The following is a 249086-nucleotide window of genomic DNA, read 5'->3' as shown; positions in this document are numbered from 1 at the left end:
TCAAAGTTTCTTTCTTCCATTTAGCTAGGTTCATCTTCCAAATTTTATTTCCATCTACAAATAGAAAGCTATGAAGCCACAAATTTGACAAAAACTTAAGCTTGTCATAGATAAGCTACTGCATAAATTTGAGGTCCATTGGAGGTGCATAAAAAGAACTAGAATAACTTTATTACCCTAAGGTAGCATACATTTAAACATTTTTAAAATAGAAACCATAATGAAACTGGTCATGAAATTTTAACAGTGAGTTATAGGGGTGATACAGAGCCTTTGATGAATTTTTCATAACTTTTAGTGATGGGCATCTTTTTCCATACATTTACCCTATTTATTCTTCCCTAAAAAGGAAAGTGGTTTTTCTTTCTGTTTCTGATCAGGTACCATATTTTTCCTACAAACTAAACTATACCACTGACTTATTCCAATTGGTTTCACATTTTTATCATCTCTGGTTTAATTATTGTAAAAAAGACAAAAGCAACTTTAGATTTACATGATAAAACTAAAACAGAGATTTAAACATCTAATCTAGGTTCAACATTATTTTTATAAGCTTCCATTCTCTGCAACAAACACTTGAGAGTTGGATTTACTAATTTAGCATATTTCTGTGATTTATGGTGATTTAAATGGCTTAAATAAGGAATAAAACATATAACATTAATCCTAGCAAAGATATGTGCCAAAAGTATTTTTATTAGAACCTACACTTTATATTGAGTCTAGAAAAATTGGTTTGACATTTTTTAAAACTTTCTATGAGTTTTGGTGAATTTCCAAAGTTAAATACATTTTGTGCCGATTATAAAACAAAAACCGAGGTAAACTTGCGATTTAGCCCCTATAGGTTAAACACGCAGAGGTCCCTCACTTTTAGCGCTACGGCCTCTCGAAGAAGGGAAAAGACACAAGTGTGTCCCTGGCGGCGTACCCAGCGGCGGTCCAGCCAAATTCCGATGATGCGCCGGCCAATCCAGGGCAAGGAGTTGCGGGGGAGGTGCGGGGGCTCACCAGAAGTTAATTGGCGACGGTTGGCAGCGAGGAGAGGATCTGGTGGGGGCGGAACGGCGATGGGCGACAAGCGGTAGGGATGGCGTTGGGCGGCGAGGGTTCCAGCGGTGGCGGCACTCTTCACGGGCAACGGACGGGCTCTAGAGCTGCGCGAGGGGGAGGCAGAGCTGGTGGTGGTGTCGACGAGGTGCGGGGTAGTGCGGAAGGGGGAGCTCCACGGAGAGGGTGTGCAGTGGAGCTGAGAGTGAGAGCAGTGGAGCGCGGCAAGGTTCGAGGGCGAGCGGGGGAAGGGGGCACAGGCGGCGCGAGGCCTCCCTTTATAGGGTCGGGGCGGACCGGCGAGCGAGGCGGAGGCAGCGGTGCTAGTGGACGGGACCAGAGGGCGTCGGGGTGCTGCGGCGGCCATTAATGGCGGTGGCGCCATTGGTGGACAGAGGAGGGAGAGGTGAGAACACTGCAGCCGAGGCGGCAGGTGCGGGCGAAGCGATGCGAGCGTGCGCGGCAAAAATGGCTTTGCCAGGACGCGTCACTGGCTCTGCGGGATGAGTTGTCGCGGCCGGGGTGGCGGTTGGCGGAGGCGGAGGTGTTGAGCAGGGCGTCCGCGAGGGGCGCGCTCGGGGCAGGGCAGCGGCGGGGCGTGCCCTCGGGCGAGGCAGAGCTGTCGGGAGTGGGGTGGGGGACCGTGACGCTTCATTGGCAGTGGGGCGCGCGAGGCGTCGACCTACCGTGGTCGGAGACCAGGCGGAGGTGCTGCGCCGGTGAGCGAGGGCCACGCGGCGAGCGGCGAGCGGAGCGTGACGCACACGCTCTGGCGCGCTCTGGGCGCGAGGGGTTTGCGGGATTGCTTTGTTGGGCTGATCTTCGAGCGCCAATAACTCCAGATTACTGAACTGCGCGGCATTTAGTCCCTTTGCAAAAGTTGTAGTCCTTAGATCCAAAATCAACTTTCATATTTGAACCGAGTTCAAATTCGTAGCAGATTTGAAGATACAAAGCTTCAAAGTTTGGAGGAACGCCGGATTTCAGACTTAGGCAAAAACGGCGGTTTGGCCGATTCTTGGGTTTTTGGCTGACTTGAGCCCAACTTTTGAAAAGCTTCTGATGAAAATTAGATTAGAATCCAATTGAAAAAGTTGTTGCATAAACTTAGTTCTAAAACTCTTATAAAGGGTCTTTCTGATATTCTGTTAAATTTTTGAGAGATAAACTCACGCCAAGATGCCTGGTTGAGCTGCTTCCAGACTTAGCCTAGATTGCTGATTGAGGCTGGGTTGACCGAACTAGCTGACTTTGACCTGGTTTTTGAAAGCTTTCTGTGCAGATTTCGACCTTGCTCCCTTAGTCAAAGTTGTTAAGGTCTCGAAGCTCTAAAACTTTGGTATAGAGTTCACCTTGAGTATATATTAGAAATTTCTAAATAAAGAACCTCAAATTTGAGACTTTGTCTTGTTTGGTATACTTCAGCACACGTCGTATTTCGAGTTTTTGAAGGTCCTCTGCTCATAATCAAGAAAAACACCAAATATAAAAGTTGTTGGAAAGGTTGAGTTCTACAACTCTTAGTTGGAAATATTTTTAAGTTATTAAGCAAAAATTTAAGTTACATTTTAAACAACGGTTTAGCTTGTGAGGGGCACAAGTGTCCTTTTACTTGGTTTCACAGCTGCCACTTGTTCTCTTAGGCTCTAATAACTTTACTTAAGATTAATCATGATTTAATTAGGCTAGGTTGTTACAAAGTTGGTTTTGTATGCCCGCACTACAAGGAGTCCATTCAGGTACCCTTGGAACGACTTCAATGCTGATATTCTTGATACTCTTCTATTTATTTTGCACTGCCATTGCAGGTCGTATTTATTAGTATTCTGGCCACTGTGCCACTGCCAACCCTTCCATTAGCTACTTTGACATCTCATCACGCTTTACATCTTGATGCATATAGGTACTTGATTTTCCGAGCAACAGCTCGAAGAACGTTCTTCAAGCCTTCGAAGTAAAGTGATAGAAAAACCAAAGGTGATACATTCCTTCAAGCTTCAGTGTCCTGCTAAATGACAATTAACTATTTCTTATTGATGATTTGCTATTTTGTTCTGTTGTCCTCCATAGTGATGCTTTCATTTGTACAGGCATACTACAGATTTGCTGACACAATGGACCGTTTGATAGCTGTTCCCATTAGGCATTTTAGAGCTGGTTTTCCTGTTGTTTGATTGCACCCTGAACATCTTCAGGGGACATCGAATCCATACCATTTATCAAAGCTTGGGTTCAATTCTCCTATTGTGTTGATGAGATCCTTCTAAGCAATTCTCGGGCATGTTCGCTTCAGCTTATAAGCCGGCTGAAAAGCTGAAACGACTAATTTGTTATGAGAGGAAAACATTGTTTGGTGGCTAATAAGTCGACTGAATAAGCTGAAGCGAACAGGCCTGTTCGCTTCAGCTTACCCTTTTGGACTCAGTTATGGGACAGTTCTGGTCAGCTTACCCTTTTGGACTCAGTTACGGGACAGTTCTGGTATTTGTAATCATTTCCTCTGCAGGACTGCAAAAAGCTTGATATCCAGCAAGGCCTGGAAGTTAGAGAATGCCCATGCTTTTAACTTCTTCCATGGCACAGATAGGTAACTATTTCTGCTACTTGACTAGAAAGCACTAAACTATACGGATAAATTTAGATAAAGAGTGCTAAAGAGTAATTAGATTGTTTCTTTATGGGTTGTTTCTTAATCATTTTACTATCTATACTATAAGGATCCAAAACAATTGAAAACATTTTCCACCCAAACAATTTTCCCTATACCTCTCACGTTGGACCCACCGCGCAGGTCAAAGGGGTGTGACTGGAAGGGGGGAGACGGAAAAAACGACTAAAGGAAAATGATTCTGCCAAAATCAAAATTTTTTTGACACCGCGCTTTCTCTGACCTACCGGACGTACCCACCGCGATCTCGCCCTCAAATTTTTCACCATGAATCAATCATCAATCAATCATCAACCTTAATAATGCACTCTTTCCAAATTTGTAAACCACCAAGATCCGTGCCAAATAGACCACGCCAGGATCCAAGCAAATCACAAATCAATCATCAATCAGCAGTAGAAGGTTTCCATTTGCGATCCCCCCACCATCAAAGCCACATCGAGAAGACCACATGTAGAGAAGGGTCAGAAGACCACGAGGGAGGCCTCGACCGCGCAGCCTCGCAGGGGAAGCCCTCCCTTTCTATACGGTCTGTTGTTTCCCTCATCTGTGCCGCCGGCACTGTACCTTGCCTCGACGAAGGAGGACGCAGACGCTTCCACGAATGAGGATACTGGCGCAGTGGCAGCCACCATGCATACATGATGGAGATACAGCGCTGATTCTGCCCTAGCGATTGCAACAGCCAGGTAGATGAGAAGGTGCCGCTGCTGATCTTCTTGCCACTAGCGTTCCTTGGGATTGGTTAGCCCTTTTAATCCGCATGCATATTTGTTGAAAATCTTACTGATCGGTGCATAAATATGTTTTGTTGTTGGTATAATGACCTTCTGCAAATTCTTCTAAATAATAGTTTTAACATGGGCATGTGACAAGATAATAATCAGATTCAGGGAGGACTATGATCGGTGAGTGTCTTATTTCTCTATCCAGATGTTGGGACCTACATCATGAATTTACACGCATAGATTGTGAAAAAAATGTAGACGAATTCATGAACCAATTTGGAATGGATTTGTCTAATGAATTAGAGTAGCACTACGCCTGAAGGTCCTGACTTCTGAGGATATTTTGGTGTAACAGGGATATCAAATTCAATGTTTGCCCACTAATTTTACGAAAGTGAACAAAATTTTTCCATCAAAAGTGTGTTTTCAAATATCTGTATTTCCTCAGGTAGCTGTGACTTTCTAACCTACCCCTGTTTTTAACTCTAATGCAAATATATTCTTCTCTTTTGATTTTCGGACACACTACATATTGCTCATCTGTTCATTCAAGGATCACCAGTAGTATGTGATTGGTGATGCACGTGATTGGTGATTCACTGCCTAGGTAGAAGGGGGTATTGCAATGACTGATAGCCTGGTACTAACATTGACTGCCATTTATAAATTCTATCATCAAATAATTTCAGCTTTGCTGACTGCCCATTTAGAACAAAGTGTTTTCAACAAGCAATAAAAGTGAAATCATGGATTATTCTGGAGATATTAAAACTGGGATTGTGCTGTTTGAGTGATGTTACTGTGCACTCTTGATCCCACTACATTTGATGCACAAGCACAATGAGACAAGTAACTACCATTTTCTGTTTTTTCTTCCTTATTGGTTCTCTTGATGATGCACAAATACCTGAAAGATGAAAGTGCTTCCATATACTTTTACCCTTATAAGATTTTAGTCGAGGAGCACTTTTGAAGAACTGCACAAAAAAGAGAAGAAACGATACAATATTCTGTTCGACTTTCTCATCTGAAGATTTTAGTCCTGATATTCACGCTTTTTTCTTTTGATGGATCATCATCCTCCACTTGGTGGTGTGACAAATTAAACACAAGAAACCGAGGGTCTGGTAATGGTCATAAGAGGCTAAGAGAAGAGTCTGGGTTAGCACCATTGGCTGTAGAAAATCAATCTTTGGTGGCAACCGCGATATTTTAATTTGTTGCTTACTTTATTTGGTTTTGATTGTTCTGTACTTTCGTTGTTGGCATCTAAAATTGAAATTGGTCATGACCCTGAAAATCTTGAGCTGGCGGAACAGAGGAAGCAAAAGGCACATCAAAGTTTGATAGGGGAGCGGAAGGAGGAAAACCATGCACCATTGTGGTTATTTCTATGTACCTCTGATATAGCATCTATAAAATTTTCATTATGGGTAAATTTGTATCGAACAATATACTAAATATTGTGTCCACGGAAGTCAATGGCAAATATGGCCTTACTTATTTCATTTGGCATGTTTGCGATTACATACATTATATTTGTACCTCAAATAGTAGAAAATTATGTCCCTTTATCACTATTTCTTTCAAGGTTGGAAGATTTGTCTACAACTCACCATAAAGGATTCAAATGTCCACCATAAAGGATTCAAATGTCATTTTGTCAATCGGCCATTTATACTTCTCGTCACATAATTTTTGATGTGACAGTGTTTCCTCTTAAACATTTTCTATGAAAATAACATAGCTTTCAGCAATAAATCCTCCTTCCTGAGAATATCTCAGGTTTTTTAAAACACGTGCGTGCCGCACGTGCACTCTGCTAGTTTCTTTAATGACACTGTTTATTTAAGGGGGTATTTGGGAGAGGGGTGCTAAATTTTAGCACCCCATTTTGGTCACTTTTAGCCACTAGTGCTCCCAAACACCTAGGCTAAAATGGAGGGGCTAAATTTTAGCCCTCCATAATCCATTAGCCTCTCAAGAGGTGCTAAAATGGACTAAAGGGGCTAAAAGTGGTCCCCTTATCCAAAATTCCTCCCCTTGCCCTTCTCTCTCCTCCCTCTCACTCCTCCAACATGGGTAAATAGGTCTTTTGTCAACATAAGTGCTAAACTTTAGCCCCTTACCCAAACACCCCAAGGGCTAAACTTTAGCCTCAACATTTGAGAGGGCTAAAGTTTAGCCAAGGCTAAATTTTAGTCCCTCCTCCCAAACAAGGCCTAAATTGACTCTATAACCATGTAGTTGTATATATTACTGTTTTAAGATTTAGAATTTAACTGATGCGACACTGATAAATATTTACTGTATGCTACAGAGTTTTGAGACTTCTGTAATTTTATCTCACCTTCCACTTAAAAGCAATCTTCACGGACAGCTGTCGTGCAAGATGTCACCGATACTGTCAAACATATATGGCCTCAGCTGTTAATTCTCTTGTACTAGGTAGCAGATACCTTTGAACTACTTGGTGATTCCCAGTTTTCCATGGCAGGTGGAAATATTTGGATCTTTCAGAACAGGACTCTATCTACCAAGAAGCTCTATCGATGTAAGCATTTTCATTTCCTTCTCTTCTCTAGATTTCTTTCTTGGCATTTCACTTGCCTTTGTTTTGAGTTTCTGGAGTATAGTGCTTATTATCATGGAACTGTAGAGGCACAGTTAGTAATGGGAGGGCAAAAAGATTCGGTTTTATGTAAGAGCAATTTGGCCTAAATAGTATCATTATTAGTCAAGTGTGTATATCTCACTAACAGCCTAATGAAATTTGCTTTGAAGAGTTGGATTTTCCCCTCCTGATATATTTCTAGCAATAGATTTCTTAGAATTGGACAAGGTTTGATGACCGGTGTGTCTCCTGGACCTTTTAATCTCATTAGTTCAGATGCAAGCTACTCTGCTTATCTCTATTGTCGCTCTGCAGCTAAATGCTTAATTTTGTGAATGAACAGTCAGCTATTCCTTGCATGTTGAGTGATATGGATGCAGGAGCTTTTATTTAAATCTCTATCTTGTTTACCTCTGTTTGACTTGGATGAATCTCATGGCCAAGTATTAAGTTAGTCTTTGGAGTATTAGTTTATCTCTTTTGCTTGGGGTTGGATCTTGGTACAGGTGAAGGTGCTCTGCTGCTTGCACTAGATATCAGGGTGTCTCCTTCTCAGTACTGCTAATTTCTTTTGCTTGTTCACTAAAATTGTACTGCTGTGTTATTGATTCCAGATGAGGCATAATAGTACGGTAACTTAGTGCAAGCTTGTGGCCGGCTATTCGCTTGTGTTTTGCTTCCGCATCATTTTGAATCGTTTCTAGAGCAAGCCCGAGCCACCTTTGTGTCTCTCCACTCCAAGCGGTCACCTCCGTACTCCAGGCCATGAAAGGTGAGGCTGATTCCTCCTCCCTCGGATCTGTATGTGTGCATGCAGATTCTCCTGAAAAATAGAATGGAAATGAATTTGTGTTCATGTCTATCTGTTGGAAATTGAAATGGTAAATGGATTGATATGACCAATCTGGATGTGTTCATGTACAATTGTTTGATTGTCTAGCTATTTATTCTTATTGTGTTTTCTAAATTTTTGGGTGTTAACTTTAGATACTCAACTCCTCTGTAGGTTTTGAGTAAGGAATTTCTTGCTTCCTATATGATCATTGGTTTGGTGATGTACACTTGTTTTTCCCTAAGATGTTGATGTCCAGTTCAACAAATTTCAGTATAGAATGCCAATCGGTAAAAATGTTCCGATCCTGATCTCAGGTTATTTTAAAAAGCTCTTGTTTTTTAATTGTGGTACTGAACAGTACAATGCAACATCTACATGTGCTTTTTATATATTGTAGAGACTCCAAATTTAGGAAAGAATAGTGTTCTATGTTATGCTTATCCATTAGCTGTTTTATATAACCAGCTAAAAAATAGCTACTTGACATAAATTAAAGTGTTTTTAGCAGACGTATTATAAATAATTTAAAAGTTTTCTTTTGCCTTACAGGTTAGATTTTTCAAGGGAATGCCTAAATGACTTTTTAGGAGACATCTTATGCCTAAATTACGGGATAAAGATACTGAAGTGGAGACTATTAACAAAAGGAACTCTGAACCTAAGGACCTGATTAAGATGTTGGCAGTAAAAGTACAACGAGAGCATGATCAATGCACTCTCAAGTACAACTTGGAACAGGTATGTGCCCATAAGAGCAACAATTTAAAGGTAGATTGTGGTGACAAGATGGCCTGTTTCAACGGTGGTGCTATAAATTTGTGACTGATGCCAAGGATAACAGGCACCTGAAAGATTTGGCGGCCTGCATGCTCTTTCTACCTTGTCGGCATCTTGCAACTATGCAAGGAATGCGAGAGAAAGCTGAGCTTCTTCCCCTGTGCCAATCCCTGGAAGATGCTTGGAGATATTTATGTAGAATGGAAGTTATGCACCACACGAGTATCTTATAAAATGCTGCTATGTTTATAAATCAATATTTTGCTAAACTGTAGAACCTATGTCGAATTATAGGCATGTAATGAGTTCTAAGCCATTCTCTTCTACCCTTGCTATTTCTAAACCTTTGACAATTAACCATGTATTGTCTCTGTCGACTCTCTAATGCTTGACAAGATCCCAAAGTCACGTGTATAGAGCACTGAAAGAGCAGCAAACACTAACTGATAACTCTCTCCATGCATGCTCGTTTAGTGATTATCTATCAAACATGTCAATGCAGAATATGTATCTTCTTTTGCCTAGCCGTATATTGCAATATAAATATTTTGCTCCCAGTAGCAACGCATGGGGACAATCCTAGTTTTCTAGAAACATGAGAAAGATGACAACCGCTATTCCTATTGGCTACCCCTCCGTTCCAAATTGCAGGTTGTTTTGACTTTTCTAGATTCATAGATATTTGGAACGGAGGGAGTAATAAATTGGTTGCTAACCTGACTTTTCTACAAACATAATACGAAGGTAGATGGATGCACCTGTACATTTATAATAAGTCATGCACGCAACTCTTGTCCTTACAAATACCTAGCAGAGACTTAAATTTGTAAACTTATTAAAAATTGGAAAAGTCACTATATACACCTCATACTAATCTGGCTATGTTAAATTAAGTGCTATAGACATTAGGATTATCAAAAAATTAGATCAACCTAGGAGGAGCTGAGCGATTTTTTATTAAGAAGAAGAAATAGACACCTAAATTCGAGCTAGAGTGAACTCGAATCTGGATGGTTAGAGTGCACGACCATACTTCCCATCCTAACTAGTTGAGCTAAACTCACTTCCTAGATATTAGGATATCATGCCACTCTACGAGAAATCGCGTCCTAAAAGTTTGTCAATGGCAACAGGCGATGCTTTCAATGGACCTGATGCATCTAACAAGTTTGGAGATGCTCTCTCTTGCGAGCAAAACCAAACTTAAGGTTCCTACACCGGCTCATCAGTTTGTCAGGAATGGTCAGCGGTGACCAGGGGTGGAGCTAGGTTATGAGTGTTGGTTGCAGCCGCAAAAGAAATTATAATTTTTTTTCACCTCTAAACTTTAACCATGTTAAATTAAATGTCTGTGTATGCTGTGAAGGTGCCGCACCCCCTTTATTCTTCTCTAAATCCGCCTCTAGCGATGACTGATGAGAAAACTTATATGAGTGCATTTGTAACTTTCTCAGAAAACTTATATGAGTGCATTTGTAACTTTCTCATTTCATGCGTAGGCAGAAGGGGGACAGCTGGGGCCAGGCCACCCCTAAGCCATGCAAGTTTCCACTATAAAATTTAAATTTTGATCAAATTTTGAAAATTTTAATATTACTGACCCTAATAAGATAAAATTCCAATTTCTAACTCCACCACTGCATATACTTTTTTTTAGAAGGAGCGGATGTAGTGCTCAATTACCTTATCAACATTAGGGTTCATAGCCCCTTATATAAGCAAATCATTTTTGGTCATGTTTAGAAGAGGGACAACCCACTAACATTGATTGGGCCAAGGTTGGGCCCATTCAAAATGAGGTAAGGATATCGAGCTGCATTTTAATTAGTTTTATATTTTTGTTTGTTTTCCTTCACTTACTTTATTGGTAATCCTTTATTATGACAGATAGATGTAAACATGTTGATGGTGTGATAGAGGTGTGACCGTTAGCTGTTTATTCACGCCCAACCCCCAAGTTTTCTTTATTTCAAAATGGTTGGCCAAGGGCTTATAGCCACTAAGTAAAAAAAAAGAAGAGGATTATAGTTCCATCAAATCCACTAATACAATACAAGCAAATCATTTTTTAGCCGTGTTTAGATAGGTGCAACCCACTAAGGGTTTGTTTGGATAGAAAGGAATTGGAGTGGAATGAAAAGAATCGAGTCTAAAATGAAGTAATTTCCCCTCCAATTACTCTCATTCCATTTCAAACCACTACTATCCAAACAAATCCTAACGGCTGATTGGGCCTAGATTCGACCATTTATAATGAGGCAAAAATGACTAACTAGCGTGCTGCATCATGCATTTTAGTTAGCCTTACGTTTTTGTTTCTTTTACTTGGCTTAATTACTTTATTGGTAATCTTTGTAAGATGGATGGATCCAAACGTGCGGATGATCCGATGGAGAGGTGTGAAATCCCGTCTCTACCCACACTAGCTTCAGATTATGATACATGCATAATATGCAAGTTATCACGAAAACCTCTTGCTCATTAGTTCATCACAGCACCACACGTTATTCCACAGCGCGTGCACGCACGCACGCGCGTGTGCGACGCCAAAGCAAACTCGCAACAAAAAACGACCAACTCCACCCACACGCAACGCAATTCACCGTAGAAAAAACTGCATCCAAGCCAGCCCGCAACATGATGCAGGCGAATCAACCAATCGTTCGAACCCCAACACATGACCAAACATTTCGATTTGAACCAAATAAAACCCCCTATGATCTGATCACTTATTCAAATCTCCCTTTCCAATCCCATCACCATCGACCGAGACCCCTCATCATCAGATCAGACGTCCTGCGTAACGCCGCTGGGCGCCTTGTTGTGCTGCGTGTCGTTGTCCGAGTACCAGCCGTGCTTGGTGGAGTCGTACTTCTCGCCGTCGCCCCACAGCGCGTAGGCCTCCTCGCCGTGCACGGCGTCGTCGCCGATGGCGAGCTCGTCGTCGGGCATGCGCAGCGGCACCACGAGCCGCACCACCAGGCACACCAGGCTCGTCACCACCACGTTCCAGGAGATGATGAAGAGCGCGCCGCCCACCTGCTTCACGAGCTGGATGCCGCTGCCGTAGAAGGCGCCCCGGGAGTTGGTGACGGGCAGGAACATGGGGCACAGGTCCGGGTGCGCGAAGAGACCCGTGGTGGCGCCGCCCAGGAACCCGGCCACGGCGTGGGTGTGGAACACGCCCAGGGTGTCGTCCACCTGCTGGAGGAGGCGGGAGCGCTTGTGCACCACCATCATCGTGAACCACGGGATGCTGCCCGAGACAATCCCCATCAGGATCGCTGCCCATCCCTGGACCAGACCTGCGTGCAGAGGTTGACGATCACCCGCGGTGACAAAAGTTAGTCTGTTACTAACAAGGGATTCATGCCCATTTTGTTCTTCCGGATTTGAAAGCTGCAGGTAAATTTCGAATATCCACCAGATTTGGCGTGTTTTTGCGACGGGTGCTTTGGGTCAAACTGTCAAAGAGCTAGTGGAAGCATGCATGACGACGCGGGGTGACAAGATAATGATCCTCCGAGACCATTGGTTGTCTGATGTCGCCTGATGTATATGGTGATACCAGGCCAAGGAAGTCTTCATAGCTTTGGAAAAAAAAAAAGGAAGCTGCTTTGCTGCTTTTGTTCCCTTCTAGATTCCTAGTAGAAACATTCAGACTTAAAAGCATGGTATACTACAGCACTGACGCTATCATGGTGCGAAAAAGCTTTAGAAAAAATATGGTCTTTCTTGCTAGTTGATATGAATCTTCCACACGTGCAGAGGTAACTTTTGTTCAGACGACAGTCCTACCTCGTTCATGGAATCTAAGCTGCTTTTTCCGCATATTTTCCCAAACTTCCTCAGTTGAGCTAGGGAAACACTACGGAGCACTCGAGACAAAGTAATTTGGGTGTCATATTTGTGTCGTTTAGCAGTTGGTTATTAGACAAAGTGTTGGACTTTGTTGATAGCAGTTTTCTAGATAAACTACAGCACTCTCTAAAGTGAATTGGCTCGTGATGCCGAATCCTGGATTCACTGGTACACGCTGACGGACGGGTCAAAAGAGGGTAGATTCAGTGCTGTGCATCCGTGAAGAATCACAAGATAGAAATGGTTGCAGTGTATTTTCGGCGGGCAGAAACATCAGCCCAGTCTATCTCAACGACTTGCATTAATTTTAACCTGCTAATTTCGTACGTGGCAAAAAATTGATGCATCGAGCGATATATGCTCGCTGCCGCGTTGCAATTAACTTATCAGATTAGCTACTACTCCAAACTTATCAGATTAGCTACTACTCCAATGAACAACAGCTAATGACAAGTGATGTGCACGTAGATATAGTGGACTGAGTCTTTTATACCGTACCTGCACCGGGAGTGATGCAGACGAGGCCGGTGATCATGCCCTGGACGGCGCCGATGACGGAGGGCTTCTTGAAGAAGATGACGTCGAGGCAGGTCCAGACGAGGAGGCTGGTGGCGGCGCAGATGTTGGTGTTGAGCACGGCGAGGGAGGAGTCGACGTTGGCGGAGTAAGGGTCACCGCCGTTGAACCCGGCCCAGCCCATCCACAGGATGCCGGCGCCGGTGAGCATGAGCAGGACGTTGTTCGGCGGGAACCTCTCCCTGTCCTTGGTGGATCTGGGCCCGACCCAGTAGGCTGCAGTGAACCCCGCGACGCCCGAGGAGAGGTGGATGACGTAGCCGCCGGAGTAGTCCATGACGCCCCAGTGGAAGAGGAAGCCGCCGCCCCAGATGGAGAAGGCGCCGATGGTGTAGGAGAAGGTGAGCCAGAGCGGGACGAAGAGCATCCAGGCCTTGAAGTTCATGCGGCCGAGCAGGGATCCGGCGAGCAGGATGAGCGTGATGGCGGCGAAGACGCACTGGAAGTAGACCATGGACGCCTGCGGGTAGAAGGGCGTGATCGCGGCGGTCTCGATGTCGGTGCCGCCGTGGTAGTGGTGCTCGGTCGCCGGGAGGGCGGCCTGGGCGAGGAGGGAGCCCTGGTTGAGCGCGTGCCCGGCCTTGCCCCAGAACGGGAGCAGCTTCTCGCCGAAGGACATCTGGTAGCCCCAGGTGACCCAGCACAGCCAGACGGCGGCGAACGCGTAGAGCGCCATGAAGGCCGAGTTGACGGCCCACTTCTTCTTGACGATGCTGCCGTAGAGGATCACCAGACCCGGCATGCTCTGCAGGCCCACCAGCGTCGCCGCCACCATCTGCCACGCATTGTCGCCCTTGTTCAGCCAGTGCGGTACGCCGATGCCCGGCAGGTACCCCGACGTCATGTTGTACAACAAAGGGTCGTCGATGCTCATCTTCGGTCGGCCGGGAGCGACGACGACGATCGATCAGCTAGCTAGTGTGCGGCGGCGGTCGCGGAGATAGTGGGCGGCACCGGCACTGGTGATCGATGAGGCTCTTCTAGGCCAGGCTCCCGCCGTGTTATATAGGGAGCGGCTCACGCGTGGGGCATCGTTGGTGTGTTCACTGTTGGGCGAGAGCAGCGAGAGCGCCGGTGAGTGGATCAAGGAGAGGAGCTAGAACCTAGGCTGAAGGGAATGAGTTGGGCCAGTGGGGATGGGGGGAGGCGAGGGAAGAATCCAAGCGCGGGGCATCGGTTTTGAAGGACCCCAATCATGTAAGACTCTGGCGCCAAGTGACCAAGGCCTCTTCATCGAGTTTGTGCTCTTGCGCTTGCTCGCTTCTGAACTAGTTTAAGCGATGGAATTGCGAGTTCTGCTTGGCTGGTTGAGGATCTCCTTCTCCTCGGCCTGGCTGGACGTTTCTTGTCGGGTGCTCGGCTGCTCGCTTGGGCCTATCCATCGTGACCGTGAACCTCAGACTAGAAAACGTAGCAGCAATGCAGAATCCGTGTCGAGCGGATCAGGTTCAGGCTCAGCCTTGTTGCAGGGCCCTCTGTAGCTGGCTGGAACGCGTAGATTAATCGGCAAGTGCGTGTAAACATCACAGGTTTTATAGCGAGACGCCGTTACATATGCAAATACACCAGCAGAGCCTAGAATAAGGCCGGAGCGTTTAGAGCAAGTGCGTGTAAACATGACAGGTTTCAGTTCAATTTGCCTTACGAATAGGAATCTGGCCCGTATTGACGGCTGAAGAAGAGCATTGAATCTAAGATTCCCTTCCTGGAACAGCCAAGGTAACACCTTGACTTGAAGGTCAACAACGCGAAAACGAAGCCGCGGAACTGCTATTATTTTGTCTGAGAATTGAAAGGCTCATTTGATCTAATCATCTGAATTGGAGACACCTGACTGAGACGGATCGATCAGTAACCAAAATGATGTTTCTTTCGCTATTATCGTGACATCAGGTAGATATCATGAAAGCCTCTCCTAATACAGCAGCAGCCGTTGGTTGGACGAAAGGAGACTCCAGGCCTCTCGGAGCATGCATTTGTGCGAACTTGCTGACGGCTAACTAGACCGGCCGAGCAAAAGACAATTAGCATACAAATTACAAGATGCCCGTAATGGACTCTTGCAATGTTGTGATGTCAGCTGTCCTGGGTTGAGTTGTCTGCACGACTGACGAGTAGTGCATCGACATATGGCACGAGGTTGCAGCTCGGACGGTCTGAAATCTGAATCCATGGCGTAACGCGGAGACGCATCTCTGATTCTCCTGCTTCCATATTGCAGTACTGGCAGCTTCCTGGCTTCCCAATGATGAGACACACACGGTCCGCTTCCAGCAAGCTGGTTGGGCGATTGGGATCGTGGGAAGCAGAAACGAGGTTCGGGTTTCATCTGAACATGGGAATTTTACCTGAACTTTCTCTCGCCGTCCAAAACGAAATATACCAGTATGCACTATTTACCATCGCACACTTTTTTTTGAAGAGAATACCATAGCACACTTTGATGGCTGAAAACTAACCGCGCTTAAATCTCGCACGAGATGGAGCTTTTGGATGTAACCCTGCACGGGTGCACGAGGATTGTGTGAGCTCCAGCCGCCTGCAGTCACTTTAAAGCAACAGGCTTACTGCAAAAAGGAATGCATCGTCTACTTTTTTATTCTGACAGATCAAAAGGTCCAGGAAATATCGTCTCCATAATGCTTAAAAGTTTAATTCACACTTTAAAACACAAGCTTAACGGAAACTCTGCTTTACACAAATTGCGATCCATGACGTGACCTGATGCACAGGGTTGATGCATAACGCGAAGAGGACATTTGATGAATAATGACCGGCAAACGAAATTTGTACCAAATATATATATATATAGATATAGATATATGCATTACAGCAGTTTCATTCCTGTCACGAACACATAACCATGATTAAATATACCGATGACGCCATCATAATTCTTAAGTAGGCCACTTGTGCATATAAGCTGAAAACAGAAAATGACATGTTCTCTCATCATCAGTGTGGAAGGCCGGCAGAAATTGACCACTGCCAATGGCGGCTTTGGTCTCACCTTCATCGTTGACGTTACAATTCAAATAACTACAACATTGGTTGGCATGCTGATTGACAAACAACAATTAACAAAAGATGGGGAAAAAACACAGTGCCAAAGTGGCAGAGAAAATGACCGCAACAACAATGAAAGGTACAGTAACTTTGTGATCACCAAAAAGAGTACATCTTTTCCTAGAAAAAGGAGCGGGAAACACTAGCTGGAACTTAAGAACATGCAAGGACATTGACAAAAAGGATAAAGTACAACCAATATAACTATTAAATCTTGAGTAGGAACTCACGGGAAAAGAACAAACTTCTATCTAGGAAACATGTAAAGATTCACAGCATAAAACGAGATGTTTCAACAACAAAGTTTTGCATAGTAAATGACAATACAGAGAATATGACAATGAACTAGTAATAAAAACTTATTAGATAATCATAGTGAATGTTTTCACAGTAACCAACCAATCAGCTGGCCTTGAATAAATCAGAATGTCAAATTGAACTATTTATGCTATATGAAAATGAGTTTCCCGACTTCTCAGGACTCAAATGAAAGGTCTTCTCATTGCTGGCCACAGGATGAGTTCCAACATTAATTAACCCTTAAAATCATTCTGAACTGAGGAAGCAACTCACACAGGTGTGTCACCAGGAAGCAACATGACCTACTGGATGGTGTTTTTCATCTTCTCTTTGGGATCAAGGCCATACCTGAGTACCTGATGCTTTAGTGTCTCTGCATCCTATGCCTTTTAATTCTCCTCATGACTGGTAATGTATCTCGTGCACTTCCTTGTTTTGAAAGGATCTCGTGTACCTCCTAATGATTACAGGAACAGAAATCTCATGCACTTGGAATAAACAAATGCTTAAGTTTGGATGACATTGGTACAAGGCAGCCAATGGTCCAGACTCCAGACAAATGTTTGTATAAAGAAAATGGCTTGCTTTTCCCAGGAATGTTATAGATTATAATGCCAGGTCTCACTATGTAATGCCAAACACCAAAGCCAAGAAATAAAAGGCTAACCCATCATTTTATTCAACTATCAAGTTTATGTTTTATTAATGTGTGTGACATTCTTCTACTATTGCAAATTTGCAACAATGGTTTACGTGAGTTTATTTTTGCCTTTAGGATTATACTTAGCAATTGCAGCAGAATTAAAATCAAGTCATGGCAATTGTACATTTGGTGTGAGGAAACAAGAAAAGTTCAAAATAGTTTCACATCTGTGTATTAACAAATGAACAAACATGCTGATGAAAGTGGAAGTCAAATTCATGTGTAGTTAATTGTTTGTTGTTAAATGGCCATGTACCATGAAAACATAATGCCATGTACTGTGATTTAGAGTGTCCGGCTTATAACACTGCACATATGTGCGAAACAACAAATATGCTAAGCTGATATGAAACCTGCAAGCCTATCAAAACATTCAAATGGTGACATAAAAGAACACCGAGAGGTACGCGAAAAAGATGAAAGATTTGAAAGTGCCAAGTAAGACACACAAAGGGGAAATATTAGAAACTAGGAAACCATACATCAGTAGAAGACTAAAGTTACTCAGTCCACTATATGTTAAGAAGTCTTGCATGTTTGAATCATTTGCCAGTTGTTGGTATTATTGGAGAAAAAATAGAACCGTATCTTTGCACTACAAAAGTAGGCATCTACACTCAGCCCTACAGGGTTCTACACTTCTGTGTGTGCGCAATACAGTACCAGGGAATCAAGATAGAGATACTAACACAGCATATCCCGTAGGTGTGCGTACTTCTTTTCAAAGGTTTTAGTGAGGTTGGACATATTCATCAGCACAATTCACTGTATAAGGATAACACCATCCTGAAAAGTGAAAAGGAATAATCTCAGTTAAAACAAATGTGGTACCACTCAAAAGAGTTTACACCATATTAGAGAAATTGATATGTTACGAATAAGCAAAGGAACAAGAGTAGCAAACATCTTACATCCACAATAGAAAACTTCTCCTTTGTTTTAAGGGAAGGTTGCACCCACTCAGAAGTATGTGTAGAATGCACCCCATTTTCCTGCACAGAGGGAACTTCTGCTTCTTCTACTGTAAAATAAAATAAATAGGATTGCAGTGACCAAAAGAGTAAATTATAAATCATATATAATATAATTAACAACCTGTACCTTGCAGATTTATCCTGTGTGTAACAAAGGACTGCAAAGAACACAATTTCAGATAAATTTTAGCCTGTTTTGCAGTTATGGTTCCAATATATAGAAAAAGGCAAATTGACATTGTATAGATGAGTACATAAAAATTGAAATTAAGCACCAATTTATCACAGACCTGCCATATTGATGGCATATATTCCCGATAAGAGAGAGTTCTTTCTTCCTCCTGTCTTGAATATCTCAAAACGGTTGAATCCTCCAGCGTGTACTTCGAAGAACCCCTAAATAACATAAAAAGAAGCACCTAACACTTTCAGGTGAGCTGCCCAGATTGTATTTCAAAGAAAAAAACAATGCAATTGTCCTGGAGATAAACAATTTATTGAAATGTACAAGAACGGTAATGATCTAATGAGTATTTTATACTACAATTTTGCAACCAAATTAAATTGTTGAATGACAGGTATCAAACTTTGCTAAATCCCAAGGTCGAAATAAGAAAATATAATCTCTGTGTTTAATAATCTCAAGCTTGCAAAGAGATTAAACATTTACCAAATGATCTAGTGCTTGAACTGAGAGCATAGCACTAATTAGAAAGAATACTTAGAAAGATTATGGATGATATACAGTTCTAACATCCTACAGTTACATGGCACCACAAGATACAAATTTTCAAAATAAAATTGCCTATAGAAAAGTGAGGCTGGAATGTTGATTACCTATTGAAGTCATTTGCTGTTGTAGTGCCTTCTGCATAAATGGGTGCCTTCGTGACCAACACCAATGCAGGTTGAAGTTGCAAAAACGTGCGTATCTCGTGGACAACAGTTTCAGTAACGCTCTGCAGTGACTTCCTGCATCAATAATAGTAATTGACCAAAAGTGCAGAGATAAAATACATAAAAGGAACTGAAAACTGAACTGATTCGGTTAAAATAGAATTTGGTACCATCGCTGCCTGTTAGCACTTAGCATTTCTATAACATGATGTAACTGTCAGTCTGTCACATTATTTTCATATGAAAACAGTATTGTAGTGGCTAAATTTCCTAGCCAGACTACTCGCTCTCCTTTTTTTTCAGAAGAAAGTGCTGTCCTACTCATATATGCAGGAAAGATCATTAGAACAAAGTAGAGTAGAATGTTCTTTTGGTTAGTCACATGTCAACAATGACTTCATAGATGAAACGACAACCAAACAAAACATGTATGCCGAATCTACAATTTTGAAATCACCCTTTACTCTCTCGGACAGGTTGAGAAGCACGATCTATCCAGTAGAAAGCACCAATGCTGCAAAAAAGGGAAAGTATCAAAAGGTTAACAAAGGAATGAAAATACAGAAGAAGATAAGCAAAGCTATCTGCTTTTTGAAGGAAAAAAAAGAGAGGAAAGGATCCTAAATGTCAATTGTTATTTTCTATGAAACAAAGATAAGCAGATAACTATCATAGGACCAATCAGTGCAAAAGATGCAACGGGTCTAGTATAGAATACAATCCACACAAGATATGTGATGAGATACCTGTCTATCATAACAAAATATATACCGACACCAAGAACTTCACTCCTTGATTGAGACTGTACAGTCTGTAAGTAAATGAAACCAGAGAAATAAGAACAGTTGCATCTTATAAATGACGATATGATTTATCTAAGCATGTGAAGTAGATTGCCAGGTTTCATTTTCCACCAAATGCCCCTAAGTTAATCACAGTGGTGTTTTAAAGAGTTAAACAGGACAAAATGTGTCAAATAATTTATTATATACTCCTTTCTTGTGCGTGCAGATCTAAAATATGTAATTCAGTCTGGAGGGGTAATTTTTATATTATTTCTGGAATATTGAGCTTGGAGTCTGGAGTACAGGAAATAAGATGATTGAGCGTATGGTGGAGAGAGTGAAATCAGTTTTAGTAATCCAGTGCTACATGATGGTTGTCACATTTGTATCTTTGTATCTAGTGAAATCCAATTTTGTTGGACAAGATTAACAAAAGAAAACCTCAAAATTCATTTCAGAAGGTTGTGCTGCTAACTGTGTAAGATGTATGATTTTTGTCTGTCAGCAAATATCATCGCTTCAGGTGGAAAAAACTCGAAGTACAAAGTTACATGTGTGGCCAATAGAAATAAAATGTACTGCTAACCGTGGAACCTTTTTAAAGCTGACCAATTATGCACCATGAAAAATTCAGCAAGTTCTTTCCAGAGGTTCCATAGGTCAGAAATGATACGATTAAGATAAGACCAGCAGTTATACGATTCTCACTTTTTTTTTGGTTAACATCAGCTCAAGCAAGTGGTGAGCAACATATATATGAGCATGCCAACAGAGAACTTGCCTTCAAAGCAGCTGTAAATTCAGAACTGTTGTAGCAACGGACATACAAGAAATGCTGCATGCAATCAGAGAACAGCGTGTTTTCAAAAGAACACTGAAATTCGTCCTTGGTGCCATCCTTTTCAAGGCCTCCATTTCTCAGATGTGCAAAACCTATCAAATGTGAAAGGGGCTCCATGATGTGCAGTGCTGATTGATGAAATTAGAAAGCCTATAAAATGTTTACATAGAACCAAGGCTCTTGCATATGCAGCACTGGTGTTAAGTCAGTAGTGCAAAATTGAGTAAGTGTAACTTCCTGACCCTCAGCAATTCGATTCCTCAGAATTTGAGCCAGCCGCAACACATCAAATCGGCAGTCCAGGTCCAAGTACATGACTGACTTCCCCAGGCCCCCAAAGTAGATGCCCTCCCATTCCTTTGGCAATATGCACTGCACTGCAGCCTAAGATACCAAGCACACACTGATTAGCTTCCCAAAGAAAACAGAAAGCAAATCATGTTTTTTTTCTTGAGCATCACTCCCAGCCTAGTACTTTGTTTTCCCAAAAAGGAGCCTCCCATTTAGAGCATTGCAATTGTGTAAGTCTGAAGTGAAGAAGATCGAACACTTATGTTCCCTATTTTCAGAAAGACCCCTGTGCTTCAACATCGCCAATGTTGGAAAGTATTGTTGCCTACCAAAGTTGCCCAAATTCCTGAAAGTCCTGCAGATCTCCGATACTAAATATAGCACTTAATCTACATTGCATTACACAGTCGATCATACACGATACAGCCCATAGGTTTTTTTCTAATTTCATGGCAATACGCTCAGAGACCAAAACCAGTGGAAATTTACTGAAGACACTCAAAATACTAATACTGCAAGCGTGTCGCCATGTTGGTGCCATTTGCATCATTTTTTTTTTTTTGACCAAAAGGGTATAAACGTCGGCTCTTAGCTTACCATGAGAAGAAGGTGAGACTTGCCGGAGTTGGACGGGCCGGCAATCTCGACGACGTTGCCCGGGCGGAGCGGCGCACGGTGGAGCGGCGGCGGGAGGATGATTGGGGGGCGCGAGGCGAGGGAGCGGGAGATGAAGGCCGCCGCCGTCTCGTCTACGGCCAACCACGCTCTGGGATCTCCTCCCGCCTCTCTGGCCATGGATAGGGTTCTGCAGCTCTCGTCGCACTTTTTCACCAATTTTTTCGAAATTTCTTGGGCGCTCGTTCGATCATGTTCGGCGCCTCCAGGTTTGTGTATTCTGTTTGCGCGCCTGCAGGTTTGCGCCTTGGGCCGGTTCGGTCGTGTTGGGCTGGGCCGAGTAGCACATGGGTTGTGATGGCGTCTAGTGAACGTGGGGTCCACAAGACAGGTGGGTACGTGCTGACCTGAGTTGGACACTTGATGTGGACTTGGGCACGGCACACCGCCTCCTATTGGACCACGTAATTGTTTAGCTCACCGGATAACCAAGTAGACTAGGGCTCTTTTGGCACGCCTTAGGCAAGAGGGGCTTCAGCTTCGCACTACAATAACACGTACTATTTAGCACTATGCGTTCCTGTAGAACGAAGTTGGAATGGATACCGAGATCTCGAAATCAACTAGGAAGGAGGTGAAGCCCATGAAACCCAAATAAGTAGCTTCCCAGAGCTTCAGCTCTGTCTGCTACAATACTGCTACATCTACGAAGCCAAAACCCCCCTAAGCCATATCAAACGAGCCCTAAATATCATGTCGAGCTTAGTAAAGTTCAAGGTCACGTCCAGATGGCACGTTAACGTTCAAACTTGGCGATTTTGTAACATTGAGAGATCTATCAACCATTTGTCTCTACCATCGTTGTCATCACAGCCTTATTTGCTACTTCCTCCATTTTAAATTATAGGTTGTTTTTAACTTTTCTAGGTTCATAGATATTTCTATACATCTAGATATACACTATATTTAGGTGCATACAACGACCTACAATTTAGATGGGCCACATATAAGGGCATGTTCAACAGTTTAGACAGCTGGTATCTTTTTGTGCATGCCATGTCACATATAGACAATGAAACAGACAACTTGTACAGAGATTTGTTTATTAGGTTGTCTGCGAAGTATTTAATCCATTCATGGGTATATAAATCATGGTGATCAAGTATAAAATTGATGTGTGTAGCCATTTTGTTGCTTGTTTAAAACAGATTTTGCTTGTATAAAATTGATCAAGTATAAAACAGATTTTGCTCTAGAATCAGAGCAGTGCGAGTCATGAACCAAGTTGTGACCAAAAGATTGCACAGCAACACAAGCATTAAAATGATGGATCTAAGAATAATGCAAACACATTTCTTTCTATGCTGTCAACTCTTCATCCCTACCAACACCATCACCTCTTCCATTTCCAACTTGAGATGATTTGCTTCCAGCAGGATAGGTATGGCATGAAAAATTCTATTCTTCATTAGGTACTCCTCGTGATGTGGTTGCAACATGCAAATTGGGCATGATCCTAGCATCTGCAAATGGATCACAATTAGTAGAAGAATTGAGTCCCAAGTTCTAAAATTTCTCATCACAGTAAGTAGAGGGCAATGCTAGTTTCGGAGAGAAACAAAGCTTTCAGTAGGCATAATGTATACATTTTTTCTTCACACATGTAATTGGAAAACTAAACTAAACCAATGAGTACTGAAAATTCTAAACTGCAAATTATGTTTCTGAACTTCTACTGAAACTAAACTAAAGGCATGTTCTGTAGGAGGTTTCAGAAGGATAGCTACATATCATGTTTCAGAAATTAGTCCGGATGTTTTAGAGTAATTAAAGCATACCTTAATTAAATTCAGCAAATAATTTCTTCTTCAAATGCTTCATTGTTGCTGCATGATCAGCCTTTTCTTCATCAGACATTAGTCCTACATCTTGCGAGAGAAGACAGTTATAGGTCTTAAACATTCTAGCTTCAGCTTCATACCTTTTTGCTTCCTTTTGATCTTTTGCTGCCTTATTTTTACTCTTTTGTTGTAAGATGAGCAAGCTTTGCTGCTTCAAGCTTGTCAGATGATAACTTATGCTGTACTTCCAATACCTTAACCCGTTTTGCATGATCTTCAGATTGGATTCTTCCTAGTGTATGGAGCTCCTCAATATCATTGTCACAAAGCTTGAACTTGGTTTTATTTTCCTTGACGGCCTTTTTAGCTTGTTTTTGCCCAATTGGCTTAGGGCATTCTACATTCTCCTTAACATCTACAACATCTGAATCTTTACCCACCACTTCCTTGTTTACGTGCTGCTTTTAGCCCATCGTTGTATGCTACCCACTTTGCCTCATTTTTGACAGTATACTGCACATCCATTAAAACAAAAGGTCCAAGTTCATTGTCTTCCATATAGAAGTGATGTACCTTATCAATCCACATTTGATCATTGTATCTACTAGTGAAAACTCTTCGAGCCTTTATCCAAGCATTGTGGAAAAGGTCAGTCCATCTATTAATATTGTGCCACTTGTCCTTGACTTGCTTAAGATTTCTTTCCCTATTGCCGGGAGTAGTCTAGTTGTACGTATCAATAACATCAATACTGCTCATTCTTCCTAACAGCTCCTTGGGATGAGTTCGTCAAATCAAGCAACCAAGAGTTCACCTAAAATCGTATAGAAAGTATCATATTGCTGTTATTGAATTACAATGTGATTGAAAAACAAAGCAACAGCATTAAGGAACTCACCAGCCTAACATCTTCTTCTTGTGTCCACAAAATTCACTTCTCAGTCCTAACAAGTTCATACCCACTATCAACATTAATACACTTATCAGTAACCAGTGATAAACGAGGGGTTGCTGTTTTTTCTTGTGATGGCGAAGTGTCCAAAGGCCGTGGCGGTTTGAATGGGACAAAATGAGAAGGACCCATTTGAGACATCTGAGCATGATTCTTGATAAAGTTTGTGAAGCCACTAGGTGGTGTTGGATCATGATCCCTGCAGAAAAATGACCAAAGGGGAAAAGAGGAAACTGAGCGTTCCTGTAGCATTCATGAAATTACCAGTTCAATTGTTCACTTCTATGGCACCCTGAAACTAAGCATTCCAGTAGCAACAGCAACAATTGAAAATACTACTGGATGACTAAAGGGGAAAAGAGGAAACTAAGCATTCCTGTAGCATTCCTGAAAATACCAGTTCAATTATTCACTTCTATGGCACCTTGAAACTAAGCATTCCTACCTTTTGGTCAGCTCACATATTGATACCTATCACAAATTATTCATACCCTCACCATATGCAATCTTTCCAGAATACTACCAGAGAGAAGAAAAAAAGTGGAGCTTAGGAATTATTCTAACAGAGCATTCTTGAATTCCTCTGCTTAAGTACTATTTATTTTGCCAACTGGTTATGCTTACTCTAAACATATCTTCTAGTTCATACATTTCAACCACTAAAAAGTGGAATTTGACAAAACTGGCATTAACAAGAGCGATGTCAGATCATAAAAATTTGCATGAAAATACACATTAGATGTAAAAACAAATGACCATGGAATCTAAATTATCAGAATCAGATCAATTACCATAAAACTAGATAAGTAAACATGTACATCATTACATCATCTTAGCGGTTGTCTAAACATAAAGCGGAGAAGGAAAAGAAATGAAGTAAAATTGAAACTGGATGAATGAATTTCTCTGACACAGCATGACGCAATGTGCATTGAATGTTACCTCAGCTTTATTGCCAAGCACATTTTATTTTGGATACATCAAACCAAAAAAAATATTTGACGAACCAATTTTCATATCAGGTAATCTTAGGTTCACACAATTTTACATATGACAAACCTAAGATTTGACACAATTTTCACATAATTTTGGTAACTACATGAAAGTACTACTTCAGCCTCAGGTTATGTTTTGAGGACTAATCAAAATGCTAATAAACAAGCAGTTATCAAAAATTGAGATTGATTTGTTACCATGTTGATGGATCCAAAGCTTGAGGATGCATCCATGGATGAGCAATCGGCCTACCACCAGTTCCTTGGTTCCAGAAAGCTCCATTCGGCAAGACGATGGAGGTTGGGACGTCGGTGAGGTTGGGGTCGCTGAAGCATGATGGGGATTAAAACGAGACAGTACCTTCTGCTACTGTCGTTGGTGAGGTTGGGCTGCTGGTGAGGTTGGGGGCGCCTTCCTGCTCCACCACGACGGTCGCCGCTGCCCCCGCCCCCTTCCCCTTACGCAGCGTCGCCGCCCCCCTTCCGCACTGGCACCGCCACCCCCCTTCTGCTGCTTTGCCGACGCCGCCCCCTTCCACTCCTGCAATACGGCGGCCTTCCGCTTCCGCTGTGCCTCCGCCTCTAGCAAATCACGGGTCGCCGCCACATCTACACCTTGACTCATCTTCGATTGAGCTCTAGGGTTAGGGGCGGATTGGGGAGCCGGAGGGGAATCGATTTTATGGGGGAAATTGGCGCGGAGGGAAGGAAAATTGCCGCCATGTTCCCTCGCGGAGGGGAAGCGCCGCAGAGGATCCTTCGTCTTCGACAGCGGGGGCGCACAACGGTGCTGGAGCCGGCGCTTTGGCTTGGGAGCACGAGCCCTCGCTGTTCCTTTGCGAGGCGACGATGCGCCCGTCGCCTAGCTGAGACGAGGGGGTTTTCGCAAAAATGCCCGCTCCTAGACAGCAAACCAACTCCCGTTGTACGTGCCCTAAGGCCAGTCTCAATACATAGTTTCATTGCACTGTTACCTAGACTACAAACTTGGTAATTGTGCCATCTGTGTTTCATAGGGATGAAACTCCTCTGTCATTTTATAAAACTTCATCCTCTCTCTCCTCATAAAGACATTGCTAAATCAGCAAAATTGCTAATATGGTATAGAAATTAATGCTGATGAAACTCTCTATAAAACTTCCACCGACACTCACCTGCTCGGCATTGCGCTAATGGAATTGAAGTGTGAAGAATGCAGGTACAAAATGCCACGCATTGGTCTAAAGTAACAATTTATTTTCAGGAAACAACGAAAAAGAGTGTGTCTGATCTTTAGGGGAAATTCCAAGTTTCTAGATCTGTTGGTGTGCTCTGAAACTTCACGATTCTCATTCTCTACAGTGTACACTGGCCTGTCACTCTTGTGTCAGTTGTCACACGAGCTGCTGCTGCCCCCGCAACGGAAAAGGGTATATAACTTCAATAAACAAAAGATTATGGAAAGATCTCCCCTCAGAACCAACCATCAAACGATGCATGAGCACATGGCCGGCACCCAACACCCATCAGGCATCAGGTTCAGACCATCCCCTGCTGCCGCGACGCGTGGATTTATCTAGCGCTAGTTGGAGCGGTTAGCGAGCGAGGCGCGCTTCACTAGGCTAATGCCATTGCCCGTGGCAGTATCCTATGCCGCGGACGGCGCAGATCCGATTCCTTCGCCGGCAAGTGCAGCGGCCGACGGCCCCGATCGCCCGACCCGCCGCGGGCGTCACATGCCTCGCACATTGCTGGCCTCCCGCCACCACCGTGGTCGCGTCGCCGTCGCCCGCCGGCCCCCACAGCAGCGGCGCGAAGATCTCGTCCGCGGGCCCCACGGGAACTGTGCAGATAGACCGGTAGGGCCAAGTGGGCTTCCGGTGGGGCAGGCAGCACGGGCGAGGGCGACCCAGCGATCGGCTGCCTTTGCGGCCGCTCACGCGCGCCGCACGTGACTCCCGTGCGCGATCGCCGCCGCTGCCGCGCCTCCTGCTTCCCGCTTGCTCTCCCTCCGCACTTCCGCAGCAACAGTTTACAGTTGCGTGCCTCCATTGGCTACGGGCCAACCGGCCAAAGCCGCTCGCATCCCGCGCGGCGTGTGCGTCTGACAGGTGGGTCAAATGGCAGGTGGCCCGCGAGTCAGAGTCGCGGGTGGGGCGGGGTTAGTGGAGGGGACAAGTAATCACATGGTTAAAGGGCCATTTGGGAGTGGTTTATTATTACCGGGCGGGCGCCGGAGGGAGGGGAGGGGAGGAGCTTGAGCTCGCTGCTAATGGCGGAGAGCGACGGGGGAGAAGCGGCGAGCCCGAGCCCTGGTCCGCGGGCCGGCGGCGGGGCGAGCCCTGAACCGCGCCCGCCGCGGCCGCAGCTCACCAAGTCGCGCACCATCTCCGGCTCCGCCGCGGCGTCCATATTGGCAGCTGAGAGGGTAGGAGGAGGAGGAGGAGGAGGAGGAGGAGGCAGAGGTGGTGGTGTAAAGGACAGCATCCTCGTCCGCCGCTCCTCCACGGCGCCGCTCCCTCCGCCTCCGGCGTCAGCAGCGGGGCCGTCCCCGGCGCCGCGGCGGCTCACCGTCGCCGTGGACGACCCCTCCTACGCGGCGCCCAACGGCGGGGTGCTGGACCGCGACTGGTGCTACCCGTCGTTCCTCGGGCCGCACGCCTCGCGGCCGCGGCCGCCGCGGCAGCCGCAGCAGACCCCGACGAGTGCCGACCGACCGAGCGCTAATCCCACCGTGCCGCCGAGGGTGGCGGTCTCGCAGAGGGAGGAGGAGAGGAGCCTGGCCTCCGTGGTGAAGCGCCCGGCGCTGCTTGAGGAGCGGAGGCCGCTGCCGCCTCCACTTCCGCCCCCGCGCGCTCCGCGATTTGATCTCTCTTCGTATCTCCCGCTCGTAAGTCAAGCTAGCTCTGTAGCGTAGCATATGCCTCTGCCATAAAAGCTGGTCGTAACTTTCACAACTGATTCCCCTTGAGTTACTGCAGCTGCTGGCCATAACTTTTACAAGCTGTGTCCTCGCTATTTGGCAATGGGTCAAAGTTATGGGACTTCAGGTTATCTCTTTGATCTGTGAGTTTTGTCCTGGTTAGCTGCTTTGCATCAGAGTTCAATCCGCTAACAATTTAGAAATCTTCAACATTTTGCCAGGAAAAGATCAGATCATGCAGTGACGGTAATGCTGGGGATCGTGGGGGTACTGAGAAGGTGTCTTGGATTGGCAGGGACCATGGCTCTGCTTTTATCAACTCGGGGAATTGGAATTTAGCTCCATCTAGCTCCATCTTTGCACTTGCAGTTCCGTTATTCCTGTTTAAGTACATTGATCAGGTCCGACGGAGACAAACAAATTCCATGAGGGTGAGAGGTAGTGAAGAAGAAGTGCCTCTCAAGAAGAGGATTGCCTATAAAGTTGACGTGTTCTTCTCAGGACACCCATATGCAAAGCTTCTTGCCCTCCTATTAGCCACCATAATTCTCATTGCTTCGGGTGGGATTGCATTGTATGTTGTTAGTGGCAGTGGATTCCTGGAGGCTCTTTGGCTTTCTTGGACTTTTGTGGCAGATTCTGGAAACCATGCCGATCAGGTTGGCCTGGGGCCAAGAATTGTGTCTGTGTCAATTAGCTCCGGGGGCATGCTGGTGTTTGCCACAATGCTTGGGCTTGTGTCAGATGCAATATCAGAGAAGGTGGATTCTTGGCGTAAGGGGAAAAGTGAGGTGATAGAGATCAACCATATACTAATCCTTGGCTGGAGTGACAAGCTGGTAATATTCTGATGGAAAACTGCTTTAGTATGTAAAAAAATGTATACAATCAGATAAATATGCAATTCATCTTTTGTACTTTATCCTCCAATATCAATGGGAGAAGTTGTGCAGCAAACACCAATTTCTATTGTTGTCAACATTAATAAAATTGAATAATTTAGCTTACAATATCTGTACTGTGGACCAGGGATCCCTTCTGAAGCAGCTAGCTATAGCAAATAAGAGTATTGGTGGTGGTGTAGTTGTTGTTCTGGCAGAAAGAGACAAGGAAGAAATGGAGATGGACATAGCAAAGCTAGAATTTGACTTCATGGGAACATCTGTTATATGTAGGAGTGGCAGTCCTTTAATTCTTGCAGATTTGAAAAAGGTAGAAGCGTAAGAATTCTCACCTTGTTGTCCCTGCTCGACGTAGCATATATCACTCTTTTTGATGATTTCATCTCAATAGCAGACCTCTATTTTTTTTCAGGTTTCTGTTTCTAAAGCACGGGCTATTATTGTTTTAGCTTCTGATGAAAATGCAGACCAAGTTAGTAGTTTTGTTCTGCGCACATTTAATATTTATGGAGCTTATCTTATTATTCCATATGCTCACATTTTGTGTCCCCTAGAGCGATGCACGGGCTTTGCGAGTGGTGCTGAGCCTGACTGGAGTCAAGGAGGGTCTACGAGGCCATGTTGTTGTAGAAATGAGTGATCTTGACAATGAACCCTTAGTGAAACTGGTTGGAGGTGAACTAATCGAAACAGTTGTTGCTCATGATGTGATTGGACGTTTGATGATACAGTGTGCACTCCAACCTGGTCTGGCACAGGTACATCTCAGTGCTATTCTGGTTGTATAGTGAACAATATTAACCCCTATAGTTTTCCTTTAATCATGGTATCTTTGGAATTTCTGTATGGTGTCACTTCTCTCTTTACACAAATACACATGTATAACAAAAATGTTGTTGCTACGGATTTACATATATGGAATTTCTAAACTCATAATATCAAATGCATTACCCAGATGCATTACAGCTGTTAGCTATTTGACTTTTTTTTAAAAAAAATTCAAATCCATGGAGCTTGGTAGCTGCTAATGTTCAATTGTTCACTTGATATGTGATTGAAATTTGAGGCTACCATGGTGAACCAAATTTTATTTGGTCCTGAATTTCTTCCCCCGGTATGGATCACCACACTCAAAATATTAACCCATCAACCACTTTTGCAGATATGGGAAGATATATTGGGATTTGAAAATGCAGAGTTTTATATTAAAAGATGGCCAGAATTGGATGGCATGAGGTTTGGGGATGTGTTGATCTCATTTCCTGATGCTGTACCCTGTGGAGTCAAGGTTGCTTCAAAAGCCGGAAAGATCTTAATGAATCCTGATGATGAATATGTTTTAAGAGAAGGTGACGAGGTCCTTGTTATTGCAGAAGATGATGATACTTATGCTCCTGCCCCACTACCAGAGGTGAATGTCCTCACTTCTATTTAAGGTTCAATAATAGTTGCTTTCTTGTGTTGATTGTTGTGCAACTTGTTTCCTTTCACCTTGAGTTTTACCTTATATATGTGATCTATTTTCAGGTAAATAAGGGTTTCCTGCCTAACATACCGACCCCTCCCAAATATCCAGAGAAGATTTTGTTCTGTGGCTGGCGCCGTGACATCCATGATATGATAATGGTAACTTTACTAAACTATTTTCTCTGATTGATGTCTGATAATCATATTTTTTTGGTAATGAACTTTAGTGCTTTTATTTAGGTTTTGGAAGCATTTCTTGCTCCAGGTTCAGAATTATGGATGTTCAATGAGGTGCCGGAGAAGGAGAGGGAGATAAAGCTGACTGATGGTGGTTTGGATATATGTGGGTTAACAAACATTAAACTTGTACATAAAGAAGGGAATGCTGTCATCAGGCGGCACTTGGAAAACTTGCCTCTGGAGACATTTGACTCGGTGAGTACAATTGCTCTTTTTTAGAGACATTATGAAAAGTCTTTGTTCAATAAAAGAAATAATTATTGAATCTACAGCGAGGTCATAACATATTTGAATGATCTGTTACTATCATATTTCGGTTGAAGCTTCAGGCCCCCACATAATCTTGTGTTTGCAATTGTGTGAAATAGTCTGTTTAATACATGTACTAAGTTGCATTCACATCTTGTGTTTAGATCTTCATCACATGACTGAGATAAGAGTTTGGAGTCTGAAAGTTGGTTACTTGATTTGATTGCATAGAGTTAAAGTATCAGTACCATATTCATGATGTGATTATATTTCTCCAATTTCTAATTTACCTCCGCAGAAGTATGTCCAGTGCTAACTTTGAAGCAACAGATTTTAATTCTTGCAGATGAGTCAGTGGAGGACTCCATCGTACATTCTGATTCACGTTCTTTGGCTACACTTCTTCTAATTCGTGACATTCAGGTGAGTATAAAACAGCCAGGTATTATAACATACAGTGTATAAACGAATGGCTTCTGCTGTTCTGCACTATTGATGTGTGCCTTCTTCTACAGTCTAAGCGTCTTCCATTCAAGGAGCGGAAATCACCTCACTGTTACACTGGTTACACTGGCTTCTGTCACAGCGCCTGGATTCGGGAAATGCAGAATGCATCAGACAAATCTATAATTATCAGTGAGATACTGGACTCCAGAACAAGAAATCTTGTATCTGTCTCCAAGATTAGCGATTATGTTTTGTCAAATGAACTTGTAAGTATGGCACTTGCAATGGTAGCAGAAGACAAGCAAATAAACAGAGTTCTTGAAGAACTTTTTGCTGAGGAGGTACTTTCTAAAATGTTATCGTCCTCTATCTGTTGACTATCCAGCTTGCCATGTCTTGCACCTGATCTTTTTTATCCTTTGCATGTTACAGGGCAACGAGATGTGCATTCGATCTGCTGAATTTTACCTGTATGAGCAAGAGGAGTTGAGTTTCTTTGATATAATGGTTAGGGCTCGTGAGAGAGAAGAGATTGTGATTGGGTACCGCCTTGCTAACACTGACCAGGCAATCATTAACCCAGAACGTAAGTCTGAGATTAGGAAGTGGTCAGTAGATGATGTCTTCGTTGTCATCTCAAAAGGTGACTAATTTTCAAGAGCATCTCACTTTTTTGTGTAAGTGAATATTCTAATGCTAATCCATGCTAATTGAAATGATAACCGGGCAGACATAATGTACAGTCCTGATCCAAACCATTAGCTCTATACATCAGTACATGTTAATTTGTAGCATTCAATTGATCTCGCATAAACAGTTCCATGTCCAGCCCTGGAACTTTTGTTGTAGCAAATGGTACAATGAAGCAATTAGGCAGAGGGTAACTTGTAATCCTTTGAATTGCACATTAATTATCAAATTTCAATGGCAGAATTGATGTTATAGGTCATGCAGCGTGCCCTGTTGAGGCTACATTTGGTTAGTCCTACTTCGTAGTTTGTTTTTCCTTCAAAGGTTTAAATCACTGGCATCTGATGAAATAGGGATCGCTCCATTATTGTCATCAGGCACCTAGATATTGGCAGTGTTGATGCCTACAATTTTTGAGAATGACATGGTGCTACCATACCTGAAAGTATGTGTTGCAATCTTGCAGCATTGGAAACTCTGTGTCGCCACTGGGGTTACTACTGCCAAGAGCTTCTTACATTGTTTTTTTCCTTCAAACCGATCAACTTGCCTCCCATATCTATGCTGGATGTTCAGGTGGTTGCAGATAGCGTCGATCTCACTTCAACATGCGTTAGAATATCATACTGGGACCTAGCAGACTGTATAATGCAGACAGGCAGGTGCATCCGCGCATGGTTCATATTCACAGGTTTTACATATATAAAACATTGTAGTTTGTCCCAGAGTCTCAGGGCATCAAGTAAATTATGTTACAGGGGGGACGACCAAACAGAAGAAATTCTGCGGCCAAAATTGCATACATCCCACTGAATCCTTCCGTTCCGCAATAACCCAGTTATCGTATGCGTAGAGCGTCCATCCGGAGTTCTCCGCTTGCATGGACCTCCTTGACCCTCCTATCGTATTCATCTTCCTCTTCCTCGTTCTCCTCTGGTCTGCGTTCCTCTTCCTTCTCTTCTTCCTCATCCGAACACTCGGTGCTCGACACGTAACCTGATCTGGATGATTTCAGCATGGTCCTTGCATCTTGGACAATCTTCATGATTTCTTCTGATGTTTGATCTGAATAAGAAGGTACCCTGTTATCTCTCCTGTAGTACATGGCTTGTGCCGTCTCAGTGAGTTCCCGTGGCAGGTTCTTTAGGAACCATGGATGGCTCTTTATTTCCTTCATTGTGATTCTCTGGAAATAGTTGTAAAAAAATATGGCATAAAAATCGACAACATTATGCTATACCACTTGTATTGAGACGTATCATGAGAGTAATGTACATGTTGAGATAATTACCCTCATTGGATTGGCAACAAAGATACGCGCGATAAGTTGCTTGCATTCCGTAGATATGTGGACATAATCTGGTATATCGTATTGCACTTGCATTATTTGCTGCAGGTGAAAAGACTCTGGAATGAGGGTAAAGTGATATGGAGAAAGGGAAATGCTAGCGGACATTGGATGGTATATCTATAGCATTTACTATAGCCTGTCACCTGAATGGTCTTGCGTATATTCTTGGGGTCATCCGGGTCTTCAAATGGGTATGCTCCCACAAGCATGACGTAAAGAGTCACCCCACAGGACCATACATCTGCAAGCTACATGAACAAGTACCACTGCCATCAATGAGGAGAGCTGGATAATACTCTGTTAGACAAATATTAACTAACTCTTTTAGGATAGAGTGAATCACAAGGTTAGGGGTTAGATTTTCAGGATGGAATTAAACGAAGGAAATATAATCTGTTACTTGTGCTTGATACGACTTACTGCAGTTTATGTTTTGTGCTAAACTGACAAAGCTTCAAATTCAGTAATCCTACATGAGTCTGAGGTGAAACTGATGTTTGATTGTTTGGGTGACTTTCATGTGGTGCAATTTTGTTCTGTTGAATTAGAAATAAAAAAATATATGTAGACCAGTATCTGGGTTCCTTGTGGGTTGTGATAAATCACATCAGCACAAACCATAAAGACCTTAACCCTAAACACATTACACACAAAACACTAGTCATAAGAAACAAGAGGAAACAGATAGGCACTCAATGGGCATATTATGTTCAAGAAGGAAGTCAGAGAACCATCAAAATGTAAATAGGGTTGACAATCTTGTTAGCGATATGGCATATACATGAAGCCCAATGGTTGGCCAACTAGTTGTGCAGGTATGAACTTCTCTAATAAAATTTTTAATAGGAAGTCAGTGCACCCAAAATTTCTGACATAATGAATCTTCATGTCAAGCCATCAAACTTAACAAAAGATGCAAATGTTTAGAGTATTATTCTTTATTGATTTATACATGAAACCCACGATAGCGCATTTCCTACTACCTCAAAGTTCTTGTGTAGCACTCGGATTGTGTGATGCACATGTTTGTAGTATTGTTCTTTATTGACTTATTAGTTGCACTTCCTGCGTTCTGACAAGTAGGCTCAACAAAAGATACAGGTATTACTCAGTTTCCAGGGGAAAACATGCAAGATGGAAAATAGAACCTGGCTTGCAATGAACCTATCAGAATCTATATATATCAATATCCATGATAATGTTGTAGACAACAAGCTGAATCCGTCCATAACCAGTACAAAGGCTAAGAACCTTTCATACAAACATGGAGAATCTGTAGGATAAGAACCTTTTTTATGGATGGATGATCTGTCATCAAACAGCTCCACTCAACTTTTCTGATGTCAACATCCCTTGGGTACATATTACCTCAACAAACCAAACAGAAGATGTTCCAGCACCTCATGCTGACAATGACTCCTCATCCAAATCAGAAACATTTATCGAATTTCAGATCTTTTGTTGTTTCAGTACTTGGGACTACAGCTAACAATGAAATGCACTGTCAAAGAATAGTTGCAATGTTCATCTAGTAGCCAAACAAGACTGTCCACCAACAGCATGTCAGCAAGACAGCAACAAAGAGGTTTGGCACATGCCCTAGAATTTTACAGCTTATTTTAGTTCATCATCATAAATGACTGATTTGGTTTGGCCAGAGAAGATAGCTGCTTATTACGATTTGACAAATAATCCCGAGGATCGGATATTTCCTAAGATTCTTCCCTGGTTATGCAGAATTCCATAATTTTTGAAGGAGCAACTTTTGTTTCAGAATGATTGATCATTCAACCTGACTTTTCATTACATTGAGAAGGCAAGCATGTAACATCACAATCATGGACAATTGCACCCCCACTATGTGGTTGTGATGGGGAAGTCTGATTACTATCGTTTAATTTATGCACCAAAAAAAGCTGGGTGAATCAGTAATGTTGTGCTAAACACTCCAAATCAGTAATATTGTGATGGTGAAAAGAGACAAGGGGGAGATAAGCTCACCTTTCCATCATACTCGCGACGGGATAGTACCTCAGGTGCAATATACGCTGGTGTTCCCACTGCTGATTTGGGTCTTGAATGCAACACCGATGACTGTTCCAGACACGGCAAAAACACGATTAATGAGAATTTATAGAAATGTCAATAAGTTCAGCATGAAAACATAAACCATGGCTCCAGCAAAAACCTTGGAATAGCCAAAATCACATATCTTGAGCCGTGGAGCTGGGCTACCATCCAAGAGAACATTCTCCAGCTTCAAATCTCGATGGCATATTTGCTGGTTTTTGAAAATTTCACCCTCAGAATAAATTATGGGAAATAATAAAATAGATATGAAGCTCGTACATCAAAGTACAGTTTTCACACTAACAAAAACCAGCGACTCTACTAAAAAAACACACACAAATATACGAGACTTTTGTTCTTAAAATGTAGGATGGGGTTTTTGTTTGTAGACTGAACAAGAAAATCTTTTGTTTGTGTGTTTTGTACCATGTGATGGCAATAGCTCACGCCACAGATCAACTGCTGAAAGAAATATCGGGCCTGCATTAAGCAGAAAAAAAATTGAGCATTACTCTTTCATTAAAAGATTAACATAAGCTCGGGAACAAATTCTGGGACCTCATCCTCACTGAACCGCCCACGATCACAGATTCTATCGAAGAGCTCTCCGCCTGCTGCGAACTCCATCACTATCATAAGATGTGTTGGTGTAAGTATCACCTGCGGAATTTTTACCCAAAACAATTAAAACCATGTGATTCAGAAAAAAAAATGTGAAGAAAATATACTGCTGAAGCTAACAGTGTGGAGGCACAATCTGATTTCTTCATCCATTTAAAACTTCACGACAATTTAAACAGAAAACTTTGCACTTTAAAGTTTTGAACTAGTACCTAAAGCGCATGCATCCCTGACATTAAAATGCATACCTAATTCGTAAGAAATGCAAGGGGAATAGCCAAAAAGGAAAGGGACAAAGGACCGAGGAAAGTAGCAAAAGTTGGCGCCTAATTAAACAGCACCAATCAAAAGATTCCTCCACTACATGCAGTTAAGAGGAATCAACAACGTCTCGAACTAACTACAAAATGTATTTTCAAAAAATCCTTGATCCGCCACCCCCTTTTGGAGCCTCTCCCTAGAACTAAAATAGCACCATACAACCTGTGGTATTTAAAAAAAAGGTGAAGCTTAATTATCGAGAGGGCAATTAAACGTTTCGGTCCACATCGACGAACCTCCTTGAAGCGAATGATGTTGGGGTGGCGCAGCGAGCGGTGGTTGATGATCTCTCTGTACACATTCTCGTCAATCTGCAGAATTCAGATCCCCAAAAGTACAAAACCAACAAAATTAGAGCCCCGTCGCAATCCACCCAGAATTAATCCAACACCAAGCCGAACAAACCGTAACAAAAAGTTAGAAAAGCCAACGAACCCGATGTCCACGCTCGATGCACTTGACGGCGACGAGCTCCCGGGTCTCACGGTTGCGCATCAGCCGCGCCACCCCGAAGTTCCCCGACCCGATGTCCCGCACCGCCTCGTACTTCTCCATACCTACCTTCTCCGCCTCCGCACCCCGCCGCCCGGGTTAGCCGCGGCCGCGTGCCCCGCTCGTCCCCCTCGGCCTGAGCAAGCACGGTCCGGCGGCGCAGCCCGCGGGGGGTCCAAGGCGGCCGTAGCCCGTAGCCTGATCGCACCTGAGAGGAGGGAGGAGCAGGCCGGTAGTGCGCAGGCGGCGGCGGCGGCGCGTGTGGGTTTGCGTTGCGTTGCGCTTGCGCGGTTGCGCCTCGTCGGCCGGCGGGTCGGTGTGCGTGTGCGCGAGGCGATCGGGGATTATATAGTGGTGGTGGTGGTGGTGCTGATGGTAGGAGCGCAGCGTGACGGGTAAGCCGCGCCAGCGTGAGAGCGGAAGGGGAGGGGAGGCCGGGAGGGGAATGGAAGGTGCCAATGGGAGGAGCGGACGTCGGGTGGGCCCCGCGCGCCGGTGTCTGTGTCCCGCGCCGGGCGCGTGGGCCGTCCGGGCCTGGCTGGCTTCGGTTCGCCGTCGAATCCGACGTGTAAAATTCCGTTTCGCTTGAATTGGGGTTCCGGTTCTTTTGATCAGGAAAAACACCTTTCAGAATTCAGACTCGGAGAAAGTCTCTTTACAGCCTTTTCAAAGTGTATGAGTGGGGATTACTCGTAAAAAGTGTATGAGTGAAGTTGCAATCTCCCAATTTTTCTTAAAGTTCTATTTAAGACTTCGAAGGCCGTTTCTTTTATTTGAAATTTATGTAAAAAGGTTTTCGTGGTATTTATAAGCTCCTACATGTCATTAAATTCCTAACGATACCCCATGTGACAACTGGTATCCTACACAAGTTAAGGTAAAGAGTCCAACACGGATCATATACATTGTTGTGCTTACAACGGAAAAATTCCGGAACTAGCGTTCAAAACGAAGAAAGAATTCCGGAGCTAGGTTTGGGTATTCGGCTGTTCATATGGGGAAATATATATGTTACAATGACAAACCATTCAAGCGCTCATGGGTTGGATCATGGATTATTGGATTAGGCTTAGTTTTTCCACTAAAACAAACTTGGATAAGTTTGGCCACGTATTATATCCGTCACGGGGTGCTTTAGCAATCTTGTCAACTAATAAACTATAAGCGCAATTATTGCCTTGTGATTTTGAATATGCCGTTATGCTCAAAAATAGTTTTCATTTCGATACATGCATCATGCCATGATTCATGAACCAAAATAAAGCTTTTCAAGTTCAACCCGACTGAGAGCTTTACAGGCGACGAATTGGAGAAGACGGCGGCGCCATCCTGCTCAGTGCTCACAAGTTGCAGTCACGAAGCTAAGGATGAGCGAAGAAGAAATAATAAAAGGATGGATGTATGATCACCCTTTGTGCGAATGAATTAAATAGAATGTAGACAGCTAAATAGACGGCTCATTATACAAGCTATGTTTAGCTGTACATGGCAAATCAAATAGACAGCAGATGTCTAAAATGTTATACGTGGGGTCCACTACTGGTCTACCGCTGCGGCCACGTACAGCCTCTCCCTTTCCCATATGTTCCCGTCCCCGGAAAACATGGGCGCCGGACAAATCATGCATGGAGCCGGCCGACGCTCGCTGTCCGGCGCCATGTGAGCGCGCGTGCGTGTACCCCCGCCATGATCACCCGGTAGCTAAAGGTAATTAGGCGGCGCGCGGCGGCTTTGTTTCCCGTACTGTCTCCTGGCTGATTAAGCAGGAGTAGATGATGGCGAGCCGGCCGGCACTATTCATGTCCGGGCGCCAAATGCCGTGGCCGCCACACCACACCACACCACACCACCAAACCGTGGCCTCGTGTAATCAAGGCCTAGTCACACGCACGACACGACCGCACGAGCCAAGTGTCGCGGCGCGCGTAGCCCGTGTCACATCGCGTATGGGCCGGTACGCCGCGCAACACTGCACGTATCCTTTGCCGTCGCCGCAGTTAATTCCCCCAGCCTCCGTGACAGTTCAGGCCGGGCCGGGTGCGGGGGACGTGGGGAGCGCGAGGACGCGAGGGAGACGTACATGTGTAGTGCTCGGGCGCGCGCCAAGAAGGGCGGGGAGCCGGTGACCTGCCGACTCCGGGGAGTTGATGTGTGCAGCTACGTGACCTGCGCGTCATGGTGGCAAGGGCGTACGTGACCGTCTGGATATCTCCTCCTCCCTGCCGAGGCTTCACGAGTCATGCGTCATGCGTGCTCTCGATCGATCGGCTGGGCTCTACTCTGTACTGCGCATGGCGACGCTGCTGCGTGCTGGAACGCTACTCGAGTTCGCCGATCGCATTTAGTCCGGAGATCGAGATGCATCAGGGTGGGGTGTGATGTGGAGTTGGCTTTGTGTTTGCTTGCATGGAGGGGGTGCGTGCGTGGGCGGCGAGGTGTGGCTAGCGATTGGAGAAGAAGATTTTTGCGAGTGTCAATTAGGGTGGTCATGCTATCAGCTCGTCATGTCTATCTAATAAGTTGTCAACCAACGCATCCGGCTGCAACAGCAGACGTCTCTGCTACAACTTTCAGTACAATTGAACATCGAATACCACTTGCAATTTATAAATAGATAATTATTTCAGCGGCCGGGCAGTGGCTGAAAATCCAGGTCCACCCCCGAACGCAACCTAGCTAGCAGAGAGGTCCGTGGGGGAATTGAAGAATGAAGAGATGAACTTCCACTGTGCTGTGTATACGGAGTACATGCTATCGCTTAGGCTGGCGTCCCAGCAGTACGTACGAGCCAGGGGACACAGGCATGGGAGAAAAAAAAAAAACTAAACGCGTGTAGTCGGCCCGGCCGGGGGACGAGAGCTACGGGCAGCATGGGCACGGGTGTACGTGCCCATCAGAGTTCAGAAGCGTGGCATGTTTGGTCATGTGCTCGCCTCGCAGTTTATTGCCCGCAGCATCCTATGATCACGACACAACGAAAAAAAACTAATGCCGGTGTACGTTTTGCTGTCGATCCATGAAGAGGACGGCAAGATGCCAAAGATATCAAAGTAACATTGTCAAAATAAAAAAAAACATTACTACGCACCTGGAGTAGTTAGTAGCAGATGTCATCATGGTTTGAACGTTGAATCTTGAAACACCAAATATGCAGGCACAAGTGGAGAGGAGTTAGTAAAATCAAAACAGCATCTGCCTTTATTTTTCTTCTTCTTATAACTGTTTATTACTCCTATATTGTTAAAAAAATGGAAGTTCTTAGCGATGAAGGTACTAGCTCCAGGCCGCCATGTGTGGCCCGCGCGACGCAAGCGACAGGAGAGAAAGAGCCAGCAGCTAGCCTGCGACCAACCTGCTGCCGACGTGGCGCGGGTCGCGACGGAACACGAACGCATGTCTGGATCCGTGAGGTTAACACATTGCCCTCTTGCCCCGGTCACGTCCGTAGCGATCTATTCTAGCGGATGAGCGGCCAAGGCACTGGAATAATCCAAGATGCAGAGCCCGGCGGCAGAGCGTGTCCCCGTGCTGAAACAGCATGCTGGCACCGTACCCGTTGGCACCTGCTGCACCTGCTGGGACGATGCTGCCATTGATCGCTGATGGAGAGCGAGATTAACGCAGCACCAGCATACTCAACGAGGAGTCATTCGTAGTGTCAAGCTAATCGTTGTGACATTGGAGTGACACACCCACATGTAATAGGTACAAACCCGTAGTCAGTATTCGGCGGAGCCAGCGGTACACGCACAGGTTGCTGACGCGCACCAATCCATCGTCGTCATTATTTTTTGTCTAAGACTGAAACTTTTGCGTCCAGATCAAACTTTATTCAGTTCAGCTGGTCGTCGGAATAGAAATTGGCTACGCCGTCACATATTATAGTGCAGTCGCGTATTCTCTCCGGCCTGGAAAGGGCGAAAGGCTACTCACAGACGCACGCGTCGGAGTAAAGCAGATTGCCAAGATTCACTCATGATCCGAAGGGCCAGCGGCACCTTTGGCGATTTTCCTGTCGAATCACGGGCTGATTAGTACTGCGCTTACCTTAACTAGTCGAGGGAGGGGTACGAGCAAAGGGCTTGATTGTTTCGGTGCATGCGCCATTGCTGCGGCCATGTGATTTGCCGGGTCCCCGCGGCTCAAACAACTCACGTATCCACAGTACGATCACGATGGCACAACGGTCGTCGTTTCTCCCGTCTTTCTTCGTTTGGTTTCTACAGGTTCAGAAGATTTTAATTTCGCTGCAATTTTATTTGGTGCCTCTAAACCGTGCGTGGTGCCATTTTCGACAGCTCGGGGAATCGTGGACAAAGAAAATGAGAGGAAAGAACCAATCCCATTTGCGCGTAGGTTATCTCGTGGCTAGCTAATTAGAGCAAGAGTTTGGATTCAGTGATTGACAGTCTACCGGAGAATGCTCAGTGGTAGATTTGTAGGTGGAGAAGATCATAAGATCAAGAACTCGAACGGTAATATAGGGACGCAAGGTTTAGACAAGTTTAGGCCTTCAGAGAGTAATACCCTGCGTTCTATGTTCTGGTGGATTGTATTACCGGTATGGGATGCGAAGAGTCGATGTGAGTTACCCTTGAGGGGCGCCCCTGACCGTCTTATATAGGCTGACGACATAGGGTCACAATCGGATAGAATCTGATCGTAGTCGGATGTTACCTGGAAAGCGATCTGAGTCGGTTTACAACAAATATCCCGTCATATCCAGACAAAATCTGTTCGTCCAGCTTCTGGACTTATGCTCCACGTATCTTCATGCCTTAGCCCGCGCGACGTAGTCGGGCAGGTCCACCAGAGCCAATCAGTATTCTTGTCAGTGGGACCGTGGGTACCTATCCCTCAAGTCCCTTAACCAAAAAAGGAAGGCACCCTGATAGCTCATCCCCTGCGTGTGGCGTGCGATCTATGCAAACCACCATCTACTACCACCATACTCCAACTCTCCTGAAAGAAAACCCCTTTTGAATTTGGTGGCCCGTCGAAGGCCAGGTAGCTAGCGAACCAATAACAGCGAAGCAAACAATTTCGGTGGTTTGATCATACGCGTAGTTTTCCAAATCCCGCACGTACTTATTGATAATCTGGGCTTTAAAAGGCTCATCAATCATCAATCCTCGATCAGGATTTGATTCTATCCGAGAGACTGAGACTGCAGCTCTCCGAGTCTTTCTCCACCGTCTTTGGTTGAACCAATAAACAAGCGCAGGGTAGCATGTAAGTGGGGGCATCTTTTGAGATGAGCCCATGCATGGCATGATTCAACAGGGGGGCTTCTTTTGGTTTGACAACCTGGCTGATCTAGGCTCCATAGAACCCCACTTTGAGCTGGAGCTGGGTTCTCATTTCTCAAGAGTCAAGAGGACTTCTTGCAAGGGTACATGATTTGCAGCACTAGCTGCAAGGTGTCACTGACGTGTGGAGCCGGTGAAAGGACCTATTGTGCGTTCCGTAGGTGCGTGGTCTTGGCGATGAACTTAGGGCGCACGCGTACGTGCCGTGGCAGACTGGTAATGGCATCGGCCGTGTCGATGGCTGGTACAGGAAAATGGAGCTGGATGTATGGTGATTGTTGTCCCATCCTTGGTGCCTGGTGGTTAGCTGAAATAATATTCCTTGGGCTTAAAGGTATGCAATTAAACAACAGGCCCAGGGCCCGTCTGAGTATACCGTTCTCAAAAAGAAAAGAACTGACCCCATTACTTTGGGCTTAAATAGACCCGGGCTTTTCGGGTGCAAGTAGATAGGCCCATTTACATCTGAACTTGGTTGTTCGGCCTTGCCGGCCGCGATTATGGATGCCAGGCATTGGCAAAACTGGAGAACAGAGCATAGAGAAATGCAGCTCGGTACCGAACGTCAAAATCTGATTTGTGCCGTTGCTATTGTTACGTTCAATGCGTCCGTGTTGGCCTGAAGCTGGTACACAGGTCTCTTCGGTTTCATTCTTTGAAACGGAACTAAACAATATCTTACTCTAAGAGAACACTGACAGTCTGGCAGCCATTGGATATTAGCTAAGCTCTTGTTTTTACAATACAACCCAACGCAACACCCTACCTTCAAAGGCCTCACGCGTAATACACAACAAAGCACGCACACGCACAGAGACGCACTGATCGATCAATCACAAACAAAACCATGCGCATGATTTACTCTTTTTCGTCGTCGCCGATGATGAACTTGCCGGTTCCGGGGTTGATGGCGGCGATGAAGAAGAAGAGGACGTTGAAGAGCACGAGCGGCTCGATCTCGTTGATGGGCACGCCCGTCTCGATGTTGAGCTGCGCCAGCGCGCCCTTCCCCGTGATGATCTCGCCGATGATGGAGAAGGCCACGCCCAGCTGCGCCAGCCGCCCCACGAACAGCTCGTTCGACTTGGTGAACCCAAACAGCGGCCCTGCATCATTGCACAGAATATTCGTCAGATCTAGCTAGCGGCGCTGGGTGAAGTGCATGGATGATGCAGTATGTATTGCGATGGATTTTTTACCTCCCTCGCTGAGGCCGAGGGCGCCGCGGAAGCCCTTGCCGGGTTGGATGACGGCCTTGTCGAGTCCGGTGACGTCGTCGACGAAGGTCCCACGGTCTCCGAGAGCACCAATGGCGCCGAGGAGGGTGAAGAGGATGAAGAAGAGGAGGAGGGGCTCCGCCTCGTAGATGGGAATGCCCGTCTCCAGGTTCAGCTGGGCGAGGATGCCCTTCCCGGTGATGGCCTCTCCGAGCAGCGACGCCTGGCATGTTCGAGAACAGTGTAAATAAAATCGTCGTTTTATTTGTGGAGAATATATTTGAAAATGTATTTATTTTATTCTGGGAATTGCTAATAATTAGTGGTACATGTGTTGTTTCGGGTTCAAATTACCGTAATTTTTAATTTTTGGACCGCTAGAAATTATTTTCCTTTTCACATTATTTCTCATCCTCTTTTAATTTGTTGCCGACTGAACTTTCACATATGGAAGCTGCTAACTCCAGACAGACGTGTGACGATATCCTGAGTGCGAATTGTATGGCTGTGCTTTTTCGCGGAAGGACGAAGTTTCTTTTGCGAGCTAAATTATAATTTTTTTCCCTGCTGGTTGACCAGTGTGAAAGGTACGTTAAAAAAAAGACTTCTTTTTACTCCTTCGTAAGCGTGTGCATGAATTGCCCAGGCATTCCAGTACGTCCATGTGCAAAAACATGGGCGAGATGAGTTTCTGCTAAGTACTCACGGCAAAGCCAAGCATGGCGACACGGCCGACGAACAGCTCGTTCTCCTTGGTGAAACCGATCCCGCCGGACGTGCCGAAGATACCGTCCTCAACCTTCGGCTTGGGCGCAGCAACCTGTAGAAACACCATCATGGACATGACAATCACCACCATGCAGAACAGAAGAAGAAAATAAAACTAGGAGCATGCACGCGTGCGTGCCTAATGATATTATTAGCAGCACAGCACGGACCTTCTTGGCCGGCGCGGCCTTGGCGGCCTTGGACTTGCCGAACAGTGCCAGGGTCTTCACGGAGACGGACTTGGAGTGCCTGTTCACCGACGGCAGCGCGAGCCGCGGGTACGCCGCCGCCGGCCGGGCGGCCTGCAGCGACGGCAGCGCGCGGCCGCCGCTGACGCTCGTCGACATGAGCATGGACGGCGCCATCTGTCTGTGCCGCGCCGCGCGCGCCTCCTCACAAACAGCACAAGGCACTCAAAGCGCTGAGGGTCGGAGCTGTGTGCTCGCAGGACGCAGGTGCTGCGCGGCTGCTGCGTGGTCGTGGTGGCTAATGCTGGCTGTCTGGCTCCGAGGCTGCGTGGCCAGTTCTTTATGAACGAGATCACAAGCGGGGGGGGGGGGGGGGGGGGGGGGGGGGGGGGGGGGGGGGGGGGGGGGGCGGGGCGGCGTGAAGCTGGCGTGGCGCGAACTGGCGGTGGCGATTGGCGAGCGGCGGGGCGGAGGATAGGGTGCGGGGTGGGCTGCCAGGACGCCACGTCTCCGCGAATCCAATCTATGGCTGCGGCGCCGCCCGAGGGCAGGGCCAAGCAGCTGGTCTGCTGGTGCGGCTCCTGCGGTCTCCGGCCGCACGTACGGTGGGAGAGGCATGGGACGTGTGGAACGAACTGATGGCGCCGGTTGGTACGATACACGCGTCACGGAGAAAAGGGAAAGTGCTCTCTGGTCTCTGCCTCTCAGGGCGTGAGGCCGCATGTGCTGAGTTGCGCGAGGACTACACTGTACCGGCTTTTAGTGACTGAGAGCTACGGTCTGTGTACTCGTGTGTGGAGCGGCTAGCATCTTAGCCTCTCGTTTGTGCTGAGTCGAAAAAATCGATCTTGCTTTGTATTTCCAACTTCAACTACAAAAGCACCACCCGTGTTGTGTGGTGTGGAACTGTGGAGCCGTAGGTGCATGACTCTACCTCACACCAGAGTTCAAATCTCGCGCGAGTAACCAAGTGCACTCCTGCATCTCATAATTGCAAGCCTGACAGAAGTGCACGTTCACCAGACCTAACTAGTGGCTACTCATCGAGAAACGAACGCATAGAAGAGTTTCAGCCCAACAAAACTGGAGAAACACAAACAAGACGGAAAGACGGTCGCGAGTGATCCCCAATCAGTACATACCATATACGTGCATCTGGCAGGATGTTCACCCCAGAGCCACCCTTTACCTCTGCATTGTTCTCCCAAAGTTCAAATAATCTCGCAATGCATCCGGCCATTTCGAGAACAGCAAACTATTGCAAGGGATCCGTCGGATATCCCTGTGTTCCATTCTGGCGAGCCCAAATGGATCCAGACCAACAAAACATGGGTTCCATTGTACGCTGACTGCCTCTTGTAACGAAATAACTATCACTATCAAGGGACCACGCGCAACAAATGGTTCCATAGTGTAGTGGTTAGCACTCCAGACTTTGAATCTGGCGACCTGGGTTCGAATCCCGGTGGGACCTTTATTTTTTCGTTTTTGTCTTTTGCTCAGAATTAGCAAGATAACAACACAATTAAGAAGAGGAACCAGCTCACCATATTCAAATGGTTCCTCACCATATTCAAATCCATACAGCTAAATGAGGTAACAAGAAACTTCACCGTAGTAGAACAGCGCCAATGCATCATCAGCACAAGCACAAGATTTACTCCACTGTGAGAAATGATAAGGTTTAAAGATAAAAAAGAGTGTCTCGTAGCCTTCTGGGGCTATTTTACAAGTTGCCAAAGGCATTTTAGTAATTTAGATGAGGTTTTGGGATGAAAAAGTTGGATACCATTTTCTTCTTTCTACTTGAAATCTGTATAATGCTGCAAGCATGTCCCGATCAGCATTGTCCTAATAAATAATAATAGTATGTCTATGTGGTAATGCACATACTACCAACGAACACTTTCTGGTAGCGAAGCATAAAGATGTATACATACGCAAACGGTTTACTCTCCAGCGCCAAGACTTAAACATACCTCTCTGTCTTTACACGAACAGAACTATAACCTTCTAAAATTTAGAGTACATCAGGGAAGGTGCATTCAATCTTGATGTCTCTGCTGATTTCTTTCTCGTGCATACGCTTTAAATAGATCGAGGCCTAAAAATATGTTGAGCAGATTCATTCCTGCCATACCAAGAAGAGCTAGCGGAAGCTCAATGCCCTTACCAAACTTGTGGGCATCAGCGATGAGTTTGTATGTAATCAAGATATGGCACACCACCCTTGCAGTCACAAAGGTCGTCCAGTTGAGTACCCATTCCAGCTTCACCACTTTCCGATTGGAATCACGAAATCCAGCCATCCGCCTCACTTTCCTTATATGCAAAAATATGGAGTGCAGCTGCAATCATAAACTTTTGTCAGTTTGTCTGCTCTGTGAATATAACTTCAGATAAGCGACTGCAGCTAAAGCAAACCTCCTGATAGAAAAATTATTAAGCAAAGGCATAAACAGTTCACACAGTGGAGACTGAGATTAACTTATTTATCTCTGGAGATCTTTATAGACATAATGAACATAATAATTTTCTCTTCTAGCAAGATGGAGAATAAGCTTGTATGATAATTGAACTAACAAAATATCCATTGCAAAAATGAAAAAAAAATCCTCTAAGATCATGTGCAACCATACATGCAATCAAGTCTATCACAGTACACCGTGCCCCAGATAAAATGAAGATGCAAGTGCAAACAACAATGGTTGAAAGCCCAACCGGGCAGGGAAAATAATTATAGCTTTTCAAGGTCATACTGAATGGACCAACCACCTTATTTCTACATTGCATGGCAAATCTAGAAAACATATATTTGCATATTACTCAAATTTGCAGGTTCATAGCAAGAAAACTGGGGCTAATGCATATGACCTGATGACCATCTACTGACAAAGGATATACTTGCGACAAAGATGTCAATATGGAGGCTTAAAAACAGCTTAGGGCCAATGGCTCATAAAATCTATGACAAGCATTCTCTTGCGAAAGCAATATGCATTTATTCTTCGATGACAAGTGAGTAAAAAAAGTCAATGCTTGCAAAAAAGGTGGCACGATAAAGAATAAATGTATTTCAAGCATGATAAAGAATAAATGTATTTCAAGCAACACAAATTTTCAACAAAATTTAAATGCCTCCAAAGAATAAAAAGAGATAGATGTACCTCGCACACAAGAGAGAGAATTAGGTAGTTGATTGTGACATTCCTATACAGAGCTAGTGTAAAGCAAATGAGCAGGATCAGGTGATGCATGAGAATGCCAGGAATCCATCCACTGTATAGACGGTAACGGAGCATATCCAATTGGTCATATGCAAAGTAGCCACAAGAAAAGCAGAGAGCAGAGTATGCTCCAATCCAACTGCCACCAAATAGTTCTTCATGCTCAAACATGTTCTCGAGGCCCTTATTACGCCATTGATTGACAAGAACAAAGATAACTGCACATGCAATGGCATCAAGTCAAAACAAGCTTATAAGATTTAAAAACATGATGTAATTGATGGTGCTTCCAATTTTGTATAACATCTTTACAAGTTACTGGTCATAATCATATGCTAAGAAATTTTACTTGTAAGTGTCAATCTGTTACAGACTTAGTTTCACAACAATCCCCCAAAACATTGTTACCGGTGGCTTTGCACATTACTTCTTTGCTTTGCCAGCCCTGAATTTAAGAGTACACTGTACATAAAGAGAATGCGATAGAGCTTAAATGAGCATACATTTGATTAGTACTAAAGGGGACAAGCAGTTTTGTGTCACAAAAACAAAATGCACTTTTTTTTAACAAACTTGGCAGCATTTGCCTACAATGGCAGTACATGGCGCATTTTAAGCCACAATATGCCTTTGAAACCATAACAGGCCACTACTGACGAATCCTGCACGAATATGCCATGAATAGGGCATTCGAGCAATCTCGCACAATTCCAACCAAGCAAATCTGACACCAACACAAATGACATTACCACCATGGAAGCAACAACCCGCAGAACTAACTGTACTTAAATCTACGCTGGCCCTGGTTCCCCTACAAGGAGCAGGCATTAAGCATCGCCTCCATCGTATAGTGTCAATCCACTGTGCGCTCATCTTTCCTCAACTCATCTAATGCTGGAACCTAATTAATCGTAATATCGTATGGTTTCTTGCAGTCGACGCATAGCCGAGTAGCAAAAGGTAGGCACCGGAGGGTGGGGGTTGGGGGAGGCAAGGGAGAGAATCTATACCGGAGGCGGAGGTGAGGGAGGAGTGGAGGAGGGATACGGCGGTGTTGACGAAGAGCGGGTCGCGGGAGACCGAGGCGCGGACCGCGGCGTTGGCAGCCTGGAAGAAGGCGAAGCCGGCGGCCACGGGCGCCAGCTCACGTCGCCCCCGCACGCCGATCTCGAACCCCACAGACACCGCCCACAGCACTAGCGTCGCCGCGAAGAACGCGCTCGTGTCGCCGCCGCCCGCGGCCCCTCCGGCGCGGTGGGGCGGCATCGGGTTCGTCGTCGACTCGTCGTGGCGAACGATGAGCCGCACCCCGCACCGCTCGCTCGGCTCTTCCCCGACCCCTCCCACTGGGCCCGCACGCTATCAAGCCAATGGGCCGTAGAAACTAGTAGAAAGTAATTTCAGCCCAATTAGCGGGTGCCTGAGTTAATATGACAAGTGGGACCCTGCTTAAACAATTACGAGAAGCCTTCGAATTTTGAAAGGGATTTGAGGGGAAAATAGATTTGGGGGATTAAAATCTTGGTACCATCTCGCTCGTTGGTCAGTCGCCGTCTGTTCGATCTCTACCATCCCCACCAGCAGCACCGGCCGGCCGCCGCGGTGAGCGGAGAGAAGCAGCCATGGCGTCCAAGCAGATGGAGGAGATCCAGCGGAAGCTGTCCCTGCTCGCCTACCCGCGGGCCAACGCCCCCGCTCAATCTCTCCTCTTCGCCGGCGTCGAGCGCTACCGCCTCCTCGAGTGGCTCTTCTTCCGGTAGGCGCCCACTCACCCGCGCCGCATTTCCTGTGCGCCTTTCCTATTCGGGGGTCGAAATCTCTCTGCTAGATTTGGTCTGCGATTTTTGAATTTCGTTTCGGAACTGAGGGTTGGCTCATTTGATGTGCGTTCCGGAGGCTCCTAGGCGACAGATCGCCGTTCACGCAGCAGAACTGGCAGGGGGATAGCCTGGACCGCGACGAGGAGAACAACAGAATACAACGTAAGTTTTTGGCTTCATAGGCTAAAATGCTTTCCATTCCTGGGTTCGTGCGTGGTGCTGACTGCTGACGGTGGCTTGGGGTTGTGCAGACCTGGCGGAGATAGCTAACTTCCTGGGCATCACACCTTCTGTGGACACCGAAGCGATTCAGGTGAGAGAAATGGCTGACCCTATTAGTGTTATGTGTTACATTTGCTGGATTTATGCTGTTATTGTTATGCAAATATGTCTAGTATGTCACTATTGCAAACTGAGATGCATGTTGTGTCATCTTTCGTGGGTTCATAATTGTCGACATTGCAGGGTAGAGGCAGCTATGAGGAGCGCGTGGAACTGCTCCGTCTCATTGTCGATCTAGTGGAAGCTAGTTGCTATGCTGACAATCCAGAATGGAGGTTGAGTTTACACACAACTATTTGTATCCAAATGAAATGTACCTACTATGATGATTGATAATTGTACAGGATATACTATACATAAATCATGGGCAGTTTTTGGTATTTTTTCTAACATTGTGATTTGATGCCAAATGGAATCTTTTACACAGAAACTTATTGTGTTAATTTGCATGTGAGGGCACTTAACATGAAGTACATAACAAATTTCACTATTGTAGTGTTGATGAGCAATTGGCAAAGGATGTGCAACTCGTAGATTCAATTGCTGAGAAGCAAGCCCAGATTTTTTCAGAGGAGTGCAAGCTTTTCCCTGCAGATGTTCAAATACAATCAATTTACCCTTTGTAAGTGTTCCCAATTTATGTTCTTGCCACATGTATCATTTAGGTGCTTTAGATTCCAAACATACTCAGAATTGCTCCACTAGTCTGGATCTTTATTGCCACCCTGTGGCCCCCACATAACAAAATTGTTAAAACCACCTCATGTATTCTATATCTTAGTTGAATTATTTTGCAGGCCAGACATAGCAGAACTAGAGTTGAAGCTCTCTGAGTATACCAAAAAGATGTCAAATTTGCAACAGATGGTTCAGGAGTTAGCATCAAAGGTACAACAAGATATAAGATGGTAATGGTACAAAAGTTTTCAGTTCAGTGCCACTTGCCCCAACAAACTTTGGTTTGTGTTGAGCGGAATCTGAGATAAATTTATCTGCAATAGCTGCACAGTTTTCTTAGCACTTCTGAAGCTTTAAATCTCACAGGGCTTGTGTGTTAATTATCACTGCCAGAGCCAGTCAACCTTGACGTACTATGATGTTCTAGGATGGCAGACAATGTCTTATAATCTTGTCTTGTTCATGCTCTCTACATCTCAACCTGCATATTACATATTTTTGGATAATTCCACATTTTATGTATCCTTCAAAGCATACAACCATTTAGCTTAACTTTGTTAATAAATAAACTTCGGGATACACTATGATCTGAAATTTGTGTGTTTCTTTTGTAACCTTACCCCAACTTTCTTGGGCAATTTTTTTTGTTGTTGTACTCGTATATTTCTTACTAGTCCTTAGCATGCTATTCCAAGCTAACAGTGTAGTTACTTGTGATTAGTATGATTACAATCCCAATGAAGACTATGCCGAGACAGAGTTGAAGTTGAGGGAACATTTGCAATCATTTTTGGAAACGGTTAAATCCTTCAATACAATATATACGAAGGTGAATATCTTATGCAGCAGTCCTACTTTCCCATAACTTTTGTATATATTCCAGATAGATATTCTTAGCATATGTTTTCTTTTAGCGATTATTATTTTTATGTGATGTATCGTTAGTTGATAAAGGTGAATTATCATCGTAGGAAATTCATCCTTGGACCCATATGATGGAGGTGCCACAACTGCATGGCTTTGGCCCAGCCGCTAATCGCCTGTTGGAGGCATATAACACCCTTTTAAAGGTAATTTTGGAACATTTGGTTCATTTGTTGGCCATTTTGTTGCTTATTTCTTTTTTATTACTATTGCTGACCTAGTGATCTGCACAATGTGATATTGCTAATCCAAGGGATAAAAATAGTTTGACCAACAGAAATAAAAGAGGGTGCATTTCTGCTGGAAAATGAGAAACATAAACTACTGCTTCTGTGCAGTTACTGAGCATTGAGCACTCTTCTTAATTGATAATCTTCTCTCTGAAATGTCTTGAATATGGTTGCATGACCTTATGTACAATTCATGCTCTGTCTTGAGAGTACCGCGCCTCTACAGTTAGCAGGAATCTTCACTTCTCAGGCCATTTCATTTCATGCTCTTTCTGACTAGATACTACACTCTGTTCTTTCTTGGCTACTTGTTGCTAACCTACAAAACATGCTTTGACCTGGGTGCTTATTTGTGATTTTCCAGTTCCTAGGAAATTTGAGGAGCCTGCGAGATTCATATACTGCAATGGCTGCTGGGTCACTGTCAGCGTCCAATGAGCCTTCATCAGTCACCAAAATCATTTCAGACTGTGAATCTGCATTGACATTCTTGAATCACAGCCTTTCCATCCTTTCAACTTCCGTGGCACGGGAGCAAGGGGAAACACTCTGATTTTACAGCACTGGTATATCAGGATACAGTTTCAGGGAACCTATCTAAGCCTGTAGTGATTCATTTGCTTTTAGTTTCAGCTGAGGCGTGCAGTAAAGATTTAGTGCCATTTGTTGGTGTGCTTAGAGATTGAAAGAACTTACTAAACATCATATCTGAGTTCTTTTCGAGGATTAACTGGACTTGTATATGTATGCCCTTTTATCCTTGAAAAGCTTTCTCTTATTGATCAGATCTTCTGAATTTTAAATGACATCGTCAGATACTTATACTTCTAGTGAAATTCTTTTTGTTGCGGAACACTCAGGAACACAATATAGCAGTTGTTCAAGGATGCCCGTATGGCTCACAGGCTCAGCCAATACAATACGGCGTTACATCTCACGCCTACCAAGCTCTTTACGGCTTGCACTTCTGTACTATGGGGTTTTTGGTTTAAGGGGGTTATAGTTTAGCCATGTCACATCGGATGTTTAGATACTATTAGAAGTATTAAATATAGTCTAATTATAAAACTAATTACACAAATGGAGTCTAATTCATGAGACGAATCTATTAAGCCTAATTAGTCCATGATTTGACAATGTGGTGCTACAGTAACCATTTGCTAATGATGGATTAATTAGGCTTAATAGACTCGTCTCGCGAATTAGCCTAAGAATTCTGCAATTATTTTTATAATTAGTTCATTTTAATCCTCCTAATTAGCATCCGAGCATCTGATGTGACAGGACTAAACTTTAGCCCATAGTATCCAAAACACCCCCTATGTTTAATCTTCCGCTTGAGAACTAGCCTCCCCAGTTATTACGGGCGAGAGGGACACCCAAGACGGTCGCACGGCTTGTCCGCGGACATCGCAGCAGGGCTTATGTAACGACCCTTGGACCCGGCGGCTCCCGTCTTGGCTCCAGCCTTCGTCGGAGCCGGACGATGCTTGTCATCGCTCGGCAAAGCAGCATGGTTCATCATGTAAACACCCTTCGATCCCGCGGCCGCCGTCGTGGCGCCGGCCTCCGTTGGAGCCCGGCAACTGTTGGGACACCTGCAGGATACAATTCGCCAACTCTGTGAGTGAGTGTGCAGGATAGCGAGAACGCAACGGTTTAGCTTCTGAGGGATCTTTCGCGCTTACTTCCCCGTGAAGGCCGAACAACCCGGAGGGGTCCGGCCGTGGCCGGCGCCGTTCCCGCCATGGCGCCACTGATGAGTGATGACGCGGGCGTACGAAATGTACCTGCTCTTGGGCATCCTCGCGGCGGCCTCGCAGGCGCAGGCGCCGAAGCAGAGCGCGAGCAGGAGGGCGAGGGGCAGAGCGCGAACGGTCGCCATGGGTCTCCTCCCTTTCTTCCGGTCTTCAACCGAGAGAGACTGCGAGTGGTTTCGCGTCGGGGTCTCGTCTGATTTATTGCGCGCGGCGGGGTGAAGATGGGTTCAGTCGTTCAGAAATCAGAACTTCGGAGCTTGTACGTGGATGTGTTTGGCGCCTTGGCGGCAGCTCATTGAAAAGTGAAGACGGAAGATTCAGCGGGGCAGAGGGCTCGTGATTGATTTCCCGGCGGGGCTCGTGATGTAGGTTCGGTTGCCGGATTCGTAGGTTCGGCAGGCGGCGACGGCGCGACGCTCAGTGCTACTGTTGGGCTAGTTTGATTCTATAAGACGCAGCGAGAGAAGAAATGGCCCAGAACAGGCCCAGTTAAATCTAAGGCATATGCTTTGCGTGAGCCTTTGCCGCTGCCCGCCCGTGGGCGGGAAACCAATTATTCGGTCAAGTCAAGTGGTCCTGTGGACCTTCTGAATGCAAACCGCCCTTCTTCAGTCTTCATCATCAGCGGCTTGCAAAATTTCGATTTATATCGGTGTATCAGACATTAAGACTAATGCGTACTTGTTACTATCGTCCACCACTGCGAAAATCAAACCAAAGCTAAAAATTCTTGTATGTGCTCGAAGAATATGTTTTTTCACTTGTGAGGACTAAAATAACACAAGAGATGCACGAGTCAGTAAAAGTGAAAGGGAGCCATGCAAAAGCCTCATTGATTTGTTGAATTCTTTTAGTGTATCACTAGTTGTTGTACTCTATATTAAATTCTACGGAAGGTCGTTGAAAAGGTGACTTCTGATTTGATGTCATGCTATCTCTACGGGGCTAGCTATATCATCCCTCTTCACTACGCTTGACTCTAAGAGGAAAGCCACGCCATCCCTTTTTAAGGGTGTGTTTGGTTTGAGGGTCGACGTGGGTTGGGATAGGTCGGACTTAGATGAACCCGTGTTTGGATGAAAATTCATGTGGGTTGGAATGGACCAGGAGGGAATATACCGTGGAGATGCAGGTTCATTGCGTCGGCTCAAAACGAGCGGATGCACTCGACCCACTTCCCTCCCGTCCATCTCCGTCTCCAGTCCGTCCACAGGAGGCACGGAGGCTCCCGGCGCAGGGCCTGTGGAGGCCACCAGTGCAGGGAGGCCTGCCGGCGCAATGGAGGCCGGCGGCGTTTCCCGACCAGGTGAAGGCAGCAGGCAGGGCTGGCAGTGGCCGGTGGTGAGGGCTGGGCGAAGGTGGAGGCAAAGGGCGGGCGGTGGCAAGGCAGAGGTAGGGGGCGGCGGTGGCGGCTCGGTGGAGCTCAAGCAAATAGATAAGGCACTGAGGGGAAAAAAGTGAAATAAAAAGGTGAATAATAGGTGAGCCCCGCAAGATGACATGTGAGGCCCGCTGGTAGCTGTTGCTGACACCGTTAAAATAACATTCATCCTATCCCTCTTAACCCCTCTAACCAAACAAAAAATTGAAATGGACTCGTCCTTCTAACTGAACACGAGATGGGTTGAATATAATCTAAAAAAGTGGGATGAACATAACTTATTCCACTTATTTTCAAAACCAAATACATAGTGATGTGCTCTTGTAAGTGGCCGGTCGCGACACAATTACTCGACGAAGTGGGCATCGTTGCGGGAGTCAGGACTTTAGGCCCCGTGTTTGCGGCACCCTTTCGCTAGCTAGCTCAATTTGCTGCTCGCGCGAGGTGGATTTGTGAGAGGAGGAGATCGATTTGATGCTTGTCATCATGTAGAGGTGGAACCACCATAAAAAAAATTATTTGGAGTGTTAGAGCATACAGGAGTAAGAGCAGCGCGAGAGTTGAAGCAACATGGATGTGGTTTGGAATGCTTCCAAACAAGTTCTAAACTTCAATATAGCTGGAAAAATTCACGTTTTAGGTTTTTTTTATATAAATAGGTCATGTTTTATATAAAAGTCACGTTCTAAACTACCAAACAGGTTTTTTATATAAACTAGACTATAATCGGGTATAATTTTTTAGCAGCTTTTTTATAAATCGCTAACTATAATTTGAAAAAGCGTGACCAAGCGATGATATGAACATTTCACAAAGTATCAGGGAAAAAAAAGAAGTAAACGAAATGAAACTACGGTTGAACTGATTTAATAACGATTTCACATGTGAGATGCGACACGTTTGAAAGCCAACATTTGAAGGTAATTTTTGAAAGTTAAACATTTGAAGTGGGATTTCGGTTTTTGTATAGTGCGTATCATGCTCCGCAGGGGCACCTTTACCACTGGCCGAACTCGCCGTCCCCAACTAGCCGACTCCGCGCTCTGACACACTGCTTTCTCCTCCAATTCATGGCCTCCGCCTCCGCCTCCGCCTCACCCTCCGTCCCCGCCCGCTCTCCCACCGCCTAGCATTCTAGGGTTTCGGATTCCGAGTTCCAGGCCGCCGTCGCCGCCGCGGCCCGCAATGCGTGACTCGCCGGAGCAGGTCGTGAGGGAGGTCGGGAAGCGCCTCGCACATCCGCGCCTAGGCAAGGACGCCCTCGTCAAGCTCCTCAAGGTGACCACTGCTCCGTTCTACCCGCTTCTCCTCCTGGCTCATTTGCTCCTCGATCTAACCCAGCGCGATTCCATTTCCCGTGAAACGCCGCGCCGCCTCTGTTTGTTTCGAATTGATAGGAGACCTTGCAGTGGTGCACTGGAGCGTTGCTAAGTTTGGTGGTATTTGCTACTCAAATTAGAAGTTAGGGTTCAGGGAAGTGGATGCAGTCTAGTGAGTCTACTGACAAGTTTCAGTGAATTTGAATACCAAGTTGCAATACGTATTGATTTTTATCTGAAGCTGGAGCGATAGTGCAGTAGCACTGAAGAAGTTGCGTGTATTAGTGTATACCAGTAGAGGATATCATGTTTGGTAACTATGGTGCTTATGTTTGAGCGAGTAGAGATATTCAAGAGTTGGTTTCTGAATTGGGAATATTTTATGGTTGATGATGAAGATTTGTGGTGATTATTGTTAATCATAAATGTTCCCCCTTCATTTGAAATTAGTTTTGTTTTAGGGTTATTTTCAAAGGTGGGGAATAAATTCAGCAATTTCCTATTAAAGACCTTCCTGCCAACTTGAAGCAGCAGAAAAGCATTCAGAAATTCAGTTAAAGTGCTTTGGCACTGCTTGCCATTCCATCTTTGCTTTCTTTCTGAACTGCTATAGCTGAAGGAAGCTTCTACGCATTATTTTCGCATGAAGATTTAGATGCAGAATGAAAGGACATATGAGGCATGGTCCTACTCATTTCTGTAAATTGACAGCGAGTCGTTAACGTTTCAATGATTTATTAGCTTTTAACTTGTGCAACTGTTGTTTGATCATCCAGTTGTTTTAACAGTTCAGCTTAGCATAGAAGTTTTTCTGGAACTAGCCATGAAGTTATACATTATTAATTCATAGTCAAGTTGGATAACCATAATGATGTAAAAGGTCAAATAATAGTGGAGTAATATTATTTACTTATCTAACACACTTTTTTTTCCTTATCTGCAGCAAGCTGAAAATGCATTATCAGAGCTTAGTCAATCATCCTCTCTGCAGGATGCTCTTCAGGCTTTGAGTAAATCTCTAGTCCAGACCACTTTACTCAACCATAAGGACAAGGATGTCAAACTTCTTGTTGCGGTTTGCTTTATTGAGGTTATGCGGGTCCTCGCACCTGATCCACCTTTTAGCGATGAAATACTTACGGTACTTAACAGTCATGCCACTTTTGTGCTACTGTATTTTGTGATGTGAAATACTACCTAATAGTTACATTTTTTTCAACAAAACATCTAAACTTCATTACTTTTGAGAATAAGTAGTGAAAAATAACAATTTGATCAAGGACTGCACTCAATAGCACTTGTTTAACTGTTTTTCCACAGGAAATATTTAGGCTATTTATCAGCATATTTGCAGACCTTGCTGAAACTAGCAGTCCATATCTTACTAGAAGGATGAAGATTTTGGAAAATGTTGCTGCGCTTCGATGTTCTATGATTATGCTTAATATTGGCTGTGAGGACTTGATTCTTGATATTGTCAAAATTTTCTTCTCATCAGTGAGGTACAAGTAAATCTATTGCTGATTGCTATTCTCTTATATTTTTATCAAACCATTATTTGGATTTGGTGCATTTGTCCATAATGTTGCTTTGCAAATGCAGTTGTTCTTTGTTGAGCATATTTTAGTAGTAATTGTGAGATGTGGTTTAAACATTTTCTTTTCTAATACATTTATCAGCTTATTTTCTGTCCACTTAGCTTTTTATGGAGAAATCTAAATCTAGGAGCTCTCAGGTCATCAAGACTTCCAATACTGTATCCCAAAAGTGCATCATTGTGTGCCTATTTAAAGAAAAACTGTATAATGGGACAAATGTGATTTACTTATTTGATGGAGTGGGTTCAACAAATGTGCCTTGGCCACCATAGAACTGTGCCAGTGTGCATGCTAAGCATTTGTGCATTTTCTTCTTCAAACTAGAATACTCATTTTTCTTCATTTATAGTGTTTCTTTTCCACTTAAGATTATGATTGAAATGTCATTCCTTCAATTCTGTTACCATGCTTGTATTTTTGGTAATTGCATGCTTGGGTTTTGATGACTATTTTATTCTTCTTGATGGTTATTAATTACCATGTGAACTCACTATTGCTGAAAACATAGTTGAAGCACTCCAATCCCAGACAACTCAGATTAATTCCTGTAAGATATGATATTCAATAGAATTGGTCAAATTTTCATGAGAGAATCCTGTTCCAATTAGAGGTGCAGTTTTGGAGCTAGTTAATTTGTGATTTTTTCAAAAACTTTTTCTTATTAATGTTTTTGAAGAAATAAATATCTCTGAACAAATGTATACCTGCAATCTCACTTGTATACTCTAGTATGATGTCCCATGCTGATATCATTGCTTGACCACACTTTGACCTATTTTTGGCAACTCACAAATTGCATTAGATTCAATATTAATCAACAGAACACATACATTACAACTATATAATTATGCCATGTTTTCTTCTTTTGCCTCCAAAGGCACGGAGGATCACGTGGTTAGCAGTATCGCTAAGTCATTTGTTTAATGGAAATATGGAATCACATGTTCCAATAAAAATGTATTTTTAAAAGAAAATATTGCATTATTGTTAGGATTTTTTTTTGGTATACTACATTCCTGATTCTTTCTGTGATTTGAATTTCTCAGTTTCATATTTGTCTGCCAGATAATTGTTTGACTCTTAAAACTTAATATGATGGCTTTAGTAACATCTTTTCTGCGAACATTTTTACAGGCAAGGTCTTCAGCAGAGTGTGCGCCAAGCCATGCTATCAATTATGACGCAAATATTGAATGAAAAAGTTACTCAACCTCTTTTGGATGTGATTTTACGCAATTTAGTAAAAGATGACAAGGTGTGTTATTTGCTTTCTAGTTTGTTTTCCTTGTTGAAGGGATGTTTCTCCAAAGCTTGTAGTTATCAGCGGTCTGGACAAATACTCATGCATGTGGGCACCTGTGTTACTCATTCTTGGGTCAAAGTATATGCTCAGCTTCAGCTAATGTTTAGCTTCTTCTTTTTTGCTTGTGCAGGGAGCATCTCACAAACTTGCTTTTGACATCATTCGTGATTGTGCTAAGAAAATGGAGCCTATCATTTGCAGTTTTTTGTCCTCATGCATTTTTAACAAGGATATGCCAGTTAATGACCTCAGGAAATTACATCATAAAGTTATTCTGGAAATATTCCAGTGTGCACCCCAGATCCTTTTTGCTGTCATTCCAAACTTGACACATGAACTTCTCGTATGTTGATTCTTTTTACTTTGTTACACCATTGTACCTGCATAACATTCTTCCTGAATTTATACCATCAATTTCTGTAGAGTGAGCAGGTTGATATACGGCTGGAGGCAGTTCACCTGATTGGGAGGCTTCTTGCCTTCTCTAATCTTCATTTTGGTCAAGAAAACAAGTTAGTTTTTACAGAATTCCTGAGGAGATTCTCTGATAAATCTGCAGAAGTTAGAATTGCTGCAATTGATGCAGCAAAAGCCTGCTACATGGATAAATCATCTGGGAATGAAGCGCGAGAAATACTTTGTATGGCTGCTTATATTGGTTATTCTTCTATCTAGATTGATGTGTTATCACCCCTTTCATGTTGATGTTCATTTCTTTTGCAGTGTCACTTCAAGGAAGGTTATTAGACTTTGATGAAAAAGTGAGGATCCGAGCTGTTAACACAGTCTGTGATTTAGCCAAATCAAATCTTAGCTCGTTTCCTCATGAAGTGATATTGCATGCAGCTGAGAGGCTGCGTGACAAAAAGGTGAGTATGAACTGTTTGTATTTCTCAATGCAGCTACTTCTCTACAGTACTTCACCCAAAACATACTTTGCAGGCATCTGTTAGAAAAAATGTAATGCATAAGTTGCTGGAGCTGTATCGGGATTACTGTGACAAATGCTCAAATGGAACTGCTACGGTCAACACTCATTATGAACAAATCCCAGCTAAACTTATAGTTCTTTGTTTTGATAATGATGTTGAGTCCTTCAGGTTTGTTCTTTTTTCTCCCTTTGTACATAGGAGCTTGTCCACAGTTCTGAATTCTGGCTTCTTTATTATGGCAGGCCACAGAATATGGAACTCATATTTTCTGAAGAACTCTTTCCATCATCACTTTCTCCAAAAGAAAGAGCAACACATTGGATTGAGTTCTTTTCTTATTTCAAACCGGAGCATATTAAGGCTTTGAACATCATCTTTTCTCAGAAGAGAAGGTAGATATCCCGTATTCACAACACATCATATATTAGTGCAATAAACTGTACGCAACACATTTTATGCTAAAGAAGTTTACTTTAGGTTGCAATTGGAGATGCAAGCGTATTTATCACTCCGAGCAAAGAAGGTTTGTAGATTATTAACAAATTGGCAATGACAATTGATCTTTTTTCTCAAAATGAAGATTTCATGTGCTGTAGGAGGAACCTTCAGATGAAATACAGAAGAAAATCAGTGTATCATTCAGAAAGATGGCAACATCGTTTTCAGATACCGCTAAAGCTGAAGAGTGCTTTAAAAATTTGCACCAGATGAAAGATAATAACATATTTAAGGATTTGGTTGAATTAATCAATGAGGGGACAACTTTTGCAACAGGCCGTTTGACCAGAGTAATACTCCTTTAGTCCTTTTATGCTGCAAACTGTTTGATCTCTCCATGGTTTTGCTATCTTTTCTTGAATACTGGTTTCTGTTATCATGAGAATCCCACCAATATCAACTTATTGGCGATGTTGTAGTTCATAGTTTCTAGGTTTCACTGCACAATGTTCAATTGTTTTATTGGTATCTGTACTCCTTAGTCGTAGTTGTAGAATTGTACTTACTTATCAACTAGTCTTCCTGATAGCCCCTTTCAATTGACACCTGTGCAAGTGTGCATGCCTTTCAAATTTGAGAACTAACGGATAGAATAATCCTCACAAAAGTTAGTAGCAGAATTTGTCCTTTTCTTTTATCGCTCTGTAATTTAAATTCCAACTTTGATATTTTTATGATGCATTGTTCCTAAATTGTGCATCGGTTTACTGCTCCCCCTATTATCTGCTCTCATCTTGCTGTATTATTTGCTACCATAACAGACACACAAAACTCAGTGAACAAACTGTAAGATGCCAAGATGCATTGAGGGAAGAAAACATTATCAGATTTTTTTGTCTATTATATGATATTATGCGCCATTAGAAGTCTATTTATCTTTTTTTAATGATATGCATCTATTCACCATGATTGAGACACTCAGTAAATATTCCAGTGGGTAAGTCTATTACAGTTTTATAGCAGTTCCACATCCTGATATACCTGTTAGTACAAACATAATGTGAACTTTCCATCTTCAGTTTCTTACTAAAGGATAGGGATGTGAATTGGTGCCCCTAAGGGTCTTCACCAACCCTCTTTAGTTCAATTAATTTGACTAGTTTTCCAAAATGTCACGTGTTTTGGAAAATTACTTTAATTAATTAAATTAAAGAGGGTTGATGGTGCCCCTAGGGTCACCATTTTGCACCCCTACTACAAGCGGCTAACTTTAAATTCTGTTTAGATATAAAACACTCACTGAACATATTGATCTATTCAATTTTTTAGACTTATAAAAGGACACATCTCAAGCGTCATACCCCTAGTTTTTTCTATTCCTTTTCCTTCGCCTGCAGAAGTGCTTTTCTTAATACATTTATCCTAATGGATTGTTAAAGGTTCAGGAATCTGTGCTCTTTTCGTCTGACAGTGTGTTTGCAACATCTGCAGGATTCGTTTCTCAAGAGAATCGGACACAAACATCCAATGCACAGTTTCTTCAAAATTCTGTCTATAAAATGTTTGTACTCTATATTTAATCGGGAGATAGTCTGTGCTATCTTTGAATCTCTTTTATCCTGTGGAAATGGACTAACCGATTATGTGGAGTCTGCTTGTGATCTTTTACTGGTAAGCATATCTATGATAATATAGAAAGCACGGGTCCAGGTAGATCCAGCAGTTTTTACCATCTCCATCAAATTAGAAGGGTGCATTTCAACTTTAGGCCCTCCATCCTCCCAAACATGCTCACAATTTAATTGGGCATCCCTTAGTTGCACTTGCACCAATAGTTGTGATTCCTCACCTAAATTCCCTAATAATGGTTAAAACCTTGTAAAACTAACTGCTACCTGTTTCTTCATAGGCATACTGATTGTACTCTTCACTGTGTGATTTGTTTATGATTTTCTGCATTTATCTTTTTTTTTGGCAATTGGTTGCAACAGCTTGCATGCCTCCAGCTAGTAGTTAAATGGCGAGCAAGCTACATGTTTCTTTGCACGCATCACAAATTCTACCCTTTGTTGTAAGCCAGGGTTGGACGTGTTAATCTGGCCCCCTCATGGATAATTTCTGGCTCCATCCCTGCTCTGAGCCTGCAACTTGTTTATGATTTTCTTCTGCATTTTCAGTCTTCGTCCTTGATTGTACTATGATGTACCTAACAATGTTAAAAACTGCTTAGCTGTAGATTCAATGTAAAGAGCACTCTTGTTTGACTTCCTACTGATGCTTATTACTATCTCCACACTTTCAATCATGTTAAACAAAACTATCATCTATCCATGATTGATTGTATGAGTTGTATCTTACTAGTTTAATTTAAGATTGAGTTTATTCATGCCTGTTCTTATGCAAGAAGCATCTTTTATGCTTCTCACTCAAAGGTGTAACAATGTAGGTAGTTGCAATGGTGTTTCCATCATTATTTGGAGGGTCAGAGGAGTACTTGCTTAAGTTATTCTCAGAAGAATCAGTCCTGATAAATGAGAAGACTCTCCGGATGTTGGCACATTTGGCAAAATCCACACACCATTTATCTATTAATTTCAGGTAAATGCATCTGTATGTGAAACTGGATTGTCTTGATCTGTTTGTTTCTTGATGATTATTCTGAACATGACTAATGCTTATGTAAGAAGTGCAAACATTATCTCTTAGTAGATCCATAGGGAAATATGTATACACACACAGTGCAGGACGAGGGAAATATAACAACCTATTTGAGAGACTAAGGCACTCTTAAAATTTGATATCTGTATCAATACTTTACCTCACATATGAGTTATCAAGGATAAGTTCTGATTTACTTGTGCGCTGCGACATGTTACGTCAAATCTTGAAAATCATTCTAAGCTTCGTATACAGATCAAAACTCAAAGAGTATATTTACTGTATTTGTTATTTTCAAGGAAAAAAGTCCACTTTACTCCACTGTGAAGTATCGTGAGAGCTCACTTAACACCTTATGTATTTTCTGCTGTGTTTGAAGTTCGCAACCCCTTGTTTCATAATACCGCTGCATTAAACCCCTAATGATGGTTACACTATCTTTATTCGCAGGGTGGACATGATTTAAGTGGTTTAGTCCACGTCATTCAGCCAGCTGGCCATCCAATGAGGCTAAACCACATAAACGTTGTCCACCCTTGCAAAATTATCATTATGGGTTAGTCGCACTGATATTAGGAAGCAAGGGGTCAGACAGACCAGAAAATATTAAAAAAACTTAGCAAATTAACAGACTCACAATACTTTGTTATGGTAAAGTGAACTTTTCCCAATTTTCTAAAGAAGTGACTACAGTATATCTGTTTGTAAGAGGGAGGTTCATAGATTTTATATTAAAGAATCTTTTATTTCTGTTTCCAGCAATGTTGTCTACCCATTACTGGAGCAAAAATGTATTGAAGGAACTCGTGCTGAATCAAAATATGCTATCACTGCAATTGCTTCACTGCACTCCCCAGATGATCAGAGATTTGCTAAATTATGCAAGGTAGGTGGTAGTTCAGACGCTTTTAGTGATTTGTTATTATATTTCTGAATGTCTGAATCCACAATTAACATTATAAAAAAATGAAACCACTGTTATTTTATAAAAATGCTGTATTTCATGAATGATGGTAGTTTGTGTTCCAGCTGTTACATTTTCACCAAGCTTCCAAGCTGAGTAACATATTAAAATGAAAAGGAATTCCTGCCATTGCACAACTTTTTTCACATGACATTAATTAATTTTCCGTTCATGCTCACCTAACTTTGTTTATCTCATTCTTATCCCATTTGGTTGCTTCTCACTCGCTGCAAGGTTTACATTGCTGTTTGTGTATACTTGTATATGCTGTTTGGGGCCGGACCTGGCCCTGGATGTGGTGCTGCAGCAGCAGTCGGCAGCAGGGGATTAGAATTAGTTTGTGTAGGTTTGTTAACAGATAAGATTTGGTTAGCTATTTGGATAAGATTTGTTAGTAGACAGCCGAGTTCCTAGTTTAGCAAGCAAGAAGTAGTCGAATTCTCCATCTGATTACCTCTTGCCGTTCATCACCCAATAATCTAACGATAACATCTGATTACAAGTGGCATCATTTATGCGATCCCTCTTTACAATTAACGTGTGTTTTTGAGATTACAAGAGAAACCCCTCTTTTAATCAAATAAAAGCTTTTGAGATTTCTCTTCATTTTATTCACTAGTGTAAACTATAAACTGCTAACTTAGAGGCAAGGTGACACATCCAGCTTTTATCTGTTTTGTTTATGGCTTAGAGCAGGATAAAGATTAAAAGATGATGTAGTAGGTTATGCTGCAGAACTCATGTCGCTAATGTCCAAAATTTTTCCATGACATAATCAAGTACTCCCTCCGTTTTGAAATATATGACGTTTAGGACAATCTATTTAGTTAAAACTAAAGTAATTTGCTTGTCTAGACATTATATATTTAAGAATGGAGGCAGTATCTACTTACTAAATATGTATTGTATTAATCTTTATTTATTGTTCTTACTAAGCAAATATTATGTTCAGCATGGTTTATTGGTCCCATATTGAAATGCTTAATACTGTTGCAAAATGGTATCTATGATGCTATGCTACTAAAAATGTTTGTTGGCAAGATAGGTCCTTGTTTTTAACTCTTTTTTCCCCCAACTTGACACCATATGACCATTTCCATTGCGTACAATTTATGTCATCTATTCTTCTCTGCAGAAAGTTGTTGCTGGTCTAAATGATAATTGCAATGTTCCAACACTATTACAGTCTTTGGGCTCAATATTGGAGCATTCCCCTTCTGTCTATGAGTTATACGGCAGGCAGATCATCAATTCCATTCAAGATATTTTGTTGTCAACTGAAGTAGGTATTTTTATATAGTAATATGTAGTCTAGAGTTAAACAAGCTTATTTGTGGTGCTTTGGCCTATGCAGTTCATTTCATCATCTGAACAGTCATCCCTTGATGGCAATTCTGCATGCTGCTTCTCATGCAAACTGAAGGTAAGCTCACTGTTCGAAAGGAAACAATTGATTCATGGTAGGTTGAGTGTGGATGAAATTGACTTAAGGGCTTCTACATATTGCATCCACTTTGGAAACAACTTTCTTCTAGACTTCTACTTTTACTAGCATGCTGGCATGGGTGGGGCGAAACAAGAGACTATTAGGGATGCATCTGTGTTCTGGTCTGACTTTTCTGTGGTCTATTGTAGGTTTATTGTCTCAAAGCACTTGTCAAAGGCTTTTTACCAAGAAGTACTGCCCGTGCTCGAATTAACAATGTTCTGGGGAAGCTGTTGGAGTATGAGAAGGGTCTTTTCCCAGACATTGCTCTATGGTACGTCTTTGTTTGCTAGCTCTCATTCGGCTTAAACCCCTTTCTTTTCGGAAACGATTTACTATTCCAAATTTTGTGTTTGTTTACTGATAACCTCAGATTTCAGGCAACTGGTGAGGTGGTGATACTAATTTATATTTTTAGAATAAAAACTCTGAAATGTGTTATTACTTGGTTGATTAGCATTTCTATGATATTTGTTGAGGTCAATTTTTCTAGTTTGAAAAATCAAAATCTTATGCCTTCTCTGCTTACAAGTCATCCACTATGTGCTTTACAAGTTTCATTTTTATATTTTTACCAATGTTCTAGAGTTACTGTGATTGTGAAACATGGCAGTAATTTAGGAATGTCAGTCCATTGCAATCGGATGCTTCTTGGTTAGTTCAATGACAGGAAGTAGAAACTTAATGAACTTTTCTAGAGAGATAAGGAATGTTGAATTACTTTTATTACCTGCGGTTTGTAGAAAATAAATAAGAGTTTTGTGCATACTCAAAAGACCAGTTACTCTAGGAGAGTTCCACTTATTGTAATACAAATTCCATGAACGATCATGTTCTATGAAGTTCACTAGACGAGTTTTTTTATTCTGTGTTAGTTTCCTTTTATTTTTGCACCAATGAAATACTGATTTTGTTTCCTCCTATGCTGTATTCAGTGAAAATGATAGTCCGTATCTGCAACTGGCTGCTGGGAAATCTGTACTGCAATTAGCTACAAGATGGGATTCACATATTTCACCAGAATTATTTCGTAAAACAATTCTCATGGCAAGGGTATTGTCAATATTTTGCACTGCTAATTATTACCCTGTCTTTATTTTTTATATGGAGGCAGCATTTCTGCCCATTAACCCTTCAAAATTAGTTGGTAATCTAGTTTTTAGGTCATTGATTTTGAGGTGCAATCTTCTGTGGACAGATATGTATGCTTGCATGCATCAGTTCGCCTTACATACCTTGGTCCAGTAGTGCAATTATTATTTGAGACCATGATACTGACCGACCTATCATAGTTCCATATTTCAAACCTATTATTGGAGGATCTCTGCATTTTAGTACTTTCCTATCCTTTTGTAATGTATATTCTGTTTGGCTTCCAGGATCCTTCATATATTGTTCGTAAGTCATTTATTTGCAAACTTTATGGCCTTTTGAAGAGACGTGCTATCCCAGTTAGATATGCATGTGCTTTTGCACTTGCGTCAACAGATTGCTCTGGAGATGTCCGTGCTGAAGTAAATGCCCTGTTCTTTTTTTCTATTTTTGTCAGTTTTCTATATATATGCCATACAACTTGTGTGTGCTCAAGGGGTTTCCCTGTACTGTTCCTAGTCAGCAAGTTACTTAAGTGAAGTGCTAAAGGAGCAAAGAAGGTTTTTTGTTCAACAGAACAGAGCAAGCAAAGATTCTATTGTGGACAACCCAGCATATGCTGTGGTTTTCTTGATCCATACTCTAGCATATGATGGGGGGCTCCCTTCCAATTTTTATGAAGATGAGACTAGCTTTCCTGAAATTTGCAGGTATTTTCTTATTTTATTTTTGGATCCTGCTGCAAGTTCCTTTGGTACTTAAGTGATTCCTGTGGCTAGAAAATTTTGGTATTTCTTATGCGTTCCTTTGTTTTATTGACAGCCCGCTTTGTGTGATGTTGAGGGAACTAGTTGAAATAGACAGTTTTAACAGAACTGAACATGGTCCCGCAGCCAGTTCTGTATCAGTTCTGTCAGGGATCTTCCGTGCTATTCAGAAGGCTGAGGATCCAGCTGATTCTGAGATCACTCCGGTTTGTATTTTGGCCACTGTTAGACATGTACTATTTGCTTACCATTTTGTCATCAAACACTGATGTCCTAAGCTCCTGTCACAGAAACTGCACATTCTCTCGAAAATTGGCTTGCTTATTGTAAAAGAACTTGATAAGCATTGCAAGATGTCTGATTCTCCACGCCATGTTCTCTTGCCCTCATCTTACTATAAATTATCTGGGAGTGAAAGAAAAGCAGATGTAAGCCACTCTGTAAATTATTTGAATCCATAGCTTAGTCTACCTTTGCATTATAACTAACTTTTCATCTGGCTCCATTATTTCTAATGCAGGAATGCTGCCAAGAAAATTTCATTAGTGATAAGCTTGTAAAGAGAATTCTCAAAGCTCATGAACCTTATAAACATCAGGTATATTCTGTCTGCATTGCCCCAGTTTCATCTTCTTTTAAATATATAATTGTACACAATCTAGCCCCTAACTTGGTGATGGTCTAAGCTGATTGACATGTATTTCAGGACAATGTTAAATGCTCTGTTGTTTCTGAGAGGGTATCAAATGAATCTGCGCCTGATCAAATGAATGCAAGTGTTTGTGATAAAGGGAAAGGGAACAGAAGTTTGGCATCTGAAAAAGCTGTGTCCAAGAAAAAGGATCAGAATACTAATAATAGCTTGGAGAAAGAAAATGCATCGTCTTGTGGTTCTGCTGGCACAAAGTTGTCATCTCCAGGCTCCTTGGGTTTAGCTAAGGAAGCTGATTCTAGAGATTGTGTCTCCCTCTTGGATAAGCAGAATCGTCCTATGAGTAGGTGCTCCACTGGGGAGACTAGAGCTTCAAAGGCAGATCGTAACTTCTGTAGGAAAACTGTGGTATGCTCATATTTGCTAACCTCTGATCAAATTATAATTTTGGCTAGATAATGATTATCTATAGTTTCCTGCACAAACATTTACATCAATATTTTTTTATTGTTTTTGCAGGACCTTTCCAACTTTCATCTCAGAGAATGGTAAGCAGAACAGTTTGTCACGATTTCCTTGTTTGCAAACAATTTGTCGCCTGCTTTGCATTGTTTAGTATATGCACATGACTAAGCTGATATCGTGAAGTGACTTAAATGTGTCTACAAAGGTTACCTCATGAAGTCATGATATCATGTTTTACACCATTGAAGTGCAATATATCCTGTGAATTATTCTTGAACTAGCTGTATAGGGCTACCTTTCCCCCATTTTCTGCCCAATGTACAAGAACTATAGCAAAAGGTTCGTAATCTGAAAACAAACTTCCAGAATTCAAGAAAGAAATTTAACCTATATAGACCTGATTCTGATAGATCAGTTTTACTTGGGCTGTTTAGTTATCTCTCAGATAAATTCAGAAATTAAATTGCACATGCTTTATCTTTATATCCTGCCGTGGTCTGGATTTCTGGTTACTAGTTCTTGGATAGCATAGCAGGCATATGCTTGCCAGTCCAACCACACTCCGTTTCAATCAACAGAAACAACAACTTTGTTCCATAATTGTGCTTGACTGCTGGTGTTGCAAGTATAACAAGGGAGTTGAAATGAACTTGTTCAACTTATTCAATAAGTTTGTTTTTGTACTTTACTCCAAATTTATCTCGCAAGTTTTCATTCTTTTGATGATACTAATTCTAAATTATTTATAGTTCCTTCAAGAAAGATCGTGGCAAGGGTTCATCTGAATCCCAGAAGCATGAAGCTTTGCTTCCTGGCTCTTCGATTTTATGGTGAGAATTATTCCCTTTTATTTTCATTTTGAACCTTTGCCAACTTCCTATCTATGACTACTTACATATCAACTTGCAGCAGTGAACTTGAAGACGTTGGTGATTGCGGTGACAATTTTGTGAAACCGCCTTTATCAAACAACATAAGAGGTAAGCACCCTATGTCCAGGATTCATTTTACCAGTGCATAAAGGCCAATGACTGTACAGAGTTCATATGGGCAGATGGCTCTGAGACTAAATCCGCGGATTGCGGTTGATCTAAAACTGACTATGTGAGGTCTTGATTCTTGAACTGCCTTACCTGACTGAACAAAATATAATACTATAAGTTGTAAATCAAAGCTCAACATAATAGTGGTTCTGATCAGCAGTATGGTACTGGTACTACCTTGAATAATTAAATTGTTAGTCCAATTCTACAAGGTGCTTTTATTCTGACAATTTGTGAGGCTGATGAAAAAATGTGTTACGACTTTTATGTGTCTAGAGACCCTTATGAACTCCGTGTTTGTATTTCATGTACTAATCCAGTTCAATACATTGTAGTGGACCTTAAGAAAAAGGGCAAGAGGGCGTTAGAGTTGGTAAATTCGCAGAACAGTTCTGATGTAACTGGTGTTGACACAAGAGATAATGTAAGCCGTGAAAACAAAGCATAATCTCATTTGTATCATGGATTTATCTCTAATTTTTGCTTTTTCCCAGGTTCGACGCACTAGAGCAAGGAAGGTGCGAGTGTAAACAGCTAGTTGAATCTAATCGTAGTATTTATCTGATTGTCGTCCAATGTAAATACTTAGTTTTGGAATCATTTTTATCCAGTGTGCATCCGCTTTCAAGTATTTTGGACCAAGAAGCCTTGGCCCTGCTTTATATTGAAAAAGCACAGTACGCCGGGTTACGGGCTTTACAAAGTTAGCAAAGTAGCGACCCCCATCCGCTTGCAAGTATTGCTGATGGTTACGAAGATCTTGGTCTCGATCATCCATGTAACGTTGTTATTTATAAATACAGACGGGCATGTGAGTGTCGTGTGTGATATCTTCTCTAATGTTATCCTTGATTGGTAGTTCTGTTGGACATGTTAGTCTGCAAACTTGGTACGGGCTTGTGCTTTTTTCATCTTTATAAGCTCGTCCATGTTCTGATTTTGTTACTGCCAGTGTAACTTGATGCTGTATGATTGTATCCAAGCACGGAAATGGACAGAGGCCCAAAAACGCTGCATGAAAATTATCGGCGTAGCACTATGCCACACAAGAGGACGATGCCTTCATCGCCATGCCCCTAAGGCCCATCGAGCGGCTGCCTCGTACTGGATGCGAATGCTAGCTAACTAGCGTTAGCGTATTCACGCGAAACAAAATATTTGAACTCGGAGTAAACCACCGACGGATTGTAGAGGTAGAGAAGTTCGAGAGAAGAGAGAGAGATAACCCGAATATACGGCAGCAACAACCAATAGCGTATCTCCAGAAGTTGCAACGGACGTGGGATCAGGGATATGCTGTTAACGACATGCCTTTCCCGATCTCAAAACCTACCAGACCTTCCCTATAAATTGCCCCCCTCTTTTCCCGTAGCTTCATCCCACGCACAGCCAACCAAAAGTCCAAAACCCCCTTTGGCGCCTCCATCTTCATCCAAAGAGAGATGGCGCCATCAAACAAGCTCACGCTGATCGCATTGCTCGTCGCCTTCGCCATCGTCGCTCCGTCTGCGGCGGTTAGAGATGGAGGAGCAGCCAAGGATGCCCCGGCGCCGGCGCCGTCGGCCAGCGGAGAAGCTACTGTGCACCCCATGGGCTTCTTTGATGATATCCTGGACGATATAATCCACTTCCGCATCCCTGACCTGCCTCTGCCACCAATCCTGCCTTGCCCTCCTGATTTCCCCATAAAAATCCCGTTCATCCCCTGCTACAATGAAACAAACACGCTGGAGTGCAGGTCGTCGCTGGCGAAGTACATGCCGCCATGCGCCGGCTTCCTCACCGACGCCGACGACAGTGGCAGCGCGTCCTCGCCTCCGAAGGAGTGCTGCAACGCCATCGGATCGTTCCTCGAGGATCCCATCAGGGCTCTGTGCCTCTGCCACGTCGTGAACGGCGACTTCGGCAAGCTCCTGAAGGCGCCGATGAACCCCAAGCGGGCCAACTCCTTCCTGCAGCAGTGTGGTTTTGAACTATCATCGGCCCAAGTATCCAGGATCTGCTCCGGCAGTAAGTCTTTATAAGTTTTCTTTTTGTCTCCTGATTATTAGATTGCATATATGGTTCGTACTATGTAATATTATCCTTGCAACAAAGATTAAACCTTGATGGCACCGACAGATACTACGCTCACCATTCCGCCGATGGATGCTCCGAGTCCTCCACGTCCACCAACTTGGCGCCACCACGGAACAAAGGGTTCGTGTGCTTTACTTTCATTAACTAGTTTTGTGGCAAGTGAATTATTTGCTTGGTTTGTGTATATAACATCCATGTTATTCTTGGCAGGTGGATCGCCATAAGAGGCACAGGAGAGGTTGATCGATTCTTCCATCAAGAGTAATAGGAGATAGGGATTACAGATCCATGATCGTCGTCGTAGTATTTGTGGTGTGTTAGGTATTAGTGGTGTGTTAGGGATATGTTACAACCTCTTGCCATGGAAGAAATATCTAGATTATTTGAGAATTATATGTGTGCCCTGTGTCGTCGCAGGATGTGTGCCTTGTGTCGTCTTGAATGCTCTATGAATCTAAGATGGCAAATATGCAGACAGTTTGGGAATGATTTTGTATTCGGAATTCCTAACGACTACTCCAGTAAAAACCTTTTTCTGTTGTCAGTCGAATCTTCCCCGTCAAATCTCTTTCTCGCCCAGCCCATGAAACGCATGCGGAAGACGCGGGGATACGGCCCAATAGCTCAGCACCTGGCAATTAATGGGTCCTTTTTTTTGGATCCGTAGGACTAGTGAAGTTTTTAAATTGCTTTATTTTTTTCCGTGATCCGCATGCCGCTTTTTTTCTCTCCAGCTTCACTAGTGAAATTATAACAGCCGTTTATTTCTCCATCGCACAACCAGGCCGTTGCTTCTCGTTTCTACTCCACGTGATAGTTAGGAACTCCGTAATTTTTTGTATTTGGCTGTTTTTTTCTAAATAATTATCTCTATACAATGTGATCTTTTTTAATTTGTTGTAATTTTTATATATGGTATTTTTGTCGTACTGTTTTGTATGTCAAGATATGTGTGAGGTGAAATGCATTATTTAATGATGCAAGAATTTTTTTGTATTGTTACGATCAAATTAAAAGTTGTAATCGCTTGGCCTCAATCAAATCAATCTTATGCTCTTGTAATAATAATCTTTTCTTGTAATCTTTTTGTTAACAGATATGTTTCCACTTCGGGGGTTTGGTTACCATGGGGATATGTTTTTTTTGCCCGATTCCGTGGTTTGTTTTAGTAGATTTTAATGCAAAGTTGTTTGTATGTTACGCAAGTTTAAGGTATGTTTTTTTATGTCCAAGATACGTGTGACTTATAAGCTTTTTGTTTAACAGGTATGTTTCCTCTTTTGAGTTTTGGTTAACACGGGGGTATGCTTTTCTTTGGCTGATTCCGTTGTTTGTTTTTCGATCAATTTTATTATAAAGTTGTTTGTGTTCCACGAAGTGTCATTTCTTTTGGTTGGATCAAAGCAATAGTAGAATCTATAATGTTTTATACGTATGTCTTTTGCGAAAAATAATATAGACGCAGATACTCACGACACATTAACACATACAAGCGCGCGTGCATGCACGCATGCAATTTGAAAACATTATACAGATGCAAACCCTCGTATACACATACAACCACGCTCACCCCTATGAATATGCGCATGCAAAGCTCCTGTATGATCATCTCTGGTAGACTAAGTCGGTAGATCTTATGATTGACAAAGACATCTCGCTATCAATGGGCACATCACCTGTCACTGGAAAAGTAGCCCCATTAATTTCTAGAATAAATTTAGAAAAAAATACGAGCATCGGTACTGAGTCACAGACTCGATCTGGACGGGTAGGTTCCACCATAAGGTACGTTCCCAACTAAGCTACACAAGTACAAGGCATGTTTTAATACTACCAATTTTAATCTTACAAGTTTTTCTAGATTTGTTCCCTGTTCATGTCAAATTCTTTGTATTATTATGATAAAGAAACCTTTTTGATTTGTTAATGACAAGTCTGTTGTCTGTGTATGGGCGAGATTCTTTTTTTTGTTTGAGTGATGTGTAGCCAATTTTTCAGCCTATTCTCACCCACAAGTCGGTCGGTAAAAATCGAGTGATTTTTATCTTCTCGTCACTCAAAATAAGTATACTATCGAGTGGCCCTATTCTATTGGCTAAAAAAATCGAGTGATCTGGATTAGATTTTTTACTCGATTGTTAATGTTAGGGAGTCATTCCCGCTTTTGTATTTTATCCAACATGCATGAGATGGTGGGACTATAAAGCATCTTTTGCTAGCATGCTGGCATGGGTGGGGAGAAACAAGAGACTATTAGGGATGCATCTGTGTTCTGGTCTGACTTTTCTGTGGTCTATTGTAGGTTTATTGTCCCAAAGCACTTGTCAAAGGCTTTTTACCAAGAAGTACTGCCCGTGCTCGAATTAACAATGTTCTGGGGAAGCTGTTGGAGTATGAGAAGGGTCTTTTCCCAGACATTGCTCTATGGTACGTCTTGTTTGCTACCTCTCATTCTGCTTAAACCCCTTTCTTTTCGGAAACGATTTACTATTCCAAATTTTGTGTTTGTTTACTGATAACCTCAGATTTCAGGCAACTGGTGAGGTGGTGATACTAATTCATATTTTTAGAATAAAAACTCTGAAATGTGTTATTACTTGGTTGATTAGCATTTCTATGATATTTGTTGAGGTCAATTTTTCTAGTTTGAAAAATCAAAATCTTATGCCTTCTCTGCTTACAAGTCATCCACTATGTGCTTTACAAGTTTCATTTTTATATTTTTACCAATGTTTATTCAGGAAAACGAAAGACAACCTATTATATGCTAGGGCAAAAAAAAAAGGGACAACCTAAACGAAAAACTAGGATCAACATGCTAAATCTAGAAGAGCAACAAGGGCACAATCATCTCAATTATTTCATCACATACACAACCGATGAATTTCGTGCCGGTCCAAAACGGGGCCTGAGCTCGCTTCGTGACACTTGAGAAGAGCACCCCATGCCACCCGGCCACCGTACCACCATCAGTGAAGGATTTTGCTCTTCTTCCCTGCGTAGATCGCTAGGAGATATATCGCAAGGCACCCGGCCACCGTACCGCAGGTGGTCTCCCAAAACTTTAGGTTCTTCATTCTCGCCTCCTCATCGGTCTCCGGATCTTTCATGAGTTCGATGTGGATATTCATGCCGAACAAGCTCACAACCACGATGCCTGCTGTAACTACTACGGTTGCCGTCGTCAGCAGGACGCCCATTTGCAGCAGTTGGTTTTGCTTCTCGTCCAGCATTATGTTGATGTAATCTTCAGTGTCGTCCACATATTCTCGGAGCTGTGGGCATGCAATAGGCACAGGATAGGTTACTAAAATCATGCACGGAACATGCTAGAGACTCTATTTATACTCAACCATTCAGGATACTCGTAGTGTGTAATTTTCAACAAGTGGTTGAACAGGGATTTCTCAGAGTACTGCATCCATTTATCTTCACATTCATGTATTTGATAGCATGTTCCACCATTTTGTCTTTGTAATGTCAAAGACAAAGGACAGCACATCAAATTGAAATATAGCTGTTGCTATTTCCATAATTACTTTATTAATTCCTAGTATGACAATGCTATCTGCTCTTGACCTGACTAATTGATCAGCAATTGTGTGTATTACTATAGCAACCTATCATGAAGATGTTGAGTTAGGCCAAGCTGTGAATAGAGAGAGATGGAACATACATTGTACAATTTGTTCAGTGTGCCATCAATCTGCACGAAGTAGGCTTCAACAAGCATTTCCAACTCTTCAATATCAGGCTTAACATAGGCAGAACTTTCGCGGCCAGTCTCTATCTCGTCGTCACTGTCTTCTTCCTCCCTGAATACAGTCATGCAAGTAAGATTAAAATGGAAATCATGTGTGCAGGACAAGACGATGAAATATTTTTCATCAATACGCCCTGTCAGACAAACAATTCTGCTCAACAACATATCTTCCAAAATATTTGAAGGAGTTTACTTCCGCAACTGCGGAGTAGAATAGAATCGGACTACGTACTTCTCGTCATGATCAGTGGGTGCATCCTTATTTGAATCCACCCTGCTCAACGTCTCGGTGAATCCTTGGAATGCAAGTTTTCTTGTCAGGTACATCTCAGACATATCCATGTCATCATCCAGCAAGTGCTCGAGTTCATCCCTGACCTACAAAAGAACAAACCACATGGTAAAACAAGATTGCTAAATGATTAAATGTGCCAGCAGCCGCTTCAAACTTTTCAACTAAGAACAGGATCCCTGCTTCCTACCTTCTGCACACGCCCTGATAGCGCAACCAATCGGTTCTTGATGTGCCTGACGTGCTCCAAGTTCAGCCTGCTAACCTTGGAGGTCAGCTCATCCAAGGCCGGGTACGCCTCCTTCTCAAGAGCCAGCGTCTATCACGAATCGTGCATCCATTTTAAAATCATTGCAAACATGTCCCATGAATTCATGGTCAGCACAAACAAGTTTTGCAACAGCGCTATAGTGATCTTCTGAAGGGAATTTTGGCTTTAGCGATGTACCTCAGATTCCAAGCACTTGCATGTGTGCTCGAGGCAGACCTCAAGCACCTTGAGCTCGAAGGGCAGGATCTTGGCACTCCCAGCCCTGCAGAGAGCCACTGTTGGCCCGTTACCCTCGCCCTGATCTGTCTCATTGCTACGATCAGTCGCCGAACCCGTGCTAGAGACGTCCTTCACAGGAGCAGCCGACAATTTTGCAGAAATATCACGAAGAGTTAATCAGCACAACTGCAGAGCTCACTGCACCACAGCCTTCAGTTTTGATGTGCAATCTATAGTGCTGTACTAGTGTTATGAGAACAGAGCAAACTCGGCCGCGTCTGGAAGGAGGGGAAAAAAGGCACGTACCGGAGACGCGACGCGGGCGTGGAGGTCCTTGAGGAAGAGGCCGAGGAGCGGGTTGCTGGAGTCGAGGACGAGCGCCTGGGTGGCCGTGACGATGGCCTTGACGTGCTCGAGGTTAACGACGACGGCGCGCTCGCGGACGAGGATGGTGGAGGGGGAGGAGAGGTCCGGGTCCAGCACGCGGAGGTCGCGCGTGGGCAGCCCCGTCATCTCCATGGTCCGGTGCTTCCCCAGCTCCGCCTCGCGGGGCTCCCCCGCCGCCGGCACCACCAGCCACTTCTTCCGGCTCGCCGCCGCGCCCTTGCGCCGCGCCACCGGCGCCGGGGGCGGCTGCTTGCGCTCCATAGGACCCCCGCCGCGGCAGGCTCGTGGCTGGCCTAGATCTGCGGGACTGTAGCCTGCCGCCGCCCGCCGCGGAATCAGCCGATCAGCGGAGGCTTCCCTTCCCTCGCGCAGTTAGTTAGTAGTTCGTTGGGGGCGCCGAGGGAGAAGACTGGTTCGCGCTCGCGAGTCGCCAACTGATGGCCCCGCATCGCGCGGTTGCGATGCCACCTCCCACCTGTGGCCCTCGCGCGGCGCGGGCTCGTGGCGCCGGAGAGCCGCGGAGGCAGCCCGGTTGCGGCTGGGCTTGGGAGTGGACCCGTAACTCCGTCCGGCGTCGGCGAATCGTTTCGGCTAGCCGGGGGCGGGTCAGGTTGGTCTGGTCGGGTGAGCCGGCGAGGTGCCGGGTGCGTGCCCGTTCTTTGCGCCTCGGCACGGCGATTCCTGACGGGGTGACAGGAAAAAGTGGTGCGTTTACTGGAACGTTTCGCGCGGCGTGCTGCGGCCTCCGGCATCGCGCGCTCGGGCACGTCGCGTCGGATGCCTCAAATTATCATGAGCGGGCCGCACAAACTTGATCTTTATCTCATACAGGTCGTCAATAACTATTGAAAAACTATATATATCAAATTTTCAAAAAAAAAAAGAAAAACTATATGCTACGATGCGTAACCTTTTGTACCTTATGTGTTTGTTAATAAAATTTGAGGAGATTAAAAAAACTCTCCATTTTGAGATACTAAAACTGGAAGCAAACAGTAGATAAGAAAAGTTTAAATGAACTAGCATTTCTTTTCTCCATTTTGTCATCCTACACAATAAATACCTGGATCAAAACATCACTAACGAATTGATGCTCTGTAAAGAAGAATTAACGAATTGATGCTCTGTAAAGAAGAATGAATAAACAAGCTCCCCCACCCCACCCCACCCCCCAGCCGATTCAACAGCAACAACAAAAGCGCCAAGTGCTACGTGCTCCCCTTTTCGTCGTTGTATAAATTTATGTCGTTTCATATTTTTGCGCACGGGTAAGTGGAATTTGTTTGTCTAGATTGTTTTTAACACTTTTTACGTTTTGCGATAGTGATGACAATCATCTGAATTGCAGAAGGACCGAAGCTAATCACTCATCCGTCTCCCTGCAACTGCTCCAAGACTGCTGCATTGGGATTCAAACGTGACCTTTAGGGTGCGTTTGGTTCGAGGAACGAAGTGGGACGGGACGGGACGATCCCACTTCGTCCCGCGTTTGGTTTGGAGACAGGTGGGATGGGACATCCCAGGAGGGAAATATACCCTCCAGATGCGGGATGCCTCCATCCCACCAAAACGAGCGGACGGGGGCATCCCACTTCGCCCCCGTCACGCGCCATTCGTTCGCACTGGCGAAGGGTGCCAGGTTGGGCGACGGGCAGCCACCGGCGGAGGGGCCGAGCTTGGGCGGCGGGCAGTCGTCGGCGAAGGGGGCGATTTCGGGCGGCGGGGGCGAGCCGCCGGCGAGATCCGCCGCGGCCAGCGCGCGCGAGCTCCCCAAGCTAGGTGCGGGAGCTAACCTCCGCACGGGGGAGCTCGACCCCGGAGGGGCGGTGACGCGCCTGCGGGCCACGGCCTCCGCGCCGATGAGGTCGACCCCGAAGGGGCGGCGGCGGCGCGGCGGCAGGCCGCGGCCACGGCCTCCGCGCCGGTGAGGTCGACCTCGGAGGGGTGGCGCCAGCGAGCCGGCAGGCTGCGCCTATGGCCTCCACCCGAGGAGCTCGCGAGGGATGGAGAAAAAAGAAAAATATGGAATAGGCAATGACAAAGTGGATCCACTTCTGTATGGCATGTAGGGTCCATTTATTATGCCTAACAGTGTTAAAATCACCATCCATCTCATTCCTTCAATCCCTCGTACCAAACAAAAAACTACGACGAACTCATCCTTCTTAACCAAATATCACATGGGATGGTCCCGTAAAAAAAATGAGGACATGATCATCCCGTCCCACTATATCTCCAAGCCAAACCCACGCTTAGCTAGTCGTCTCAGGCAGACGCTTAGTTGGGCCTAAACCTGGTCTGGATAACGGCGGCTTCGCTACAGGACAAACGGGCCACTCACTTCCCATCTCGTTGATAGGGCCCACACGTCTCTTAAACCCAAATCAGTAGCCACATGGTTCGTCCTGCTCTCTCTTCTCATCACTCTTCTCTCTCCCCACTTCCCGAACTGTAGCGAAGCGAAACGTAAACAAATACGTTCCCAAACCAACCACGCACCCAATGAAATCGAGGGAAGGTTCACGGCACGCAGCTCCCCACCACTAACCGCACTCGATCGACGCCACCGCCCCGCTATGCTCCAGCTCCAGCCCCCTCGCTTCCTGCCCCTCCCGCGCCGCCGCCTCGCCGGCCGCCGGCGTCGCGCCCGGCCAACGCTCGCCCTCAATTCCAAGTGGAAGCTCCCCGACGTGGACACAGGTGAACGCTCCCAACCGCTATTCCGCTACCCAGTGCCCGGACCACGCTGAGGCGCCGGGTGTTTCTGTTTTATGTCGCTGATCTCCCCGGCGTCCTCTGCAGATGCGGTGCGGGGGCGGGTGCGGTCGTGGATGTCCCTGGCGCGGGGCGCGATCGCCGACGCGGCGCACGCGGCGCGGGAGAGAGCGAAGCACAAGGAGGACCCGGAGGATGGGAAGAAGAAGCAGCGGAAGGAGGTGGCGGTGGAGGAGCAGGCGCTCGTGGCCGTGCCGGAGGTCACCGTGGAGTTGCGGGTGGCTCAGGGGTGGCTTTCGCTGGACGCCGTCGTCTCCATCGAACAGTTCGCCAGGTAAGGTCAAGTGGTCTCATCTGTGCCTGCGGATCTATGCTTATTCAAATTCAACTATCTCATTAGATTAGTTGAAAATGACTAGAGCTACTAGACTAGCTTTATCAGACTGTCTCATGAATCATTGGAGTAGCTTTCTATAAGTTCGAGAGTTGTTGGATCCTTGATGTCAATGTGGTATGACTCCCCAGTTTGGTGTTAAATTAATCGGTAGATTATGATAGGTCCCTGTGGTGCTGTCTAGTGAACAAGAATTAGCAGTATGAGATAGCTTTCCTTGTTAGCAGCTGTTGTTCTAGAGATACTTTATGTAGATGAAATTGAGCCAGGCTGTTTCCAGTTGGATATTGAGTACTTGATTAGTTCGTCATGTTAAGAGACCAAACATTTGGATTTATCACGTATGGTCATATCATTCTATCACAGTTCATTTTGCATTTACAATGCCACTTGGGTATTGAGTAATTGATTAATTCAGTATGTTTAAGAGACCGAACAACAGCAGAGCCTTTTAGTCTCAAGCAAGTTTGGGTAGGTAGAGTCGGAACCCAACATTAGCCAAGTAACTCAGCATGTTTAAGAGACCATATGTGCAAATTAGGTCTTTTGAATAGTCCACAGCTAAAATGTCTTTCCCTTTGTTTGATCTTCATTCATACATATGATTTTCTGTTAGGTTGAATGGGCTGACGGGGAGACAGGTGCAGAGGATATTTGAAGCACTTGCTCCCGAACATCTGCACAATGATGCTCGAAGCCTGGTTGAGTATAGTTGCTTTCGGTACTTGTCACGAGATAACTCTGACTTTCATCCAAACTTAAAGGTAAAATCAGTTGCTGATTCAGCATATTTTTTTGCGAAATATTGTAATCATTCTCCATGTTTCGTCTGATGAGTTTGCGAATAATAAAAGTCACTTTAGGCTTGGTTTGTGACAGATTAACGATGCTCCATCTTTCCTCTGCTGAATTTGCACTCAACTAATTTAGTTAAAACTTTTTATACATGCTGCTAGTTTAATTGTATATTTTTGAAATGTCTACAGGAGCTTGCCTTTCAAAAGCTTGTCTTTGTGACTATGCTTGCTTGGGAAGATCCATATAATGAAGTTGACGGTCCACTTTCTTCGCTAGACAACTATTCTGTACTGGTGATGACTTGTTCCTCTATTTTCTCTTTGCTGGAGCTGCAAATAATGGATTCTGAATTAGATATTTTAAAATGTTAGGGAAAACTTGTTGGAGAAGATGCCTTTGTCCGAATTGCTCCTGCTATTGCAGGTGTTGCTGATGCTTCAACAGCTCACTATCTCTTTAGGGCTCTTGTTGGTGCAGAAAAGGGACTTTCATTTGATCTGTGGACAACATATCTTGCTGAACTTTTGAAGTAAGGTTGCCTCATCATATATTAATATGAAAACTGTAACATTTGTCTATCATAATAGGAGATCTATTTCATTTTAGGTTAGGATCCTAATATCATTTATTTCTCACATCATCATTAGCTTCACCTGTAACTTAGGCAAAAAGAAATCTTGATCATTCAGATATTAGTATATGTCAGTGCTTATGACTTTTAATTTTGTCATGGCATCGTCTTAGCAACATATTGTAGCTTCTTTAATCTTGCAAGATAAGGTCAGTGATGGAGATTTATACATCTCCTCCACCTGACATGATTGTAATGTGAGTTCATCTCTAATCTATATTCATGTTGAGCTTTTGTACTGAATACTGGAGTTCTCCTCGTTTATAACAGTGTTACAATGTGCAATTGAATAGGGTTCATCATGGCAGGCAGACACATAAAATGGGAGATATTTTTTTGTCTGATGAGCAAGTTCTATGCATAGGCTCTAGTAAAAAAAGACCTGTTCTAAAATGGGAAGAAAACACTGCATGGCCTGGAAACCTTACCTTGACAGACAAGGCACTATATTTTGAGGTAGGTCTTTTGTGTGAAAATGTCTGTGTTTCGTGTGATATTTTCTACTAGCATTTCTTTGATCACATATTTTTGTACCTGTTCCTGATTGGCAATTCTACTAGATGTGATTTTAAGATTTTATGAGCAACCTCAACTTCTCCACCTTTTTATTGATACTGGCAGGCCATTGGACTGTCAGGTACCAAGAAACCAATGAGGCTTGACCTTACAGATCGGAATTCAAGGGTTGAAAAGGCGAAGGTTGGACCATTTGGATCCAAACTGTTTGATTCTGCTGTCTCAGTTTCTTCTGGTTCAACGTAAGTGCCCATTCATCATTACTACTCTTAGAATGTCAATTTTCCGTGCACATGAAGCTTGATAGTAGAATTGTAGGGCTCCAGTCTGTGCCTAGTGATTGCTGCTATTGGCGCTTGGTTTTTGGTGCTCGTAGGTCATAAACAAAGTATGTAAAGGAAAATATGTTTACCTTTATCATGTGTGTATATGAACAATTCAATGAAATCAGAAGTGGCAATCACTTTACAAGACAATAGGTCATATTATTACTTGTTTGGATGAATTTTATATGATCTTTTAGACTTTTACCTTTTTAGGTAAAATCTGTTAATAATTTTACTGTGTTAGGCTGTTAGCAATGATCTTAAGCAGTTACATTTACTTGTACAGAGTGTTGTAATAATATCATGTGCTTAGTATGATCACAATTCCGAAGCTAACTAGTGTACTGCTTGCAGGTCAGATGAATGGACACTAGAATTTGTTGATTTTAGTGGTGAGATGAGACGAGAAGTATGGCTTGCCTTCATCAGTGAAATGATTTCAGTTTATAGATTCATTCGTGAATATGGTCCGGGTGATAATGATCCAGCAATTCATCATGTATATGGTGCCCACAAAGGCAAGAAAAGAGCTGTTAGCAGTGCAGCAAACAGTATTGCAAGGCTTCAGTCTCTGCAGTTCATACGGAGATTGCATGAGGATCCAGCTAAGCTAGTGCAGTTCTCTTATTTGTCCAATGCACCATTTGGTGATGTTGTTCTTCAGACACTAGCAGTGAAATTTTGGGGTGGGCCTTTAATCACAAAGGTCAAATCTGCAAATCACAGGTCACCTCAATGGCATAGATCTTCAGAGGACCCATCTAGTGGTCATGCACATGTTTATGACATAGATGATAGTGTGTACTTACGCAAGTGGATGACATCTCCCAGCTGGGCATCCAGCCACTCAGCCAACTTTTGGAGAAATTCTTCTGTCAAGCATGGTGTAGTATTGAGTAAATCTTTAGTTGTAGCTGATAAAAACCTTGTAGAAAAGGCAATGATTAACTGTAAAGAGAAGAGGAAAGTAGTTGAAAGGACACAGGCAACAATAGTTGCTGCTACAATTGAAGGTATTCCAAGCAACATTGACCTCTTCAAGGTATTTGGCTTTCACCTAATTGCATGGCGTACAAAAATCATATGATTTCTTTGAAAAGGTGCCTTAACATGTATCGCATCTTTGACATGTTATTGTATCACCCATATGTGCAGAATTCAGGAGTGTTTAGTTGATTCCAAAACATTTTTTATTTTATCACTGATACTCAATTGAAACACCTATTAGTTTTCATTTTTTAGAAACATTGTCCCTCTGCATCCTACGAGTGATTTCTTGTTTTTACACATAGCTAAATCTTTTAACATTTACCTTTTTTTCTTGAATCAGGAACTTATGCTTCCTTTTGTAATAATGGCTGAAAAATTCAAGAAACTGCAACGCTGGGAGAACCCACGTTCGACCATTTGTTTTCTACTATTAGTTCATACTGTTGTTTTCAGGTAAATTACTTTGTTATGTGTTTTTTTTTCTTGGTCACTCTAATAAATAGAATATCGATTTGTCGTGGGTATGTCAAATATTGATTTATGACAATCATATACTAGCTTTGCTAGTCATTCTATTATAATGACTTGGAGGATACTCCCTCCGTCCCAAATTACTATTCATTTTAGCTTTTCTAGATACATAGATTTTGCTATGCACCTAGATATATATCATGTCTAGATACGTCACAAAAGCGATGTACCTAGAAAAGCCAAAACGAATAGTAATTTGGGACAGGGGGAGTATGAAATATCCTTTTCTTGTCTTTCATAATATTCTTATTCTAGCCATATGGAGAATGAGTTTTCACTTGTTAGAAAAGTTCTGAGCGAATCGTATTTTTTGCATATTCTATGTTCATTTCTTTCAACTATGTTGTCAGAATGGGATTTTTCTTTTTTACATCTATATGCTTTACTTTAACTTGTAGGAACATGCTTTCTTATGTATTTCCATTCACCCTGATGATGATGGCCCTTTCCATGCTTGCCGTGAAAGGGCTGAAAGAACAAGGCAGGCTAGGTAGATCTTTCGGCAAAGTGACAATTAGGGATCAACCGCCGTCAAACACAATTCAGAAGATCCTAGCCCTTAAAGAAGCAATGGCCTCCGTGGAAAATTATCTACAGAACCTGAATGTCTCTCTTCTGAAAATCCGCACAATCTTTTTAGCTGGCCAACCTGAGGTAAGATAAAATGAATTGTATTATTGGTCACGTTGGTGTCTTAGTGACAAGCTGTCAGATAATGGAATTATCATATCTTCCCCTAAGTATTTGTTGGTCATCTGACAGGTGACGACACAGGTTGCGCTTGTTCTTCTAGCATCCTCAGCTGTTCTTCTTGTTTTTCCGTTCAAATATGTTCTTGCATTCTTTACGTTTGATCTCTTCACAAGGGAGCTAGAATTCCGGAGGGAAATGGTTAGAGCCTTCATGAACTTTTTGAAGGAACGGTGGGAATCGATACATGCTGCCCCTGTGGTCGTGTTGCCATATGAGGGCGCCGAAAGCAGCCCCAAGCCACTCCCATCGAAAGCTTCGGGGCAATCAGAACCTCAGAATGTGCAACGTGTTGGCAGCTACGTCACTTCAAAGAACGGCATCAGCAATTCATGATCCGTTCAGCTTTAAGGATTGTGTTGTAAGTTTGTTTTGTACAGTTATAACGTGTACAGAATATTTGAGAGGTCAGATTAGGCATAGCCCATACCAAAAGGTGGATTCTGCAGGAGCTCTTGGAGCAGTATTTCACTACGTCGTAATGAGTAACTAGACAACAGATGGTAGCTGGTAGGATTAAGAAATTTTGTTCTATTGTCGGTCTCCTTTTACCGGTCGATGGCCTGATATTCTGTAATGTCAAGTTGACATATGCGTGCTGATAACCTTTTTGGAATGCCTCAGGATTCAGGGGAAGGAATACCTGCCTCGGGCTGTTGTCTCAGGCTGAAGCGGAAGCTGCCCTGCCTCGTTGCTCAGGTGTGTCGATGGCATCAGGTCCGTGCAGTGCGGACAGCCATTGATTCCCAAGGTCAATAGCAGCAAGCCAGCAAACCCTTTTAGCCTTGTAGATGTTTCTCAGACGAGTGCTAAGAGTGAGATGCAAGGTTGCAAGAAGAAAAATGCCAGCAAAAGGCTCATACACTGATATTTTCATGAACGCTGCACTCACGCAGAGTAGGAAAAAAAAACAAAAAAGGGCTTCGGAAAGCAGAACACAGACACTAAAGCACCACATAAGGAGTCCTCACCCTGTACTTGCCACTGACATCGGCCCAAACTACGGCCCCGAAAGCAGGCTCGCCGCCGGTAGGCGCGGACAGCTTGATGTCCACCTCGAACGACGCCGTCTGCCCCACCGTGCTGAACTCCAGCGTCGCCGGCGACACGGACACGTCCACGTTCCTCGGCGAAACCCAAGAAGCATGGTACACCGTAGAACCGGCCCCGACGTTGGTCACCGTCCTTTTGAACCGCATGTCGCTGGAGGTAGCGTTCGCGCCGAAGATGGCGACGAAGGACGGGTAGTTCACGTCGCTGGACGCGGAGGAGCAGTTGTACGCCGCCGACGACCTCGTGATCGCCATGATCTGCGCGTTGGTGTAGTTCGCGGCGCAGAGGAGCGCGACGAAGTCCTCCGGCCCGGCGTCGAACACCAACCCCGGGTCCATGGCCGCGTTGGGGTCGACGTGCCCTGAGCCCATGGCCAGGGGGCTCGCGATGGTAGCGTTCCCCGAGCCGGCGTCCGTGATCGGACTGTCCGTGTTGTCGGTGGTTGTCGCCGTGGTCATCATCGCCGACTTGATCATGGCCGGGCTCCAGTCCGGGTGCACCGCGCGAAGCAGCGCCGCGACGCCGCTGGCGTGCGGGCAAGCCATCGACGTCCCGGAGTCGACCAGGAAGTTGCTGGTCAGTTGTGTCTGGCCTACCATCGCGTACGGACGCACGGGCGCCACCGACGCGAGGATTTTGTCCCCTGGTGCCAGGATGTCAGGCTTGAGCACGCTGGCGTAGCTCGGCGACGGGCCTCGAGAGGAGTAGGAGGTGACCACCGGCGCCGGCCGTGTGCCGAGGATCGTCTGCTGCAGCTTCATGGTGGCCGTTGGCACCGGGCTGGAGTTGATGTACCCCAGCAGCCTCGGTGCATCTTCTGGGCTGATGATAACAGCCGGGAGGGGCATTTCTTTATCGAAGTCAGCGTCGTCGGAGATGAAGATGGCTCCGGCGACCCCGGCCTCCGCGACGGTGTTTATCTGGTCAAGTAGGCTCCCCGTGTCACGGCACACAATTATAGCGGTCGTTGAGTTGGCCAACGCCTCTTTGGAGTCGCACGAGGATACGATGTCGTTGTAGACCAACCTCTTGTACACTATCCAAGCATTCTCCGGGTATGTGGTGATGCCGTTGATGGTACCTAGCATGTCGTCGTAGTACACCGTGCCGGCGAACATCTGCCGATCCACCGTGCCGGCGGCGACGGTGAGAAGCCACGGGATGCCGTTGTGTAGGGTGCCAAGACCTGGGCCATCGTTTCCGGCCGAGGCCGACACGAGGATGCCGCGCTCCATGGCCGCGAACGCGGCGATCGCCACGGGGTCCTCGTAGAGCGGCACGCTGTTGAAGCCGCTGGAGATGGAGATGACGTCGACGCCGTCCGCGATGGCCGCGTCCATGCCCGCCAGCACGTCGGACGCGTACCGTCCCTCGGGCCAGATCACCTTGTACATGGCGACGTGCGCGCGCGGGGCGACGCCGCGCGCCGTGCCGCTCCCGTACCCGAAGAAGGACGCGCACGGCACGGCGCTGCCGCCCGCCGTGGACGACGTGTGCGTGCCGTGCCCGTCCGTGTCGCGCGTCGAGTTCATGGAGATATTGACGTTCGGGTTCGCGGCGACCAGGCCCTTGTTGAAGTAGCGCGCGCTGATGAGCTTCCGGTTGCACATGGAGGGCGTGAACTCGACGCCCGGCTCGCACGTGCCGCGCCACCGGGACGGGACCGGGGGCATGTCGGCGTCGTCGAAGCTAGCGCTCTCAGGCCACACCCCGGTGTCGATCATGCCGATGATGACGCCCTCGCCGAACTTGGCCGCCGGCCACAGCCCGCCTACGGAGCTGAGATTAAGGAACTCCATGGAGTGCGTCGTGTCGTGAAGCGTCGTGGCGCGGCGGTCCGGGTACGCGGAGACGAAGCCCAGCGTGGCGCGGAGGGTGCGGAGCTCGGAGGCGGAAAACGTCGCCGCGAAGCCGTGGAGCGCGTCGTCGTAAGTGTAGAGGAGCTGCGGCTCGGCACGGCCGTCCGCGGACGCGTCCGTTGCTGACGCGACGGTGGCGGCGTACCACTCGCGGTGGTCGGAGTGGTGCGGCGGCATGGCGGACTTGTCCATGTGGACAATGTAGCCCGTCCGGTCGGCGCGCACCGCCGGCGGAGTGCGGAGGAGGACGCACGCGTGGATGAGAAGTGGTAGCAGTGGTAGAAACCGGCGTGCGTGCGATGTGCCATGCGCCATGTTGACAAACTTCTCTGCACCCTCAATATGTGACCGTGTGTTCTTTATACCTGGCTACCTGCCATAGGAACTTCTATATGCTTATTTTCGTGTTGTGCTGGTCAGCTGGTGACCTGCTGTACATTGGCTCTACCGTCATAGCTGCAATGCACGCCGGCACATCGTGTTAATTAAACGTATAAGCTGTACTACATACAACACAGAAGGAACATTCTTCAGTTTTGCTGTACTGTATCCGAGGATGCATCGCCGGCATCGACAGGTACGTTTGTCTGATTCTCTCTCTCTCCATGGATGAAAGGAATGGCCACTGAAAAACTCTGTAGTAGCGTTTTCCCAAAAAAAAAAAAGACACTGTAGTAGCCGGCAACTGGTTGGGCCAGACAGAGAACAGATGGGCCAACACCTTCCCGCCAAAGCCACCCGGCCCTTGCATCTTATAAACCCCACCCCCTGGCATTCGCGATAGATCTCCGCCCTCCACATCGAATTTGTACGCAGACCTCTGTGTGTGTGAGAGAGAGGCTATGGAGGACGCCGCCGGCTCCGGCCGCCGCACGCGCACTCGGGGCGCCGAGGCGGCGGCATGGTCTGCCGCGCTCGAACGCCTCCGCGCCATCCGCGATGGCAGCGCCCAGGCCGCCGGGCTCGAACGCCTCCGCGCCATCCGCGTTTGCTAGCGCCCGGATCGCCGCGCTCGAGCGCCTCCGCACCATCCGCGATGGCAGCGGCCGGCCGGCCACCGCGCTCGAACGCCTCCGCGCCATCCGCGATGCTAGGGCCCAGGCCGCCGCCACCATCCAGGTGAAGGTTGACGCCCCGATCTACGATACCGTCGCGGAGGACTACGCCGCGCTCGTCGCCCGCCGCCGGAAGGACGCCGGCGAGTTCATCGTCGTCGTCGACGGGCTCGGCTACGTCAAGGATGGTCGCGCGGATCGGAGGATGACCAACGAGACCGAGACGACGACGGGTGCAGTCGTGCAGAGGAGGACGCACGCGTGGATGAGTAGTAGGCTAGTAGCAGTAGTACTGGCAGGGACCGACGCGCGTGCAATGCACCGTGCGCCATGCTGACGGGTAGTGAAGTGCTTCGCTGCATGGTTTCTTTCTACCTGCATTGGGAAATTGTATCTTTTGCAAAGAACCTTTGCTTGAGTTGTTTCCATGCCTTCGTCGGTGTAGCGTATCGACGGCTCGACGCCATAGATGTTTGTTTCCCAAGGAACCGCCCTCGTCCGCCTATTTGTGCGATCCTGATTCCTGAGTTGCATCTGAAGCCCGCCTTCCTCTCTCTGAATTGAATGTTGTTTGCGCGTGGACTTAGATTGAAATGCAACAAAGTTTGACTTTTGCTGGCCCTTTTTAAGGCTTCAAGCCCATCAGAAATCCATCAGACTGTAGTTCCATGTGCAGTCGTTCCACGACCGGCCGGTCTCATGTTTTTTTTCGAAACATATTACGACCGGTCTCATGTGATCGCCAAGCTTTACACCGGCACAGTGATGTTCGAGCCGCTGCTATGCGTCAAGATTCATGATTCAGTGACTTCAGGCCTTCAGCATAGCACTTGATTCGTCTCCTTCGCATCGATCTCGTCTGTCTGACCTGACGGACTCCTGCCGGCCTGCACCGAGCCCTTAGATTTGGATCTTCCTGACTATGATAAGCTTATGCATGGTCAGAATTGAGAACGAATGTCCTTCCTGACGAGGTGATGGAGTTTCCCGTGTGCCATGAACACAAGAACACGAGGTGACGGGCGCATGGTATTACTTTATTCATGGGCTGTAGGCCTGGATTTTACCTGTGCCCCTACTGTGGCCCTTGCGAAACCCACCGTCTCGTTTGGGTGCGAAGAAATGGGCCGTAGCTTTGTATCTTACCTGTGTGCTCCCCACCGCTGCCCCACATCAGCCCCCTCCCGCCTCCCATCTGCTGGGCTAAAAATAGTGGCCCATCTGGTAACTGGTGGTGCGGCCGGCTAGTAGTTTTGGAGCACAGGTAGATACAGGCCTGCAGCCCATTTCTTCGCACCCAAACGAAGCCCACGCAAAAATCGATCCGATCCATGGAAAAACCCTAGAACTCACGCGCTCGCCTGAAAGGCTGAAACCCTGCGCGCCAAATGCTCGAACACCTTCCCGCCAAAGACACCCTCTGCATCTCAATAAAGAAAAAAAAAAGAACTACCCTCTGGCATTCGCAAATCGCAATAGATCCCGCGCTCCACATCGAATTTGTGCGCGCGCCTGTGTTAGAGAGAGAGAGAGAGAGAGAGAGAGAGAGAGAGAGAGAGAGAGAGGCTATGGATGACGCATCCGGCGACGCCGCCGGGTCCGGCCGTCGCACGCGCACCCGGGGCTCCGAGGCGGTGGCGCGGTCCGCCGCGCTCGACCGCCTCCGCGCCATCATAGAGGGTAGGACCCGGGCCGCCGACGCCGTCCAGGTGAAGGTTGACGCCCCGATCTACGACACCGTCGCGGAGGAGGACTACAACGCGCTCGTCGCCCGCCGCCGCAAGGAAGCTGGCGAGTTCATCATCGACGACGACGGGCTCGGCTACGCCGAGGATGGTCGCGAGGAGGATTGGACCCACCGCGCCCTTCCCTCCTCCTCCGACGAGGGATCCGACGGCGAGGACGGCGCCCGCCGCAAGCGGAAGCAGCCGCGCCCTCCCCAGCCCAAGCGCCCGCCGCAGCAGTCCGCCGCGGCGGCGTCTCTCTCCGCCGCCGCCGCCATGATGGGCAAGCAGCGAATCCCTACTATGTTCACCTCCCCGATGTTTAAGAAGCCTGGCAGCGACCGCAACAAGGGTTCGGCTCTGGTTGCCGACAGCATCGTGGACGACGTCATCGCCGAATTCGCACCTGACGACAACGACCGCGAGGAGAGGCGGCGGCGGGTCAGTAGGGTTTCTGCCCCGCAGCCTCCTCCCCCAATAATTGCCCACATCAACTCGGAAAAGGTTGTTGCAGATGCTGAAACTGTGGTCAGATCGGACACTGGGTTTGAAACTGATGGGGTTTCAGACCATGGAAATGATATGGTCGTGGAATTGAAGCCGGATGATGAGATGGCAACCAAATTGGAAGAAGCTTCTGGTTCTAGTGCTCAGCTAGTGGTCGAGAATAAGAGTTCAGAGGAACTGAAGCAGGAGGCTAATGGGGAAGTGAAGATAGAGAAGGTGCACCGCCTCAACGCAAAGATTAAGGCAGAGCAGAACAGAAATGGTGGTATGACGAGTGCAGCAGCAGGGTGGATGAAGGTATGTGGTGATGGAGAGAATGCAGGAGTTGAAGGAGGGGTGGCTTCAGGTAATGCAGACGTGGATGAAAGCTCAGAGTTTGAGCTGAAGGATGGAGCACTGCCATTCTACATATTGGATGCATATGAGGAACCATTCGGTGCTAATTCAGGCACAGTGTATTTGTTTGGGAAGGTAAAAGCATTCTGACACTGAAATCTCAGTTACATTTTTGGTAGATTATTCTCAAGACTACAATTTTTTAGTTACTGATGCCTGATAGGTAGCTTGTCCTTTTCTCCTTAATGCAATGATAAGTGTCTCTCACATAAGAGAAAAAAAATATAGCCTGTCTTTAGTTGATGTAGTACACTGTGAAGCCTATGGTCAAACCAGAACACCACTTAAGTATTATTGAACTGTGTAAGATAATTGGCATACTAGGTCCTTGATGTGTTTTAGCATTAATTACGTAATCCCAATACTATTCCATAACCATCTTCAAAAAGTATGGAGTAAAATTCCAATGATAACTATCATTAAATACTTGCTGTGCTGTATATTCTGACAGTTTTGTCATAAAGCCTAGCCCCTAGATGGGAGAGTGGTGCCAAGTGCCTCGCTGACCGATTTTCAACTACTTTCTCCAATCACAAATATAAGTCTATCTAGGTTTGCCCTAAGTTAAACCTTTTCAACTTTGACTGATAATATCTATGAAATCATATTATCGTAAATGAAGCGAGTTATATAGTACTTAAGTTTTTCATAATGAATCTAGTAATGTTAATGTTGTTTTGAATCTATATATAATTAAAAATATTGATGATCAAAGTTGAAAAGATTTTACTTAAAAAAAACATAGATGGACTTGCATTTATAATTGGTGGAAGTTGTGTTGTTGTACAGATTATTATCCTGAGATGAGGTATGCCTTCACCTTCAGATGCTAGGCTATTCCTTTTATCTGACAGGCTGCTTTTCTGTTCTAGGTTGAAGTTGGCAAGCAGTTCCATAGTTGCTGTGTCATAGTAAAAAATATTCAGAGATGTGTCTATGCTATTCCGAACCGTTCAGTCTTCCCAAGGGAGTCCTTATCAGGGCTAGAGAAGAAGTCTACAAATTCTGATTTTCTACCATCTCTCCGAGCAACTCTACATGTGAGAATGATTGTTTATGTTGAAAATACACTTTAACTTATTTGCAGCACTACTCTCTAATATGCATAACATATCTTCTGTACCAGGAGTTGGCATCTGGATTAAAGAGTGAAATAGCTGATAAACTGTCAGACCTCAATGTGTCAAATTTTGTAATGACTCCAGTCAAGGTTAGTAGGTGCACACGCACGCAATACGGGCTCTTTCATTCCCCCCCTATCCTAATCTAAGTGGTCATATTTTTGCCATGTCATAGAGGAACTATGCATTTGAGAGGACTGATTTACCAAATGGAGAACAGTATGTCCTGAAAATCAATTACCCATACAAGGTTTGTCCAGTTTTTTTGTTCATATAAATGTCATCACGGTTGCATATTTGACTTGTGGAAGTGAAAATTCAATGACAATGTATGATAAACAAAGGTGACTAGTATCTACCATAGCTGGTTATCAATCCCTTGCTATTAGGAAGTGATGTTATGTTAGATTTGTGGAACCAAATGACATGAATGATGTAATATATTGTAGCATGCAAATACTGAATATTTCTGTTAAGCAAACCTGAATTTTTCTGAAAGTATAGGAATTCATATTTTGTATTGACTTTGATCCAAGTCATATTTATATTTTCTAATCTTGTAGCATACATAGGAGGAACCTATGAAATAAAAAAATGTGATCTTATAAGATATTACAAGCCATTATTGATAAAGTCTGGCAGTTCGTAAGTGAATTCCAGAAGTTGTAGACTGATTCGATATTTGTGGGCTCCACTCATCAACTGATTTGAACTATGGGATATGTGTTGCATGTTTGTAGCAGTGTGAAAATGGCTTAATGATGAATCAAGGCAAGATTCTGTGAAAGAAAACTGCAACTGTTGGCCAATTTCAATCGTTGACATCTATATATTCATTGTTCATGTCAGATATGATCTCTTGGGTTTGAATAGCCTAAGCATTTTAATAGAAAATGCTATGATAAATTTGGTATAATGATACACTCTTGTTTTACATGTTTGGTTGGGCGATGGCCGAAGGGTATTGCTCTCGGAATGTTCAGGATTTAGTTCCTAAGGAAACAGGTCCAATGTAGTAATGAATCCATCAGTTCATGACTAAACTATGTTCTTTCTTATTGTTTACTTTCACAACATGTAAACCATATGCGCATGTCTCTTACCCAACCATTCAAGTCTGCAATTGCATTACTTATGCGGTACCAATTTTCTTAGGATCCCGTCCTTCCAGCTGACCTCAGAGGTGAACATTTCCATGCGCTGCTTGGGACAAACAATAGGTATGATCCATAAACTTTGCATTATTTGGCACTCACTATACAATATAGTTCCATGTGTATGTTTATGCCTATTTTCTTGGTAGATGCTGATCTTTGTATCTTTGCAGTGCTCTTGAATTGTTTCTCATCAAAAGGAAGATCAAGGGGCCTTCATGGCTGTCAGTTTCCAAATTTGTTACACGGCCATCTACTCAGCGGGTATATCCTTGACCTACCCTTGTCCTGTTACTCTGGGTTGTGTTTCGTAGCAAGTTGGTTAATATTTGAATAGATCCTTACTAATTATTTGTTGCATTGTGTAATCAATGACGCCTTTTGACTACAGGTCAGCTGGTGTAAGTTTGAAGTCGCAGTTGATTGCCCAAAGGACATATCTGTTTTGACGACAAGTACATCCCTAGAAGCCCCCCCTGTTGTAGTTGCTGCAGTCAATCTCAAAACTATCATAAATGAGAAACACAATGTGCATGAGATTGTGTCGGCATCTGTCATATGCTGTCACCGGGTGAAGGTATGCTGTTCATTTTCTGTTGGAAAAAAATATTTTTCTAGCATTTGGTTTACAAGTTTGGGTACTTTTGTGATGAGGTGTCAAGTGAATGGTTATCCATGTCTGTGTGAAAGAATTGTTTTCTAGACAAACTGACACTGCCAGGCTCCATTGCAACAGTCTACATGTGCCTAATATTAACAAAAGAAGGGAATCCTCATTTTTTTTCCAACCTTTCGTTTTTCTGGGTCAATTTCAGATTGATAGTCCAATGCGTCCTGAAGATTGGCAGAAACGGGGAATGATCAGCCATTTTACTGTTATGCGCAAGCTTGAAGGTAGCATATTTCCTATAGGCCTTACTAAGGAAGCTTCTGATAGAAACCAGAAGGCTGGTAGCAATGTGCTGGCACTAGAAAGCAGGTGGGTGCTGCCTTTCCTGTTCATTTTAATGAGTTCCATTGCTACAGAATGCGTTGATTAATTATTTTACTCCTTTTCCAGTGAACGCGCATTGTTAAATCGCTTGATGATTGAGCTTAGCAAACTTGATTGCGACGTACTTGTGGGACACAATATTTCGGGATTCGACCTGGATGTCCTTCTACACCGTGCTCAGGTCTTTTTTTATCATTACATGTTCTAATGATCCTTGATATTCGACTTGTAGTACACTACTCTTCTTGAATTTGTGAAATTTGTATAGCTTTGTTTATAAAATAATCAGGCTTTGTACCATATTGATTCAAGGGAACTTACATTATATTGCTGACTGTCATTTTTTATATAATGATTATTCTAGACCTGCAAGGTGCTAAGTAGCATGTGGTCCAAGATTGGTCGTCTCAGGCGATCAATAATGCCCCGGCTTACCAAAGGAAACACACTATATGGTTCCGGGGCAAGTCCAGGAATTATGTCCTGTATTGCTGGTCGTCTTCTCTGTGATACCTATTTATGCTCTCGTGACCTTCTGAAGGAGGTAACTAGCAGTGCAATAATTCTTTAGATAAAGGAAGGCAACTATCGGCTCAATTGTTCGGTATAGTTTTAACAACCAAATTCAGTAGTTCAATCTGTCTGTTCCATGCAGGTGAGTTATTCATTGACGCAACTTGCAGAAACACAATTGAAAAAGGACAGAAGAGAGGTTTCTCCACATGATATACCTCCGATGTTCCAGTCTTCTGGAGAACTTTTGAAACTGGTAATTTCATCCAAACTAAACATTGTGCTGCTGTTTTCAAGAGAATGTCTTCTATTTTTCTCAAAATCTATAAACTGAAGTGCCAAACTCAACTAGGTTGAATATGGTGAGACTGATGCATGGCTTTCTTTGGAGCTCATGTTTCACTTGAGTGTTCTCCCTCTGACACGTCAGCTGACCAACATTAGTGGTAACCTGTGGGGTAAAACGCTTCAGGTATAGTCATTATTATAGTGCATATTGTCTAGTGAACCACATCGCTGTGCAGTCTTGACATTATATCTCTAATGAAATTCCTGTAGGGTGCTAGGGCTCAGAGGGTAGAATATCTACTATTGCACTCATTCCATGCAAAAAAATTTATTGTACCGGATAAGTTTGCACGCAACAAAGAGCTGAACTCCACAAAACGAAAAATGAATGCTGATACTGAGGGTGCAAATGCCGATGATGGTGCTGCTGATCCTTCTGTTGATGATGAGGGGCATAATGGTGATCAAGTTAAAGCCAGAAAAGGACCTTCATATGCTGGTGGTTTGGTTTTGGAGCCTAAGAAGGGTCTATATGACAAGTATGTTCTACTTCTGGACTTCAACAGTCTTTACCCTTCAATAATTCAGGTAAATGATGAACACTCTCAGCTTCTATAAGTTTTTGCTTGCTCTCCATAAAGTTTAAGGTCTCCAGATATTCAATGTATCATTCTGTGTTCACTACTGGCTTTGTTATTCTTTGTCCACAGGAATACAACATCTGCTTTACCACTGTTGAGCGTTCTTCTGACGGCAATGTTCCTAGCTTACCAGCTTCAAAAGCTACTGGTGTTTTACCTGAGGTATTTGGATGGATGTGCCATTGAGATTGAGACTTGAGAGTTGTCTTTACTTTTGAGTAAACAAGATTTTGCAAAAAAAAATCTCATATATGTGTTTTCAATCGTGGCTAACAACTCAGTTGCTGAGGAGTTTGGTGGAGAGGAGAAGAATGGTTAAATCGTGGCTGAAGACTGCTTCTGGTCTTAAAAGACAACAGTTTGATATTCAACAGCAAGCATTGAAGCTTACTGCAAATAGGTAAGAATTGTCTATAACAAGATAAGTATGTCCACTTGCATTCCTTCAGTATGACCAATGAGTTCTGACTTTGCTCTTTGATGCTTATGCTCTAGCATGTATGGTTGCTTGGGCTTTTCCAATTCCAGGTTTTATGCGAAGCCACTTGCTGAGCTTATTACATTGCAAGTGAGAACAAGTTTTGCTCTCTCACAGAAGTTATTAGCAAACTTATAAATTGTTGTATTGATATTAATATCTACTATGATGCTTCTTTCAGGGAAGAGAGATCTTGCAGAACACCGTTGATCTGGTTCAGAATAATTTAAATTTGGAGGTATGTAATTGCTATATGTCCATGAATGTTTCTGACTCTCTGTAGTAAACAAACATTCTGAAAACTGAAATTGCTTCAGAGGGACATGGCAAACAATAACCTTGTAGTTACTACAGATTGGAATTTACACATCCCAAGTTTCTGCTTTCCTTCATGATGTATTATCTTTCACTACACTAGAAAGTGGATCCTGTATGCTTGTCGAACACTTGGAATGTTACACCAATAATGTTTTATTTGAATGCTCATTTATTCATCATTGAATTCAGTGGGCTGTCAGTAATAAACTAAAAAGTGCTATCCTATAAAATTTAATCACTGATATAGTTCATATCTCACTAGCCACATTACATGGTTCACTCCTAGCGTCAAGTCCGGTGTGTGTGTGCGTGCGCGCGCGCGTGAGTGTGTGGTGTTAACCTCGATCTGGACATTTCCAGGATCGTTGTACTGTTCTCTTCTTTCTTAATGAAATGACGCGCAGCTCTCCTGCGTAGTTCGAGAAAATGGTTCACTCCTTGTGCTAATTCCAACATGATACCGCATACACTTTCTGAAGCTAAAGAAAAATGATGTGTACATATTCCTTAGTATTCTGTCTTTGAAGACATTTCTTAATTCTATATCAACTGCCCGAAAGAGTTGAAGATGTCTCCTGAAAATCCAGTCCATTAAAGATTGGACATATTTCTTTCTAATAAATTGCTTGTATTGACATTTATTTCATTGTACCGGACAGGTTATTTATGGTGACACTGACTCCATTATGATACATACTGGACTTGATGACATCTCCAGGGCAAAAGCAATAGCAGGAAAGGTCATTCAGGAGGTAAGACTCTGGATGTGAGATTTTAATGTTTGAGGTGCATATGTTAATTTTAGCAGTCCAGAAAGGGCAGTGTTTAATATTCTCTTAACTGTAAAATGCTTTGATGCAGGTGAACAAGAAGTACCGTTGTCTGGAGATTGATCTTGATGGCATATACAAAAGAATGTTACTTCTTAAAAAGAAGAAGTATGCTGCTATTAAAGTGGCACTGGATGGCAGCTTACGCGAGGTTTGTGCTTATTATGAATTTGTATGTTATGTTGTAGAAGTGGAAGAGTTGTTTTAACATGTTTGATGCAGAACATTGAACGCAAGGGGCTCGATATGGTCAGACGTGATTGGAGTTTGCTTTCAAAAGAAATCGGAGATTTTTGCCTAAATCAAATTTTGTCTGGAGGGTAAGCATTTAAATTTAAATTTTGCTCATGAAAATTTTCTTGTCTCATCTTTGTGAAAATTGCCTCTCTGCAGGACATGCGATGATGTTATTGAGTCAATTCATAGTTCTCTTGTCCAGGTTAGGAGCCTACCACCTTCTTGATTTTTAAATTCTCACCAATCTATTCATATGAATCATTGATCAGGAAAATGCTGGTGCCCAGCAATGAATCTTTGACTTAGTTGATTTGTTTTATATTTACTTTTATGTTGTAATCTACTGAATGGGACAATATATTCAGGTGCTAGAGCAAATGAGAAGTGGTCAAATAGAGCTTGAAAAATATGTTATCACAAAAAGTTTGACAAAAGCACCAGAAGATTATCCAGATGCTAAAAATCAGCCTCATGTTCAGGCAAGAGTTGCCTATCTTTCTCCTTTAGTCTTGATCTGTTGGGCAACCCAGAAAATTTATTATCTGACAACTGTACAAAATTTCTGTTGGTTTCCTCAGGTTGCTTTGAGACTGAGGCAAAATGGTTACTCTGGTTGCTCTGCTGGTGATACGGTCCCTTATATAATTTGCTCTCAGCAGGTACTACAAAATGTTGTTCTTCATGTTTTGCAGTATTTCATCACTACCACATTACAAAACATTGTGATTATTAGTCTGTGATATGACACTGATTGGCACTCCCATTTCACCATGTACACAATTGCAGCCCAGAAACCACTAAATCACATTGAATTTACACGAAGGGATAACACATGCTCCTAATGACATTCGCAATTTGCAACCACAAACTTTTGCACAAGCCAATAGGGGCAGACTCAAATATTAGGATATGTACATTCTTGATTTCCTTGATGAACTAACATTTTGAAACATTGCTTCATAATATGAGAATCTGGATAAGTGGAAGGTGTAATCTGCAAATAGGAAGAACATTTTGTGAACCTGAAATGTAATTTTCAGGGAAAAAGAAATCTCATCAATATTTTCTTCCATGAAAAAGAGCTCGTTGTTTAGCTATGTTTGAAGTGTAGTTTATCATTCTATCTGACCTTAAACTGTATTTACCCATTGTGAGCAGGATTCAGATAATACACATTCTGCGGGAATAGCTCAAAGAGCTAGACATCCTGAGGAGTTGAAAAGAGACCCTGACAAGTATATGATTGACATTGAGTACTATTTGTCACAACAGGTTCTTCCCCATTGTGATATGTTTTTCCTTTTTGAGAAAAAAGTTCAGTTGCCTTTCCTTATGCTATATTTTACAGTGTTTCTGATTCTGAATTGCTTTTGCAGATTCATCCAGTTGTTTCTCGTCTGTGTGCTTCCATTCAGGGTACTAGCCCAGCCCGTCTTGCGGAATGTCTGGGACTTGATTCGTCTAAGGTGCTCATTTTCTGTTGATTCACAGATATTTTAACGCTTGAATTCATTTTTTTCTATGGTGTTTGTTGATCCTTCTTATTATGTGGATCAGTTCCAATCAAGATTGACTGAGTCTAGCAATCAAGATACATCTACCATGCTGCTATCTGTAATCGATGATGAAGATGAGAGGTAAGCCTCTAACATATCCATTTCAATCAATTTATTGCAATGTTTCACTTATAATTTTGTGTATGAATGACAGATATCGTGGTTGTGAACCACTGCGTTTATCATGTCCAAGCTGTTCTGGTACCTTTGACTGCCCCCCTGTATCTAGTCTGATTACTAGTGCTAGTCCGACAAGTGTATCAGATTCGGATGAAGCAAAAGATGCTACTGCTAATTTCTGGCGTCGAATGCGGTGCCCAAGATGCCCAGATAACGTTGATGATTCCAGGATTTCCCCTCCTGTGCTCGCCAACCAGGTTATTATCGATTAATATCGTATGACCTATAAGGCTATAATTTAAGTTGACAAAAAAACTTAACCTAGCGTCGCCATGTGTAGATGAAAAGACAGGCTGATAATTTCATCAACATGTATTATAAAGGTTTGCTGACGGTAAGTGTTTTTAGTTTGAAACTTGGAACTTCTATATTTTCCTAAACCTACTTATTATTATCCCTGACGCTGTGCCTTTTTTTGCCAGTGTGATGATGAGGGTTGCAAATACTCGACTCACAGCGTAAACCTTAGAGTAATGGGGGATTCTGAGAGAGGAACCATCTGCCCTAACTATCCACGCTGCAATGGTCGCCTAGTAAGACAGGTTTGTGAACACTCTGCTTCAGCTTTCCATGTGCTCATTTGGGCAAGTGGCCACCTGATTTCTAATGCTAAGCCTGTGTGTTTAACAGTACACGGAGGCGGATCTGTACAGGCAGCTATCCTACTTTTGCTATGTACTTGATGCAACCCGGTGCCTTGATAAGGTTACACATCAACCTAACCACCTGGTTTTTGTTTTACTTGATAATACAAAGCATGCTATAGCTGATGTGATGTTACTGTTTGGACGCAGCTGGATCAGAAGGCAAGGCTCCCTTTCGAGAAAGAGTTTGCTGCAGTTGGCCAAACCATCAACTTGACACTGATGGAGATTCAGAAAATCCGAGATAGATGTGCATTTGGATGGGTTCAGCTGGAGGATCTTGCCGTGTCAATCTGATGAATTCTTTTGATAGACCTCAATCAGATGAATCTCTAACTAACGAAACCTGCACCACAGCCTCTCGCGTCTTATTGGACCACATCGCCTCGTATTTCTCACCGTCCGATCTTGATCGGGCCGTCAAAAAACGAGCATTGCAGCTACCGTTTCGATGATTCGAGAGCTTTCGTCCCGAGGCCGGACGTGTCCACCTGCCCACCTGGGCCACCTCTCCGGTCTCCCCCTCATGCCAGCCAGCTCCTTTAGCTTGCGGCAGCTAACAAACCAGCCCGCCACCTGCTCGACCAGGCGCCCCCCGCGTCTTCCTCCACCAGGCCACCCTTCTCTCCCTCGTAGAGCTGCAGATCATAATACGACGGCGGCACTGAGCTCAACGGCGATGATGACACCGCCGCAAGCTGCTCCACAGCAGCGGGCTGTGCTGATGGCTTGGGGTCAGATCCTTAAAGGTGCTGAGCTCTACGCCTCTACGCCGTCATCTCCAACTCCAAGAACCCCTTCAACTCGTCGTCGCCATGTACGCTGCTGCAGGCTGCAGCTGCTCGAGAGATGCCCCCAAGGTGTTCGAAGAAATACACGTTCGGAGCGATGTGATTTGAAAATGCTGAAGCGCTGTGCTCGACCACCGACGTGGGCGTCTGCGACCTCACCAAGCTCGCCACGCTCATGACCATTCCGTCGGCATGCCCATCCATGGAAATGAGTACAGCGAGGCGCTGAGTATAATTGCTTGCGCTAGCGGTACGGTGGCCGTTGTACCCATTGGTCAAGCAGCGTCTCACTAATGCTACTCGGCTCGGGAACAAGGGACAAGCGCCCACGCCTACGCGGTGGACTGCCAATTGCCAAACACAGATGTGCATAATTTTTTTAATTTATATATATATATTTTTTATAATTTTGCAAAAATAAATGTCGGATAAAAAATTGTAGATATAAACTTATACAGGCGGATGAAACAGCTATAGTCATTTCAAATGACGGTAACTAATCCAAAAAATAGTTAAAATTGTTACCGCTGTTTGAACCGGCGGTACCTTACGTGATACGTGACGTGGCAGGGGGCCTAGAGCTTACCACATGTTGAAATGGCTATAGCCGTTTGAAACAGCGGTAAGTGCACACCCCCTCTTCGGCGGCCACTTAGAGATGGAGATGCCTATAGCTGTTTCAAATGGCTATAATTTTGTGTAATTTTTTTTTATTTCGTGACATTTTTCCTTAGTTATAAAAATATATAAAGTTAGATTAGAACCACTAAATATTCAAATATGTCATTTGACTATGAAATTCCAAATTTGAGAGAGAGGGGGGGTTCGAGAAAATATTGGAAATTGTATTACTTCCGACCATGAAATACATAGTTGTTTTCAGCGAAATTACAACACATGAAAATGAAATTCGTGTAGACCATACGAACATCGATAACTCTAGACTAAACAATAGATTGCGATGGCATGTGCGGCACGGATGACTATCCTAAACATATATTGTTGCTAAACCTAACACGCCTTAGATAATTGAAATAGCCGGGGATACAGCCATCTCTACTTTCTAGTAGAACTGGCTTTACGAGAGCTGGGAGGGCCCAGCCTCATAGTATTCAGCACCCTAGAGGAAGGCGGTGACGATGGGCGATCCTTGTTGTGGTGGTAGGGGCACTTGCACAATGGATCAGTAAAAATCGGGTCATCTGCGATGTTAACCGTCGAAGGATTTGCATCATCTTCGGCTTGAAGATCCTCCACCCTACACTCGAGGTCAAATATCTTGCATTTGAGGTAGTGGATGTACTCTTGGGTTGGCTCAAGAAGTGGAGGATCGACCCACTTCGCATAGCGGCAGTTTAAGATTGAACATGATGTCAGTTTGCAGCATGAAAAGCTTAGCAAGAGTAAGGAAGTAATAATATGACTCACCAAGCCATACGGGCATCGAAACAAACGCCGGCTTCCATCATCGTAGCCATCAAACAGCTGCACGACGCAAGCCACGCCATCGTGACACATTGGCCACGCATCATGACGGTCGTCATTAGGCCTAAGACAGTTTGAAGGGACGTAGTTAGCCCTATCATACAGATGGAAGTCGTCGAGGGGTTCCTCAACGGGCAATTGCCCTTGTATGCATGCACCCTAAACAGGCAATTGCTTTTGACACAACACACATCATATATTGTCGGACTGTTCTTCACCACCCTGAATTGTCGTTGCAAAGATAAAGTTGACCATCGCTTTATAGCTGCCTTCACCTTATCCCCACTAGGGTACAAAGCACCGACACAAACTTCATTCTCTCTGTACTCCTAAGGGACATTTTCCCCTTCATTGACTGCTAGGTTCGAATGGTCATAACTTGATCAGTTCTGTGGGATAGGATTAGCATCATCCTCATTCGATGAGTCATCATCCATGGTACAAAAACGCTCTTCTCCTTCCCTCTCTACCTGCTCAACTAACCCAGGGACGTGTTCCCCCTCGTCAGCCTCGCCATTTAGCTCACGGGGTGCCTTTTTATCCTCTACATCTCCTTCTTCTACCCCATGTTCAGTATCTTCTTCAGTTTGCCCATCGATAATCTCCAGACCTTTCTCGCCTCTAACTTCCCCACCATCGACTTCTTTTTGCAACTGACTGCTAGACCCAATCTTCTGGAACACTTCAACAAACAATATTAACGGTAAACCGTGCTTAGAATCATTTACATAGGCCCTCCAGTTCTGGGTTCCTTCCAGCAGCATCAACTTCCAAAATATTATGTCAGTTCAAAACCTCACTACAACCCTAACAGATAGCTCAACTTGATCTCTATCAAGCTTGAAAGCCTTAAATAGCTAGTTACATATCGATGCCCAAGTCCTCTCTCTTACTCTTGGTACTTGTTTACGGAATGACTTAAATTCAGACAAATCTACCCCTTCCGAACCATATCTAACCTCCCCCGGACCATAGAGGACTTGGAAAAATAAATTGTCCGACATGCCTGTCAATATACACGACATAAACAGATATTATTACTAAATATTATTAATTTTAACTAACTCCAACAACACCTACATTTAAAAAACTATATAAAGTTATAACTCGTGCATTGCCAATAATATTAGTTTTAGAGTTATCTAAATATATCAACAAATTAATTTAACTTTACCCTGTCAATATACACGACATCAAGAGAGATCATTACTAAATATTACTAAATTTAACTAACCCTAATCACACCTACATTCCGAAAAACTATATAAAGTTATACACGACATGAACAAATATTATTACTAAATGTTATTAATTTCAACTAATCCCAAAAACACCTACATTCTTAATAATTATATAAAATTATAACTTATGCATTGCCAATAATATTAATCTTAAAGTTATCTAAATATATGAACAAATTAATTTTACTTTACCCTATCAATATATACGACATCAAGAGAGGTCATTACTAAATATTAATAAATTTAACTAACCCTAATCACGCCTACATTCCAGAAAACTATATAAAATTATACACGACATGAACAAACATTATTACTAAATATTATTAATTTGAACTAACCCCCAAAACACCTACATTCTGAATACCTATATAAATTATAACTCGTGCATTACCAATAATATTAATCTTAAAGGTATCTAAATAAATCAACAAAGTAAATTTACTTTAACCAAAATAACTAAGCTAAATCCACTATACCGACAAACTAATATTGGTCCATGTCTCGTATGTACACCTAGATATGATCTAATAACACTACACCATTTATAAATTATATTGACTACTACATCTACTAACTACAAGTTAAGATAAACTGCGAGATTTCAAATAATAACTGAAGCGAAGCGCAGATTTGGCAGAGTTTCGCTTCAATCTCCACCCTCCTCCCTTCCTTTCCTTTCCTCTCCTCTCCTCTCCTCTCCTCCCTCACTTTCTCTTCTCTTCTCCCTGAATGAACCGGTGCACCCCTTTAGCCCGACCCTGGCCGTTCTTCGCGTTTTAAAGGGTAGGGTCGCCTCCCCTCTCGCTTTCTCTTCTCTTCTCCCCAAATGAACCGGTGCGCTCCTTTAGCCCGGCGCCGGCCGTTCTTCACGTTTTAAAGGGTAGGGTCGCCTGCTGCCGACTGATCCGACAGGATCTTCCAGCTCCTACCGTTTGAATCGGCGGAAGGCTGTTACCACCGCTTCATCCGGCGGTAACCAGCTACCGTTGTTTCATCCGGTGGTAAGTCCGTGGGCCCTACAGCCACCAGGATTCCGCGTGCTGCCCGCCGTTTCAGATGGCGGTAAGCGGTTTCGCCCCGCTGCCTCCTGACATGGCGCCACGGTATCGCAGGGTTGCTGACGTGGCGTCCCATTTCTGATTTTTTTTATTTGTTGCACAGGTACCGCCGACTGAAACGGTGGTAACTTTTCTTACCACCGGTTGAAACGGCTAGCCGTTTCATCCGGCGGCGTATGTCTATATTTACTAATTTTTTCCTCTGCTATTTATTTTTGCAAAATCATAAAAAATATATATAAAAATAAAAAAACTCCAGACGTGCAGGTAAGCTAGCAGATCGCCGTCCCACTCTCCGATGGTTGGCAGCCACTGTTGATACGAACTCATGTCGCCTCCTGTTGCTTATTTGGCTTGTCCTCTTCTTAAGCCCAAATTTACACATGTTTCCTTAATCTACTTACTGCAGTGCTGGTTGATGAAAGCAAGGTGCTGCACACAAGTAACAAGCTGATCAATACAATCTAAGAAGAATGATGCTTGGACGATTTGAGTATTACCATTATCATGATAGAGGTTATATGAATTCATCCTGGCACTACAAATTAGGATATGATTTTTCTGCATGCAGCTCTATGTCATATACCATTGCTTTGTTGTGCTTTTAAGTGGTATGAATTGAAGACAAATTAACACTACTCAGACTTAACTTTTCTTTTCTTATTATAGATTAGAAATCTTCTGTTACTCATCACTAGAATTTTCAAAAAAGTATACTCCTGCTTGATGGCATGCTACTTTTCTAGATTTGAATTTTCTGTTCCATTCAATACACCTGCTTGCCAAATCCATATGTTCATCAGTTATCTTGTGATAAATTAAGAACTTGAATGTTTTGTCAACCTGAATATATTCTAATTTTTAGAAAATTTCAGTTTACCTGCTTGGGGCATGCTACTTCTTTAGATTTTGTACTGTGCACATAAAATTGTATCCGGGGCAACATGCCTAGGAGCTATGAAGTTTCGGATTTGTTACCAGATTTGGAAGACAGATCAAGCAGATGATGCAGATAGATTACAGGGTGATAAAAAAATTAGACAGCATTCGTTATCAAATTGTTTCTAAATGTACAAGCCACATCAAAGGAGCAAACAGTATTGTGATGCTTGCGCGATTCTCCCCTGTGAAACACAAAACAGGTAGCACCACAAAGTATTCAAAAAATGAAATGTGTCCTAACATTGTTAAGATGAATACAATAAATCAAGAATTACCATTACTCCTTACCTAAATTTATTACAATAGTTGTGAATCATCTTATTTAAGATAAAGCCATTTGCATCACAAGGCATACGTCCTGAACTCAGCTCCACAGTGGGCGCGGCCAACGTTTCTAGTTTGATTCTAGCTGCGCAAGAAACTCATTGCTGCCTGTGGGTTGTAGAATTGCAGCGTTAGTTCTAGATCTGGTTGGTAGAGGAACAGTACAAGCGAAACAATTTAGTTAAGCAGAAAGTCTATTTTACTCCCCTCACCTATTTACTTTGTCCACTTAACCCTCTAATCCTCTAAGCAACCCCAGACTATTTCATTTGTCCAATCTATCCTCTAATTAGATTTCTCTTTTTTATTTCTTTGCGTAGAAATTGAATTTTAATTTCAGATTTTGTCAGTTGATGATGCTCCACGTTAAAAAAATATATTACAATTTTTTCATGATTACTTTTTGTACAGTTTTGTATATCTAAGATCAATTTAGAATTAAATATTTCTAACCCATGAAAATAACTATGAAAATTTCTTAGTATAATTTTCTAACATAAAGAATCATGTTTTGTATATGCTCACAAAATTTGAACTCAAAATTCAACTCATACACGAAGAAATAAAAAAGAGAAATCTAATTAGGAGGTAGATTGGACAAATGAAATAGTTCAGGGGAGTAAAGTGAGCCAAAACTTTGTTCATAGGGTTAAGTGGATAAAGTGGATAGGTACGTAAAGGAGAAAATGAGTTTTACCACTAGCGTTTTTAGTGTTTTCCTTTTGGATACACTTGTTCTAACCAAATCGAACCAGAGCAGACTCTTCTTAGTGTCTCACCTACTAGTGTTTAGCAAGTGGCTGTGTTGTACTAAACTTGTAAATATGGTGTCCGTAGATCTCGATGCCCGTACCAATGTACACATCATATATAGTTATCATCTGCCAATTGTATGATTAGATGTGTGGTATGTTCCTATGTATGTATATACTCCTATATGACAAGGATACTACTGTTTCAGTGGTCCGATTATCAATGTTCTGAATTCCGATGGTTGGAGCAGAAAGGGAAAGGAAAATGAGCACTTTTTTACATGTATTCTGTTCTGCAATTTTATTTGCTCTCTTGACCTTTATCTGTGAAATGCTCAGTTTATGCAGTAGACAAGGGTCTGATGTCTGAATGAGGACTTCATGCTTTCGATGAAATGCCATACATTGCTACAGTATCCTTTCCAAAACACTGCTTCCAAACCATTGAGGCAGCTGGCACGCGAGTCGTTTGCATAATTGCAATGAATTAAGACATGATTTTGGCAACAATTTACGTCTGGCAATAGGATGTTGCAGATTGTTCAGTAGGAGTATAATTGGCAAGCTGTCATGCTCCAAAATGACATTTGGCAGCAACGTTAAGATTGTCTATTCAATGGAAGATTAGCATAGCCTTGCCAAAAATATTATTTGAAGTCGTAATTTTAGCAAAAATAGCCAACCTGTGTCAATGACACGTGGGCCCATGATGTCGGCAACGTGATACTTTGACGGCAATTTTGCACTGGAAAAAGAAGTCAGCACGATCCCATGTAAAAAAGTCCACGCTGTCATCCTCCCAAATGACGGCGCCTACACCAATTCACTGAGCTGAACGAGTTCTCGCCTCCCCGTCGTCGTCTCTTCTTCCATCTCTCGCATCGCAAGCGCCTCTTTCTTCTCTGATTTGCCCCCAAAATTCCCGGTCTCAAGCTTGCTGTTCTTCCTTTCCTTCGCAATCTGCTGCGCTTACATCATCGCCGCCGCGGGTGCCGGTGGCGGAAGAGGCACGCCTCTTTCCGCCGAAGTCCTCCTCGCTGGGACTTTGGGAGGCGTCGCGCTTCTCGGCCCCTTCGCACTGGAAGAGACCGGCGTGGAGCGGCCGAGCGGGAGAGAACCATAGTTCTTGTTTCTTCTTTTGTTTGTAAGTAACCCTAGCTTGCTTGGACGGATTTTCCCAAGAGTTCGTCTGGTCCGGGGACTTTTCTGGCAGGAACTATAAGAAATCAAATCCATGCCATTTTCCCCTCTACATTCAATTAGTTGCGAATTTGTTTACTGTATGGATTTCCACTGAATTTGTTGATCCATCCATGGTTCGATTAGGTGGTTCGTCTTCAGGGCGCAAGGCCAATCTCAGTTGATAACACACAACTTGGTACTCCAGTCTCCACGTGCGGCTGCTGTTTATTTTTCCGAATTTCAGGGGGTTCGTCTGAGCCCTCGTGTTGCTATGGTGGATTCGATAGGGTATTGACTGAAGCTGATCCGTAATTGCACATGGCACAACCACAGCAGCGGGTGTACCAAGCTTGGAAGGGGGATAACGTGAGAATTGTTCGAATTTTCTTGTATCAATTTTGTTTAGTTTAAAACGAATGTTTTCTTACCCCGTTGTTAATTTTTTTTCGAGAATGACTCCGTTGTTTTAACTTACCAATTCTTTTGTATCTATAGCAATTAGCAAATTAATCTTATTATTTTGTCAAATGGGATCAAGGGTCTTAGGAAATGCTGACCATGTTTGCAACTTTGCCGATAGTGGAATTGAGCTAACCTGCATAGGCCAGCTTCTTGGCTATGGTGATGTCTTGTTGTGTTTAATTATCTCAGCAGTCATATAGCCACTGTTGTCTTATTTACTGAACAATGTATAATTATAACTCAGGGGTGTTGTTCATGATGGTTCCCATAAGCAATATGGGTGCTGTTGAATTGGCATTGATGAGTGTAACGATTAAATTATTGAGTTGGAATAATACTTCAGAATCTTGCACACTGATGCACATTGTTGTTCATGTGCAATATACCACACTATTGATTCAGTATCCTCTAACTGACTTCTGTGTCTTGTTTGCAGAGGTTCTTCTTTGGTGGGCGGTTGATATTTGGACCTGATGTTAAATCCCTAGGTCTTTCTGTTGCCCTCATTGTTGTCCCGGTTGCTTTCTTTTGTGTGTTTGTCGCGCGGCATCTCCGTCATCAGTTCCGTGCATATGATGCAGGATATGCAATTCTTGTCGTAGCAATAGTGTACACTATCTATGTAAGTATGCTGATGCAGTTTTTGCTAGTATTTTTGCGTGAACACTCAAAAAAATTAATGACTCCTAAATATATTTGTTCTTGTCTGCACTTTCGGTGTAGGTGCTTTTGTTACTCTTCACAGCTGCTGCTCAGGATCCTGGAATTGTACCTCGTGCTTCACACCCACCAGAGGAGGATACTCACTATGATAGTTTGTCTCTTACTGATACACCTGGAAGACTACAATTTCCTCGTGTAAAGGAAGTTATAGTAAATGGGATGCCTGTGAAAGTAAAGTATTGTGAAACTTGTATGGTATATCGCCCTCCTCGGTGCTCACACTGTTCCATTTGCAACAATTGTGTGGAACGCTTTGATCATCACTGCCCATGGGTTGGGCAATGCATTGGAAAAGTAAGCTATGTCGATAGTAACTGAAATCAGAATATGCACCTTGCATTCCATGGATACACACTTAAATAAGAATGTTGACTGCTCTAAAAACAAAAATACCATGTCTTAACCAGAAGGAGTGTAACAAACAATCATGTCTTAAACAAATATGCCCAGCTTATAGTTTACATGTTCAAGAACAGAAAACCTCCTACACATCCATGTGAAGATCTTTGATGACAACTGTTTTGGTTAATCTTCTTATTTTGAACAATTTATGCATCTGGTATTGAGGTTGCCATTAGCATTTTTCTTGAAATTATTTCTTTCATTCTAAATTGATTGGAGTCGCTCCATTTCTTAAATACTTGCTGATTTGTATTTCTTCTACTTGTCCATTGTGCAGCGCAATTACCGTTATTTTTTCCTGTTTGTTTCTTCTTCAAGTCTCCTCTGCATTTATGTGTTCGCTATATCAGCCTTGTACATCAAGTTTCTCATGGATGGAGACTATCCTACAGTGTGGAAGGCGTTGAAACACTCTCCTGCTTCTCTAGCACTAATGATATACTGTTTTATTGCTCTCTGGTTTGTTGGTGGACTCACAGGATTTCATACATATCTCATCAGCACAAACCAGGTTGGTCTTTCTGCTTAATAGTTTATCCCTACTTGCTTGGGAGTGAAAAGCTTTGTTGTTGTGGTGGTGGTGGTTTATGTGTTTATCTACAGTCTACACACAGAATTTTTCCGTATTTTTTTATGATTGCAAGTTCCTATCATATAGTCCAATTATGCACAGTACTTTATATCTGTAACAACATATTCTGAGAATTGTTATATATTTAGTTAAGGAAAGGGGTTCCTATCTTGACTGAAATTTTAAGTTCCTCTTCTTTACCTTCTTTGTGAGGAGTGGTATAACTTGTGGTATTTCCTTTATGGTTTACTGTTGTACATTTACATAGTGAAGGTTTTGGTCTTGGAGAAAAGCACATCGCATCCCTTAGATAATCTGAGACCTCACTAGTTTTGCCCTCGCAAGGTAGCATGGTAGGAGTTTAAAGCAACTGTACAGGGTATTGCTGTGGTGCTGAACTACATTGTTGTTATCAGGGGTTGTGATTAAAAGAGAAAGTAGACTGCTTATCTCAATCTCACATGATGATGAAGTACTTATTTGTGAATATGGTAGTACTTATTTGTGAATATTTATTTTGGTGTGTATCTTGAGAAGATCTTGTTGGATTATGTATTTGTCAAAGTAACCTTCAGGTGCTAAACAGCCTTTTCCCAACTGAAGACCAATATTTCAATATTTTCTTTATAGTATAGCACTCCTAACATCTGATATTAGTGCTTTGTTTTTTCAGACCACATATGAAAATTTTCGGTATAGATCAGATGGCAGGCCTAATGTCTATGATCGAGGATGTCCGAGTAACTTTCAAGAAGTTGTCTTCGCCAAGATACAACCTTCCAAACATAAGTTCCGGGCATACATACAAGAGGAAGTACGAGCTCCACCAGCTAACAATTCTGGAGAGATGGAAGAGGAACAAGTTGGTCGTCCTCGGGCAAAAGTGGGAGATGACCTTGATATTGATGATCTGTTTAAGATTTCGCAAAGGCATGACCATGGGGACAATGATATTGAAATGGGAGGTGGAAACGCCAATTAGATGGAATGGTCAGTTTCAGACTCCAAAGTTCAAAACAATGCAGATGCACACAGATATATAGTTAGAAGCAACGCACAACACTAGGATTGGGCCAAAGAAGTGAAATTTTGGGATGTGCCACGAGTTATTGCAACTAATTATTTTGATCTCTGAATCTTCATTGCCATCACAGAGAGATGCTCACTGGCTGGTTTATTGGCTCATAATGTCCATTACTAATCTGATGAACTGATGATTCTGCAGCTGGAGAGGCTGGGCCAATATGCGTTCAATGCTTGCTTGTTCGATCACTTCAAGCAGGGACGGCCAGTTTCCAACGTTCTCATGAATGTATGTTTCAGTTCAAAATTAGGGCAACTGCTGTCTAGTCAGGTGTTATCAGTATAATTCTTTTTGTAAATCACTAGTGCAGGATACTTAGGATGCTACTCGTAGGTTCTCTTGTGCATTTGACCCAGCGTTTGTGATGAATTCTTAACCTTGCATCCTTCCTTCTGAGGATGTTGTATATATCCTGGTTGAGAAAACTCAAGATGGTGTAGTGAATCCAGATTGCATTACCGATAGGTCGTCCAGTCATTCAATTTTCTACGGCAGAAGGCATTGTTTTTCAGCTGATGTCCTCGACTTCAGCATTCTTGTCCGGTTGTCCCCTCGGTCCAGAAGAACAGCGGCAACATCGGCGTGATGGAATGAACACCTGAATAACAGCTGTCTTTGAATGCTAACCTTGTCCATGCCAAACATTCCTTGTTGGCTTCTGGATTAAGGCCCGTTTGGTAACTAGAAACTTGAAACGTTTCTTCGGTGAATCACTAAAATCCTTTGGCTCACTCGCTAGATTCTGATTCTAATAAAGGATGATAGTTGAAATGAGAAGGAAGCAAATCAGAAACGGGTGAAACACCTTTTACCTGTTTCTCCCTTGTAGTGTAAAAAGTGAAACGTTTCTTCCATTTCTAATTTGAAACTAATTTGAAACGCTTCAAAAAACACCGTTTTCTAATGATTTTGGGGAAAAAATGAAACATTTCGTGCAGCCAAACGGATAAGACTTCTCCACTGGACTTTTGGTTGGTGCTGGAGCATCATGGTAATATACCAATTGCCGAACTCTGAAGACACCAAAATTGTCGTCACGCCTATTCAACGCAGTGTCTGCTTCAAAGTTCAAATGGTTCTGCACAGGCCAAAGAAAGTTTTGTGCCTGATAAAATATCACGGGATGTCAGGATTCAAGGCGCAGGTTAGATGTGGCTACTTCAATGGTTTGTATTTTCCGGAGTGTTCACTGTACTTTCAGAAAATGCGACCGATTCAGAAGTCCATTCAGTACTGAGGAGGCGGCTGACATTTTGTTTCCGTCCAACGCGTGGCTCTCATTGATGCGCTGGGATGTCAACTTGTGCATCAAATGGCGATGATCCTGGATGCTACAGCTCACTTTCAGAAAACGCCGCAGGTTTTCAAGCAACTGACGTCTTCAAGAGTGCACTGCAGCCCCACAGCCTTCTGCCGTGGCTGCACCAAGCTGCTGCGACGGGACACTGACTGGTCCTTGACTGGGGTCGTGTGAACCAGTGGGCTTGGCTTCAGATTTCCCTCCCTTTCACGTGGCAACTTGCGAATCGATCCGTGTGCTGCAACAGCTCACGCGTTTTTTGGTCAAAATCCTGAGCGGCTGACGAGAACGCTTCGATGCGATGGATAGCTATTGTTAGCTGGTGGCCTCGAACGGGAAGGCGACACCATCGTGGGTGACGGTGATCCGGCCGCTGGTCGATCTCCATTATCCCCCTTGCCTAGTCCATTTCTGGCAATTTTCGTACTAGGGTGTTTGGATGTGAATAGGCATGCATATACCACTGTCATGGTTGTAGTCAACAAAGATAATGATTCAATGCAAGTGTTAGGGCCCGTTCCCTATTACATTGAATATTTAGATACTAATTAGAAGTATTAAATATAGATTAATTATAAAACCAATTGCACAGATGGAAGCTAATTCGCGAGACGAATCTATTAAACCTAATTAGTCCATGATTTGACAATGTGATGCTACAGTAAATATGTGCTAATCATGAATTAATTAGATTTAATAGATTCGTCTCACGAATTAGCCTCCATCTGTATAATTAGCTCATATTTAGTGCTCCTAATTAGTATCCGAAGGTTCGATGTAACAAGGACTAAACTTTAGCTAAGAACTCAAACACCCTCTTAATGTACCTGTAGGACAAGTCCTGTGTTGCCATTGTCGACATTACGAACTACTTGGTTGCTAGGTCAAAGATATCCAATAGGTGATAAGGTGATACTGCATCAATTGGTCTAGAAGAATTTGATTGAAATTAGTAGCCTTTGGATTGTCTTGTTCAATAGCACAATAACCAAGAGACATTTCCCTTTACCACTTGTTCAAAACTTGTGATATATTTTTTTAATCAGTATGCTGATTCCTCTTTCGTGCTCACCGTCTAGTCAACATAACTTCGCCGTCGGCCAAAAAAATAATTTCACCATCAAGAAAAATAACAGAAAATCACGAAAACAACCAAGTTTGGTACAAAAGTAGGCAAAAGGAAGAAAATTTTCTGAAGATCAAGAGAAGTGAAGTACTTAGAAGGATTTAGCGGTATGGTCTGCATAAACGCTAAACTAAGTTTACAATGTAAAATGTCCTCGAAAGCTACGGTGCAATGCTTTCAAACTTCAAAATACTTACCACAAAGCTGAGAACCTTTTTTTTTCTATATTTCCTATGAATTATTTTATCTCTTTACACTTTTGTATGTATTTACGCCTTTTTTTTTTGTCTCTACTCAAAGATGACGGGATGTTGGCCGGATGGTGATGTGGTAAAAGATACGACTAAACGAGCATCAATGGTAAAGTGAAAAAGAGAGAGAGGGATGGATGGATTTTACATGGCGGATCGAGGAGAGAACAGAGTTCAAGTGGCAAAGGAAAATGTCAGTTGCAAGGTTGGCACGCCCTATCATTTTTCACTGACATGTGGCTCGAAGTCCACGTGTCGGTGGCACGAAGCGTAGACTGCCCTAAAGCAACTGTTACGTGTAGCATACAACGAAGAAACCGTAAAATTTGTAATGAATGTTGCAGATGCGCTGAACGCTGCCTCCGTCTGATCCATTCATTCCATTGCCGTGCGTTGATCAAACGTAGGCGTTGAAAACTTGAAATGCGACCTTGCATTGCATTTCATGCGACGACGCTGTCGCTAAGGCGGCCCTGAAGGTCAGATTGACCTCGCGCCTTAGCCCTGAGGCTTCGGATTAGCTGCTTGTCAATGAATCTTGCATGGCCAAACAAATGCTCACCACGAAAGCTCCGTGGTCCCGTACTGCTGGGGAATGCGCCTTTAGTACCGGTTCTAAACTCTCTTTTAGTACTATTTTTGTTGGAATAAAGGGGAACCTTTAGTACCGGTACCGGTTGGTCCCCAACCACTGGTAGAGAAACGACCTTCCATCCAGGTAGAAAAGTCTTGGTCATTTTTGAACTCGGGACTAAAGGAGCTTTAGTCCCGGGTCCAAAAAACCAGCTCCGACAGGGGCTCTTTAGTCCCCATTAGTAATATCAATCGGGACTAAAGACCCCCCTTTAGTTCCGGTTGTAAAGGTTAGGAACAATGAGAAAACTGGTGGGGTATTTAGTCCCGGTTGGTAACACCAACCGGGACTAAAAACCACTCATTTAGTCCTGATTGGTGGTTCCAACCGGGACTAAATGGCGATCTTTAGTCCTGGTTGAAACCAACAACCGAGACTATACCCCTCTTTTTTTATTCCCCTGATGAACTCTCTATCCGCACCGGCCTGGCAGCTTTTATCACCCCACTAGCCTCATCTCTCTCCCCACTACCTTATCCTTTCCATACCACCGGCCTCTCTCTCTCCCTCCACCTCTTCCTCTCCTCCCTCCCCTACTCTCTCCTCCCTCCACTGGCTGCCGCCAGCGCGCGGGCCTCCTCGGCCACCCCCCTGGCCACCGGCAGCCGGGCGCAGGCGTGCGCGGCCTCCCTAGCCAGCCCCTGGCCGCTGGTCGGCGCCGTCACGCGGGCCTTCCCTGGCCGGACCCCAGGGCGCTGGCCGCCATCGGCACGTGGCCCGCTGGCCACGTGGGCGCTTGAGCTCTCCCCAGCCGGCCTCTTGCCGCCGGCGACACACGTGCGGGTGAGATGGCGAGCGGGGAAGCCTGTGGATACGTGAAGCCAGTGAATGTTTTCTTTGTGAGTGGTAGTGTATGATTTGTTTGTGAATGATTGATTTGTGATTGCGCTGTGTTTTGAATCAAATTGAACTCATGTGTTGTGAATCAGAATCTTGTGCAAATTGATTGGTTGTGTGTTAGCATGTCTCTTGCTTCAATTTGTAAAGTGTTAATTGTTTTGATTGTTTCTGTGGTGGAGTTGGAGCTCGGTGGTACGGTGGTCGAGGCAGAGCTGCAGAGGGCAGCGGCGCGAGCAGGCAGGACGGTGATGGCCCACTTTTTTTTGGAATCTTTTTAGTCCCGGTTGGTAATACCAACCGGGACTATAGTCTTTAGTCCCGGGTGAAATACTCGGGACTAAAAGGGGATTTTTAGTCTCGAAAGATTAGTCCCAGTTGAATTTTTGAGACCTATGCATCTCTCCAACCGGGAGTAATGCTCACTTTTTCACCAGTGAACGGTACTAAATTGTCTGCCACGTCACGTGTGGCCGAGGCCATTTTCTTTTCCTTTCCGTTTCTCTTTTTCTTTTCTATTCTTTTCTTTCTTTTCTCATTTTCCTAGTCTACCACATCACACGCTGTTCCACCACCCCACCATGCCCGACCGCCACGCCTCCAGGCCTCCGAGCGGCCCAGCTCCCCGTTGGGGGTAGCGGCAGCGGCCCCTCACGCGAGTAGCCTGGTGGCGGCTCTTCGCTGAAGGCGGGGGTGTGCGGGCCTCCGGAGTGGAGGCCGGTGGCGTGCACCCAACGGCTTGAAGGCCGAGGAGGGGGGGTGCGGCCAGGGGTGTGGAGAGCGGCGGCGCGCAGCCAATGACGACCCGGAGGCCAGCGGTGCGTGACTCTGGCATGGCCCCAAGAGGCGGCAGCGGCCCCGAGAGGCGGCGACAATGAGAAGAGAGGTAGTAGAGAGGTAGGAGAGATAGTGCGTGGCCGGTGGAGAGAGGAGGGTGGGAAGATAAGGATAAGGTGTAGGGTGGGAGATAAGGGAGAGATGAGGAGCCGGAGAGAGCCTTTTAGTACCAGGTGGAGGCTTCACCCGGTACTAAAGGCCCTCAGGCACATTAGTACCGGGAGGAGCCTCCACCCGATACTAATGGGTGACTTTTAGTACCGGTTGGAGTCCCAAACCGGTACTAAATGGGGCGGGGGCTCCTAGGGAACTAGCCGTTAGATCCGGTACTAATGCTCACATTAGTACCGGGTTAAAACCAACCGTTACTAAGGGTGTGTTTGGTTGGGCTGTGGCTTTTGGAAAAGCTGTTGTGAGCTGTGGGCTGTGGAAAAGCAGCTGTGAGAAAGCAGTTGTGGGAAAAGCAGAAGGCTGTTTGGTTAGAGCAGCTGTGACTTTTGAATAAACTGTCGAGTAGACCCTACATGTCATCCACAGTCCACCCCACTCAACTCTCTCCCTCTCTCACTGACGAGCGGCCCCTTCTTCTTCCTCCCGCTGGCCAATCCATCCCCTGTTCCCTCTGTCTCATCCGTCTTCTCGTTGGCGAGCTAACGATGATGCAGCTCCCCAGCTCCCACCATGGCCTCCTCCACCGTGGTCGGCAGGACGCCGCTACTGGCTGCCGAAGAGCTCGAGCAAGCCGTACAAACTGTGGACGAGGAGCAAGCAGGAGAGGACGGACAACACCAGCACGATGGCCAGGACTGACACCTTCCTTGCCGCCGTCACCATGGCCACGCACCGATGAATTGAAGCTTCTCTCTCTATCTCTCTTCCTCTGCTTTGTAGAGAGCACCCGACTCCCGTACCCAGCGGCAGGCGACCGGGGGCGATGGGCGGCGAGCCGGCTGGGGCGGCGGCCGGGGGCGGCGGGCAGCTGGGGTGGGCTGCCAGGGGCGGCGGCTAGGGGCGGCGGGCGGCGATCGGGTGGGGGCGGCGGGAGTCGGGAGGGGGTGCTGGTGGTGCGGGAGTCGGACGGGAATGTTAGAAAACGAACCGATATCTTCATAATCAGTGGCAGGTGGGTAATTTTTTACCCTCAAAAGCAGCTGAAAGTAGAGGAAATATGCTTTTAGTTTTGTACTAGAGCAAAAGCAGGTTTCACCTAAAGCATCTATGGCTTTTAGGTCCTTTGGTTGGCTTTTGGCTTTTGCAAAAAGACACCCTAAGAGTTAGAACCAATGCTCAATTTTCTAGTGGTGACGGCAAGTAGTCATGTCATTTTCACTGCAGTTCTTACGTGGCAAAAAAAAAGTTCGGCATCATGAACTTACATAACTAATTGTGCTATGCTGGTGGAAGAAAAAAAAAGGAAAAAATAGGCAAATCTTCTATTTTTTGTACATTATAATAACAATAGCAAGTAGTACATTACCTAACAAACCATATAATCTACTCCTTTAGGGTGTTTGATACCCATACTAAACTTTAGCACCTGTCACATCGAATGTTTGGATACTAATTAGAAGTATTAAACATAGTTTAATTACAAAACTAATTGCATAGGAATCTAATTCGCGAGACGAATCTATTAAGCATAATTAGTTCATGATTTAACAATGTGGTGCTACAGTAATCATTTGCTGATGGTGGATTAATTAGTCTTAATAGATCCGTCTCGCAAATTAGACGCGACTCCATCTGTACAATTAGTTTTATAATTAGTTTTAATTAGCATCAAACATGTGACCGTACAAGATTACTCTAAACAAGATGCAATGCAGACGAAACGCGTCAGGCTTTCCATTTTCTACTCACCCATGAACACACTCTTCACCAGGTCGGCTCTGCTCTCGAGGCAGAGAGCAGGCCTTTTGACCCCCAGGCGGCGTGTGTGGTATTTCCTGCCTAACAGCAGGAGTACGGATGCGCGGCAAGCATGTGCCTGTGTGGCTGTGTCAGTGACAAGGCGATCCTGCCCATGCACGCTCAGATTAGAGAGGACAGGCATGCGATGCAACAGTGCCACAGAGGTGCCCAAATGTCAAAAGACAGACGTGAACAGTACAAAAGGAGACGACGAAAAGGCAAAGCTCCATGCATTTGAACACTTCCTGTTCTTGGGACTTCAAATCCTGAACCCACCAACTTGGAACGTTGAATTTTGAGGCGCTGCACCTGCACGCCTGCCCTCCCCAGCTGCGAAGGTCGCAGCTCCCAACTCCCAAGTACTTGAAATTTTTTTTTTGAAAGTAACTCAAGTACTTGAATTTTCATGATGCCTTCCGGATCAAATGAAATGGTTTTTGTAATGTGTTTGGCAGACGCTTTGCATCGTTTCCGAGGGAAAGCATCGAATCTTTCTTCACGTTTGACGACCAAAAGGTTCACGAGTCTGAACTCTGAAACTAAGTTAACTAACTCCCTGAGTACGAATCCGACAGCTTGCCTTGGGATCAAAGCTTCTGGTTTTTATAATGTGCTTGGCAAAACTCTGCACCCACCTTCTGAAACATCTCCCATTTTTGTAAGGAAAACAACTCTTCGAATTATTCTTTATCTTCATTTTTAAACGTTAATTAATAATGCTACCAGTTGTACTTTCTCTATCGACCCATATTTGTTCTCTGAGAGGGGCTTTCTCTGTGCACTTCGATTTGCGTTGCATTGGCATTGATGTAGCAGAGGCAAGAACGTCAAATGGTTTGACAAAAGTGGCTGCTTTGCATGCCTCCTCGGCAAAGGGAACTTGACCTGCGCAAACTGAATTTTCCGTCAGCCGAGGCGTTCGCATGGCCTGTTCTTGCCGTTTTGACCTGCAGCGGTTTACACGGGGGCGTTTGGTTCCCTTAGCACGTGTCACATCGAATGTTTAGATACTAATTAGGAGTATTAAACGTAGACTATGGGGGTGTTTGGTTTCTCGAGCTAAAGTTTAGTCCGTGTTATATCGAATATTCGAAGGCTAATTAGGAGAACTAAATATAAGTTAATTATAAAACTAATTGCACATATAGAGGCTGAACGACGAGACGAATCTATTAAGCCTAATTAATCCATCATTAGCAAATGTTTACTGTAGCAACACATTGTCAAATCATGGACTAATTAGGCTTAATAGATTCTGTTTAGCCTCCACTTATGTAATGAGTTTTGTAAATAATCTACGTTTAATACTTCTAATTAGTATCTAAACATTCGATGTGACGGGGGCTAAAATTTAGTGGGAGGAACCAAACACCCCCTATTTACAAAACTCATTACATAAGTGGAAGCTAGATGGCGAGACAAATGTATTAAGCCTAATTAATTCATCATTAGCAAATGTTTATTGTAGCAACACATTGTCAAATCATGGACTAATTAGGCTTAATAGATTCGTCTCGCCGTTTAGCCTCCGCTTATGTAATGAGTTTTGTAAATAGTCTACGTTTAATACTCCTAATTAGTATCTAAACATTCGATGGGACGGGTGTTAAAAATATTTCGGAGCTGTGGAGGCAAACCTTTTTTACCAGGTTGGCAAGCAGGAGGAATTGTAGTGCATAATTTAGTGTATAATATTTGTGCGTTTCAAGCAGTTGAGCGACTTCAAACACCAACTACTGAAGAATATCTCCCTTCCTTTCCTTATCCATTTAGAATTTTAGGTGGTCTTTGCTGGGCACACACGTGTACTAATCGCCGAAGCATTGAACCCCTATAGTTTATTGTGCTTACCAACCACGTGTGCAACTACCAATCAATTGAAGATGGGCCAAGTGAAATGAATTGTTGGTTGGCCAATTTGCATTCGCTCCTAGCATTAAACTTACCTGTAAAATAAGCGTTCACGGCCGTTAACATGCTGATTTGTGAACCACAAGCGTACGTATCAGTTGTAGCTCTTCCTTCAGAGTATTCCCCCAAGGTTATCAATCCATGCAACTTATAGCACAAGATCTGTTTCAACTAGCATTGTTAGTATTAACTTTGTGTTTACGAGAGATTCAGATCCAATCTACTAAGCATATACAGACAAATAATAGATAGAGCAAAGGTAACCAATCTAGAGCAACCTAGACTATACATATGTTGTAATTATGAGCATGGATAGCAAAGCAACATAGATATGATCTTAGTGAAAAGCGTCTTTAAATCTACACCTCCAGTTCGAATCCCAAAACACCCCACCTTATACAAGAAAGATCATGTCACGATCACTTATATCAGCGCAAACAGGTTAAGGGCATGATCATAAGAATATGTCATACTCATCAGTAGACCAAGCATGAAAATCTGGTCACCATGACCACAAGAACACCCTAGGCAAATCATCGATTCATAGATTGAAAAGCAAGTAAATCTGATAAAGCATAACCACCAAAGGAGATACTTAGATCGCTAAGAACATGATTACATCTATTTCTTCAACATGAATGATTGTACATCACAAGATCACCACCGGGATCCTACCTTGATCTTAATGACTTTTAGCTCCAGAACTCCAGCGTGATCTTCCTCGCAAGGTGATCACACCGATAGAGGTTCGCCTACGCTAGCCTCCGACAACTGCACGGCCCTTGGCTCTCAGAGAGGTGTCCCTCAAGCTCCTTCTACTTCTCTGCTGCTTCACGTCGAGTACATTGTCTTCGATATCGGGCTCGGTGGATTTTTCGGAATATTTATAGTCTAGAGAGCGCGTGGCAAAAATTGGAAGACGAGGGGGCGAAGGAAACCCTCAGGCCGATCGGCCTGGGCCTTCCTTTTGGCCCCTCGCATTCTAGTTCGTCTCCAAGTCTTCTCAGGTGCTTTGAAATTTTCTTTTCACTTGCATGTGGGCCTGGCACGTCGGTAGCTCCGGGATGAGATTTATCTTCAATGATTTTCCAAATCTCCGCTTGATCTTCTCCGATCCCTCTTTGATCCCGAGCTGGTCCTTACCATATCTTCATAAACTTAACCCCTAAGCAATGTTGGAGGGTTGCTTGCTAAAGATGAGCATCAAAGGGCGCCAGAGAGTGCCAGGCCGATCGGCCTGGGCTCCTCTAGGCCAATCAGCCTAGCCCCTTCCTGGGCCCGTTAACCTTCGTCTTCGTCTGGTTCGACGCTCGTTCAATGTTTTATCCAGAAATATGCTTTTAGGCTCAATTTCCTGCAAAAATACAACATGCTCCAAAATACGTTGCATATGTGAAAATGATCAGGTGTAATCAGTGGGGGTAAAAGTGTGTCAATATGATCAGTTTATTAGGTGTAATCAATAGGGGTAAAAGTGTGTCAATAGTGAGCGTCAACAATAAGATTCTCGTGCTGCTCCATATAGTCATAAAAAAGAATGATGTTTTCTACATGAATAAAGTCTACAAATAAAACTTTGGTAGCTAATATTTGTTATTTCCTAAGTTGATGTAGGCTTGTTCTAAGTCAATTTTTGAAGCAGTATCAATAGAAATACATTACGTTAAATAAAAGTTATATACTACAGAAGTATTTTTTTTATAATAAACCTGGTCATGTAAGTACATACATAATTTTAGATATTGACGTTAAAAGTAAAGGGAGTTTGACTAGGAGTTATATTTATACTGTGGAAGTGCTCCGTATCAACATCTTCCCATTGCTGAAAATTCTCTTCACTGGTTCCAGAATATTTGTTTCAAATTACTTCTAAAAAATCTGATAATTTTTTAAAAAATAAATAAATTTAGAACATTCAAGTAATATAGCTGAAGTCCAAGTGGATAAGCCACAACTGAGGGGAGGGGACGTTATCTACAAAGGCGGTTACCACCACAATACTAGCAAGTTTTGATGCACACGATGTATTGTTTTTATATAAACACAGTAAATTATTTTTTTTGTGATTTTTAAAGACCAAACATATTTAGTTCACCTACTGAAAAACCAAAATTTATGAAATTATCCTGCAATTTGAATCCATGCATCTGGTCCGAAATTAAATCCATTTAGGTTTGCCCTGAGTCGATTTTTTTTAGTTTGAATTATACTTTTATACATATTATTAATCAAAGTATAATGTTGGAGACAATATTGATATCTTTTGTATATGACTTATCTCCGGCATTGGATGGAGTAGTTAAAAGTCTCCAATATGCATGTTTTCTTTCAAAATACAATATGACTCCAAGGACCAAAAACAAGTATGCGATAAAAGTAGCATGGTCCAAGAATTAGCAATGAACTAGGTCCAAACTTGCAAGTCTCATATTGCTATACATAAAAATCCACATAAATAAACCATCTAACAGTGGTTCACAGGAGTCGAATTCTAATCTGTGGCCAAACATACAGAAGTGTCACAACATTGGACAATGCCGTCGTTGGCTTTATATGTAAACTATAATGATTGTTTGACCAGAAGGGCTCTATGATTGCCCTAGTCTTCCATGTCAGGATCCTGACATTCCATAACTTTTTTTTTTGCAACTTTGCCATGTGCTTTTCTTGTGCAGAGCAGTCCTAGATCTATGCTTGACAGTGACCTTTGATATGCCAGCGAGCACAAAACGTCGCAGCACGCGCGCACGCTCTTGAAGTCCTATTAAAGATACGCCTCACATAAGACTTGTATATGCCAATAGCCTGTAGGAGTACTATTCATGCATATGCATTGTATCGGTCTGGAAATGGTTTCTGCTGACCGTACGTCACCACCGACCAATGACCATTATGTGATTGTAGCTGTACTCCTTGCAGGACAGAAAAAGAAAAGATTAGGGAGGAGAATCTTTCCACGTATTGGTGAGTAGGGACCATGCTACTGTTGCATCGGCGTGCCTCGTCCTTGCTTGGATTGGATATCAATCCTTAGCCTCCTCGTCTGTTTAAGTTTAATTAGATAAGCATAAGGTGGGGTGTCACATTCAGTGATTCTAATGCCACACAATTTTGTTGAGGTTCTTCCTCGGTGCTTTGCAGCCGTCCACACACACTGGTAGAGACGAAACATCATTTCACTTTGAAATAAAGCTTATACTAGTCGCTAATCTCTTGATTCACGGCTACCTATATGCGTAAAAATAAGCAACTTCTTAAAGAAATACATGCATTGTGTGGTCTGGAAAAGAAATCAGAAAATTAGCTGAAAGAGCAACGATTAAAAGCAGCAATTAAAAGGGGGATAAATAAGGATTGATGGCTACAGTTTGGTGGTGGGAGATTGGCTGATCTGCCGTTGGAGAGCCGGGCCCAAGCCGAGACTGATACCGCACATGAGAAACGCCAAGAACCGGTCCAAAAGTAGCTACTAAACTTCACAAAGCTGCCGGCCGCCCGGCCCCTCCCCTCACTTGCTATCTTTATCCAACCCAGCCACCCAGGCCAAATCTAGCGAGTAGTGATGCACACACTCCTACCCATCTTCTCCAACCCGTACGCGCGCGCCCTCATTCCTGTGGCCTGTGGGGGCAATTCACCGGTAGATGCTAAGCTGATCCATGGCATGTGACGGGCGCGCATCAGCTGGATCGGCTCTGATCTTCGGATAAGCGAGCACTCTGCATTATTCCGCGGAACTAGTCCTTGTGTGCAATGATTGGGAGATCAGATCCAACCCTGATATGGCATTTGGCAGGCGCGCGTAAACCAAAGCCGCTTTGATTCCTCGATCTCTTTCCCTGTCCTTGGTCCATGTCATGTCCATGTCACCCTCAGTACCTCACCCACGGGTAGAGAGGTAGATCGATCCAGATCAAATCTTCCACGGGATCGTCGCCCTTTATGGCCTGTTTGTCGTGTTCGCCTCCTCCAATGCACCATACCGATCGCAAACAGGAACTCTGGAACTGCACGTCCGCACATCGTCGAGAAAGGGTGCCTAGACCCCATTAGCCACAGTTGTAGGGGTCCTGTAGCACACAGAACGGCCGATTGACACGCACGAAACTCATGGAACACGTACGCAGGCCCAGGGGGTACGTTACATCTGTCAGCACTCAGTGCACTCGGCCCTGCCTCGCTTCGAAAGATCACAGCGTTTTCTCCTGTGGCTAGTTGCAGGATGGGACGAGCACTGCACTGTGCCACTGGCGTGTCATTCGCGTCGCAACAACTGTTGGCCGCCGCCGCCGCCGGATCGAGCGCGTCCGGGAGCCACACGAACACCCACTTCCACCTCCTAGGCTCCTCCTAGTGGCCGCGTCAAGCATCGCAGGGGGAAAAGGCTTCGTGAGAGTTAAGCCGAACAGGGGATCACCACGATTACCAAACTTTACCAATCACCCGTCGCCATCACATCCCAATAATAACACGACCGGATCGGACCCGGTCACACTCCCCTCCATCTCCCAGTCCTGATCGCCGCCGTCCGCCGAGCACGCGAACGGCGGGGCATCTGATTTCTGTCAACAAAAGCCTGGCACACGGTGAACTGGAAGTGCGTGCGTGGTGGTGCAGAAGATACCAGCGACACTGACTGATGCGACGCGGGCACTCGCTCGGGCCCCAAACCTCACGCCGCGCGCGCAGAGGCGCAGGTGCCCGGAGCACGGCACGGCCACCCCCAACCCATCGGAAACACGGGTTCGGCTCGTGCCAACGCCAATGATTCCGGGAGTGGGGAACGCACGACGGACGGGCACGCACGAACCGCAAAGGCCGGCCGCCGACTTCTCGCTCGTTCGCAGCGCGGGGCCGGCCAGGGCCCGAGGGGGATCTGGACCGAACCCTTCACTGACGGACACGGGGGCTCCGTGTCATCCGCGACCAACGGCTCCGGGGCACGCAACGAAACCGGCCGTGCATCGGCCGATGCGGTCGGGGCCAGCGGCCACCAAGTTGCTGCCGTGACCCCGGCAGGGCAGGAGGCGGTAGTACTCGTACATACTCCATCGGCAGCGCAGCGCCGTGGTTGTCAGCGATCACGCGGGGGAGGGGGGGTGATGAGCGGGGTCGCGATCCGGACGTGGATTTCTGGCGTTAGATTCTCTGCGCATCGGCGGGGCACGAGGCCGTACGTGGTCTGAAATGGCATGTCCTATGTTGTGGTCCATGTGGTACCAACTGTTGGTTTCGGCGAACGCGCATGCTGCGGCAAGTTGTAATTTGCAGCGGACGGTGTGTAGTGCTCATTTCATTGGGTTCGAGCCTCGAACTTTCCATTTACAAAACATATCATATAAACTTAGCAAAATAACAATAGAAAAAGGCATATGCTTATGTATATTCTATAAGCATTTCGTGCTTCACGACTAATTGAGAAACGATACTGATCCTGTTTGGGCAAGAAGAATTTTGGTCGAATGCCAATAAGCAAATTAAAACATTAATTAAAACCATAAATTCCCACCGTAATTTTCCAACTAGGAACACGTGGCGGGTGAATATCTTTCCTTTAAAGAGGAGGGAAAAGAAAAGAACATTCACGAACTTTACACCACCCATTAAAATACTCAAGAAAACATGCCCCGACACTGGCCTAAGCCTAACGATTGAGAAACAGTCAACGCCAAGAACAACTTGCTTTTTCTTTAAACATTGACCGTGTAACTATCTGACCAATGAGTGTACTCCGTATCATGCATGTACACTATCCCAAAACGAACATTCCAACCACTGGTAAACTAGGCGAACAATCCGCACGCACGACCCTCTCCTCGTAACCTGAAGAAAAAGTTGCAGGAGCCATTACGTGCCACTATACCTATATACCCTGGAAAATTATCCCAAGAAACGATCAAATAATTAAAGCTTTGGAAAAGTATGAATTCAAAAAAAAAAGAATCGGAAGAAGAGAACGGAAGAGGAAGCCAAACTAGATCAAGAGGGCCGCCGGCAGCGCTAGCACTTTTTTTTTAATCAAAGGAAGAATTGTATTAAATCAAAGCTGAGGACAACATCATGTCACACACAAGTATTGATCTTCATGTTCATTGTACTCATGCGTCATGTAGTTCCAAATCTCAATCTCAAACTTACAAAAAGATTCATATAGAAGGCCGCACATGCATACGCTCAGCAAGCAGACTGAGAAGAAGCGCTCAAAGAACGGCGACCAACATCCGTGTAGGTTGGATCGAGCAAAATCTTCTTCTTCCTTCTTGTATCTTTCTTCTTCCTCTTTCCGCCACCACCGATGAAGAAGAGAGACTGATCATAATCTACCTAACCCAAGACTGATCAACATCAGCTCAAGGGGCAGAATTATTCGCACAAGACTTTCATCGTGGTTGGATCTAACCACGACAAAATGGAGAAGGGACTGGAGAAAATTATTCCATGACGACAACATCATCCCCGCCTCGATGTCGCCAAACTATCCATGTCGTAGGGGGACCAACGGCGGTGGAGGCGGAGGGCCGGCGGCGGGATTGCAGTGTCGCTAGTGTCGCCCTTCGGACCACGCGGGGGCGATCTATTTTTTTCTTGGCCTCGTTGGCGAAGCGAAAGGTTAACCTCGGCAGCGCTAGAACCTATGCTACGCTACGTAGGAGTATGTCGCATCAGCCACCACCAAGAGGATCCAAGCTGACCCCGTCAACCTCAGCGGGCGTGAACCACGCACCACAGAACAGAGAGATGGCCAAGCCGTCCCAGCCATTCGGATCGCTCTTCCCCCCTCCAGCACAAGAGGGCAGAGGCCTCCATGGCATGTCGGCACAGCGTAATAATCCACATGCACTCACGCGCTAATCTAATGATAATCTTCTTTTTTGGCGAGCAAACCTGATGCTAATGAGCTAATCTAATTAAGCACGACCACAAACACGAGCACGAAAACTCATCTGCCCTCTTCATCTCTTATCCACTTGTAATCCAGTACTGCCGACTTGGTACGTAGTAATTAACAGGGGCGGGTGTGGAGCCGTAAAAATTTCTGGAAGTGAAAAGTAAACGGTGCCAGAAGCTCCTCTGGTTTGCAGCTTTGCATCGCCCAGTTTGAACCGAACTTTTCAAGACGGCTATTCTGTCACGTTGCTTGCACGGGCCTTTCTTCTTTTTTATTTTTTTGTTTTTAATAAGAGAAAAAAAGAATAAATGAACTCGGTAAGCATACTAGCTCGCACGCCGCCGCTGCTATATATGTCCACGGGTCATCCGTCATGGTCTGAAATATTCTGAGGGGGTTGAACGGTTTCGATCTGATAGCCGCAGCTGCCCTCTCGCGACGTCGCGACGACCCTGCAGCCCTGTTCGCGTAGTTGGTTGGGGAGGTCCGGAGGGGAAGGCTGGTTCGGTTTTGCATGCGCGGGCGACGACGTTGATGTGCTTCGAGCTGGCGGACCAACGTGGACCGCAGCACGGCGGCGGCGGGGGCTGGCCGGCGAAGCAGAGAGCGGGCGGCGGGCAGGACGACGAGGGGATGGCGGCAATGGCGGCCGGCGGCCCCGGGGCGGCGGTCATGTCCGAGTACTACCAGGCGCAGGAGCTGTCAACGATGGTGTCGGCGCTGACCCAGGTCGTGGCGGGCGGCGCCGGCCCGTGGGGCGAGGCGCCGGCGTCGTCTTCCGCGCGGGCCGGCACCGCGCCGAGGGGGAGCGCCGCCCCGGAGCAGCAGGCAATGCACGGCGGCTACGCGCACGAGGTGGGGAGCTACCACGGCGCGCCATCGCCGGAGCTCGCAGGTAACTAACTAACCAACCCGGCCAACTCGTTTGCTTCCTCCCAGAAGCTTTTGTGCGCGCTAGCTCCCGCTTCTGCAGCTGTCTCGTTGCTTACCGCCAAGCTTTAATTTTGCATGCTTTCGAAGTTTGAACTGTTGTTTTGTTACAAGTACCACCCAAAGTTTAGCATGCTTGTTTTTTTCCATGTTATTTGTTTTTGCTCGAGACGTTGCAGGCATATGCGATCTATTCTAAGGTTGCACAGAGTGCGAGAGGCCATTTCTTTCTCCTCCTGACAAAAGAACTACTACACATTACTGCACATCAGTACATGGCTACATGCATCGAAGATGATATGCCTTCTCTGTGAATCCTCTTTACAGAAGCAGACAAAGACAAAGCCATGATCATGAACGGTTTTAGCATATTCGTTTCCACTCACTTGTCGCCTCCTTTGTTGTTCATTGCATCATATCTCTCTCTCTTTCTATCCTATGCCTTTGTTCTCATCATCAGAGTCACACCCACCGCGAAATGAGCATGTAATTATCTAATCAGGAACATCCATGCGTAGCCGTGTTGTTAAATCCACCTAGAAAGGCTAGAACTAAGGCTCCGATTGGAGTTTGGAGACAGACTCCTGTCACGTCGAATGTTTAGATACTAATTAGAAATTAAATATAAGTTAATTACAAAATCAACTGTATAAATGAAGGTTAATTCGCGAGATAAATCTATTAAGCCTAATTAGTCCATGATTTGTCCATGGGATGCTACTGCTAATCCTGGATTAATTGCGCTTAATAGATTTGTCTCGCAAATTAGCCACGGTTTATGCAATTAGTTTTATAACTAGTTCATATTTAGTTCTTATAATTGATATCCAAATAAAAAAAGCAACAAAAGGAAGGCGTCGTGTGGGAGACACATTCACAGCGTATACAATGAGGCCGTTCGGTAGTGGCTGTGCTCTGCTGCTGCCGGAAGGCAGCTGCTACACAGCTTGTGCAGCCAGGCAGCAGCGTCGCGTCGTACGTGCGTGTGACATGTCCAGCGTACCAAACAAAACCTTCGACGGAACCATACCGCTAGTGAGTAGGGCAGGGCATGCATCCACTAGTCGTCTAGTCACCGCCATGTCTCTGTGGTCTATCCGTAGCGCCTCTCTGACATCAGGAATGAAACGAACCAACGGCACCACTCCTCGCCCTCGCACAGGTGTTCCTTTCACCACCCTGAATGGACAACCACCTTCCCCTTTGCAAATTCACTGCACCATCCGCAACGCTACAAGGGATAGAGAGGCGTACAGCTAGCCCGGCCAGGCAGCCAGCCGTTTCCATGCGGGTCCCTTGGCCGTGCGCTGGTATCGCTACTGTACGTGCGCGTGACCTTCTTGCGTAACGCGTAGACTTCGAAGCTAAGATACACGCACGCTTCTTCTCCTTTTTGTTTCTATATATATATGTATATATGCAAAAAAAAATTGGTTATGGTGCCAACAAGGATACACTACATAGGGCGTAATTCCTTTCTTGAAGAAACAAACGAAAGCTGTAGAAATGCCAGGACTGTGCGCTGTCACCGTGTCACGTACTACTACCAGCAACTTTTCTGTGCCGTTTTCAAGTGCTGCCTTTTTCTACTGCTTTCTACTACTACTCCATTCCAAGAATATATCCTTGCACGTCGGCGGCGACAGAGGTCGATCGATCTCGCAGTTGCAACTTTGCAACGCCATATTCTCATGTAGTGCGACGTCGCATGCACATGCAAAAGATGTACTCGGCAAGTGTTCAAGGCCGATTGCGCTAGTCCACTTTGATCACCCTCCCGCTTTTGCTTTTGCCCTGTGCCTACTGCCCAGTACACCTCACCACCTCGTCACCACCTCACCCTCGTGTATATATATCGCGCAGGGTCGGAGCAGGGCTCGGACACCCAGACGAGCGCGGCGGCCATGGAGCAGGAGCACCACTCGCGCTCGCACGCGGCGGCGGCGGCGCTGTCCGGCCATGAGGGGCCCGAGACGCCGCGCCGCCGGTACCGCGGGGTGCGGCAGCGGCCGTGGGGCAAGTGGGCGGCGGAGATCCGGGACCCGCACAAGGCGGCGCGCGTGTGGCTCGGCACGTTCGAGACCGCCGAGGCCGCGGCGCGCGCCTACGACGAGGCCGCGCTCCGCTTCCGCGGCAGCCGCGCCAAGCTCAACTTCCCCGAGGACGCGCGCCTCCACCCAGCGTCCACGACGCCGGCGGCGCCGGCGGCGCCGGCGTCCGAGCCCATCGCCGGCGCGGGGGCGGCATCGACCTCCCCGGCCGGCTACCACCCCGGCGCCGCCCAGGGCGCGGACTACCTGCGGTACCAGATGCTTCTGCAGGGGGCCGCCCGCAACCAAGGCACCCTCCTTCCGTTCTACGCCGGCGGCGGGGGTGGCATGAGTAATCCCTACGGTGGTGGCGGAGGTGCCCCGAGCAACCCCTACGGCGGCGGCGGCGGCGGCGGCAACACGAGTGGCTTCTTGGGCTCGTACTACTCGTTCCCGCCCTCCTCTGTTTCTGTCGCCACCGTGCCGTCCTCTACTTCCTCTGCTCCCGGATACTACTACTCCTCACCGCACGACACGCAACAGAGCGAGTCGTCTGCGGCGGCGGCGGAGGACTGGAACTGGGCGAGCTCGCTGATCCACTGGGCCAACTCAGGGTACCCGACGCCACCTCACACTCAGTAGCAGGCTAGCAACAAGCAGGCAAGCAGCTAGGAGAAGACCCTCTTCTTCTCTCTCTCTCTCTCTCTCTCTCTCTCTCTCTCTCTCTCTGGAATAATCAGGTGAGTACGGCTGGGATGGAGACGGGTGTAAAAGGAAAGAGGAAACCAAAATCAAGAAGAGGAAGATGCTTTTCGTTTCTTTCATGTATGATGATAGCCAAGCGGTCTTTGTTTGTTGATTAGTTTTGGATGATGACGGGGTAATACTGTGATCCTGCTCATAGTTTTCCTTTGATTTTGGTTGCAAAGTACTTTACCAAGAGATGGAAGCTCCAACGATGCATAATTCTCCATGTTCTTTCCGGGACATAACGTGTTTGTTAGTTTGTTAGCATTTGTCAGATTCTTGTTTGATTGTACTAACCTTTTTGGAAAAAAAAACTCCTTTTGATGAAATGAAATGAACTGGAGATTCCGTGGATACTCGTGTTAATAGAGCAGAGATGACCTACGAATTAGCTGGATTACATTTCGTTCGGGGATTTGGATTTCTGAGTTTGGTGACCGAAATTTTCTGGAGGATGAAGACATTGCTTTTCTGGAGGATGAAGACTTGCTTTCCTGGAGATTTTAATGTCATGTGCTGGCATGCATCATCACACGATATTGGGCCTTCGGTAACATGAAACATTTGAACAGGGTATCAGCGTCGACTTCTGTTTTCTACACGTAGTACTGCGTATCAGCGTCAAAATTAATAATTACACGAAGTGAATGAGACGGAACGGTCACAAAGTAATCACGCCCAAATATATTCGCAAATTAAGAAACCACGCCCAAGTACCGCTGCATTGTTTAATGACTCCAGGTATTCTTGAATGGAATCATATGATTTGAACGGTGATATTTTATGGGCCATCAGGCCGCAAATAGCACTACTAAAAAGATGAGCCCATATGCTCCTTTTCTGTTAGATGATAAAAGAACCTCTAATCTGGCCCATATTTCCTTGCATGTATAGCCCAAGGGAACTCGGTAACCCACGAAGGTCCAATTTCATTCATAAGAATGATACAATTTTGGTTCATGTGCTCTTCATTTTTGGACAACGACAACGAGTCAATTACTCAGTACTCTTTTTTTTTTCGAGGGAAATTACTCAGTACTTACTCCTACACGATAACGACATGCGTAGAACGGAGATTGAACAGCATGATAGAGACAGATACACACACCACAAAAAGCATAGTAGTAAAAGGAGATTGAACTTGAGACGACGAATCTCGACAAAGTGATCTGCCACGCGCGAGTCTCTGAGATTGAATCTGATTTCTCCCGCTCGATGACCGCAACCGAACAGCGCCCTATTCTGGCTGCGCTATGGAACCAACCCGCTTGCGCGACCCGCCGTGGTCTATGGAACAACCGCCGAACTGACTCCGTGGGCCCGCACAGGATCCTTTCGGATCAACCCGTCGGGCGCATGGATAACGACTAGGGGTGGCTGACGAGCGAGCTCAGCTCGTCAAAGGCTCGGCTCGATATAGCTCATTTGATAATGAGGTAGCTCGGCTCGGCTCATTAAGGTTAACGAGCTACAAATCTAATTTGTCTTGGTTCCTTAGCAAAGTTCGAGCTAGCTAGTTTAATAGATGTGTAATATTTAACATTAATGTTAAGATCAAATAAGTTGTTAACTAATATATAATAATTTAATTATGTTTATAATATGTAAAAGTATTGCTCACGGAAATAAATTAATACAAGTCAATAAATTAGAATGGCATAGACTTTGGGGACTCAAAATAGACTTTATTAGTACCATATTTAACTTAAAAGTTAACAAGTTTATTTTAGCCAAATAATAATAATACCATTGTATTAATAAAATAAAAGTTTGGTATTGTTATAATTATTGAGCATAATGAGTCAATGGAATACCTCAAGGAGCAGCTCATTAAAAAACAAGCTAAAATTAGAGAGAATTTCTTATTTGACACTAGAAAATAACATAATTTCTTATATTCATTCCTTATATGACAACGGATTTAACTTTTATGCCCCTTTTGACACTTCCGTCCATTTTACCTACTAACGATGTTAACTGTCGGTTGAAAAGTCAACTTTGCCCCTGACACTAGCATGTTTGATCACTGAGCTGCCTTTTGTTTCCGTTTATTACATGCAAGTGCACATATAAATTCTATTTCAAATTGCAATATAAATTTCAAAAATAGAGTAATCATCTCAAACTTCAATAACCCGTAATTGTATAGAAACATGGAAAGAATCGATGCTTAGGAAATAGTTCTTCCATGGATCAGCAATAGCACTCTAGAGGATCTAGAGCCAGCACATCGTAGCACTAGCAGCAAGGCGTGGCACCGGCAGGTAGCAGCCAGGGTGAGCCGCACGAGCGCTTTGCCCGTCGCAACAGCTCGGCACAGGCGCATAGCCACACCTGCAGTGCTCGTTGCGGCCTCGCCAGCAGCCCATCACCGTCGCCGTATGCTCCTGTGCCTATCCCCGCAGTACGTCGTTGTGCCCCCCGCAACTGTCCGACGCAAAACCACAGGGCACAGGCTGCCGCGCTACTGCAGTCACTCATCGCTGCACCCTCGCAGCAATGCGTCGTCGCCTTAGGCTGCCCCCCTTGGCCTGACGGGGTTCTTCAGTCAGCGCAGCGCTCTCCAAGCACGGGTGGAGGACTCGCAGCTAACACGGGATCCAATTCAAGAGGACATGATCCAGTTTGAGAGCACAGCCCGGATCGGTGTTTGGGGAGGTAGGACCGAGTGGATTTAAGGATGTGACGTGGATTCAATTGAGCGGTCAACATTCTTGAGGGTACTTTGATCCATTCAAAAATAATTTGACCAGCACCTTGGATGGAAGTGAGATTCAATGGACGGAAATGTCAAATGAGGTATAAAAGTTAAGCCCGGTGTCATACAGTGGATGAAAAAACTTTCAGTGTCATATAAGAAATTAGGCTATAAGGTTTACCCTGGTTCGTTTAAGAGGTTGAGCAGAGCCGCAACTATCAACGAACTGAGTTGGGCTAACGAGCCTCGAGGTTTTCCCCAGCCCTAATAACGACCGCCGAACTGGTATGGGCCGACCAACCTCTGTTTCGGTTCGAACGAACCCGCCCGCCGGCCGGCGCGCGTTCCGCCCGTCCCACTCGGGCCAGCTCACGGCCAGCCCGGCATGACCCAAACCTAAACCGGATCCCCCTTTCCCCAACGCATGGACGCGCAGCGGCAAGGCCCGCCTTCCCCGCTGACGCCGTCACGACTCGTCGTCATCTTCACCCGAGACCGTTCCGACGCGGCATCCGCGTCACGCGCGGTCCCCGCCAGCCCAACCGATACCTGACCGACGCGTGGAGGGCGGCTCCGGAACGGGCAGGCACGATGACATGTGGGGCCAATACATCAGTGATAGGTGTCCAGGGGCAGGTTGGTCACTCCGCCACGCCAGGGTTGCGTTGACGTCGTCGACTCCGTCGTCTCCCTCTCGGGGACCCGTCCCGTCCCTTGCGTACTCCGCCACCAACCGCTTTGCTTGCTGCTACTCGCCGCCAGCCAAAAGCAGCCGCCCCTGCCCGCCCGCCCGAAGCGACGCCTCACCTCGCATCTGCTTCATCCCACCCGGCCCCCCGCGAGAAGCTTCTAGAAGGGGGAGGCCCCCCCGGCGGAGCCATGGCGGAGGAGAAGGAGTCGACGTCGATCCCGCTCAGCCAGGCGGCGGAGGCCGTCGACCCCGAGGACCCGGCCAAGTCGCCGCCGCGGCCCAGCTCGCCCACCACCTCCACGCGCAAGGTTCGGATCTAAGCCCCTACGCTCCTTCCTTCGCCTAGTGATTCGCGGCAGCATTGCGCTAGTAGCGCGCCTGTGCTGCGCTTTTAGGGCCTTTGCGGGTCGTGCGACGAATAGGTTTCTGCTCCCCGTTTGTCGGATCTGTATGGGCTTAGCATCATGCTTGTTCGAGCGCCTATGAAGTGGTTGGCCAATTTGATGGAGCTTCTTTGAGGAATTCGTGGGTTTTTTTTTATGTGGACCGTTTAGATTTAGGAATTTAGTTTAGTTTGATCGAACTACCTATACCTGCCGAGTTTGAAGTGGATGTTTTCAATAAATGGAGATTCATATGGGATGGATTTAGATGTTTTCTAACTACACTCTGATGCACCTATCAAATACATTTGTTTTGCATGTTTAGGTGGACATTGATACATTTGGGAGGTGCGATAAAGTTTGTATATGCTGTCTTCATGTGGTTGTATAGTACTTTGTTTCTTATATGTGGTTGAGCTTAAGTTGATGTAACCTTGATCATATTGTCATGTGAGTCCGGAACTTCTTAGATACAATGAATTTGTGTATGGTTTTGTTCTTTTGTTTAGTATGTGGTGGTATAACATGGTCCAGTTTGAAATCTACAATGACCAAAGTCTAGAGATATGTGGATATTGAAGAAGTGAAATATGTTTTCCGTGGATCCTCACTGTTTTTTAAAATTGCTCAGTTCTCTGGATGGCACACTTTTAACAATTTGATACTCCCACCGTTTCTGTTTATAAGGCGTACACGCATATTAAGATTCAAAGTTTACAATCTTTGATCAATAATTTAGCCAATATTTTTTTATTTTTTAATATAAATTTGACATGGTTGGATTTGTAATCAAATGTACTCTCCAATGATTATAATTTTATAACCATAAACAATATAATATAAGATAAATGAATGGTCAAAGTCTAATTTGGGAGACCGTGTCATGTTATACCACGCCTTATAAACAGAAACGGAGGGAGTATTAGCATTGCTGTGTTAATGCTATTAGAAAGAAAGGAAGTATCTGGGGTCAACCAACTCTTAGGTTCTAACTCAGCATCCAAAGATGTGTTTACACTATATACCTGCCCTCGGAAAGAAACATTTCATGCATGAATGGGAAAACATACAGTCCTTCAACTCTGGAGGCCAAACTTTTCTTTCGCTTTTTTTTTTGGCCTTCTGGCTTGCTATTCGCATTTCCAGTTGGGGTCTGATGATACACATGACAGACGTCTCCATCTCCAGGACTTGATCTCTTCATGCCTTTTATATCCCTTTTAATTTAAATATTTTGCAAACAGAACTTTGTTATGCACATTCCGGGTAACACATATCATTCTTTGTTTCACCATTGTGCAGGCATGCTGTGCTGTTCTTCAAAGTTGGGTGTCAAGAAAATTTATGACTGGATGGTATGGCCTTCACAGGAACTGAGTTAAACTTGTTGCCAAATCTATGGTTTACCTTGTCCTTATGCATGATATCTTGTGTTTTCTGTATGCAGTGTAGTTCTTTTCCCTGTTGCAATCACGTTCTTCATCACATGGTGGTTTATTCAATTTGTTGATGGGTTTTTCAGTCCCCTATATGCAAAACTTGGAATCAACATATTTGGTAATTGTTTTACATACTTCTAAATTGCTGTTTATGGTGATTGTAAACTTAAAGAAAGGCTGTAATTGGATCTCTTATATATCCTTGAGGGTATTCTATTGACATGTCATACGTATAGTTGGAACTCTTATATATCCTTCAGGACATTCTGTTGACACATATGAAAGTGATCACACATAGTCCCAAAAAATGTAGTCCGTTTGGTGAATCAAGTTAGTTTGCACTATGTTCCAGTGGTATGTAGATCTCACATTATGATGCTAACAATATTCTTGAAACTTTTGCTCTTTGTTAAATTGATCAAATACAATTTGACTTAAGATCCTCTAAGCTTCATTTATTCTCGCTATGATGTCCAGAAGAACTTGGTTGCTGCTAAATTCATGTTATATTTGTCATGATGGATTTATTTTCGTGATGGATCTGCAGGTCTTGGTTTCTTGACTTCTCTGGTATTCATATTTCTGGTTGGAATATTTGTTTCTTCATGGGTTGGTTCAACCATCTTCTGGGTGGGAGAGTGGTTTATAAAGAAAATGCCATTTGTAAGGCATATATATTCAGCGTCAAAGCAAGTCAGTACTGCAATTTCACCAGGTAAGATACTTCTACACGAGATGTTCAGATTCTGAAAGTTTTGCCATACTCTGTGCCTTCTCATGGACTGCCTTTAATAATCTTTGTGACATGAAGTTGTTGCCAGTCTGAGTTCCAGATAAGCTTGTAAAGTTAAAAAGATAGCACCCCCAACAAAATAAAACCCTAAAAAAAGGCAGCTGGATAAAGCAGCTTCTATTGCATATGACTGTTTTTACAAGCTTACGGTATTTTGCACAAGAAGATTTCTCATGAAATTATTTTGTTGACAGATCAAAATACGACAGCTTTCAAGGAAGTTGCAATAATTCGTCATCCACGAATTGGTGAATATGCATTTGGATTCATAACATCAACTGTGGTTCTTCAGGTAATTGGTCTTCTATGTATACAAAAAGCTTGCTGAAGTGAAATTTATACTTGTGGTGACCTTATGATGCGTAATAAAGAAACTGAGCTGCTGCATGTTATTAGCTTTTGATTTTGTTATGTCATACACGCATGCTCCCTTGTATTGCGGCTGTACTTGCTCTCATGGTATCTGTTGTGTTTACTGCAGACTGACAAAGGTGATGAAGAACTGTGTAGCGTTTATGTGCCAACAAATCATCTATACATTGGTGACATATTTCTGGTGAACTCTGAGGAGATCATAAGACCTAATTTATCCATTCGAGAAGGCATTGGTACGGTGGTTCAATTCTTATGATGCCTATCCTCATATTATTACGTCTTGCACAATTTTTCTTGAACATGCTATACCTATTTAGCCTCTCGAGTTACTTTTGCATTTAAAAAAAACTAGAAATCCACTGCAATATTGTTTGCTATGATTGATAAACCAATTTTGTTTGTTCTCTTGGTTCCTGCAGAAATAATTGTTTCAGGAGGAATGACCATGCCTCAGGTGATTGCATCAATGGGGCCCATGCCACGGAAAAGCCAGAGCATTCGTCTTAATAGAATGGCGTGATGTAATAAGTCACAGATGCAGCAAGGTAAAAATTTCCAACCTTATTAGCCCCAGCTGGTGTGTTTGGCATGTAACTGATGGTTGCGCGTCAAGCAGATAACTTGACCTGTGGGTTGTGATTCGGGTGCCTGGGCTGTATGTTTACCCTGTGATGTGTTGCATGTTTGGATAGGGGAACAACTCTGCCGAGCCATCGTGGCATTACAAATGCAGGGTAAGCATTGTGTTGATGCTCTGGGATACTGTTGTATCACTCTGTTGTGGTACTCTTTGTGCACTAACTGGTGACTGGTTCAAGATGTTAACGTCTACACGCGAGAGTTGTATAAGTAGCTTGCCTGATTAAATTCGTTTGTAACAGTATGCTGTATAACATCTTTACTTTACAAAGAGAGCACACGATGCTCCGACCGGCCTGTTTCTTCTTTCAAGAAACTTTGTTGATTTGTCTTTTGTTGAGTAACGTGGCTGGGAACTATCATACCCACAAATCTGTACTCCCTCCGTCCCGCAAGGAGTGTCTTTTTAGATTTGTCTTAAGTTAAACTATTTTAAATTTTAAGTTTGATCAAGTTAAAAAAATGAAGAGTATCAATATTTATAATACTAAATAGGTACGATATGAAAATATATTTCATAATGAATCTAATGAAACTTGTTAGACATCAAAAGTATTGATACATTTGTATATAAACTTGGTCAAACATAAAATGGTTTAATTTAGGATAAAATTAAAGGGACACTCTTTCTTTGCGGGACGGAGGGACGGAGCGAGTAGGTGTTAATCTAGTTGAAAATATGAGTACCCACTGTTTGGATTCAGTTCCATAATATGTTTCTTCTCTTGAGTAGTCTTTTGTTAAACGAGGTTGTTAAGCAACTGGATGCAAGAATAAACCTGATTACCATGAATCACTTGAGGGAGTGCTTGCAAGTTGCAATCTCCTTGCAAATGGGATTGGGAGTCCCAGGCTCACGCCGTCACGCGTGTTACTGACCTTCGCGGTGCTTAACGCTTGAAAGGAATCTGATGTTGAGATCAAGAGATAATAAACATACAAGGTCTGACAGTAAACGAGATCAAAGCAGAATATCAAACATTTTAAGTGGTGATGAGGCTGGACGCAAGCAACAAGCAGCTTAAACAGCTTAAACAGAATATCAAAAAGCATAATCACAGGAATTAGTACGTCGCACTGACGCAAACAAGCAGCTGCTTAAACAGGGACTTGCTTGAGGAAGAGGAAGGTGATGAGCTCCTTGAGCTCACGGCCATAGGTGAGGCCGTCCCTGCCATGAAGGTAGTAGACCTCCAGCATCCTTGTCATGTTCACCACTAGCTGAGCTGCGGGTAGTAATCCGCGGCCCAACTCCATACATGCCTGGTTGATCCTCCTCCCCGCTTGCTCCACCATCGCGGCAAGTGCCGCCATTGCATCCTCCACTGCCATGCCATGCTCCTTCATATAGCACTCCAGCGAGCTGGCCACGTCCCTCTTGCTCTTCCCAAGCTGCATGTCATCACAAGTATTCACAGGTGAACGTACTCGAGCAAATCCATGTACTAAATTGTCTTTATTTTTACGAACATGCCTACGCAAATGCATGTAGCTATTATTATTCATAAGAAAATATCATTCGATTAAGAACATTTCCATGAGAATACATTCACGCGCATCAATATCATTCGATGTTGAAAGTTCCATTTCAACTATTTTAGACCTTGTTTGTTTGAGATTATAATCCACCTATATTGTATAACCTAGATTATAGGTCATGGGTACTATGGTAAAATATCACTTTGGGACTACTCTGGGACCACAAATAACCTGAAATACCAGAGTGGTCCCATAATGTTTTAAATAGCGGGCTAAGCCATTTAGTGGCGGCCTCCTCCAAAAGTTACAAAAAGCTAGAGTAGGATATAACGGAAGCTATTTCATTTAGAGGTTGTATAAGAATATGAAAATTTCAGTTAATCATACATAGAAACATGGACCTAAGGAAATTTTATGAATACTATACAGAGAAAGACATCTATCACTTCAAAATTAAAATTAACAGTTATGATTTTGTACCACAACCTTAGTTTTTTAGCAACTAATGGGATTTTGGCCCTCTAGTATGGAGAAACTGAAGCATCATCAACCCGGGGACTGCCATGTGAGCTGCGTTGTACAGGCTAAGCAGACCCCTCGGGTCATTTCTTAAATCCTTGCTGAAACTGCCTGTTTCATCTCTAAATTTATCAAACACATCTGCATCCATATATGATTGTATTCATTAGAACCACCTTGAGACGGATTCAAATTTTTCTCATATCGTATATTTCTTTCTGAAAGGGATGGAAATGTTTCTTCTGTTGGAAATCTCACAAAATAGGTTAAGTAATCTATCATCTATGAAAAGCTAGTGAGTGATTAGCTTTCTCTTAGCTTAGCTTTAGGTAAATAGATTGATCGATACCTGAAGGTACCCAGAAGCCATGTTGCCTAAGCAGACAAAACCGGAGGGCAACGATATGCAGGTCATTGGACATGCCAACATCTAGCCCCTCACTGTGAATGCGGCTTAGTGCCGCGCTGATCTCCTCGCGGAAATGGTTGTCTACGCCAAGGCGTTCGAGTTCATCCACCAGGTTCACCATGGCAGACACGCTCATGGCTCTGTCAGCACCAAACATCTGGCGCACTTCCCCCTTGAGTTCATCCGCCCTCTCTCTCATCCATTCCTCCGACCTCTGCGCTTATGCATTCACATGTTATATAATCAACAAAGAACTGATGAAGAAGAACTACATGTGAATGTAGATGTCTGCTTGCATGCCTGCAAGGGTGGAGGGAGTGTAGGTGACAAAGAAGTCACCCCACACGCAGGGCTCAAAAGGCCGGCCAACGGCGGCAATGGCGGCCGGTGCAGCTGTTGTGTCGCCGGCGGTCTGCTGGTTAACTGAAGCCTTGCTCGCAGCCATGTATCAGCTGTATATGCCTAATACATGGACTTGGCTGCAATGCTTCACTACTTGTACGAAGCTACGGTGGCGTAGCAAGCTCTTTCTGCATTTGATCTCCATTTATAGGCTTGCTGCCAAGTTAACTTAGTCCTGAGCTAGGCAGCTACCAGCAATGCAAAAGCAAACGTTTCAATTTGTTTTATTCAGAGAAAGAGGAACCCATCTCTATGAACTTTTTCCAATTGCGGGTACTGATGTCTTAATAAAGGATATATATAAGTAGCCAGCTGCCATGCACGTGAAACACGTTATTAAGACATAAATAGGGTACGCATTAGTGTTATGATTTTTTAATTTATACCCTCTCAAGAACTTGTTCCACAATTAATCAGGAACTAATGGGGAAGAGACCTGTTTCCGCTTCTGGATTGTGGAATCTTGATGCTCTATCTCTCAAGCTTGCGTGCTTGCAAACTCCGACACTCAGTTGCCTCTTCCTCGCTCTCAACAAACGGCACAAGGACATGTATTTTATTGTTCATCAAAGAGATCTGCTCTCATGATGGTAGCACTCTGCCAAAGAAACCGTCGTCCAGGCCCTAGGCGCCCTACCTAAGGCCCCTCCTCTTCGTGTAGACACAGGCAAGAATCCTGCGTCAAGAACATGGCCAACGGCGGTGGGCAGGCAGCAACGCAACAGGAAGAACGGAAGTGTCCATGTGTCACTGTGCGAGGAGCTACGCCCAACGAACCGGAGGCGTCAGTTTAAACACAGAATGTAGCTTCAAAAGGTTACCCGATGAATCATGAAAGATTCGAATTTGATCATATATGGTAGTATAAGAAAGCTTGACAGCCAATTAAGTGGTCCAAAGTTCATGTGCTCTTTACAACAGATATAGATTTCGAGTAATTTTACAACCTTATGCCTCCTGCTCATGTAAAGACCAAAAAAATCCCCACGTGACAATTCGCAAAGACTCCATGAGGGCAGTAGCATTGTCTACTCAAACTCGTATACTCTGGCGATTCAATCATCGATGAGGAAAATCTGGACACTTCAGATGTTACTACAAGGCTCCATCCCCATCCATTAATCTATGGCAATTATGAGGAAACCAACTGAAATATACATGAGGAAGACGGGATATAGGGCCAGAGCCTTTCTCCTTGGGTTGACTGCAGCACTCATGAACGGATAGGCAGCCCAGGAGCTCCATGCCAATGTGATTGTCACCACGACGATCTTAAGTATGACATTGTCCTTCAGCATGCAGACTAGAGCACCGACATCCAGTGGAAACAGGCAATAGCCAAGAAGACTGAGGCTTTGGAAGAAGATGATGTGTCCACCCTGAACCCACATTCAAAAAAAATTACTGCAAATTTTTCACTGCAGATAGTCCGACTAGCACAGCAGTAGTCTAAAAGAGATGTCTTACCAGAAGCAGAACATTTAAAGTTAGAATTATAGCCCCAGCTGCCAGGACAGCAAATGCCACGGCAAATACTTCAGACTGCAAGGACAAAGAAAACAGCAACCAACATTTTTGAACAAAAGAAACTACATCCGTCAACTAATTATAGATTTGATAGGAGGCAACAGATAAACACAAACACACATTGCGTGTCTATTAGGACTTGTAAGGAAATCATACAAACGCTAATATGCCACTTCAGAGAAATCAAAACAACAAAATCTTTAAATATCAATAATTTGTTCAGCTTCTATCTGTAATGGCTCAACATATGTAGACATATTCTGATTGCATGTTTGTATCCATATGATGTGCCCATGTGTTATCAACTCAGCCTTTGGTTCCATGACTTATATTTGAACAGTGAACACGGGCACAAAGAAAGTAATGAGTAGTATTTCTGGCATATTTCCCCATTCAGGGTAAAACCTACTGACTTTGTTCAGAAAATAAATGGTAAATACCGACCTAAATATCTGTCCAGCTACATGCCAATGCACCAACATTTCTCGAGTATAACAGTAAAGTACTCTTCTGAACATGGTCCAGGTGACCAGTGCAACAAGGGGGAAAACACTACTAACATCATCAAAGTTCCAATTTTATACCTACTTAACAAAAAAAGAGTCACTTGTTGCACATGAAACATCTCTTTTCAAAATTTACTGTTGCTCTTCATTACTGACTGTAGTAGATTTATCGTTTCAAGGTACGTGTTCATTAGGTATGCAGACATAATTTGATTAAAACGCTGTGATGGAATTTCTCTTTTTCATTAGGTATGCAGACTCAAACAAATTTACTATCAGTAAGTATTCACCACTAAAGAGTACAGAGAAATCAATCATGCTGATACAATGCCATCATCCATTTTAGAACTACCAAAACAATGCAGTCTCAAAACTCAAGTCCAAACAGAATAGTTGATATCTGATCAACACTTCAACAGTACAGACATACAACACTGATTTTTAGGACAAGAACCTAATTGAGTCAAAATGCAAGACTTTAAACAAAATGGGGAAACATGAGAACCCACATGGATAGAGCACATGATTCACACTCCATTGCTTTGAACCTTAGCAACAAAAGGCAAACTGAAGTTGATAGTTGTATGAGTGACTGTTCCATCCCATCGTATGACATTATACAAGGGCAACATTAACCTAGCAAACGGTAAACTCCAATGTCCACCTCTAAGCAAACTTCACGTGTGGCGTCTAGTTTAACAAGCTACCTTCTGATATATTTGAGGAATGCATAATGTATCGTGTAAACAGGTATAACATGAGCCCTATCAGATCACACTATCATCGCAACGACCAGATCCATATGAAGGAGAACACCAGATCTGGCTACGGGAGGAAGCGTGTACCTTCTTAACAGAGGCGGACCAGGAGAGGGTGAGGCCGAGGAAGACGATGAAGAAGAAGGGTCCCCACAGGTCCCAGTCCCTGAGCGCCTTGCCGGGGTCCTCGCGGTAGGGGTTTGGGAAGACGACGAGCTTGAGGTTGCTGACGATGCGAGCGAGATCTCGCTTGACGGTGTCCCACACGGGCTCGGTGAGTGTGTTGGGCGGGGGCCCGAAGCCGTCGGCGCCGATGGGGACGGAAACGGAGGCGGAGGCGGGCGGCACGGGGGAGACGGAGATCGGGATGGAGGCGGCGGGGAGTGGGGGCTTGGAAGGGACGGGCGCCGGAGCCGGGGAGGAGGAGACCGGGATGGAGGCCCGCGGCGGGGAGGGCGGCCGCGCGGGGAGGACCGTGGCCGAGGAGGGCGCGGCGTGGATTAGGCTCTCGATCTCGTCCATGTCGGACTGCGCCGACGAGGGGTGGAGCGGGATCGTGTCGCCGTGGTTGTGCGACATGGCGGCCGGCGTGGGGCGCGCGCCGGCGAGGCGAGGCGGATCTGAGGAGGCGGCGGTGGACTGGTGGATGGTGAGGGAGATCTCGCGGGAGGTTTGGGGGTTGGGACCTTGGCGTCCTGGTCCGCGGAGTTGCGGCCTTGCGGGTGCGTTGCCTGCCTGCTTCGGTGGGACTAGCGAGGGAGGGAGACGTAGGAGCTCACGTGAGTGGGTTCGGCTGCTTGGCAGTGAAGGCAGCGAGGGACCGTAGGATTGACGTGTCGGTGGTCGACGCTTTCGAGAAATTGACGGTCAGATCGTGCGGGCTAGGGGTTAAATGTCATGTTGGATGCTAATTAGAAGAATTAAACATGAGCTAATTATAAAACTAATTGCAGAACCCTGTGCTAATTCGCGAGATGAATCTATTAAGCCTAATTAATCCGTCGTTAGCAAATGGTTACTGTAGCACCACATTGTCAAATTATGGACTAATTAGGCTTAATAGATTCGTCTCGCGAATTAGACCCCAGCTGTGCAATTAGTTTTGTAATTAGCCTATGTTTAATACTCCTAATTAGCATCCAAATATCCGATGTGATATGTGCTAAATTTTAATGCGGTGTATCCAAACACCCCCTAATAGCTTCGCATCGACATGATAGGATAAGGGTCCTATCACGTCGCGTCAAATTCGGAGTATTAAATATAGATTAATTATAAAACTAATTATATAAATGAAGACTAATTCACGGGACGAATCTGATAAATCTATTAAGCCTGATTATCTGTAGCATCACACGGTCAAATCATAGTCTTTTTCAGAGCTTGAAAGTGTACTCCACAGGGGAAGTAAAAATATAGTTCCGTTCGTCACTAACGGTGGCAATGTTCTGCTCCAGCTCAAAGCGATTCAAAGTTTCAAACCGTAATAGCAACAAGCCCCGCTTCGTCGATCATGTGTTCGCCCGGGTGATCACGGATTAGGCATGGATCATTCTGTTACATTAGATATCTCCTAAATTCCTCGCGACAAGTGTTCATAGTTGATATAAGTACGTTTTTGCAATAGACATTGCACAAAAAAGAATGCAAAATATGAAATCACGGTATATATCCTATCGTTCTTCAAAAGAGCGTGATATATGATACAGACTGCAGACAAATGTAATTTTGCAGTTATGCTGGAATGGCACATTGCAATACAAATTTCTCAGACCAACAACAAATTCTGAATGTAGTAATGAATACAACTCCAATTGCCGATTGCCGAGCCAGTTACAGTGGCAACGCTATAAACACCACAATCTTTGTTTATTGTTATTGCATCTACGATGGGATGATGGAAACAAGTAAAAGAAATCACCCCAGCATAAATCATCATTTATTGCACTCCTTTCCGACGATTGTGTGTTTTATTTTCAACCCATGAATGAACTAATCTTATAACTAGCTAAAATGCGAACCACAACTAAAAATTGAATGGAAAACAACACTTTTCCAGGGCTCGGGAAAACCATTGGAATAAGTCTACGTGTTCTTCCTCTACAGGTGTAGGAGCAAGTGGCAACTCCGAAGGCAGATGTCGGTGAAATGCGTCTACAGCAGCTGCCACACCATCCTCATTGCCTATTGCTATAGCCAGTTCCAGTGCCCGTGATTTTACCTTTAACAAAGGACAGCAAGCAGATTAATTAATACAAATCTGAGTGATCAGAGAACAATGTTTTGCGTCATAAATTTGATGGAATACTAATATATACAGAGAGAATGAGAATCTAAAAACACCTCGAAAGCTTAGATATATGAATGCATGAGATAGTAGTACCTCAGGATCAAGCATGAATCTTATTGCATTTGAAAGTGCCTCATCGGTGAGTGCTGCTATAGGTATAGGTGCAGGACCCACTCCTCGTGCATGAACTCTCTCAGCCCAGAAGAACTGGTCCCCAAAGAATGGCACCACCGTGGTAGGACACTGTTATAGGTGCAAAAGAGTTGTCAAGAACACTTGCAAAAGATAGACGGTAGTCATTAGTATAAATGTTACTCCCTCCGTTCCAAATTGTAGGTTGTTTTGACTTTTCTAGCTTCATAGATATTATTACGCACCTAGGCATACACTATATCTAGATGCATAATAATATCTATGAAACTAAAAAAACTAAAACGACCTACAATTTGGAACGGAGGGAGTAATTGGCAACCTCTTGTTCATTGCCCAATAATTGTTGTCCTTCTGTATTGAGGGAACTCTGCAGTGCATGAGCCTTTTGCTTTACAACCGATGCAGGTTATATAGTCAGGAGAACTTTTAATATGAAAAGTGATGCCTTCAAGTGCTCTATTTTTCTTTCATTTATTTTTGCGCTAAAATATAAGGATCTGACACTAAATCCCTTATTATGTTCACTTAACCGCTCAGTAGCACAGTGAATTTCATTCAGTAAAGACATTAGCAGCTTACCCCAGCTATCAGCCCTGCGGCTGTAGTACCTGCTCCACCATGATGCACCTAATAACCATACATACAATCTGATTAGTAAATTGTATCCCTATAGGCCTATACAGAAAATTTATTGGATAAAACAAGTTTAAATGACTTGAAGCATAGTGTGAGGGCAAAAATATGTTTAGAGTGAAAACCTTGCAAGTAATGTTTGCTAGCATACTGTGGGCTTGGTGCCATACCAACAACATATACTGGCTATACTGCTATACCACCTAACATATATTACTCTCTCCATTTTTTATTTGATATTACTGTTTTTTGTTGTCTTCACGACATAAACTTGATAAGTACTTTCTACAGCTTCATATCAATATATAACATTAGAACTGAATTTTACAAAGTTATACAATACTCCCTCCGTTGCAAATTGTAGGTCATTTTAACTTTTCTAGATTCATAGATATTATTATGCACCTAGACAATATCTATGAACCTCGAAAAGCTAAAAAGACCTACAGTTTGGAATGGAGGGAGTACATTGATAAATAATTTGCTATAAATGTACTAATATAACTGTTCTATTTTATATCGCTTCTTACAATTTGACCACTATTTTTTGTCACTTCATATGTGGCACCCTGATGGCATGTCTGAAATAGTAAACTCACCACTGCAGCACAGCGAGGAAATAACCAGTCGTGAGGGCAATCCTCCAAGATGAAGACATCAACTGGAACTTCTGAAGCTGCAGGGGGTGGTCGCATACATGAAATGACAAGTTAGGCTACTCATGCTATTCTACATACTTCAGGTAGCAATCCCAACATAACTTCATCATGATCTGGTGTATGCACTACAGGATTGATTGGCGATACGATAAAAATACTAAACCAGGTAACTTACAACTTCCAAGAGATCCCCAACCACGGCTAATGATTCCCCTTTGTCCTGTTTCTCTTAGTGCATCCAAAATGGTAGCGGTGACTTTCTTCTCATCATCAAGAGGCTTCAGAGACATTACATAAACCAAATTAGAAGGCCAAGTTAGCATAAAAAGATGATAATTGTGTCAACACAACAAAGGGACAGAAGCATTTTGTGGAACATATCGACCAATTGTAAGAGGATGATAATCAACCAATGGTACGCTCTTATAAATCTTACACTCTGAAACAGGTCTATCAGTGGTATGCTATTATCAGCCAGTCAGCTGCAGCAATGGGATACAACTTAAAGACACCAAGTAGTGGTTGACAAGATCTTTAATTTTTTTTGAAGTCTATACAGGCAAAGAATGTTATCGTTATTACTCAAAAAAGGCCCGTACAACTATTATGAGTAAAAACTAAAAAGAGGGATGACCATCCATTGAGTTTGATTGAGAATGGCAAAACAAAATGAAAGGAATTACACTACCAGGCAACATAGAAACAGAGATATTGACTTGCATAGCCGTAATGACCTACTTAATATATATGGTGGCGTATATATATTGAAGTCAGAATAACTAAAATAAAGTTTTTCCCTCATAGTGTACATACCATGCTTCCAAAACCAATGTATATTGGCTTGGGCCCCTGTTCAAGCCACTGTGATAGCTCCAGTGGCGGTTGATACTTTGTTCCAAGATTTAAGAAGCAATATCCCACAACATCTACTAGAGGGCCCCAGTCTAAAGAGGACAAAAAAAAAAGATATCATCGATAAGATCTTAACATGAACCTCATTTTATGCTAGCACAGGGAGACTTCAATGATCATGAAATTTATCCATTAATTCGACTGTCACCTACATATATCCCTTTAATAAAATTGGTAGGTGCAAAGAACTGTATAGTCCTGACAAGTGACAACTATAACTATAGCTCATGATTTCCCTTTTCTTCGTTTCATTCAAAAAAATTCCTATTTCTTTAACTTTTTAGAACACTATATCCAGCATGTATAAAACCCAAGTCTCTTTTGGACGTTGACTAGTCAATGGCCAAGATTTACAAGCAGGTGTACTCTCACACACACATCATGATAAAAATCATCTCCCAGTGTTGTTTATGAGATAAAATCAATGGGGTGCATTACTGCATTATGTTCAGTGCTAGCTGTACCTTCTGCGATGATATCCTCATATCCATAATTCAAAAAGAATTAAGGATATCAAGGAAAATCATCCAACTGATACTCCCTCCGTCCTGTAATACAAGGCATCCAAGCGTTCAAAATTTGTCCTCAAAAACAAGGCATTGTAGACACATTTGAATGATTTCTATTTAATTCTTTCTATAATTAACAAGATAAGAGTGGCTGATTGGTGGATTATTACTAAAAAAAGTTCCTTGTTATCTGCAACTACCATTAACTCAGGGGTACATGCGTCTTTTGCTACTCCTGCTAATATGTCCTAAAATCTCTAGGATGCCTTGTATTTCAGGACGGAGGGAGTAAAGTAGGTTGCACCATGAAGTTAAATAAAGTAAATCAGGTTACCTTTTGGCTTTGGCATAAGTTGAGGGCTCCACATGTATCCAGTAGGTAAGTGAGATATAGATCCATGGTATGTGCTGAAGTAAGCAATAGGGGGCAAATTTAATTTCTTCCTGAAATCATTTATGAATCCCCTGGTGCCCCACCAGATTATTAAATCCAGAATAAGATATGATAGCTGAATGTGAAGTTTGAAAATGTCAGAGTTAATATTGTTTCTTGAAATAAAATAGAACAACTGCACCTTCATATACAAAAGAGATTATTCACACATTTTGCATGTATACAATAGTGAAAAAGTTGAGGTGGTAATACCCTGTAGGTTGCACTCTGAGGCATTCGTGCCAATGGATGTGGAAATTCATCAGTTGGCCTGTCTACAAATGCTAGCAGTTAGGAAAACATGCAGAGACCGCCTGTCAATAAATGTTAGCGGTTGAAAAATACATATAACCCCACACAAGTATATCACATATACTTTATAAAAGTAGTATTTCTCTATTTTTTACAATGTACTCAGGAATCTATGTGACGTTTATTTTCCATACTGATTTGACCATACTAACACCGACTAAAAAGAGGCAACCTGGCATGGATTAAGCAGTCATACTGATAGTCACAGAAATATTCTGAAGCAACACAAGGAAATAATCTTAGGTAAACAGGATCGACAATACAACTTTTGTTTGTGTCAACTTTATAAATCCATGGTTCTGAGGAAATTTGTTAGCAGTTCCCGAGTGATATAAAGTAATGTAGGAACCTTCATAGGGATTAAAACTCTGGCAGTAGGACAGACTTACGTCCATGGAAAAGTGAAAAATATATGCAGAGGTATTCCAAGTGCCTCAGCGATGTGCAGATGACCTGAAAGTCACATGATTTGTTAGCACAGATCAATATGCCTGTTGTCTTTTTGGCCACAGATTCATATGATTGTGGTGAAGATTTAAAATGTTAGAAAGCACTAACAAGCTAACAGCAGGAATATTAAACTTGGAGATTTTGTGGAATAGCCGAATAAGGCTGTCAACAAGTACCGACTGCGAATGAGATTGATTCTAGAGTAGTTTCAGGGGGTGACAACATCAGAAATGCTAAGCCAAAGGCTATGATATGCGGAGTCCTATATAGACTAGTTAATATAATTAAAGAAGGGTAATTATGCACTATGTTTGCTCCTGAAATTAGAAATTCCATCATAATCAGAAGAAAGAAAAGTCTGAACCACAGGTACAGGAGAAAGAGAAGTCATATATAGGGATCTAGACTTTTATTGAAATGGAAGAACATGTCAAAGTAAAATAATTTATAAAATTTACAGTAGGCTACAGAAATAAAACACTGGTTTTATGGTCATAGTTGCTTAAAGCCCAATTACTTTGCCTAACAGCCCATATGCACAGTACTTATCATCAAAATGTTTCATAAGCCCTGCCTTTACAAAATTCCACATGAGCTGACAAAATGGCCACATCCATGATGCCACACTGTCCACTTTTGCACCTTCACCAGCACAGCCGTATTGTCAGCTCAGGTACTATTTACTAAAAGGTGGGGGTTTGAGGAACATTAGGACAAAAGAACCAAGGGTAGTTACAACAAAACCAGTGTATTTCGTTTTAAATTTATTAATGTATGTTGAAATTTGATGTAAAGTAACATCAAAATTTATTAAAGAATGTCGAAAGTTGACACAAACTAGCAGATTATGATGTACAGACCCACCATAAGCAGGAGGATTTGCTATTATTGCCTGAGCTCTGAATGGTGTTCCAGTATCCAAATCTGGTTCTGTGCATGCAGGTAGAACTGAGAAGATGATTTCCTTAAGTTGCTTTCTTTGAGCGTAAATCTCTGTTGGCGCAGCCAGGCAAAACCCTTTGTTTTTTGTCATGTCTGCAGTTGAAAGTGCATCCCTTGATCAAAATAAGTATGAATGACACAAGCATTCTTATATTAATTTAAATTGCTACAGAATTGTACGTCTTTTGTTCCTTAAAGAACAAGGTATGCAAATTAATGTTCCATTCATTTACAAAACATAATACAATTTTGCATAGGCTCTTTTCTTTAACAAGTTCATTTACACAGCTAACTAAGTGGAGAAAAATAACTGAATGTCACTCCACAATTGGTCATAGTTCTTATGGAGTAAGGCAGCTAGGTGATTTTAATTATCTCAGCAAATTAGACAACACAGAATGTTTTTTATCTGCATAGGCAACACAATTTTATGATATAAGAGCACTAGAACCATACACTGAGCCATAATCCGAGGATCACCACCCAATGGGTAAAAATCAATGCCAGCTGACTTCACAAAAGTACGGAAATTGACATGAGTTGCCAATCTAACATAATGACCAAATTCCTGCAAAAAAATCCATTTTTTCTTTTATGAAAGAGAACAGGACGTGCAACAATACTATAAGCCAGTATATTGTTTCTTGACAGTGAGTGGAATTAGAGGATGATATATCATTACTGTTTGATATTATTAAATAAGTAAAGTGCACCCAGGGGACCTTAATCTCTTTCTGAATTTTCACCTAGGTCCATAAACTCTCAAAGTGAGCATTTGGTTCCTTAAATTAACTTTTACGTAAGTGGTTCTTTCCAACTGAGAATCAAGATCCATAATTAGACCCCAAGTGAATTTAGACTGAACCACTTGAAAAGATGTTCACTTAAAAGTTTATGGACCTAGGTGAGAGTCTGGGAAAAGTTCAAGGACACTTGGTTCATTTTACTCTTATTATATTCTGAATGGAAACGCAAATACCATTTAGTTTGTGGACACCGGGGCGGAGGGGGGGGGGTTGGTTGTTGAACTGAGCACCCTTGGTGCATTTTCCTCATATTAAATTATTAAACTTTGAATGAAACCCAAATGCTATTTAGTTTTGTGAACACTGGGGGGATTGAACTGAGCATCTACGTGGTGGAAGATGCCTAGATTAATCCCCACATGTCAGAATACCTATCAAATATACAACAGGGAGGACATGTTAAATCCAAGATAAACATCTAATGACCACTGCATCATCTAAACATTTTGAAGTATAGCAGACAAGCATATATTTTCTTGCACTTTCTCAACTATATGTAGACTTGCTCATAACTTAGAAGACTTTCAAACTTCAAAAGAAACCAGAGAATAATGATAACTTTACTCCAGATATACGTGACTGCACACAAAAATATTGAATTAAAATATGCATTTTGCAGAAGCCTCGTTAGACTACTGCACAATGCTTTTATGTATGGAGGACTTTGGGAGTTTGAGTCTTCTACCAGGTGCTTGTAGGTTCACCAACCTGAAGTCGTTTAGCTAATGCTATAAAAGGCTGAACGTCCCCTCGGGTTCCAACTACAAGTATGGCAATCTTCAGCTTGGGGACTGACTTGGTGATTCCAGGTGTAACTTCTTCAATACCACGTGGTACATAACCAAACGCATCAATCTCTGAGAGCTCTGAGGTAACAAGAGCACTACGTGTCACATCTACCTCCACGGTACCATCATTCTGGAACTTAACCAGCTTCTCAAATATCTTTATCTGGAGCACCAGACAACAATGAATAGCTATAACACAAGTGACCATAAATCTGAATAAAAATCCCAGAAAAGAGAAACATGGATATTTCAAGATAACATTTGTATTTGGATGGAAACATTGTTTCCTGACTTTTCACAAATTCTTCTGAATTAAAACAAAACCCTAGTTCCAGTATAATCATAGTGACAACATAGTAAACATCAGCTGGTTTTATGCACCAACATTATGAGAACATTGCTGACAGATGCATAACACTAGAAGTCTAAAATTAGATACAGAGATGATTGCAATTTGATATCAAGGCTGCTTGTGAGGACTAGTTTTCATACGGCCAAGTTTTAATATTAGAAGGACAGCAGGATCACTGCATTACTGGTATAAAGAAATTAATGGACAGTATCTCACGCACGTGAAGTTTTTGGGATGAATGTAAACCCCGTGCTATTTATTTAGTGTGAACAATAAAATAAACAAAAATGTGTGCATCGATATGCCTACCTTCTCATTTTCTGATAGCATATCCAGAGTGAGGTCACACTTTAGCAACCTATCAGAGTATGATCTTACAAAAGCGTACTCTTGCCCTTTATAGGTACCAGAACTTGCAGCTGTCGATTTACTATGCCCAAATGCTGTAGAAGATCAAATGCATAACCTTTCAGAGCAAATAAGGATATTTGGAACTCACTATTATAATTCTGCTGAGCTGTTCAATACAATTCATTTATTCCCTTAGATCAGATACCTATAATTTTTACAAATAGTGATTTTATTCTGGAAATATGGAACAATGGCTTTTACATTTGACTTGACATGATGCAATCCAAAGCTGATTGAAAAAGTACTGCAGCAGATGGCATAGTGTTCAGTAGCTTGCTTTTTCAAGATAAAGGAGCAACCTTCTAGCTGTGCTGAAGCAGCCATTGTAACTTTGATACAGATGTTTGGCAATTGGAAGGAAAGAACACAACTAGCATGAACAATATCTCAATTTGTGGCAGCCAACACAGACAACAACAGCCGTAAAATTATAAGGCCTAATGCAGCAACTCTCATCACAAATAAGTCTGCTAACCCATTCTTACACCTACAGTGCTGTAACCATTCACCACCTTCCCCTGACTTCCCCTTTCTCAACATGTCTAAGTTGAAACCTGACTAAAGCTTAAACCATTCCAGCTGTATATCACGCATTATATCGCACAACTGAATAGCATGACACTGAACTTGGCGATATCACCGTCTCTCTTCACGAAACTGAACGCATCTAACATCTCATTTTTCACGTTTACGCATAGGCTACAATTGGAATCCTCAAAATTCACATGTACACCCCTGCATATTCAGAAACCAAACCAAACAATACCGAGACGAAAACGTACCTGGCTGACGCGACGACGCCGCCGAGACGAACAACCCATCGTCGTCGGCCGATCCGGAGAACCTGGCGTCCATGGAGCTCAGCACGAACTCCCCATTCCCCTCGGCGAAGGAGGACGACGCGCCCGCGCCCGCCGACTCCACGCCACCCTTCCGCCTCCGAACGCCGCCGCCCACTCCCGCCCCCTCCCACACCTCGCCGTTGCTCCCCATACCCCGCGATGGCGAGGTGGCAACAGGCCGCCGCGATATGAAAACCTACCAGCGCTCCCGGCCACGCATCGCCATTGCCCGCTCCGCCGCGAGAGCTCGAAACCCTTGAGCGCGCAGACTCCCCGGTGGGGAGGGAGACAGAGCGGGGTCGTGCCAGTACGAGGTGGCTGGCTCGCGGGGTAGCCTTGTGGCCGGGAAGGGGTCGGGGCGTGGCTGGGGCCGCGCGAGCCTGGAACTGGGAGGCAGCGGCGCCAGCGGACAGCGGTTGCGGGCCTGCAGCGGGAGGGGAGACCGACGGGGAGAATGAGAAACGGGGGTGCCGTTCCACGGGGGAAGATATGGGGTTCAGTGATTCTGGGCTGGGAGCTATCGTTGCCGTAGGTTTGTTCAACGGACGGTGGATCGAGGGGTTGGGTGTATGGACAGGGACTATGGGGTCAACGACTGGAGACTGGTGATGTGGCCTGAGACGTTGCATCTCCGATGGGATCGAATGGCTGAGGGCCCACTAGTCTGTGAAGGGAAGTGTATGGAGCTTGTACGCAAGAAACGCAGCGATGATTACTGGGAGAAGATGAGCCCTGCGTGCCACGTTGTGTTCTGACCACGTGACATGTCGACCATTCAGTGACACATGTGGTTTTTAGGTGATTTTCTTTTATTTCTTAATGCTTTTCAAGCCGGCTGAATTAAAAAGAACTCAGGGTCATAACCATTCTTTGTACTTCCGCTGACCAAGTATAAGTCTATTCAGATTAATCCTAAGTTGATTCTTTTAAATTTAACGGGCAATATCTGTAAACTCACAAATACAAAAACCATTTCGGCCTAACTTTAATGAAAGCTCGGTAATGTTTTGCTGGGTTTACCGGCTCATACATAAGTTCCAGACAAAAGGTTGCGACTTTCTGGTTGATAAGCATTACTTAATTAAAAATAAGAGGCAAAATTCACTCTACTTACCCCCTCTTAAAGACCTCCAAAACCAATCATTGATAGCGTTAATAAGAAGATCTAGCCTATTGCAGACAAGGGAAAATGGATAGTTTCTAAACCACAAGTTCTAGCCTGTTACAAGATGTATAAGGAGAAACACTACTCCAAACACAAAAGGAAACTAAGGTATTGGGTACATCTACTCTTTCGTTTCAGTTTCCATTATCCTACCATACCATAGAATAGACGACCGAAGCTTTAGTTCTTCATCTTTATGTCCACCCTTGGTGACATAAAAGAGATCATAGGACTAGTGATCATTGTATTTCTTACACCCCGTTTGGATGTAGATATTGGAGGTCAGAATTCGGAATTAGAATTAGGTGCCCTCAATTCTACCGTTTGGATGGTCTAGATATTGGTATTGGAAACTTAGCTTCAATGCCAAGCGGTATTTAGCGTTGCAAACACAGAGTCCCGCGATTCCGCCCCTGCCCCTCCGTGTTCTTTAGAATTGTCGTCCCTCGCATCTCTCCGTCTCTCTCGCACCTCCCCTTCCTTCGCGCGAGCTGCGCCGCCCATCCGTTAGCGTGCCGCCTTCCTCCCCTGCACCGCTCATCTTCCGTTTCCCTCCCCCACGACCCTCGTCCGCCGCCCTTAGCCGTGCCGCCCATCCGCCAGCGTGTCGTGCTGCTCCACCCCTGCACCGCTCCCCTAGCCGTCGCTTCTCTGGCTCCTCCACACAACCTGGTCGACACGCCGAAGTTGGAGGAGGCGGAGGCGGGGGTAGAGGCGCCACGGGTGACAAGAGGAGGGCACGGGCTCCGAAGACATTGGCGAGGAAGAAGAGGGCATGGGCCTCGAAGACGTTGGCGAAGGTGGGATAGTGTGCTTTCATGCCACCGTTGTGCCGGCAAAGAAGGATGAGAGGCAGCGGCTGTCCCGGTGGAGAGAAGAAGGTGGGTCAATGCCAAATTTTTACTGTACGCACATCCAAACATGATTTGGTATTTAGTACCTCGTTGAATTCCGTCTATCAATTTCATCTACATCCAAATAATAACTTTGGTATTGTGCTCATTTCCAAAACCAGCCTGATTTGGTATTGAACCCAATTCAATACCAAGCTCTCCAATATCAACATCCAAACGGAGCCTTAAAGGCATTCAATTCTTAAAACTAAGTTCGTAGTTTACCATTGATTTTTCATATTTCCACCGCTCAGTGGTTTACCATCCCGTTGTATGTTAAGAGTCTTGTACAAGGAAGATGTGAATTTTCATGACTTCTCCAGTGACCAATTCATCGTTTCAGGCTCCTCTACTATAGAAACATTAGCAACATTAGCCATCCCCTCTAATTGTTCCTTCCATTATGTGATTCAGATGGTTCAAGTATTGCCTAAAAGATAGATCTACCTCACCCTCTTTCAACAGTTTCCATAAGAGAGATATAAAACATATATATATATAGTAATTTAATGCACATTAGATATAAAAAAGTTGGGCCACAAAATTTTGTTACTTGAGATACATGTGAATAATTAATATTTTCTTACTAGGCTACTAACACTAATTGGACATTAAGATGAGCTATCAAGCTATTAAGCCCCAAATGCATCACTTCCCTTTTTTTTCCCAAATCCTCAAAGCTCGTGCGGTTGGTGGTATAGCAATATTAAGGCTCAACTGTCAAAGGTTGATTTATCAAACTTATAAGAATAACATTTGTATATAGCTTGAAAACTTCCGTCTCACACTCCAATTTGTATCACTAGCACAATTGGCTCCTTACTCGTTTTGAAACCAAACAATTACATCCATAGATTCTTGTTTTTCTTCCTCAAATTTTATATTACATCCATAGATTCTTGTTTTTATTCCTCAAATTTTATGCACATAGAAATGACACAAAAAGCATCTTGGAATTGTACTAACCAACGCTAAAGACTTGTTTGGATAAACTTATTCCCTCCCGATATATGTGGATTATTGAAGTAGGGGAAAAATCTAGTTTTCATCTCAATCCCTTCTAACGCGTGGTACTATATGAGACCTAAAATATCCCAACACGAGAAGGGGTGAAATCAAAATTTACTCTCAAAAACTTCATTGCTGTTGTTCGAGGGAAAGAAGCTCCTTGTTATAGACTTGTAATATCACACTTAAGAGTCGTCTTTCGTTTGGATTATGGAGTTTCGGAGATGTGTCGCCCTCCATCGGAGAACAAATTTCGTACTAGTACTTGCGACGCACCCGACTACCCGAGTTGCGTGCATGTTGACCAGTTGACCTCCCTCGCTGTGCTTCCAAAGGTTTCGCTTCATTCTTTCGCAGAGTGGCAGGACGAGTAGAGCACCACAATTCTCTCAGCTCATTGGGACATTGCCGGAGAGATCTCATTGGCGCCGTTGCTGTCGCCGGCCCTTGCCTTCCCTTTGTCGCACCTCGTTCGAGGAGGATACTACCGGATAGCAACTGCCGCTGCGAGCAGACGAGCGATGAAAAGGTGGCCTGTGTCTGGCCGCCAAGTAAACCCCCCGCGCCCACAGGGAAAAAAGGCTCAAAAGCGCCCCGCCGCGTGGAGATGCTTCTAGCGGCCGTCCAGGTGTGGACTTGGCATGACATGACAACTCACCCGTATTAATTCGTCCGCTGCGAGGCCGGGATCTCCTGCGCCCTGCGCCGGCGAGCCACGGCGCACCAGCACCAGACCTGAGACCTCCGTGCCCCGCTACGCTACAAGCGCAAGCCACAAACGTGGCCGGGAGACAGGAGCCCCGCAGGGGATCCCTCGTCTTATCTCCTTGCTATTTCCTCTGACACGGCACCTATCCTCTGCCTATAAACAATCCGGCGGGCCGGTCTGCCGGCCGGCGCGACCGAATCGGCCGCCGAAGCGACGGTGCACCAAGCCATGCGCGCTCGCCCATGCCGTATGCCTGCCGTGCCGAGCCCCTATGGTTACCGCACCAGCGAGTGGGAGTGACCACGGCTATAAACTCCCACCGTCCCACGCGTCCCGTCGCGCACGCAAGCCACACGCTGGTCGGGCTTCCGTGATCAGGCCACCAAACCTCTGACTTCCCCTTGGGGCCAAGCCGGGAGCGCACGGCACGACACACCCCACGTTTCGAGCGCCTCCCTCCCTCGCCTCCCACCTCGCTCGCATTCCGAGTTCCAGCCAGCCAACCAACCAAGCACCGGGTCCGTCTCCCTCTCTCCCTCTACGAGAGCAGAGCTGCAGAGAGAGGCAGGAAGAGAGAAAAAAAAATAGCCCGACGGAAACGACAAGGGGGCGGCGAGGGCGGGGACGGGGAGGCGGGGGCCCTGGGCGCGGGCGCGGGGGCGGCAGCGGCGCCAGGCGCATGGCGTCGTCGAGGGTGATGCCGTCGTCCTCGCCGTCGCACACGGCGTCCGATCTCGCGCGCTTCGCGCAGGCCGCCAGCAGGCCCGGCGGCGGCGGGGGCAGCGGGCTGGGCTCCATGAACGTCGAGGAGCTCCTCTGCGGAATCTACGGCGACATGCCCACCCCGCCGCCGACCGCGTCGGGAGCCAACCGCCCGATGCCGGCGGCGCCGGCGCCGGCGCCGGGGATCGCCTCGCGGAAGACGGCGGAGGAGGTGTGGAAGGAGATCACTGCCGGGGGTGGCAGTGGAGGTGCTACAGCGGCTCCCGTGCCTCAGGCCGTCGTCCCCGCTGGCGCGGGAGGCGGAGCCGGCGCCGGCGCCGGCGGCCCGGAGATGACGCTCGAGGACTTCCTGGCGAGGGAAGGCGCGGTCAAGGAGGACGAGGCTAGGATTTCGGGCCCCTCGGCGCCGGCCGAGGGGCAGGTGGTCATGGGGTTCCTGGGCGGAGCGGAGGGCGTGGGCGTGGCTGGCGGCGGAGGCGGGAGGGGAAGGAAGCGGCAGTTGATGGATCCAGTGGATCGCGCTGCGATGCAGCGACAGAAACGGATGATCAAAAACCGCGAGTCTGCTGCCAGGTCACGGGAGAGGAAGCAGGTGGGTGCACAAGTGTCGCATTTCAGCAGAATTAATCTTTGTGTTTTGCGAATTTCAGTGGAAAAATTGACGTCTTCTCACTTGTTGCTGAAGGCTTATATCGCTGAGCTAGAATCTCTAGTCACACAGCTCGAGGAGGAGAATGCCGAGCTGTTGAGAGGACAGGTAATACTCAGCTCTGACACCTTGTGCGGGGTTGAGTGTCGGTTTGGGTATGGGAATTCGTATTGCAAGGATTTTTTTAGTACCCACAACTAGATGAGTTCAAACATAGTGCCATTGGTGCGATACTTGGCATTGGACTCTGGCCAAAATGCATCATAGTGACACTTAATTCTCAGAAGGACCTCTAAATGATAGTAGTACCAAAAGGAGCTCGGAGTACAAAATCTTACAAAAACTATGTAAACTGCATCTTAGTCCCAATGCATGTAGTATTATAGTTACTGAGCTCTATTTAACCACAATGTAACTGGGTTGAAATTTGAAAACCTCTTTCCATTATGCTTATCTTATGTTTTCCCCTTAATTTAGTTCATTTCCTTGCTACGCATAACCTGAAAGCTACATGAAACCATTCTTTCCAGACACCAGTGCTTGAATGCTCATTTGTATGCAAACATCTTATTCTTACCTTCTAAGTGCCATTATTATTCCGTTCCATTGTTCCCGATGATAACCTTCTGCTATTAATGTATTTCAGGAGGAGCGGCATCAGAAGCGACTTAAAGAGGTATCTTTAAGATGTTGCTTTTTTAATTTAATTTATCCCAATAAAATGCATATGGAGCGCATATATCTTGTTTTAGTTTATATGGCTTGTTAAATTCAAAAATTATTATTTTTTTGTTGGCTAACGTTTGAAACTGTCACTTCTGAAAACATGAAGCAGCCTTTTCATCTCAGTTTATCACTCATGTTCCTGAATATTGGAAGAATTTGCCTTGTTTCAGAACATACGTTAAGGACCATAACAGTTGTCAAATATTGTTCATGCTCGAAATAAGCATCTTTCTATGATTTCTCAAATCTGGAAAGTTTGGTATCCTTTACCGATTTGACACTCCAATGAGCTAACGTGCCTAAGGCTCCTTGGTAGCCGGCCAAAGTGGTTTGGCAATAGATAACATGTGATGTTGATAGCTTGCAATTGCGTTAGAGCAACACATGACAAGTGTGAGATTGTCCTTTTCATCTTTCACTTTCTCTTGGGGCCATTTGCCTCTCAAGATGGTGAAACTGCATACACCTGTGTTTTTAAAAAGGCTGGAGCCTGCAGTCCTGACTCTTGAAAGTACTTCTCCCCGATTTGGCCATTTGTCAAAGTTGAAGCTGAGTATGACTAAATATCGTGTAGTTTTGTCACTATCAATGGGAGTTGGGACGGCGATGGGTTGTCAACATGGTTTGTGCAAATGGTCGAATATGAAAGAAGCAAAGTGTATTGTTTCACCTCTATTTAGGGTTGTGGGGTATAATTACCCAATTGGTTTAATGCTTATATTGGACTTTTGGACCCACTGACCTGAGCAATATTCATTTGCTTTTTTGGGGTGCCGTTTCATGTGTTCTCTAAATAACTATTTTGGTTTATGCAGCTTTTGGAACGAGTGACGCCAGTCATTGTGAGGAAAAAGCTGTCACGAGATCTTAGAAGAACGAACTCAATGCAGTGGTAGTCATGAGGCAATCTCAGTTGCCATCCACCCTACAGTTATAACATAGCATTTGATCCTGTATGTTAATTTTCTATTTTATCTGCAGCAACTTAGTTGTAGTAACTTAGCAAATAGCATGGGCAGTTAGCCGACACAAAGCTTATATGAAATCATATCATGTAGGAGAGTGTTCATGAGCAAGAAAGCCTGTTATTTCTATTTCATCCATGGTCTGTTCTGCCTGATCCATTTCCGTACTTGTCAGTGGCCGGTAGGTAAGGAAGAAAATAGTACTCCAAAAGGCAGGGGCCACTTTAAAGTAAATTGAAATAAACCAAAATGCTGCGATTATCTGATCCTTAATTTAGTGTATTAGCCCACTATGATTCAAGTGTGGTCGTACAAACAGCAATTAGAACATATGTTTTGGGGGTCTGTTGTGATCACATTGGACAAGCCTAGCCGGTTATAACCTACAAGTTTTTATTGAAGAGCAAATTTAGCATACAGTTCTTGCAAACGTCGTTGATAATAAATAATGAATTATGAAGACACTCGACGTGACTGCATGCTTGTGTGATTAAGTTGACTGCTGATAATCCATGAACAAAAGATAAATGCTAAGTAGAATAAAGATACTGTACAACACAATACCGTCTCGGGCGACTAAATTCAATTGAATTTGCTGCACCCTATCTGACGCAAGACAACCATGGTTTAAAAGACCCCTAATGATCGATAAGCAAGCATAACAGCTCCTTTTGGAAACGTTCATGAATGATTGTGACTCAAGAAATCAGATCATGTTCATACCAGACAGTCAGGTGCAGTATGTTTGGAACCTGCCAGGCAGCGATCTCGAACCCGCCCCACGAAATTGTGCGCTTGGGGGCGCTGCCTGTGCCAGGAAGCTTTCCCGGGATCCCAAGCAAACAAGCTCGTACTGTATTGCAGAAATGAGGAAAAAAACGCAGCTGAAGTTAATGCCCTGATGGCTTTTCCGGAGCTCCAGGACGTCAGATGAATGATTGTGACTCAAGAAATCAGACCACGTTCGTACCAGACTACTGTCTTGCAGAAACGAAAAAACACAGAAGTTAGTTATGCCCTGATGGCTTTTCCGGAGTCCAGGACCTCAGATGAAGGCATTTCGTCTCCTATAGCTGCATAGCATCAACAATGAAGATACTTCCAGACTCGCACCACCCTGCTACCACACCAGTATTGGCACACTGATGTAGTTCGAAAGCAACATGACCGTCAGAAAATATCATTCCCTCAAGGATAGAATGACCTGAGTGTGCATTTATATGCAAACAGGTGTGCATTTTACATGTGCACAGGTGCTGAGAAGGCTATATTCTCTGTGTATTAATTTATTTATGGTGTTCTGGGGCTTTGAAGCTAAGGCCTGGGAGATGAGGGTACCTTTGAAAAACCCAACCAATTGGAATCGCCTCGAAATGAGAATGCTCGTTCGCTTTCTTTCCAACGTCCACAGGTAATCTGCAGTGAGTTTGTGTGTCAAAAAGTCTATATTATCCATTGATAAACTAAAGTATAGCATAAAGAATTTGCATAGAATGAATTTAACTAACATTTTCCAAGCTACAGGTGTACAACCTCCAACATTCTTGGATCTCATGCTATTCGTTTATATGTTACATCAGTACGTCATGCGCAGAAGGATTTGATGAAAGCATCGATGATACAGCAATACGAAATGAGAAATCAACATAAAAGGAACTACAGATCATCATAGACTTTCTTGCTACACAATTAGGCATCCTGCCTACCTTCAACCTACATGGTATGGGAAGTAATGGACTGCTAACTAATAGTTCAAGCTGTATGAGATCAAGGTCCATAGGAAACAAGTCAGACGCATACCTCATAGTCAACACCTTGGACATAAATGAAAGACTGGTCAACTGATGAGAATGAAAGGCCTGTAATCTGCACAGGAGAGCAAATAAACTAGATGAAACTTCTCCATATGATTCTTACTGTCTAGTAACATTTCCCATTTTCATAACTCTCCACTTGGCCTGGACCCTGGAGGTCCTGGGTTTGAACCAGCCTCTTTGCAGAATTACAAAGAAAATTTGCAAGGGAAAGGCTGTCTAGGAATTCCCTTCGCCAAATCCCCACCTTGTGTGGGAGCTTTCAGCACTGGGTACGCCCTTTATGATTTTTCCAGTAATATATCCAACATCTCAGCTACAGGAAGTATGATCAGAAGGAACATAATCAAACCTCATATTTGGAGCAGCCCACCCATCTTGACAAAGCAGACCACCTACATACAGAATGGAAACAGAATAAATCAATCAAACTAGATTGATTCAGCCAATAGGCGAAAATCTCTATTACAGTTGCTCTGTCCATACTCCGTATTGTGTACAATAAGAAAAATGGATGAAAGGTTCTGGGAGCACCAGTACAGACAGAGTGTATTTTTTATGCGGTTGCTCGTCGAATCCTTAAAAACCAAAAGGCACATTCAAACCAACCTGCGAGGATCATAGATGGTGACAGCACGATCAGTTCCACCAATAGCAATGGGCCCTGAAGGTGAACTACAGACAGAGTATATAGTATCTCCAATGGATCCAGAAATGCGCTGTACGCAGCCCCCATTGTTGTTCATTCTTAAGTCCCATATGCTCAGCTGCAACAAATTACCATGAGAAAAGACTAAAAAGCGGAACACATTTAAAAGATGTTGAGCATGAGTCTAACCTGAGAACCTTCGGCAATTGCCAACAGAGAACTACTTTCATTCACTTGTGGCGAGCAATGAACAAAGCTAAATGAAGATGGATACCATAACCTGCAGTTTCAGTTTTATCCACCAAGTCATGAAAATAACATGCTACAGTCGTGGGCTATAATGGATGCTGATAGAGGATTCTGTAACTTAATGTGCTGAATCTGAAGCAGCCTACTTCAAAATGTAAAGATCATACATCCAAAGATCAAATATAAGAGTTGATAAGTGGGTTAGGATTTCTTTATCTGAAGCATGCCATTTACTGACTGGAGGAATCTGCCTTTTGTTAGCAACATATTCAGTTGGACAACATAAATTATCACAGCCAAAATTCTGTCACGTGGAAACTTACGTGCGTAAACTGCGAACATGAATGTCCTGATCATAGATGTCAATGCTCTTGCACAGCTGACGAGCAACAGCTACCTGAAAGGAACATTAATTAGAATGGATTTTCCATACTCTGTGCAGCAACATCCCCATGCTAAATTATAAAAATCAATAGGAAAGTAAGGCAAAATGTTTCAACAAGACCACAAGGCAAGATTTTTTTTAGGGGAACAAAAGGCAAACTTGAAGTCTACAGTTAATTAAAAAAATGCAAATATACCGTGGATTGCTGCATTGGGCTAAAGCATATCCCAGCCCAACTGCCTTCCCCAACACCACAATCACGAGGTGGTACTGCGTAGGAGGTCCTGTCGATGTCTGAGCAAGTTTAGTAATGACATGTTGCACTTCCTTCAAAATTGAAACTAATACAAACTTGTTTGATAAGGATTAATGCGTATTACAATTGAGAAGCATCTTTGTGCTAGCATTGCTTGGTTTGAGTTCCAAATAATAGGCAAAAGCATATAGTGAAACTACATTTGTCGAAGCTGAAATGTTTTAATTTAGATTACATGGAATAGATCACCACATAGAAAGCTATCTTATAGAAAAAGAGGAAGCAAAATCACTAGGTTCATTTCAAAAACTTTCATATTTGTTCACATCATTTTGAAGATAGTGAAAGTTACCATCAGCTGCAATGTTCAAACGAGATACAATAAGGTGACCATACGAGTCAACTGTTCCCAGGATCAAGCAGCTGTCACCTGAAAAGCCAGGAAGACATAAAAACCTTGAAAACAGCCATGAAGATCTAAAAATCTGAATTATATTGATCTGAAATTTTTAACTAAGGCAGGAGGTGCTTGTTGAAAATTCGAAGTCAGATGTAGTTCTAATTGCATTCCCTCCAGCTAAAATATAAGCTCTTTTTCTCGAACACGCATGAGAGCTGCACATCATTTCATTAAGAAGGAAAAAACGATACAAGGGAGAGGGCATAAATACCATCTCCCTGGCGCACTTCAAAACACACACACTAAAATATATTGTATGGTCATGCTACTCATGCACGCTCTCTAATATCAATAACCTTTAGTTTCATCCAGTGAAGCTGGCTACTAACTAAAAAACAGGAAGATAAGATATCAAAAGTTCAACATAGGTTTTGGAGGCTTTTTAGACTCATATCAATATATTATATTTTATACCTAATGCCAAATGAGTAGTGCAACTACAAGATAAGATCCACCGCCATGTTATCATTAAATGATGAGTACTGCACCTTCGCCCTCTGCGAGAGCTACACTCTGAATCTCAGAACGATGTGGGCATCGATCCACAACTGACGAGCTTATGACCTTTCATAGAGAATTGATTTTTCAATAAGCATAACTGAAAGATAAGAGGGGAGAAACAACAGTACGGGAGAAGGAAGGGAACTATACCTGAGCATTGTCAGGAATCAAAAGGCTCTCCTTTCCTTTTGATACCATTGCACCGTCCATGCTTATCTTTCGGCTCCAAGAGAAGAGAGGAAAAAACAAGTTCAGAAACCCATCGTGTCAAAATTTATGAAATGGGCTACATCCTCTTGTTCCCTCACTAATATGCAACGCACTCCAACAAGCAAATAGAAAATCACACAAATTTCAGGAACTCAAATTCCAAAGTTAAATGCATTGAGCTTCAATCCTAACAGCTAGCACCACAGCAACCATTCTAAGGGGTCATGAGATTACAGAAACCACCTCCGAACACTCTAATCGGCGACTGTTCAATCGTCTCCCCATTAGCCAGCATAATTTGCAACACAGCTCAGTTCTACGAAACAAAAAGGAGCAACAGAAGTGGGGATGTGAACCTCGATCTTGTAGACGCGGCATCCGGAGGCGAGGTAAGCGGAGCAGGAGGATCCGGCGCCATTGACCTGAGAAGCGGGGAAACCGGAGGGAAGAGACAAATCAAAAGAGCTTCCTGCAGCTTTGGGGGTTTAGGGTTTAGGAGGCGCCCGTGCTTGCGAAGCAAAGCAGGGGCGGCCGCTCGCGTGCGTGCGTGCGTGCGTGCGTACGTACGTGGACGGCGAGGCGGGTGGGCTGGAGGCTGCCGGGCGTCGGGTCGGAGAGCAGGGCCGGCGGGACGGACGCCTTCCGCAGGCTCCGCGGCGCCAGCATCGTCGGCCGCATATGGCCTCTCCCCTCTTCCGAAGCGAAATCCGCGGGGTTTTTTTTTTTTTTTGCGCGTTTCTTGTTTGCTCTGCGGCTCTCTGCCCCTTTTGTCCCCAGTCCCCACGGCCACCAGGGTGGAGACGACGCGCGCACAGCAGCAGAGCAGCTGGCGACTGGCGGCGAGAATGACGCCGGGACCGGGGAGCGCGTGTGCAGTGCAGGCGGCAGCCCGGCAGCAGATGGCTTGGCCCGGTTCGGTAAAAACAGCCAGCGCTTGCTACCGCCCACAATTTGCGTCGGCAAGCGCTCCATCGGGCTAAAGAAATCGTGCCCCGGAAGCAAAATCTGGACATTTGAGTGTGATTCACAGCATCTTAGGTGGTGTTTGGATACGAGATGCTAAACTTTAACAGTGTCATATCGGATGTTCGGATGCTAATTAGGAGAACTAAACATGAGCTAATTATAAAACTAATTGCAGAATCCTGTGCTAATTCGCGAGACGAATCTATTAAGCCTAATTAATCCATCATTAGCAAATGGTTACTGTAGCACCACATTATCAAATCATGGACTAATTAGGCTTAATAGATTCGTCTCGCGAATTACACTCCATTTGTGCAATTAGTTTTATAATTATTCTATATTTAATACTCCTAATTAGCATCCAAACATCCGATGTGACGGGTGTTAAACTTTAACACCATGAAACTAAACATACCCTTAAAAATCATGCGGCCTAGTTCCACACACTTCCACTCCTCCTTAATTGTTGAGAGGCACTCTCCCCGCTCGATCGAACTGACGAACTCCAAGCTGTGGTTCTGGCATGTCATCATCCTTTCTATTTTAGCCACCACTTTTGCAGGTTCTTACAGGAGAGAGAGAGGGGTACAAACGTACAAGAAGGCAAGAAGCCCACGGCAAGGCATGACCCACATTCTGGCCATTTCTGATGCGGCCCAGTAACCTACTCCGGAGATATCCAGCCCGATTGAATGAGAGCAAGGTCAATAGTTGAGACAAGCACTTGCCTATTAGCCGGTATGCATCGTTTACAGAGACTAAGGGCCTGTTTGGTTATGGATGCTTATTTATAAGTTGCTTCTTTGCTTATTTGTAGTTGCTTATTTATAAGTCTAGGTGTTTGGTTTGGGTTGCTTATCTGATTGCATATGACATATTTGCCCCTGCCATTCTATTTTTCACTACCCCCAACCATTACCGATCACCGCTCAGCTAACCCGTTGGAAAATCATCACAGAATCGCAAGCGCAGCTCACAAGACAGACAACCTCGCTTCTTCTCTTCTCCCTGCCGGCAGCCTCTCCTATTCTTCTTGCTTCGACTGTTCCTGCGACTCCAGACTGCCGCGGCCATGGGGAACCACAAGAAGCTATTGCAGTTCCTGCGCCCGGACCCGGCGGTCGCGGGCGGCGGGCGGCGGCGGGGCGCAAGCGGCGAGCAGGTGCAGCGGCGGCGGCCGGCGCGGAGGCGGGCGGCGAGCGGGCGGCGCGGTGGCGAGCGGGCGGCCGGCGCGGAGGCGGGCGGCGAGTGGGCGGCGGGCGTAGCGGCGGCGGCCGGCGGCCGGCGCGGAGGCGGCCGGCGGGCGCGGAGGCGGCGGGCGGCGGGCGCAGCGGCGGCAGCGAGCGGAACCGATGGTGGCCTGAGTGGTGACAGGATAGAGGAGAGAGAAATGGGAGAGAGGAGAGAGAATGAGGGTAGAAGGTGTAAAGTGCTCCATAAGCAACCATAAGCAACTCAAAACTTGCTTATTTGCTTATGCATAAGCAACTTATAAGCAACTCTATAAGCAAGAGTGTTTGGGTTATAAGCAACTTATTTGCTTATTTATAAGTTGCTTATAAATAAGCAATGCTAACCAAACATGCCCTAAAGGTGTTTGGATACGAGATGTTAAATTTTAGCAGGGTTACATAGGATGTTTGAATGCTAATTAGGAGGATTAAATATGAGCTAATTATAAAATTAATTGCACAGAGGGAGTCTAATTCGTGAGACGAATCTATTAAGACTAGTTAATCCATCATTAGTAAATGGTTACTGTAGCATCACATTGTCAAATCATGGACTAATTATGTTTAATAGATTCATCTCGTGAATTAGACTCCATATGTGCAATTAGTTTTGTAATTAGACTATATTTAATACTCTTAATTAGTATCAAATATCCGATGTGACGTGTGCTAAAATTTAGCTAGGTGTATCCACACACCTTGAGCTTGGACCTTCACGTGCAATATTTTACTGATCTAGCCTCTGCTATCAGAGGTTGTTTAGACGCGAGACCATACATGGTGGGCTCCAGGACGTAGGATGGAGTCTTGGAGTGCGCGTCCAGCCCGTCGACGGACACAGCGACAAGCTTGCAATTCTTTCTCCACCTCGTTCATGAAGCTGACATGGCGGTCGATTCGACTGTTATTGTACCTGCTCTAAATCAACTGTCGATACGGTTGACTAGCAGATGCGCGCTATCCCCACGACCCAGGGCAGCTCTGCTGCTGCACGCCAGTACCATGCTATGCTAGCGGCAGCACGCCTTGCCGGCTTTGCCCAACAATGGCAAACAAGCCAACAACACGTCAACACGTACCTTACCTGCCGGCCTGTCGAAAAATCTGTTCTTTTGCTCCCGTGTCCATCGTCGATGCTTATCTGAACCTGAATATCCTACTACTCCGCTGTCCACGTCCCACGCGCCACACCAGCGAGGACACGCCTGAAAGCCACGGCTCCACGCTTGCACTAGACCACACGTAACGCACAACGGCACAAGCCAGACGCCACAGTTTATCACGCACTGCTGGTTACCCTATACCCTACCCATCAGCGAGCGGATCGCGCCCGACCGCGACGGCACACGTCCGCCGATCGACGACGAGTGCGCTCGCTGCCCTCGCCGTGCCCGCCACACCCGCTAGCGCACATCGGACGAGTGGAACGGGACAGCTCCGCGCCGCGCACGCACGCGCGCGGTCGCCGTTGCGAGAGGTGGCGGCGCGAGAAGCAGACGAGACGACGCCGTCGCTCTCGCTCGTGGTGGCCGGAGCACCGACCGATCGAGCACTACGGGCGAGAGCCGAGAGCTAGCTGCTCGCTCGTAGCCAGCGATATAATTATTTCTCTTGAAGAAAGGTGGTGAAATGAATACGTGTGCGCGCGGATCTCGCGTCCCGTGGTGCGCGCCAGCTCGGAGCAAATATTCCGCTCGCCGTATCGCGCTCATCATGGGCCCAGGTGCTGCCCCTTTCGCTTTCGGTCTGTTCTTTTCTTGCCATGCTTCACCAAGCTAAGCTAGAGCTAGCTGTTGTTCCGGCGTCTTCCCTCGGAAACAGCTCGAAGCAAAGACGGGGCCAACACCGAAAGAGCCTGGCTTTATTCGGGCCGAAAAGGCAGGCAGGGCTCATGTGAGATGATGCTCCCTCCCGTGTCACACACAAGCCGCTGCTGCTCCCGCGTCTGAATCTTGTGCGCCGCACTGTGAGGGATACGCGCATACGCTGCTCGGTAATGCAAGCAATGATGGTTACGGCATAGGCGTGCTCGTAACCACTGATAAAAGCAGGGGTGGACGGCCTTATTGGCACTTGGCGATCCCTTTTGAGGCGAGACAAAAGCCCTGTCGCTCACTTCTCAAGGCACGAGACGGGATGCAGCTAACTTGACAGTAGAAGTGTATAACCAATCCAGATCCAGAGACGAGCAGAAATGCACACCGTACCGAGCTTTATTTGCTGCTATCTTTTCTGGAAAATCATGCAGGTTCAATCACCAATGGGAACTTTCTTATCATGTGGCAATGCCACTGAAAGTGGAGTATATTACAGATGGTCCAAATGGAACGCGTAATCACTTGGAAGAGAGGGGGCCAACAATACATGCATCCACATATGTCCACTTCATGGCTACAGCAAGCAAGCACAATTACAACCAAGACAACACGACTGAAATGCAGAGAGATACCAGGGGAGTAATGCCAGGCATCTGTGTTCTCTTTTACCTTTGTTCTCCATTTATTCACAGGCCAATTTTGTATCAAAGCTGCTCAGACAAATAGCAAACGCCTGGAAAGCCGAGAGAGGGTAGCGATAGTCCATCGTGAACATATCCCTTGCCACTTTTCCGAACTGTAGAATCACCTTGTCAGGATCTGACGGAGCAGGCTGCGAGGGAGTTGGAGCTCCTGCAGGTGGTGGGGTTGTTGCCGCAATCAGCTGGAAGTTCTTCACCGAGGCGATTGTCACACGGCCACGGAAGTTGAGGCACCAGCACTGCAGCTGTTCATGCCACCTAGGTGGCTTATTACGAAGCACAAGTGGCCTCTCCTTGACTTCACTGTCCTCGTCATGATCCAATCTACCACTAGCAATGCCCGAGATGCGAGCACTGCTGCCAATGCCTGAGATGCGAGCGCTGCTGCCAATGCCTGAGAAGCGAGCACTGCTGCCGCTGCCAGCTATGTCGGAGAAGCGAGCACTATTGAAATCCATGGATGAGTCCATGATTGACTTGGACAATGAGGTGGTGCTACGGAATGACTGCGAGAAGGAAGCTGTGCTGCGGAATGAGTCCTCCAGAGCTCGAGGTACAATCTGCTCTGGCTGTCCAGGTACTATGCCACCTGGCTCTACTGATGAGGCGGGTATGGAGTGCATGCTGCAACGCATCCGCCTTGGACCTCTTGTGCCAAGGACGTTTAGCTCATATGACACCTGAGCGATGTTGTAACTAACAGAAGGCAACTTCGGAGAGACTTTTGTGGAGTTGAACCTCCTGCTGGTCCTTCCAACAGGAGGAACTACAGCCCCATTATAGGGGGGCTGTGTATCATAAATTAAAAATTTTGTGCCAAGGAAGTTCGACCTGAAAATTAGGAACGCTAGGCTTGCTGTTAAACTGTCAAAACGAGAAAATGAACACAAAAGAGTATATCTTTCATAAACATAATATTTACCTTATTTTTCCAATGTAGGTTCTGCTCGATCTTGAGGTGTTGCCAGAATCCATTGATATGGTGTACTCTGTGCATGTGGTCTTGCGGTGTCTTCTAGCTGATAAGAGGAATTTCCCACTTTCTGAAGTAACAACTGTGCACAGGGGAGAAAAATGATTTTCAATAAATTTGATCAGGAGAAATAAGATAATCCATCCATTTGATTATTTGAAGACAAAATATTCTCATGGAGACGAGATTAAAACACCATGTAATTTCAGAACTGAAGAGGTTTGCAGGATATGATATATAACAGCAAAACCAATCACTCAAGCAAGAGAAACATATCAGGTTGAGAATAATCCAATATGCTCCAGATGAAATAGGATAAAACTTATGAGTAGTGCTATTGAAATTTGAAAGTGTGCAAAGCACATGACATACCATTACTAAGGCACAGGTACAGCTGGTAGGTGGATTTTGACTTATTCCTCTTAATAAAACATTGAATCATTGTATTTCCTTCTCGAGGACCAGGCTGTCAAAGAAACAAGTAATGAATCATGGACAAGAAAGATATCCACTGCTTGAGGTTTGGAGCTAATTCTCAATAACATTCAGTTCAGGATTACTCTAACTGAAGGAGGTGGATTGCTTTTGCCTTTACCTGCTTTAGAGACACAGGGAAGGTGAGCTTCCCACAAAACTCCGGGCTCAACACAATCTCTTTACACATCTCCCTCCATGTCCTACAAACAGCTGCAAAGCAAACAACATGCTTCCGTGCTGGCCAGGTGCTCTCATCAGCCTCGAGTCTCCGTATGATATCACGGATGAGTTCAGGAGGTAGGCTTGCCCAGCGGCTTTCTCGGATTATGGAAGGTGAATCATCAAGCTCATGCGATGAGCTCTGTGTCTTCCCTTTGTGATGCCCAGTAAGGCCATAGATGCTTGCAAGGGTCACCTCAAAGCTGCGCCTGGACAAGCTGCCGAAGCCATCCCTAACATCACGGACTATGCTACGAAATGACATCTACGGTAACCAATGCTAGATAACAAGGCATACAAAATCGAGGAGACTATGGCCTGAAAATGGAAAGCAAACAAGTATTACTAACTACTACAGTTTTAACAATTCCACTTGATCGGAGATGAACAAGGAACAAGTAGCTTACAATACCTCTTTAGAAGTGATAACAACGACAGAAAGTGCATATGCAAAAGAAACTGCCTCTACAATCTGCCCCTGCAAAAAAACAAAAAAAACATTGATGAGAGAATGAAAATTAACATGGATCAATTTGACCGACATATGGTCGCATCATCACAACTAAAAGTTGGTTCAACATAGACATCATAACAACCGTGCATAGCCTAACTAGAAACCAAATCTGGTTCCAACTCCATCATGGCTCGGGGATGCATGCAGGGACTTTTGACTTTGACTACATAACCTATATTAGGTACAGGGCATCACTTTAAACCCAAGAAATCTGGGCTTTAAATTAAGCATAGGCACATGAATCTCCAAATTCCCATGGGAGCTTCAGTAAGACGCAGCACCAGAACAATACTAAAGACAGTCGACTAGTTAAACTAGCACCTCGCGAAGGAAATATTGGGATGTGCAGGAGAAACGATACCGTAGCAACGTACAAACTACAAGGATCCAGTTTCCTCCTTATTTTCCTTCAGGAAATTTCAACTTGTTTCTGAGTATATGCAAGTTGGTATAAATTTGGACGCAAAATATGCAAGGTAAAAGCGTAGGAATCTTCGGTTTCGCTCGTCAACCACGCAATGTAACCGGCGAAGCCAAGAGGACGAAGACTTGCGAAGAAAAAGTCCAGATTCCTCCAGGAAATCTGCCCTGGACAACACTGTATCCACCGAATCAGCTCAAACCATCTACCGATCTGGCCATGAAAACGCCCCGGGAGGCCGCTGTTCACCCCAACGCCACTCGCCCACACACACCGCCCGACCAGACAAACCCCCTAAAAAACCTAGTACGAAGATCAGAACAGAACCGGAAGCACAGCACCCCCGCATGCGAAACAGGAACTCACATTCCTCGAAGCCGACGCCGCCTCGCCCCGCCACCGGGGACACGCAGGCCGCAGATCAGTGCACCAGGCACCAGCCCCGAGCGTCCCGCGGGCTGTCCCTCACGGCCAGCCGGCCACCCCGCGGGGCACGCGCGGAGCAGGAGGGGAGGGTGAGGGGAGGGGGGGGGGGGGGGGGGGGGGGACTGAGGAAGGAGCAGGGGAGCGAGGAGGGGGACGAAGAGGAATGAAGAGGACAGTGAGCGGGGGCGCTGGGTTTGTTTATCCGCCCCGGCGGTGGTGGCCTGGTGGGGCTGGGGCGGGGTGGGTTGAGTTGACCGCACCTTTCCGTTCCGTCGCGGGGTCGCCCCCCGTAACGGCGTTCGGACGGGCCGGGACGCGGGGGGAGTCAGCCAGTCAGGTGGCGGCAGCGGGGCAGGCGGGCAGCGGCTACTTGCCTTGCCCCGGCGCTCACGCCATGAAAAGCGGGGCGTGCACTGCTCCTGTTTTTTTTTTTCATTTTTCCCGCTGCCTTTCTGCTTTGCCGCGCCACACGGCTGTGGGCCTGGCGAGGTGGCGGTCTCGTGGTGGGGGGGTGGGTGGGCCGGTGCCGGTGGGGTGCGCGCGAGTCCTTGCACCGTGCGGCCCTGCCCCCCTCACCGTTGAACGAACAGGGGAGTACCAGTTCAGTTCAGGTCCGCTTCTGACCGTCACGATCTCGATCGTAGTTACGGCGCTCGATGGCGGTGTGGTTACCGTAACTTCTTCCGCTGCTGATGCAGTGATGCGGTAGAATGGTGCAGTAGCAGTAAACGGTCAAACCGTATGATGGCAATGGCATGATACGCCACCTGCACAGGAGATGAGAAAAGCAGCTCACTTAATCGAAGGGAAATCCACGGCACTGATTGGTGTATCATCACGCTACCGTGGTAGGCATACTGTGGCACTCGATGTTGCTTTGACGGCTAAGGAACTGTCGGTTCTCATGGCACTGGAGTTTTTGTTTCACAGTTCGCGCATTCTTTTTTTTACCACTCACACAGACTTCACATACATGCACACATACTCGTTCCTAGGAACACATGCACGCAATCCTACTCCTATAAGTACTTTCAAAAGATTGAGCCGGTAAATGCTCAAAATTGACGAAGTCACCACTAATGCCTCGCTGTCAACGAGCACGTTACATATCATCGAAAGAGTTGCGTCGGTTAAATCATGGAATAAATATGAGTGCAAGTGTAGAGCCAAGGACTCGAACCCTAATGGGCTTGTTCCTACATAAGAGTCTTACCAACTGTATGTTTACCACAGTGCGCACATTTTAGGTGCACAATGGAGTGATTCTAGAAAGGGATTTGGCGAGTGTAACAACAGCAATTAAATCGTACGCTTAAAGTTGTGAAAAGAGTGGGTACAGTACGTGACTCCTTCCACTGTGGCTGTGAGCGTTCCGTTCCCATCAGCCAGACTTTGTCCAGCAGTTCCTAGGGTTTGTTTGGTTGAGACCTGCGAAATGCTGTAGAAGTTCCCACTGCTGACTTGACTCCGGAACAGCAAATCGATCCGTCCACATCGGAGTTGAGCTTGCTTGCCGTTTTCTAACAAGAGAGTCCACTACTTTCAGAGTTTCGGTTCACTCACTCTGCGAACGCGCGGTTCTCCGGGGAGAAAAAGAAACCCTGCAACGCGTACGATACGCACGCGCGTTTTTACCGGAGACGAGAACAAGACACGGTGAATTCCTGCCGTGCACAGGTGACAGGTGAGCAACGCAAGCAAAGGCTCTGAAACACACAGCGAAAAAGAGGCCGACGCGGTGGGGAAAAAGGAAGCCTTGGGGAGGGAGAATCGAGCTGGGAGCTTTTGCCCTTTCCAGCGGTGAAGGATAGGCAGGCCGTTGGCTGCGACAGTATATTCTCAGCCTTGCAGACTTGCAGCCGCGCGACAGGAAGGCAGCGGAGCTACAGGGACGCCACGTTACGCTACGGCGTCGGAGTAGGGTGGTTGTGCGGTTCGGTTTGCTCCGGTGACGCAGGCTTCACGGCCCCGCGCCGTCTGTGTTGGGTGGGAGCAGGCACGGCACGGCCCCGTGTGCTGTCGTCCTTCGCCGTCGCCGTCGCGCGCGTGAGAGAGCTTGGGCTAGAGAGCTCGTGGCTCCCTGCCTGGCCAAGAAGGTTCCAGCGATCGGGACGTCACCGCAGGTGGCATGGCAATGCCCAGTTGGGGTCGGGGCCGCGTCATCAGGCAGGCGTGCAGCGGCCAGCAGCGCGGGCGGCGTCTGACGCCAACCAGCCACGGCCAATGGAGCCTCCAAGCGCCACAGGGCGGCAGGAGACAATGTTCCTTCGAAATTCACAGGAGTTTTGCACAAAATGGACGATAAATCCTACACAACTCACTTCGTTGCGTACTCCAAAAGTCTTACGAATTTCGAAAGGAACGGATAACGCTCCGTATGATCATCATTCATCAAGAGTTTAGCTAACTGAATAACTTTCCTTTTCTATTATCGTTTATTATTAGATCAGGCAGCTAGCTGCAAATAAAGACGGCAGTTTTAAATTGGTAGGGGATCGGTGGCGAGTTTCCATCATTAGTTGATTAATCAGAGGTTACCACTGTACCGAATTTCGATGTCTTTTCCGGCCCGTGAAAATAATGGCGTCGTCTTGTACAGGAGGAACATTTGTCAAAAGATGTACAAAAAGGCTGAAATCATCGGCGCTATCATTCCAACCACTACACCATCTAAACAAATCCCGGCTGCTCGCATCAGCACGTAACAAAACTCAGCCGATGCATGAATCATGCATGGTCCAAAGGAGATAAGATAATGCTGAATACAAGTCCACGCATTTGTCAGCTACCAGACGGAAGAACAAGACGCAAAAGGATCATGAGCTGTTCCATCATCTCTGCTCTAGAGCTCTACTCCTAGTTCCGTGACCTCTATCTGCAACTAGCTAGTTTCTTGGGTCTTAGCCCTGAAAGACATGAATGGCAGGCCTCAGCGACTGCAGCCAGGGCTTTTGCCTGGCTTTCGTCTCGTCCCATCCTGCCGTCGTTCTTGTAGCTGCAGGCTGCCAGACGGATGCTAACTAGTAGGATTAAATATGAGCTAATTACAAAATTAATTGCAGAACTCCTAGATTAAATCCCAAGACGAATCTATTAAACCTAATTAATTCATCATTAGCGAATGTTTACTGTAGCACCATATTGTCAAATCATGGACTAATTAGGTTTAATGAATTCGTCTCGCGATTTAGCCTAGGGGTTGTGAAATTAGTTTTGTAATTAGCCCATGTTTAATACTCTTAATTAGTGTCCAAACATTCGATGTGACAGGGGCTAAAGTTTAACTCGGGGATTACTACGTGCTAAACTTTAGCAGTGTCACGTCGGATGTTCAGATACTAATTAGGAGGACTAAACACGAGGTAATTATAAAATTAATTGTAGAAGCCTATGCTAATTCGCAAGATGAATCTATTAAGCCTAATTAATCCGTCATTAGCAAATGGTTACTGTAGCACCACATTGTCAAATCATGGACCAATTAGACTTAATAGATTCGTCTCGCGAATTAGACTCCATCTGTGCAATTAGTTTTGCAATTAGTCTATGTTTAATACTCCTAATTAGTATCTAAACATCTGATGTGACAGGTGCTAAATTTTAGTGGGGTGTATACACCCCCTAATAACGTTTTGGTTTCATCCTGCTGCATGTTTACCCAGCTTTTTCTCCTTTTCAGCGATACGTTTGCGTCACTGGAAAAAGAAAAGCGGTTGATGCTACCGATGCTTCTTTTCATTCAACGGCAGCATGAAGAAGATAAAGCAGAGTACGTGAACGCCAGGGATAGATCGAGTGGTAAACGTTCAAACGACAGCAGGGGCAGCAATCAGCATGATAATGCCTAGAGACATCTCTCTTTCGTCGCCAGTGAGACCAATAAAGCTGTGGACTTTTGGGAGGAGAGAACGAGTCTTGTATATGACACGCGTAGATGAAAATGTCAACATGGGCGTACAGTACAAATACGGATCGCGTACTGCAACTGCCTAACCCAGCTGAGGACAGCTTTTGCCGTCCAGGGACTATTTTTATCTTTACATGAAATATGATAGCATTTGCTTTGGCGTATAAAAAGGTGTGTGTGGATGCAAGCGTCGAGGATCACCAGATTGCCGTCAGTCAACAATCAACATGTTCCTTGTGCTTAAAATACTGTCAGTGGAACATCAACGAAAGCGGCAGTTCGAATTAAATTCGAGCTTCGAACGCTAGTAGCCGCGGGGAAAACTACAAAGGGGAGGCGTTACGGAGAGGAGGACAAGAGGGAGCAATCTGGGTGCTGAGCACCGCTCCATGGCTGTCATCAAAGTAACTGTTCCACTATCGGGAGCTCTTGCGACGCATTTCGTCAGACCTTTGCTGATGCGGCTGGATTCTTTGAGAACAAGAGCCAACGAGCAAGACCCCAGGAGGAACGTGGTAACTCATGGATAAATACGTGAGAACGTGATATGCTATTCCCATATGCTGAGTTTTTTTATTAATATTTTTATTCCGTGGTTCTCGTAGTGAGCTTCTTTTCAGAAAAAGACAAGAACATCTAGAAATTCATCCTTTGGAGGTGAAATGAAGACATAGTGATGCTGATGCCTGCTGGCCCAGAAGAAAACTGAGTACTCGTGGAAGAAATGAGGGACTGGATAGCATAGCATTGGGCCTTTTTTTCTGACAGGAATATTGAATTGTTGAGCTCGCGGCAATGGCGCCAACCCGACGCGCCGCTTACAAACTCTATACGGGCTTAATTTCCGCTCAAAACAAGCCCATGACCCAGCTACAGCTGGAGAACATGGGCTTCCATTAAAGCCCATAAGCCCAGATGCTTTACCGCAAACAGAGAGGTCCGGCGGGCGCCGCAGCACCCACCCGGACACCCCCACCCAAAAAACGCAAGCGCAATCCATCGCCGAAGCCGCCAGTGCGCGCTTGCTGCGACCCGGCGTTGGATTGGTTGGGTAGCTAGGGTTTAGAGATTTTTGGGCGCGGAGCGGGAGGAGGGTAGGCGGGGAGCGAGGCGGCGGAGATGGCGTCAGCGGAGGAGGAGATTGCGGTGAAGGAGCCGCTGGATCTGATACGTCTCAGCCTCGACGAGCGCATCTACGTCAAGCTCCGATCCGACCGCGAGCTCCGCGGCAAGCTCCATGTATATTAATCCGTCCGCTTCTCTTCGGTGTTTTGTACCGTGCTCCGTGCTTGTGGTTGGTTGGGTGTAGAGTAGAGTAAAATAGTGGTTGGTTGCGGTGCGGCCTGGTGCGACCGTCTGCGGTGGGTATGGAACTACAGATTTAAGGGAGCGATTTGTTATGGGCTGGAAGATGAGCTTCTGGCTGTTAAGTCGTCACTGTTTTAGCTAGATTGTATCTTCGCTTTGTTTGATGCCAAATCTGCCAGAAATGTGGCAGTTCATGTGTAACGCAACAGTTCGATAAAAATAGGAGCATAGGGGTTAAAAATGTTCCTGTATGGTAACTTTTATGACTTTGAAACCATTGATAAGAATTGATATCTCAAAAAATAGAAGAGATATGGGCATTTGTGTAAGGCAGAAAGAGCTCATGTGGAAGGAGACTAAGAGGGTGTGTGGAATCAGTAGAGTTGCTTGAGACAGGCAATGAATTATTCTCTCTGTTTAGATTAAGGTCATTTTAGTAATCAAAACTATGTTTCTATCTCAGCTACAAGCTGTTTTCTGAACTTGTCATCCTGTCTTAAGTCTTAACACTGATTTGGGACTCTGCTTCATTTGTGATTGAGGGAACTGGGTTATGTCCTTTTAGTCTAAAGAATAAGTATCTTGATAGCATAACTTGTGGGTCATTTAGCATTTAACATTGTAATGGATAGCACTTAGCCGCAGCATTCCTGGATTATGTGACTGTCATTTAAGCATGCTGCGGAAGCATAGTGGCAATCCTAAATGCTAGACATTTTGTTCTTTTGTAATCCCCTTCCATGGCTTGCATTTATTCCATCGTATGCTATGCTATAAATCTTTCAGTTGCATGCTCCCCTGCTGTGGCTTGCTTTCAGTTGCTTGTTCGTGATACTCCCATCTTTCTCATGAGTTGGTCAATTCTTTTTGTCCGTGGAGATCCATACCTGCTTACATGTTTGTCATATTGGGAAGACTGTTGATGATATGTATTTTCTTCTACCTTTTTATTCAGGCATACGATCAACATTTAAACATGATCCTTGGAGATGTTGAGGAGGTAGTGACAACTGTTGAGATAGATGATGAAACATATGAAGAAATTGTGCGCGTAAGTTCGTTGGCATCTCTTTTTATTTTTTTTGTAATTCTTGACAAATGTTTTGTATAGTCAGAACTTTTGGATGCCAACATATTTTCTGTGAACTTGAACATTCAATGTATGATGCTATATGTACATCAATGGAAAAATGACCATTTTCTTCAGTTTATGTTTAGGATGCAGAGAGTCCTCAAGTAATGAGGGGTCAACCATTTAGGTGTGTAGTGCATGCTATTACACTCATTTTCTTCATGGAGGCTCAACGTATTTATGCTGGGATTGACATTAAAGTTCATTAGAGCATAAAGCTATCTGAACATTTTAAACTGCTCTGCTTTCATGGTTCTGCTTCTATGTGATAAGATGGTGTAATTCTAATATTCCATACTATGATAATGACTTAGTAGCAACCTAGTGGTACAGGACAAGTACTTGCATCACTTACTGTTAATTTTGAAATATGTAGTTGAAGATGTTGATACACTAACTATTTGCTAAATAATCTTTGCAGACTACTAAACGCACTATCCCCTTCCTTTTTGTCCGAGGTGATGGTGTCATATTGGTTTCCCCACCCCTGCGAACTGCATGAAGTCTGAAGTGAGATCCTGCTGATTATCAACTGTGACTGGTGTATTTGGCCAACTGATGGCGTGGAGTGTATTGCTATGCGCCTATGCCCTTCACTGTCTCCATTTTCTGATGGATTGTAGGTTTAGCATGTGAATTGTGATACAGTCGTGTAACAAACTGTTCATGTTTAATTTATGACGAATTAATCAGTTTCTCAGCCCATTCTGACCACTTGCCAAAGTTGACTCCTTGCTGGTACCTGGTAGTGCCATAGTGGTAGTCTCTAGTCTATACCGCAAGTACGCAGCATATTGTTATCTGAATGCCTGATCTTGAGCTGATAGTTGATGTTGGAAGAACGTGAAAGTTTCGACAGGGAAGCTGTGGTTGTGACGAAAAATGTAAAAGGCCTCACGATTATTTTGAATTTACAAACTTCCCAACCATACAAATCCGCCAAATATTCGATTCCCAAGCCACTAGGGCTCTGGGAGGAGCAAGAGAATATGAATATTGCAGCTGTGCCCGGGAAGAATATTTTCCGGAAACTGAAAAGAAGTAAGACTCTTTTTGTTTGGGCTTTCCATCCTAAAAAGCAGAAAGCTGAAAGCTAGCTTCTGGACTGAGCTTTCCGAAAGCCAAAAGTTCACAGAAGCTATGATTACATGGAAAGTCCAGAAGCAGTGAAATGTGAGCTTTCCGTAGCTTTCTACGTCAAGGTCGTGAAAATTACCCACTTGTCATCATTTATGTTGCGAACCGGTCATTTTTCTTTCCTCAACTCCATCTCCATCTGCGTCGTCTCCCTCTCCTCCGGTCTTGTGGCGCCCGAGCCATGACCGGCGCGCGCCCCTCTTCCTGTTGGAGCAAACGGCCATCACCACGACGATCTCCGCACCAAGCTGAAGCCCTACCGTTGGTCCTTGACGTCTCTCTGTCGCCGAAGCGCAGCCGCCCATGAAGGACTGCGCTGAACCAGAGCCAAGTGCCGCTGGAGCTCGCCTAGCCGATTCACCGCGACCGCCGCCCGTCTGAGCCAGAAGAAGATGTTGCAAGCTTCTTGAAGCCGAGCTGCACCTGCTCCGTCGGTCGACGCCATCGATTCGCTACTGGAGGAGCCCCGCCACATGAAGTTTGAGCCGGCCGTTGTCTTCACCTCCCGCCGCTGATTCCGGCCATCTTTGTGAGTCTCCCACCTTGGTAAGTACTTTCACAAGATCCCTTATTACTCCTCTCCACGATGCGCCACGTGTTGGAACCTGTACGCCCCTAATCGTCGGCAATTTAATCAACCAGTGCCGCCTGACCGCCATGGTCATTAGAAGTCCCCAAGCGTTTTGCGATTAGGTTTCTTGATGATTCTGTAATGTTTAGAAACACTCCATCCATTCCAAAAATTAGATTGGAAAATGGTGTTAGCTCTCCAAGAGCCAGCTTTCGAAAAGCCACCTTCTGGTAAGCAAAAGCCGAAAGACACAGCTTTCTGAAATAAACAGGGCCTCGGTCGCCAGGGCAAAGCCGTCGTCTTTGCTTGCCAATCCGTCGCACCACCTGAACACACCGGCGAAGAGGAGGCGAAGAAGCGATGGGCGTCACCAAGGAGGACGTCGAGGCGGCCATCACCTCCGCTCTGAGCCCTTCCCATCTCGTAAGCCCCTCCTCGCTCTAAACCCCTTCCCTTAACCCATCGATCTCCAACCTAAACCCTAACCGCTTCCGCCGCTGTGTCTCTGCAATTTCAGGTGGTGACGGATACATCTGGAGGGTAAGCTCGCTCCCAATGCCCAAACTTGATTTCCTTCGCATCTTCAGTTGTGACCGACCATCAAAACGACGGATCCTTGTTGCGTTGTTGATTGATTTGTTGCTGTTGGTGTGAAGGTGTGGTGCGAGCTACGAGATCGAGGTGGTGTCGGAGAAGTTCGAGGGGAAGCGGCTGCTGGAGCGGCACCGGATGGTGAACACGGCGCTGGCGCCGCACATGGCGGAGATCCACGCCGTCTCCATCAAGAAGGCGCTCACTCCGGCGCAGGCCCAGCCCCAGCCGGAGCCGGCCGCCGATAAGCCCCAGGCTTGAGTGCTCAACTCGCTCCAAAACAGTTCGATCACATATCCACCATGAGTCAAGCTATGCATAACGCATCTATGTGGTTACTGATACATTAACTATCTGGTTGAATAATGTAGCAGATGCAATTTCAAAATTGCAGGATGTTATGCTTGACTGCTTAGAAATTTCTGCACTGTGCATTTAACTTCTGAGTTGCTCTGGATGCTTCTGCTCTGATCGTTTGCTGGAGACTTACACTGTTGTCACTTTTCAGTGTTCCACGATGGTTGGTTTTGAGTCTTCGAATTATGTTCCCTGATAGTAGGCTTGCGAATTTGTCTGCTCTATCTTGTGGTGTTTATTGCAGGTCAACTGGTTGGATCAAGGTCTGAAGTTGTTGGACTCTATGATGATATCTTGTTTTTACCAGAGATTTTTTTTTGCCTGATTGATGCTGCGGGTCCTTTGATACAAAAATAGATACAAGTATTTGGTGCTGGATATAGTTTTAGATGTTTTTATGCTATATCATGTTGTGTAGTATTGCATACCTGATGTTTTCGTGCATGTAGGCATGCTACAATTCTCGTGACAAGCATTGCAATGCTACATTTTCTTTTCTTTTCTTTTTTTGCAAACATTCCAATGTGATTGTGCATGAACCCATGATACCCGAGTTTGAGCTGGTGATAACATAGCACCGTTCTACTTAAGAGTGTTCCTAGGATACTGAATAGACACAATTAAGTCTGAAGGCAACGAAAATGGATTAAGGCTGCCGTGCACCTACCGCATTCCATAATGTCGAATGCATGATATGATTCATTTGCTGTAGTTTGATATGGAGATTAGTATATTTTGACCCGTCGTTTTGTTTCAGCTAGCTACAGGTCTGTACTTGAACTTACAGTCTTCAACACTGTGGTAGCAGGATGCTTTCGGGTAAAAAGCATCCATGAACTTACAGTCAACCCGTGATGATTATGGCAGTTCCTTCACTCATTTTTGTGGGCAGCTGCGCGTGATGCTACCGCTAATAAAAAAAAGAGTTCGTTAAGTTACTGATCGTTGCTTCTGAACTATCTTTGTAAATGGAAGCCCGGATTTTAGTAATGCTCCGTGCAGTATTAGTGCTAAACTGTGCTACCATTTTTTCCCCTTTTCTCTCTTACAGCACAGTGAAACGCTGTTCTTGCTCAGATTTACCTACTGGAGCGCATTCTGTGTCCTGGAACTGAATCGTGTCCGTGTCCTACAATTCTGCTCTTTGATTTTAATTTCTAGTACCTGGGGAGAAGCTTTTGTTTTTCATGCTAGACTGCTAGTGCACGAGCATCGGTTGCACGGCTGCACCGTGGTGGATGCTGAATCGGCAGGCAGCAGTCAGGGTCAGGGTCCGTCTGGTACCTGAATGCTGAAGCTTCGGCCGCTCTCCGTGGGAAAGTGAGAGATTAGGCAGGTGGAATTCCACCTGGAGTGGTGCCGTGCCGTGCGCGGCCAAAGACGCCGAGGAAGGCGACAGAACTCGCGAGAAGCGGTGCGCCGTGGCAGCAACCACCCCACCCCGCGCGCCGGTGCCGCCTGGGCCCTTCGCGTGTCGGGGGACGGGCACGCGCGGGCGGTCGGGCAAGACGGGCACGCTTTAAACGGGACGGCGTGTGCTACGTTGGACGCGCGGAGCAGGTGCACGCGCGGCGCTTGGGGGGCAGAGGAACCGTGCGCGCCGAGCAGAACAAGTGAGCGCGCTCGTCGCCGGACGGCGAGACGGGCGAGGGGAGGAGGAGGAGATGAGCGAGGCGGTCAGGCGCGCGGGCGCCGACGAGCCGGGCCGCGCCGCGCCGCGGCTGAACGAGAGGATCCTGTCGTCCCTGTCGCGGAGGTCCGTGGCCGCGCACCCATGGCACGACCTCGAGATTGGTGAGGATTTCTTTCTTCTTCTTTTCAGCGTCACCGCGCGTTCTGGTTCCCGTGGGTAGACTGCGGATGAGTGCTGCTAACGCTCGAGAATCTCTCTCTCTCTGTCTCTGTACGTGTGCCCAGGTCCTGACGCTCCTGCCGTGTTCAACGTTGTATGTACTCTACTACCAAGTTCATCGCTTTGTTTTCCTTCCCTGTATGAGTATGAGTGTATGACTGTGATCGTCGAGACAGGTCGTGGAGATCTCGAAAGGGAGCAAGGTCAAGTACGAACTCGACAAGAAAACTGGGCTCATCAAGGTCAGTCAACTCCGTCACGATCAGTAAGCAGAAATATTTCATACCCACTCCACTACTGCTGGTAATTAGTCTGAGCTCTTGTCAGGTCGATCGCGTGCTGTACTCGTCGGTGGTGTACCCGCACAACTACGGCTTCATCCCGCGAACGCTTTGCGAGGACAACGACCCGATGGATGTGCTGGTCCTCATGCAGGTATGTCCACCCTGCTGGCCTGCACTGACCAACTAGGAGTCGTTATAACTGCCTCAACCGTTTGCGACCATTGCTCCCAGGAACCGGTTCTTCCTGGCTGCTTTCTTCGAGCCAGAGCGATCGGGCTCATGCCTATGATGGATCAGGTATGCATACGACATAAAATCCTGCATCTTCATACCAGTTCTAGGTGAGAAATGCTAAGATTGATCTGTTCTTGGGACAGGGAGAGAAGGATGACAAGATCATAGCTGTCTGCACCGATGATCCCGAGTACCGCCACTACAATGACCTCAGCGAACTGTCACCCCACCGTGTCCAGGAAATCCGACGATTCTTCGAAGATTGTAAGCTTCCAAAGTCCTCAGCGTGCCATCTCTTCTTTCATATCCATTCCATTTCTGCTGCACCATGTAACTATCCACCGAAATGTTCAGATAAGAAGAACGAGAACAAGGAGGTTGCCGTGGACGAGGTTCAGCCAGCGAGCACTGCCCGTGATGCCATCAAGTACTCCATGTTAGTGTCATCGAGCATTTCAGACCAGAGGATGAATTTTCGTCTTCCGATAACGAATATTTTATGACACGATCACTCTTTTGCAGGGATCTCTATGCGCAGTACATTTTACAGAGCTTGCGACAGTAGTCTTGACGCTTGCTTCACCACTACTCTTGCTAGAGATGTACTATATATGTATTTATTAGCGTTATGTTGTAACTTATAAGGAGGCCCTTTTAGTTGCTTGTGAAGCTGTTCCAGGCCTCCATACTATTACACTGAATGTTACAAACTTACGACGACACAGGAGAAAGAAATGTCTGAATCGAGTTACAGCAAGGCCAGGAAGTCGATTTACACCTTTGAACTTTGATGCTGCCATGATCAAGCCGAGCTTGACTTTGCCTGTTCGGCGTACAGTGCTTTGATCTCCTCCACGTCGTCGTAGCTGCCGAGGAATACTGGGGATCTCTCGTGGATCTTGGTCGGGACCAGATCAAGAGCCTGCAGTGCCAGTGTATCAGCATTTTTTGCCGCATCAAGATACTGTTACTGAACACGCAGTTCTGACAAGGAAATAAAATTGTTTCTATATTTCTGAAGAAAATAAAGAGGGGCAGAAATCCTACCCGTTCTTTGCCTGTGAAGGACTGGCCTCCAGCCTGCTCCATGAGGAATGACATGGGGAAAACTTCATACAGGACACTGGAAAACCAAACCAAATTGAGTTGGCTTCGGAACTTCCGGGCGCTGGGATGTCAAATAAGACTAAGCATCAGCTTACCGGAGCTTTCCATTTGGGTTCTTCTCGTCAGCAGGGTACAAAAATACACCTCCATATAGTAAGGTACGGTGAACATCAGCAACCATACTGCAGAAGAAAGCCGTCGCGAAGTGTGTGTGTGTGTGTTAGTACATTCATTCATTTTTCCTCTGAATCTCTTGCGAAAGATTGACTCACCTTCCAATGTATCTCAAAGATCTAGGTGACGAACCATCTGTGGGGTATTTGCACTTCTCCACAAACCTGTGATTTATGGTCTAAATTTTAGATGGAGCTTCTTTTTTTTTAGAAAATAAAGGAGGGGTGAGAAAGTTTGGTAACCATACTTCGCCGTAGGTGCGTCCCAGTTTCTGGCATTCCCTTCATTGACTGAATAAATCTTCCCCTTCTTAGGCATCTGTAAAAGGTGAAGGGTGAATGGCAGTTATCAGTATTCTAGGGTTTAGATGGGATATCTGTTGCCTGAACACTTAAAGGAAAATATGAATGAAATGCAGTAATTGACTCCAAAATGACCTTGATATCTGGATGAGTCAGTATGAACTCCCCAAGTGAAGGGTCAAGTGTGAAGCCATTGATACCACTTCCAGTGCTCAGAACAAGCTGCATCAGATTAGTTACATAACTCAGTTCAGATGGGATATTACAAGATTGTCTCGAGGAAAGATGGTTTCCACGACTTAATTACCATGCAGGAACTGCCATACATGCAGTATCCGGCGGCAAGCATGTCCTTGCCAGGCTGCAGTACGTCCTCCAGAGTCACATTGTCCTTGTCCTTGATCATGTAAATTCCAAAGATCTACCGAACCAAAAATAGAATGGCAACTCATGTAAATAATTTAAGAACGAGGTGAAAACATGCAACGACACTTAATAAATAAAGGTGGTGTCCTTTCTTTAAAAAGGAAAAAGAAAATGAAAAGGAGACATGTAAAGATCAAAACTTGGCATCGAATCGAGTTGTTATAGCACCATCATGGCACCTTATAGCACTTAAATTTCCAATTATTTGAGGAGGTGACACACTGAATCATAAGTTTAGGAAAACAGGTAGCAATATTAGAACAGAAAGGAACCGGTCTTTAATTTGCTAAGTTTTCCTGTTCACGTCAGTATCCTGAGATTTTGCCACGAAATCTCAACGTTTCATAAAAGGACCCGGAGATTTCTTGTGTTCATACCGTTCCGATGGAGACGCCACAGTCGATGTTGGAGGAGCCATCGAGTGGATCAAAGCAAACACAGTACCTTGGTAGAAAAGCAAGGCACACACGCATTTCATCAGAAATTAACGATAGTAGAAAAGTGGCACCAAGTTATGCAGACGGCGCTCAAGTTCGCTACTCACTTTCCACGCAGCTTAGGGTCCACGAACGTTGCTTCCTCGTCCTCCTCGGACACAAGGACGCACTGCAAGCGTACACCGGCGCCGGGTCAGGGAACGAAACGCTAAAGAAACTGGAAGGGACAAGCGCAAATGGACAAGGAGGATTCCTACGGTGCGGCCGCTGCTGACGAGGGCCTTGACGAACACCTCGTTCGACAGCACGTCCAGCTTCTTCTGCTCCTCTCCCTGTCACACGCACACACACGTCGCACCAAGGCATCGTCAGTTCAATCTCTCAGAAGGAAATTTACGAGCCATCGAGGTAATAAAGCCGGCCGGCGCACTTGCCTGGACGTTGGTCTCGCCGGCAAGTCCAATGAGATGCGCGAGTCCGGCCTGCACGCACGATTATTCTACCAAGTTTCAGCTCAGATCTTAGAGGTCGTAGAGACGTGGTGAGAAGTAATGACCGAAACTTGCTGGCGGCGCCCGAGCGGGCGACGGGGTGAGCATCAGTGACCTTGCTGACGGCGGAGGCGACGAACTTGCAGCCGAGGACGATGTGGGAGAGCAGGATGGTGAAGTCGCCGCGGGACTCGGGGTACCGGCTCTGCTCGTTCAGCACGTGCCGCGTGATGGTCATCAGGTCCGTCCGGTGCGCGTCCGCCTCGTGGTCCATCTCGTCCCCCTCCTCTTCGCCGCCGCCGCGCCCTCCTCTTCCTCCTCTTCGGCCGGCTAGCAGGTGATCGCGCGGGGCACGAGCTTACCGGCTCTTCCAGCGCGCAGGGTATATCTAGCTCCCGCGCCTGCCGGGAACTGGCTGGCTGGCCTCGGCGTGACGTGTCGCGGGGTGGGTTTCGTCTGCGAGGTGGGGTCGTAGCGCGTGGAGGGCAGCGGAAAGTGAGGCTGGGAGCCAAGGGCCGCGGAGCTCCAACGGAATCGGCGGGGAGGCCTATCCCCTCTATCCGCTGCGGCTGGCTGGGCGCTTGTGGTGGCGCGGTGGCGTACGTAGCCGCGCAGGACGTTAGGATGGTAGCAGGGGAGGGAGAGCGAGGGGTTTGTCACGTCGTGGCGCGTGCGGAAGAAACCGCCCCGCCGGGGGAAGGCGCCAACGCGGGAAGGGGGGATTAGGACCAAGTATGGGAGTAGCGGCGGCCTGAGTCCGACGCGAAAGCGGCGAGACGGCCTCCCTGGCGGGATGGGTGCTCCACGTGATGATGATGCAGGAGGGTTAACTGACTGATGGCCTGGCCGTTACGCGTGGAATATGCCTGGTGGAGTGGTGGTTCCCTGGTCCAGCTTCAAGTGAGAGCGCCATGGCTGGGCCGCTACGGCATCATGCCGATTGCACGGCTCACCTTCACGCTAGGCAGGCAGGTTCCGGTCCGTTCGGGGAGTTACTTTACAATTGTGCTCTGAGAATTCAACAATCAAAGCAGGGGAAACAAAGATGTATGTGATTTCAGCGGTTTGCGGCAAAGCCTTATAGTACAATAAATGATGTTAGTGGGTTCTACAAGGTTGAATGATCACCAAGAATTACGGTACACAGCAATTTTCACATGTAAACAACCAAATTCTGGGGATTCAGGGAAAATCGCTGCCTCCCTAACATGAACCCAACAGCATCAACCTCGAGTCTTGTAACCACGCTTCACGAGAAATTTAACTTACAGTAGATTCATACAATATTGGTCGTTTTTGTTTCTTCTGAAAATAAAAAGGAATAAAAGAGTTTGCTGAGAAATTTATTAGATGAAAAGTGAAGATGAAGCCTAACAATACTTAAGATATTGTGAAAGAAACAGCATTAACCTGGCTCTTTGCAACCATGACTGACATGACGGAGTTTATAGTATAGTGCAGCATTGATTTGTCTTCTTTGCTTGTTTGTAGAACATCTGAAACACAGAAAAACATCTCTCAAGAAGATGAAGTATACAAGAACGAACTCTGAGATAATGCATACTAATGATTAAACTACGATTAAGCAGAAGGCCACTAAGAAGTTTTAAAACTGCACAGCTCTATCCTAGAGGAACAGGGCCTTAAAGGCCATTATCATATTTTGCACTAGTCATACTCTGCATGATATGCAAATTGAAACTCTTCTGGAAATTGAATAGTATTCAGGAATACAACCTACAACTTACAAGCCATGCTCTACTTCCTCTTAAGCTATAAGGAAATCATGGTACCCACTGCCCGGGCAATCGCTGCCACTTCAGTATATGTATAAGAGACTAAACAGTATTCAGAAAACCTATATTTACAACTTGCAAGCCATGCTCTACTTACTAAGCTAGATCATATGCCCTAGGCAAACGCTGCCACTTCAGCATTAGACTTTAGATTGACATTGACCAGTGGTAATATTGTCACTATACTTACTAAGCTATAAAAAGATCATATGCCCTAGGCAAACGCTGCCACTTCAGCATTAGAATTTAGATTGACATTGACCAGTGGTCATATTGTCATAACAATAAAGGTGATGGAAGTGTACCGGAAACTAGCTTATGCAAACCCGACTAAATGTCGCACATGGTGGTTGCTGGCTAGAAAAGTTAGCAACATAAAAGATTGAACGTTAGCAATTTGCTTTTAGTACTCCCGCAGATGGTGGTTGCTAGCTAGAAAAGTTAGCAATATAAGCCCTTGTTTACTTGGGAAGTTGGGAGGTGCCAAATTGGCATTTTGCCATAAATGCGACACTGTAGCGTTTCGTTTGTATTTGTGAATTATTGTCCAAATATTGACTAATTAGGCTCAAAAGATTCGTCTCGCAAAGTACAACAAAACTGTGCAATTAGTTTTTGATTTCGTCTACATTTAGTACTCCATGCATGTACCGCAAGTTTGATGTGATGGGGAATCTTCTTTTTGCATAGTGTCAAAGTTGGGAGTTTTGTAGGAAGTAAACAAGGGCTAAATCTAACAGAGCATATACGCCTGAATACAATGTTAGTACATGATGATCATTTAGTGCTTAATTTATGACAGTAAAAGGTAGCAAGAAGTAGCAAAGCTTTAATATGTCTTACACTTGTATGCCAACAAAGAAATCATTCATCTGACAAAGCAAAGATAGAGTTACCTGCGAAGCAGCACTCAGATCGGAGCTTTTCTCAACCAAGCTATCCAGTCTCTCTCCTCTCTCAAGGACACTCTCAATAGTTTTATGCTGTTAAAACATTCAAGCATAAAGGATCCAAAATTAGCAAATAGTTGTAAGGTTACTCCCACATTCTAACATAATAGCTTCAGGACGAGGTGGGGCAGGTTGCACATACAGACATAAAGTATGTGGATAAGGGCATAAAAAGACCATAATGTTATCCTTGAGCAACTGAACATTTCTTATTTACCAGATAAGGAGCGTTCCTATTTATATGTGTTACCCAACTGCATTAGAATTAAGTTCAATACGTGCCACTACCAAAGACAGTGTTGGCTTAGATCTAAGACCATCTAGGTCGAGTAACAGCACAAGCATGAAGCATCTAAGGTCTAATGCTCCTTGGTTTGGATCTCTAGACCCATCTAGATATAGTGCCAGCACAAGCAATATAAGACGTAAAGCCATAACTTTGAGTGAATATTCTGTAAAAGGTAATGCCCAAGCTCTATGTTATACCAAATCAGAAGTAATGATCTAGTACAGTAATCCAAAAACATCAAGGTGTAGCTATTCTCCAAAACTGGAACATCTCCAGCAAAGAAAATTTTAAATACGTAACATTTTAAATATGTAACACTTACTAGGATGATCTTTGTTTCATCCAAGTCCCTCTGGATTTTCATTAATTTGTCAGCTTCTGCAGGGTCCTACAGAATGAAGACTGTTGTGAATATATTCCCTTATGTGACAGGTATGGAGTAAGCAAAATACAGGCGTAATCTAGTATCAGCAGCACAAATATAATCAAGTTATAGCCACAAACATCACAATATGCATTACACGATATAACAATACTACCAATACTTAACATGTTCCATCTAGGCAGCCATCAGAGCAACCCAGCTGCATGAATAACTCCCGAACAAGTGCTAACTAGTAATGCAGTGATATGACAATCTTGATTAAATGTTAGAACAAGAAGGTACAAGCACAATGTATGACTATATTGTTATATCCAAAGTATATAATAGTGCCCAATAAGCCAATCCCCGAATGTCTCTTGTTTCATCCAAAATAAACATATGGCTTGTCCCAATGGAGATAAGAAACAGGCATTGTTGAAATTCAACTCATTTAGCTGTTCTTTTCAATAGACGGTAGCATAAAACAACCCCAAAGTACTAGCTCCTAAAAGATGATGATAATTTCTATGAGCCTATATCAATCAACATGTGGACAGAAAGTTATTGAACCTGAAATTTTGTCAAAGCATCTGTCAGGAAAGGCCACTGTTGAGTTCCATCTGCAGTAGCAGATTTCCAAGAGTCCCCAAAATCCTTCTGGTACTCATCAAGAACCTACATCAAATTCATCATATCAACAACTGAATCTTTAAAAGGGACTATAAAGTAGTACAGCATTTTGATAAAGGATATAAATGGTTGGCTAGTAGTTTTCAACCAGTAACGAAAATTTAAGGGACTAGCCGACTAGCAAGCAGTATAGATTTTGATATTACCATTCAAACCTCTCCTACAATGCACAGGAACATTGTAAAAATGCTGAACACGAGTGCAATTACGAATGATGCTGAGAAGCAGAATGCTTATAGCATGATTCATACAACTTAATTATTTTTTGACTAACAACTTGAGACACTGCGTTCTGAATTAACAACCTTTTGACTGAATGAAATGAAAAGTGGCACCCTATACCTTATAATTGGTAAGCTGAACTAAACCAAATGCACTGACATGATGGGAACATCTGGAATAATGGTCGGTACCTTATTCAGAAGAGAAAATGCACTTCGTACAGGATAGTGATCATCCATGAATGCCACCGCACAAAGACCATTTCTGTTGTGTGAGTGGACCTTGTACTCTGAAAAGAAAATGGTACGTCACCACAGCATGAGAAAATGCACCACAAAAGGAGGATCAGCCATGAACTGTGATGCTCGCCTAGCTACTACCATCAAATAATCATCAGAATTGGTTCAAGGGCTGCCCCAGAATCTCTTCTGATGATGAATAGAAACCCCAAACACAATTTCAGCAATAAGATCACCTAGAACATCACATGCATCAACAGAACAATCCCTGGTTTCCCACTCGCAATCCGAACAATTTCACCACTCATCCTTGCTCCAGCAATCAAACTACCAGCGAATCCGCAGGCAAAGGATGCCCATGCCCCCGCCCCCGCCCAAATCCGTACTTACCCTGGATCTCCTCAACGGCAGAAAGCTAAGCAGATCTGAGGGAGGTTACCTTCGTGCTGGACGGACTGCCGCTGGCCGGGCTGGGTGCGCTGCGCGACGGTTCGGGCGACGAAGACGATGAACTCGCGGGCGGCGCTGCGCTGGAAGTAGCCGAAGTGGCTCACGTCCGTCGCGTTCGCGAGCACCACCGCCTCCGGGCCCGACCCGCCGCCGGACGAGGAGCTCCCGGCGCCCGAGGTCGACGGCTTCACCACCAGGAGCGCGGTAATCTTCATCTCGTAACGCACAGATCTACACCGCTCGCAGTCTCCTGGCTGCGCCGCGACGGCTGGATGGACGGAGATCGCAGACGAGGACGAATAGAAGCAAGCGCCACTTTCCCCTCCTGCCGGATTCGGTCGCAACGCACTAGAACAATACGACTCGCAGAGAAGGGGAGATGAGTCAATGACAGTGGGGCCCAGCGTGACAGCCCAGCACCACCCTGTCAAGATCAACACGAACTACTCTGAAAGTGGAGAGCGAATACGCATCAACAATTCAGTACAGATACAAAATCGCCAACCGGCAACTGGAAAATAATCCCTCCATATGCATCGACAAATATTATAATATATTTCAAAGAGCAGAGAACAAGAACGGATCTAAACAAAAGTTCCAGTTACGATGCGATAAATTACAGCAGAGGACCAACTACTCCATCATTCGACCAGACTTTTCTAAGGAACCCACCACATCTCTACACCTTCTGATTGGACAATGATGCCAGCAGCGATTAGTACTACTACTTCCACCTCCCCGACGACGACGCCTAGGCCCTCTCACCACGGATGCGGCGGGCGAGCTGGATGTCCTTGGGCATGATGGTGACGCGCTTGGCGTGGATGGCGCAGAGGTTGGTGTCCTCGAAGAGCCCGACGAGGTAGGCCTCTGCCGCCTCCTGCAGCGCGGCGACGGCGGAGCTCTGGAAGCGGAGGTCGGTCTTGAAGTCCTGCGCGATCTCCCGCACCAGGCGCTGGAACGGCAGCTTGCGGATCAGCAGCTCCGTGCTCTTCTGATACTTGCGGATCTCCCGGAGCGCGACGGTGCCGGGGCGGAAGCGGTGGGGCTTCTTCACACCGCCGGTCGCCGGGGCCGACTTGCGCGCCGCCTTCGTCGCCAGCTGCTTCCTCGGCGCCTTGCCGCCGGTGGACTTCCTCGCCGTCTGCTTCGTGCGGGCCATCGGGGTAGTTGCTTCGCGAGTAGTGGATTCTAATAGTGATTGCTCTGAGGAATTGAGGATTGCTGGGTGTGAGGGGGAATGAAGCGGCGGGGGGATTAAATAGGGGAGGAGTGGGCGGGAGACTGGGAAATTTTGGGGGGAGAGGCGGGGCTTCGTGGAGGGAGATGGGGTTTCGAGCGTTGGATTGGAGGGGAACGGACGGCTCGGATCAGGTTTGGGGGTGAGCACGCGGATCGTTGGGGAGCGATCCGTGGGAAGGAGGTTGCTGCGCTCTGATTGGCTGAGGTTCGGAGGGAGGGTGCTGTCACGCGGATCGGGGGGCGATCCGTGGGAGGGGATTCCTGCGTTCTGATTGGCTGGTTGATGCACTCCCCGGATCGCAGATTCGCAGCAGTGTCGAGGTGGAGGCGGGCGATCATCTGGTTTTCACTTCGCGAAACCGTGTATTTTCACTTCGCGATAGGTCCTGTTTTGATACAAACTTCTAAAGTTGAGTTGTGTACTTAGGTTCTGTTTGATACTTTCAGTTAAAGTTTAGCACCTGTCACATCGGATGTTTGTTATATTAAATAAAGGCTAATTACAAAACTAATTGTAAAGATAGAGTCTAATTCGCGAGACGAATCTATTAAGCCTAATTAGTCCATAATTTGACAATGTAGTGCTACAATAACCATTTGCTAATGATGGATTAATTAGACTTAATAGATTCGTCTCGCGAATTAGCACAAGGTTCTGCAATTAGTTTTATAATTAGCTCATGTTTAGTCCTCCTAATTAGCATCCGAACATCTGATGTGACACTGCTAAAGTTTAGCACCTAGTATCCAAACACCATCTAAAGTTTAGGACCCTCAAATTGCTAGTTACTTTAGTACAGAGCTATTTGGATGGACTACTAATCTTTAGGACCTTAGAAGGAAAATGTCATTTTTACCCCCAATTACTCCTCTAAACTACCCCTACACTGTTCACGTCATTAATACATGCGAGGGTAGTAGGGGTAAAGTGGGACTTGGGGACCACTTTTTGGAGAAATAGGATCCATTAGTACCCCTTGACCCTCCTAAAGTTTAGGAGTGCACTTTTAGGATCCATGTTTGGATGCACAGGTCCTAAAAGTGTTCTAAAAGTGAATTCCTAATCTTTAGGAGGATGTATCTAAACATGGCCTTAGCACCCTCAAAATCAAATAGTAAGTGCTAAATTTTAGCACAGGGCTATTTGGATGGGTGCTAATCTTTAGCATTTTAGAGAAAAAATGTCAACTTTACCCTCATTTACTCCTCTTAACTACCCGTGCAGTACCCTTCCTTTTTGCTGGTGTTTGGTGCCAAGAACTCCGCTGATTGTTGGCGCGCAGCACCTGCTCTGGGTGTTTTGCCGGCCTTTTTTTTCTCTCTCAGCTCTATTCCAAATAACTAAATGAGAAATACATTACAATTATTTGCAATATCCAATAATAATTTGCAATATCCAATAAACATTGAACAACAGAATAAGCACAGTCCATTGTCAACGTCATTACAACTCAAACAAGCATAAAATCAACTTGTCTGTTGTACAAAGCATTAGCTATTTTGTGAACAATAGATTTGGTGGATCTTCTAGAAAAAAACACTCCATGTCTCCATGCATTGTATGTGCGATTCATAGCTAAGTCTTAGAGGTATGTCGGAATGAAAACTTCTGCAATGTTGCATATCTTCCATGGATCTTGAAAGACATTTTTTTAGTAAGATCTTCAAAGACATTCGTGGCCTTTAGGTATGCCTGGTTTGCGATCAAATTTCCTCTTAGGCAATTCATATTTTGGCCACCAAAATCAATTAAATCAGCCAAAGAAGAAGCCAAATTTTGGTACCCAACCAAATGATGGCCAAAATTAGTCAAGATATCAAATTTGGCTTGGCTAGCTTGGACACTCTTTGACACAATTACACAAACCAAACACACCCTTTTGTCCCGTAAGATCGAGAGTCTAACCGAATCATGCATTCATGCATAGTCTTGTCTTTTCGCTAACGAAAATGAGAGACCGCTGCACACTTCTAAAGGCAAAGACATTAGTCCATTCATCCCAAAATATGAGGAATTTTGAATTTGTCCTAAATCAAATCATCTTAAGTTTGGCCAAGTGTATAAATAATAGTGTTAATATCTACCACATCAAATAAGTAACCTACAAAAATATATTTTTGTAATGGCTCTAATGATGCCCATTTGATTTCACTTTTTATAAACTTGTAAGCAGGGGCAGATCTAGGGCCCGGGCTGCAGCCCGGGGCGAGCCCATGTAGCCCCTTTAACATATGTGGTGTTTAGCCTAAAAAATTATGATCTCAATTAGAGAAAGGAGGTCGAGGAGGCGTGAATCAACAGTTCAGCCCGGGGCGCAGCCCCATTCTGGATCCACCCCTGCTTGTAAGTCTTTATATCTTGGGATAGAGAGTATAACTGAACTACTCCCTAAAGCTTGCTTCAATCATAGCAGTATGTAAAACATTTTAAGAATAAACAATTTGTTCCTCCACAAACAGTAACATCTGTCTCAAGAAAAGAGAAAAAAAAAGACCTACAAGCACAAATCATCAACACCCACGCCGGGGCGTTGGTTACAAAATGCAAACTCGGCTCCATGTACTGAAGTGCTGAAACCAACTCAAAGCTCTCAAAGACTCAAACTGCAAGGGCAACAGCTGCCGACACCCTTGCGTCTTGGAAAACCCAGATCAACTGCATACAACAGGAAGGCCCTGACGCGGTGCTGTTGTCGGAAAAAAAAAAGACTGACCTGACGACCTAGACTGCTGAAGTATTTCATGTAGTACGACTTTACCACCATTCACAATGCTCCATGGCTAACAGCCCTTCAAGGATTCAGAAAGAACCAAGAATGATGGAGAAGCCACGGGACCTTCAAATCTTGCATCTCAAAATACAAGTACAGATATACTGCTCCAGGAACTTAGAAGCATTTCATGTGGACGATGCCTGGACCAGATTCATCATACTCCGCCTTGGAGATCCACATCTACAGCACAAATAAATAATAGTAATAACAAGGAATCAGATTTCAGCTACAACAGAACTGCAAAGGAAACAGAAACATTACACTTAAATTTTGAGACAGTAACAACCTGCTGGAAGGTACTGAGAGAGGCTAGAATGGAGCCACCAATCCAGACACTGTACTTCCTTTCCGGTGGCGCAACCACCTTCACCTTCATACTGCTCGGGGCAAGTGCAGTAATCTCCTTGCTCATACGGTCACCAATACCAGGGAACATCGTGGAGCCACCACTGAGGACGACATTACCATACAGATCCTTCCTGATATCGACATCGCACTTCATGATGGAGTTGTACGTGGCTTCATGGATACCAGGAGCTTCCATGCCAATGAAGGATGGCTGGAACAGCACCTCAGGGCACCTGAACCTCTCTGCACCGATCGTGATAACCTGGCCATCGGGCAGCTCGTAGCTCTTCTCAACAGTGGAGCTGGTCCTGGCAGTCTCCAGCTCCTGCTCATAGTCAAGGGCAACGTAGGCAAGCTTTTCCTTGATGTCACGGACAATTTCTCGCTCGGCGGTTGTGGTGAAGGAGTAACCCCTCTCGGTAAGGATCTTCATGAGGTTGTCGGTAAGGTCACGGCCAGCAAGGTCCAATCGAAGAATAGCATGAGGAAGCGTGTACCCTTCGTAAATTGGGACAGTGTGGCTCACACCATCACCAGAGTCGAGCACAATACCTGCAGGAAAAATAGTTCTCAGTTGCACTGCTTGTTGAATGTTGACATGAAAAAAAGGTTCTCGTCATAGTGATCATACCAGTTGTTCGACCACTTGCGTACAGGGAAAGAACGGCCTGGATGGCGACATACATTGCCGGGCAGTTGAATGTCTCGAACATGATCTGGGTCATCTTCTCCCTGTTTGCCTTTGGGTTGAGAGGGGCCTCGGTCAGCAGTATAGGATGCTCTTCAGGTGCCACACGAAGCTCGTTGTAGAAGGTGTGGTGCCAGATCTTCTCCATGTCATCCCAGTTGCCGACAATGCCATGCTCGATTGGATACTTCAGTGTCAGTATACCTCTTTTGGATTGAGCTTCATCGCCCACGTAGGCGTCCTTTTGGCCCATGCCAACCATGACACCAGTGTGGCGTGGCCGGCCTACAATGCTAGGAAAGACGGCCCTTGGTGCATCATCACCGGCGAAACCCGCCTGTTTGGCATCAAGAGATCGCCAGTTCAGTCGAAGTCAGAAATGCATGAACAGGCAAAACGAAGCTGAAGCCTGAAGACCATATGTGCCAATGATAGGATAGACAGAGTGACAGGATAACCAACCTTGACCATTCCAGTACCATTGTCACAGACAAGGGGCTGGATATCCTCTTCAGCCATTCCTCAAAGTTTTCTGCAGCAGAAAGTTGTATGCAGAAATCAGAATGTATGTTTCGATAATAATAATATTCAGAATGTATTCAAATTCAGTGCATTCTGCAGTGGTGTTAAAAGCGTCACACAGCTTGAGTGGTCCACGGACCCAAGTAAAAGCCATAAAATGGTATGATGACATCAAAGTGCGGTATACCACTCATCAGTCAAAAACAAATGTTCAGATACTATTTTTTTGAGGAACATATTCATGATTAAGAAACTGCTACTTGACTTATGCAAGTATAAGCTTTCGAGCAATTTGCAGTGATTGACTGGACCTTAGTGGTGGCTGATAATACAAATTATTCCTATCTTGATTGGCATCAAATTCGGTGACATAATATACACGACACATCGGAGCTCTGTTTTTTTATTCGCAATGATAAAACACACACATGCACGGTAGCAGAGAAAATTACTGCCAACAAATACCACCTATCTACGTTGATTGATGTATCGGCTGAAACCTCACTGCTTCTATTTTGGCTGAAAATGGTTAATCGAATTTGGACACAAGCACTGTGATTTCGCAGCTTTAGATCATCTCCAGTTCTTCACAGAGTATCCTGGATATAATTTCCGCTATTTGGCAATTGCAACGAATTAGCATAGCACCCATCAGGGATCGCTAGGCCACATCCTATCTTAGCACATCCTACCATGGTATCAACACTTGCTAAGTTATATAGTATAATCTCGTGCAAAATTGACTGGGCCGTAAGGTACATCACACAAAAAGAGAATCCGATCGAACACCGCAGAGGCAGAAATTAGCACACATAGTACACATATGCCGGCGATTCTTGCTCGTTATGCTGGGGTCAGACAAAAAAAGAACAGCCAAATACAGCAAAATTCACATGGAAATCGAAGTCAACTCGGACAGGAACGTCGCGCGGCGATCAATCGAACCGAATCTTGCCTACGACCGATCGTTTCCTCCGATCAAATCGGTGCGAGACCAAGGGGAAACCCGGCTATACCTTGGCAGCGTTGACGAGGAAGCGAAGGGGATCGGATCGCCCCGGCCCTTTGCTTCTGGAGAGCTCCGGTGACGCGAGCGCGAGAGCGAGACGGGACAAATGGGAGAGCGGCAGCCAAAGCGAGGGAGCGAGCCTCTTTATACGAGCCCGCCTGGTTGGACTGGTCTGCAGGCGCTGGGCGCGGGCTTCACGCTGTGGCTGCGGCCTGCGGGGTGGCTAGCTAGCACCGGTGGGAAGCCGCCATGTCACGGCACGGCATGACGGCAGCGCTCGCGACCCGCAGGCGCAGGGGCGACCGGGCCAGCCAATAGCATCTGACCTTGCCGCCTTCCCGGGGCCGGGTCAATGGAGACGCAGCGGCCGACCGATGGAATTAATCATCGCGGGCGGACGGTGGCTGCAGCGCGGAGCTTTCGGTGCCGAGACCGGCACACGTCCACGTCGGATGACAGGGTGTCGATTGGGGAGTGTGGGACATGGGCGGCGGCCGGGGTCCGTGGGTTGGACGTGGACGATGGACCCACCAGCGCAGGTGCCAACTAACGCAACCAGCCCGGCCCACTCGTCGGTAGTGGGTGGGCTCCGTCGCGCCACCAACGACGACGACTCTGGAAGAAGGTTCTAGAATTTAGTTGTGCGGCCCATAGAATTTTCGCTTCCTAAACCAGCCCAAAAGCACACGAAAATGAAAGGCCCATAGATTTGTGCCGTTCGTGGGCATAAAGGCTCCAAGAAGATCCACCGAGCTAGGCTGATGGGCTTCATGGTTTAAAAGGCCCTGTTGTTATTTCTCCTCCAGTCCTCCAAATTTTTTTTTTATATTTTTCATTTTAGTATTTTGCAAAGATATATATCATAAATTAAAAAATTACAAATATATATTTATATCGTCGTTTGAAATGGCTATAGAAAAATGAAATGGTGGAAGGTACACTGTAGCAAACTTAACGCCAGTTGAACCGGCAGAATCTCCCTCCCCTGGGCATTACACTTTCAAAAAATTATAACTAATTCATATGAACTTCAATAAAAATCAATTTTATATAAAAATTGTAGATCTTGACGATATCTAAAACTTTATAGTTTGAACTTTTTTTATTTAATATCATCCTGATACTCAAATAATTGACACAAGTTTCAGATCTAAAATTTCAAATTTAGATACGAAACTGGGCAGCATACTTTCAAAAAATCATAACATGTGAACTCGGATACAGATACATTTTATATAAAAATTGTAGCTCTCGACGAGATTTACAGTTCAAACTGTTTTCATTTGGAGCCATCTTGGTGCTCAAATAATCGACACAAATTTCAGATTAAAAAATTTTAGATCTAAAATTTTTATCAATTATTTGAAAACCAAGATGGATCTAAAAGAAAATGTTTAACTACAAAGTTGTAAATCTCATCGAGAGCTACAATTTTTATATAGATTTTATCTCCATCTGAGTTCATATGAATTAGTTATGATTTTTTGAAAGTGTACTCGAGGGAAATTCCACGGTTCAACTGGCAGTAAGGTTGCTACAGTGCACCTTCCGCAGTTTCAAACTACGGTTTAGGCTTAGATTTTTAATTTTTTATTAGGATATATATTTTTGAAAAATACCAAAATAAAAAAATAAAAAAGTCCGGTCCTCCTCGTCGTCCGTCGTCCTGCCGGACGCCGGCAACAGTGCACAACCCTTTTACTGTGCTATAAAAAAAAACTCTAAAAAGAAGTTTTTCTAGCAGGATCAAATATCACATGGGATGTTTCCGAGGATCTTCAGAGACAGAGGAACCCCTATCACGTTCCACTATCGAGTACACTCATTTCACCCTTACCGAGTGCGATCCGAGCCCCCACAAATATCTACCACCGCAGAGGCAGATAAGCCAGACAGGTTAAACGTTGGCGATTACTCACCTCCAACCCAATCCTCATCAGATGATCGCGATTTCTACCATTCCCGTACTCCTGTCCGTGCCCTAAAGATTCGCTACGAGGTACGAAGTCAATTACCCTCAAAGCAGCAACCTCGTGACTCGGGATCGCAACAAGGATCGCAGCAATTGGAGCCCAGAAACTTATCAACATGATTTAAACCCGATAGTTTGAGACCGTCGAGTCGAGAGCGCCATTATCAGTGTCGAAATCGCCCCCGCACTAGCTCCGTACGGACCAGTCGCCAGAGTCCTGACGCCAGGCCAAACCAGGAAAGGCCTTGTTTAGTTGGGAGGGGCAAAATTTACATTTTGTTATGAATACGCAGCTGTAGCATTTCGTTTGTATTTGTGAATTATTATTTAAATATTGACTAATTAGGCTCAAAAGATTCATCTCGCAAAGTACAACAAAATTATGCAATTAGTTTTTGATTTCATCTACATTTAATACTCCATGCATGTACCGTAAATTTAATATGATGGAGAATCTTCTTTTTGCATAGTAACAAAGTTGGGATTTTGGGCAACTAAACGTGCCCAAAAGCGCGAAACCGAACTCCCGCGAGTTGAACAGGTGCAATCATTCGCACGTTCTGCCGGAGATGTGACGCGATCCTTTTTCCGGTTCCTCTGACGCCGGAACAGCAGGTCAGCAACGGCACCACGCACGCTGAACGGAGCCGGGCGGTGATACATCGTCGGTGCTTTCAGCACTCGGGCCCGGCCGGCAGAGATCCCACTCTGGGGGCGGGGAGAACTTTCCAACGTCCAACTCAAAAGCGTGCTTCGTGCCCTCCGCATTATTTTGGCGTATTATTGCGGTGAATGGGGCTAGATAATGTAAAGTTGGACGGGTTTCGAAGGAAGCAACCCAAGATGGCACATGGTATTATAAGTAAAAAAGTGTTTGGTAGTCTGACTTTGTAGCGCATAGGGTGATTTTTTTTTCTCTCATGAAATGGTGGCATTGTCATTAAGTGGTATTGGAAAGTTTTGAGATCCTTCGGGTGGACGTTTCACGTTTCTATCACATTTGATGAAGTGCTCAGTCTTTTGTTGTTGGCCTGTAGTTGTTCCACATTCCTATTCTCAAAAGACTTTAAATTAATACACTTGGTTTGACCTTGAGTATATATTTTGACTAACTTTGAAGAGTTGTGAATCATTATATTAAGAAGAAGAAGAGCAGTAGTACGTTGTTGACATGAAGCACACGACACGGAACCAAGCGGTTCGAGCTAGCACACGTAGGCAGGGAAGCTACATGTATACGCTCCGACTAATTAATGTATTTTTTCATGGAGGAAAGATGTGAAATGATCAACGGAAATCAAAGGTGTTGAACCTTCATGCTCTATGTCCAACCTCCTGAGCAAGAGGAGAAGAGAGAAAATAAGGAGAAGAAAAAGAGAAAGAAACGGTGAAAATTGATGAGGAGGAAGAAGTGAGCCTTCTAACTCTCAAAACTCGCCTCCGAGACGATTATACTGCAACATGCACTTCTGATTCTTCATAAAAGAGAAATAAAAATTTGAAAGAGGTGTTTTTGAGACGATGCATCAGAGTACATACTTCATACCATAGTCCTGTCCGCGATTACTTGTTTCTACCCTTTCTCGAAAGGGTGTTTTATGTTATTTATAGAGAGGATTTTGTTTACTAGTAGTTCATGGGCCGAATGTATTCAGTGGGCCGTGCCATGTTTGATGGACTGTGAAGTTCGTCGCAGAGAAGATGCATACATAGGACCTCACTCACTTCCGAGTTCCAACACGTAATTGAACTCCACGAGGTCGAGTCATGGACAATTCCCGTGCGACCGTGGCACCAATGCAAAAAGGACTAAAGGAGCCATGGAAATCCTTTTTTTTTTTACAAAAGCCTTATGTGCAACAGTTGCTTCGTCGGCCACCATATATTTGCAACTGCAGGTGCCACTTCATACCATTATCGGACCGGGCCACTTCTACAGCGTTAAGAAAAAAAAAGGAAAAGAATAAAAAAGAAACCAAAAAAGATCATGACCGCAGCATCACAGATGAGAGCACGTCCAAAAATGTTCGCTGTTCACCAACACTGTACAGTTAATCTTCATTGCTTTTCGCTATTGAGTCTCGCGCTGCCCGGCGCCGGCGTCAACTTGCACCTGAACCTGCACAGCCTCCAGCGCCTCAGCCCTTTCCGGCAGGGAGGGTTTAGCGGCGAACGGCGCCCGCCTGCAGGTGGGGCACGTCTGCCGCGCGGCGAGCCAGCGGTCGATGCACCGGACGTGGAACCCGTGGTTGCAGTGCGGCAGCGCGCGCACGCGGTCGCCGTTGGCGAACTCGGTGAGGCAGATGGCGCATTCCGCCGCGCCGCACCCGGCGAGCTCGACCTCGGGCGCATAGACCACCGGCGGTGGCAGGGCGCGGCGGGGTCGGCCGCCCTTCTTCCTGGGGTCGGCCTGGCAGGAGGAGGAGGGGGACGCCCCCAACGCCCCGGCGCCGCCGCCGCCGGGGGGCTCCTCCTGGCCGTAGCACACGCGGCGCGTGACGCGGAACGCGCACCGCACGATCACGTGGACCGCGAGCACGACCACGAGCCCGCACAGAAGCATCGACAGCACCGTGATCACCGTCGCGTTCAGCGAGCTGAAGGGCGACGCGGCGCCCGTGCGCGCTTCGGCCACCTGCACCTGCTCCTGCACGGCCGGCCGATGCGACGGGGCAGCCGCGGCCGCCGCCGCCGTGGCGGCGGCGGCGTGCGACAGGAGCCTCCTTGCATGCAGCTGCTCGACGTCCATCCTATCTTGGCAAGTTGCAAGTTTTGTAACGTGAAGAAGTCAGGGTGTGCGGTGGAACAAACTTGTTTACAGTGGGAGAGTGTTCTCTCGCGGCACGGCGTGGGGAGGGGTTTATATAGGAACGGGGAGGGGGCAGTAAGATATTTGGGGTCGCCGTCAGTGGATTGTTTAGCGGCAATTCCAAAAGGAGATTAGCTTGACCTGATGGACTAGTCGAACGTGGATTAATGGAGACAACATCGAGTCATGGAGCTAAGACGCACCTCACTAGCCACCTGATGGAAGAGCCAGATGGGCGGCATAATTCATTGGCAAAAGCAATTTTTTATTAGAATTAAGAATACAAATTTGCAAGGGAGTGCTTCATTTTCTTCTTTAAAAAAAACGCACAACGTATTTTTAACCTTGTTAATGTTTAGATTGCTTTGAGAGGGTCCTGTAACGAAGCTACAAATTTGCAAAAGGCAGTCCTGCTCGATCAAGCTGGGGAACAAACAAGTTGCCAAGTACAGAAGATGAAGACGAGAGCATAACAAACACCCACAGATTGCGTGTTCAAGCTGACTTTTGTAAGACCAAAATGCGCCGAGAGCGGCTCACTGAAACAAAAAAAGGCGGGAGCCAAACCGCACTTACTCTCATCATTAGCCACTGAATATAATAGATGAGTTAAATATGGTCGACATGATCTGGCGTATTGGAGCCTCCACTAACTGCGACCCGTCGGCGCGCGGGAGAGGGACACCTGGCCGCGGAGGTGCCATCGTGGCGGTGACTTGTCAATATGGGAGTGGCTCGGTCCGGCCGCGTAGGATTGTTCTCCGTCCGACGTGTCTGTCTCTGACGTTCCTAGGCCATCGGCTCCTTTTGGGCCCGTGGGCCTGACTATAAACAATCGTTTCGTAAATTGTGGGCTGGACTATACACAGAAAGCAGCATGGGCCTGCAAGAGTTGGCCCAAACTGTAATTCTGTCTAAAAACGAGATGGATTTCAACTAAAATAATAAAATCAGTGCATTAAAATTTCGAGCTAACGCTTTCAAACTCCTTTTGCGGCATAACTATTTCTCCTTTCCTTCAGTCATGACGTAAAATTTTCGTTTGCACTCAGGAACGGAACGAAGATGTCATGACTTTTTTTGAAAGGATGGCAAGAGATTTGACGAATTTCTGTTAAAGAAAAGGAATAACAACCAAAAAAGGAAAAAACAACATTACAACTCCACTCAAGCTGCAAATAAGAGAGACTACCCTACAAACCGCTGCCACAATTCACGAGGAAGGCGTCATGATGATCTTCAATTTCACGAGTTGTTTGTCTGTCTAAGTCATTTTGGCGCTTGTAGATACATGATTTTAACTATGCACCTAGATATAATATATTGTATTTAGAGTGGCAAAATATATATATCCAGAAAAGTCAAAATAACATACAATTTGAGTAGGTCAAGTAGACTGACCTTTCTAGGCAAACAAAAAGGACTAAACCTGACCTTATATCGAGTGGCTTCATGACAAGAGAAGAAAGGCTCATGGCTCCATGCGCGCCCTATCTATATGCTGTAATAATCCAAGTGCACGCATGCAAACAGAAAGGAATACTATAGTTAGTAGTCTAAGGCTCTAAGCTGTATCAGACAACTTGGCAACTTGCAGAGGATTTTAAGCTAGGTTATCCATGCATTGTACCACAAAAGATCGATCGGTCATGTTCAATAGTTGAAGCCATTCTGGATGCGCGGTACTGGAAAGAGGCCACATAGTGACCACCCGCCGTGTCACTCGTTCCAATCCTCCCAAGGCACAGCGAGCAAACACTGTCCAAGCATTACTGCAAGTTGTACGAGCGAGCAAACGATTAACTTAAGTCAAAAGTGACAGTCGTAACGACTAACGAGCTAGTAGTGGGTTGTTCGATGGCCGTAGGGGCTATGAGCTAATTCCATCGTCCTTTCAGGTCTGCTGGGGTCCGGGGTACACGAACGAGCCGGGAATATGAACAGGGATCGGATAATAGGCTGATGAGGAGGGATCGGAGCAGCGATTTGAGGCGAGCTGCTGATATGCTAATTAACTCCGGTTTCGGCAAGCACCAGGCTCTCTCGGCGCGTTCGTGCTGCTGTGGGCGCGCTCACCGTTCCTGCATATTTTGATCATCTGATGCGACGGGGAGGCGAGAGCTACGCACCTTTCCAGGTCGAACTCCACTCCTCGTCGGCACCCGCGCGCTCTCTGGCCGCATGTGTGCGTCCATGCGCGATGGCGTCCCACATCGCCGTGACCACGGCACGAAGCCGCAGAGAAAGAAGCTTCGGCCCCCATGCCACTCCCCGAACGTCTGATAGGTCCGTGACTGCGCGGTCTGTTTCCGCCTTGTGTTACGCTCACGCTCAGCTCAGGTACTCCCATGGTGACGTTTCTGTTTGTGCCTGGCTGGCTGGCTGCTATGGCGAACTCGCTCTGGTCCGTTTCCGGCCGGTCGGTCCTCCAGTCGATCGAGGGGCCTTCTGACCCACACTCCGCCTGCTTGTCAACGATGAGACGATTTGTCCGTTGTCAATTTGATTGATGTTGGCCGAATCGTGTTCAGAATCTCAAGAGGAAAAATGAACCAATTCGGACTGTCATCATCAGAATTTTTTTATTTATATATTTTTTTAACGATTTTGTAGAAATAAATACCTGAGAAAAAATTAGCAGATCTAGACCCATACCACCGTTTGAACTGGCGGTAAGAAAAGTTACAGCCATTTCAGCCGGCGGTATCTGTGCAAGGGGCGCCACGTCAGCGAACGTGAGACACCGTGGCGAGGGAAACTGCTTACCACCGTATGAAATGGCGGGCGGCATGTGGAATCCTGGCAGCTGTGGGGCCCATGGAGTTACCGCCGGATGAAATGACGGTAGTTGGTTATCGCCGGATGAAGCGGCGGTAACAGCCTTCCGCCGATTCAAACGGTGGGAATGGGAATATCCCGTCGGATCCGTCGGCGGTAGGCTCCCCGCCCTTTAAAATCAGAGGAACGGTCGGGGTCGGGGCATGTCGGTTCATTCTGGAGGAGAGAAAGAAAGCGAGGGAGGAGAGGAATTGGGAGAAGAGAAAGAAAGGGAGGGAGGAGAGGAGAGGAGAGGAGGGGAGGGGAGAAGCGAGGGAGGGGAGGAGGGTGGAGATTGAAGCGAAGCTCTACCGGATCTTCGCTTCGCTTGAGGTATTATTTGAAATCTCGCAGTTTATCTTAACTCGTAGTTAGTAGATGTAGTAGTCGATATGATATATAAATGGTGCAGTGTTAAGTATTAGATCAAAGCTAGGTGTACATATGAGACATAGACAAATATTAGTTTGTTGGTATAGTGGATTTAGCTTAGTTATTTTTGTTATAGTAAAATTAGTTTGTTGATCTATTGAGATAAATTTAAAATTGATATTATTAGCAATGCACAAGTTATAATTTTATATAGTTATTCAGAATGTAGGTGTTTTTTGGGTTAGTTTAATTTAATAACATTTAGTAATAATGTCAATTCATGTTGTGTGTAACTTTATATAGTTTTTCAGAATGTTGTGTGATTAAGTTTAGTTAAATTTAGTAATGATTACTCTAAAATTAATATTATTGGCAATGCACGAGTTATAATTTTATATATTTTTTAAATGTAGGTGTTGTTGGAGTTAATTAAATTAATAACATTTAGTAATAATATCTGTTCATGTTGTGTATATTGACAGGCATGTTGGAAAGTTTATATTTCTATGTGTTCTATGATCCGGTGGAGGTTAGATATGTTCGAAAGGGGTAGATTTGTCTGAATTTAAGTCGTTCTACAAACAAGTACCTTCGTACCGAGAGAGGACTTGGGCATCAATATGCAAGTGGCTATTTAAGACGTTCAATCTCGATAGAGATTAAGTTGAGCTATTTGTTAGGGCTGTAGTAAGGATTTGAACTAACATAATATTTTGGGAGTTGATGCCGCTTGAAATAACCTAGAACTGGAGGGCCTATGTAAATGCTGCTACTGAGCGCGGTTTACCACTGATATTGTTTATTGAAGTTTTTCCAGAAGATTGGATCTAGCAGTCAGTTGCAAGAAGAAGTCGGTGGTGGGGAAGTTAGAGGCGAGGAAGGTCTGGAGATTACCGATGGGCAAACTGAAAAAAAATGCTGAACATGAGGTAGAAGAAGGAGATGCAGAGGATGAAGAGGCACCCCGTGAGCTAATTGGTGAGGTTGATGAGGGGGAACACATCCCTGGATTAGTTGAGCAGGTAAAGAGGGAACACATCCATGGATGACGACTCGTCGGATGAGGATGAAGCTAATTCTGTCCCGCAGAACTGGTCAAGTTATGACCATTCAAAACTAGCAGTCAATGAAGGGGAAAATGTCCCTTGGGAGTATAGTGAGAATGAGGTTTGTGTCGAAGCTTTGTATCCTAGTGGGGATGAGTTGAAGGCAACTATGAAGTGATGGCCAAATTTATCTTTGCAACGGTAGTTCAGGATGGTGAAGAGCAACCCGACAATATATGATGTGTGTTGTGTCAAAAGCAATTGCCCGTTTAGGGTGCACACATATAAGGGCAAGTAGAAGGATTACTGAGAGTTGACTGGAGTGATGGAGCACGAATGCGTGTTGGATGAATTGGAAGCACAACACCGCAACCTCACTACTAATTTTTTTTGCTCAATACATGTATTCTCAAATAGTTGAGAATCCTAGCTATGAGTCCAAGTCGATTATTTGTGTCATAAATGAGAACTTCAAATACAAAATTAGCTACTTCAAGGCTTACGGAGCCAAGCAGAAGGCGTTAGAGATGAAGTGGGGTACATATGAAGCATCGTATGATAACCTCCCTGCTCTGTTGCACACCATATGCCAAAGGAATCCAGAAAGCTACTACGACCTGAAAACCTATCTCTGTGCTCAGAATCCATGCAAACAGGTTCTCCAGTGGTCATTCTTAGCCTTGGGTCCTTGCATTGAGGCTTTTCAGCGATGTCACCCAGTCATTTGCATTGATAGCATGTTTTTGACTGGTAGGTATAAACGCACAATCTTGACAGCTATTGGGTCCGGCGGTAACAATCAGGTGTTGCCGCTGGTGATCGCCTTTGTGGAGAAAGAGTCTATTCCTGTAGAGGGTTAAGTAGATGATTGTGAAGGACATGGAGGACGTTTGTATCGTTCATGATTGGCACAAAGGTATTCTAAAAGCAATCGAAGACCTACAAAATGGCAATGTGGAACGTCGCAAGATTGCGCAGTGGCCGGACTTGAAGAGTAGGTGGTGCATGAGGCATATGGAGGCAAACTTTCATAGCCAATTCAAAAACAAGGCCCTGATGAGATTATTCAATGGCTATGTGTTGACACCAAAACTTTATAAAATAAAATATTCTGGAGATAGAGTTGGTTAGGGATAAGCTTGATCAGAGATAGAGTTGGGTTAGTTAGAGATAGAGTTTTGATTAGAAAATATTGTGTACGTGACTTGCCTTGTACGTGATTAAATGCCAATTATGTAACGTCAAAGGCCATCCGCCCTATAAATATAAAGGGTCCTGGCCATTGCAATTTTTATCACACGATCAATAATACAGCAGATTTACCTTTACCTTTCGGCTTCACGCCATTGCCCTAGGAGTAGGAGTAATGTAGCTTCTCGACGAGTTCCTTCTAGCAAGCTGGGCTGCATCGACCTCGATCTCCGGCGAGCTGCAAGTTCCGTCACCAGGTGTTCTAGGCTTTAACCACCGGGCGCATCGCTGTGGTTTCGTCTAGTTTCATCTGCCAGTTATCGAGTATCTTGGATCTTTGACTTACGGCGCATCGCTTCTGTCTCGATCTACGGTATTCACTAGTTATCTCGCCTTGATTAAGCTTGCATCGGCTGATATTTATCTGCTCTTTCATCTTGCCGTTCAGTTTGCTTTAATTACCTTTAGATCGGTTCATCATAGACGATAGATCATTTAATAGCATGTTGCATCTTAATCTTGGCCATCCTTCGAGTGTTGTTGGAAGTAAGTTCCGTTGTGATTGGATTCACTGGCTAGCGGGGTTCAGATTAACGTGCTGCTAAATATTTCTAGACTGCAACTACCAGGCGCATCGCTGTGGATTCACCTAGGAATATTGGTGGTGACGTTAGTTTAGATCTCATCGGCTTGTGGCTCTAACTATGGCGGAGCAACAGCTCAACAGCATCCTGTTTTCTATCGGCCATCTGGCTGATGGTTATTGTAAATTATATTAAATCGGCTGGATGGCTGATGAATCACTCACATTCATCAAGGTACTGGAATTGGCTTCACAGCCGATATATTTATCATGATTTATTTTGTTGCACCATTATCACTACTGTGCCAGGATTATATCGGCCTGATCAGCCGGTTGCCTCGGACTTCACAACGACTATCATCTCCTTGTCAGTTGAATGGTCAAACTGACTGGCACGCCCGCGCACACCACGCGCGCCGATTTGGATTCTGCACTGGAGTTAAGCAGATCTTCCAGGTCCTCATGTGCTGATGCAGGCTCCATCACCTTCAGGATTTTGCGTCAACACTATGTAGCTAGAATCAGGAGAGAGAATTCAATCTACTTTGGAAGAAATTTGATGAGCTTAAAAAAACAATCTGAAGAGCTAGGTAAGAGGTCGGCAAATGGCGAGGCGGACCACCCTGTCTCTCTGGAGGATGTCGGACTGGATGGTCCAAATGTCAGGCGAAGATGGGGTAGGTCCATTAAGACATTCTCACAGTGGCTTGAGCATGAACTGAAGGAAAAGTGGGCATTACTATAATACGAGGGAGGTGCTAGGTACGGTATAATGACTACAAACCTAGCTGACGTGTATAATTGGGTCCTGCGTGGTGTTAGGGGACTGCCCCTTGTTGGTATCGTGGAATTCTTCTTATACCGCACCATTAAGTATTTCATGAAACAGTACGCAATGGCCAATAAGTCAATGGTCGATAATCATAAAATTTATGGATACAAGATGACAGAGTACATGGACAAGACGATAAAAAAGTCTCGTAAGCATCGTGTTAGTGAAGTGGGTGCCGTTGAACACCGCTACGAAGTAGTTTGCATGGACAAAGGTTGATTGGGTGGGAGGTGCAAGAAACTCACATAGGAGTGCATTATTAGCGATGAAGAATGTGTTTTCTCGTGCCAGAAGCCACGACTGCTTCACAAGCCTTGCACCCATGTAACTACTACATGCCTTGAGGTAGGGAGACCTCAGCCTCGTAGGTTCGTACCACATTACTTCCTCAAGGAAACTATATGGGCCACTTGGAGAAACGAGGTTTATGGATTTCGTATACTAGGAAAATTCATAAATAATCCTGGGAATGTTGCACGTTACGTTCCTGAACCCGATCCCGAAATGTTCCAAGGGGTCGGGCGATGCAAGAACAGACACATTCGAAATAAAGTGGATCAATCTGAAGTTGGTCATGAAGTGCGCCTCTACTCGAAGTGCCATAAAGCAGGTCACGGGTACAAGCAGTGCCCTGCAATGACATATGGAGGCGGGAGTAACCAAGCTAGACCATCAATAGGTGAGCCAAATGCTCTAGCACGTGGTCGGGGTCGTCGTGCACATAGGAACAATGACGGGCTTCTAAGATTGATGTATGCACCATTAGTAATGTGTGTTGTATGTTTATGAACTCTTGGATTGTGGACTGAAAGCTAAGTTGTAATATTTAGACATTAATTATTATATCTACTGTAATATTTCAATTATGTTGTATTTCAAATAACTCATATGTGTTCTAAATTGTATTTCAAATATATCTAATTATATTATTTTGTCTCCATATCAGCCGTATATATTTCATTCGTCATGTAATAATATTATACTTATTGCAGGAATGGCGGAGGAGCCTGGAGAGGGGTACGAGACCCCCGAGTTGCTCGACCCTCGCATGGACCCCGCTGATCGGCCGTTCATGTCTGCCGTACGGGGTGTGAACCTCGGCACGCTTCGCGCACATGTGTCACTATCTACGATGCCGATCGATTCTCGATTGATTCCGAGGTACATGTTACTTAGTTTACTCAATTTCATTCCTAACATTGTGTTCTTTTAAATAATAAATGATATCCATGCTACAGGTTACGCGCTGTGGGGCTCCTCCCGATAGCGAGGTTGGTTGATGGAGACATGATGGACGCAGGAGTGAAGCACATGGACAAGGTGACATGTTTTCACTTCGACATGTCACTCCTAACAGCTCTTTTTGACCGTTGGCGGTCTGAGACTCACACGTTCCACCTCACAGTGGGTGAGATGGCCCCTACACTTCAGGACGTGTCACTCCTGTTGGGACTGCCTTGTGGCGGTAGGGCCGTTGGCGTGCAAGACGTGCCTGTTAGTTGGCGTGAGGAGCTTTTGGACCGGTTTGCCCACATTCCATGGATCGATCAGGCCTTGTCGTATCGCACCTTCAGCTTGACACACGGACCCATGAAGAAGTGGCTCACACAGTTCAATGTGAGTACTTATTTTCATATCTTTTCATTTCCTTATCGCTAATGTGAGTGTAGAAACTAACTTCTATGGTTGTGTAAGCCGACTACATGAGAGCCAACACCGATGATGCCACAGTTGCGAGGCATTTGGAGGCATAGTTACTGTGGCTGTTTGGGTAGATGATGTTCTGCACGTCGCAGGGGAACTCGAGTCTGATGCACCTCCTTCCTTTTGCGAGGGCTATAGTGGAGGCCCCGCTTGACAAGGTTCCACAGTACAGCTGGGGTTCAGCTGTATTGGCAGCGACTTATAGGTGGCTTTGCACGGGCTGCAGTAAGGTAAACTCGATGGAGCCCATCTTTATTGGTTGCCCGTTGCTTCTTCAGCTTTGGTCGTACAAGCTATTCCCGATAGATCGGCCACTAATTGACATGGCACCCTACCTGGAGTTGCCTGTCGACCACGACGATGTTGACAGACCCACGATGGGGTCCATGTGGTTCTTGAGAAAGGTACGATACTAAACCTACACTTACTAGTCTTCATATGTTGCATGCATCGACATTTGAAGTACTTTTCTTGATTGCGAAATATTTTTTTGTAGCGATCGTGGGTTGGAGTTCAGACGAAGAAGTCGGACCCATACTTTGTTGGGCAATTTGACGCTCTTGTTGACACCGACGTCAGGTGGACACCTTACACTATAGCGGACATCCAAGCTCACACCCCGCATGGGTTGTCTTTGTTGTGCCTACGAGATCGGGAGTACTAGATGATGAAGAAGCTACTGGTGTATGACATCCATGTTGAGAAGTACGTGGTACACCATGTGATGAAGTAGTTCCACCGGTACCAGGACTCCCGAGTTCCAGTGACTCACATCGTCTCGGCCCACGTGCATAGGTAAGCAACATCTAATTATTTTTTGTCTAATAAATATTATGCGTTTGTGTAGCTCGTTGCACGACGGATATGTTAGGTAGTGTGGTGGGCTAGCGACATAGTGGGGTCCAAAGGTGGTTTTGTACATCGAGCTGTGGGCGGATGCTATGGAGGACTTAGTGCAGGAGGACCATCTACACTCCGACGACCCTTTCACAGCGTACCTGCGATGGTACTTACCGAGGACACGGACACGCATCATGCACGACACAGAACTTCGACATCACGGTTCGCTTCTGCATCATTTGCTACTCATACTGCATTGAGTTATGTTGCACTTTGTACGGAATATTTTGTGCCTAACTTGAACTATATCATTGTCATTAGTACAACGTTATTGCAGCAATTCAGGCGACGGCGTGGATCAGCATGAAGAACTACATGCACATGACCCCGCACGAGTACGAATCGACGTATAGGAGGATCACGGCCCTATGTACTAGGTTTTTGCGGGCCGTCAGCTGCCGTGGTGGTGACGCGGACGTTCTACTTCCACCATGGGTTGCCTACCCCAGTTCGTCTTCAGCACCACCTACGCAGCACTCCGGTGCGTCTTCTGTTGCACCCACACGGCCAGCATACCACGCGTTATCTTTTGCAGCACAGGCACATGCAACCTCCCCCGGGGCGTGTACTCCTCCACGTGCACCGTCTTAGGTCCTTCCACTTATGTGTCGGGTCCATAGTATTTCACCCCCACAAGTATGTGTTTGTTACTTTCTCATTTTTCATTTACCAATTGTACTCTAATTGGTCATACTTACTAATAATTTCATGACATAGCGCCACAACACTTCATAGGGCTTAGTGCAGGAGGACCGTCTTCATGTGGATGACATAAGTGCGTCATGAATGCATGCATTCTATTCCATTACTAATACGGATCGAAATTGAAAATAATACTTCTTGATTCGATCATAGTGTACATAGGCCACGGAGGGACCGATGATGAGTCCGTAGAGGATGATATCCATAGGACGAGTACAAACTGGGTGGAGTCCTTTTTTAGTTACGACGCTGAGGAGATAGGTCCTTCGCAGTTGGGCGAAGCGCCAGTGCCTCCAACACAGGGCTCCACCCAGGAGTTCGCGACATCAATTGCGGATGCACCAGGACGTCCGGCTGGCGAGGTTGCCCCTCCGAAGCCCTTTACGTACGACCAGCTGCAGACCAAAGCAGCGTAGTGGGTCGCAAGTTGTGGTGCCGGTGTTGTGCGTCACCAGTGAGGACGCATTTAGTCCATATGGCCTTCTTTATCTTTTGTAGGCCAGTGCAAGCTATGATGTGTACGATATCTTAGACTATAATGTGTTGTCCTTTGCAGACTGTAGGCCGGTACAGAGAGTTTGATAGGTAGTTTGGTGCAGACTATGATGTCCATGCATGTTATTTTCCTTTACCATGATGGACATGGTCCACGAATCATGTCACTAGTGTTCTATATAACAGACGTCCACGCAACATTCAAACGCACTACTACCACTATCGAACCTGAGTGTAACGCTTGTAGTGAGGTTGCTTATCCCTCTAAAAAATATCATCGTGGAGGGATGACCAAAATGGGATTCCACCATGGAATGAGCGTCCCAAATGCCACTACGGCTTCCATGCGTGGTTGGAAGTATGGGAGGATCGATTACCTCGGGGAAAGAAGGGGTGTAGGTACTTCAAGTATCCCGACATTGACGATGATTTCAAGGTCCGTCCATTCATAAACATTTTAAATATATTTTCTATGTACCGGTATCTAGAACTAATCACGAATTAACATGCAGGCTTGCACATTTATGGAACGGATTGATATTAGGCCTTTAGGGAAGGTGGGCATAATCCCAGTGGTGCTAGAGACCAACGGCCAATACTATGCTAGGCTGGAAGAGGCTCGAGAGGCAGCACGTCTTGCTTGGCTCGAGCAAGTGCGACGCATCCGCCAACAACATATTCGTTTGAATGGCAAGGAGGATGAACTATAGAAATGGCACGAGTAGTTAGTGCTCGAGAGGCAGCACTGAAATGGTAGGAGGAAGATTTCGAAGCTCATCAGGCGCAACTCCTCCAGGAAGAAGAGCGATAGAAGAACATGAAGAAGCAGGATGGAGAATGTTCCTCCAAAAGAGCGAGGATGGGAAAACTTTTCCGGTTCACCTAGTGGAACATTAGTTGTGATCCACCAATTTACATTACCTAAGGCATTTTATCCTAGGCAAAGTGCTCTTTAGGTTTGTCATGTTGGGTGCCTCGCATGCCATTGTACTGTTGTTTGTATTGTATAACATTTCATCTTGATTTCACACTATTGCCATTATACTGCTCTACTGCCAGTACAGTACTCAAATAGTGCTCATCCACTGTTGACATGAACTGTCACTGAAAAGCCTACAAAAAAGACTGCAAGGACCCTAAATGTAAGCCTTCTCAGGCATATGGGACTCCACACTGAGCCCTACGTCTCTCCACCTGCAAAGCCTATATCTAAGCTTTTTTAGGATGATTGAACATGACGGGGTACTGAACAAATGGGGGCACAATGCATCTCTATCTCAACACTCCTTATATGGACCTCTCTCTCCCGAATCCACTGAGTAGGAGGAAGAACAATAGCATCCGCAAGAAAGAGAGGTCGTGGGAGGAGGGGAAGAAGAGCGGGTGCTCCTATTCCCACCGTCACTTGGCCAGGTTCTTTTAGCCCAATGGAGTATGAGGCACCCCTGTGGCGGAACTGCCCAAATTAACCTGACTAAAATGCATTGAAGTCGCCTGACATGCGATTATGCACTTTAAGCAAGTCAACTTGGTCGACCGTCGGATTTCCTCCGATAAACCACATAAACAGGATCGAGAAGCATCGCTCACGCGAAGGTGAGTAGCACAGAGATTACAACATTCCATCACGACAACATAGTTCAACAATTTATTACATCAGAGTTTTTGGAAGTTCACCCGAAATTTTTGCATGGTTCGAGGTCAAATTAAAACTAGCGGAAGCTTAAACGTCGATACCAGATATCATGACAGAGCCGATCATGACATCAAAAACTCCTTCCTTCGCCATCCGAGGAAGGATCCCACTCGACGGTCCAGCCTGGAGGAAGCTGGGTCGGCCAAGGGGTACCAACACCCAAGCTACTGACATTACCTGAAAAAGATTAGCCACAACAAGGCTGGGCAACTAGTACTCAGCAAGACTGACCCGTCGGGAAGACACGACCGAGACTTAGACATGCAAGGCTTGCTGGCTCTGAGGTTTTCTTGCCAAAAGCGCCTAAAGTCAGTCCTTACTTTCAATATTTTAGCTCATGTTCTATGTTCTTTATCCATTCTAGATTAGCAACTTATGCTAAACAAACATGGTTTCCAAGCAATTATTTAACAAACATTAAGATTAAAATCATCCTCATGTTCCATCTTTACTCAGTGCAGAATAGCGATCAAGTAGTCCCAATCTGTGAGAGGCAGACGAATCGATTCGAATTTATTAACCATGCATGGCAAACCTAATCTCACGACATCCGCGCACCACGAAGGGTCGCTTCATTTGTCAGCCGTCCCCATCGATCCCTTAGGCACGTGTCAGGGCCAACTTCCTTTGGCATGCAATGCTCCACAGTCCCGACGTAATGCTGCACTGTGACCGCACTTGCACCCACATGATGCACCATGGGAACGACGTTCCAAGGACAGCCGGAAGGTATGCCACACCCCAGTTCAATCAGGTACTAGGCTTCCCCATCCCATACTAGATATGAGATTAGTACTTTCAATCACTTGATCACGAACGCCAACACGTTTCGACCTTAGTTCATTTTTCCTTTAGACAGACGGGGCAATCCATCAAGCATCGAACACAAGCCTGACCCCGTCCGTCGTCCTTATAGTTGCGACAGAACTGAAACAATTAACTCCTATAACTCGCGGGTGACAGGGAATCACTCGACTTTTACCGAAACCTATTAAGCATTGCACTACTCGACCTTAGCAACTAGTATTCAAAAATAAGGTACTAAGTTATGCATCTAAGGTTCCATTACAACTCCTCGAAACGTAAATACGCAATCAAGTAAGCAGTAAGTGGCATGAAAGTAAAATAGGGAGTTCATGCACCGGGGCTTGCCTTCAAAAAAAGCTTGTGGGTCCTCGGGGTCTTGCGCGGGTTCGGGCTCTCCTTCGAAGGGGTGCAGTTCCTCGGCGGGGTCTTCTTCCGGGGCTGGATGAAGCTCGTACGTCCCGTCGGCGAGATTCAACTCTACACGAAAATGCAATGCATGGGTTAAACATTTTAGATGGTTATTTCAACACACTCATGGTTTAACATGGACACTTGTAGCAAAGCTACAGGAAAGGTGGGGGAGTTCAACTTCTGTAGGTGGAGAGCAGGATGGAGGGGTCAGATTGGGGAAAACTTAGGGTCTGACCCTCAGGTTTAAGGAAAACCGTACCGAGGTCCTCAGACTCAACACAGAGGAATCCCCAAAAACATTTCATCGATACCCTCGGGTCAAAGAAAAAGAATTACAACCGAGCCCTCGGGCGAGGTGGAGAAAGGGTCGATGAAACTTGGCGGGGTCGGGCGAGACGAAAAGACAGGGGTCGGGCGAAACGAAAAGGATAGGGGTCGGGCGAAATGAAAAGGACAGGGGTCGGGCGAGACGGAAAGACAGGGAAGTTAAGTAGCTTACCTCCAGGTCTACCGGCGAAGCCTTGGGGCCGAGCAGGAGCAGGCTGGGGCGGGAAGGTTGTACACACGAAGGCTTGGGCGGCGGCGAGACTTCGGCGGTGGTCCGGCGGCGGCGGTGCTACTGGTGGACACAAGCAAGCTCTAGTACCGCGCGGAGGAGCGGGCGGCGGGTGTGTTGGAAGAAGCGGCTTGCGGGTGGCGGCGAAGTCGCCGGAGTGTAGGGTGGCGCAAGGGGGTGAGCTCCACGAAAGCTCGGTGGCGGTGCGGAAAGGAAGCGGTGGCTCAGAGGAGAAAGCAGGGTGCAGAGGAGAAAGCGGCGGCGCAGGTGCGGGCGGTGGCAAAGGGGTAGCATTGCCGGTGAGGGGGTTCCCTTTTATAGGGCCGGGGTGGCGCAGAGGGTTGAGGCGGGGCTCCGGTGGGGAAAGGATAAGGCCGGGAGCGGTGAGTGCTTGAGCGAGGCGGCCATTGGCCGACGACGCCATTGGGCAGAGGAGGCGGAGCTCCGGATGGTCTTCGGCGGCGATTGGCCTTGGGCGGCGCGCGTCTGGGGCTTCCGGTCTGTCGGGCGGGCGAGGCGGAAAGGCTACCGTGGGGGTTGGGCGAGCGGGCGGAGATATGGGACGTCGGGGGCATCTCAGCTGCCTCGGCGAACGGGCGGAACAGGATTGGCGGAACAGAGCCGTGGCAGGCGGAAGACGACTGGCGCTCGGCTGGCGATTGGCTAGCCCTGCGCTTGCTCCGTCCTGTCGCGGGTGCGGGTTGGGCGACGTGGCTCTCGTCCGGTTGCTGTCGCGCTGGGGATAGGGTGCCAGCGAGCTGCTGGTGGCCGGCGGCCACGCGGCACGCGGTGCGCGAGCGAACATGCTCGGGCGCGCGGGCGTCGAGGCTCCCTTCGGGCTGCAAGCCAGACCAGCTTTGGAGCGATCCTTCTCCGAATCTTTCAACACAACACCCGAAACTCCCTTAAACAAACTTGTTCAACTCTGGTAGTTCTTCAAACTTTGTTTAAGGTGTCGGTTCAGACTGTGAAAGGATTCAAAGATATTTCACGCCAAAATTAGCCAAAAATCTGGAATTCCAGACTTAGGATTTTCAAGGCACCAGGGTGAGTTGACTGGGTTACCTCACTTTGACCGGGATTTTGAACAAGTTCGGGCCCGATTTGGATCTGGGTCAGTGTAACAAAGTTGGAACACTCTTGAGGTACTACAACTTCTATTAAGGCTCTGACTCGAGTTTAGATAGGAAAACTGTAGATGAAAGCTTGCAAAGATGGGGGAAAAACTCAAATTCCAGGACTTGAGAGATTTTCGGGGTCCTTTAGGAAGGCCGGCTTGGGTTGCTATTTTTGGCTCCTTTCCACCCCGAATTAGACAAGGTGCCTTTAACAAAAGTTGTTGGAATTTAAAAGTTTTGAAACTCTTATTTGGGCAGAAACTTAAGTTTGTATATAGAATTTCAAGATTTTAAACAAACCCCAAAAGAGAGCTTCTTAGGTTTATAAAGGTCATTTCACTTCTTAGCTTAGGGATTTACTTTAACACTGGTTTAGAGTTGAAGTACTTAATTTAGGTAGAGTTGTTACAACCCCTCGACGACTTCCTTCTGTATGATAGGGCTAATTAAGCCCTTCCAAACTGCCTTAGGCCTTATGATGACCGCCATAATGCGTGGCTAATGTGTCACCATGGCGTGGCTTGTGTCGTTCAGCTGGCTATGATGATGGAAGCCGGCATTTCTTTCGATGCCCGTATGGCTTGGTGAGTCATGTTATTACTTCCATACTCTTGCTAAACTTTTCATGCTACAAACTAACATCATGTTCAGTTCTATCTCGATGAAGAAAATTGCCGCTATGCAAAGTGGGTCGATCCTCCACCTCCTGAGCCAACCCAAGAGTACATCCACTACCTCAAGTGCAAGATCTTTGACCTTGAGTGTAGGGTGGAGGATCTTCAATCCGAAGTTGATGCAAATCCTTGGGTGGTTTACATTATAGGAGACTTGATTTGTACCGATCCATGGTGCAAATGCTCCTACCACCACAACAAGGATCGCCCACCGTCACCGTCTTCCTCTGGGGGTGCCGGATACTATGAGGCTGACCCTCCCATCTCTCGCAAAGCTAGTTATATTAGAAAGTAGAGATGGCTCTATCCCTGGCTATTTCAATTACCTAAGGCATGTTAGTTTAGCAACGTCACATGTTTAGGATAGCATTCGTGCCGCACATACCACTGCGATCCATAATTAATTGTTTAGTCTAGAGTCGTTGGTGTTTGCATGTTGTGCACAAATTTTGTTTTCGTATTTAATGGCCGAGAGTTAATTCAATTTTAATCATTTCCTCGAAGTGCTCTATCTCTCTTTCATATTGCAATTAATAATGACATATTCGACTATTTAATGCTTCCAATCTAACTTTATATTTTTTAACCCAGAGAAAAAATTACACGAAATCAAAATAATAAAAAAAATTACTTGAACTTAGCCGTTTCAACCGGCTATAGGTGGCTCCACCTCCTGCCACCGACAGAATGGTGGGAGGGGGGAGTTACCACCGTTTAAAACGGCGCTAGCCATTTCACCACCATGTAACCAACCGCCATTTCAACTGGTGGTAACTCCTTTTAATTTTTTTTTATTACTGTCATTTCAATTTGCGGTAACTCCTTTTAATTTTTTTTCTAACCTACCGCCGTTTCAACTGGCGGTATAGGTCTAGTTTGCTAATTTTTTGCTCGGATATTTATTTCTGCAAATTTGTAAAAGAAAAAATAAAAAAATAAGAAAAATCGTCATCATCAACCCACTCTGGCGGGGATCCAGAACAAGGCTTAGGTGGTGTTTGGTTCTTTAGGAGGTCATGAAATTCATGTCACATCGATTGTTTAGAAACTAATTAGGAGTATTAAATATAGACTAATTACAAAACCAATTGCACAGATGGAGACTAATTTGTGCGACGAATCTATAAAGCCTAATTAGCCCATGATTTGACAATGTGATGCTACAGTAACGATTTGCTAATGATTGATTAATTAGTCTTAATAGATTCGTCTCATGAATTAACCTCCATCTGTGTAATTAGTTTTATAATTAGTTCATATTTAATTCTCGTAATTAGCATCTGAATATTCGAGGTGACATGAACTAGACTTTAGTCCATGGAACCGAACACCCCTCACAAACGAAGGGCCTGTTGGGCTCTGGTGTACTTCTCTTGGGCTAGCGCCTGGGCTGGGCCATAACATTTCTCTTCTCCGGCCACAAACATATTTCCGTTCATTACACGTACTACTCTTCGGATCCTGTGCAGCAGATGCAGAACCCCCCCCCCCCCCCCCCCCCCCCCTCCCCAACACACACACACACAAAAAAAAAAAAGCAGATGCAGATTACAGAAAGATTGTAGAGAGGGAACCTTTGTTGTCTGCTACCTCAAGTATGGCCAGCTCGGGGTGTGCTTCCACAGTGCCACGACGAAGAGCAAACGTGATGGGACCTTTTGGCCACGGTTTGTTAGCCCCAACCCCAAACAAACAAAAAGAACGTCGCCATCGCGCAATCAAGGCAGCAGGGCCGGAGGCGCGCGACTGCACGGTGCCGAGCCATGTGACCGCCGGGTCGCCGGACCCTCCCAGGCTAGCGTGGTCCGCGGAGCGCGTCCGCACCACCCGGCACTCGTACTCCGTACCTCCCCACCAACTCGCGCGCGCGGCCCGGCCTGCCCCCGTCGCCAGGCACCCGCCGCTCTCGCGCGCCCACGCCCCGGCTGCCCCAGCGGGCCCCGGCGGGCAGCCGAGCGGGCGGGCGGCCGGCGCTCGGCCGTCACCTGCGCGCACGTAGCGGTCCCGGGGTGAGCCGGGGTGGTCCTGACGCCGACCACGCACCCCATGGCCAGCGCGAATCGTCGTCTGCCGGTGCCGTGGCTGGCGGGGAGCGTGGCATGGGCGCATGGCCATGCGGGCGCGAACCGAAGCTTGTCAACGCCGTCTTGATGATCCTGGAAAGCGCCGGCCTGTCGCGCTCGCTTGTCCCTGTTGATTGGGTTTAAAGGAAGCAAAGGAGAGGGTTTACGATGATGAGATGCGCAGCACAGACCGTCGCGTCACTGCACTGCTGGCTGGCATCGTAGATATGGTTAATGGTCCCTGGGACTGGCAGACGTCGTACCGTTGGCGCTGGGACGATGAGACGTACGCATCAACAGTATTTTTGGGGGCTCGCTGAGTGCTCATGCGTCGCATTGGCACGGGCTCCGGATTTTGGTCTGCACCCTGCTGCAGGCTGCTACTGAATAAAAGCGGCAAGCGAGTTGAACAGGCGTTAAACGATCGAACGAAGCAAATGTAGTGCGGAGTATCTACCCGTACTCTGGTAGTACGCTGTATTCGCAACTCGCAAGGTCCATTTCGGCAAGCTGGTCTGGGAACCTAGAACACGTGCTGCAAAATTACGTACCCCACCATCCTGTGCACGCAGACAGCCCCGTCTATGCATGAATTGCGGTCCAGAGCCTAGATTCCAAAGTCCCTACCAAGGAATGAGAAAACATGTTATGTTTTGAGGTTGTAAGATTCCCTTCTACCAAATGCGCAGAACTTTTGTTTCGTTGCTAGCAGCAAGAACTAAGACGTGCCTGCTAACTATTCCTTTTTCTTTTTGACCGAACTACTAGTTGGAAAGTTGCCAATTAAGCGAGTTTCTGCTTACTGCCGGAGGCATCTAATGTCATAGCTAGAAAAGGTCACTTTTAGATAGTGTTTGGTTCGCGGTGTATTTGACGGCGGAATAGGTGATTACCCTATTTGTTTGATTGCACTCAGGTAATGTAATCAAATTACGGTGTGGGTGTTGTATCTGATTATGGTGGGGGGAGGGATAACAAGCTTGTATAGATATTATTTAGGTAAGGGATTCGATTATAATGTCAATTGATTACAAACCACCGCAACCAAACATATGTAATGGGATTTGTTACCTTCAGTAATCAGATTAAGTTAGCTAACCAAACACTATCTCAGTGCAAAGATCATCGAAAAAACGCTGCTGCGTTGATGGAGTATTCGGAAGGGATGGGATGGTTTTACTCCCTGTCATCCAATGCAAGCATAACAGCCACGGCCACGCTGACGGAGAAAGTACAGCAGCGACCAGTCGAATTTTCGCGCCTCCAAGCCTACGTATGCAGACAGCATGCACAAATTGTTCCTCCGAGACCCAATCTGTCGTGCCAGTGCAACGGCAGAGCTAAGATCCCGTTGGGATCCCTTTATTTCAAAAGGAATTGGAATCTATAAGTTATTTATCTTGGATTTGTGACATTTTATAACTTTTCAAAATTTAGATATAAAACTATCTTAAATTTATTGTGGTGGGAGATGTAAATTGATTCTATAAATCATCATGCTATGTTTTTAATGTGCAACTTATAGCACGTTCTTCGACTCGCTTCCCTATCCTAGAAGTGCAGCGTATAAGTATCTCTCCCACATTACCATCAATAATATATAAATATATTCTATATATAATTATATTACATTAATTAATTTATATCTAAATTATGATTATTAGAATGAGTATCGGAACGGAAATAGGGAACAAAAGGACAAAGGAATCGGGGGTAGGGGTTGCGTCGTCGCTTGCCCACTCACTGCACAGCACCTGCTGCGTCCGTGCATCGATCAGTTGGCTCGGGCCTCGGGCTAGAGCTCCGCCTGCCGCCTGCGTCCATGCACGAATGCCAACGCATCGCGTCGCCATCGTCAGTTCGCTCCAACGAATCCATCGTCCATGCACGTACGGCGTCCTGCAACGGCCGAATCAATGCGCGTGGTCGTTCAGCCATTGCTCTTGCCACGCACGATCCATCCCGGCCTGGATTGGTAATGCTTTGCCTGCCCATTTTTTCCCCCTTGGAGCAATCAATCGGAATGTAATAGTCCCGGTCGTGATTGTTCAGGCAAGTTCTATATCTGCGTGCCTGTGACTGTTGCAGAGCAGCTCGATCGGCCAGGAGGAGTGTAGCTTAAGCAAGTGGTGAAGTCTCACAGGGGAAAACAAAATCATGGAAGCAACTACCACTGGGTGGGACGACTGTGGACGACTTAGCTATGGCATCTGCGTGTAGTGTCTAAGAGTGAAAGTTGCAGCGGTTTTAGCTAGACAAAGACACTGTTGCTGGATCGATCCATCCATCAGGTAGATCTGATGCTACTCTTTGCTATATAGGCCTATGAGTTATACGATCGCTGATATTCTTAGAAATTTACCTTATGCATTTTGGTTCCTTTTTTCTCTTGTGTAGAATCCATATAACCTAGGAGTATACGTACAAAGTCACCAGTAGAAAACATACGGCTGTCTGTCCAGAACTCCAGGTACTCAGACTTCCCCCATGTAAAACTACTGGAGTATGCCGACAACGTTAGTGGTACATCAATAATGCACGAATCATTGGTCAAGTGACCGTATCCAAGAAGTACATCGACCTTCCCCGACATGACAGCTCCCTTAAACAAGCACCATCGTCAGTCCTGAGTTCCTGATTGTATGTACTCTGCTGCCTGTCAGACAATCAATGAAGTTATGTTACAATTGTTACTCCTGTGTAGACTCGTCGCCCGTCGCCAATCTCACAATCTGCACTCCGTGTCCTGCGACTGTGAGGCTGTGACGGACACTGTACTGTGTCGATCGTTCCGGTTTCTAATATTTTAGCTGTATGACCGGACTGAAAGCTCCTATGTTACAGTACTGTTTTTTTGCCGTCCTTGGGTACTCTTCTTCCATTTGATCTGCACAAACATTCAACTTTCCCTCAACTGCACAAACACGTTCCATTTGATCTGATCAGCCCCAATATCAATTCAATCAGTGGGTACTATACAACACACTTTTTCCCTTGCTACGGCCTACAATTATACAATACAACGAGCTTGGTTAGCAGATAGGGCAAATAGCACTGTTGGTGGAATTCAGGGAACTGCAATCACTGCAACTTCTGCAGTAGTATCACGCATGTACATCGGCATCTGGAAATTGATCCCTATACCCACTACTGAATACTCGATGTACGCATGATCTACAGAAGCTACCTGTATTATTCTGTATCATCCAGTCGATCCCTGTCAGCCGTGCAAGTACCTCGCCGGGTCCTCACGGGGCGATCTCGAGCCCCGACCGCGTCGCCGTCAGGACCAGGGGACGGACGGGCCGAGCAGGGCGCGCGCGCGCGCGGCGTTCACAGGGACACGGTACACGAGCCGTAACAGTGCGCGGCCCCCCAATCATAGCACGGCCGCCGGAGGCCGTGCAAGCAATCTATTCCCGTCGTGCGACTGTGCGAGGCCGGCCGGGCGACGGATCGGCGGATCCGCCCCCGCATTAATTCGCGTGCTTGCGGGTTACGGCTGGACAGCACAGCAGGACGGAGCACGCAGACCGCGGCAGTATCATATCCAGGCTACTTGCTGCGGATCCTGAACCCCCTCGCCTCGACCCGTCACTGCTAGCGGCTAGCCGGAGCAGCAGGGGCTCGCTCGCTGGAAGTCTCGCACAAGCAAGTCAAATTTGCAGTTGATGGTTTGGTTTATGCCCTTAATGGCGCATGATTAAGACCGGGGGAGGGAGAAGATGGGCGGATCGCGTAGTGGTTAGTGTACCTCATCGAGCCACATGGGTTGGGGCTGGCCGCGAACGTTTTTCCATGCGCGCACAGCCGGCGACCGGGACTGTCCATCCAGAATGTACTGTGGGGTTGGAATGTACTGTCCCGGCTATCCCCATCGAAAGCGGAGACGACCTGCTGTGGCTGCTGCAAGCCTGCAACACCAACGGATCGGAGCAGCGCTGCAGAAAGTGGCGTGCCCAGACTAGGGGAGCCGTACCACGGGCCACGGCCGCACATTCACCTGTCAGAGCCGTGCGCGCGCGAGGACACGGGACGGGGCGCGCGTGCTGCTGTTGCCGCCGGTTGGGTGCGCCGTGCACCGAACACATATCGCAGGAACTGATTGGAACAGAGCGCGGCAGCGAGTTGTCATGTCGCGGTCGCTGTGCACTGTGCTGTGCGCGTACGTACTCTTGGCCTGGATCGCCGCCCTCCACTTCCTTCCCTGTTAGATGGCGCGTCGTGATATCAGGTTCCCTGTGCCAGGGCTGGCCCCGCCGACGCACGGGTCTCGACGGGAGCCAGACCATTGGCGGCACACGTAATTGTCTGCTATCGCCAAGGGCTGAACTCCTCTGCCCCTGTTCTTTCTACATCATGTTCCGGTACATCATCGTCATGTTTCGAAGCTCGGGTCTACCTCAGAGTGGTGGTTCGTTCTAGTGCTCCATGGTCTGTTCGAAATCACCAGTTAATCACGTGATCTCGGACGAAAAGATCATGCATATGTACGGTTGATCTCCTGTTAGAAATCGCTGTTCAGAAGACGGGTAAGAATTGACCAGTGCAGTCCAGCGAGCATCCGAGCGCGATGCAGTGGACACCCGCGGCAACCTCCCCCATGCGCCAGCCCATGCACACGAGCCGGCCGGGCGAGCAGATCAGCAGAGCGAGCATGCGCCATGCGGTTGCGTCCCCGGGGCGTACGCTTAACCGTGTGGGCAGATCACGCCCCCCACAGCGTACCCGTCGAAGGAGCCGACGGCGAAACGCCCTCCCCTCGGGTGGCGCGACGCGATGCGAATAACAAAGTCGTAGGCGATCCCGAGGGATTTGCGTCCCGCGCACGGCGCACCCCACGTCCCCACCGGTCCGGAGGCGCTTAGGATCTTCGCATGGCGCGGCGCCACGTGAAACCCCGGGCCACCGCGCGTCCTGCCCCGGCCACGGCGCGCCCACCGCACACCGCAGCAGCACAGCGCCGTGCCGTGCGTGCATGCATGCGCGCGCGCGGTCCCGTGTCGCGCCCCGTCGATCACTTGGCCGGAACGGCTCCGTCACACGGCCACACTGACCACGCCTTAGCTCCGTAGCCGCCTCACCTCATCTTGCAACCAAAAGGCACTTCTTCCTAGGACAATCATATGGATAGTGTATTCTTTTCACCTATAGCGGTAGCTGTAACTTAAGTAATTTGGTTCTTCCCCCCCTCTCTCTCTCTCCAGCTCCTTGTTCATTTTTTTGGCAAGTCAACACAGTTGTTTCTTGATCTTAGGTATACATTTTTTTTCCAAAAAGAAAAAAAGGTTTACATGAAGTCCTTGTTGTGAATTTGGATCACGTAAAATCCACGGGAGGTTTATTTGGGAACTGCTCGATAGTTTCTTTACTATAAAAAAGTTCTCTTGGATTGTAGGATCACATTTCAGCCGATTCACTGAAACTGTGTGAAACGGGGCCTAGTTTCAATTGACTGTTCATCTTAGATGCCAAAGTTCTGCAATGCCTGTCCTTTGATCACTTGCACAGTGGGTTGTTGCATCATTATGCGATAGCAAGGCTACTGTATCCACTAAAGGGGACTGCACAAGCACAGTTTGTTGGGGGTGATTAATTAGGAGCTGCCCAATTTTCTTAACCCACAAATTACTACAGCTCGGCCCAAATCTATGCAGCGCAAACTCACATGCACATGCGCGGCTGGACCAGGGAATGAACTCCCCCCACCCGAGAGCTACCCCCGTATAAAAGCCCCACCACCTCCGATCCTCTCCCTCTCGCCCTCCCCCCACGTCCATCCATCTCATCGAATCCCTCGCGTCCCCAAGGTCACCTCCGATCCCTCTCACATCACCACATTCTCGGCGAATTCTCCCAGCTCCAAGCTCCTAGCACTGACCACCGTGGTCTCATAAAGATGTTGTCTTCTCACCACGAGGCCATGCTGCCGTACGCGCCGCGGCCGCCGTCGCTGCTGGTGGACCGGCGGTACAAGCAGGGCGGCGAGACGGCGCCCAACTGCCCGCGCTGCGACTCCCCCAACACCAAGTTCTGCTACTACAACAACTACAGCCTCAGCCAGCCGCGCTACTTCTGCAAGGGCTGCCGCCGATACTGGACCAAGGGCGGCTCCCTCCGGAACGTGCCCGTCGGCGGCGGCTGCCGGAAGAACCGCCGGGGCAAGTCGTCCGCGCGGTCGGCGGCCGAGTCCATGGCGAGCGGCCGCGACGCGGCGGCGTTCGGGCACCGGTTCCCCGGCCCTGTCCGGCCCGACCTGGTCCTGGAAGGCATGGTGGGGAACCCGGCGAACCCCGGCCAGGCGATCCCTGACATGCCCGCCGCCGCCGATGGCTCCACCATTGACCTCGCAATGCTGTACGCCAAGTTCCTCAACCACCCGGCGGCCGAGGCAGGCGCCGGTGCCGTGACGCCGGAGTCGGCAGGGCAGGTCGACGAGGCGTTCGACACGTTCAGCGCGTCCAGCGACCTGAGCCCCGGCGTCCTGGCGCCGGCGCAGTTCGATCCATGCCACGACGGGTTCGGTGAGTGGTTGGGGCCAGTGAGCAGCACTGACCCCACGAGTACGGCGGCTAGTACTAGCAGCGCAACCACCATGCTGTGCAGTGACGTGAGCGTGCAAGCTGCGCTCGGCGAGCTCAACTTCGCCATGGATCAGAGCTGCTTCGACTCGCTAGGGTTGCCCACGGACGTCGGCAACCTCTCGTCGTGGTGCTCGATCGTGCCCAGCTTGTCGACGTTGGAGGACACCAAGTATGACTCGCTGGATTCGTTCCCCGACGACGCCCTCAGCCTCCATGAGGGCATGATTAGCGGGCCTGACAATCATGATTGGAGCGTGGATTGCCAAGGATTGGAGGCTCTCTACATGCCGTAACTACACGATCAATTTCTTCTCTTTTTGCCAATTTGATGGTGTTCTTGTGATTGGTTTGTTACATTTTTTTCCTTTTTTTCTTTCATTCAATTTGGTTTGGAAGAAATATATATAGAGATATGTATGTTTTGAGGAGAGATGAGGGAGAAGTCGCCCATGTAATGAAGTTAAGGGTTCGGTATACTTGTGAGATAGATCGAGGCAATACAATAATAAAGCTTGAAAATAGTTGTATTTTATAACTTGGTGTAACTAGCATCAATCTTTTTTATTGCATGAGTGCAGATTTTATTTACAACCTCGCTTCTGTCTCTACATGAATCTTCCCTTTGATGAATGTATACTTGTATAGCATGAGAAAGTTGAAGTGTTCACAGCATACATTCAGGAAATGCTACAGAATCTGCAGGAAACTTCACACTACTGTTCACCGACAAAAATTTGAAGTGCAAGCATATGCATGGCAGTGCTGATTCTCTTGGAGTCTTGGTCAGCATCATCACACTGTATGAAATAATGGACTTCACTATACTAGTTAGGAGAGTACATAGCTTCGCGTCGGAAGCAAATAATACCTTGCATCCCAAATACTGAACAGGGCATGTGTCCCTTGTCTCCCGTCTGCTCGTTCAAAATGGTTAGTCAAACAAAAACAGTGTAATCAACTCAGAGGGGGAGGAGTAGCTGCCATTGCCTAAATGGCTAGAGAGATTGCTCCTATTGAATCATGCAATCCACCATCATGATCACTTCCCTTTTTTTCATCAATTTTAGAAATATTCGTTTTATGCTCCACCGTTAACCTAATTTGAATGCAGTACTTATTAATCCGATCTGTTATTCATTCAGTTGCTAGTAAGAATATTTCTGTAGATTGGAAAAGATCAATACGGCGGTTCGAACTTTTTTAGATAAAAAGTAGTAAAAAATTATCGCAATTGTTGGATTAACCGAGGATGTGCTAAACCATTTTCATTATTCCAACCTCATAGCCATTGAATTACAAAATGAGTTATGCATAATGGTTTTCACTACGAGGATGATCACTTTTCCTGCCAGTTCTTTTTAGAAGTGCCAACGGTTTTTGGTACATTTTGCTAACTAGTAAATTACAAAACTGTGGGTAATGACTTAACATGTTTTGCAGTTACCAACACAAGATCGCGGGGGGGAAACGGTATGAGGAGGAGGAGGAGGAAGAATACCAGGAAGAATTTGGTTGACCAAGGCAGAGATCGGGAGCAGCGCTGCTAGCTAGGTGATCGCAATCCACTACCCGTGCGCGCAATATTTTACAGGGGTCAACGCCTCCTCTCACGGCGGGTCGCGTAGGGGAGAGAGCTCCCTCCACTACATGCACGGCATGCGTACGCCCTCCCTTGCATCTTATGCTTGGCATCCACACCACAGCGTACTCGCCCGAGCCCGGCCGCTGCGACAGTAATGATCGATCAACCTTGGGAGGCTCCCCCCCTCTCTGATCTACAGAAATCAGGGGGCCTAGGGCCGCATGCACATGGGTTTGGATCCGAGAGAACAAGCCGCTGGCCCATGATCCAAGGAGAGCGGCGGTGCGATACTCATGGTGATCAATAGCGCAAGATATCTCCGATCCCTTGGCTCGCCGGCCTGCAGCGTCAAATTGTACTCGATCGCCGTAAACAAACGGGGCGACCTCCGTTTGCGCGTGCGAGCTGCTTGTGGTTTGGTGTCGAGAGTGACATCGACCACATGGGGGAACCGCGGAACAAGTATGGTTGTGCCTGTGCGGAACGTTCGTCATCGTTTAAGTAAACCCAACTCTGCAGAGTTGTCAGCTAATGCAGATCGATCGAGTTAAATTTGGCCATTATTCTGTTCAGTTTGCATTATGGATGGAGCACCATGCATTTCGATCTTCCTAGAATTACATGCAATGTGTATGCTCTAGAGTCTCGATTCCTATAGCAAGGCACGGTCCTTTTTGGTACCTGAGAATCTTGTGCGATTCTTGCGTGGACCGATCAATAGGCCCTAATGGCGTATACATTCAGAGACCTAAAGATTATGCTAGCGCAAGATCGATGATTCGAGGAGGTAGCTGAGAACTCGTACTGGACGTACAGCATGGACTTGTTAGTTGTTACTTGTATGTTGCAGTCAACTGCTCATCTTGCTCATTCAACTCTGATCGACCTCGTCTCGTCGTCGATGCTACCTCGGCATGAGCAACGACGACGGGCCTCATGGGGCCCGTGTCCTCATGCCACCCATGCGTCGTCGTCGTTGCTTATCTCCACACGTAAGCGGTGGCTTATCTTCGCAGCACGCACGCAGCCCTAGCTAATGGCGTCACGCCACTTGGCATTTATTCTCGCAAGGACCAGGGTATAGAATACCCATACGTGTTGACTGAACTCGTGCTCCACCACATTTCGCTCGTCTTACTGGCCTGCCTGCCATGGATTTTTATCGCTTTTTTGTAGAAATACAAGGGAAAGGAAACAGAGCACAAGTGCAAAAACAACTTGTTTTGGATGGAATGATTACAGCTGATGCTGGGATTCATGATTCGAACAGTTTGACTCGTTTCTTGGTAGGCCTGTCGTGATTTTTAAGCGTGCCTTTGACTCGAATTTGGATTGCTTGAACTGACTGTTCATTGCCGACAAGATGGAGGCTAATTTTCCGCTTGAAACCGCGCATGGGCCTACCGGGAAGCAGAACGCCTGGTTTGTGTGGGCCAATCGACCATCGGAACATGCTGAAGCCCGCTTAATGATATAAACCGGGCTTATGTGGGCTAATGTGGCCCAGCACGAAAAAGGCTCGGTGGCATCGTCGGCCGGGCTTCCTGGGCCGCCAAAGGCTGAATGAAGCCTGAAGAGTGGCCACCGTACTCCATTTCTCCACCGTATTATTATGAAACAAAAATTCTGGTCGGAAGGTATTCACTCGATGTCAGGGTAGTATCTAAGAATCCCAGTTTATCAAAGTGTTTCATACAATAAGAAACACCAACCACAGAAGCCCCAAGATTATACGACTGAAACTATGGACGCATCACGCCATTACCACATCTAACACTGATATCTACCGGTACCGGCCATGTTTTGACAGCGACGCACACGAACCGGTCAGCCTAGCTTTCGCAAGCTGAAACATGCTAATAACCCAGCACACGAGGAGCGATCGAGTTCTCCACGTGCTCAAACTCGGTGATGGCGAAAGCTAGCGAAGGTCAACGCCGCGCGCGTTCCCACAAACGTACGTATAAGCGGTGACGGAAAAGGCGACTTTCCCATGCAATTTCCCAAAGCAATCGATATACTGTAGGAGCAAGAATAAAAGGAGGAAGGAATAAAGCAAAAAAAGGCGAAAAGTAGACGACGATGTGATGTCGTCGGCGTTCAACAAGAACTACGACGATCAGCCTATGATCCACATGGAAATTCGGAATCATGTTCTCTCTGGCCTCAGCGCGCGCACCCCGAAACAAGGTCAACTCCATCGAATAACCAGTCGGCACCATCATTTCCATCTGGCAATTGTTCATCACCCACGAATTCGGCTACAGCAAATTCAGCGGTCGAGGGGATATGTGTATATAGTAATCGAGATGCCGATTCTTGCTTAGGAATTCAAACAGTTCTTTATCGATCGTTGGGTATGAGTTTCGTTCCCTCGAGACCTATATAATAGTATATCGTTGACTCCATGCAACTTACCTTGTCCATGCACTACTTGATCTAATGAAGTGCATGAACGAGGTAAGTTACATGGGTAACTTCCGAGCACATGACTCGCACGAGCGTTAGAGAACGTGCATGCATCATGGAGTGGTAACAAGCTTTTGATCTGAGCCGCAATGGGAGAGTGGGAGCTCTCTCTCAAGTTGTCTGAACTGAACTGATGGTATTTGCACTGATCTACCCCTAGATTTGACAAAACCATGCATGGAAGAACCCCAGATAGATCGACCTCAACGGTGAGCCAAGTTGACATATATAATAAATTTATGTACTGATGTGCAGCCGTGCAGGTAAGACTATTAAGGTTAGATTATGATCGGAACCAAATAATTGCTATAGCTATATATACGTGCCTACGTGGTCCAAACTCCAAACAAGCTAGATCCAGGTTTCATTTTCAGCAGTTGAGCTAGCATTGATTATTCCAACCAGTTTCGAAGACCAGTGATATTGTTTGGCCTTTTTTGCTGGCGAAAAAAAAGGACCATTTTGTTAATAGTAGTGCTATGCCTTGTTGGCTTGTTGCTACGACTAGTACTCCCTCCGTTTCAAATTATAAGTCATTCCAACTTTCTTGGAGAGTCAAAGCATTTCAAGTTTGACCAAATTTATACAATAAAGTACTAACATTCATGATACCAAATAGATACCATTAGTTTCTTCACTAAATATATTTTCATAGTATATCTATTCGGTGCCATAAACTTTTGTGATCTTCTCTATAATTTTGGTCAAACTTGAGATGTTTTGACTCTCCAAGAAAGTTGGAATGACTTATAATTTGGAACGGAGGGAGTAGTTATTAATATGGTGGAAGTGGAACAAACTACATTTGGAACTGAGGGAGTAGTTATTAATATGGTGGAAGTGGAACAAACTACATGCACCTTTCATAAATACATTTTTCCTAAATCACAAAGTAAAATGGATGAATTATATGTATACTGTTCATATCCAAATGAAAACTTCCACCTCCACATCGACAAGATAGATCATATCCTATAGCTAGCTACCGGCCCATCGATAGAGGAAAGCCAACGAAAGATTCCGAGGCAATGGCTGGCACGAACAGATCAGATGTTCAGATCGGTCAGGTGAGCGATATTACAAAACAATTCAAAATTTGGCGGTCAAGAAGGGACACCGCAACCACACCGGATACCTGATCCACCTGCGGGCAGCAGGGTGCGCACATCTCTAGAGCTGGAACATGGCAGTGTCTCAGCGATCTGAATAAACAAAGCGTTAACAGAGCAGAGCCAGCGCCGATGGCTACGCGTCTGACTTTCTTGGCTTTGTTAATCTCAACGTTGTCCAGGTCAACCGTACGTCGAGCCTTCCCACTCGTCCGTCCAATAATCCATCTCCACGACAAGGCGTGTTTTGCGAAATGACGCCTGGGCTTGTGCTTATTTGGAGGAACAACCCCGGGTGGTTGACTTTCCAAGAAGATTGGAGCGGGGTCAGCCGATGGCTCTGGTTAACCGCTACAGATGGCACCAGTGTGATTGTGCATTTCGGCTGGATTACCATTCAAAGCAATGACTCTAACGTCGCTTCATATTTTGGGTGAAACTGGAGTTTACGTGGAGGTGACACTGACAACGAAGAGTGTTAGTTTGATACGAAAACATGCATAATTAGTGACAAATCAAACATAGAAAACAAAAGGCAGTGTATGGTCATAGTGGAACAAGTGATATTCAAAGAGGGATAAGTATGACCTGCGTAAAAGGATGACGCGGACAAAAGAAAAAGGGAAAAACTAACACAACAATATATGAACATGTCGCCACCCTACTTGGAAGTTGCAAAGTTTTGTACAACCTCAAGTAGTCCAGCTGCAATTCCTACTTGGAACAAGTGATTTTCTTTGTAGACTTGTTCAAGACAACAACACTAAGTCGAAAACTTTTCATGTATGAAGAAAAGTTATGTACACAGTTCATTGCCTCTGGTTATATTTCAAACTAAAAAGTCCGAAGAAAGCTAAGCTCTTGAATGCTATTTTACTACGGGCTCACCGAAGTCACCCTTGCCGGTTGCCACCATACCAAGAGGCAACAGTCAACAAGATTACAAGAGCAATGAACTAGTAGACCTCAGGAGTAATTTGCAAATGGCCCAAGGGTCTAAACCGGAAGAGCACGACGGCTCCGATTCTCTGACCCAAACCCAACCGCGCGGGGCGAGTAAACAAAACGCACCGGGGCATGTGATGCGACGCATGTGAACACCACCGGAACGAGACGGAATCCCGGGCACCGCGCCCTTAAACTAACCGACGACGACCGCCCGCGCTCACCGCCCTCCCTCCTCTCCCCGTGGAAGTTTCAAGTGTCAACTCCCAAGCAAACGCTCGCCGGCAGCGGCAGCCCACCACCGCCCACGTTCCGAGCAGTGAGCAACTTATAAAGCTTCCTTCCGCCTCACACCTGCTCTCGTCAAACTCAAACCCCGGTCGATCGTCACGGACAATGGCGAGCGCGCCCGCCGAGGTGCCGTCCCACTTCCTCTGCCCCATCTCGCTGCAGCTCATGCGCGACCCCGTCACGCTGCCCACCGGCATCTCCTACGACCGCGCCGCAATCTCGCGCTGGCTCGCCGCGCCCGCGCCCGCCGGCGGCCGCTCCTGCCCCGTCACGCGCGTGCCGCTCCCGACGCAGCTGCAGCTCACGCCCAACAACACCCTCCGCCGCCTCATCCACGCCTGGCTCGCGTCGCTCTCCCCCGGGGCAGAGGTCGACGACGAGGACGTGGCGGCGCTGCGGGCGCCCGCGTCCGGCGCCGAGGTGGCCGCGCTCCTGTCCGACGCCGCCGCGGCGCAGGTCGAGGCGCTCAAGAGGCTGCGGGAGCTGGTGTCAGAGTGCGAGGATAGCCGGGCGGTGCTAGAGTCCCAGGACGGGGTGTTTGATGCCTTGTCTCGCGTCGTCAGCAGCGGCGTTGCGTGCTCGACGGCGCGCGAGGAGGCGGTCGGGGTCCTCGCGTCGCTCCGGATCCCGGAGCCGGAGATGGCCGGCGTCGTGGCCAGGCACAGCAACCTCGGGGAGGCGCTCACGGCCGTGCTCCGCTCGTCCAACTTGAAGTCACGCGCGAACGCCGTTCTGCTCGTGAGGTCCCTCTCGGAGGCGGCCTGGCCGGCGTGGGTGATCGGGCTGAGCCAGGAGCTTCTCGCCGAGGTTGTCAGGGTGGTCCGCGACCGCATCTCGACGCGCGCGACCAAGGCGGCGCTGCACGCGCTCGCCGCGCTCTGCCCCTACGGCCGGACCCGGGTCAAGATCGTGGGCGCGGGCGCGGTGCCGGCGCTCGTGGACCTCCTGCTCGACGACCCCGAGAGACGCGTCTGCGAGCTCGCGCTGGCGGCGCTGGACCGGCTGTGCACGTGCGCCGAGGGCCGCGCCGAGCTGGTCGCGCACGCGGCGGGCCTGGCCGTGGTGGGCAAGAAGGTGCTGCGGGTGTCGGAGGCCGCGACCGAGCGGGCGGTGCGGGTGCTCCGGTCCGTGGCGCGGCACGCGGCGACGCCCGCCGTGCTGCAGGAGATGGCGCAGTCCGGCGTCGTGGCCAAGCTGTGCGCGGTGCTGCGGTCGGAGCAGTGCGGGGTGAGGACCAAGGAGAAGGCGCACGAGGTGCTCAAGCTGCACTCCAGGACCTGGAGGAGCTCACCCTGCCTGTCGCCGAAATTTTTGGGGCTCTACCCTTCATGATGATTGGCAGAGGACATTTTTCCTATTGATTCATTCTTTTCTTAGTTCTATCCATGCGAGGCATCAGATTGTGCCTGCGGAAGAGGAACCCATCTGAGATTCTGAGCTGAGCCTTTTTGCTTGGTTACCGAATTAGTGTAGGATGATGTAATCTTCTCAGTGTTTTGTTCATTTCAGGCACTATGATTTGTGCAAAGGTGTTAAGACGGAAAATATTTACCATAGTCCCTGAAGTTAGATTCAAGTAGGATAAATCCTGAAAGGATGGTTGTGAAAAGAAAACGGGAATGCTTAGTGATACTTCAGCATTTCCATTCCGCACCAAAGATCTGCTCTGATTTAAGCCTTGTTCGGTCTATTCCGCATATATTGATTTGATCCGGATAAAAATCCAACCTAACACAAAATAATTATCCGGTTCGGATCGGAATAGAGCCGGCCTTGATTCTATTCCAGCTCGTTTTGGTTATTCCGACCTCTTAGCGACCCGGAATCAATTCTCATGTCTTGACCTCCGGAACGAAATCCTCCAGGATCGGATCCACTCATTCCCCTTCAGGAACAAATCCATTCCATAATTCAATCCTGAATAACCGAACAAGGCCTAGCCTTCTTCACCTCCAATATAGCTTCTCTCGCGTGGATTTAGGGGTTGGGCTCTGACGAGTCTCCCTCTAATTCCTGGGCTTTAGAGGGAACGAAGCCCGTGGCAGCCCGGCGATGGTGACAATTGTTGGGCGGGAGCGGGAGCGGGACGGCGACGGTGCCGCTGGTCCAAAGATGGCTTATGCAGGCGGTAGGTAATGCAAAGGAGTATAAGGACGATTGGAACGATGACGACAGTCAACAGAGTACCACGGGGGCGAGGGGCAGGCAATTCAGGACGATAGGAAGAAATACCTACACACGGAGGAAGAAAAATGTCAGAGTGCTATTGGTCATGGAATTCGGATGCTGGGGGAAAAAGAAAAAAGGAAAACACGCGGATGAGATGAACCATGGGAGGGGCAAGCAGAGTGGGCTAATTTTAGCAATCAGTCCTGGCCCATTATGGATTGTTAGAATGGAGAGAGAGAGCATCAAGATAAGGTGCTGGGCCTATCTTATTTTTGACCTTACAAGTGTTTAGCCCGGTCCACGTGTTCATTAGCTTTATCCTTTTTTTTTTCGAAGCCCACCGCAATAACCTGTCAAGATCCCTAGATAACTGGAGGGTTTCGCCGCCATCATGGCGGATCGGCTCAGCAGCGGCACAAAAGAAGAACGGAGGGAGAAGATGGGATTTGGGAGATCTTTAATGACTTACACCTGATGGCACTCAAGGTTAGGGAGGCTATCCACGTTGCCATAAAAGATTTCAGCCGTCGGATTGAGCGCGAGCAGCCTAGATCGTCGAACAGAGGATGGCGATTTTTCAAAGAAATACTCCGAACTTTGTCAAAATCGAACCAGCAGTCCAAAGCCCCCAAATTTTTTTTGAAAACCCCCAAATTTTGTCAAAAGATAATTTTTCAAAAAACACCCCAAACTTTGTCGAAATCGAACCGGTAGTCCAAAGGTCCCACAGAATTTTTTTCAAAAAACCTCAAACTTTGTCAAAATCCAACCTGCCGTCTAGGTGTAGATAGCCCTGGTAATCTTTCAAAAAAACCCCAAACATCGTAGGAATCAAACCCGCCATCCAAGGTCTCTCACACAATTTTTTTAAAAAACCCGTACTTTATCGAAATACAACTCGCAGTCCACAGACCTCTCTCACGCAGTTTCCTTAAAAAAAACCCTCTACCTTCAATGAAATCACCTCGCCGTCCAACCCACAAGTAACATAAATAAAGATGTAAAAAAATGATAGAGATGCAAACTGATAATTTATTAACTAATAAATCGAATGTCACTTTGGCTTATATGATGCACCCAGACCCTTTGAAACATAGAAAAATGATAAAATATATAAGTTAGCTTTTGTTGGCTTCCTTACAATCAGAGGTATCTAATAAAAAAATAAATCTAGGAAAAAAACCAACAACATACAACATCTCGATACGTGCATGAATTTATTTACAAGATACTTTTCAAAGTCCACTCTTTAACATTGCATAAATATTGTGTGCTCTATTTAACCATAAAAATATAAATTCCAAACCAAATAGATGGAGGACTATTTCTGTGCGGCAACGTCGCGCACTGTTCTAGTGGTTTCTGATAATTGTTCATTGATTGACTCTGGTTTGATCTCGCTTACATAGTTGCACCAGGCCAGAACGACGTTACACGGGCTCATCGCCCAAGACGGCACACAGGCCCGCTTCCCCTATTACATGGCCTCGGGCCCAACATAAATTGTGACATAACCGTAAGCGTCAACTTTTTTAATTAAACAGCCCCTGACGTCGTCATTGATCCTTTTGTTGGCTGAAGCTGCTTGGCCGTTAATTTTTTTCTTTTCAAAAAATAGCCCAATTTATTTCTTTTTTTTTGCGAGGGTAGTCCAATTTACTTCTCAGAATTATTTGTTTGTCCACTTAGATCCTGAATTCCTGATCAGTTTTTTCACTTAACACTTCTACAAAAGCCATATCACTTCATCTAATGTTACAAAATCTGTTCCTCAATCTTCTCTTTATGTTACAAAAAGGGCGAGAGAAAAACTGATTGAGATCAGAGATGCACTTTTGTTCTCTCTAGGAAGCGGGATTTCAAAGAAATTAAACTAATCCAGACTTCAATGTAAAAGGCCACCACTACCTATTATGGTTCACCAGCTGTATCCCCAATGGAAACCGTGGTTCAGTGTATTAGCCAGCAAAGCTGCAAGGTAATGGGATCAGTAGGTTAGTTTATGTTCAGAGTTACATCCGGCTGTGGTGACTAGCAAGTGTGATCTGCATCATCCATGACATAACCAAACAGAGACTGATTGTCTGTTTCTGTTTCTATAAGCTCACTGCTGACCTATAGTTGGCCTGCAAAAGAGGAGAGTTCAAAGTCATGAGTGAGGACGTCCTCAAACAGAAACTTAACTCTTCATATCTGGACGAATACGATTGTACTCCTCGCCACCAATAAAAACAGGGCAACCATCTCCCCGAATCTCCTCAAAAACCTCTGCCTTCTATTGACAAAGCCTCGGAACGGACGCCAGCAGCGGGCGCAATGCACGTTCTGATGCTACCATGGCTGGCCTTCGGTCACATCATCCCCTTCACCGAGCTCGCCAAGCGCATAGCTCGGCAGGGCCACCGTGTCACTCTCCTCTCGACTCCAAGAAACACTCGACGGCTCATCCGCATCCCTCCGGACCTGGCCGACCTTGTCCGCGTCGTGGACATAACGCTGCCGCGCGTGGAGCGCCTCCCTGAGGACGCCGAGGCGAGCATCGACCTCCCCTCCGACGACCTCCGCCCGTACCTGCGCGTGGCCTACGACGCCGCCTTCGCCGCCAAGCTGTCGGACATCCTGCAGGAGCCAGGGCCGCCGGGGAGGCCGGACTGGGTCCTCATCGACTACGCCCCGTACTGGGCGCCGGCGGCCGCGGCGAGGCACGGTGTGCCGTGCGCGTGCCTGAGCCTGTTCGGCGCCGCGGCGCTCAGCATCTTCGGTCCACCGGACGCGCTCCTGGGCCGCGGGAAGCACGCCAGGACGAAGCCGGAGCACCTCACGGGGGTCCCCGACTACGTGCCGTTCCCGACCACCGTCGCGTACCGCGGCTTCGAGGCGCGCGCGTTTTTCGAGCCGGCCTTGGTCCCCGACGACTCCGGCGTGTCGGAAGCCTACCGGTTCGGCAAGTGCATCGAAGGAAGCCAGCTCGTGGGCATCAGGAGCAGCGCAGAGTTCGAGCCGGAGTGGTTACAGGTGCTCGGCGAGCTCCACCGGAAGCCCGTGATCCCGGTCGGGCTTTTCCCTCCACCACCCACACAAGACGTCGGCGGCCACGAGGCGACGCTGCAATGGCTGGACAAGCAGGCGCCGGGCTCCGTCGTGTACGCGGCCTTCGGCAGCGAGGCGAAGCTGACAAGCGTACAGCTGCAGACAATAGCGCTCGGCCTCGAGGCTTCCGACTTGCCATTCCTCTGGGCATTCAGGCCGCCGGCCGATGCCAACGAAGGCAGAAGCGGGTTGCCGGAGGGCTTCGAGGAGCGGGTCAACGGCCGGGGGCTCGTCTGCCGCGGCTGGGTGCCTCAAGCCAGGCTCTTGGCCCATGAATCTGTCGGGGCGTTCTTGACCCACGCCGGCTGGAACTCCATCACCGAAGGCCTCGCCTGCGGCGTCAGGCTCGTGCTGCTGCCGCTGATGTTCGATCAGGGCATCAACGCGAGGCTTCTGGTGGAGAAGAAGGTAGGCGTCGAGGTGGCACGAGACGAGGAGGACGGCTCCTTTACGCCCAACGACATTGCAGCTGCCTTGAGGAGGGTCGTGGTGGAGGACGAAGGTGAGGTGTTCGGGAATAAGGTCAAAGAGCTCGCCAAGGTGTTTGGAAATGATGATGTGAATGATCGGTGCGTGCGAGATTTCCTCGGGTGCCTGTCGGAATACAGCTTACAGCAACATGGGTAGCTCCGTTTTCAGGGTTGGTGATGTCGAAATTTTGATAGGACCTTTTCAAAGGTTCACTACGGCTCACAAGTCACGACTCCCGGGGAAAATGCACAAAATCAACCTGATCGGGAGAAAATATATAGACAAAAGGGTGCCTTTTCATTTGGATGAAAATGTTTCAAAATTTAAATATGAAAAATAGTCGCGGATATTCGAAAATGCTACACAAATGGAGTATAGCGTTATCATTACAATTTATTTTTAATGCTCACTTTATATATTTTTTAAATTCCAAAACTTTTGAAATAAAGCGCACGGAGAGCCGCTGTTGACTGCCGCTGGTTAACCTGTCAACAGTCAACACCAATCATTCCTATCCGGCTGTCCCGGCCTCCCCGCCGCCAACGCTGCACCACCCGTAGCCGCCGCTACCGATCTAGCCGCCCTCCCTGCCACACACCTGAATCCGCCGGAAATCCCCACATCCATTGTTCGTTGAATTGGTCCAGTCTGTGCTGTGCAAGTGCAACAGCACTGTTGTTGGATCATGTCGGCCGGGCTAATTTTATTTTTTCCTCAACTACGGGTGCGAGAGTACTCATAAAAAGTGCAGTGATATGCTAGCTTAGCCAGCAAAGCTGCCAGGTTAGTGAAAGATGTCGTTTGTTTATTTGCAACGTTACATCTGCGCGTGTGGTGATTCGTCAGCTGTGACATGAATTGGATCCGCGTAATCCATGACCCAGCGGCCCTGATCGATTGGTGCTATTTTTATATGCTCGCTGCTTGCCGATTTGACCATAATACTACAAAAGGAGATTTCACACTAAGAGGTTGCTTGGATCCTACTAAACTTCAAGTACCTGTCACCTCAGATACTTGATAAGTATTAAATATAATCTAATTACAAAACTAATTGCACATATGGAGTCTAATCCGCGAGACGAATCTATTAAGCCTAATTAGTCCATGATTTAACAATATGGTGCTACAGTAACCATTTGTTAATGATGGATTAATTATCCTTCATAGATTCGTCTCGCGAATTAGACTCCAACTGTGCAATTAGTTTTATAATTAGCTCATATTTAATTCTCCTAATTAGCATCCGAACATCCTATATAACCCTGCTAAAGTTTAGCAATCGTATACAACACCGTCTAGAACTCTTCATATCTGCACATACCAACAAACACCGCAACCATCTCCTCCCTCAGTCAGAAAACTCTGCTCTCCATTGTCAAACTCAAAGCCGCCGTGATGGGGGACGCCGACGGCGGCAGCATGCACGTCGTGATGCTGCCATGGCTGGCCTTCGGCCACATCCTCCCCTTCACGGAGCTCGCCAAGCGCATCGCGCGGCAGGGCCACCGCGTCACGCTCCTCTCGACGCCAAGAAACACGCGGCGGCTCATCCGCATCCCTCCGGACCTCGCCAGCCTCGTCCGCGTAGTCGACGTCCACCTGCCGCACGTGGAGCGCCTCCCGGAGGGCGCCGAGGCGAGCATCGACCTCCCGTCCGACGCCCTCCGCCCGTACCTGCGCGTGGCATACGACACCGCCTTCTCCCACAAGCTCTCGGACATCCTGCGGGAGCCGGGGTCTGAGAGGCCGGACTGGGTCCTCATCGACTACGCCCCGTACTGGGCGCCGGCGGCCGCGGCGAGGCACGGCGTGCCGTGCGCGTTCCTGAGCCTGTTCGGCGCCGCGGCGCTCAGTTTCTTCGGCCCGCCGGAGGCGCTCATGGGGCGTGGGAGGCACGCTAAGACGAACCTGGAGGACCTCACCGTGGTGCCCGACTACGTGCCGTTCCCGACCACCGTCGCGTACCGCGCCTTCGAGGCGCGCGAGATATTCGAGCCGGGCTTGGTCCCCGACGACTCCGGCGTGTCGGAGGGCTACCGGTTCGCCATGGCTATCCAGGGGAGCCAGCTCGTGGGCATCAGGAGCAGCGCGGGGTTCGAGCCGGAGTGGCTGCGGGTGCTCGGCGAGCTCTACCAGAAGCCGGTGATCCCGGTCGGGCTATTCCCTCCGCCACCAACGCAAGACGTCGCCGGCCACGAGGCGACGTTGCAGTGGCTGGACAGACAGGCGCCGCGCTCCGTTGTGTACGCGGCATTCGGCAGCGAGGCCAAGCTGGCAAGCGCGCAGCTCCAAACAATCGCGCTCGGCTTGGAGGCTTCCGGCCTGCCGTTCCTCTGGGCGTTCAGGCCGCCGGCCGACGCCGGAACCGGAGAAGGCACGGCTGGGTTGCCGGAAGGCTTCGAGGAGCGGGTCGATGGCCGGGGACTCGTCTGCCGCGCCTGGGTGCCGCAGGCTAGGTTGCTAGCCCATGAATCGGTCGGTGGGTTCCTGACCCACGCCGGCTGGAACTCCATCACCGAAGGCCTCGCGCGTGGCGTCAGGCTGGTGTTGCTGCCATTGATGTTTGATCAGGGCCTCAACTCCAGGCTTCTGGTGGAGAAGAAGATCGGCGTTGAGGTCGAGCGCGACGAGGACGACGGCTCGTTTATGCCCAAGGATATCGCAGCTGCTCTAAGAAGGGTCATGGTGGAGGACGAAGGCAAGGAGTTCGGGACGAAGGTTAAGGAGCTCTCCGAGGTGTTTGGAAATGACGAGGTGAATGATCAGTGCGTGCGAGATTTTTTCAGGCGACTGTTGGAATACAGCAAGCAGTAAGAAAACGATAGTACCATTTCAGGGCTGTAGGCCATGCACTATTTGCTCAGAAAAGGGCAAGGAAAAGGAAAGGTTATCGTGCCATTTTTTAGGCCATGTACTAATTTTGTGCCATTATTTCAAATAAAGACAGAAAAACAATGCGGAGTTATCGTACTGTCGAAGAAAGCATCTTTTGGTTTCCAATCACAAGGTAGGCAGTCTTGTCTGAGAATTTCTGAAGCGCTTGACATCACAAGTCAATAAACCGTGCTTTTCCAGTGATAACGAAAACTGCTTGATTGTGTGCTCAGCCATTATCCGAGATCAACGGCTCACTGCTGGTTCACATAATCGAAATTGCCACCTCACGTCACTCAACATCAACCTCTGCACAGCCACGCGACCAATCCTTGTCACTGAATCCCACGGCTGTATGAATGATCAATGGTTCAGACTTTCAGAGCTGTTCACCGTGGAAGCCCCAGTAGTGCCTTGTGCTGTTCATGTACAAGTCGCAGTCTTGGGACTTCGACATCCTAGGAAGGTGGGCAATGACCCCTAGCAAAGGAGAACCGCGCCACAGCATATCCTTCTTGCCCAGTAGCCCCATCCGTCAAATGATATATGTGCATGGTGGAGATCATCGTAGAGCTCTGTGCAAGGTATCTTCCTCCAACTCCTGCAAGGCCCCAGGAATCAGCACCTCTACAAAAGGTGGGCGATTGGGTGCAGCATATACAATCAAGCAGCGCTAGGCTAACCAAGCTATTCGGCTAATGCAAACTATAAACAAGCCAATATTGTATTGACTAATGCAAAATTGCAGACAACAAACTAGCATTTGTCAAATGGAAATCATTTATGAGCTTGGTTGAAGTTAGGAAATGGAGATCCAGGGTGAACTTACAGGAACCAGCAGCAAAAATATTAGCACTCTGCGCTTTTACTCTTGAGATTTGTATCAGCAATCACCTTCCATCACTATCCCTGTGATCTCTCAGCTTGGAGTCTCTAATATATGACAAACTCGGTGGTCTCTTGAGTCTCGAGGCAATCGGCTGTAAACTGAACCACAGAGGTGGTTCTGTAGAGCGTGTCCACATGTTGATCTCAGCCAATGAAGTTGCTTCCGTCTGGATAAGTCACTGCTATCTCGATGGCAGGTTGAAGACAGGAGGGCAAGAACAATGCACCCAAAATGTTATAGCTTCATGTTATCTGGAAATGAGATTGGCATCAGATATACAGAAGTGTCTATATAAACAACTGTACTGGCACGAGAGCATCCAACTAAGTTCAGTTTTGTTTTGTCTGAATTGAGAAATCTACACAAACGATTTTTTCTTTCTGGTTACCCAAGTCCCAACATAATTTTCATGTGTATGGAAATGAGAAACAAATTGGTAGACAAAATGAACTTGTGGATTAAAGCAGCTATTTGAGGAAAGTAGTTTGTCCCTCCATTGAGTTCTGCTGTTCTCATTGCTTGTTCACTTACATCAGAAGCGGAGGCTGTCACATAAATTAATTGCTGTGGTTTATCAATTATTTCAGCAACTGATGGCTCCACATCTCATAATAAAAGTTCAAAGTATTTTTTTTAAGCCAAAGGAGTAAGACTTCGGAATTATGGTGGATCGAGAGCAAAACTTTTGGTTCTTAAGACATATCAAATAAAATGATTCTGTCTCTGGTAGCTACAAAAGTATTTAGAAAACTGTAAAGCAAGCCAGTAAAGAGAGTCTTGATAACAAGAGAAAACAATGAACCCAACAAAGATGAAAGATGGGATGTTCCGTTCATTTTAGAGGGAAGTCCTGTTCACTACTTTTTGTATCTGAACAGAAACTTCATTTCCTATAAACTTATACTATGAGCTCCCACTGGAGTATAAAGTAACAGCTTCCAAAACTATGGTAATGAATCCACATCCAAATCATCAGGTTGGAGCTCTTTTAGCTTCCCATGTAATGAAAATCTGCAAAACTATGCTTGCTTCCTCCTTAAATGAATGAGCAGTGCTCCAGCTTCCTTTTCAAAAGAAAAAAAAGGTCCATCTTGCCATCAGCATAGATGTAGTGGAGTATACTTTACATCCAGTCCATGCAGTGCTTGTCAGTAACATTACACAGACCTGAACAATTTCTCTCATAACATGGACCAAAGCGTTGCCATCCATCTAGTGGAATCTGGGAAATTAGATTTGGGATTTTGGGTACACTAATATAGTGAGCTGCTGGCACTACTGATGGATAAAGAGATTTACATTATTCTTTCCTTGTTAAATCAATCAAATAAACTCGTTGTCTTCCCAGCCACAATTGTGGGGATAAATCCCGCAGCAGCTAAAAATTGCAGATATCATATGATTGTACAGTAGTGTTGGAGCCCTCATCTGTGTCTAGTTCATAGCAACATGTATGGAAGCTGCAGATATCATATCATAAAAAGACGTACACCTGAGAACAGAACATATAAAATAGCCCAACTCAAACAAAATCCTAGTTATGACATTACACTGTACTCCTAATCAGAGAAAAAAGCAGGAAAAATACCATCTACATTTGTTGTATGCATCAGATAAGATACTATTGCCGTCTACATTTTGTTTTTTGCCATGACAAACAAACATCTTATGTAGAACTAACAAAAGGTGAGACTGCATCCACATCCATGCAACTTCTGGTAAACCAAACCAATTCCGCCAAATTGATTGCAAAAGGCACGCTTAGTCTTTACCTCTGCTCCTAGGATTGCGTGGCGTTGATCCCAGACGGCGGCGTCGCGGCGCGGAGCGAGGCGGGCACTCGGGGCAGCTCCCGAGGACGAAGGCATGGTGGTCGAGGGGCACGACGAGGGTGCGGCGGCCACTGCGGAGCTCTGAAGCTCCCTCACGGCCCACCTGGTAACCCCACGGCACCGCGTCGCCCCGCCGCTAAAGAAGGCGAGGGAAGGGGATGAGGGCGCGGAGTCCCGTAGACACCATTTGTTGCGATATCAGCGATGTAGGTTTTGATCACGTTGGCCACCGCTGCTGCACCGCCTCTTTCGAGATCTCCCCGGCGTCGCGCGAGCAGATTATTGGCGGTTTCGTCGATCAGCTCTGCCGCCGGCGGCGGCGCCCGAATCGTCGCGCACGGACGGGTTCGTAGTGGCCGGAGTTCGCGATCCAACTATTTTCTTAAAACTCCCGGATGGCGACTATTGATCGCGATGCAATTATTTACAAAATACTCCTAAATTGGATCGCGACTAATCGAGATCCAATTATTTTCATAAAACCTCTAACCTCAATCGTGAACTATTTCCATAAAACTCCTGCGATCCTTCGCGGTTTTTACGGTGGCTGCTTCCCTTCCCCGACGAGAAAATTGCAATTATAGGACGTGAACGGATGCGCTTCGGTACTATAGTACTCCAAATATCGACTTCGCTAAAATGATCCTTAAAATATTGGCACTTTATTATACATGATATTTGAACTTTTTAATCACTTTTCTAAACTAAAATACATGTATTTTGCCATATGACCATACTGTGCCTGAGCGCCGCGACCCTGTGCGTCCGCTGGACGGCGCGGTTTCTGGCGGGGGTGCTCCTCGACCTCGCCCTCACCCTCGCCTAGGCCTGCCTTTGCCTCGCCGCGCTCACCGCCGCCTTCACCCGCGCCCTCACCCTCCTCCGCCTCCCGCTCCCCTGCACCCGCGCGCGCCCGCACCTCCCCTGCATCCTTGACTTCCTCGCGCGCTACCCGCCTCGCACCCTCGCATCCATCCACGCCGCTCTTCGCACCCGCTTCCCCTTCTCCGGCCCCACCACCGCCGACCACCCGGAGGAGGAAGCCGCGAAGGAGGAGAAGGAGTGGGCCGCCGCCGGTGTGGAGGAGGAGGCCGAGGTGCGCACGGAGTTGCAGCGGAAGCTCGAGGAGGAGCGCAGCGCCGCGGCGTCGGCGGCCGAGGAGGCCATGGTCATGATCCTGTGCCTGCAGAAGGACAAGTCCGCGCTCGAGATCAAGGCCCGCCAGCAGCGCCGCACCGCTGACGAGCGTTGTGCCTTCTACGAGGACGAGGTCGAGGAGCTCAGGGACATCATCCTCAGAAGGGCAATACGGTCACATCATGGCAAAATACATATATTTTAGTTGAGAAAAGTGATTTAAAAAACCAAATGTCATGTACAACAAAGTGCTAGCGTTTCGAGGGTCGTTTTAGCGAAGTCGATGTTTGGAGTCCTATAATAGCGAAGCGCATTGTTTTGCGTCCTATAATTGCAACTTTCTCTCTGGCGACGGCGAGAGCGGCGCTCGCCATGACTAATGGACGCCCGCTCCTCCTCCACGGTTCCGCCATTCCGCGCTCCCGTGCCCTCCTTGTATCCCCGCACACGCCCCCCTCCAAATCCGTCTCTCCATCGTGGCGCGTTGCATCCCTCCTCCCCACCGCTCCCCTGGCCTACTCCACCGACCACCATCACAGCAATCGTAGAGGAAGAGGCTGAGGAGAAGGAAAGGGAATGCATTGTGGAGGATGGGATAACTACGAGGAGCATATGCGTTGACGACCACTTCAGAAGTTCAGAGGCCGGATCAGATAAGGCTCATGAGGATTACAGCCCTGTTTGTTTCCACCCTCCTAAAATTTTAGCTCTGTTTGTTTCCACCCTCCTAAAAATTTAGCTCCTAAAAAGTGACTAAAATGTGACTAAAGAGCCAAACACTCCTCCCAACCGCACCCTCCCCGACCCCGCTCCCTCCCTCCTCCACACCGGCGCCCGCAGCCTCTCACCGGCAGCCGCGCTATCCCTCGCCGGATCCGCCGCCCCCGCTCCCTTGTGCCGCCGCACGAGCCGGCCGTGGCGCCCTGCTCCTCCTCGACACCGGCTGCTCCCCCAATCCGGCCGCCGCTCGATCCGCCATCGACACTGGCTTCCGCGACCAAGAACCGCCGGTCGGGCCTCCCCCACCGGATCCCCGCTGCCGCCGGATCCGGGAGAGGGAGGACCGGAAGGGGGACGGCACCGCCAGGGAAGAAGAGGAGGGGAGGGGCGCGGCGGCCGGGATTGGAGGGGAGGGGGCGGCGCCAGCGGGAGGAGGGGAGGGGGCGGCGGCTGGGGAAGTAGAGGAGGGAAGGGGTGCAACGACCTTGATTGGAGGGTAGGGGATGACGTCGGGGAAGAAGAGGAGGAGAGGGGGTAGCGGCCAGGGGAAGGAGAGAGGGGAGGGACGCTGGTGGGAGGAGGGCAGGGGGTGGCGCCGACGGGAGGACGGTGCGCCAGGGGCAGCGAAAGGGCTCGGGGCCGGGAGGGGAGGGGCAGGTGCGTGTGTGCGTGGGGTGGGGCGGGGAAGAAGAGGCTCCAGGCAGAGAAGGAGCATGGGCATGGGGGAGGGCAGCATAGTCTTTTTGCCATAGCATTTATTGCCTTTAGTCAGTTTTAGTTACTGGAACCAAACAGTCTTTTAGAAGATGATTGTAACTTTTTAGGAGCTAAAAGTTTAGAAGGGTGGAAAAAAACATGGCCGTACCTCTGTTTTCAAGCGGCAGCAGAATCCGTTTTTCCAGCGACACCTCGTCATCCTCCGTTCTCGCCTTATTTTAGGTCAAGGATCCCTTTTTGCTGTTAACAGGCCCATCTCGTGCAGTTGTGTTGATCAATCCGGTTGTATTTGAAGTTCAACTGAAAGCAAGGGGCATAACTGAGTCTGAAGATAAAATGCTCATCTTCATCAGTGTCTTTTATGCTCCCAGTATGCCTGTGGCTATTTGGGTTATCCTCCTTGCATGATTACAAAATCTTTAGATGGAAACCGGAGCGAGCTTGAAGTTACATTTGCACTGCTTTCTCGATCAGTTGAGGCTACTTATTTCCGTGTCGAAGTTGTCTATGGGTCATGGCCAGATCATCTCCGAGGACTTGTTGTCACACGCACGACCAGTCTCGATCGGGATATTGTGCTCGTAGATTCTCGAGATGGAGGAATGCCTATCGGTGGTTTTGGTGTGTTTGGGCTTTCAAGAGGGGTTGTTTCTGTGGAACTATACGGAGCGCTGGAAGTTGATTTAGTGGTTTTACAAGCTGATGGCCATGGAAACTCATCTGTTTTTGCGAAAGGTCAGGTTGCTTTCGTGCCAAATAAGGACAGCGTCAGTTATGATACATGCGATCTTGGCTTTTGTAAGATCAAAATCACCGTTGGTTGGTCCCTTCTCGCTCCAGTGGATCTCGAGCGGCTGGATCGTCGTTTTGTCGAAGTCTAGTACTACACTCAAGGGACTGTTTCATCCAAGAAGGCGTTTGTTTGGTTGCAGATTTGCCTATTTAACCTCACCGGGTGCTTTACAAATTACAAGGCTGTCAAATCTCTAGTCAGACTTAGCCTTTCAGCTGTATACCAATTACTTAAAAATCAATCCAACTTTTAATTGTCTACTATATGGATCAATATCTATCGTTACATATTTGG

The 249086-nt window shown here is 45.8% G+C and overlaps 34 protein-coding genes and 1 non-coding gene across 43 annotated transcripts; 18 read left to right on the top strand and 17 right to left on the bottom strand.

The window, feature by feature from the left end:
• Positions 1-11133: 11133 nt before the first annotated feature.
• On the bottom strand, positions 11134-14428 carry LOC117855803 (ammonium transporter 3 member 1). The gene is made up of 2 exons (XM_034738188.2): positions 13035-14428; positions 11134-11980 (listed from the first exon to the last, which is right to left on the bottom strand). Exons 1-2 carry the CDS (start codon positions 13984-13986, stop codon positions 11463-11465), a joined length of 1470 nt encoding a protein of 489 aa, XP_034594079.1. The 5' UTR covers positions 13987-14428; the 3' UTR covers positions 11134-11462.
• A 2085-nt stretch (positions 14429-16513) lies between these two features.
• On the bottom strand, positions 16514-21885 carry LOC117854478 (DNA repair protein XRCC2 homolog). 3 transcript variants are annotated; one of them, XM_034736684.2, is made up of 11 exons: positions 21567-21885; positions 20921-21062; positions 20619-20770; positions 19799-19863; positions 19510-19566; positions 18993-19127; positions 18446-18551; positions 18283-18313; positions 18093-18199; positions 17871-17967; positions 16514-16935 (listed from the first exon to the last, which is right to left on the bottom strand). In XM_034736684.2, the coding sequence occupies exons 1-10, from the start codon at positions 21762-21764 to the stop codon at positions 17944-17946; spliced, it is 1017 nt and encodes a 338-aa protein (XP_034592575.1). In that variant the 5' UTR covers positions 21765-21885; the 3' UTR covers positions 16514-16935; positions 17871-17943. The 3 variants fall into 3 exon arrangements, with proteins under 3 accessions (XP_034592575.1, XP_034592574.1, XP_034592573.1); XM_034736683.2 differs by having other exon boundaries at positions 17897-17967; positions 18093-18202; positions 21567-21879; XM_034736682.2 differs by having other exon boundaries at positions 18093-18202; positions 21567-21878.
• A 5688-nt stretch (positions 21886-27573) lies between these two features.
• On the top strand, positions 27574-32528 carry LOC117856733 (probable ion channel POLLUX). 2 transcript variants are annotated; one of them, XM_034739107.2, is made up of 12 exons: positions 27576-28241; positions 28333-28401; positions 28496-29113; positions 29304-29486; positions 29589-29648; positions 29731-29934; positions 30339-30587; positions 30704-30802; positions 30884-31078; positions 31463-31555; positions 31648-31920; positions 32012-32528. In XM_034739107.2, the coding sequence occupies exons 1-12, from the start codon at positions 27624-27626 to the stop codon at positions 32228-32230; spliced, it is 2880 nt and encodes a 959-aa protein (XP_034594998.2). In that variant the 5' UTR covers positions 27576-27623; the 3' UTR covers positions 32231-32528. The 2 variants fall into 2 exon arrangements, with proteins under 2 accessions (XP_072149940.1, XP_034594998.2); XM_072293839.1 differs by lacking the exon at positions 32012-32528 and having other exon boundaries at positions 27574-28241; positions 31479-31555; positions 31648-31786.
• A 387-nt stretch (positions 32529-32915) lies between these two features.
• LOC117856734 (serine/threonine-protein kinase SAPK4) lies at positions 32916-37468 on the bottom strand. Its single transcript, XM_034739108.2, has 9 exons — positions 37068-37468; positions 36869-36943; positions 36249-36350; positions 36117-36170; positions 35809-35901; positions 35622-35714; positions 33764-33868; positions 33561-33659; positions 32916-33455 (listed from the first exon to the last, which is right to left on the bottom strand). Exons 1-9 carry the CDS (start codon positions 37185-37187, stop codon positions 33108-33110), a joined length of 1089 nt encoding a protein of 362 aa, XP_034594999.1. The 5' UTR covers positions 37188-37468; the 3' UTR covers positions 32916-33107.
• A 5649-nt stretch (positions 37469-43117) lies between these two features.
• On the bottom strand, positions 43118-44925 carry LOC117859110 (photosystem II 22 kDa protein 1, chloroplastic). Its single transcript, XM_034742298.2, has 4 exons — positions 44589-44925; positions 44357-44470; positions 43633-43873; positions 43118-43539 (listed from the first exon to the last, which is right to left on the bottom strand). Exons 1-4 carry the CDS (start codon positions 44781-44783, stop codon positions 43292-43294), a joined length of 798 nt encoding a protein of 265 aa, XP_034598189.1. The 5' UTR covers positions 44784-44925; the 3' UTR covers positions 43118-43291.
• Positions 44926-46008: 1083 nt separating this feature from the next.
• On the top strand, positions 46009-46080 carry TRNAQ-UUG (transfer RNA glutamine (anticodon UUG)). Its single transcript has one exon. It is a non-coding gene; the product is annotated as a tRNA-Gln (tRNA).
• A 141-nt stretch (positions 46081-46221) lies between these two features.
• LOC117857782 (uncharacterized) lies at positions 46222-49179 on the bottom strand. Its single transcript, XM_034740639.2, has 3 exons — positions 48844-49179; positions 47774-48051; positions 46222-46954 (listed from the first exon to the last, which is right to left on the bottom strand). The coding sequence occupies exons 1-3, from the start codon at positions 49097-49099 to the stop codon at positions 46652-46654; spliced, it is 837 nt and encodes a 278-aa protein (XP_034596530.1). The 5' UTR covers positions 49100-49179; the 3' UTR covers positions 46222-46651.
• A 163-nt stretch (positions 49180-49342) lies between these two features.
• On the top strand, positions 49343-52552 carry LOC117857781 (AUGMIN subunit 7). The gene is made up of 9 exons (XM_034740638.2): positions 49343-49589; positions 49730-49815; positions 49905-49966; positions 50119-50210; positions 50432-50557; positions 50733-50823; positions 51335-51442; positions 51585-51683; positions 52132-52552. The coding sequence occupies exons 1-9, from the start codon at positions 49456-49458 to the stop codon at positions 52318-52320; spliced, it is 987 nt and encodes a 328-aa protein (XP_034596529.1). The 5' UTR covers positions 49343-49455; the 3' UTR covers positions 52321-52552.
• Positions 52553-55900: 3348 nt separating this feature from the next.
• Positions 55901-70510, top strand: LOC117857010 (sister chromatid cohesion protein PDS5 homolog B). Of its 2 annotated transcripts, none has more exons than XM_072293838.1 (29): positions 55901-56186; positions 57171-57368; positions 57548-57729; positions 58960-59080; positions 59259-59471; positions 59552-59768; positions 59852-59997; positions 60071-60228; positions 60303-60452; positions 60538-60583; positions 60657-60848; positions 61990-62169; positions 62945-63096; positions 63916-64042; positions 65256-65402; positions 65475-65543; positions 65756-65880; positions 66542-66659; positions 66986-67120; positions 67218-67408; positions 67521-67671; positions 67756-67893; positions 67986-68063; positions 68172-68525; positions 68637-68665; positions 69332-69412; positions 69495-69562; positions 69961-70049; positions 70120-70261. In XM_072293838.1, the coding sequence occupies exons 1-29, from the start codon at positions 56094-56096 to the stop codon at positions 70153-70155; spliced, it is 3984 nt and encodes a 1327-aa protein (XP_072149939.1). In that variant the 5' UTR covers positions 55901-56093; the 3' UTR covers positions 70156-70261. The 2 variants fall into 2 exon arrangements, with proteins under 2 accessions (XP_072149939.1, XP_072149938.1); XM_072293837.1 differs by having other exon boundaries at positions 55902-56186; positions 69492-69562; positions 70120-70510.
• A 478-nt stretch (positions 70511-70988) lies between these two features.
• On the top strand, positions 70989-72181 carry LOC117857012 (uncharacterized). The gene is made up of 3 exons (XM_034739481.2): positions 70989-71635; positions 71747-71824; positions 71915-72181. Exons 1-3 carry the CDS (start codon positions 71068-71070, stop codon positions 71926-71928), a joined length of 660 nt encoding a protein of 219 aa, XP_034595372.1. The 5' UTR covers positions 70989-71067; the 3' UTR covers positions 71929-72181.
• A 2316-nt stretch (positions 72182-74497) lies between these two features.
• LOC117857011 (magnesium transporter MRS2-E) lies at positions 74498-77090 on the bottom strand. The gene is made up of 6 exons (XM_034739480.2): positions 76556-77090; positions 76208-76378; positions 75950-76078; positions 75700-75845; positions 75381-75519; positions 74498-74979 (listed from the first exon to the last, which is right to left on the bottom strand). Exons 1-6 carry the CDS (start codon positions 76895-76897, stop codon positions 74674-74676), a joined length of 1233 nt encoding a protein of 410 aa, XP_034595371.1. The 5' UTR covers positions 76898-77090; the 3' UTR covers positions 74498-74673.
• A 1971-nt stretch (positions 77091-79061) lies between these two features.
• On the top strand, positions 79062-84903 carry LOC117857869 (uncharacterized). Its single transcript, XM_034740765.2, has 11 exons — positions 79062-79336; positions 79439-79685; positions 80362-80509; positions 80732-80836; positions 80915-81072; positions 81468-81630; positions 81796-81932; positions 82371-83058; positions 83347-83459; positions 83936-84191; positions 84300-84903. Exons 1-11 carry the CDS (start codon positions 79213-79215, stop codon positions 84621-84623), a joined length of 2463 nt encoding a protein of 820 aa, XP_034596656.1. The 5' UTR covers positions 79062-79212; the 3' UTR covers positions 84624-84903.
• A 328-nt stretch (positions 84904-85231) lies between these two features.
• On the bottom strand, positions 85232-87440 carry LOC117856548 (subtilisin-like protease SBT3). Its single transcript, XM_072294035.1, has one exon. It carries the CDS (start codon positions 87389-87391, stop codon positions 85232-85234), a length of 2160 nt encoding a protein of 719 aa, XP_072150136.1. The 5' UTR covers positions 87392-87440.
• A 2284-nt stretch (positions 87441-89724) lies between these two features.
• On the top strand, positions 89725-100191 carry LOC117857704 (DNA polymerase alpha catalytic subunit). The gene is made up of 31 exons (XM_034740524.2): positions 89725-90956; positions 91754-91921; positions 92008-92091; positions 92178-92252; positions 93158-93222; positions 93330-93420; positions 93548-93733; positions 93972-94135; positions 94217-94331; positions 94515-94694; positions 94806-94919; positions 95016-95135; positions 95222-95539; positions 95662-95754; positions 95874-95992; positions 96088-96160; positions 96252-96308; positions 97048-97140; positions 97250-97369; positions 97441-97538; positions 97612-97657; positions 97821-97934; positions 98034-98114; positions 98614-98727; positions 98832-98921; positions 99013-99092; positions 99166-99388; positions 99472-99525; positions 99614-99733; positions 99822-99896; positions 99986-100191. The coding sequence occupies exons 1-31, from the start codon at positions 89823-89825 to the stop codon at positions 100130-100132; spliced, it is 4611 nt and encodes a 1536-aa protein (XP_034596415.1). The 5' UTR covers positions 89725-89822; the 3' UTR covers positions 100133-100191.
• A 7025-nt stretch (positions 100192-107216) lies between these two features.
• Positions 107217-111319, top strand: LOC117858116 (protein S-acyltransferase 8). Its single transcript, XM_034741118.2, has 6 exons — positions 107217-107575; positions 107758-107979; positions 108512-108697; positions 108799-109092; positions 109478-109711; positions 110445-111319. Exons 2-6 carry the CDS (start codon positions 107932-107934, stop codon positions 110751-110753), a joined length of 1071 nt encoding a protein of 356 aa, XP_034597009.1. The 5' UTR covers positions 107217-107575; positions 107758-107931; the 3' UTR covers positions 110754-111319.
• A 15618-nt stretch (positions 111320-126937) lies between these two features.
• LOC117854941 (uncharacterized) lies at positions 126938-130477 on the top strand. The gene is made up of 2 exons (XM_034737202.2): positions 126938-127446; positions 129345-130477. Exons 1-2 carry the CDS (start codon positions 127086-127088, stop codon positions 130151-130153), a joined length of 1170 nt encoding a protein of 389 aa, XP_034593093.1. The 5' UTR covers positions 126938-127085; the 3' UTR covers positions 130154-130477.
• Positions 130478-133726: 3249 nt separating this feature from the next.
• Positions 133727-137620, top strand: LOC117856043 (protein LIKE COV 2). Of its 3 annotated transcripts, none has more exons than XM_034738461.2 (8): positions 133727-133955; positions 135333-135385; positions 135478-135587; positions 136017-136184; positions 136457-136554; positions 136744-136870; positions 137057-137182; positions 137330-137620. In XM_034738461.2, exons 1-7 carry the CDS (start codon positions 133836-133838, stop codon positions 137155-137157), a joined length of 777 nt encoding a protein of 258 aa, XP_034594352.1. In that variant the 5' UTR covers positions 133727-133835; the 3' UTR covers positions 137158-137182; positions 137330-137620. The 3 variants fall into 3 exon arrangements, with proteins under 3 accessions (XP_034594352.1, XP_034594351.1, XP_034594350.1); XM_034738460.2 differs by having other exon boundaries at positions 137254-137620; XM_034738459.2 differs by having other exon boundaries at positions 137057-137620.
• A 602-nt stretch (positions 137621-138222) lies between these two features.
• Positions 138223-140773, bottom strand: LOC117856044 (inactive beta selinene synthase). The gene is made up of 4 exons (XM_072294034.1): positions 139984-140773; positions 139624-139902; positions 139274-139415; positions 138223-138792 (listed from the first exon to the last, which is right to left on the bottom strand). Exons 1-4 carry the CDS (start codon positions 140126-140128, stop codon positions 138375-138377), a joined length of 984 nt encoding a protein of 327 aa, XP_072150135.1. The 5' UTR covers positions 140129-140773; the 3' UTR covers positions 138223-138374.
• Positions 140774-140910: 137 nt separating this feature from the next.
• On the bottom strand, positions 140911-143635 carry LOC117856042 (protein YIP4b). Its single transcript, XM_034738457.2, has 3 exons — positions 142964-143635; positions 141553-141627; positions 140911-141464 (listed from the first exon to the last, which is right to left on the bottom strand). The coding sequence occupies exons 1-3, from the start codon at positions 143453-143455 to the stop codon at positions 141204-141206; spliced, it is 828 nt and encodes a 275-aa protein (XP_034594348.1). The 5' UTR covers positions 143456-143635; the 3' UTR covers positions 140911-141203.
• A 967-nt stretch (positions 143636-144602) lies between these two features.
• LOC117856103 (sterol 3-beta-glucosyltransferase UGT80B1) lies at positions 144603-155031 on the bottom strand. The gene is made up of 14 exons (XM_034738539.2): positions 153309-155031; positions 152425-152558; positions 151684-151926; positions 150626-150737; positions 150092-150262; positions 149167-149230; positions 148679-148736; positions 148367-148541; positions 147425-147555; positions 146787-146889; positions 146552-146628; positions 145899-145946; positions 145260-145409; positions 144603-145097 (listed from the first exon to the last, which is right to left on the bottom strand). Exons 1-14 carry the CDS (start codon positions 153517-153519, stop codon positions 144903-144905), a joined length of 1872 nt encoding a protein of 623 aa, XP_034594430.1. The 5' UTR covers positions 153520-155031; the 3' UTR covers positions 144603-144902.
• A 2215-nt stretch (positions 155032-157246) lies between these two features.
• Positions 157247-160340, top strand: LOC117856107 (bZIP transcription factor 12). Its single transcript, XM_034738543.2, has 4 exons — positions 157247-158458; positions 158552-158623; positions 159162-159191; positions 160057-160340. The coding sequence occupies exons 1-4, from the start codon at positions 157823-157825 to the stop codon at positions 160135-160137; spliced, it is 819 nt and encodes a 272-aa protein (XP_034594434.1). The 5' UTR covers positions 157247-157822; the 3' UTR covers positions 160138-160340.
• A 337-nt stretch (positions 160341-160677) lies between these two features.
• On the bottom strand, positions 160678-165587 carry LOC117856105 (uncharacterized). Of its 2 annotated transcripts, XR_004640612.2 has the most exons (14): positions 165298-165587; positions 165087-165152; positions 164671-164736; positions 164508-164583; positions 163912-163989; positions 163500-163597; positions 163242-163315; positions 162859-162949; positions 162630-162787; positions 162373-162415; positions 162007-162072; positions 161545-161622; positions 161177-161348; positions 160678-161059 (listed from the first exon to the last, which is right to left on the bottom strand). XR_004640612.2 is itself a non-coding variant. In XM_034738541.2 (13 exons), exons 1-13 carry the CDS (start codon positions 165406-165408, stop codon positions 161274-161276), a joined length of 1080 nt encoding a protein of 359 aa, XP_034594432.1. In that variant the 5' UTR covers positions 165409-165587; the 3' UTR covers positions 160678-161273. The 2 variants fall into 2 exon arrangements, 1 of the variants encoding a protein (XP_034594432.1); XM_034738541.2 differs by having other exon boundaries at positions 160678-161348.
• A 3590-nt stretch (positions 165588-169177) lies between these two features.
• Positions 169178-172575, bottom strand: LOC117856104 (tubby-like F-box protein 3). The gene is made up of 6 exons (XM_034738540.2): positions 172417-172575; positions 171528-171593; positions 171015-171433; positions 170792-170885; positions 170369-170501; positions 169178-170277 (listed from the first exon to the last, which is right to left on the bottom strand). The coding sequence occupies exons 3-6, from the start codon at positions 171378-171380 to the stop codon at positions 169428-169430; spliced, it is 1443 nt and encodes a 480-aa protein (XP_034594431.1). The 5' UTR covers positions 171381-171433; positions 171528-171593; positions 172417-172575; the 3' UTR covers positions 169178-169427.
• A 4159-nt stretch (positions 172576-176734) lies between these two features.
• On the top strand, positions 176735-179528 carry LOC117858564 (sm-like protein LSM3B). Its single transcript, XM_034741646.2, has 3 exons — positions 176735-177622; positions 178647-178742; positions 179245-179528. Exons 1-3 carry the CDS (start codon positions 177503-177505, stop codon positions 179323-179325), a joined length of 297 nt encoding a protein of 98 aa, XP_034597537.1. The 5' UTR covers positions 176735-177502; the 3' UTR covers positions 179326-179528.
• A 1235-nt stretch (positions 179529-180763) lies between these two features.
• Positions 180764-181565, top strand: LOC117858565 (protein BOLA2). Its single transcript, XM_034741648.2, has 3 exons — positions 180764-180954; positions 181049-181071; positions 181188-181565. The coding sequence occupies exons 1-3, from the start codon at positions 180892-180894 to the stop codon at positions 181381-181383; spliced, it is 282 nt and encodes a 93-aa protein (XP_034597539.1). The 5' UTR covers positions 180764-180891; the 3' UTR covers positions 181384-181565.
• On the top strand, positions 181506-184606 carry LOC117858560 (soluble inorganic pyrophosphatase). Of its 2 annotated transcripts, XM_034741643.2 has the most exons (9): positions 181506-181642; positions 181724-183273; positions 183397-183425; positions 183508-183573; positions 183659-183766; positions 183847-183912; positions 183993-184113; positions 184204-184285; positions 184372-184606. In XM_034741643.2, the coding sequence occupies exons 2-9, from the start codon at positions 183144-183146 to the stop codon at positions 184412-184414; spliced, it is 645 nt and encodes a 214-aa protein (XP_034597534.1). In that variant the 5' UTR covers positions 181506-181642; positions 181724-183143; the 3' UTR covers positions 184415-184606. The 2 variants fall into 2 exon arrangements, with proteins under 2 accessions (XP_034597534.1, XP_072149937.1); XM_072293836.1 differs by lacking the exon at positions 181506-181642 and having other exon boundaries at positions 181713-183273.
• Positions 184441-187280, bottom strand: LOC117858559 (fructose-1,6-bisphosphatase, cytosolic). Its single transcript, XM_072293835.1, has 12 exons — positions 186902-187280; positions 186726-186777; positions 186553-186623; positions 186403-186464; positions 186236-186302; positions 185740-185853; positions 185568-185654; positions 185378-185448; positions 185229-185294; positions 185052-185138; positions 184897-184972; positions 184441-184771 (listed from the first exon to the last, which is right to left on the bottom strand). Exons 1-12 carry the CDS (start codon positions 187058-187060, stop codon positions 184652-184654), a joined length of 1032 nt encoding a protein of 343 aa, XP_072149936.1. The 5' UTR covers positions 187061-187280; the 3' UTR covers positions 184441-184651.
• A 541-nt stretch (positions 187281-187821) lies between these two features.
• Positions 187822-192167, bottom strand: LOC117858562 (VAMP-like protein YKT61). Its single transcript, XM_034741644.2, has 7 exons — positions 191776-192167; positions 191289-191386; positions 190756-190860; positions 190144-190209; positions 189479-189565; positions 188197-188282; positions 187822-188091 (listed from the first exon to the last, which is right to left on the bottom strand). The coding sequence occupies exons 1-6, from the start codon at positions 191999-192001 to the stop codon at positions 188232-188234; spliced, it is 633 nt and encodes a 210-aa protein (XP_034597535.1). The 5' UTR covers positions 192002-192167; the 3' UTR covers positions 187822-188091; positions 188197-188231.
• Positions 192168-192318: 151 nt separating this feature from the next.
• Positions 192319-193031, bottom strand: LOC117858563 (histone H3.2). The gene has a single exon (XM_034741645.2). It carries the CDS (start codon positions 192946-192948, stop codon positions 192538-192540), a length of 411 nt encoding a protein of 136 aa, XP_034597536.1. The 5' UTR covers positions 192949-193031; the 3' UTR covers positions 192319-192537.
• A 2405-nt stretch (positions 193032-195436) lies between these two features.
• Positions 195437-198537, bottom strand: LOC117857946 (actin-7). The gene is made up of 5 exons (XM_034740876.2): positions 198377-198537; positions 197301-197370; positions 196782-197175; positions 196089-196702; positions 195437-195982 (listed from the first exon to the last, which is right to left on the bottom strand). Exons 2-5 carry the CDS (start codon positions 197355-197357, stop codon positions 195917-195919), a joined length of 1131 nt encoding a protein of 376 aa, XP_034596767.1. The 5' UTR covers positions 197358-197370; positions 198377-198537; the 3' UTR covers positions 195437-195916.
• A 3473-nt stretch (positions 198538-202010) lies between these two features.
• LOC117858400 (RING-H2 finger protein ATL75) lies at positions 202011-203186 on the bottom strand. The gene has a single exon (XM_034741460.2). It carries the CDS (start codon positions 203088-203090, stop codon positions 202413-202415), a length of 678 nt encoding a protein of 225 aa, XP_034597351.1. The 5' UTR covers positions 203091-203186; the 3' UTR covers positions 202011-202412.
• Positions 203187-226889: 23703 nt separating this feature from the next.
• LOC117858256 (uncharacterized) lies at positions 226890-228228 on the top strand. Its single transcript, XM_034741291.2, has one exon. It carries the CDS (start codon positions 227017-227019, stop codon positions 227992-227994), a length of 978 nt encoding a protein of 325 aa, XP_034597182.1. The 5' UTR covers positions 226890-227016; the 3' UTR covers positions 227995-228228.
• A 5714-nt stretch (positions 228229-233942) lies between these two features.
• LOC117855929 (E3 ubiquitin-protein ligase PUB23) lies at positions 233943-235808 on the top strand. The gene has a single exon (XM_034738328.2). It carries the CDS (start codon positions 234203-234205, stop codon positions 235427-235429), a length of 1227 nt encoding a protein of 408 aa, XP_034594219.1. The 5' UTR covers positions 233943-234202; the 3' UTR covers positions 235430-235808.
• Positions 235809-238317: 2509 nt separating this feature from the next.
• On the top strand, positions 238318-240130 carry LOC117855426 (putative UDP-rhamnose:rhamnosyltransferase 1). Its single transcript, XM_034737779.2, has one exon. It carries the CDS (start codon positions 238583-238585, stop codon positions 239981-239983), a length of 1401 nt encoding a protein of 466 aa, XP_034593670.1. The 5' UTR covers positions 238318-238582; the 3' UTR covers positions 239984-240130.
• A 975-nt stretch (positions 240131-241105) lies between these two features.
• Positions 241106-242795, top strand: LOC117855090 (putative UDP-rhamnose:rhamnosyltransferase 1). The gene has a single exon (XM_034737365.2). The coding sequence runs from the start codon at positions 241226-241228 to the stop codon at positions 242642-242644; it is 1419 nt and encodes a 472-aa protein (XP_034593256.1). The 5' UTR covers positions 241106-241225; the 3' UTR covers positions 242645-242795.
• Positions 242796-249086: the final 6291 nt, after the last annotated feature.

This window comes from Setaria viridis, chromosome 5 (assembly GCF_005286985.2).
Source record: "Setaria viridis chromosome 5, Setaria_viridis_v4.0, whole genome shotgun sequence".
NCBI lineage: Eukaryota > Viridiplantae > Streptophyta > Magnoliopsida > Poales > Poaceae > Setaria > Setaria viridis.
This window is presented reverse-complemented; position numbering and strand designations above follow the sequence as displayed.

Excerpts from the sequence above, each read along its gene's own strand:
- LOC117856044 (XM_072294034.1), bottom strand. The coding sequence starts at position 140,128 with ATGGCTGCGAGCAAGGCTTCAGTTAACCAGCAGACCGCCGGCGACACA. Across the intron at positions 139,903-139,983 it reads CACTCCCTCCACCCTTGCAG|CGCAGAGGTCGGAGGAATGG; the intron begins GCATGCAAGCAG and ends TGAATGCATAAG. Across the intron at positions 138,793-139,273 it reads CAGTTTCTCCATACTAGAGG|ATATTTTCTTATGAATAATA; the intron begins GCCAAAATCCCA and ends CTTAATCGAATG.
- LOC117855090 (XM_034737365.2), top strand. The coding sequence starts at position 241,226 with ATGGGGGACGCCGACGGCGGCAGCATGCACGTCGTGATGCTGCCATGG.
- LOC117856107 (XM_034738543.2), top strand. The coding sequence starts at position 157,823 with ATGGCGTCGTCGAGGGTGATGCCGTCGTCCTCGCCGTCGCACACGGCG. Across the intron at positions 158,459-158,551 it reads GGTCACGGGAGAGGAAGCAG|GCTTATATCGCTGAGCTAGA; the intron begins GTGGGTGCACAA and ends TTGTTGCTGAAG. Across the intron at positions 158,624-159,161 it reads CCGAGCTGTTGAGAGGACAG|GAGGAGCGGCATCAGAAGCG; the intron begins GTAATACTCAGC and ends AATGTATTTCAG.
- LOC117857781 (XM_034740638.2), top strand. The coding sequence starts at position 49,456 with ATGGCGTCCAAGCAGATGGAGGAGATCCAGCGGAAGCTGTCCCTGCTC. Across the intron at positions 49,590-49,729 it reads CTCGAGTGGCTCTTCTTCCG|GCTCCTAGGCGACAGATCGC; the intron begins GTAGGCGCCCAC and ends TGCGTTCCGGAG. Across the intron at positions 49,967-50,118 it reads TGGACACCGAAGCGATTCAG|GGTAGAGGCAGCTATGAGGA; the intron begins GTGAGAGAAATG and ends TCGACATTGCAG.
- LOC117857946 (XM_034740876.2), bottom strand. The coding sequence starts at position 197,357 with ATGGCTGAAGAGGATATCCAGCCCCTTGTCTGTGACAATGGTACTGGA. Across the intron at positions 197,176-197,300 it reads ATGGTACTGGAATGGTCAAG|GCGGGTTTCGCCGGTGATGA; the intron begins GTTGGTTATCCT and ends GATGCCAAACAG. Across the intron at positions 195,983-196,088 it reads CTCTCAGTACCTTCCAGCAG|ATGTGGATCTCCAAGGCGGA; the intron begins GTTGTTACTGTC and ends TTTGTGCTGTAG.
- LOC117858560 (XM_034741643.2), top strand. The coding sequence starts at position 183,144 with ATGAGCGAGGCGGTCAGGCGCGCGGGCGCCGACGAGCCGGGCCGCGCC. Across the intron at positions 183,574-183,658 it reads AGAAAACTGGGCTCATCAAG|GTCGATCGCGTGCTGTACTC; the intron begins GTCAGTCAACTC and ends AGCTCTTGTCAG. Across the intron at positions 184,286-184,371 it reads GATGCCATCAAGTACTCCAT|GGATCTCTATGCGCAGTACA; the intron begins GTTAGTGTCATC and ends ACTCTTTTGCAG.
- LOC117855803 (XM_034738188.2), bottom strand. The coding sequence starts at position 13,986 with ATGAGCATCGACGACCCTTTGTTGTACAACATGACGTCGGGGTACCTG. Across the intron at positions 11,981-13,034 it reads CTGCATCACTCCCGGTGCAG|GTCTGGTCCAGGGATGGGCA; the intron begins GTACGGTATAAA and ends CTCTGCACGCAG.
- LOC117858116 (XM_034741118.2), top strand. The coding sequence starts at position 107,932 with ATGGCACAACCACAGCAGCGGGTGTACCAAGCTTGGAAGGGGGATAAC. Across the intron at positions 107,980-108,511 it reads AAGCTTGGAAGGGGGATAAC|AGGTTCTTCTTTGGTGGGCG; the intron begins GTGAGAATTGTT and ends TCTTGTTTGCAG. Across the intron at positions 108,698-108,798 it reads CAATAGTGTACACTATCTAT|GTGCTTTTGTTACTCTTCAC; the intron begins GTAAGTATGCTG and ends CTTTCGGTGTAG.
- LOC117857782 (XM_034740639.2), bottom strand. The coding sequence starts at position 49,099 with ATGCCGCCCCACCGCGCCGGAGGGGCCGCGGGCGGCGGCGACACGAGC. Across the intron at positions 48,052-48,843 it reads CTCCCTCACCTCCGCCTCCG|TTATCTTTGTTCTTGTCAAT; the intron begins GTATAGATTCTC and ends TTGCATGTGCAG. Across the intron at positions 46,955-47,773 it reads TTCTCTCTCTTGTGTGCGAG|CTGCACTCCATATTTTTGCA; the intron begins GTACATCTATCT and ends TTATGATTGCAG.
- LOC117859110 (XM_034742298.2), bottom strand. The coding sequence starts at position 44,783 with ATGGCGCCGTCCATGCTCATGTCGACGAGCGTCAGCGGCGGCCGCGCG. Across the intron at positions 44,471-44,588 it reads AGGCCGCGCCGGCCAAGAAG|GTTGCTGCGCCCAAGCCGAA; the intron begins GTCCGTGCTGTG and ends GTGTTTCTACAG. Across the intron at positions 43,874-44,356 it reads TCGCCATGCTTGGCTTTGCC|GCGTCGCTGCTCGGAGAGGC; the intron begins GTGAGTACTTAG and ends CGAACATGCCAG.
- LOC117858564 (XM_034741646.2), top strand. The coding sequence starts at position 177,503 with ATGGCGTCAGCGGAGGAGGAGATTGCGGTGAAGGAGCCGCTGGATCTG. Across the intron at positions 177,623-178,646 it reads AGCTCCGCGGCAAGCTCCAT|GCATACGATCAACATTTAAA; the intron begins GTATATTAATCC and ends CTTTTTATTCAG. Across the intron at positions 178,743-179,244 it reads CATATGAAGAAATTGTGCGC|ACTACTAAACGCACTATCCC; the intron begins GTAAGTTCGTTG and ends TAATCTTTGCAG.
- LOC117856548 (XM_072294035.1), bottom strand. The coding sequence starts at position 87,391 with ATGGACAAGTCCGCCATGCCGCCGCACCACTCCGACCACCGCGAGTGG.
- LOC117858256 (XM_034741291.2), top strand. The coding sequence starts at position 227,017 with ATGTTGTCTTCTCACCACGAGGCCATGCTGCCGTACGCGCCGCGGCCG.
- LOC117857011 (XM_034739480.2), bottom strand. The coding sequence starts at position 76,897 with ATGGAGCGCAAGCAGCCGCCCCCGGCGCCGGTGGCGCGGCGCAAGGGC. Across the intron at positions 75,846-75,949 it reads TATCAGGGCGTGTGCAGAAG|GTCAGGGATGAACTCGAGCA; the intron begins GTAGGAAGCAGG and ends GTTCTTTTGTAG. Across the intron at positions 74,980-75,380 it reads CACTGAACAAATTGTACAAT|CTCCGAGAATATGTGGACGA; the intron begins GTATGTTCCATC and ends GCATGCCCACAG.
- LOC117858562 (XM_034741644.2), bottom strand. The coding sequence starts at position 192,001 with ATGAAGATTACCGCGCTCCTGGTGGTGAAGCCGTCGACCTCGGGCGCC. Across the intron at positions 191,387-191,775 it reads GCAGTCCGTCCAGCACGAAG|AGTACAAGGTCCACTCACAC; the intron begins GTAACCTCCCTC and ends TTTTCTTTTCAG. Across the intron at positions 190,861-191,288 it reads CATTTTCTCTTCTGAATAAG|GTTCTTGATGAGTACCAGAA; the intron begins GTACCGACCATT and ends AATTTGATGTAG.
- LOC117858565 (XM_034741648.2), top strand. The coding sequence starts at position 180,892 with ATGGGCGTCACCAAGGAGGACGTCGAGGCGGCCATCACCTCCGCTCTG. Across the intron at positions 180,955-181,048 it reads CTCTGAGCCCTTCCCATCTC|GTGGTGACGGATACATCTGG; the intron begins GTAAGCCCCTCC and ends CTGCAATTTCAG. Across the intron at positions 181,072-181,187 it reads GTGACGGATACATCTGGAGG|GTGTGGTGCGAGCTACGAGA; the intron begins GTAAGCTCGCTC and ends GTTGGTGTGAAG.
- LOC117857869 (XM_034740765.2), top strand. The coding sequence starts at position 79,213 with ATGCTCCAGCTCCAGCCCCCTCGCTTCCTGCCCCTCCCGCGCCGCCGC. Across the intron at positions 81,631-81,795 it reads ACAAGGCACTATATTTTGAG|GCCATTGGACTGTCAGGTAC; the intron begins GTAGGTCTTTTG and ends TGATACTGGCAG. Across the intron at positions 84,192-84,299 it reads TTTTAGCTGGCCAACCTGAG|GTGACGACACAGGTTGCGCT; the intron begins GTAAGATAAAAT and ends GTCATCTGACAG.
- LOC117857704 (XM_034740524.2), top strand. The coding sequence starts at position 89,823 with ATGGATGACGCATCCGGCGACGCCGCCGGGTCCGGCCGTCGCACGCGC. Across the intron at positions 94,695-94,805 it reads CTCGTGACCTTCTGAAGGAG|GTGAGTTATTCATTGACGCA; the intron begins GTAACTAGCAGT and ends TGTTCCATGCAG. Across the intron at positions 95,993-96,087 it reads TTGAAGCTTACTGCAAATAG|CATGTATGGTTGCTTGGGCT; the intron begins GTAAGAATTGTC and ends CTTATGCTCTAG.
- LOC117856105 (XM_034738541.2), bottom strand. The coding sequence starts at position 165,408 with ATGCGGCCGACGATGCTGGCGCCGCGGAGCCTGCGGAAGGCGTCCGTC. Across the intron at positions 162,950-163,241 it reads CATGTTCGCAGTTTACGCAC|GTTATGGTATCCATCTTCAT; the intron begins GTAAGTTTCCAC and ends CTGAAACTGCAG. Across the intron at positions 162,416-162,629 it reads ACCATCTATGATCCTCGCAG|GTGGTCTGCTTTGTCAAGAT; the intron begins GTTGGTTTGAAT and ends TTCTGTATGTAG.
- LOC117855929 (XM_034738328.2), top strand. The coding sequence starts at position 234,203 with ATGGCGAGCGCGCCCGCCGAGGTGCCGTCCCACTTCCTCTGCCCCATC.
- LOC117856733 (XM_034739107.2), top strand. The coding sequence starts at position 27,624 with ATGGCGGAGAGCGACGGGGGAGAAGCGGCGAGCCCGAGCCCTGGTCCG. Across the intron at positions 28,402-28,495 it reads TCAAAGTTATGGGACTTCAG|GAAAAGATCAGATCATGCAG; the intron begins GTTATCTCTTTG and ends ACATTTTGCCAG. Across the intron at positions 29,935-30,338 it reads TCCAACCTGGTCTGGCACAG|ATATGGGAAGATATATTGGG; the intron begins GTACATCTCAGT and ends CCACTTTTGCAG.
- LOC117858400 (XM_034741460.2), bottom strand. The coding sequence starts at position 203,090 with ATGGACGTCGAGCAGCTGCATGCAAGGAGGCTCCTGTCGCACGCCGCC.
- LOC117856104 (XM_034738540.2), bottom strand. The coding sequence starts at position 171,380 with ATGTCATTTCGTAGCATAGTCCGTGATGTTAGGGATGGCTTCGGCAGC. Across the intron at positions 170,886-171,014 it reads TCCCTGTGTCTCTAAAGCAG|CCTGGTCCTCGAGAAGGAAA; the intron begins GTAAAGGCAAAA and ends TTTCTTTGACAG. Across the intron at positions 170,502-170,791 it reads GTACCTGTGCCTTAGTAATG|TTGTTACTTCAGAAAGTGGG; the intron begins GTATGTCATGTG and ends CCCTGTGCACAG.
- LOC117856103 (XM_034738539.2), bottom strand. The coding sequence starts at position 153,519 with ATGGGGAGCAACGGCGAGGTGTGGGAGGGGGCGGGAGTGGGCGGCGGC. Across the intron at positions 150,738-151,683 it reads CATTAGCTAAACGACTTCAG|GAATTTGGTCATTATGTTAG; the intron begins GTTGGTGAACCT and ends ATTTTTTTGCAG. Across the intron at positions 146,629-146,786 it reads TTGGGGATCTCTTGGAAGTT|CTTCAGAAGTTCCAGTTGAT; the intron begins GTAAGTTACCTG and ends CACCCCCTGCAG.
- LOC117858559 (XM_072293835.1), bottom strand. The coding sequence starts at position 187,060 with ATGGACCACGAGGCGGACGCGCACCGGACGGACCTGATGACCATCACG. Across the intron at positions 186,624-186,725 it reads CGAGACCAACGTCCAGGCAA|AGGAGCAGAAGAAGCTGGAC; the intron begins GTGCGCCGGCCG and ends TGTGACAGGGAG. Across the intron at positions 185,295-185,377 it reads TGGGACGCACCTACGGCGAA|GTTTGTGGAGAAGTGCAAAT; the intron begins GTATGGTTACCA and ends CATAAATCACAG.
- LOC117857012 (XM_034739481.2), top strand. The coding sequence starts at position 71,068 with ATGGCGCCATCAAACAAGCTCACGCTGATCGCATTGCTCGTCGCCTTC. Across the intron at positions 71,636-71,746 it reads ATCCAGGATCTGCTCCGGCA|ATACTACGCTCACCATTCCG; the intron begins GTAAGTCTTTAT and ends TGGCACCGACAG.
- LOC117856734 (XM_034739108.2), bottom strand. The coding sequence starts at position 37,187 with ATGGAGAAGTACGAGGCGGTGCGGGACATCGGGTCGGGGAACTTCGGG. Across the intron at positions 36,171-36,248 it reads GGCGGTTCAGTGAGGATGAG|GCCCGATATTTCTTTCAGCA; the intron begins GTCCCAGAATTT and ends TGCTTAATGCAG. Across the intron at positions 35,902-36,116 it reads TGAGCTATTGCCATCACATG|CAAATATGCCATCGAGATTT; the intron begins GTACAAAACACA and ends TTCAAAAACCAG.
- LOC117854478 (XM_034736683.2), bottom strand. The coding sequence starts at position 21,764 with ATGGCCAGAGAGGCGGGAGGAGATCCCAGAGCGTGGTTGGCCGTAGAC. Across the intron at positions 21,063-21,566 it reads AGTCTCACCTTCTTCTCATG|GCTGCAGTGCAGTGCATATT; the intron begins GTAAGCTAAGAG and ends TTGGTATCTTAG. Across the intron at positions 17,968-18,092 it reads AGAAGTTTTCTATTGTGGAT|GATGGTGTTATCCTTATACA; the intron begins GTAAGATGTTTG and ends TTCACTTTTCAG.
- LOC117856042 (XM_034738457.2), bottom strand. The coding sequence starts at position 143,455 with ATGTCGCACAACCACGGCGACACGATCCCGCTCCACCCCTCGTCGGCG. Across the intron at positions 141,628-142,963 it reads GGTCCGCCTCTGTTAAGAAG|TCTGAAGTATTTGCCGTGGC; the intron begins GTACACGCTTCC and ends TTGTCCTTGCAG. Across the intron at positions 141,465-141,552 it reads CTTTAAATGTTCTGCTTCTG|GGTGGACACATCATCTTCTT; the intron begins GTAAGACATCTC and ends ATGTGGGTTCAG.
- LOC117856043 (XM_034738461.2), top strand. The coding sequence starts at position 133,836 with ATGGCGGAGGAGAAGGAGTCGACGTCGATCCCGCTCAGCCAGGCGGCG. Across the intron at positions 135,386-135,477 it reads AGAAAATTTATGACTGGATG|TGTAGTTCTTTTCCCTGTTG; the intron begins GTATGGCCTTCA and ends TTCTGTATGCAG. Across the intron at positions 136,871-137,056 it reads ATCCATTCGAGAAGGCATTG|AAATAATTGTTTCAGGAGGA; the intron begins GTACGGTGGTTC and ends TGGTTCCTGCAG.
- LOC117858563 (XM_034741645.2), bottom strand. The coding sequence starts at position 192,948 with ATGGCCCGCACGAAGCAGACGGCGAGGAAGTCCACCGGCGGCAAGGCG.
- LOC117854941 (XM_034737202.2), top strand. The coding sequence starts at position 127,086 with ATGTGCTTCGAGCTGGCGGACCAACGTGGACCGCAGCACGGCGGCGGC. Across the intron at positions 127,447-129,344 it reads GCCATCGCCGGAGCTCGCAG|GGTCGGAGCAGGGCTCGGAC; the intron begins GTAACTAACTAA and ends TATATCGCGCAG.
- LOC117855426 (XM_034737779.2), top strand. The coding sequence starts at position 238,583 with ATGCACGTTCTGATGCTACCATGGCTGGCCTTCGGTCACATCATCCCC.
- LOC117857010 (XM_072293837.1), top strand. The coding sequence starts at position 56,094 with ATGCGTGACTCGCCGGAGCAGGTCGTGAGGGAGGTCGGGAAGCGCCTC. Across the intron at positions 68,526-68,636 it reads ACTTCTGTAGGAAAACTGTG|GACCTTTCCAACTTTCATCT; the intron begins GTATGCTCATAT and ends TTGTTTTTGCAG. Across the intron at positions 69,413-69,491 it reads CCTGGCTCTTCGATTTTATG|CAGTGAACTTGAAGACGTTG; the intron begins GTGAGAATTATT and ends ATCAACTTGCAG.